Raw genomic sequence first — 233,741 nt, forward strand, 5'->3', positions numbered from 1 at the left:
CCAGGTCAAGTCCTGTGCCAGCAGCCGGAATTCTGTGGTGTATGCGGCCACCGTGGTCTTGCCCTGCCTCAACCGCCGAATCGCCCGGTTGGCTTGACTCTCCTTCTGGGGGTTGCCGAACGCGGCCTCCAACAGATTGCAAAACCCCCCGTAGTCTGTCAGCAAGGGGGAGTCTTGCCTGAGCAGCGGCAACGCCCACTTGGCCGCCTGGTCCTTTAACAAACTAATCAAAAAATGCACCTTGGTGCGGTCGTCAGGGAAATTCCGGGTGCGCCCCTGAATATACAGCTTGGCCTGGACAAGGAACATGGGAAAGCTGGCCGGGGCCCCATCAAATTTCTCAGGCAAAGCCACTGGGTACTTGCCAGAAGCCGGGGCGTCGGCCCCAGGAGCCGGTAGGGCGTCCAAACGCTGCTGCAGTGCCGTAACCACGTTACTGAGCTGCTGCACGGTGTGCCTCAAAGCCTGGTTCTCCTGGGCTATTGCCAACAGTGTAGCCGCTTGGTCGGCCATGGCCTCTGACTCTTCCCGAACGCACCCCTACGAAGGGTGAGTGCGGGTGTGGCGGGAGCAAACTATGCTGGTCCCGGGGGTAAGGTACCGTGAGTGTAGCAGAGTCCACACGAAGAGGGGCGAGGTCCGATGCAGAGAGCCGGGCGGGGAACAGGAACGCTGGAACAGAAGGCGGAGCAGGTAACAGGAACGCCGGATGGTCGGGAACAGGAGGCCGAGCAGGGAACCGGAGTACTGGATAGTCAGGAACAGGAAGCCGAGCAGGGATCAAGAACACAGGAAGGTCCGTAGCCAACAACGACGTTGCTCCCGCAACCTGGGGCCGGCCTGACTGGGCTTTTATTCTCTTCTAAGGTCAGGGGCGGTCCCGACCCCCAGGAGCCCCGCCTCCTCTGGCCTTAAGGCGAGCACTCCTCCTGGGGGCAACCAGTTCCCTTCGCCTCTCTGCCCTAAGCCTCTGCAGATCAGGAGAGGCCGAAGGGTTACTGGGCCCTGGAGGAGGCTCACCTGTGGCCACTGAGTCATCCAGCACCTCTGGGGCCAGAATGGTTTCACCTGGTGCCTGCTCTTGAGTTTCTTCAGCATCTAGGCCTTGCCCCAGTTCAGCCGGCCCTGGAGGCGGGGACTCCTGTGCCGGCTGGGATTCCTCCGGATCGCTCTCAGACTCGGAATCCCAGGCCATCACACTCCAGTTGCTGGACTTTGTCTTTTAAGAGGGCAATCAACATGCAATTGCTGCAGGTAAAGCTGCCTGCAACCTTTGGCAAGATGGCAAACATTGCGCAGGAACCGCAGGCGACTGCAGCTGTTCCCTCCCCCTCCATCTTGAGAACGTGTCGTTGGGGGTGGCTACAGTGGTCCTCCATCATAAAAAGCGTGAAGACAGGACAAATAACTCCCCCCACAAGAAAAACACCTAGGTCTCCCCCAACAAACGTTTGAGACTAGCTCCCCTAAATCTAAAAGATGGATCAAACTGCGCACGCCGCTGCCCTGCTAGGTCTGGGAGTTGTAGTCCCAAAACTTCTGAAGGGCCAAGTTTGCCTATGCCTGCCCTACATGAAAAAGTTACTGGTGGGGGGGGGGAGTGAAAGGCCCTGAGATGTGGGCAGAAATCCTTGCATGCTTACAAGTTTTTATTGTTTTCTTAAGGCTCTCGGCCATTGTGCATGAAGAAATATCCTTTCTAGAATACTTTCCATTCCATTCCCTCCTCCACTTTTCTTTCTGGCGCTGAAGTCATTATGTTTTCTCTGTTGAGTAAACAGTCTCCTTTTGTGTGGTCACAGAAAACAATATGTTGGCAATAATAAAACTGAAGTATCTTCTCCAAAGGCTTTTGCGGTGGCAGCAGCTGTTGAGTGTAGGTCTAGGAGTTGGCTCCTAGGCCCGCATGTAATAAATACATTCCAACTCCCTCCAGGCTGTCAGTATGTTGAAGGACGGGTTCAAGTTAGACTTGAGCACTTAAAAGTGAATTAAAGCCTTCTGTCAGGCTATCAGAACAAATCCACTTTTTAAAAATGGACTTTTTGCAGTTAGGAAAGTGACAGTGAACTGAACTAAAACATGGAGAAAGTGTGGGAAGACAATTAAACACTCCACAATCAAATCAGGAGAAAGGCACGAGGAATCCTTCCGCCAGTGTAATCATCCAATGAAGAAATCAGAATAAATAGTCAGTAAAGACCAGATGTAATCTAACTACCTCTTGAAGTTCTGTGGAAGCAGGTCAGGATGAATGCTCATTAAACAGGTTGTTTGGGGGAAGCCTGCAACCCTTGGTAAAGGTAAAGGGACCCCTGACCATTAGGTCCAGTCGTGACTGACTCTGGGGTTGCGGCACTCATCTTGCTTTATTGGTCGAGGGAGCCGGCATACAGCTTCTGGGTCATGTGGCCAGCATGACTAAGCCACTTCTGGCGAACCAGAGCAGCACACGGAAATGCCGTTTACCTTTCCGCTGGAGCGGTACCTATTTATCTACTTGCACTTTGACGTGCTTTCGAACTGCTAGGCTGGCAGGAGCAGAAACCGAGCAACAGGAGCTCACCCCGCCGTGGGGATTCGAACCGCCGACCTTCTGATCGGCAAGTCATAGGCTCTGTGGCTTAACCCACAGCGCCACCCGCGTCCCTTGCAACCCTTGGTAGTCTATACTATATTTGCCCCTGTCCCTGCACAGAATCCATGTTTAGGCTGTCAGATTTTATTTTCCTAAAGGGAATCTCTAGCCTTCATGGGTGTGGAAAAAATCCCGCAGATGTGATTGTGCCCTCAATATTTTAAGATCAAAAGGCAAAGAGCTTTTCCAGAGTATGCGCTAGCAGTTTCTGGCAAAAGCAAATGTCCAGATCACATGGTATGCCTAAATGCAATTCTAAAAAAAAAAAAAATGAGCGGGGGCAGAGAGCAGCTATTGCCAGTTGCCACCAGTCTTGGGCAACTGAGCAGCACCCAGTACCACACACACACACCCCTGTCATCCAGGAAAGGGCAGGTGACAGCTATTGTTCCTGTCTGCCACTGCTGCCAATTGAAGGCAGGACAGAGGCAATGGGACTCCCAGGGCTGGTAGGGACAGCTGCAGAACAGGTAAACATTGACCCTTGCTTCTTGCTCTCTCAGCAAGGTGAGGAGAGCCACCAGATCATCCCTGGAGGAAGCCTTAATCCCCACCCACCCCCACCCCACACATAGATTTGCAGCAGTGAGCCTTGTTGTGGGGTGGGGGTGGGGATTAATACTTTTGGGTGGGAACATCATTTTGTTTTAATGTTTAGATACAGTATTATACTGCATCACTGATACTGTATGGAATGTTAACGTTTAATGTAATTTTTCTCATTTTGTTTTTTCTACATGGTTTAATGTATACATGTAGATGTTCTTTGATGTGAGTTGCTTACAGAGCTTTTAGGGAACAAGAGACTAATAAGGTGCCTAGCTAATAATAAATCATGGTCTCTAGAAAGGAAACCAGAAGACATATAAACACCCCACAACCAAATGCTTGTTGAATGCTTGCTGTCACAAAGCCCGCCCACCAACAAATCAGAGCGCACGGGTGAGCTTTGTGCCAGGTAAAACAGGATGAAAGCTCAAGAAATAGGTCGTCCGGAAGAGCAAGCAGAATCTACAGGTTCCGGATTCCATCTGATCCCTACTTTCTCCCTTCCTGCGCAGCCCCCTTCATCTGACACACCCCTTTTCTTTGTCTCCAATTCCCTGTACGGCAGGGCGCGCCTCAGACGTCTGCTGAATAGTGATATACGATCCCCCAAAAGAAGGAATTCTGAGACTAGTGATCTTAGGAGACAAAAAACGGAAAAAGGTAAAAGGCGGATCTACACGGATCCTCATGAATTCATATGATTTTTTCATTCAAATTAAATAAAACCACCATGATATTGTAGACCATGTCTTACTCTGTAGAAAGCATCAAAAAAATCACGCATCCACTGTTTCGGGGGGGCGCAGGGGCGCAAAAACATGGTTAAAAAACACGGATCCTCATGGATCCTCATGATTTTTCCACTAGATCAGCCCAAAGTCACCATCAGATCAAAGATCATGGCCATGGGCACAGCATCCACCACAAAAATCACGGATCCACGGCTTCCTGGCGAAACCGTGGCCCAAAAACGTGGTTTTCAAGAACGGATCTTCATGGATCCACACGCTTTCTGCATCGGGCCAACCCAAACTCACCGTCAAATCACATATCATAGTAAGGGGCACAGCCTACACCACAAAAAACTCGGATCCACACCTGCCTGGCCACGCCCTGGCCCAAAAACGTGGTTCCGAAGCACGGACCCTGATGAATCCTGATGATTTTTGCACTAGATCAGCCCAAAGTCACCATCAGATCAAACATCATGGCCATGGGCACAGCATCCACCACAAAAATCACAGATCCACGACTTCCTGGTGAAACCGTGGCCCAAAAACGTGGTTCCGAAGCACGGATCCTCATGGATCCTCAGGCTTTTTGCATCGGGCCACCCCAAACTCACCGTCAAATCACACATCATGTCCAGAGGCACAGCCTGCACCATAAAAATCACGGATCCACGGCTTCCTGACCATACCGTGGCCCAAAAACGTGGTTTTGAAGCACGGATCCTCATGGATCCTCACGCTTTTTGCATTGGGCCACCCCAAACTCACCGTCAAATCACACATCATGTCCAGAGGCACAGCCTGCACCATAAAAATCACGGATCCATGGCTTCCTGACCATACCATGGCCCAAAAACGTGGTTCTGAAGCACGGATCCTCATGGATCCTCACGCTTTTTGCATCGGGCCACCCCAAACTCACTGTCAAATCACACATCATGTCCAGGGGCACAGCCTGCACCACAAAAATCACGGATCCACGGCTTACTGACCATACCGTGGCCCAAAAACGTGGTTTTGAAGCACGGATCCTCATGGATCCTCACGCTTTTTGCATTGGGCCACCCCAAACTCACCGTCAAATCACACATCATGTCCAGGGGCACAGCCTGCACCACAAAAAACTCGGATCCACGGCTTCCTGGCCACTCCATGGCCCAAAAACGTGGTTCCGAAGCACGGATCCTCATGGATCCTCACGCTTTTTGCATTGGGCCACCCCAAACTCACCGTCAAATCACACATCATGTTCAGGGGCACTGCCTGCACCACAAAAAACTCGGATCCACGGCTTCCTGGCCACTCCATGGCCCAAAAACGTGGTTCCAAAGCACGGATCCTCATGGATCCTCACACGTTTTGCATTGGGCCACCCCAAACTCACCGTCAAATCACACATCATTCCCAGGGGCACAGCCTGCACCACAAAAATCATGGATCCATGGCTTCCTGGTCATACCGTGGCCCAAAAACGTGGTTTTGAAGCACGGATCCTCATGGATCCTCACGCTTTTTGCATTGGGCCAACCCAAACTCACTGTCAAATCACACATCATTCCCAGGGGCACAGCCTGCACCACAGAAAACTCGGATCCACGCCTGCCTGGCCACTCCATGGCCCAAAAATGTGGTTTTGAAGCACGGATCCTCATGGATCCTCACGCTTTTTGCATTGGGCCACCCCAAACTCACCGTCAAATCACACATCATTCCCAGGGGCACAGCCTGCACCACAAAAAAATCGGATCCACGGCTTCCTGGCCACTCCATGGCCCAAAAACGTGGTTTTAAAGCACGGATCCTCATGGATCCTCACTCTTTTTGCATTGGGCCAACCCAAACTCACTGTCAAATCACACATCATGTCCAGGGGCACAGCCTGCACCACAAAAAACTCGGATCCACGGCTTCCTGACCACTCCATGGCCCAAAAACGTGGTTTTGGAGCACGGATCCTCATGGATCCTCACGCTTTTTGCACTAGATCAGCCCAAACTCACCGTCAAATCACACATCATTCCCAGGGGCACAGCCTGCACCACAAAAAAATCGGATCCATGGCTTCCTGGCCACTCCATGGCCCAAAAACGTGGTTTTAAAGCACGGATCCTCATGGATCCTCACTCTTTTTGCATTGGGCCAACCCAAACTCACTGTCAAATCACACATCATGTCCAGGGGCACAGCCTGCACCACAAAAAACTCGGATCCACGGCTTCCTGACCACTCCATGGCCCAAAAACGTGGTTTTGGAGCACGGATCCTCATGGATCCTCACGCTTTTTGCACTAGATCAGCCCAAACTCACCATCAAATCACACATCATTCCCAGGGGCACAGCCTGCACCACAGAAAACTCGGATCCACGGCTTCCTGACCATACCGTGGCCCAAAAACTTGGTTTCGAAGTACGGATCCTCATGGATCCTCACGCTTTTTGCATTGGGCCAACCCAAACACACCGTTAAATCACACATCATGTCCAGGGGCACAGCCTGCACCACAAAAACCATGGATCCATGGCTTCCTGGTCATACTGTGGCCCAAAAATATGGTTTTGAAGCACGGATCCTCATGGATCCTCACGCTTTTTGCACTAGATCAGCCCAAATTCACCGTCAAATCACACACCATGGCCAGGGATACAACTTGCACCACAAAAAAATAGGATCCACGGCTTCCTGGCCATACCGTGGCCCAAAAACGTGGTTTTGAAGCACGGATCTTCATGGATCCTCACTCTTTTTGCATTGGGCCAACCCAAACTCACTGTCAAATCACACATCATGTCCAGGGGCACAGCCTGCACCACAAAAAACTCGGATCCACGGCTTCCTGACCACTCCATGGCCCAAAAACATGGTTTTGGAGCACGGATCCTCATGGATCCTCACGCTTTTTGCACTAGATCAGCCCAAACTCACCGTCAAATCACACATCATTCCCAGGGGCACAGCCTGCACCACAAAAAAATCGGATCCATGGCTTCCTGGCCACTCCATGGCCCAAAAACGTGGTTTTGAAGCACGGATCCTCATGGATCCTCACTCTTTTTGCATTGGGCCAACCCAAACTCACTGTCAAATCACACATCATGTCCAGGGGCACAGCCTGCACCACAAAAAACTCGGATCCACGGCTTCCTGACCACTCCATGGCCCAAAAACGTGGTTTTGGAGCACGGATCCTCATGGATCCTCACGCTTTTTGCACTAGATCAGCCCAAACTCACCATCAAATCACACATCATTCCCAGGGGCACAGCCTGCACCACAGAAAACTCGGATCCACGGCTTCCTGACCATACCGTGGCCCAAAAACTTGGTTTCGAAGTACGGATCCTCATGGATCCTCACGCTTTTTGCATTGGGCCAACCCAAACACACCGTTAAATCACACATCATGTCCAGGGGCACAGCCTGCACCACAAAAACCATGGATCCATGGCTTCCTGGTCATACTGTGGCCCAAAAATATGGTTTTGAAGCACGGATCCTCATGGATCCTCACGCTTTTTGCACTAGATCAGCCCAAATTCACCGTCAAATCACACACCATGGCCAGGGATACAACTTGCACCACAAAAAAATAGGATCCACGGCTTCCTGGCCATACCGTGGCCCAAAAACGTGGTTTTGAAGCACGGATCTTCATGGATCCTCACGCTTTTTGCATTGGGCCAACCCAAACCCACTGTCAAATCACACATCATGTCCAGGGGCATAGCTTACACCACAAAAAACTCGGATCCACGGCTTCCTGGCCACTCCAAGGCCCAAAAACGTGGTTCCGAAGCACGGATGCCCATGGATCCTCACGTATTTGCATTGGGCCAACCCAAACACACCGTTAAATCACACATCATGTCCAGGGGCACAGCCTGCACCACAAAAATCATGGATCCATGGCTTCCTGGTCATACTGTGGCCCAAAAATATGGTTTTGAAGCACGGATCCTCATGGATCCTCACGCTTTTTGCACTAGATCAGCCCAAATTCACCGTCAAATCACACACCATGGCCAGGGATACAACTTGCACCACAAAAAAATAGGATCCACGGCTTCCTGGCCATACCGTGGCCCAAAAACGTGGTTTTGAAGCACGGATCTTCATGGATCCTCACTCTTTTTGCATTGGGCCAACCCAAACTCACCGTCAAATCACACATCATGTCCAGGGGCACAGCCTGCACCACAAAAAACTCGGATCCACGGCTTCCTGACCACTCCATGGCCCAAAAACGTGGTTTTGGAGCACGGATCCTCATGGATCCTCACGCTTTTTGCACTAGATCAGCCCAAACTCACCGTCAAATCACACATCATTCCCAGGGGCACAGCCTGCACCACAAAAAAATCGGATCCATGGCTTCCTGGTCATACTGTGGCCCAAAAATATGGTTTTGAAGCACGGATCCTCACGGATCCTCACGCTTTTTGCACTAGATCAGCCCAAATTCACCGTCAAATCACACATCATGGCCAGGGATACAACTTGCACCACAAAAAAATAGGATCCACGGCTTCCTGGCCATACCGTGGCCCAAAAACGTGGTTTTGAAGCACAGATCCTCATGGATCCTCACGCTTTTTGCATCGGGCCAACCCAAACCCACTGTCAAATCACATATCATACCAAGGGGCACAGCCTACACCACAAAAAACTCGGATCCACGCCTGCCTGGCCATACCGTGGCCCAAAAACGTGGTTCCGAAGCATGGATCCTCATGGATCCTGTTGATTTTTGCACAAGACCAGCCCCAAATCACCATCAGATCAAGCATCATGGCCAGGGGCACAGAATCTACCACGAAAATCACGGATCCACGGCTTCCTGGTCATACCGTGGCCCAAAAACATGGTTTTGAACCACGGATCCTCATGGATCCTCATGCTTTTTGCACTAGATCAGCCCAAACTCACCGTCAAATCACACATCATGGCCATGGGCACAGCCTGCACCACAAAAAACACGGATCCATGGCTTCCTGGAGACACCATAGCCCCAAAATGTAGTTTTGAAGCACGGATCCTCGTGGATCCTCACACTTTTTGCACTGGGCCACCCCTAAATCACTGTCAAATCACACTTCATGCCATGGGACACAGCTTGCACCACAAAAAACTCGGATACACGGGTTCCTGGCCATACCGTGGCCCAAAAACGTGATTTCAAAGCATGGATCCTTATGGATCCTCACGCATTTTCCATTTGCCAACCCAAACTCACCGCCAAATCACACATCATGGCCATGGGCACAGCCTGCACCACAAAAAACACGGATCCACAGCTTCCTGGCCACTCCATGGCTCAAAAACGTGGTTTTGAAGCATGGATCCTCATGGATCATCACACTTTTTGCATTGGGGAACCCCAAATTCACCCTTTATTCAAATATCTTGTACATAACCACAGATCTGACCACAAACATCATGGATCTACTGCCAGATGCTACCCTGGATATATTGGCCAATTTTTAGGTGGGTGTGCTGGGATGGATGAAACGGAGTCGGCTGAATCTCTATCCATTAAAGATGGGCGTCCAATGGCTGGGCCAGAATAATTTCAGTTTGGTTTGCCAGCTCCCAGCTCTTAATGGGGCGGAATAGTCACCTGTAGCCGCTATCAGGAGTCCCGGTGTGATCCTGGATGCTTCTGTCTCTATGGAGGCATTGGTCACAAATGTAGCCAAACTGGAATTTTTTCAATCTATGTCAGGTTAGGAGATTGGTACCGTACCTGTCCCTTTCCAACCTAGCCATGGTGATCCATGCAGTAGTCACCTGCAGACTAGACTACTTTAACTTGCTGTACACCTGAGCCGGGGAGTGCAGGGTATAAATGTGATAGAGAGAGTGAGAGTGAGAGAGATATGCAGGGCTACCCTTGAGACTGCTCCAGAAACTCCAAATGGTCTAAAATGCAGATGCATGAGTTCTTACTTGGACTTTGTGGAGAGCCCACATTCAGTTGGTTGTTCATCAGCTGGATTGGCTCCAGGTGGAGTATCGAATCAGGTTCAATGTTTTGGTGCTAATCTTTAAAGCCCTAAACAGTCTGTGACCTTTCTTATCTGTGGGAATTATCTTCCAATACACCCCCCCATGAGTGTGACACTCATCTAACAGCAACCTGCTGGAGGTCCCTGGCCCAAAACATATCCAGCTGTCCTCAACCAGAGCCAGAGCCTTTTTGGTGGAACGCTTTGTCTAATGAGAACCAGGGCTCAGTGCAATCTATCTCAGTTCTCTCACTTGTCATGGTGAGTGGGCTTGCACATTCCTATGACCCTTGTGAGTGAAGCCATTGGGAATCTCGTACTCCCAGCAGGGTCACCCAAGGTGGTAAGGTCAAAGAAAATTAAATATGCTCAGAGTCCTGTAGTGATTTCATGCTCTTTATTGCAGCTTGTAAAACAGTGATTGAATTCCCCCCCAAACCTCAGGCTTTTATATACATTATTCACACAATGAGTCCCATCAGACTAGCTGATTCTGCTTCCCTCCTGGAGCCTGAATGGTCTTTTCCTGCAAGCCAATCAGTTCTTGCATTCTAGGATCCTACTTGCCTATTGTTCTAGGATCCAAGCTTAGTACATAACAGGGAAGGAGTTAGACAAAGAATGATCCAAGAAGTCCTCAACGGCAGAACAGGCGGGTGATAACAAGCAGTATGTTACAACGGCTCTGAAGGCGGATGAAGGCTGCAGCAGATAGGATCCACCAGTTTGTCGTGACTACTCATGCCATCAGAACAGAGCCCTACTGCGAAGACTGTGCGTTGGTCAGCGTGCACTAATCTACACACATAAAACAAATTCACGCACAGGCGTCTTCCAAAAACCAAACCCAACCCCCCCAAACCCTCCCCCCATGGCCATCACTAAATGGCTACTGTGGCAGGAATGTGAAGCCCCTAGTCATGAACCGACACATGGCCGGTCAGTCGTTCTGACTCAAGGAATGAGGCCGTTGAGCAGCTCAGCAGCTGTATCCATGACTGAGCAGCCCTTTTTAGGATCCACTATGCTCACCCCGAAAAGGGGAAGGGGCTGGAAACGGTGCCCTAAACATAGTATGCCTCCCTTTTTCCCTGACTGGATTACCACGCCCAGGTGGAATCTCTTTTCCTATAGTTTGAATCCATTATTCTGCATCCTAGTCTCTAGAACAGCAGAAAACAAGCTTGCTCCCTCTTCAACATGACATCCCATCAAATATTTAAACATGGCTATCATGTCACTCCTTAATCTTCTCTTCTCTAGATTAAACAAATCCAGCTCCCTAAGTCTCTCCTCATAGGGCTTGAATTCCAGACCTTTTACATTTTGGTCACCCTCCTCTGGACATGCTCCAAATTGACAATATCCTTCTTCAACTGGACACAGTATTTCAGGTGTGGTCTGACCAACCAACCAGAATAGTGTGGTAGCATTCCTTCACTTGATCTAGACACTATACTCCTATTGATGCAGCCCAGAATTGCATTGGCATTCTTAGCTGCCACATCACACTGTTGACTCATATTCAGCTTGTGGTCGACTAAGACTCCCAGATCCCTTTCACAGGTACTGTTGTCAAGCCAAGTGTCCCCCACCTGTGCATTTCATTTTTTCTATCCAGGTGCAGTACCTTACATTTCTCCCTATTGAACTCCATATTGATGGTTTTGGCCCAGCTCTCTAGGCTATTCAGGTCATTTTGAATTCTGACCCTGTCCTCTGGTGTATTAGCAACCCCTCCCAGTTTGCAGTCATTTGTAAATTTGATTAGCACACCCTCTATTCCATCATCCAAATCATTTATAAAAATATTGAATAGCACCAGGCCCAGGACAGAACCTTGTGGAACCCCAGTAGTCATTTTTTTCCAGGATGAAGGTGAGCCACTGATGAGCACTCTTTGGGTTCAGCCCATCAACCAATTACAAATCCACCTAACAGTAGCTTTGTCTAGCCCACATTTTACTAGTTGTTTTGCAATAATATCATGGGGGACCTTTTCAAAGGCCTTACTGAAGTCAAGGTAAGCTGGTACAAGGGAAAGCAGGATTGTAATTACCGTAAAAATTACTGATTACTTTGGATCAGCAGTCTCAACCTAACCCGCTATGTGGGAAGAGCCACGTGTTCCTTTGGAAGGCAAGTGGAATACAGTGTGATATACTGACAGCTGTTTTAAAAGATGTAACTGTAACTTAAAATCCAGTATCAGGAAAAAAAACAAAAATAGATGGTCCCTGTGTGGATAGTCATGTTTGCATGATGGGGCCACCTCCAGTGACCATGTGGCCTGATATAAGAGGGTTCTAAAATCAGTCCTGAAAGTAGACTGATTGAGAATGACACACGCATAGCTTTTGCTCTGCCATTAACAAGGTGAGCTGAAGCAAATTCTTGCCTCCCTTTGGGCTTAGCAATATTTCCTACAGCGTTCTTGTTGAAGTGCATTGGAGAGTTAGGTGAGGGTCACTTTTCTGTTTTTCCATCAAGCCCCCAGACAAGAATGCTACAGCATCAGCCCCAAACACTCAGTCTCATAACAAAAAATACTCAACGGAGTTAGGGCTGAGGGTAGGGGAAGTACAATTATGATCTTTCCAGTCCTCTAGAAGCTGACCCTTTTGGTCATTTTGGTCATGGAGCCAAATATCTGTTTCCAAGTTTAAAGAGTCTAAACAAGTAAAGAACAAGCTTGCCCTTTACATGCAAAAGCCCTGAAATTCAGCCCATTGGGCAATGATAGGCTGGGAGGAGGGAGGTAAGGACTAGCACCTTCTCTGCCCTCCACCTCCAACAGCTACACCTGAAAGTTTCATGATGGGGTTCGATTTGAGAAGCTGAATGTTTATAAAGGCACTTAGCCAATTTCTGCCACGGAAATTCTGAACAGAAACACTCTGCAGGTTCAGCCCCCAAAAGAAACTGCTCTATGGTCTCTGTGTTGGGAAATGGGAACAGATCTTGCTCATCACCAACCTTCCCTCCACAAATCAGTATCACTATGAGGCTGAACTGAACAGCTTGCTCCAGAGTTTTAAGAGATACGTTTCTGTGGTGTAGTAGTTAAGAGCGGTGGACTCTAATCTGGTGAGCTGGGTTCGCTTCCCCGCCTCTCCACATGCAGCTGCTGGGTGACCTTGGGCCAGTCACACTTCTCTCTGAACTCTCTCAGCCCCACCTACCTCACAAGGTGTCTGTTGTGGGGGTGGAAGGGAAAGGAGATTTTTAGCCACTTTGAGACTCCTTCAAGTAGAGAAAAGCAGGATATAAAAACTAACTCCATAAATAAGAATTCTATGGAAAAGGACCATCCCTGCCATGATGATGAAAACTATATGTTTGGATTTTGCTGTATTATACCAACCTGTGGAATATGACAGTTCGCAGTTTCAAAATCTATTTGGCCACAGTGGATTGACAGTCTGGACACACAAAAACCTCTGGAAGATCTTTTGAATCAATGCCTATGCGAAAGCAGTGGTACCAGTCCTTGCAGTTTCCTTCACAGTAAGCCATAGTTAGGTCACCACTGGGCCTCCTGCAACCTTCCTTCAAGAAACATAGTGACCAGCAGCCTTCAAACAAGGATATCTGAGCAATAGGTTAGTGTATCCTTCCATCCCTCTGGGCATGATCGAGACACAGTAATGTAACTCTCGTTCAAGATTTGTCTCTTCTTGGGAGGAACAGCATCAATTTCCACTTGAAAATATTTGTCTTGTCCTTCAAAATAGGTTTTCCCACAGTACTGTATTATTTCTTTTGCAATCCAGGGTCTAATGGCAGCCATATCCTTTTGTATGAACTGTAATTGGGCAGCAGAAGCAATCAGATGGGCAATGGTACGTGTGAAAGGACCGTAGTCACTGGAATTACGGTACCTTGCCTGGGTATATCAGTTGGTGCAAAAAATGATCAGCCGCAAAACTATAGGGATATTTTGAATCCATCTCATACAGACATGCTAAGAAGGATGTTATTGCATCAATCACAGAGTGGTTCAATCCATGTTTGGAATCTAGATAGAGCATGGTCTTCCTTTTAAAAATGATTACTATCAGTTTCCAGTGGACTTCTCTGTCATTTACTGGAATAATCAAAACATCTTTCTTTAGCACTCCAAATCTCAAACAGTTCTTCAGAGCTTGCACTGGCAATCTTTGACATATCTGCATGAAGTGGCAAGTACGGTAAGTGGGAAAATTGTTCCATTGTGACCTAGCTCTTTGGCCATGATCACCCTGGAGGCAAGAAAGGCATCTATTATGCGATCATTTATCCAGTTTGATCCTTTCAGTGTGTTTATGTCATAGTCATACACACAGATGTTGCCAACTGAACCCAAGTCCCATGGTTTGTAGACTGAGTGTGGGGAAGGTACAGTTGTGCCATGGGGGAACTGATGTACAAATCAGTGATTTGTCCAAACACTTCTCACTTTGTGTTGAGAATATGGGGCTGCTATCAAAATAATCAATATTGGTCACTGTCAAATCCTCTTTCCCACCTTTTGGAGTGGAGGTCATCTGAGGCTGAGTGCTTTCCAGGTGTCTCATAGTCAGTTGGTGATCTTAAGGAGTCAAACCCCTCAGCAGCCTGCACTGAATCAGATGCTGGAGCTACTGTTATCTTTTCCTGCAGTCTGGGGAACTTTCTTCCCGATCTACTCTTCTGTCTTTTATTTCACTTCAACTGTGTGAGCTGCAACTGGCAAGGCTTCCCTGGTTCTGGTGGCATGCCGATAGATTTTGTGGCAGCTATAATATGGTAACAAGTCCTGGATGATGTCCTGTACGGACTGTGCATGCATGGCTGACCGTATGGTCGCCAGGAGAGCGGCTGCCCATACAGCCTGTACGGCCGCCGTGAGAGAAGCTGCCTGTACGGACGCTACGCGAGCAGCAGCCTGTACAGTCGCCGCGAGAGCAGCTGCCCGTATGGCCCATACGGTTGCTGCGAGAGGGGCTGCCTGTACAGTTGCCGCAAGAGCGGCAGCCAGTACAGCGACCTTACTGTCACTCTCCGCCCAGCATGGCACCCTGGGGCACCATCACCCCGCTGCCCCTTCATATGCCCCTGTAGTCAATCAAATGTACCATGAACAATCTGAAGTCATGCTGGGCACAATTCACCACTAATCCTGTTCTTTTTCTAAAAACACGTGGTGGACTCCAGGAAAGCTGTCAGCAGGCAACATGATTCCCATGGGCACCACGTTGGAAACCCCCTATTTAAAAGTTTGCACTGACAAAATCTGTTCTCAAAAAAACTTGCAGTTAAACCTCCATTTATAATTACTACCCCTGCAAAGCAACCAACTTTTGTCCCAAAACCATTTGTAGCTGAATTGACGCAAGACAGGTGATTGTTTTTCATGGTTACTTTGGTGGTCTCCATCTAGTTGGTTTGATAATTTACATTCACAGGTAAGATCATCACAATCTCTGCCTTGGACATTCTTGAGGTTTAGCAGTGTCAAAAATTTCCAGGTGCAGTTCTTCACAGTGGAAGCTATGAATATGAATGTCATTTTATTTCAGTGTTCTTGCTAATGAAGAACCATTTCAGATAGCGTTTGTATTTCGGTCATTCCATGGACATTGGTGTGATCTTACAATATAATTTGGTGGAGTCCATTTAACAATCATGCCGATCCATGAGGATTAAAGTATTTAATATAGTGTTTGTTCCTTGGCTGTGCTCTGTGGTTTTTGTGGTTCGTTCTGTGGTCATATACATCATGTGTGATTTGATAGTGATTTCAGGGTGACCAAACATAAAAAAACCTAAGGATCCATGGGGATCTGTGCTTCATGAGAATCCTTTTACAGCATGGCAGTGCCCCAAAGTGATCTGGCCATGAGCAGCATAGGTGGTTGGGTAATGAATATGGAGCCGTAAATTTTAAAAATATATATATATTCAATTTTATAAGGATAAGGAAGTACAGAAAGGGAAACGGGGGAGGGGATAGATAGATAGATAGATAGATAGATAGATAGATAGATAGATAGATTAGAAATTTAAAAGACCTATAAAGATTATCAAATCCTACAAAGTACTACTACTACTACTACTACTACTACTACTACTACAAATATATTTGTACCCTGCCCATCTGGCTGGGTTTCCCCAGCCACTCTGGGTGGCTTCCCAAAAAATGAAATAAAAATACATTAAAAAGTCACACATTAAAAACGTCCCTAAACAGGGCTGTCGTCAGATGTCTTCTAAATGTCAGGTAGTTGTTTATCTCTTTGACATCTAATGGGAGGACATTCCACAGGGCGGGCGCCACAACCAAGAAGGCCCTCTGCCTGGTTCCTTGTCACTTTGCTTCTCACAGTGAGGGAACCACCAGAAGGCCCTCGGTGCTGGACATCAGTGTCTGGGCAGAGTGATGGGCGTGGAGATGCCCCTTCAGGTATACTGCATCGAGGCCGTTTAGGGCTTTAAAGGTCAGCACCAACACTTTGAATTGTGCTCAGAAATGTACTGGGAGCCAATGTAAGTCTTTCAGGACATGTGTTATATGGTCTTGGTGGCCACTCCCAGTCACCAGACTAGCTGCTGCGTTCTGGATTAGTTGTAGTTTCTGGGTCACCTTCAAAGGTAGCCCCACGTAGAGGACATTGCAGTAGTCTAAGCGGAAGATAACAAGAGCATGCACCACTCTAGTGAGGCAGTCTCCGGGCAGGTAGGGTCTCAGCCTGTGTACCAGATGGAGCTGGTAGACAGCTGCCCTGGATACAGAATTGACCTGCACCTCCATGGACAGCTGTGAGTCCAAAATGACTCCCAGGCTGTGCACCTGGCCCTTCAGGGGCACAGTTACCCCATTCTGGACCAGGGAGTCCTTCACACCAGCCCACCCCCGTCCCCCAAGAACAGAACTTCATTATTGTCAGGATTCAACCTCAATCCACTAGCTGCCATCCATCCTCCAACCGCCTCCAAGCACTCACACAGGACCTTCACCACCTTCACTGGTTCTGAGTTGAAAGAGAGGTAGAGTTGGGTATCATCCGCATATTGATGGACACCAAGCCCAAACCCCCTGATGATCTCTCCCAGCAGCTTCCTGTAGATGTTAAAAAGCATGGAGGGGAGGACGGAACCCTGAGGCACCCCACAAGTAAGTCTGAACACTCATCCCCCACCACAACTTTCTGGACACAGCCCAGGAGGAAGGAGCAGAACCACTGTATAACAGTGCCCTCAGCTCCCAGCTCCTCTAGACGGTCCAGAAGGATGTTATGATCGATTGTCGCGACCAAGGCAGTTTCAGTCCCATGAGGAGACCTGAATCCCAATTGGAAGGGATCCAAATGGTCTGCATCCTCCAGGCGTGCCTGGAGTTGTTCAGCAACCACCCGCTCAATCACCTTGCCCAAGAATGGAAGATTTGAGGCTGGGCGATAGTTGGCCATACTGGCCGGGTCTGAAGATGTTTTTTTAAGAAGCGGTTTAATGACCGCCTCTTTCAGCTGGTCTGGGAATGCCCCCTCACAGAGGGAAGCATTCACCACCCCACGAAGCCCATTGCCCAGCCCTTCCCGGCTTGCTTTTATTAGCCAGGATGGGCAAGGATCAAGGAGACAGGTGGTTGGTTTCACGCATCCAAGCAGCCTGTCCACATTCTCGGGGGTAACGGATTGAAATTAATTCCATGCAACTTGACCAGACAGGGCTCTAGCACTCTCTCGCCCCGACCCTGCTCCCACGGTGGTGTCTACCTCCTTCCGAATATGAGCAACTTTATCTGCATAAAAATTTGAAAAATCGTTGCAGGAGGTCTTGGGGTCTTTACAAGGCCCCGGTGGTAAAGGTGGTTCCATTAAATTGCAAACCACCTGAAAGAGTCTCCTGCTACTATTTTCTGTAGATGCAATAGAGGCGGTGAAGAAAGTCTTCTTCGCCGTTGCTATCGCCACTTGGTAGGCTCGACATTGAGCTCTAACCTGTGTCCGGTCCAATTCTGAATGAGTTTTCTGCCACTGGCACTCGAGCCGTCTCAGCGATTGTTTCCTCACCCGCAGCTCCAAAGAAAACCACGGGGCTGTCAGGGCTCCATGCAGTCGGAGAGGGCGCTTCGGAGCCAGACAGTCGATAGCCCTGGTCAACTCCACATTCCAGCGGGCCACCAGGGAATCAGCTGAAAGGCCATCAACATGGGATAAAGCATGCCCTACCACTCTGGAAACCATTTGGATTCATTAAGTGGCGGGGGCAGACCATCCACATTGGTCCCACCTCCCTGCAGAGGAGAAGGGTCACGGAGAAGTCCAGTTGCACCAGGAAGTGATCTGACCATGGCACTTCTTTTGTTTCACTTTTACCTAGTGTCATATCAGCCATGTCACTATTGGTGAACACTAGGTCTAAGGCATGTCCGTGACTATGAGTTGGGCCAAACTTATTCAGGGACAGCCCCATGGAGGCCATGCTTTCCACGAAGTCCCAAGCAGCCCCTTGTAAGGTCATGTTGGCATGGATGTTAAAATCCCCTAGGACAACCAAACTAGGTATCTCCAGGAGAACATCCGCGATGACCTGAAGCAGCTCGGGCAGGGAATCCTTGGTGCAGCGGGGAGGTCAGTACACCAAAAGGAATCCTGTACTGCCCCTATTGCCCAGCTTCCAGAACATGCACTCAGAGAACTGGGTCTTTCATAGGCGCAGAAGCGCCAAATTGCACCAGTGCCTGTGCAGACGTGGCGCTTCAGGATGCGAATGCTGTGGGTTGCAGACGTGCCTCAGTCACGGGTTATGTCTGCAACCCGAGGTTCCACTGTACCAATTTTGTTTTAGGGCTTAATTTGCAGTAAATTTTATTCCTTTATTCATAATTGTTCTCACTGTTCTACTGTGAACTGCTCTTAAAATTTTTGCATCCATTTTGTCATATAAGGTTTTGCTTGTTCGGGCTTGGTGTCATATTTGAGTAATAGTTTATAAATTTTACCCAGAAGGTAGAACTCTGTTATGATGGACTCAGATTCTATCTTTTCACTGATTTTCACTGTATGTTTGCCATACAGTCTTTCTTGAATCTGGATATTAGTTGACAGTATGTAAGCAGTTTCATATTTTTTCTCCTCTTTAATACTTTGGCATGTATTTGATCTGTTCTTGAAGATGAACCATATCTTAGTACAATATATACCGTATTTTTCACTCTATAGGACGCACCGAACCATAGGAGGGGGAGAACAAGGGAAAAAAAATTCTCCCCCTCTCCGCTCAGCGCCCCTTCAGCGAAGCGGGGTGAGAAACGGAGCCCCTTCCATTTCTCCTCCAGCTTCACTGAAGGGGCGCTGCGCAGAGAGGAAACATTGTGCAGTGCCTCTCCAGAGAAGCAAAGCCTGGAGAGCAAGAGGGATCGGTGTGCACCGACCCCTCTCGTTCTCCAGGCTTCAGGCGGCTTACCACAAGCCTTCGGAGATCAGCAGGAACTTGCGCTGTGCTCCAAAGGCTTCAGGCGGCTATCCCTGAAGCCTGGACAGCGAGAGGGGTCGGTGCGCACCGACCCCTCTCGCTCTCCAGGCTTCAGCGAAAGCAACGCGTAGCCTCTGGAGCGTGGAGGGAGCACTCCCTCTGCTCTTTGGAGGCTTCGTGTTGCTATCGCTGAAGCCAAGGAGCCTGCATTCACTCCATAGGACGCACACACATTTCCCCTTAATTTTTGGAGGGTAAAAAGTTGTCCTATAGAGCAAAAGATACGGTAGTCATATATTCTCCTATCGGCTCTAATAATAATATTGCAGTGGTGACATTAACAGTGCAAGTAAGGGGATTTTTGTGATTTTTGTAGTGCAACTCATGATTTGTGAGTTGTGCCCGTGGCTATGATGTGTGAATTGATGGTGAGTTTGGGGAGCCCCAATGCGAAAAGAGTGAGGATCCTTGAGGATCCGTGCTTCAAAACTACCTTTTTGGGCCATGGCGCTTCCAGGAAGCCGTGGATCCATAATTTTTATGGTGCAGGCTCTGCTCCTGGCTATGACGTGTGATTTGACAGTGAGTTTGGGTTGGCCCAATTCAAAAAGCGTGAGGATCCATGAGGATCCGTGCTTCGGAACCACGTTTTTGGGCCATGGCATTGCCAGGAAGCAGTGGATCCAAGTTTTTTGTGGTGCAGGCTGTGCCCCTGGACATGATGTGTGATTTGACAGTGAGTTTGGGTTGGCCCAATGCAAAAAGAGTGAGGATCCATGAGGATCCGTGCTTCGGAACCACGTTTTTGGGCCATGGAGTGGCCAGGAAGCCGTGGATCCGAGTTTTCTGTGGTGCAGGCTGTGCCCCTGGGAATGATGTGTGATTTGACAGTGAGTTTGGGTTGGCCCAATGCAAAAAGAGTGAGGATCCATGAGGATCCGTGCTTCAAAACCACGTTTTTGGGCCACGGTATGACCAGGAAGCCATGGATCCATGATTTTTGTGGTGCAGGCTGTGCCCCTGGACATGATGTGTGATTTGACAGTGAGTTTGGGGTGGCCCAATGCAAAAAGCGTGAGGATCCATGAGGATCCGTGCTTCGGAACCACGTTTTTGGGCCTTGGAGTGGCCAGGAAGCCGTGGATCCGAGTTTTTTGTGGTGCAGGCAGTGCCCCTGGACATGATGTGTGATTTGACAGTGAGTTTGGGTTGGCCCAATGCAAAAAGCGTGAGGATCCATGAGGATCCGTGCTTTAAAACCACGTTTTTGGGCCACGGTATGGTCAGGAAGCCGTGGATCCGAGTTTTTTGTGGTGCAGACTGTGCCCCTGGGAATGATGTGTGATTTGACGGTGAGTTTGGGTTGGCCCAATGCAAAAAGCGTGAGGATCCATGAGGATCCGTGCTTCAAAACCACGTTTTTGGGCCTTGGAGTGGCCAGGAAGCCGTGGATCCGAGTTTTTTGTGGTGCAGGCAGTGCCCCTGGACATGATGTGTGATTTGACAGTGAGTTTGGGGTGGCCCAATGCAAAAAGCGTGAGGATCCATGAGGATCCGTGCTTCAAAACCACGTTTTTGGGCCTTGGAGTGGCCAGGAAGCCGTGGATCCGAGTTTTTTGTGGTGCAGGCTGTGCCCCTGCGAATGATGTGTGATTTGACGGTGAGTTTGGGTTGGCCCAATGCAAAAAGCGTGAGGATCCATGAGGATCCGTGCTTCAAAACCACGTTTTTGGGCCTTGGAGTGGCCAGGAAGCCGTGGATCCGAGTTTTTTGTGGTGCAGGCTGTGCCCCTGGACATGATGTGTGATTTGACAGTGAGTTTGGGTTGGCCCAATGCAAAAAGCGTGAGGATCCATGAGGATCCGTGCTTCAAAACCACGTTTTTGGGCCTTGGATTGGCCAGGAAGCCGTGGATCCGAGTTTTCTGTGGTGCAGGCAGTGCCCCTGGACATGATGTGTGATTTGACGGTGAGTTTGGGGTGGCCCAATGCAAAAAGAGTGAGGATCCATGAGGATCCGTGCTTCAAAACCACGTTTTTGGGCCACGGTATGACCAGGAAGCCATGGATCCATGATTTTTGTGGTGCAGGCTGTGCCCCTGGACATGATGTGTGATTTGACAGTGAGTTTGGGGTGGCCCAATGCAAAAAGCGTGAGGATCCATGAGGATCCGTGCTTCGGAACCACGTTTTTGGGCCATGGAGTGACCAGGAAGCCGTGGATCCGAGTTTTCTGTGGTGCAGGCTGTGCCCCTGGGAATGATGTGTGATTTGACAGTGAGTTTGGGTTGGCCCAATGCAAAAAGAGTGAGGATCCATGAGGATCCGTGCTTTAAAACCACGTTTTTGGGCCATGGAGTGGCCAGGCAGGCGTGGATCCGATTTTTTTGTGGTGCAGGCTGTGCCCCTGGGAATGATGTGTGATTTGACGGTGAGTTTGGGGTGGCCCAATGCAAAAAGCGTGAGGATCCATGAGGATCCGTGCTTCGGAACCACGTTTTTGGGCCATGGAGTGACCAGGAAGCCGTGGATCCGAGTTTTCTGTGGTGCAGGCTGTGCTCCTGGGAATGATGTGTGATTTGACAGTGAGTTTGGGTTGGCCCAATGCAAAAAGCGTGAGGATCCATGAGGATCCGTGCTTTAAAACCACGTTTTTGGGCCATGGAGTGGCCAGGCAGGCGTGGATCCGATTTTTTTGTGGTGCAGGCTGTGCCCCTGGGAATGATGTGTGATTTGACGGTGAGTTTGGGGTGGCCCAATGCAAAAAGCGTGAGGATCCATGAGGATCCGTGCTTCAAAACCACATTTTTGGGCCATGGCATTGCCAGGAAGCAGTGGATCCAAGTTTTTTGTGGTGCAGGCTGTGCCCCTGGACATGATGTGTGATTTGACAGTGAGTTTGGGGTGGCCCAATGCAAAAAGCATGAGGATCCATGAGGATCCGTGCTTCGGAACCACGTTTTTGGGCCATGGAGTGACCAGGAAGCCGTGGATCCGAGTTTTCTGTGGTGCAGGCTGTGCTCCTGGGAATGATGTGTGATTTGACAGTGAGTTTGGGTTGGCCCAATGCAAAAAGCGTGAGGATCCATGAGGATCCGTGCTTTAAAACCACGTTTTTGGGCCATGGAGTGGCCAGGCAGGCGTGGATCCGATTTTTTTGTGGTGCAGGCTGTGCCCCTGGGAATGATGTGTGATTTGACGGTGAGTTTGGGGTGGCCCAATGCAAAAAGCGTGAGGATCCATGAGGATCCGTGCTTCAAAACCACATTTTTGGGCCATGGCATTGCCAGGAAGCAGTGGATCCAAGTTTTTTGTGGTGCAGGCTGTGCCCCTGGACATGATGTGTGATTTGACAGTGAGTTTGGGTTGGCCCAATGCAAAAAGAGTGAGGATCCATGAGGATCCGTGCTTCGGAACCACGTTTTTGGGCCATGGAGTGGCCAGGAAGCCGTGGATCCGAGTTTTCTGTGGTGCAGGCTGTGCCCCTGGGAATGATGTGTGATTTGACAGTGAGTTTGGGTTGGCCCAATGCAAAAAGAGTGAGGATCCATGAGGATCCGTGCTTCAAAACCACGTTTTTGGGCCACGGTATGACCAGGAAGCCATGGATCCATGATTTTTGTGGTGCAGGCTGTGCCCCTGGACATGATGTGTGATTTGACAGTGAGTTTGGGGTGGCCCAATGCAAAAAGCGTGAGGATCCATGAGGATCCGTGCTTCGGAACCACGTTTTTGGGCCTTGGAGTGGCCAGGAAGCCGTGGATCCGAGTTTTTTGTGGTGCAGGCAGTGCCCCTGGACATGATGTGTGATTTGACAGTGAGTTTGGGTTGGCCCAATGCAAAAAGCGTGAGGATCCATGAGGATCCGTGCTTTAAAACCACGTTTTTGGGCCACGGTATGGTCAGGAAGCCGTGGATCCGAGTTTTTTGTGGTGCAGACTGTGCCCCTGGGAATGATGTGTGATTTGACGGTGAGTTTGGGTTGGCCCAATGCAAAAAGCGTGAGGATCCATGAGGATCCGTGCTTCAAAACCACGTTTTTGGGCCTTGGAGTGGCCAGGAAGCCGTGGATCCGAGTTTTTTGTGGTGCAGGCAGTGCCCCTGGACATGATGTGTGATTTGACAGTGAGTTTGGGGTGGCCCAATGCAAAAAGCGTGAGGATCCATGAGGATCCGTGCTTCAAAACCACGTTTTTGGGCCTTGGAGTGGCCAGGAAGCCGTGGATCCGAGTTTTTTGTGGTGCAGGCTGTGCCCCTGCGAATGATGTGTGATTTGACGGTGAGTTTGGGTTGGCCCAATGCAAAAAGCGTGAGGATCCATGAGGATCCGTGCTTCAAAACCACGTTTTTGGGCCTTGGAGTGGCCAGGAAGCCGTGGATCCGAGTTTTTTGTGGTGCAGGCTGTGCCCCTGGACATGATGTGTGATTTGACAGTGAGTTTGGGTTGGCCCAATGCAAAAAGCGTGAGGATCCATGAGGATCCGTGCTTCAAAACCACGTTTTTGGGCCTTGGATTGGCCAGGAAGCCGTGGATCCGAGTTTTCTGTGGTGCAGGCAGTGCCCCTGGACATGATGTGTGATTTGACGGTGAGTTTGGGGTGGCCCAATGCAAAAAGCATGAGGACCCATGAGGATCCGTGCTTCAAAACCACGTTTTTGGGCCACGGTATGGTCAGGAAGCCGTGGATCCGTGATTTTTGTGGTGCAGGCTGTGCCTCTGGACATGATGTGTGATTTGACGGTGAGTTTGGGGTGGCCCGATGCAAAAAGCGTGAGGATCCATGAGGATCCGTGCTTCAAAACCACGTTTTTGGGCCACGGTATGGTCAGGAAGCCGTGGATCCGTGATTTTTGTGGTGCAGGCTGTGCCCCTGGACATGATGTGTGATTTGATGGTGAGTTTGGGGTGGCCCGATGCAAAAAGCGTGAGGATCCATGAAGATCCGTTCTTGAAAACCACGTTTTTGGGCCACGGTTTCGCCAGGAAGCCGTGGATCCGTGATTTTTGTGGTGGATGCTGTGCCCATGGCCATGATGTTTGATCTGATGGTGACTTTGGGTTGATCTAGTGCAAAAATCATAAGGATTCATGAGGATCCGTGCTTCGGAACCACGTTTTTGGGCCAGGGCGTGGTCAGGCAGGCGTGGATCTGAGTTTTTTGTGGTGTAGGTTGTGCCCCTGGCTATGATGTGTGATTTGACAGTGAGTTTGGGTTGGTCCAATGCAAAAAGTGTGAGGATCCATGAGGATCTGTTCTTGAAAACCACGTTTTTGGGCCACGGTTTCGCCAGGAAGCCGTGGATCCGTGATTTTTGTGGTGGATGCTGTGCCCATGGCCATGATGTTTGATCTGATGGTGACTTTGGGTTGATCTAGTGCAAAAATCATAAGGATTCATGAGGATCCGTGCTTCGGAACCACGTTTTTGGGCCAGGGCGTGGTCAGGCAGGCGTGGATCTGAGTTTTTTGTGGTGTAGGTTGTGCCCCTGGCTATGATGTGTGATTTGACAGTGAGTTTGGGTTGGTCCAATGCAAAAAGTGTGAGGATCCATGAGGATCTGTTCTTGAAAACCACGTTTTTGTGCCATGGTATGGCCAGGAAGCCATGGATCCGTGATTTCTGTGGTGGATGTTGTGCCCCTGGACATGATGTGTAATTTGAAAGTGAGTTTGGGCTGATCTAGTGCAAAAATCATGAGGATTCATGAGGATCCGTGTTTTTTAACCATGTTTTTGCGCCATTGCGGCACCACGAAACAGTGGATGCGTGATTTTTTTGGTTCCTCCTACAGACTAAGATGTGGTCTACAGTAGCATGGTGTTTTTATTTTGTTTCAATATAAAAATCATATGAATTCATGAGGATCCGTGCCTCGGATCCATGTTTTTATGGTACTGCAGCGCGGCAAAGTGTTGGATCCACGTTTTTTATAGTCCAGTTTGTAGGCGTGCCTTCTAGGTGTGATTTGACACTGCATTTGTTGGAATTAATTTTTAAAAAGTGGAGGATCCATGAGGATCCGTGTAGATCCGCCTTTTATGCAGACCCTCAAAATCTGCAAACTTTGTCTCGGGCATAGGAGCCAAGTCCTATAAAATATAAAGCATTTGAGGCGGCCAGCTCCAAAGTTGGTGGACGTTGCCCTTCAAATGGTGTGCGTGTGCTGTTTCGTGCGATCGATTATGTGGGTCGGGATTTACCTAATCCAGTCCATTTCTAAGTCCACGACACGCGCTGCCTCACAGGAAGAGCTGGGTGTCATCAGCATATTGCTGACAACGAAATTCTGGGCTCCAAAGCCCATAAACATGCTCTGAGCTATCGGTTCTAACTTTAAGCTGCTGTTCCGCTCCCGCTCCCCACAAAGCAATGATAACCAGAGGCTGATTGCATTTTAAATCGTATCTATTATATTATACGATCTATTTAAATCGTATCTATTACATCATGCAATAAAATGCTTTTCGGAAATGCAGACACGCACCTCCTCTTTGAATGCAGAATAAGAGCAGGGATGCGACCTTGCCTGAATTGATTGGCTCCCTGATTACGGTTGCCTCAATTCTCCATATATAGGGATAAGAATCGCAGATCTGCATTTTGGAGCCCCTCAAGAGCTGATTGGCTGCCAAGTGAAGCGGCGCGGGCCCGCCCCGCTTACCCATTCACAACCATTATCCATTCATCCACAGAGTTGCAGTCTCTGACTGGCTACTTTTCTCGCGGCGGCGATTTTGATTTCGTTGCCTGCTGCTTCGGCTCCTCCTCTTGCTGCTCACCAGAGCTGCTCCGGATCGGGCAAAAAGGGGTCGCCTTGCTCCTCTCTCCGCCGGATTAGGAGCGCTACAAATTGCTGCTTTGGCCGGACGTGGAGACGGAAAGACACTCCGGCTCGGATCCGGTTTGCTCACCGATCTCGTCCCCCAATATCTCTAAGGTGAGAGAGATTTATTGCTAAATAGGCGCGCCTCACCCGGCAGGACCCTTTCCTAGCATGTTGCGCGGGATATACGTGTATACGGTCGTGTGAATGGATATTATTTTGCGATACCCCCCTCTCTTTCCTTTGCTCCCTATCTCTGCTCTGCCCGGACTCGGAAAAATAAAGGTAATCTTTTTCTCCGAGCCCATTTGCAGATCCGGATCAAGGAGTTGAGCGAGATTTATGGCTCAACAAGTTCGCGCGCAACGCTGCGGGCTCCTTGCGCGGGGATGTCGTCACGTGTACACGACACGTGTGGGTGCGTTTTTATTAACGATGGGAAGATGAATGACGGTGGTTCTTCCCCCCTGGCCTCGGTTTTGTCCTTCCTGGACATCACTGGCGATTCTTTAAAAGAATCGGGACTGCAGGTCTCTTTCCGCGAGCTGAGTGAGCTATAGAAATGAAGATGAAATGAAGGGCTCAGATTTATCAGAAACTGCTGTTAAATTAGAAAGAAAAACGGGGCGGGGTGGGGGGAGAGGCAGACGAATTTCTCAATAAGCCGGAACTTAAATGTGTGTGTCCGTCTTGTCTCATCTGCTTTGCGTGGAGAAGGTCCCGGGTTCAAATCCTGCCACCTCCAGGTGCGGGTTTTTGGGGCGCGCGGGTGGGGGAGTTTAGCTCCCAAAAATTCCAGCGCCATCCACGCTCTTTTTAGCACTTCCCACGCAGCGACGTGTTTGTGTTGCTGGATGTTTGTGTTATTTGTGTTGCTGGATGAGTGTTTTAGGACTTTCCTATTGCACGCGGTTTTGCTCTCTGTTTGCACCTGGATTTTAACCGATTTAACCTCTCCATCTTTTACCTTGCTAGTTGGATAAGAGCCAAGTTTTTGTACACAGCAGCTAAGAAACGCGGCAAATAATACGGCGTCCACTTGTAATCTACATTATGGGAACCATCCTCATGATTTTTAAAAATGAAGTTAAAAGTGCCTCTCTCACATCCAGCCCCCGGTTTACCTCCTCTCCTATGTCCTTTAAACATAAACCTTTATTGTCGATTGCCTAGAGGTTTTATTTTAAAAAGTGGTGTGTGTGTTAAATAAAATAAAATACAAACGAAGCTGTTTCTGGACCAGGGATTTTCCAACAAGCTTCAGTGGCAAGCTTAAAAATATCCATGTTGACATTAAACACAGAAATAGAGAGAGAAAAACAAAAAAAACCCACACATATACAAAAAAAAGAAACAAGAATCCCTCTTTCTTAATTTCTCGTCTTTCATTAACTTATTTTCCTGACTTCCTCACGTCTCCCTTTTTTGTATCCCTCTTAAAAATTGGTTCAGCAAATTCATGACCTATTAGTTTATCTATTATTAATCCTATCTTACATTTTACCTTGTTGCTAGAATCTCTTCAATTCATTTCAATGTCTGTATTTTTGTATTTTGTAACTTGTATTTTTTTTTGTTCTATGTATTTTTCTAAACTTTTTAAAACTTTTTCATTGATAAAACTTAATAAAATATTATATATAAAAAAATATCCATGTTGATTTTCGATTGTACTTTGTGAATTACTTGGAATGCAAATGGCAAACATTAAAATACCATTCAAGAAAAAATATATATGAAGGAACAAAATGCAATTGAAAACCATTGAACACAGGAGGAATCTGTCCCCCTTTGTGATGAGATCTGCCTTTCCTAAATACTTGAGGGAGGGTGATCATCTTTCTTTCCAGGGTGTAGGAGAGGCATTTCTTTGATCCCACATATAAAACATAATAAAACATTAAGCATTAAAAAGTTCCCCATATAGAGCTGCCTTCTGATGGCTTCTAAACGTTGTGTATTTTATCTCCTTGGCATCTGATGGGAGGGCGTTGCACAGGGCGGACGCCACTGCTGAGAAGGTCCATGCGGATGGGGCAGGGCTTACATTTCCCATTTCAGATTAAAGTTCACAGGGATCCTAACTCTGCTCCATCTCTCTTCCAGGTGGGGCTGCTTCTGGAGAAGGAGAGTGGTCCCTCACAACAGGAGTGGAGCCATGGCTGAGGAGAGGTACAGGAAGAGGATCCGGAGTGAAGTCACCTGTTCCATCTGCCTCAGTTACTTTACTCGTCCGGTGGAACTGGGCTGCAAGCACAACTTCTGCGAAGCCTGCATCTTGAGGTGCTGGGAGGAGTCTGGTGAGAGAACCAGGTGCCCCGAGTGCAGAGAGGCTGTCAAAACAGACTACAAGCAAAACAGGCTTCTCACAAATGTGGTCGGAATCATCAGTGAGTGGGATGATTCTGAGGAGAGAGAGGCTCAAAGGAGGCGCTCAGAATGTCAGAGGCACCAGAAGACCCTGGACCTCTTTTGCCAGGACGACGAAGCCCCCTTCTGTGGGGAGTGTGACACATCCCAAGGGCACAGCGGCCACAGGGTGGTTCCTGTGGAAGAAGCCGTCCAAGACTACAAGGTAAGAATGAACCATTCATAGGAACGGCTAGTATATATGATGGGAATTAAAATCATAGAATTGTAGACTTGGAAAAGATCCTGACGATCTAGTCCAGCCCCCAGCAATCCAGGAAGATGCAGTTGTCCCATAAGGGGATCGGACCTGCAACCGTCATGTTATAAGCACCATGCTCTAACCAAACTGAGCCATTCAGCAATCAAGGTTAAAGGCTGTCCATAAACCACTGTCTCCTTGAGTGAGCGTTTATCCCTCTAATCCTAGGTGTGTGGGAGGCAGTCTGCTGTCAACTGACTCTGCACATGCTCAGGAGGCCTCTCATCTAATTATTTTACACATCCTAAGATAGATATTGGCTTTTATGGGACTGAGGTTTGCTTTGCCGTATAAGACTCCACTGGATGTGTATATTAGGTATTATTGTGTAAAAAAAAAAGATAATTAAGCTGATCTAGAAAGATTGAACGATGTTAAGGTGGCCTTTCTAGGAAAAATAAATGCAGCTCAAATGAGTGCACTTTGCAAACTGCCTTTCCTGTTTCAGAATCTAATTCAAAGAGCAGAGCAAGGATTGCAAGTCGGGAAATAACTAATACATTGATTTATTTGGGATGGCAGGAAATGTACAATTGCTTTAAAAAGGCAATCAAATAATAAAATCTAGGAAGATGGCAGTTTGGGCATCTCAGAGATGCTTTCTGTTATAAAGTGGGAGTTGTGCAGTAGTTGGCATACTGGCGTAAATGTAAGATAAATATTTTAGGCGCACAAAAGACAATGCAATGAAAAGTTGTAATAAAAATTTTAAGGTCACACACACACATATATACTTCATAAATGTACCAAGCAAACACACACATAAATATATAAACCACAAGTCTGAAGCAGCACAGGAAGACCGTCCTGAAACCATTTTGACTCCCAAACTAACCAAATGTTTTCTCTGCAAGGAGGGAGGGGGTGAGGGAACCTTCCCATTGTCTCAGGAATTGGGTAATCACCATCTCAAAGAAATGGCCAGACTACCAGGAAAGGCAATCAGATAAGGCATTATCAGATAACCTGGCAGACAGGAAAAACAACAACATTCAAATTCCTGTTGTAAATCACCTTTTCTGTGATGTAGCTATGATGATTGTGGGGAGTGGTCTTGGCCTCCAGGGCAGGGAATTTCAAAATGTCTATATAAGGGTGGGCACACCTTTGGTCTGGGTCCTCCTCTGCTCTCCTGCGTGGGGGGGGGGGACACCCTGTTGCAACAGCTTTAATAAAGATTAGGCTTACTAGCTGCTTTGCTTCTTAATATTCTCTGGTTGGCCTCTGTTATTTTCTCCTACCAATGGGGAACCTAGAAAGGACTCTATAAGGGCAGATTTTGTTTGCAACAGTGTCAAAGGAGAATAGGGAAAGATAGTGTGATGGATCAGATCAAGAGGTGGAGATTTCTCCCCTTGGTTGTATTTCCATGTTAGCAAATCTATTTATATATACAGATACTGCCCTTCACAAAAAACCCCCCCAACAACATTAGAGGCATAAAACAACGCTGCTTTCTCCTGTTGCCAGCCCTAAACTATGCAAAGAACTCAAGATCCGTGAGTTTTAAACCAGTTGTATTAATATAAGTCTATCACTGGTGCTTGATCTTAGGCTATTACTGCAGGGCCTGGTGTGCTAATTCACAGGAGGAGCAGATTTCAGATTTACAGTCAAAGTTGAGATCCACGTGCTTGGATAAATGCAAGACAATAAATGCAAGACATTTGTTCCCACAGCATTAACCAAACAACACCCCCCCTCACCATGCTGCTGCTACAATCAACTAAATCTCAATTTTTATCATAGTTCTCCCTTCATTGCAAGTGTTTTTTAAAATCCTGCCAATGTTTTCAATTGTTTACAATGTTCTTTCAAGTAACTTTAAAAAATTCTCCATTATTGAGTAAATGTATTGTCCTCTTGATCTCTGATCTTCCCGATCGTTTTTGCCAATTCAGTGTAGTCCATCATCTTTATCAGCCATTCTTCTTATGTAGGTAAGTTGTCCTCCTTCCATCTTTGGACAAGTAGCTTCCGAGCAGCTGTTGTGGCATACATAAATAGTCTCTTTAAATCCTTCGGTATTTCTGGACCTAAAATTCCAAATAAAAAAGCTTCAGGTTTTTTAAACAAAAGTTATTTTAAACGTATTTTTCAGCTCATTATAAATCATTTCCCAATATTCCCCCCCCCACATGTCCACATCCTTCCTTCTGTTTACACGTCCAACATGTATCTGTGGCAGTTCTATACATTTTTGTCAATTTAGTAGGAGTTAGGTACCAACGATACATCATTTTCCTATACATGTAATTCTCTTTCAACGTATAACATGCTGTAAATTTTAGATCTTCCATCCATATTTTCCCCCATGATGCCAGTTGGATATTATATCCAATGTCCCTTGCCCATTGTATCATTACTGATTTCACTTCATCTTTAGTATACCATTCTAACAACAATTTATACATTTTTGAAACCAATTTTAAATTATTCTCCAATAATTCTTTTTTGAAGCTTGAAGTTTCTGTATTAAAACCATTCCTTCTATCTTTCATAAACACATCATTTAGTTGGTGGCATTGCAGCCAGTATGTTACCAAATGTCCTCCATTTTTTATTTTCAATTGATCATCTACTTCAAATAACAACTCTTTATAAGTCACCCACTCACTTTTTGCATTAAGTTTTTTCACAGATAACGCCTCCAGTGGTGAGAGCCACCAGGATGTTTCTGTTCCAATATTTTTTTTTATTTGTCCCACAGTTGGTAGATCTATGTTCTTACCATGTGGTTTAGGAAACCTCTATGCACTTTTGTCTTTTCATACCATAAATATGCATGCCAACCAAATCTATTGTTATGACCTTCTAAATCCAAAATATCCACATTCTTTAAATCAATCCAGTCCTGCAGCCAACATAGACAGGACACCTCATAGTATATTCTCAAATCTGGCAGGGAGAAGCCACCTCTTTCCTTAGTACAGTAGTACCTCCAGTTACGAAAGGGATCCATTCCGGAGGCCCGGCTGCATCGTGAAAGAGCCACAACTGGACTGCCGTTTCTGTGCAGGCACGCAGTGTGATTTGGCTCTTCTACACAGGCGTGAGCAGCGAAACCTGGAAGTAACTCGTTCTGGTACTTCCAGGTTGCTGTGGGACGCAACTTGAAAAGACGCAACATGAAGTGGATGCAAAACGGGGTATGACTGTATTTGTTAACAATTTATACTTTATTCTTGGTTTTCTTCCCCTGCCAGAATAAATTTAGAGATAGCTCAACAGTTCTCCATAACACTCATCAGTTGCAACTCTTGTAGGCTCAATACTCTGGATGGCAGAAGCAGGCTCTTAAATCTCAAAAACAGGGGAACAATAACATAATTCAACTGTCCTCTCTCTTTCCTTTTCCTCTCTCTGTCTCACGGATGATTATGATAGTCATTGCCTAGAAACCTCTCACCAGGACCCAAATGGGAACTTTGACTTTTCTTTTCAGGATCAGCTCTGCAGGGGCCTGGAGACTCTGAAGGGGGTGAAGGCAGAAAACCTGAGGCGTAATAGAAAAACAGAAGACACCATTCAAAACCTGCTTGTAAGTGTCGCTCTTAATGGGAAGTAAGCAAATAATCAAAAGAACTAATGTTTGGTGGGGGGATAAAAAATTACATCCTGAAGCCATCAGGCAGCTCCACTCTTTTAGATGTCTATTTATTTGGGGACACCTGTTCTGATGGGAAGGAAAATTTTCCTTTGCTTGAAAACTGACGCATCCTCTGAAAATCTAAAAATTCAGAAGCACCCGCCCTGTTCCCCTGCAATAATCCTCAAACCCTCTTTATGCTGCAGAAGGAGTGGCAATGTTGCTAACAGCCTGTTTTTCTTTCCATCTTTCTTGCAGGAGAAACTAATGTCTCACAGGCAGAAGATGAAGGATGAATTTAAGCAACTACATTTGTTTCTGGGAAAATGGGAAAACCAGGTGCTGAAGGAGATGGAAGAGGTGGAGAATGAGATTGCGAGGAAATCGAATGAGCAGCTGGGCTGGCTCTCCAGAGAACTTGACTCTTTTCAAAATATCATCCGGGAGCTGGAGGAGAAGCTTCGGCAGCCCCCCAATGAATTCCTGCAGGTAGGAGAGTGGCATAAGCAGCCCAAGCTTTTCTCCAGGTCAAGGCTACGACCAGACCAGTCTCTGCCTCTATCATTATTCACAAATGACGTTGCTTGGTTTTGTGGAGCTGGTAGCTGGTTCTCTTACGTTAGGTGCAGGAGCATTTAAGAGGACAAGCAGAGCATGTGCACCTTAATTTGTTACTTAACGATGATGGAATCAGATGTTTTCTGCTCTTGGCTGATGATGGGTCTGCTGCTGGCTCCCAAATTAGTGATGTTGCCTTACTGGCCTGCTTGTGGACTGGGTGGATCCCTCGGCCTGATCCCTGCAATGAACAGAGCCCTATTTTGTGCCTTTTAAGGTGTGGGACAGTTTGTCATTTCAGGGCTTCTTTTAAGAAGTTTTCCCTTCTGTGGTTATATTACCTGAGTTGGGCTGAAAATAGGTGGACCCTTGGTCTGATCCCTTACTGGTCCTCTTTGGTTCCTGCTCAGGGCTTCATTTAAGAGGCTGTGCTCTGATTTTATGACATTACCCTGCTTGGACTGGGGCATGGGGCGTGGGCTTCGATGGATGGCCAGTCGTGGAGGCTGAGTTCTCTTCTTTTTCTCTTTCCCCTGCAGGATATTAGAAGCACTTTGCAGAGGTAAGCATATCCCTCTTCTTTTGCGCTTTGTGGTTCTATGAAGGATATGGACTGCAGGAAAAACACCCGTTGTTCCCAAAGGGACAGTATGGGTCTTTGTGACCTCCAACTTTTAACAAATCAATAGGGGCCCACTTTTTCTAAAGTTCCTATTTTCATTTCCAAACTTCCTTTTCTCTGTTTTTATCTCTCGTTTAATTCTGATTCTCTTTCCTTTCTTTCTGTTTCCACCTGGTAGTCTCAACCGTCTTCCAAAAGAGGGATGTATCTAAGAAAGCAACAAACCATTGTTCACACTTTTATTCCCTGCACTGCTTATTTCAATATACGTTTCAGCTGTCCTCTTATTTTTCACCTTGAATCTGACCAGCCAGTTTCTTGAGACCTTTGTGATCCTCTCCCCTCTCCTCCTATTGGTTCCTTTGGGAATTTGAGGTTGGGTGGAGAGCCAGCTGGCATATTTAAACCTTTTATTTCTCCACAGGCATGAGGGGATACAGGCATTTGAGCCTCCCAGAATTTTCTCTCCTGAATTTATGTGGAAAGTCTTGGACAGCTTTGAAATATATCCATTTCTGAAAGCTGTGGTGGAGCAGTTCAAAGGTATTGGCAGCAAGAATTTCATGCTGGATATTGAATTGGTCCATATGGGGTTGAGGAAAAACTCAAGGTGTCCTCTGTAATGCTAGGAGAGCCAGAAAAATTGAACTTGAGGGTCAGTAGGTAAGGTAACTTTAAATTTCACTGAGGGGGAAAGGAGGTCCTGCAACCACAGCTCAAAATGCCATTTGCTGTTACTGCCTCTCTCAGCCTGGTGCCTTCTGTTTCTTTTGGACTCCAACTCCCATCAGCCCAGCTGATAATTGAAGTCCAACAACATTGTGAAGGCCACAACTTCCTCCTTTCTGGTTTACATCATCTAAGCATGAAGGCAACATGTTTATTTCTTCAGCAACAGTGTCTCACCCACATGCAGATTTATGCAGGGACACTTGAAAAAACTCACACACTTTTGTGGCTGAAGCTTTGTATGACTTCAGGCCCACTGAATTTGGTGAGGGGGTGTGTGCGTGCAAGAATATTGTGGTAAATTTAATGATCAGTTTGGTAGTTTAATGATCAGTTTGGTAGTTTCAATGACACTCTGTCACAACTCGTGTTTAGCCAGGCCTTAGGCTCCAACACTTTAAGGCAAAGAGGCAGCTTGCTAAGATTTTCAAAAGCAGACAGCAACTATTCCTGCATATGCTGAGAGGCAAAAGGTCTCATAAGCAGAAGTCAAATGTGATTATTTGGAAACAAGTGAAAAGCAAACAAGGTTCTGGAAACCGAGGAATGGTTGAGGGAGTTAGGCATGTTTAGCCTGGAAAAAAGCAGACTGAGAGAACGATATGGTAGCCATCTTCAAATATCTAAAGGGCATGTAAGTTGGAGCAAGATTGTCTTCTCATGCTCTGGAGGGTAGGACTCAAACCATGATATCAACTGACTCTTTTTCTGTGCTATAACATTAATTAACACCACGACGGTGTGTGGTGCTTAATCTCTCTTGCTTTCCATTTCACAGGCATTCTAACATCAGGACTCTCTCTGAAGAAAGGTAAGCTGAGGAGCCTCAATCAAGCAATCATTTTATTTGCACTTCCTCTTTCCAAAGTTAAGCCCATGCTCAAGGGGGCTGGTGACATATAAATAATTACATAATGACACAAAATAGTCATATGCAATGAATAAAACATTAAAAAGCACACAACCAAATTGAACAACTTCCACCTAAATCATAAGATCTAAAATAAAGAAGTAACATAATAGCAGCAAAAGCCCTAACCGATGCCCAAACCCAAGAGTCTGTTTCACAGCCTCAGCTTTTGTAGCTGGAGTCAGTCTTGGCCAGGGGGAATAGGCTTGCAAGGCAGGGAGCAGGTCTTCAAGGGCTCACGGTCAAGATGGTCTGACAGAGAACCAGGAGGGAATGTGTGCTCTATCAGGACGCTTTCTGCTTCCATCATCCCTGCTAGCGGGCTCTGAAACCACCACTGCATTAACTAAGGATAGCGGGAAAAGTTATCCATCGGGGGAGCTGTTGGTGGGGCCACAGTGGACACAACCAGTGTCCAAAGTCACTCCTTTTCTAAGATCCCAACCTTTTCATTGCTCCCCTTCTTCGTCCTTGGTCAGTTGGCTATTGGGAGAGAGAAGGGTGGCTTCAAAGAGCTTTTGAAATTGGACAGAGGGCCAAAGCTGGGCCACCCTAGCAGCAAAGCCACGGGGGGGGGCACAGTCCAGTCAGGAAAGGAACCCCCTTCCGCAATGATCCCTGGAGTGGATCTAAACTCACAATATCTACCCTCCCAGCTGATTCCTCTTTTCTTTTCTCTTCCTTTGTCTCCTTGCGATGCCAATAGCAAGTGTCACTCTGGACCCGGACACCGCTCATCCCCACCTGATCCTGTCCGAGGATCGTAGAAGTGCGAGGTGGGGAGAGGCACATCAAGAGCTGCCGGACAATCCCGAGAGATTCAACGGACGTCCCTTTGTGCTGGGCTGTGAGGAGTTTACAGCAGGGAGGCACTACTGGGAAGTCACCATGGATATTTCGGGTGAATGGGCTGTGGGGGTCGCCAGGAAGTCTGTGAAGAGAAAGGGCATGCTCTCCTTTACCCCTGAGGAAGGCATCTGGGGACTGAGCAATCTGCGTAGCCTGCCTGGTGCGAAGCTGAGGAGGATCCGGGTGTCTGTCAGTTATGCAGGGCGCCACATTCTCTTTTTTGATGCTGATACAGGCAAGGCATGCTATGTTAAAATGGCTAAATTCTCTGGAGAGCCCCTTCTGCCTATATTTTGGGTGGGGCCAAAAACCAGCCTTGAACTGCCTCCGGTGACACACTAGCCTGGCCAGCCCTCCAGAAAAAAAAAGAGAAGCGTGTGGAAAAGTAACTTCTAGATTGTTCCTTGATTTTTTTAAAACCAAAGGATTGTGTGCGCTTCTGTGTGTAGATGACATTAAAGAGATGACGACAAGAATGTGTCAGATTATTTTTCCATTGCATATCTGCTTGCCTCACCTCATGGTCTTGGTGCCTGAGGATAAATCAGGCATCCCCCAAGACTTCTGGCCTAGGGGCACCTTTGCCATCCAGGAGACCATGGCAGGGATCACAAATTGCCACTTTCACAAAACAGAAACACGCAGTGTTATTAAGCTTAGATATATAAGCTAATTCCAAATGGCACCTTAAACCTATGTTACCGTCGCCACAGTGGAATGTGCGGGCGCCATTTTGGCAGAGGCAATGCCATTCGTTATCATTATTATTCCTATTCATTTCTATACTGCTTTTTACAGAAAAAATCTCAAAGAGGTTTACAACACATTAAAACATTGATAAATCACCTCTTTTGCATACCTCAGAGTGGCTGGGGGAACCCAGCCAAATAGGCGGGGTAAAATTAATAATAATAATTTATTATAGCTAGAGGGTCACCCAAGATTCACATGGTCACAGTTGGACCTGTGCCAGTCACAAAACCTGCCTGGGGGATTTCTAATACTGCAAACTGGATGATCGCACAAACCCCCAACAAGAGGGAAAATGCCTAGAACGTTCTCTCTCTTTTTAAGGGGGGGGGGAGACAGAAAAAAACACCTGCCAACCCCCTCTCAAAAGATAGGAAGCTGCAATGGAGTAACAGCACTTTCTCTCCCTAAACCAGCCCTCTGTTTCCTTTTCCCTCAGTTTATTTAGAAACCCCAAAAATATCCATAAATCTTATGGCAATCATATGTACAACTCCACTATGTCGAAGCAACACAGAGAGAGAGAGATCTGCAAGCATCCACACTGTTTCTGAGTGTGCAACGGAACCTGCTATAAATAATAGACATTCAGAGACACTGCAGACACATATAAATTATAGCACGTGTGTCTTCTCATAAATAGAGATCGCAGAAGGATTTCCACCGCAGGCAATGGTCGTCAGGCGCAGCCCAGGATGAGATACCGTGCCAGCCGTTCCCACTGGAAGTGAAACTGAGCAGGAATAAAAAAATCAGTTGCTTCTTGGAGGGAGGGGCAGGTGTCCCTTCTCCCCTCCCCCTTGGGAAAAAAATAATCATCATAAATTAAAAGTTTCACAGTAATAAACGTCACTCAAAAGTCTGACCAGAGTCTTTGCCGTTGGAACGACCCACAGCACAAGATACTGCAAACTGGATGATCGCACAAACCCCCAACAAGAGGGAAAATGGCTAGAACGTTCTCTCTCTTTTTAAGGGGGGGGGACAGAAAAAAACACCTGCCAACCCCCTCTCAAAAGATAGGAAGCTGCAATGGAGTAACAGCACTTTCTCTCCCTAGACCAGCCCTCTGTTTCCTTTTCCCTCAGTTGAAATCCCCAGTAGAGAATGAATCATGAGCGACAGTGGGCTTTTCTTTTGGGAAAACAGGTTGCAAACAAACTTTATTATAACAGGTGTAAACAAGGAGTTTTTGTTCTTCTTCTTCCACCAAAATATAACAACCAGTGCTGCTGCTTTTTATGAAAATGAGTACGGTTTCAAGTTGTAGGCTTAAGGTTACTTTCTTTTACACATCTTCCATAGATCAGACTTCTCCCCACACACTTCAGGAATTTAGGATTTTAACTGGACTGTTTCCTTACAGACCCCCAAATCCTCCTTTGCCTCAGAATCACAACTGCCCTTTCCTGTCAGAATATTCCCTCTGAGGACCCGTTTTCCTGTAAACACCGTGTGGGACTGTGTCTTTTCTATTTTAACAGTGTTCTGCGATTCAGAACTTGGGAATATATACTGTCAGTTCTCGGCTCTCCTCAGCTCTACCCCGTCAGAAGAAGAATCCCTCTCTCAGACCCCATGAATCCCTCACACTTTTTCTCGCTTCACTCCAACTGCCACCCTTGAAACTCTGGCCAATCAGGAGCTGTTGCTAGGCAACTTTGCAGGCGGGGGGGGCACACTAGGTGACGCAACCAGCTCAGTAAACAAACTTTTCCGTCACAGAAGCTCCCCCCCAACACCCAATTCATTAAAATAGAATAAAATTGTGGTGGACGAAAAGCATGAAACAAGGTGTCTGAAGGGGCAGTTGTGCCCAGGAGTGCGTCACTGGGGACTCCAGCACCACCAAACAGCAGCCCATAAATATAAAGTCCTTTGGGCATCATCAGTCTGAGGGGTGAGCTTATTTCACTCCTCAGTTTGTAGTCCACACTCAAGGCTGCCCAGAAAATACAGAGTTAACTCTGGTATCCTCATAATACTATTTATTGCTATCTTGCGTGGAAAGACACAGTTCGCTTCGCAGGAGCCGCATTACACCCTGCCCAGGAATCATGCTTCAGTTGCCTGGGCCTTTCCCCTTGAATTTGAACTCTAGCCCTGGACAAATTATCTCTGCTGCCTCTCCTTGTATGCCTCAGGCAGGGGTCAGCAACCTTTTTCAGCAGTGGGCCTTTTCAACCCCTGTCCGTCAGACCTTGTTGGGGGCCGGACTATATATTTTTTTGGGGGGGGGAATGACTGAATTCCTATGCCCCACAAATAACCCAGAGATGCATTTTAAATAAAAGGACACATTCAGCTCATGTAAAAACACGCTGATTCCCGGACCGTCTGCGGGCCACATTGAGAAGGCGATTGGGCTGGATCCGGCCCCCAGGCCTTAGGTTCTCTTCACAGAGAACGTGATCACAAGCTACCATGGCTGCGCCCTCCCTTCCCTGACAGAGGCGGGGAAGTGCGAGCATGAGAATTCTGCAGGGCTCAGGGCCAGGCTTATGCGCTTCCTCCATCTTCCCCAAGTCCCTTCAACATCTCCACAGAACTCTTTTCTTTGCAATGAAGCCTTTGGCTTTCCCTCCTTCGGTGGACCTGTTCAACTGCAGCTTTTCTCTCTCAAGATCAAGGGTTGGCAAACTTTTTCAGCAGGGGGCTGGCCCACTGTCCCTCAGACCTTGTGGGGGGCCAGACTATATGGGGGGAAATGAACGAAATCCTATGCCCCACAAGTAACCCAGAGATGCATTTTAAATAAAAGGACACATTCTACTCATGTAAAAACATGCTGGTTCCCAGACCGTCTGCAGGCCGGATTGAGAAAGTGATTGGGCTGCATCCAGTCCCGGGCCTTAGGTTGCCTACCCATTCTCTAGACCAGTGTTTTTCAACCACTGTTCCGCGGCACACTAGTGTGCCGCGAGATGTTGCCTGGTGTGCCGTGGGAAAAATTCGAAAGATTTTTTTTTAAAAAAATGTCAAATTTTCGCCCACTAGGCGGGCGTCGGACTGTGTCCACCCTATTTTCCATCCGTCCTGGGTGGGGATCAGATCGGATGGGATTGGATGAGAGCGGACAGGCGGTCCACTCTCATCCGATTCCCCATAGAGAGCAGCGGGGCTCTGACATCTCCCTCTCCGCACACAGTGGTGGTGTGCCTCGTGATTTTTTTCATGAAACAAGTGTGCCTTTGCCCTAAAAAGGTTGAAAAACACTGCTCTAGACTAAGTGAGAGGAATCTTTAACCCTCCTGATGCTGAAAGCTATTGTGGTGTCGTGGTTAGAGTACAGTGGTACCTCGGGTTAAGTACTTAATTCGTTCTGGAGGTCCGTTCTTAACCTGAAACTGTTCTTAACCTGAAGCACCAGTTTAGCTAATGGGGCCTCCTGCTGCTGCCGCGCCGCCAGAGCATGATTTCTGTTCTCATCCTGAAGCAAAGTTCTTAACCTGGGTTAGCGGAGTTTGTAACCTGAAGTGTCTGTAACCTGAAGCGTATGTAACCCGAGGTACTGTACTGGAGTAGGAGACCCGGGTTCAAATTCACACTGAGCCTTCAAGCTCACTGGGTGACCTTGGGCCACTCACTGCCTCTCAGCCTAATCTACATCACAGGGTTTTTGTTGGAGAAAAGGGTGGGGTAATGAATGAATGAATAGAACTACAATTCCCATAATTCCCAGCAAGCATTGGCAATGGGAGTTTGGTTTAATGGCCCCTGAAGGGAGTCCCTTGAGATCTTTTGTTAAAGGGTGGTATGTAAACCTAATTAATAAATAAGGGCGAACGGTTCCACAGACCTCCTGCTCTACATGACTGTTTTGATGGACAGATCAGCAGCCGCTTGGAGATTATGAAGGAGAGGAAAACACTTCTGGTCTATAAAGCAGAAACAGAAATTGAAAGCACCTGTTTGTCAGTATCACTAGGACTTGGAAATGAATGAGTCCTAGAAGCATGGGTGTAGCCAAGGGGGGTAGGGTAAATATACATAGCAAATGGAGCTTCTGCCCCCCCAAAAGACCTGCCACCCTAACAAAAAAACCTGAATACGCTCAGACCTAGAAACAATTTTTGGGGGGGTACAGTTAAATATTAAATTAATAATAGTAATAACAACAATAATAATTTTATTCATACACGACCCATCTGGCTGCGTTTGGGGTCTGAAGCACCTTTTCCTACAACAGATTATACACCCCCATACGCTGTTTGAAGATTCAGTAAAATCTCTCATATTGTTGCAGAAATAAATGGATACACAATACTACGCACCCTCAAGAGGGGGTTGCCAAGGTTTGCTTTGTCTCTTTTTTAAAAAGACAAGATTTATGGGTTGTCGTTTGTGTTAAGTTGTGGGCGAACATATCAGACGACACAGTGATTCTTCAAACAGCTCTTGCTTATTCTGAGGCCAGAACAGAACTGAACTGAAGAGCTCAGTCAGCCTGCTTATATAGAGCTCCAGAACAAAGTAACTGTTGCAACTTTCTAAAACTATCCAATCACTGAACGTCACTTTCGATCCTTCATTTGCATAACTATCTACAGCATCCCCCTGCTGGCTCAGGGTGAGAACTTCAGTATATAACAGTTTGGTGCTGCAGTCCCCAGCGACACACCCCTGGGTACAACCACCCCTACTTTATTCTATTTTAATGAATGGGATGAGGGGGGCTTCCTGTATTTTGAGAGGGGGTGGCCAGGGTCTTTTTTGTCTCTTGAAAAATAAAAATGTTCTAGGCATTTCCCCTCCTGCTGGGTGTTTGTGTTATCATGCCGTTTGCAGTGTTAGAAATCCCCCAGGCAGGTTTTGCAACTGGCGCAGGTCCCATTGTGACTATGTGAATTCTGGGTGGCCTCTCTAGCTAGCTTTCTTCTTTTTAATTATTTTTTTTAACTTGTAAAATCAAATAAAAACTAAGGAAGAGAAAAGATTATCACATTACCAAATAGAGAGATTTCTCTGAATCCCTCGACTTCCCACCTTCCTCTCCATGGGCCCTATTGTCTACATTTTCAACTACATATAATTACATAATCCATATTTTCTATCTGTCCATAATATCCATCATATTAGTTACATTACAGGTGTTATTAAAATCCTGCTAATGTTTTCATCTGCTTACAGTGGCCCCCTAAATAAATTATAAACTTTCCCCATTCTTTCTTGAAATTATTGCCTCCGGTCAGTTTTGCCATTTCGGCATATTATAACAGCTTGATTTGCCATTCCTCTCTGGCCACTCTAGCTTTCTTAAGGAGGTATGCAAAAGAGATTATTTATCAATGTTTTAATGCGCTGTAAACCTCCTTGAGATTTTTTCTTTAAAATATAAAGCGGTATAGAAACAAAATGAATAGGAACGATAATAATGAATGTCATTGCCTCTCCCAAAATGGCGCCCATACATTCCATTGTGGTGACTGTAACATAGGTCACATTTGGAGATTCGCTTATATATCTAAGCTGCATATTTCTGTTTTGTGAAATTGGTAATTTGTGCTCCCTGCCACGGTTTCCAGGATTGCCAAAGGTGCCCCAGGCCAGAAGTCTTGGAGGATGCCTGATTTAGCCTCAAGCACCTAGATCATGAGGCGAGGCAAGCCAAGCCAAGCAGATATACAATGGAAAAATAAAAAATCTGACTCATTCTAGCACTTGTCATCTCTTTAATGCCATCTACACACAGAAGCGCACACAATCCTTTGATTTTTTTTAAAAAATCAAGAAACAATCTGCGAGTTACTTTTCCACACATTTATCTTCCTTTTCTGGAGGGGTGGCCAGACTAGTGTGTCACCGGAGGCAGTTCAAAGCAAGTTTCTGGCCCCATGCAAAAGATGGGCAGAAGGGGCTCCCCAGAGAATTCAGCGTTTGCAAAGGTCTTGAGTAATTCTCCTGTATCAGCATCAAAAAAGAGAATTTGGCGCCCTGCATAGTTAACAGTTGCCCGGAACCTCCTCAGCTTTGGCGCAGTAGGCGGCAGAGAGCGGCGGGTAGACCTGCCATTGCCACCTGTCTGCCCCAATCCCCAGATGCCTACACCAGGGTAAAAGCTGTCCAAGCCCTTTCTCCTCACAGACTTCCGGGCGACCCCCACAGCCCAGATTTCGCCAGTGCCTATGGTGACTTCCCAGTAGTGCCTCCCTGCTGTAAACTCCTCACACCCCAGCACGAAGGGACGTCCGCTGAATCTCTCGGGATTGTCTGGCAGCTCCTGATGTGCCTCTCCCCACCTCGCGCTTCGACGATCCTCGGACAGGATCAGGTTGGGATGAGCGGTGTCCGGGTCCAGAGTTACACTTGCTATTGGCGTCGCAAGGCGACAAAGGAAGAGAAAAGAAAAGAGGAATCAGCTGGGAGCATAAACATTGTGAGCTCAGATCCACTCCAGGGATCACTGAGGAAGGGGGTTCCTTTCCTGACTGGACTGTGCCTCCCCCCCCCCCGTGGCTTTGCTGCTAGGGTGGCCCAGCTTTGGCCCTCTGTCCAATTTCAAAAGCTCTTTGAAGCCACCATTCTCTCTCCCAATAGCCAACTGACCAATGACGAAGAAGGGGAGCAATAAAAAGGCTGGGATCTCAGAAAAGGATTGACTTTGGACACTGGTTGTGTCCACTGTGGACCCACCAGCTATTGACACATGGGCCCCAACAGCTCACCCCGATGGATAACTATGATTGAGACTCCTCAGCTTACCTTTCCTCAGAGAGAGTCCGGATCTTAGAGTGCCTGTGAAACGGAAAGCAAGAGAGATTAAGCATCACACCGTCCTGCTGTTAATGAATGTTATAGCACACAAAAAGAGTCAGCTGATTGTAGTCATAATCCCCTTTCTTGTAAATTGAAGATAACTACTATCTGCTTTTGAAAATCTGCCTCTTAAGGTTACTGCCTTAAAGCATTGGAGACGAAGGCCTGGCTAAACTTGTGTTATGACATAGTGTCGCTGAAACCAGCAAACTGATCATTTAGGTCTTGAAATCTAGAACATGGACAATTGAAATTAAGTAATTCAGACTCTGTAATTGGCTGTACTTTTTTTTGTTTTTGAACGTGGTAAGATGTGGCTTGATTTGTTATTAATATGGATCCCCCCTCTTTATTGGAAAATGAATAAGAATTATTTACAAAAAAATAGAAACCACCAAACTGATCATTATATTACTCACTATATTCTTGCACTCCCCCCCCCCCCGTTGGGCCTTAAGTCATACAAAGCTTCAGCCACAAAAGTGTGTGAGTTTTTTCAAGTGTCCCTGCATAAATCTGCATGTGGGTGAGACACTTGCTGAAGAAATAAACATGTTGGCCTCGTGCTTAGATGATGTAGACCAGAAAGGAGGAAGTTGTGGTCTTCACAATGTTGTTGGACTCCGATTATCACTGTAGACCAGTATGAAGTAAGCAGCACATAAGCGGCACACGAAACACTACCAAAGCATTCTACATTCTAAATCTTATATTAATAATCCAAAAATTGAGAGAACAAGGTACAAGATCTACTACAAAAGCCACAAACAGAAAACTCATTCAAATTGTGTCCAAAAGGAAGACTCAGTCTTTAAAGTTCCTTTAGCCAGGCTCCTGTAGATATCAACAAAGGTAAGATTGAACAAACGAAGTATCAGTGATGTTACACTCAAGGGTTAGATATCAACGAAATAAACATGTTGCCTTCATGCTTAGATGTTGTAGACCAGAGAGGAGGAAGTTGTGGCCTTCACAATGTTGTTGGACTTCGATTATCAGCTGGGCTGATGGGAGTTGGAGACCAAAACAAACGGAAGGCACCAGGCTGAGAGAGGCAGTCTCAGCAAATGGCATTTTGAGCTGTGGTTGCAGGACCTCCTTTCCCCCTCAGTGAAATTTAAATTCCTTCCCTACTGACCCTCAAGTTCAATTTTTCTGGCTCTCCTATTCAATATCTAGCATGAAATTCTTGCAGCCATTACCTTTGAACTGCTCTACGACAGCTTCCAGAAATGGATTTATATCATGGAAGTCATAAACTTTCCACACCAATTCAGGAGGGAAAATCTTGGGAGGCTCAAATGCCTGTCTCCCCTCATGCCTGTGGAGAAATAAAAGGTTTAAGTATGCCAGCTGGCTCTCCACCCAACCTCAAATTCCCAAAGGAACCAATAGGACGAGAGGGGAGAGGATCACAAAGGTCTCAAGAAACTGGCAGGTCAGATTCAAGGTGAAAAATAAGAGGACAGCTGAAACGTATATTGAAATAAGCAGTGCAGGGAATAAAAGGGTGAACAATGGTTTGTTGCTTTCTTAGATACATCCCTCTTTTGGAAGACGGTTGAGACTACCAGGTGGAAACAGAAAGAAAGGAAAGAGAATCAGAATTAAACGAGAGATAGAAACTGAGAAAAGGAAGTTTGGAAGTGAAAATAGGAACTTTAGAAAAAGTGATTTGTTAAAAGTTGGAGGTCACAAAGACCCATAATGTCCCCTTGGGAACAACGGGTGTTTTTCCTGCAGTCCACATCCTTCATAGAACCGCAAAGCGCAAAGGAAAAAAAGAGGGATCTGCTTACCTCTGCAAAGTGCTTCTAATATCCTGCAGGGGAAAGAGAAAAAGAAGAGAACTCAGCCTCCACGACTGGCCATCCATCGAAGCCCACACCCCAAGCCCCAGTCCAAGCAGGGTAATGTCATAAAATCAGAGCACAGCCTCTTAAATGAAGCCCTGAGCAGGAACCAAAGAGGACCAGTAAGGTATCAGACCAAGGGTCCACCTATTTTCAGCCCAACTCAGGTAATATAACCACAGAAGGGAAAACTTCTTAAAAGAAGCCCTGAAATGACAAACTGTCCCACACCTTAAAAGGCACAAAATAGGGCTCTGTTCATTGCAGGGATCAGGCCGAGGGATCCACCCAAGCCAGACCCCTCTTGGCAAGAGCAGATTCTGTGAAGCTCCCAAACAGGCCAGGAAGGCAACATCACTAATTTGGGAGCCAGCAGCATACCCATCATCAGGCAAGAGCAGAAAACATCTGATTCCATCATCGTTAAGTAACAAATTAAGGTGAGCATTCACTCCTTGTCCTCTTAAATGCTCCTGCACCTAACGTAAGAGAACCAGCTACCAGCTCCACAAAACCAAGCAACGTCATTTGTGAATAATGATAGAGGCAGAGACTGGTCTGGTCGTGGCCTTGACCTGGAGAAAAGCTTGGGCTGCTTATGCCACTCTCCTACCTGCAGGAATTCACTGGGGGGCTGCCGAAGCTTCTCCTCCAGCTCCCGGATGATATTTTGAAGAGAGTCAAGTTCTCTGGAGAGCCAGCCCAGCTGCTCATTCGATTTCCTCGCAATCTCATCCTCCACCTCTTCCATCTCCTTCAGCACCTGGTTTTCCCATTCTTCCAGAAACGAATGTAGTTGCTTAAACTCACCCTTCATCTTCTGCCTACCTGATATTATTTTTTTCTGCAAGAAACATGTGGAAAGAAAAACAGGCCGTTAGCAACATTGCCACTCCTTGTGCAGGATGAAGAGGGTTTGAGGATTACTGCAGGGGAACAGGCTGGGTGCTTCTGAATTTTTAGATTTTCACAGATGATGCGTCAGTTTTCAAGCAAAGGAAAATTTTCCTTCCAGTCAGAGCAGGCTTCCCCAAACAAATAGGCATCTAAAAGAGTAAACCTGCCTGATGGCTTCAGTATGTTATTTTAATTCTCTCCCAAGCATTAATTCTTTTTCTTATTTGCTTACTTCCCAGTAAGAGCGACACTTACAACCAAGAATGAACTTTGCTTTCCTGTCGATGTTTTTTTTGCCTGAATTTGTTCCTCCTCCTCCTTCAGAGTCTTCAGGAACCTGCAGAACTGATCCTGAAAAGAAAAACCAAAGTTCCCATTTGGGTCCTATAATGGTATGGGGTTGCTCGTGCGTACGTTGCCGCCTCTCCTGGCTATGTTGCCTTGTTAAACCTTTCTGTCTGGACAGCCCTTCACTTTGTGGCTGCCTCAGTCACTAGCAGAATCCGTCAGTGGGCGTTTCTTAAACCTTTTCCAACATAAAAGTTGTTTGACACCCAGTCTCCTCCTACTCTCTCTGCGCGGAAGTCTTCTGCGCAGGGAGGGCGTGGGTAGCGGAGGACCAGTGCTCTCCCCGCTGGTGTCCGGTGAAGAGTCCGGGAGCCCTCTTGCCGCTTCCCCCATTTGCCCCTCCTTATTCCTGGTGTTGCACTGAATTGCTTCCCCATCTGCGGAGCTGCCTCTCTCCCTGCTGGGCCCTTCTCCAGCATCATTAGAGAGCCTTCCCTTCTCCTCTTCCCTGACAGGTCCTGATGAGAGGTTTCTAGGAGATAACCATCATAATCGTCATCGAGACAGAGAGAGAAAGAGGAAAGTGAGAGGACAGTTGAATTATGTTATTGTTCCCCGGGTTCTGAGATTGCAGAGACTGCTTCTGCCATCCAGAGTATTGAGCCTACGACAGATGCAACTGATGAGTTATGGAGAAATGTTGGGAAAAACCCAGAAAGCCCCTTCTGCAGAAAATGTCATCCTCTTTCTATCACAGGTTGGATTTCCTTCTTTTTCAATTATCATTCAAACAAATTGCCCACTAATGCAAGTAAAAGCTACCGTACTGCAGGGTGGGTATTGTGGCTGAGAAAGTGTTGAGTCATGTTTGTCCTGGAAAGCATTGTTGATATTCTAACAGGCAGGGAGCGGAAGAGTTTATGCCAACCCTGCAGTCTAGGATTGTTACGAAGTCTTAGTCCCTGTGGGTTATATTTTTTTAGGGGATGCAGTTGTGGGGGTTAGTTGATGTTGCAGCACTGGGGCCGGTAGGGGTTGGTTAAAGCTGTTGGAATACACTGCTTGCACTACAAGCCTAAGACCAAACACCAGTGGCAGACCTACATTAACACAATTGGTTTAAACTCATGACTCTTGAGTTCTTTGCATAGTTTAGGGCTGGCAACAGGAGAAAGGAGGGTGGTTTTATGCCTCTAATGTTTGTTGTTGTTGGGCAGTACTTGTGTATATGTAAATAGAATGCTTAACACTGAAATGCCACCAAGGGGGGAAATCTTCACCTCTTGATCTGAGCCATCAAAGTATTTTTCCCCTTTATAACAGCAAGCATCTCCGAGAAGCCCAAAACATCAGCCTTCTAGGTTTTATTATTTGCTTGCCTTTTTAAAAGCAATTGTACATTTCTTTCCATCCCAAAAAAATTATGTACTGTACTGGTATTAATTCTTTCCATTTTTTCAATGCTTGCTCAGCTATTAGTATTATCAGATTTTGAAAGGGGAAATTCAGTTTGTACTCATTTGGGCTGCATTTATTTTTCCTAGAAAGGCCACCTTAACATTGTTCAATCTTTCTAGATCAGCTTAATTATTATTTTCTTACAAAATAATACCTAATATACACATCCAGTGGAGTCTTATAAGGCAAAGCAAGTCTCAGTCCCATAAAAGCCAATATCTGTCTTAGGATGTGTAAAATAATTAGATGAGGGGCCTCCTGAGCATGTGCAGAGTCAGTTGACAGCAGACTGCATCCCTCACACACCTAGGAATAGAGGGATAAACACTCACTCAGAGGAGACAGTGGTTTATGGACAGCCTTTAACCTTGATTGCTGAATGGCTCAGTTTGGTTAGAGCATGGTGCTTATAAGATGAAGGTTGCAGGTCCGATCCCCTTATGGGACAACTGCATCTTCCTGCATTGCAGGGGGTTGGACTAGATCGTCAGGATCTTTTCCAAGTCTACAATTCTATGATTTTAATTCCCATCATATATACTAGCCGTTCCTATGAATGGTTCATTCTTACCTTGTAGCCTTGGACGGCTTCTTCCACAGGAACCACCCTGTGGCCGCTGTGCCCTTGGGATGTGTCACACTCCCCGCAGAAGGGGGCTTCATCATCCCGGCAAAAGAGGTCCAGGGTCTTCTGGTGCCTCTGACATTCTGAGCGCCTCCTTTGAGCCTCTCTCTCCTCAGAATGATCCCACTCACTGATGATTCCGACCATATTTGTGAGAAGCCTGTTTCGATTGTAGTCTGTTTTGACAGCCTTTCTGCACTCCGGGCACCTGGTTTTCTTACCAGACTCCTCCCAGCACCTCAAGATGCAGGTTTCGCAGAAGTTGTGCCTGCAGCCCAGTTCCACCGGACGAGTAAAGTAACTGAGGCAGATGGAGCAGGTGACTTCACTCCGGATCCTCTTCCTGTACCTCTCCTCAGCCATGGCTCCACTCCTGTTGTGAGGGACCACTCGCCTTCTCCAGAAGCAGCCACACCTGGAAGAGAGATGGAGCAGAGTTAGGATCCCTGTGAACTTTAATCTGAAATGGGAAATGTAAGCCCTGCCCCATCCGCATGGACCTTCTCAGCAGTGGGACCAGCCCTGTGCAACGCCCTCCCATCAGATGCCAAGGAGATAAAATACACAACGTTTAGACGACATTGTAAGGCAGCCCTGTATTGGGAAGCTTTTAATGTTTGACGTTTTATTATGTTTTATATGTGGGATCAAAGAAATGCCTCTCCTACACCCTGGAAAGAAAGATGATCACCCTCCCTCAAGTATTTGGGAAAGGCAAATCTCATCACAAGAACCACAAATGGGGACCACAGATTCCTCCTCACCAGAACAGCCATGGGCTCTGTTGCTCAATGGGTAGAGCATCTGCTTTGTAGACCAAAGGTCCTAGCTCAATTCCTAAAATCTCCAGAAAGGATTGGGAGGCACCCATGTCTGCAACCTGAACTGCAATTGCCCAATGTTTCCCCCCATAGACGGCTATAAAATTGCTGGTGGTCTTAGCAGACCCCTTAATGATTTGCTTTGGTTTGATTCCTGCAATGTAGGGGGTTGGACTAGATGACCCTTGGGGTCCCTTCCGATGCTGCAATTCTACGATTCTATGATTTTCTTGCCTTTTTTAGCAGTTCCAATGCACTGTGTTCAATGGTTTTGAATTGCATTCTGTTCCTTCATATATATATATATTTGTGTGGTATTTTAATACGTTTGCCATTTGCATTCCCAGTAATTCAAAATTTAATGCAATAAAAAGGTAAGATATACAGCAATAAAAATACAATCGAAAATCAACATGGATGTTTAATGGAGGCCACCTCAGTTAAGCTTGCCATTGAAGTTTTTCGCCGTGTGGGAAAACCCTGGTCCAGAAACAGCTTCCTTTGTATTTTATTTTATTTAACACACACACCACTTTTTATAATAAAATCTCTAGGCAGTTGACAATAAAGATTTATGTTTAAAGGACATAGGAGAGGAGGTAAACCGGGGGCTGGATGTGAGAGAGGCACTTTTAATTTCCTTTAAACAAATCATTATGAGGATGGTTCCCATGATGTAGATCACAAAGAGGACGCCGTATTATCTGCCGCGTTTCTTAGCTACTGTGTACAAAAACGTGGCTCTTATCGAATTAGGAAAGTAAAAGATGGAGAGCTTAAATCGGCTAAAATCCAGGTGTAAACACAAAGCAAAACCGCGTGCGATAGGAAAGTCCTAAAACGTTCATCCAGCAACACAAAGAAGAGCAGGTCGCGGCCAATCGTGGGAAGTGCTAAAAAGAGCGTGGATGGCGCTGGAATTTTTGGGAGCTAAACTCCCCCACTCGCGCGCCCCAAAAACCCGCACCTGGAGGTGGCAGGATTTGAACCCGGGACCTTCTGCACGCAAAGCAGATGAGAGAAGACGGACACGCACATTTAAGTTCCGGCTTCTTGAGAAATTCATCTGCCTCTCCCCCCACCCCGCCCCGTTTTTCTTTCTAATTTAACAGCAATTTCTGAGAAATCTGAACCCTTCATTTCATCTTCATTTCTATAGCTCACTCAGCTCGCGGAAAGAGACCTGCAGTCCCGATTCTTTTAAAGAATCGCCAGTGATGTCCAGGAAGGACAAAACCGAGGCCAGGGGGGAAGAACCACCGTCATTCATCTTCCCATTGCTAAATGAAACGCACCCACACGTATCGTGTACACGTGAGGCCATCCCCACGCAAGGAGCCCGCAGCGTTACGCGCGAACCTGTTGAGGCATAAATCTCGCTTAACTCCATTATGTTAGGAAACGAATATGGATGCTGAGTTTGATGGTTGTAATTTTTCTTTTTCTTTTTTTGTTTTGCTTTGGAAATAACAATTATTTTTTTTAAAAAATCACGCTGAGTTCCTTGATCGGGATCTGCAAATGGGGTCCGAGAATAAATTTACCTTCATTTTTCCGAGTCCGGACATAGCAGAGATAGGGAGCTAAGGAAAGAGAGGGGGGTATCACAAAATAAAAGCCATTCACACGACCGTGTACACGTATCTCCCGCGCAACATGCTAGGAAAGGGTCCTGCCGGGTGAGGCGCGCCTATTGAGCAATGAATCTCTCTCACCTTAGAGATCTTGAGAGACGAGATCGGTGAGCAAACCGAATCCGAGCCGGAGAATCCTTCCGTCTCCACGTCCGGCCAAAGCAGCAATTCGTAGCGCTCCTAATCCGGCGGAGAGAGGAGCAAAGCGACCCCTTTTTGCCTGATCCGGGGCAGCTCTGGTGAGCAGCAAGAGGAGGAGCCGAAGCAGCAGGCAACGAAATCAAAATCGCCGCCGCGAGAAAAGGAGCCAGTCAGAGACTGCAACTCTGTGGATGAATGGATAATGGTTGTGAATGGATAAGCGGGGGCGGGCCAACGCCGCTTCACTTGGCAGCCAATCAGCTCTTGAGGGGCTCCAAAATGCAGATCTGCGATTCTTTCCATATATATGGAGAATTGAGGCAACCGTAATCAGGGAGCCAATCAAATCAGGCAAGGTCGCATCCCTGCTCTTATTCTGCATTCAAAGAGGAGGTGCGTGTCTGCATTTCAGAAAAGCATTTTATTGCATGATGTTTTATTGCATGATTTAAAATGCAGTCAGCAACAACCATAGCTTCTGGTTATCATTGCTTTGTGGGGAGCGGGAGCGGAACAGCAGCTTAAAGTTAGAACCGATAGTTCAGAGCATGTTTATGGGCTTTGGAGCCCAGAATTTCGTTGTCAGCAATATGCTGATGACACTCAGCTCTGCGTCTCCTTTACAGCATCTGCCGGTGAGGCAGCGCGTGTCCTGGACTTAGAAATGGACTGGATTAGGTAAACCCCGACCCACATAATCGATCGCATGAAACAGCACACGCACACCATTTGAAGGGCACCGTCCACCAACTTTGGAGCTGGCCGCCTCAAATGTTTTCTATTTTATAGGACTTGGCTCCTATGCCGGAGACAAAGTTTGCAGATTTTGATCCTATCAGGCTGGGACTCCCTTAGGCATTGGGAAAGGCTAAGCATCTGCAGCCCTGGAGGCATCCCCGCCCCCCTTTTTGCAAAAAAGGTGCGAGAGGGACTATGATTGGATCTTCTACTCGTCAACAAAGCCACTTGCAATTGAATAAGATACACTTATCTCTTGCATGAAGCGACTGCCTTTCTTTCTTGCCTTGCAAAAATGGCTGCCCTGCTCCAATGGTGTGTCCAAATGAAGGGAATGGGGGGCTAGGGGTTATTGTTGTAATGTAGACAGTGGAAATAAATTAAAATTTTATTTTAAAAATTGTCCATTTTAGAGGAATGGCAGATGAAGATGATGGACTTTTCAGAGCTAGCCGACCTGTCTGGAAGAGTCTAAGACCAGAAGGAGGAGGAGTACCAGGAAGAATGGATGAAATTTAAAGACTATTCACTTAAATACGTTAAGATAACTTAATTGGAAAAACTGGCAAATATCAGATAGGCTTAGGATTTAAATATGTGATGTTAGAGAATAATATGTTTAAAGTTAAAATGGAAAGAAAGAAAGATGTTAAGTGAATAAGTTAATATTACGAGAAAAGTTGGTTTTGGAAAACTGTTACAATGATATACACTGAAATTCAGCTAGGGTGATTTGAGGAAGTCACTTAACAAAGTTACTAAGATTGGATCAAGTTCAGTTATGATTTATGTTTGTTTGTTTGTTTGTTTAAAATTTTGGAAAATCAATAAAAATTTTGAAAAATAAAAATTGTCCATTTTATTGCATGATGTTCACATATAATAGCATTTTATTGCATTTTCACAAATATTGTAATCAGAGCTTTTTTCTAAAAAAAAAAATGTTTAGGGGTACTCTCACTTTCCTACTCATATTGAAATACTACCCCTTAATGCGGCCAAACTTAGATTCAGAAAATGTTTAGGGGTATCCGTCCCCCCAGGGAAAAAGCACTGCCTATAAAAACATGACAATGACAACCATAGCCGCTAGTCTGTCCTTTCTTTGGGGGAAGCGGGGTACGGAACAGCAGCTTAAAGTTAGAATGAAAAGCATGTTTATGGGGTTTGGAGCCCAGAGTTTTGGAGCGCGTTGTCAGCAATATGCTGGTTCAACAGTAATTTGCTGATTCAACAGCAATATGCTGTTGAAGCACTGATTCTTCAACATCAACTTTGTTGGACTGGTCACGTTGTGTGGATGCCTGATTATCATCTTCCAAAGCAACTACTCTATTCCGAACTTAAAAATGGAAAGCGAAATGCTGGTGGTCAACAAAAGAGGTTCAAAGACTCTCTCAAGGCAAATCTTAAAAAATTTAGTATAAACACCAACAACTGGGAAACACTGGCCTGTGAGCGCTCCAGTTGGAGAACAGCCTTTACCAAAGGTGTCATGGGATTTGAAGACGATCAAACTCAGGGCGAAAGGGAGAAACGTGCTAAGAGGAAGGCACACTTGGCAAATCCACACCGTGATCAACTCCCGCCCGGAAACCAATGTCCCCACTGTGGAAGGACGTGTGGATCCAGAATTGGCCTCCAGAGCCACTTACAGACTCACTGTTAAGACCGTGTTCATGGAAGACAATCTTATTCGGCTACAGGTGGTCGCCAAAGAAGAAGAAAGAAGAAGATAACACACAGCATTTGCAGGTGAGGCAGCAAATGTCATGGACTTGGCAATGGACTGGATTAGGTCAACCCCGACCCACATAACTGATCACATGACACAGCACATGTACAGTGGTACCTCGGGTTACAGACGCTTCAGGTTACGTGTTTTTGAGTTGCGCACTGCGCCAAACCCAGAAGTACCAGAATGGGTTACTTCCGGGTTTCGGCGCTCGCATATGCGCAGAAGCACCGAATCGCGACCCACACAGACACGGCGCTGCGGGTTGCAAACATGCCTCCCACACGGATCACCTTCGCAACCCGAGGTTCCACTGTACACCGTTTGAAGGGCAATGTCCACCAACTTTGGGTGGGGGGCTGGCCCCCTCAAATATTTTATATTTTATAGGAGTTGGTTCCCATGCTGACTCATTTTCCCCCTTTTTTGCAAAAGCATTACCAGCGGGAGTGGGACTTTGACTGGATTTTCTACTCTTGAACAACCCATTTGCAATTGAATCAAATATGCTTATCTCTTGCATGAAGCAACTGCCTTCTGGCATGCCTTACAAGAACGAATTCCTTTCCCCACACAAATAAACCAGAGATGCATTTTACATAAAAGGATGCATTCTAATCATTTGAAAACACGCTGATTCCAGGACTGGATTGAGAAGGCAATTGGGCCACATCTGGCCCACGGGCCTTAGGTTGCCTACCCCTGGTCTAAAAGAAGGGATTGTTTTATAGGCAGCCCTGGCTACAAGCGCCCCAGGCGAATGGTGCCTCAGGTCCAGGCCAAGGGGGTGCTTGTGAGGAGGCACCTCTCCATGGGGCAGGGGGGCAGCTCAGAGACCAGGGGCAGCAGCTGTGGCTGCCCAGAGGACAAGACTCTAAGCCAGTGTAGTGTAATGTTTAGAGCCCACAAAAATATCTTGCAGTTGCAGTCAGAATGCAGAAAACCAATCAGAGAAACATGCAGGTGTTAAGTATGCTGTATGAAAGTGCACAACACAGTGTGACTTTAAATAAAAAAATTCCTTCCAGTAGCACCTTAAAGACCAACTAAGTTAGTTCTTGGTTAGTTCTTGGTATGAGCTTTCGTGTGCATGCACACTTCTTCAGATACACATGCACACTTCTTCAGATGACTTTAAATGACCTTGTGGATGAAACATCAGGGCTTGGATTGAAACATTATAAAAGTAGGTCATGCTGTAAATAGACAGACATGGAACTGAGCGCCAGGCTGGTTTAGTTGTTTCCAGAGTCACCTGAGATTTCAAATATTTTGATCCTAGTATTGTCCAACCAACCAAGGGTGCTGTATGCATATATTCTAGGGTTGCCCACATCGGAAAATTTGGACCAACAGTAGGAGAACACTTTAATCTTCCATGACATTCTATATAAGATCTCAAAGTTATCTCAAAGTCTTATTACAAAAGAATTACAGAAATAGACTGGAAAGAGAAGTTGCTGAATTGCAACTTATTACCAAACTTAAAACCATGGAGAGACCTGGTCTGAATGGAGACATTGGATTCTTACCTCATTATACATGATAAAGCTATTTTTAGCCATCTCACCCCTTGCTTTTTCCTGTAAGACCAACTGCAGTCGTCAACAGGTTTACCACACCTATCAGCTAATCACCCATTCCCACCACCCTATAATACCCCTCCCCACCCTCTCACTATATATAAAGGTCTGGTGACTTCTGTTTCAGTGTATCTGAAGAAGTGTGCATCCACACGAAAGCTCATACCAATAAGAAACTTAGTTGGTCTCTAAGGTGCTACTGGACTTGGGTAGCAGGTGGCGCTGTGGGTTAAACCAGGGAGCCTAGGACTTGCCGATCAGAAGCTCTGCAGTGAACCCTGCAATGGATCCCTGCTCCTGCCAATCTAGCAGCTTGGTCCCTGCTCCTGCCAACCTAGCAGTTTGAAAGCATGTCAAAGTGCAAGTAGATAAATAGGTACCGCTCCGGCGGGAAGGTAAACAGCGTTTCCGTGTGCTGCTCTGGTTCGCCAGAAGCGGCTTAGTCATGTTGGCCACATGACCCGGAAGCTGTATGCCGGCTCCCTCAGCCAATAAAGCGAGATGAGCGCCGCAACCCCGCCACGACTGGACCTAATGGTCAGGGGTCCCTTTACCTTTACTAAACTGAAAACTATGGAGAGATCTGGTTTGAATAGAGATACTGGATTCTTGTCTCATTACACATGCTAAAGTTACAGATAGGTAGCCGTGTTGGTCTGCCATAGTCAAAATAAAAAAAAATCCTTCTATTAGCACCTTAAAGACCAACTAAGTTAGTTCTTGGTATGAGCTTTCGTGTGCATGCACACTTCTTCAGATACACATTTTTACACATGCTAAAGTTATTTTTACACATGCTAAAGTTATTTTTGGTCATCTGCATACTATCCCTTGCTTTTTCCTGTAGGATTAATTGCAGTCGTTAACAGTAGTCAACAGGTTTACCATACCCATTGAGTCAATAACCGATTTCCTACTACCCTTCTGAGTAAAACCCCTCCCCACTCTCCCACTATATATAAGGGTCTGGTGACTTCTGTTTCAGTGTATCTAAAGAGGTGTGCATGCACACGAAAGCTTTTACCCAGAACAAACTTAGTTGGTCTCTAAGGTGCTACTGGACAATTTTTTAAAAAATTATTTCCATTGTCTATATTACAACAATAATTCCTAGCCCTCCCTTCCCTTCATTTAGACACACCCTTTGAAGCAGTGCAGGGCAGCTATTCTTGCAAGACAAGACAGAAAGGCAGTCGCTTCATGCAAGAGATAAGCGTATCTCATTCAATTGCAAGTAGCTTTGTTCAGGAGTAGAAGATCCAATCATAGTCCCTCTCGCGCTGGTAATACTTTTGCAAAAAGGGGGGTGGGATGAGTCCAGGGCTGCAGATGCTTAGCCTCTCCCAATGCCTAAGGGAATCCCAGCCTGATGGGATCAAAATCTGCAAACTTTGTCTCGGGCATAGGAGCCAAGTCCTATAAAATAGAAAACATTTGAGGCGGCCAGCTCCAAAGTTGGTGGACGTTGCCCTTCAAATGGTGTGCGTGTGCTGTTTCGTGCGATCGATTATGTGGGCCGGGGTTTACCTAATCCAGTCCATTTCTAAGTCCAGGACACGCGCTGCCTCACCGGCAGATGCTGTAAAGGAGACGCAGAGCTGGGTGTCATCAGCATATTGCTGACAACGAAATTCTGGGCTCCAAACCCCATAAACATGCTCTGAACTATCGGTTCTAACTTTAAGCTGCTGTTCCGCTCCCGCTCCCCACAAAGCAATGATAACCAGAGGCTGATTGCATTTTAAATCATATCTATTATATGTGAACATCATGCAATAAAATGCTTTTCTGAAATGCAGACTTTGAATGCAGAATAAGAGCAGGGATGCGACCTTGCCTGAATTGATTGGCTCCCTGATTACAGTTGCCTCAATTCTCCATATGTAGGGATAAGAATTGCAGATCTGCATTTGGAGCCTCTCAAGAGCTGATTGGCTGCCAAGTGAAGCGGCGTTGGCCCGCCCCCGCTTCTCCATTCATAACCATTATCCATTCATCAACTGAGTTGCAGTCTCTGACTGGCTACATTTCTCGCGGTGGCGAATTTGATTTCGTTGCCTGCTGCTTCGGCTCCTCCTCTTGCTGCTCACCAGAGCTGCCCCGGATCAGGCAAAAAGGGGTCGCCTTGCTCCTCTCTCCGCCGGATTAGGAGCGCTACGAATTGCTGCTTTGGCCGGACGTGGAGACGGAAGGATTCTCCGGCTCGGATCCGTTTTGCTCACCGATCTTGTCCCCCAAGATCTCTAAGGTGAGAGAGATTCATTGCTCAATAGGCGCGCCTCACCCGGCAGGTCTCTTTTCCCTAGTATGGCGCGCGGAAGATACGTGTACACGGTCGCGTCAATGGCTTTTATTTTGTGATACCCCCCTCTCTTTCCTTTGCTCCCTATCTCTGCTCTGTCCGGACTCGGAAAAAGAAAGGTAAATTTATTCTCCGACCCCATTTGCAGACCCTGATCAAGGAGTTGAGCGCGATTTATGGCTCAACAAGTTTGCGCGTAATGCTGCAGGGTCCGTTCCCAAAAATTCCAGCGCCATCCACGCTCTTTTTAGCACTTCCCACGATTGGCCGCGACCTGCCCTTATTTGAGTTGCTGGATGAACGTTTTAGGACTTTCCTATCGCTCGCGGTTTTGCTTTGTGTTTACACCTGGATTTTAGCCGATTTAACCTCTCCATCTTTTACTTTGCTAATTCGATAGGAGCCACGTTTTTGTACACAGTAGCTAAGAAACGCGGCAAATAATACGGCGTCCTCTTTGTCATCTACATCATGGGAACCATCCTCATGATGATCTGTTTAAATGAAGTTTAAAGTGCCTCTCTCACATCCAGCCCCCGGTTTACCTCCTCTCCCATCTCCTTTAAACATAAACCTTTATTGTCAACTGCCTAGAGATTTTATTATAAAAAGTGGTGTGTGTTTGTAAAATAAAATACAAAGGAAGCTGTTTTGGATCAGGGTTTTTCCACACGGCGAAAAACAAGCTTAACTGAGGTGGCCTCCATTAAACATCCATGTTGATTTTCGATTGTATTTTTATTGCTGCATTTATTACATTTTTGTTGCATTAAATGTTGAATTATTTGGAATGCAAATGGCAAACGTATTAAAATAGCACGCAAATATATATATGTTTGAAGGAACAGAATGCAATTCAAAACCATTGAACACAGTCCATTGGAACTGCTAAAACAGTCAAGAAAATCATAGAATCGTAGAATTGCAGAGTTGGAAGGGACCCCAAGGGTCATCTAGTCCAACCCCCTACATTGCAGGAATCAAACCAAAGCAAATCATTAAGTGGTCTGCCAAGACCACCAGCAATTTTATAGCCGTCTATGGGGGGAAACATTGGGCAATTGCAGTTCAGGTTGCAGACATGGGTCCCTCCCAATCCTTCCTGGAGATTTTAGGAATTGAGCTAGGACCTTTTGTCTACAAAGCAGATGCAGAACGAAAACCTTATAGGGCTGGAGGGTGGAAAAAACAGGAACAGGGGGGAGGCGGCAAAGAGGGAGATCCCCAGCCGTGTCCGCCTTAAACAGGGCAGGACATGCCCCCAGAGCCAGCCGATTGGCTGGCCAGGGGGTGACGCGGCTGGGAATCCCCCCAATCAAACTGGGGCTGGGCTGTGATACCCATTGAGCCACAGAACCCATGGCTGTTCTGGCGAGGAGGAATCTGTCCCCATTTGTGGTTCTTGTGACGAGATTTGCCTTTCCTAAATACTTGAGGGAGGGTGATCATCTTTCTTTCCAGGGTGTAGGACACTGGTGTCAAACTCAAATTCATCGGGGGCCGCATCAGCAGTTTGGTCACCCTCAAAGGGCCGGTTGTATCTGTAGGACTAGGTAAAGGACATGTAAAGTGGAGGTTTCCTGTGTAGAACGGCCGGCGCTGCTAGAGGGCAGACGTTCTATGGCTCGTAGGCTGCCGTGCATGCGCTAAAGAGGTGGCTTTCTTGTGTCAAAAAAAAAAAGTGAGAATAAAAGGTGAAGGCTGGTGGCCAGCGGCGGCTACACAGGCCACATGACGAGGTCTGGCGGGCCGGATTCGGCCCGCCGGCCTTGTGTTTGACACCCGTGGTGTAGGAGAGGCATTTCTTTGATCCCACAAATAAAACATAATAAAACATCGAACATTAAAAAGTTCCCCATATAGAGCTGCCTTCTGATGTCTTCTAAAAGTTGTGTATTTCTTTCTTCTCCTTGGCATCTGATGGGAGGGCCTTGCACAGGGCGGACGCCACTGCTGAGAAGATCCATGCGGATGGGGCAGGGCTTACATTTCCCATTTCAGATTAAAGTTCACAGGGATCCTAACTCTGCTCCATCTCTCTAACAGGTGCGGCTGGTCCGTTAAAACAGGAGTGAAGTCATGGATGTGGACAAGTATAGGAAGAGGTTCCAGAGTGAAGTCACCTGTTGCGTCTGCCTCAGTTACTTTACTCGTCCAGTAGAACTGGGCTGTGGGCACAACTTCTGCAAAACCTGCATCTTGAGGTGCTGGGAGGAGTCTGGTGAGAGAACCAGGTGCCCCGAGTGCAGAACGGTTGTAGAAAAGGACTTCAGGCAAAACAGGCTTCTCGCAGATTTGGTTGGAGTCGTCAGTGAGTGGGATTATGTTGCAGAGAGAGATGCTCAAAGGAGGCGCTCAGAATGTCAGAGGCACCAGAAGACCCTGGACCTCTTTTGCCGGGACGACGAAGCCCCCTTCTGTGGGGAGTGTGACACATCCCAAGGGCACAGCGGCCACAGGGTGGTTCCTGTGGAAGAAGCCGTCCAAGACTACAAGGTGAGAATGAACCATTCATAGGAACGGCTAGTATATATGATGGGAATTAAAATCATAGAATTGTAGACTTGGAAAAGATCCTGACGATCTAGTCCAGCCCCCAGCAATCCAGGAAGATGCAGTTGTCCCATAAGGGGATCGGACCTGCAACCTTCATGTTATAAGCACCATGCTCTAACCAAACTGAGCCAGTTAGCTATCAAGTTTGAAGCCTGTCCACAAACTACTGCTTCCTGAGTAAGGCTTTATCCCTCTAATCCTAGGTGTGTGAGATGCAGTTTGCTGTCAACTGACTCTGCACATGTTCAGGAGGCCTCTCATCTAATTATATTTTACACATCCTTGGAAAGATTCTGGCTTTTAGGGGACTATGGCTTGCTATTCCTTATAATATATATATATAGATGTGTATATTAGGTATGATTATGTATAAATAAATAAATAAATAAATAAATAAATAAATAAGCTGATCTAGAAAGACTGAACGATGTTAAGTTGGCCTTACTGGGGAAAATAAATGCAGCCAAAATGAGTGCACTTTGTAAATTGCCTTTTCCTGTTTCAGAATCTCATAATACAAAGAGCAGAGCAAGCGTTGTAAGATTGGAAATAACTAATACATCAATTTATTTGGAATGGAAAGAAATGTACAATTGCTTTAGAAAGGCAAGCAAATAATAAAACCTAGAAGGATGATGTTTTGGGCATCTCAGAGTTTCTTGTGGGAGTTGGCATACTGGTGTAAAGTTGAAGATAAACATTTTAGGCTCACAAAGACGATCCCATGAAAGCTGTTTTCAGAAAAATAATTATGGGTGTCAAAGGAGGGTAGGAAAAAGTATTGTGATGGGTCAGATCAAGAGGTGAAGATTTCCCCCCTTGGTTGTATTTCCATGTTAGCAAATCTATTTATATATACAGGTGCAGCCATTCAACAACAACAAGAGAAACATTAGAGACATACAACAACGCTGCTTTCTCCTGTTGCCAGCCCTAAACCATGCAAAGAACTCAAGATTCATGAGTTTTAAACCAGTTGTATTAATATAAGTATCACTGGTGCTTGATCTTAGGCTATTAGTGTAGGACCTGGTGTGTTGTTTCAGATGAGGAGGAGGGTGAAAGCAGATTTCAGATTTACAAGCAAAGTTTAGATGCACGTGCTTGGATAAATATATGGTCAGTTTTTTACGAAGCAAGCCATATATTCCAAGAGCTTTAACCAAGCCCTCCCAGCCATGCTGCTGCTACAATCAACTAATCTCTACAACTGCATAAAAAACAAAATCCTCAGGGACTAAGAAACTTCAGAGCAATCCTTGACTGCAGAGTTGACATGAACTATTCTGCTTTCTGCATGTTATTATATCACATGTTAGAAACACTTTCTCAGCCACAGTATCCACACTGTAGTACGGTAGCTTTTATTTGCATTAATGGGCAATTTGTTTGAATGATAATTTAAAAAGAAGGAAATCCAACCTGTGATAGAAAGAGAGTGACATTTTCTGGAGAAGGGGCTTTCTGGGTCTTTTCTCAACATTTCTCCATAACACTCATCAGTTGCATCTGTCGTAGGCTCAATACTCTGGATGGCAGAAGGAGGCTCTGCAGTCTCAAAAACCGGGAAACAATAACATAATTCAACTGTTCTCTCTCTCTTCTTTTTCTCTCTCTGTCTCACGGATGATTATGATAGTCATTGCCTAGAAACCTCTCACCAGGACCCAAATAAGAACTTTGGCTTTTCTTTTCAGGATCAGCCCTGCAGGGGCCTGGAGACTCGGAAGGAGGAGGAGGCAGAAAACCTGGCGGATAACAGAACAGAAAAGAACAGTCACCGCCTGCTTGTAAGTGTCGCTCTTACTGGGAAGTAAGCAAATAATCAAAAGAACTAATGTTTGGTGGGTGGATAAAAAATTACATCCTGAAGCCATCAGGCAGCTCGACTCTTTTAGATGTCTATTTATTTGGGGATGCCTGTTCTGATGGGAAGGAAATTTTTCCTTTGCTTGAAAACTGATGCATCATCTGTGAAAATACAAAAATTCAGAAGCACCCGCCCTGTTCCCCTGCAGCAGGGGTGTGCAACCTTTAAGACAAAAAGAGCCACTTGGACCCGTTTCCGAAGAAAAAACAAAAACTGGGAGCCGCAAAACCATTGCGACATTTAAAACAAATATATCTCCGGAGCCACGATCTGACAGCGGGCGGGAAGGTGACGTCGGGACGGTGCGTGACTAACGCACGCACCGCCCCCATGCGACGTCACAGACAGTACAGCGCCCGCCGCAGTGAGGAGTGTCAGGGCGCACAATGCGCCTCCTCCCCTCGCTAGTATCCGCCCCGGAGCCGCAGCAAAGATGTAAAAGAGCCACATGCGGCTCCGGAGCCGCGGGTTGCAGACCCCTGCCCTGCAGTAATCCTCAAACCCTCTTCATTCTGCAGAAGGAGTGGCAATGTTGCTAACAGCCTGTTTTTCTTTCCATCTATTTCTTGCAGGAGCAACTAATGTCTGATAGGCAGAAGATGAAGGGTGAGTTTAGGCAGCTACATTCGTTTCTGGATGAACAGGAATACCAACTGCTGAAGCAGCTGGAAGAGGTGGAGAATGAGATTGCGAGGAAACTCCTGCAGGTAGGGCTGTGGCATAAGGAGTCCAAGCTTTTCTCCAGGTCAAGGCCACTACCAGATCAGTCTCTGCCTTTGTCCTTGTACCAAAAGGGACGCTGCTTGGTTTTGCGGAGCTGGTAGCCGATTCTCTAATGTTAGGTGCGGGAGCATCTAAGAGGACAAGGAGAGAATTTGTTACTTAACGATGATGGAATCAGATGTTTTCTGCTCTTGGCTGATGATGGGTCTGCTGCTGGCTCCCAAATTAGTGATGTTGCCTTCCTGGCCTGTTTGTGAGCTTCCCAGAAGCTGCTCTTGCCAAGAGGGGTCTGGGCTGGATGGATCCCTTGGTCTGATCCCTTACTGGTCCTCTGTTGTACCTGCTCAGGGCTTCATTTAAGATGCTGTGTTCTGATTTTATGACGTTACCCTGGTTGGACTGGGGCATGGGGCGTGGGCTTCGAAGTATGGCCAGTCGTGGATGTTAAGTGTTCTCATATTTTTCTCTTTCCCCTGCAGGATCACGGAAGCACTTCACAGAGGTATGCAGATCCCTCTTCTTATCCTTTGCGGTTTGGTGAAGGCTGTGGACTGCAGGAAAAACACCCGTTGTTCCCAAGGGGACAGTGTGGGTCTTTGTGACCTCCAACATTTAACAAATCATTAGGGGCCCACTTTTTCTAAAGTTCCTATTTTCACTTCCAAACTCCCCTCCCCTCAGTTTCTATCTTTCGATTCCTCCTGCTGCAATTCTGATTCTCTTTCCTTTTCCGAAACAGGGATGTATCTATAGCAGCATTTCAAGTTGCTGTCTAAAATCTAAACAGTTTATTCCCCACTGGAGTAATGTTTTACGTCTCCATCCTCTGTCCATAGTCTTGGGCTTCTTTGGTATTCATCTTAATGTGGGGTTCCCTGCTTGCATTAATTTTAGGTTTTGTTTTTCTTCCAACAAACCATTGTTCACACTTCTATTCCCTGCACTGCTTATTTCAAGATTCCTTTCCTCTTATTTTTCACCTTGAATCTGTCCAACTGGTTTCTGAGACTTTTATGATCCTCTCCCCGCTCCTCTTTTTGCTTCCTTTGGGAATTCCTAGGTTGGAGAGCAAGTTGGTATTTTTAAACCTTTTATTTCTCTACAGGCACGAGGAGAGATCGACATTTGGGGGTACCAACAATATCCCTTATGGATTGATGTGCAAATTCTGGAACTTCGGTCATATCAATACATTTCTGGCAAGTTCCTTTCGGCAGTTCAAAGGTAATAGCTACAAGAATTTCATGCCAGATATTGAACTGGTGCAAATGGGGTTGAGGAAAAACTCACGGTGTCCTCTGTAATGCTAGGAGACCAACAACATTGTGAAGGCCACAACTTTCCCTTCTCTGAAAACATGTTTATTCCTTCAGCCACAGTGTCTCACATGGAGGACACTAGAAAAAACTCACACACTTCTGTGGCTAAAGCTTTGTATGACTTAAGGCCCACTGAAATCAGGTGGTTTTTTTGCAAGAATATTGTGGTGAATTTAATAATCAGTGTGGTAGTTTCAATGACACTCTGTCACAACTCAAGTTTAGCCAGGCCTTAGGCTCCAACACTTTAAGGCAATAACCTTAAGGGGCAGATTTTCAAAAGCAGATAGTAGTTATCCTTGTGTATGCTGAGAGAGACAGAAGATCTCATAAGCAGAAGTCAAATGTGATTATTTGGAAACAAGTGAAAAGACAAACAAGGTTCTGGAAACCGAGGAATGGTTGAGGGAGTTGGGTATGTTTAGCCTGGAATAATAATAATAATAATAATAATAATAATAATAATTTATTTCTACCCCACCCATCTGATTGGGCCTCCTCCGCCACTCTGGGTGGCTTCCAACAAAATATTAAAATACCGTAATACATCAAACATTAAAAGCTTCCCTAAACAGGGCTGCCTTCAGATGTCTTCTAAAAGTCTGGCAGTTGTTGTTCTCTTTGACATCTGATGGGAGGGCGCCACTACCGAGAAGGAAAAGAGCAGACTGAGAGCACGATATGATAGCCATCTTCAAATATCTAAAGGGCATGTAAGATGGAGCAAGGTTGCTCTGGAGGGTAGGACTCAAACCAATGGCTTCAATTTACAAGAAAGGGGATTCTGATATCAACTGACTCTTTTTCTATGCTATAACATCCATTAACACCACGACGGTGTGATGCTTTATCTCTCTTGCTTTCCCTTTCACAGGCGCTATAAGATCAGGACTCTCTGTGCGGAAAGGTAAGCTGAGGAGTCTCGATCAATCAACCATAGTCCCTGGCCAGTTGGCTATTGGGAGAGAGAATGGTGGCCTCAAAGCGCTTTTGAAATAGGACAAACTGGGCTACCCTAGCAGCGAAGCCAAGGGGAGGCCCACAGTCCGGTCAGGAAAGGAACCCCCTTCCTCAATGATCCCTGGAGTGGATCTAAGCCAGTGGTGTCCAAAGCTTTTTCAAAGAGGGTCAGATTTGATGAAGTGAAGAGCTGTGGAGGCCAACCAGAGGGCCAACCAAAGATGTTGAGGTTTTTTAGGGTTGGAGTTGTTGAGCTGCTTTTAGGATTGACGTTGTTGTTGTTGTTGTTGTTTTAGGATTTTACATCAGGAGATAAACTCACAGGGGCAATTAGGCCCCCAAAACGGTCTTTGGGCATGCCTGACCTAAGCTCACGATGTCTATCCTCCTGGCTAATTCCTCTCTGCGTGACGCCAATACCTCTTCTCCTGCACAAAAGCTGCTTTCCCTCCTGCTCATCTTTCGCGTGGGGCCAAAAAGCTGCTTTGAGCTGCCTCTGGAGACACACCCCTTCGGAAAAAGAAGAGGAGGAATGTGTAGAAAAGTAACTTCCAGTGTATTTCTTAATTTTTAAACTCAAAGGATCCATGTGTGTGTCTATGTATCAACACCATTAAATAGATGACAACAAACTCTAGAATGTGTTGTATTTTCCTTTGGTCTGGTGCCTGAGGCTAAGTCAGGCATCCCCCTACACATCTGGGCGCAGGGGTACATTTGGCAATCTAGGATACCGCTGCAGGGACTACAAATTGTCAATTTCACAAAACGGAAGCAATCAGTGTTACAGTTGCCACAATGGAATGTCTGGGCACCATTTAGGGGCGGGGGGCAATGCCATTTTTTATTATTTCTATTATGTACTGAAGTTCTCACCCTGGGCCAGCAGGGGGATACTGTAGATAGTTCAGGTCCACATATGCAAATAAGGGATTGAAAGTGACGTTCAGTGATTGGATAGTTGCAGAAAGTTGTTACAGTTACGTTGTACTGGAGCTCTATATAAGCAGGCTGGCTGAACCCTTCAGTTCAGTTCTGTTCTGGCCTGTGAATAAACAAGAGCTGTTTGGAGAATTGCTGTGTCGTCTGATATGTTCACCCACAACTTAACAATTTCATTTCTATACTGCTTTATATTTTAAACAAAAAAACTCAAAGCGGTTTACAACACACCGAAACATCAAAGGTAAACAATTCAGAATAAAACAAATTCAGGCTTCAAGGAGAATATTTCCGATCCTTCCCTATATTTATTTACCTAAACTTTATAAGCTGCCCCATAGTAGAAGGACTCTAGGAAGCCAGTGTAGCCTAGTGGTTAGAGTGTTGGGACTAGGACCTGGGAGGTCAGGGTTCAAATCCCCACTCAGTCTTGAAGCTCACCAGATGACCTTGGAGTCAGTCACAGCCTCTTAACCTACCTCACAGGGTGGTTGTGGGAATTAACTGGGGGTGTACTTAGTGGAGAAAAGGGTGGTATATAAATGCATTAAGTTCTCCCGAATATCTAAGTAAGAAAGTTGGAGGGGCCAGCCAGGTCAAGACGTCAGTCACGAACATGGTATCCAAAAATCTCAGCATGGTCGCAATTGGACCTGCGCCAGTTGCAAAAAGCACCTGGGGGATTTTTAACGCTGGAAACTGGGTGATCACACAAACCCCCAGCCAGAGGCAAAATGCCTAGAATATCCTGTAAAAAATAAAAATAAGATAAAACCTGGCAACCCCTTCTCAAAATACAGGAAGGCCCACCCCCAACCCCACATTATATTATGGAATGGCAAATTTCTGGACATTTATCCATATACTGTACACTAGTGGCCAAAATTGTATAAACCTTTTGGAACATAGGTACAGTGGTGCCCCGCAAGACGAATGCCTCGCAAGACGGAAAACCCGCTAGACGAAAGGGTTTTCCGTTTTGGAGGTGCTTCGCAAAACGAATTTCCTATGGGCTTGCTTCGCAAGACGCCAATGCCTTGTGAGTTCCTGGGGTTTTTTTCCTTCCTCCCCCCTTTTTCTAAGCCGCTAAGCCACTTATCAGCTGATCCGATCAGCAGATAAGCCGCTAAAAGCTGCTAATAGCGCTAATCCGTGCAAGCTCGTCCTGCGAGGCACCACTGTAAAGGTAAAGGACCCCTGGACAGTTAAGTCCAGTCAAAGGCGACTATGGGGTTGCAGCCCTCATCTCTCTTTCAGGGCAAGGGAGCCAGTGTTTGTCCACAGTCAGCTTTCCGGGTCATGGGGCCAGCAGGACTAAACTGCTTCTGGTGCAACGGGACACCGTGACAGAAGGGTCTATCAAAAAGAATAAAGAATAAATCAAAACAGGAATTTGTTTCAAAATGGGAGGTTTTCAAAGAATATCTGAAAAATATAGTAGTTTAAATTCTGTTGCAGCATTCGAGGAACTTCAGTAATAGTTGCAAGGTAGATATAAGAAATTGGATATATTAAGAAAAAGTTTAATTATGATAAAAGTGTGTTTTGGCAATAAGTAATATGAAATCGAAATATGGAATAGATGGGAGGTTGGGTCTTTAGTGTTAAGACCAATACATGTTTTATTGTTTGCTAAGAAAATTATGGTTATTCCTGTGTGTTATTTGGTACTTGTGGTTTTTTCTTTTTTCTTGCTGTATCAATAAAAATCTTAAAAGAAAAAGAAAAAGAAAACGTTAGCAGGATTTTAATCTCGCTTGGAATGTAACAAATGGTATGGATAATATGGAGTGATATAAAATGCAGATTAAGGAATAATATGCAGTTTTAAATGTTAACGATAGGACCCATGAAAGGGATGGGGGGGGAGGAGTCCTGAGATTCAGAGTAATCTCCATATACAGAGATGTATTTGGACCGTTACAAAATTATATTTGCAAAATCAAATAAAAATGATTTAAAAAGGAAATAGAACACGTAACTTGTGCGTGTCTGGATAGGCTTTTCTACAAACAAATATTTTAAGCAGGCGGCAAAAATAGCACAGTGAAGGCGCCTGTCCAATGTCAATATGAAGGCAGTTCCAAAGAGTGGATGCAGCCACGCTAAAATATCAGTTTCTTACAAGTACAGAAAAGCGTGTGGCACCTGTCGGAGCACCAGTTCTGCAGGTCAAAGGGGTTGATATGGTGCAGCTGCAGAACTAGCAAACCACCAAGTTGCTCCGAAGAGACCGAACGCTCATTAACTTGCAGCCTTCAACATACAGACCACGATTTTGCAGTAACGCCGGAAATCGGCGGAACTCCTCCCGTAGGATCAAGAAGCCGTGTAAGTGTCCGTGTAAGAGCGTTCCAAGAGCCGCTGATTGGCTACGGCGTGGAACGCGGTTGCCCCGCCCCGCAGTTTATTCATTCATAAAACGTCCCGCTTGTTAGCAGGGCGGCCGCCTGTGAATTTCGAAGCTGCCCGAGTTCTTGGCGCAGATTTTGATTTCGGGTCTTTCAGCGCCTCTTTTTTACTGCTGTGGCGTCTCCGGTGGCTTTGATCCAGGCGGCCTCACCTTGCTCACCTCCGCCAGGTGAGGGACTTTGCAATTGGCTACTTTGGGTGGACTTGGGGGGGGGACCCGTCCTTTTGGGGAAAGGATGAGTCAGAAATCGAATAAGCAAACCTACAAATATTTGAAGCGCTCCAGATGGAATGAGCTAAACTGGTTTGCTTCTCAGCTTTATTCGGTGCAGAGAGACTCGTTATTCAAATAAGGCTGCTGCAATCCTTTTGGCAAACTCTGCGTTGAACGGAGTAAAGCTTGCTTCTGAGTAGACATGTTGGATTGCATTGTAAGTGTGCCCAATACTGTATAGGCCTATTTGCCAGCACGTTGCAGTTCTTTATTATATTATGGTAGTTATTATATTATGGTAGTTCTTTATTATTATTGCTATTATTTATACTTTTCAGATTCATACATTTCAATAATTTTAAAATCATTTTGACCTTTCAAAACCTGACTTCCTTCCCCCTCTTTCTGCAGTTCCTTAAATTTATTTATAATATCTTCTGCATAGCCAAATGCATTTAATTTGCTCATTTATTCATCTACTTTAAATATATAATCTTATGAAACTGCAGGTTATTACAATGATCCTGCCAACCTTCTTATCTGTTCACAATTTATCTGTAAATATTCAATAAACAACTTCCACTCTTTTATAAAAAGTTTGTTATCTTGATTTCTTATTTATCTGGTAAGTTTTGGAATTTATGCGTTTTCCATAAGTTTTTGTATCCATTCTTCCTTTGCTGGGACGACGACTTCTTTCCATTTTGGGGCAAGTAATATTCTTGCCGCTGAATAAGTTTCTATACAGTTTCTGTCCCTATAATTCCCAAGAGAAAACCTTCTGGTTGTTTTTTTTTATGAACATTATTTTGAGACATTATGGTAGTTCTTACTTAGGATCATAGAACTGTAGAGTTGGAAGGGGCCACGAGGGACATCTAGCCCAACCCCCTGCAATGCGGGAATCTCAGTGGTCTGCTGTTCATGTTAGAGGCTGTGATTGCACCTCTTGTATGGGATATTCATACCGCTTCTAAAGGTTTTATAATAATAACAATAATTTATTATTTATACCCCACCCATCTGGCTGGGTTTCCCCAGCCACTCTGGGCGGCTTCCAACAGAACACTAAAATACAATAACCTATTAGACATTAAAAGCTTCCCTAAACAGGGCTCCCTTCAGATGTCTTCTAAAAGTCTGGTAGTTGTTTTTCTCTTTGACATCTGGTGGGAGGGCGTTCCACAGGGCGGGTGCCGCTACCGAGAAGGCCCTCTGCCTGTAACTTGGCTTCTCGCAGCAAGGGAACCGCCAGAAGGCCCTCAGCGCTGGACCTCAGCGTCCGGGCAGAACGATTTTATCAGAATTTATATACGGCTTGCTTGGCAAAAGAAAACAACAGTGCCTTAAAGCCATTTATTATCTAGGCCAGGAGGTATGTTCCCTTTACAGTGCCCTGTTTCAGATTAAAGTTCGCGGTGGCCATAAACCTGCACCTCCTTTCAAGCTGCATCTCTTTCTGAAGGAGGAAACATCTCTCTCTTGACAGGAACGAAGCCATGGCTGACGAGAAACGCAGGAAGGCATTTCAGCAAGAGGTCACCTGCCCCATCTGCCTCTGCTACTATACCAGCCCGGTGGTGCTAGACTGTGGGCATTGCTTCTGCCGTATGTGCATTGTGAGATGCTGGGAAGAGCCGGGCAGAGATTCCAGGTGCCCCGAGTGCAGAAGCACCGTTGCGAGGAACTTGAAGGTGAGCCGAAATATCTCCAACTTTGTTAAGATGCTCAGGGACTGGGACGCTTCCGCAGAGAGAGAGGCCCGAAAAAGGAGGTCGGAATGCCAGAGGCATCAGCAGCCCTTGGGTCTGTTCTGCGAGGACGACCGCGTCCCCTTCTGCGGAGATTGTGCCGGACCCCAAGAGCACAGGGGCCACAGAGTGGTCTCCGCGGAAGAAGCCGTCCAAGTATACAAGGTAATAATGAGCGGTGGATGGGAGTGGCCCCTTCAGGGTTCAAATTCTGCTCATAAAATCTGTTCAGTGGCATAAAGACTTGGGAGATTGCAAATATCAATTTGGGAGCCAGCACCCAATTCTCTTTCTCTCTCTAGATCAGGTGCGAGGAATCTTATGCCCTCCTGATGCTGAGAGCCAGTGTGGTGTAGTAGTTAGAGCAGGCATAGGCAGACTCCGGCCCTCCAGATGTTTGGGACTACAATTCCCATCATCCCCGACCACTGGTCCTGTTAGCTAGGGATGATGGGAATTGTAGTCTTAAACATCTGGAGGGCTGGAGTTTGCCTGTGCCTGGGTTAGAGTATCGGAGTAGGAGACCCGGGTTCAAATTCACACTGAGCCTTGAAGCTGACTGGGTGACCTTGGGCCACTCACGGCCTCTCAGCCTAATCTACTTCACAGGCTTGTTGGGAGGATTACATGAGGAGGAGAAAACCCTGGAGAAAAGGGTGGGATAATGAATAAACAGATACATAAAACTACAACTTCCATCAGCTCCAGCAAGCATGGACAATGGGAGTTTGGATCACTGGCCCCTGAAGGTTGTGAATCGCCCTGAGATCTTGCGGCAGCTAGACTGGTGACTGGGAGTGGTCACCGGGACCACATAACACCGGTCCTGAGAGATATGCATTGGCTCCCAGTACGTTTCCGAGCACAATTCAAAGTGTTGGTGCTGCCCTTTAAAGCCCTAAACGGCCTCGGTCCTGTATACTTGAAGGAGCGTCTCCACCCCCATTGTTCAGCCCGGACACTGAGGTCCAGCACCGAGGGCCTTCTGGCGGTTCCCTCATTGCGAGAAGTGAGGTTACAGGGAACCAGACAGAGGGCCTTCTCGGTATTGGCACCCACCCTGTGGAACGCCCTCCCTTCAGATGTGAAGGAAATAAGTAGCTATTCTGTCTTTAAAAGGCATCTGAAGGCAGCCCTGTTCAGGGACGTTTTTAACATTTAACGCTGTATTGTTTTGAATACTTGATTGGGAGCTGCCCAGGGTGGCTGGGGAAACTCAGCCACATGGGCGGGGTATAAATAATAATAATAATAATAATAATAATAATTCATTAGATTTAGATACAAGAGATAATAAATAATAAAATAATAATAATAACAATGAAAGCTAAGAGCAAATGGTCCCCCCCACACCTGCTCTATGTGACTGTTTTGATGGGTTTGTGCAATGGAAAACTCAAGAAAGCCCTTTTCCTTTCCTTCCAGGGACAGATAGGCAACTGCTTGGTGACTTTGAAGGAAGAGAGAGAAACACTTCTGGTCTATAAAACAGAAACAGAAACGGAAAGGCAGCACCTGATTGTCAGTATCGCTAGGACTGGGAAATGAATGAGTTCTAGAAGCAATATTTTTGGGGGGTGGGGGGAGTTGAATATTAAATACATCCCACCAGATGTCAAAGAGAACAACTACCACCAGACATTTAGAAGACATCTGAAGGAAGCCCTGTTTAGGGAAGCTTTGAATGTTTGATGTATTACGGTATTTTAATATTTGGTTGGAAGCCACCCAGAGTGGCTGGGGAAGCCCAGCCAGATGGGCGGGGTATAAATAATAATAATAATAATAATAATAATAATAATAATAATAATACAAAGGATCTGGAGCCATTTTTCCTGGAACAGATTATAAGGTAAAGGTAAAGGGACCCCTGACCATTAGGTCCAGTCGTGACCGGCTCTGGGGTTGTGGCGCTAATCCCGCTTTATTGGCCGAGGGAGCCGGCGTACAGCTTCTGGGTCATGTGGCCAGTATGACTAAGCTGCTTCTGGCGAACCAGAGCAGCGCACGGAAACACCCTTTACCTTCCCACCGGAGCGGTACCTATTTATCTACTTGCACTTTGATGTGCTTTCGAACTGCTAGGTTGGCAGGAGCAGGGACCGAACAACAGGAGCTCACCCCCTCGCAGGGATTCGAACTGCCGACTTTCTGATTGGCAAGTCCTAGGCTCTGTGGTTTAACCCACAGCACCACCCAATACCCTCACCCACCCAACTCTTATCTGTGGCAGAGGCAAATAGAGAAAGAGAGAGAAAAGACAGTGGCCGAGTTCAGACGTCTGCACCAGTTCTTGGTGGAACAAGAGGACCTTCTGCTGGAGAAAATGCAAGAGCTGGAGGAGGAGATTGCAAGGAAAAGGGAGGAGCACCTGGACAGGCTCTCCAGGGATCTCATACCCCTTGAAACTCTCATCCTGGAGATGGAGAAGAGGCTTCAGCGGCCAACCAGTGAAGTCCTGCCGGTGAGACTGTGAAATAATAATAATAATAATAATTTATTTATTTATATCCCGCCCTCTCCAGCCAAAGCCGGGCTCAGAGCGGCTAACAACAGTAAAAGTAACATGATTTACACAAAATCACAACCAATTAATTGAAATACATTCTAAAATCAATTAATTCTAAAAAACAAGCAGGCCAGATCCCTTTGCAGTACAAGGCTGGCTCCAAATCATTGTGTGTCTCTGGCTATGTAGGGTGGCAGCCAAGGCTGTAGCAGTCGGGAGCAGGAAAAACATGAGATGAATTCATCTTAAGAAACCAGAAGCATTTTGGCTAGGGATAACAGGGGATGAATTAAAAAAGGAAGATTACAAACTATTCATGTATGCAGCGACCGCCGCTAGAATCTTAGTGGCTCAGAAATGGAAATCCCAAGAAATCCCAACTTTAATGGAGTGGCAGACAAAAATGTTTGAATACATAGAACTGGCGAAATTGACTTATAAGATTCGGAACCAAAAGTAAGCAAAGTTTGAGAAGGATTGGAGTAAATTTGTTGAATATATACGGAGTAATTGTAAGGATTTAAAAACTGTATCAGGATTAATGTAAATCTTGTGATGTGGATGGAGTGTAAATAAGAAACTGTAAGAAAAGATTTGAGACATGAAAACCGTTGAAGGGATGGAAGGAAGTCCGGGCGCAATAAGGCACATTGAAAATAAGAAGACATACAAATTTTTGAATGTAAGAGTATTTATTTTATTTGTTGTTACAAAAAAGCAATACAAAGTATTTGGGAAAAAAAATATTCATCTTAACGCAGAGTAGAGACACCTGCTTAAAGCAAATGGGATCAGATGTTTTCTGCTCTTTGCTCATGGTTGGTTGTCTAATGGCTTCTGATGGCTCGTTCCTGCTCCACTTCTGAGCTTCCCAGAGGTTGATGTTGCCAGAGGGAGGCTGCCCTTTGCCTTGCTCTGATCCATCAGGGCTTCCCTCCTTCCTTTTAAGAGGTTGTGTTATCTTCTGGGGCTGCATAATTTCCAGCGCTGAGGGCGTTCAGGCAGTTCCCTCGCTGTGAGAAGCCAAGTTACAGGGAACCAGGCAGAGGGCCTTCTCGGTAGTGGCACCCGCCCTGTGGAATGCCCTCCACCAGATGTCAAAGAGAAGTACAACTACCAGACTTTTAGAAGACATCTGAAGGCAGCCCTGTTCAGGGAAGCTTTTAATGTTCAATAGGTTATTGTATTTTAATATTCTGTTGGAAGCTGCCCAGAGTGGCTGGGGAAACCCAGCCAGATGGGCGGGGTATAAATAATAAATTATGATTATTATTTAGTCGGGTGCTTATACTTCACCCTTCAGGGCATGGGGTTGGGCGGGGTTTGTATGGTCTGGGGCAGGCACTGAGCTCCCTTTTCTTTCCCCCTTTTTGCTGCAGGATATTGGAAGCCTTTTGAAGACGTAAGTGGATCTCACTCATTTCCCTTTGTTTCATTGGTAATGGTATGCCTACAGGTCGAAAACATGGTGGTGTTGAGGTTTGTTTGCCCTTAAGCATCTAATGCCTTTTTACGGGCATAAATGGGTGTCTTGAAGTTGAAACCTGCCCTGTTTTCATTCCAAAAATCACTGGTTTTAGCAGTGCTCCTTACTGTCTGTTACATCCATTTGTATCTTTTGCTGCTATGGCAGTTTTAATGTCTTCCATTATCACATGGTGGCTGTTATGTACTGAGTTGAATAGGATCCAAAATGCAGCAGTCTGATTGGTCCTAGAACAATGCAGCAGTATGACTGGTCTGCAGGAGCCACCCAATCCAGCTCCAGGTGGAAGTGAATCCACAACCTGATTGGCCTACAGGAGAATTCCGGAATTAGCCAATCACGTGCAGCCCATTGTGTAAATAATGTATATAAAGCAGATACTTTGGGGGAACTTTCATTCCTCCTCACCACTATGAGCTGAATAAAGAGCATGAAATCCACTCTCGACTCCGAGTATATTTCAGTGGCCTTCCATATCCAACACAGAATTTCTGGTAACTCTCTCCGATGTCTCTGACTTTCCATTTTGACGAGTGGCTGTTGTCACTCTTTCCCCTGCCTGTGATTTTTGTGTGGTTTTAAACTGACCTCTGGCGAAGCTCTGACTAGGTCTGGGCAATATGTCAAAATATCATCCCAAACCATTTGAAGTCCATATGCTATCAATTTTATAGTTTTTGATCTGGCAATACATTGCAAATCATGATCTCTCTCTCTCTCTCTCTCTCTCTCTCTCTCTCTCTCCTTGTGTGTGTGTGCTATGCAAAAATCTTATGTGGGGGAAACTGTTCAGACATTGCGATATATCAGTATACAGTGGTACCTCAGGTTAAGTACTTAATAAGTTCTGGAGGTCCGTTGTTAACCTGAAGACCACTTTAGGTAATGGGGCCTCATGCTGCTGCTGCGCCTCCGGAACAAGATTTCTGTTCTTATCCTGAACCAAAGTTCTTAACCTGAAGCACTATTTTTGGGTTAGCCGAGTCTGTAATCTGAAGCGTATGTAACCCGAGGTACCACTTTATCACGATGTTTAGCTGGTGATATTTCACAAAGATGAAAACCAAATATCACCCAGCCCTAGTTCTGACAAGGAGCTGAGAAGCCTCCACTTGGCTAAGTAAAATGTCATCAAAATAGGGATTAGTTAGGGATACCAAACATCAGAAGGTCTGTTATACTGTGGTACCTCGGGTTACATACACTTCGGGTTACAGACTCCGCTAACCCAGAAATAGTGCTTCAGGTTAAGAACTTTGCTTCAGGATGAGAACAGAAATCGGGCTCCGGCGGTGTGGCGGCAGCAGGAGGCCCCATTAGCTAAAGTGGTGCTTCAGGTTAAGAACAGTTTCAGGTTAAGTACGGACCTCCGGAACGAATTAAGTACTTAACCTGAGGTACCACTGTGCAGTTAGGCCATTAAAGCAAGAACTTTAATATAGTAGCCATACCTCTTCCTTCCATTTATTTTTGTTCAGTGCATTCTAGGACTTTGGACCAGATGGAGAGCTGTTAGGATTCTTTTTGTTTTGTTTTAAGGTTTGAGGAGAGAGAGGTGATTAAGACACCGGTGGTTTTTTCTCCTGCATTAAACTGGAGGGTGTGGGAATTCAGTGATATGAACCCATTTCTGGAAGGTGTCATACAGGAATTCAAAGGTAAGGAAGAATGGTTGCAAGGATTTTGGGCTGGCTGTGATTTTGGTCCAGATCTGAGTGTGTGGCGAGGAGGAAAGTCCTTTTTAATGTTGCCGGGGACAGGACAATTGAGAAAGCTGTTACAGTGGTACCTCGCAAGACGAATGCCTCGCAAGACAAAAAACTTGCTAGACGAAAGGTTTTTCCATTTTCGATTTGCCTCGCAAGACGAATTTCACCTATGGGCTTGCTTCGCAAGATGAAAACGTCTCGCGACCTTGTTTCCTTTGTCTAAAAACAAAGACATGTTTTGTTTATAAAGTTAATTTATTTTCCCTTCAATTTTTGAACTGCTCTTTACAGTATGTGTGACTTTAAAGAGCAGTTAATAAACTGTTGTTGTACCAAATTTGGCTTTGTTTGGACTTTTTTTGACCATAGGAACACATTAATTGATTTTCAATGCATTCCTATGGGATTTTGTGATTCGCAAGACGAAAAATCCGCTAGACGACAAAACTCGCGGAACGAATTAATTTCGTCTTGCGGGGCACCACTGTATTGTTCATTAGTGGAATGGGCTCTGCTCAACATTCCTCCTGCAACCTCAGCCCATCATTTTGTTCTTCGGAATTGTTTTGAAGTTACACTTCAGTTCATCTTTCCGGACACTGTAGAAACCATACCAGTGTGGTGCTGATTCTCTCTTCCTTTTCCTTCCCCAGATGCCCTAACATCTGATCTGAAATATCTGAAGAAAGGTAAGCAGAGAGGTCTGATAAAGATCTGGATATCAAGCCTTCTTAGGGTTCTGATTCTCTTCTCGTTCAAATGTGGGCAAAGTCTGGAAGAAAGAGACGCATCCTTATCTTCAAGGTGGTGTCTGATTTTTAGGGTGACAAGACAGTTTCCCAAGACAGTTTTGAAGCTCAGGATATTTACTGATCCTTCTTCCAACGGATTCTTAAATATTTATATTTTATTAAGTTTCTGTACGGCCCTTCATCTGAGGATTGTGTGGTTTACAATACAGTTGTACCTTGGTTGTCAAATGCCTTGGTACTCGTATGTTTTGGCTCCTGAACGCTGCCAATCCGGAAGTGAGTGTTTTGGTTTGCCAACTTTCTTTGGAACCCGAATGTCCAACGTGGCTCTGATTGAGTGCAGGAAGCTGTGCCTTGGTTTCTGAACATTTTCAGAAGTTGAACGGACTTCCAGAATGGATTCTGTTCAACTTCCAAGGTACGACTGTACAGTGGTACCTCGGGTTACAGACGCTTCAGGTTACAGACTCCACTAACCCAGAAATAGTACCTCAGGTTAAGAACTTTGCTTCAGGATGACAACAGAAATCACGTGGCGGTGGCAGGAAGCCCCATTAGCTAAAGCGGTGCTTCAGGTTAAGAACACTTTCAGGTTAAGAACAGACCTCCAGAACGAATTAAGTTCTTAACCCGAGGTACCACTGTATAGAAAACATTAAAATGCATCACATGGCAACAACTGGATTATGATCCCTGTTCTCTTCTGTTTGTTCCCCCTCCCCACAAAAAAAAACAAAACTCCAATAGCAAAAGTGACTCTGGATCCAGAGACAGCTCACCCCCAGCTCATTCTGTCTGCGGATCGCCTGAGTGTGACGTGCGGAGATATGCGTGAAGAGGTGCCCGACAACCCAAAGAGATTCAACCAGCTCACCGTGGTGCTGGGAAGAGAGGCGTTCACAGAAGGCCGATATAGTTGGGAGGTTACTGTAGGGAATGAGGAAGAATGGGCTCTGGGGGTGGCCCGGAAATCTGTGAGGAGAAAGGGCATGTTCAACTTCACTCCCCAGGAAGGGGTCTGGGCTATGGGGAAGTGGAGGGGTCAGTATAGGGCCCTCAGTGATAATCCTTATCACTTGCACCCCACCGGCGAGCTCAGAAGGATCCGAGTGACTCTGAACTACACTGGTCAGCGAGTGGCCTTTTTCGATGTCGACAGAGGAATCGCCCTTCTTGCCTTTGCAGGGGGTTCCTTCTCCGGAGAAGACCTTCTCCCCTTCTTCTGGCTGCAGGAAAGAGCCCATCTCAGGCTCTCTCCGTAGAACAGCCAAAACAGTGCAGGAGGTCAGAAGAAAAATATTGCACTTCTGCCTGCTGGGTGGTTATTTGGGGGCAGGGGGGCAGCAACTGGGAGTTTTGGAAAGACCTGGGGAAAACACTTTCAGGGCATTTGAATGACAAGTGAATGCCTAGAAGGTACAAAATGATACCATTCCCTAATACAGATTCCTTCTCCCCATGGCCCCCCAAAATTGACTTACCACTTCAGACATGTCAGTGCTACCTATATGCCAATAAATGCCATCCTACAGGGTAAGTTTATTTGGGGGTGGGGTTGCGATTGAACTATTATGATCATTGTGAAAGTGGACAATATTTCATTTTATAGCACTTTTTCCCTTAAAGAAAATCGGCAGTTTGTTCAGCAAAAGTATCACTGTATTCTAAAAAAAAATAAAAAATAGAATTCAATCAAGACATGTTTTTGGCACACGTGTCCATTTTGTGTACTTGTATTAATGGGTTCTTTTGATTTCTTTAGACTGTAAAAGCAGACTGTATGTATGTTTAGCTCTTTATAATAAAATAGTATTCTTATTTCCGAAATAGATGTACTTAAAGTGTCTTGCTTCAAAATACAGCCAAGCCATGCTAAAATAAAATGGTGTGGAGTAATATAGTAAAATTTATTAGTGTTAATGAAAATCTGGGGTGATAAGGGTTGCAGCCCGGAAAGCAGCTAACGTAGCACCAATTTTTAGCAAGAGATCTGGGGGAATCTTGGAAATTACAGGCCAGTTTGATTAACAGCTGTCCCAGGGAATCTGGTGGAAAGTATTGTTAAAGATTAAAATAGCCAAGTCTATAGAACAGTGTTTTCCAAACTTGGGTCTTCAGCTGTTTTTGGACCACAACTCCCATCATCCAAAGCTAGCAGGACCAGTGGTCAGGGATGATGGGAATTGTAGACCAAAACAGAGAACCAAGTTTGGGAAACCCTGATTTAGAAGAACAAGCCTCGCCAACCAGGAACCAGCATGACTTCTGCAAGGGCAGGTTGAGTCTCACAAACCTGTTACGAGTTCCTTGAGAGCATCAGCAAGCAGGTCAATAGCAACTTGTAAGGTCACCATACAATTATGAGTGTTTCCCAAGCATGTTAATTGTGATTTAAGGACATTGCTGTTAGGAAGGAGGGGGGGTGGATCATAGCTATCAACCATCCCTTATTTGGCGGGAAAGTCCCTTATCCCAGTGCTGTGTCCCGCTGCTGTTCCTTATTGATGATGTCCCTTAAATTTCCTGGGTTTCAAAGGAAGCAGCTCTTCTCCCTCCCTTCCGGCCAGGGAGGAGGGAGGCTCCAACTGTGTTGCCTGGCTGCATTGCTCACCCAATAAGGAGTCTAAGAACGACTGGGGGGTGGAGCTTGCATGCCTTGTGCCGATCAAATCGGCCATGTTGCCTGGGGACTCGCCTTTGCTCAGCGCTTCCCAGCGGAGAGGTGACGGTGGTTTCCCTTGCTGCATCCCCTTTGCCGGGTTGCTGCGCTGTGGGAACCACCGCTTGAGGCTTCGTTTGGCTGCTGGGTGACTAAAATCCCTTATTTTGGCTGCTGATCCCTTATTTTCGAGGCTGCTGGTCCCTTATTTTCAAATCTGTAAGTCGACAGCTATGGGTGGGATATATGATCCAGGATATCCCAACTTTACTTGGGAACTTGTAACAAACCTTAGCATTGAGTGCAAGGCGCTCTTCCCGCTCCTTGTGATTCCCAGGAATTGCTATTATGGTGCTGGACAATGAATGGAGAACGCAGCCATTGTGGTTTGTAGTTACAGATAGGCTCAGCATCTCTGAAATTACAGCCGCCTTGCTTGGAACCAGAACCAGTGTGGCTGGTTTTTCTGACATGTAACACATAGATGGGTGGCCTAGAAATACTCTTAATTATTGATTGATTGATTGATTGATTGATTGATTGATTGATGTCCCCTGCCACTTTCCCCTTGGGAGTTATAGCAGCTCCAGTGCATTTGTAGATTTCATGTGACTGAAGTCTTATGCAGAAGGAATTCACAAGGAATTGTTAGTGCGGAGAGGCCTGATCGGGTTAAAGACTTAGCTAGTCCAGCATCCTTATAGTTTATCAACAAAGCAATGGGGAGCAGAGTCCTTGGAGCTTCTGTCCTTGACTGGCTACATTTCTCGTGGCAGGGATTTTGATTCTGTTGCTGTCTTGCCAAATGCAAGGTGGTTCTTTTTAGAATTAGATTCAGAAGCAATTCAGAAGCAAGTGGGTGAGAAGATTACAGATTTTATTCCAAACAGCAAGCAAAATATACATTACCAAGGAGCACTTTAATCGGCCACTGAGAAGCCCTTAAGAAGTGGCAAAGTGCTAAAAATTAGAAATTACTTGAAAGTACTAAAATAGGCCTAGGACTAAATTAAACGGCCTTAGTCCTGTATACATGAAGGAGCGTCTCCACCCCCATTGTTCAGCCCGGACACTGATATCCAGTGCCGAGGGCCTTCTGGCGGTTCCCTCATTGCGAGAAGTGAGGTTACAGGGAACCAGGCAGAGGGCCTTCTTGGTAGTGGCACCCGCCCTGTGGAACACCCTCCCTTCAGATGTGAAGGAAATAAGCAGCTATCTTCCCTTTAAAAGACATTTGAAGGCAGCCCTGTTCAGGGAAGTTTTTAATATTTAACACTGTACTGTTTTTAACACTTGATTGGGAGGCGCCCAGTGTGGCTGGGGAAACTCAGCCAGATGGGCGGGGTATAAATAAAATATTATTATTATTTATTATTAGTTAATTAAATAAATAAGATTTAGAACCTTAAGGAAAGTTAAGAAATTTTACTTTAACTGGAATACTGTCTTTTCAAAAAATGATATCAGAAAACTACATTTTAATTACAAGGAAATTCAGATGGGAGGGCTCAGAGGAAGACCAAAATATGTTTATGGGGATAGAAGTCTAAATAATTAATTAATTTGTGTGGTTTAGGTATCTACCGGTACCTTGTTTTTATTTTCTTTTTTGTTTATATTTGTGATCTTGTCTTTTATTTCTTAGTTTTTTCTATTTCTCTTTTGTAAGAAACTTAATAAAAATCATTTTTTAAAAAAGTGGCAAAGTGACCCCCAAGTAGCCGTAGATGCACAAAAGGCCATGTGGAGCTTTTGAGTGCCATGCACAAAAACTAGATATTTTATAGACCTGTGTCCTGTTAGGGCTAATACAGGTTCTACGAACTACTGTGCACCAAAAGACAAAAAGCCGGGCCATACATCAAAGGCTTTTACTGACCAGGATAGAGAAAGCAATAAAACAGATAAGCAGAGCCAGGAAGAGATAATGAGACAGGAAGAGCTGACCATGTCAGACACTTATCTCCTCGAAATCACCGTAATCTTACAGTTGCCGGCTACTCTGGATCAGGCAAATCAGGCACTTTGCTCCGTTCTCTGCCGGATTAGGAGCGCTACAAATTGTTGCTCTGGCCGGATGTGGAGACAGAAGGACAGTCCAGCTTGGATCCACTTTGCACACCACTCTCGTCCCGCAATATCTCAAAGGTGAGAGATGTTGTTGTTGTTGTTTAGTAGTTTATTCGTGTCCGACTCCTTGTGACCCCATGGACCAGAGCATGCCAGGCACTTCTGTCTTCCACTGCCTCCCGCAGTTTGGTCAAACTCATGCTGGTAGCTTCAAGAACACTGTCCAACCATCTCGTCCTCTGTCGTCCCCTTCTCCTTGGGCCCTCCATCTTTCCCAACATCAGGGTCTTTTCCAGGGAGTCTTCTCTTCTCATGAGGTGGCCAAAGTATTGGAGTCTCCGCTTCAGGATCTGTCCTTCCAGTGAGCACTCAGGGCTGATCTCCTTAAGAATGGAGAGGTTTGATCCTCTTGCAGTCCATGGGACTCTCAAGAGTCTCCTCCAGCACCATAATTCAAAAGCATCAATTCTTTGGCGATCAGCCTTCTTTGTGGTCCAGCTCTCACTTCCATATATCACTACTGGGAAAACCATAGCTTTAACTATACGGACCTTTGTTGGCAAGGTGAAGGTGAGAGATAGACATTGTTAAATACATTTTTCGGGGTGGGTTCTTTAAAATTTCGTCACCTGCTGCTTCAGCTCTCTCCCAAGTCACCAGAGCTTCTCTGGATCAGTCAAAGGCATGGGTAGGCAACCTTAAGGCCCGGGGGCCAGATCTGGCCCAATCGCCTTCTCAATCCGGCCGGCGGACGGTCCAGGAATCAGCGTGCTTTTACATGAGTAGAATGTGTTCTTTTCTTTAAAATGCACCTCTGGGTTATTTGTGGGGCATAAGAATTCGATCACCCCCTCCCCCCCAAAAATGTAGTCCGGCCCACTACATGGTCTGAGGGACGGTGGACCGGCCCACAGCTGAAAAAGGTTGCTGACCCCTGGTCAAAGGGTTCAGCCTGGGAGTATCACTTCCAGGCAACATCCATAGCGCATGCCACAGGTTTTCGCTTCTCAATGTATTATTCTAAGTGGAGCGTTTGGGGACTTTTGTATTGCTTGTTGTTTTCCCTTTTAAAATCGATCTTAACTGTGTTGGAATGAAACCACGACAGACGAGTAGCAGGTGTCATGTGAGAGGCATCTCCGGAGCAAGCCCCGAGAACTCTCTTTTATTGAATATTACAAACATTGCCACAGGTGTGCTTGTGGCTGATTGGTCGATACAAACACAAAGCAACTTGTTGCTGATTGGTTCACACAAGTGCAAGGCGAGGATTACGTATAGACATTAATCACCAATAGATTAAAGGCTGGGAAACAGAGGCTGGAACTAGACAGGCATGAAACCTCCTAATTAAATTATAACTAAAGATTGATATAGCATGACTAAAACAATTACTAATGATTGATCATAACATGAAAGAATATAATAATCGAGTTCCATAGATGTGGTCAGCTATGCATTAAGAACAGGTCATAGTGTTTTTCATGAACTTAAGATGAACTGAGCAGTCTAGGGAAATGAGGGAATGTCTTGGTCTTTGGAACAGGTTGTACAGTGTATACAGAAGCAGAGAAAAGCTTATAAGCGAGACTTCCCAGAATGCCAGAGAAAAGAAGCAAGACTTCCCAGAATGCCACAGTTATGTGCAGAAGCAGTTCCCTTCATAACTGTTTTTCATCTTTGTTGCTTTGAGACCTTTTTAAGATTTGTATACTACCACTAAAAAACAAAACAAAACAAAACATGTTTTTTTATGTATGCAACAAGGTTATTTATGCATGCAACTGCAGCCCGTGTTTTGTTAGCCCCAAAATGAAAAAATTAGGAAGGTCCCAACCAAAGAAGATGGGCAACTTAAGTTGACAGAATATGCGCAACTTGCAGACTTAACACGTAGAATAAGAGAACAAGAAGAACATACATTTAAAGAAGATTGGAAAATGTTTATTGAATATGTGAAAAATAATTGTGTACAGCTGAAAATAAATTCAACAGTGTAAAAAAGTTTTGATGGATGTAATAATGGAAAACCAATTGGTATAGTTTTTGTGAAATATGCAGGGATATAAGATATGTAAAAGAATAATAATTAATAAATAATAATAATAATTAATAATAATTTATTTGTACCCCGCCCATCTGGCTGGGTCTCCCCAGCCACTCTGGGCGGCTTCCACAAAGACCAAAAATACACTAAGATGTCACACATTAAAAACTTCCCTGAACCATGGAAAGAGAAGAAGGGAAGTCATTGATATTTTAAGTATGTAAAATGTTTATTTGAAATGGTAAAACAGAAAAGATGTCAAGGAAATAAGCAGCTATCTTATCTTTAAAAGACATCTGAAGGCAGCCCTGTTTAGGGAATTTTTTCATATTTAATGCTGTATTGTTTTTAACACTTGATTGGGAGCCGCCCAGAGTGGCTGGGGAAACTCAGCCAGATGGGCGGGGTATAAATAATAAATTATTATTATTATAGGTCCACCAAACAGACAAAGGACAGAGGGTCTCCGAACGCATCCTCAGCCCAGGGATTTGTGATCAGTAGCAGAACCAACCTTGGTTCTGTCCCGGGAGCAGTGGCGTAGCGTGGGTTGTCAGCACCCGGGGCAAGGCAAGTAATTTGCGCCCCCTAACCCGTGGATTTGCGCCCCCTAACCCATGGATTTGCGCCCCCTAACCCTAACCCCCAGATGTTGCGCCCGGTGCGGCCGGCCCCCCTGCACCCCCCACGCTACGCCACTGCCCGGGAGACAATGGTTGAACGCAGCTTTGGTGTTGAACGCATACCCTCTGATGTTTCTCCAATAAAAAATAGGGATGGCTTAAGGAAAAGCGGGACATTCCGGGATCAAATCAGAAACCAGGACAGCTTAAATCTGGGACTGTCCGTGGAAAATAGGGACACTTGGAGGGCCTGTAGTTGGGAGAGGGGCGTTGTCAATCTTTTAATGGCATTTGGTTGCCCTGAAGCAGGTGTACCATGGCATTTGTTCTCTTGTGCTCCTCCCAGCGGCCATTCCTACTTTGGTCACTGCTGTAGATGCACAGGGCTTTAAAAGTCAACACACTTTTAATTGTGCTCAGGAACCTATATAATATTGTTTTAACTGGGTTTTTTTAATAAAAAAACCCTATGCTTTTTCTTTGTTTGCTTTGCTGTCTATTGAGGGTGCTTTAATGCCCAATCGTTTTGCCTTTGTCTGTTTCAATTATACATTGAATTTATGGTTACAAACCACGTAGAAGCCATCTCACCCACTACAGAGGAAAACACATTTCTAGGGTGCACCTGCGCTCTCACTTTTGAGGCTTACGTATACAAGGCTGGGTCAGCTCAAACCCTAATTTTTAAGGCAGAGATTGTCTTACCGTCTGAGCTCTGTTGGTCGAGCACAGCAGAGATGGGATAAAACAACAGGAAGGTGTCTGGATCTCACTTTATATTTGAAATAACAAAGCTTGAGCCCCCTCGACTCGACCCAATCTAGAAGATTGCAAAGGCAGACCCCCCCACTTCCTGAATTCCGGGAATCCATTCCCTAATCAAGATCTGTTGCTTAATCCCTGCCTACTGTTGGTAATCACATCACATTACGGACAAGATCCCATTGTCTGCTGAAGAAGTGATTTTGTAGAAAAAGGTCCCTGCCCAAGCTAATAGCTTGAAAAATGTGACTGGTCAGATTAACTCAGCTTCTAAGTGACAATGGCCGCCAGAAAAGAAAGATAGCTAACTTTCCCCCCTTGGGTTTGCCCTTCCCCAGCCAGGAAAATCTCACAACCTCAAGTAACTGCTTCCCAACTACACTACAGGGGGACTGATTCCTGTCTTATGGTAGGGAGGAGGGGCTGTGTTGCTGTCCTTGGCATCTCCAGAAAAGGCTGGGAGAGATCCATGTCTGAAACACTGTCAGTTAGGACAACTTTGAGTTAGTTCAGGTGTGCGGTATCCTTCAGCCTCCAAATGGTGCTGAAGGAGGAGTTTGGATTTGATATTCTGCTTTATCACTACCCTAAGGAGTCTCAAATGGGATGTGGGTGGTGCTGTGGGTCAAACCACAGAGCCTAGGGCTTGCTGATCAGAAGGTCGGCGGTTCGAATCCCCGTGACGGGGTGAGCTCCCATTGCTCGGTCCCTGCTCCTGCCAACCTAGCAGTTCAAAAGCACGTCAAAGTGCAAGTAGATAAATAGGTACCGCTCCGGCGGGAAGGTAAACAGCGTTTCCGTGTGCTGCTCTGGTTCGCCAGAAGCGGCTTAGTCATGCTGGCCACATGACCTGGAAGCTGTACGCCGGCTCCCTCGGCCAATAAAGCGAGATGAGCGCCGCATCCCCAGAGTCGGTCACGACTGGATCTAATGGTCAGGGGTCCCTTTACCTTTTAAGAGTTCAGAATTCTACTAATAACAAAGGCTTTGGACCAAGGATTCCCCTGGATGCTCTGTTTGGGGAGCAAGTGCTGGCAGGACCCCCACCAGCAGAGCTAAGCCTATAGAGCTTTTCATGGACACAGGGGGATGTTTCTGCAGGAAACCCAAATCTTTCCCCAGGCACAAATCCCACATCCCCAGTTGCTCTCTGCCACTGGAGGAGCCAGTGCCACGAAGGATGGGGTTTTTTTCCAGAACATTCTCTTTGTGTTTCATAAGTATCCACCAGTCCTGCGCGGGGACTCTGGTACTCCCAAGGGATTAACTACGAAGGAGTCATTCTCTGCCAATTTCTACACGTGTGTATTTAAATATAAGCCTTTGATGTAAGAAATGTGTTGCCGGATCAGACCAAGGGCTTATCCTCTGCTTGGAAATATTTTTCTTCCTGCTGTAAGGCTGCATCTCTTCAGAGGTGATCTGCTGGGGGTCCTGAGGAGCAACACACCTAGGACCCTCGTACCTACAGGACCGCCTCTCCCGGTATGCCCCACGGAGAGCCTCAAGGTCCATTAATAGCAACACCCTAGTGGTCCCGGGCCCTAAGGAAGTTAGATTAGCCTCAACCAGAGCCAGGGCCTTTTCAGCACTGGTGGAACACTCTGCCTCATGAGACCAGGGCCCTGCAGGATCTGATTTCTTTCTGCAGGGCCTGTAAGACAGAGTTGTTCCGCCTGGCTTTTGGCTTGGAGCCAATTTGATTCCCTCCCCCTCTTTCTTTTTCCTTTTTCCTTTCTCCTCCTGTGATGAGGCTGCATTTTAATATTTTAATGTTTCAATATTTTAATTGTTGTATTTTAATCTTGTTTTTAAGTTGTATTCATTCAACTTGTTTTTATTATTGCTTGTTAGCTGCCCTGAGCCCGACCTTGGCTGGGGAGGGCGGGGTATAAATAAAAATTATTATTATTATTAACACTGAAAGAGTGCTGGTGCTCTCCTCTCTCATAAAAATCTGCTTGGCCACAGTTGGCAAGAGGATTTTGGGTTAGGCAGGCGGCCCTTCTTTTTCCCTCACGTTCACATCACAACAGCAATGATTTGCGTGTGTATCTGCAAAGCTTTCATCTTACCCAGAATGAATAACATTGGCAGCCGTTAACTCATTCCAGGATATTAAAACATGCACAGATTTTGAGGGCAAGAAACCCCCAAAACAGTTCTTTCAAATCACATCTGCTGCATTCAGAATGCAAGTCAAACGGTTTTTCAGCATGCTTTGAAAATATCAGTGGGAGGATTTGCCTGGTGTTTCCATGGTCACTTGGCAGTCCACCCTTCTCACCCCAACTTTTAATTACCGTATTTTTCGCTCTATAACACGCAGCCGACCATAACACGCACGTAGTTTTTAGAGGAGGAAAATCCGTAGGCATGCCACCCGTAGGCATTCGCTCCACAACACATTTCCCCTTACTTTTTAGGAGGAAAAAGTGAGTGTTATGGTGCAAAAAATACGGTAACTCCAGTACTTTTTATTGTATTGCTCTGTAACTTTTATGCCATTTTATTTTAGCCCGGCTTGGTTGTGCTATTTTTTTTTTTATATGAGCTTCTTTAAATACATTTATAGTGAAAAGGAAGAACACCTTCTTTTCTATAAAGAGCTGAACATACATACACAACTGGGGCTGGTCTGTTTCTTAAGAGATAGACAAGAGCAAGGAAAGCCATTAACACAAGAACAAAAAATGGATTTATGTGCACCTTTTAAAAAAAATATAATGCAAGAAGTTTCTCTGAACAAACAACTATTCTTTTCAGAGAAAAACGACATAAATTGGAATATTTCTTCTTTCATAATAGTCACACCCAGTAGTTTTAAAGTCAACCCCTCCACCAAAAGAAAATATTGGAGTTGCTTTCCCAAGCAAGACAGCCTTTGGGGCATATAATTTGCACTGAGAAATCCAAGCTGAATTTGGTGGGGATCCATATCGGGAATTACCTGGGAATGGTTGGAAGAGGGGACCATTTCGCCCCTCTGTATTTCGCCCCTCTAGGCCCCTCTTTGAGGTGGACCTCCTTCTCGATCTTTCTGGAAAGAGACCCAAACGCTTTGTGGGTTTCTCTCAAGTCACTTGAAAACAAACAATACCCCCTTTGCCTCGCTCCCTGTAATAGGCACCTATGGATCAGGTGTGAAATATTTTTGTTCTCCTTGCCTGCGCTGTCTTGCCTGCTCTAGGGAGAGAGGGTGAGGCTGGCCCTTTCCTGAAGCCAAAAGAAGGGCAGCAGCAGTTCTCCGCAGAACGAAGCTTCCGTGAAACCAACGAGAGCATTTCCCCTCTCGGCATCGAAGAAGGCCAATCGCTGCCCGGTGCAGTTCAGAGTCACTCGGATCCTCCGCAGATCCCCATTTAGAGGCAGGTGGTAATGACGGTCGTGGAGAACCCTGTACTGACCTCCCCACCTCCCCATAGCCCAGATCCCTTCCATGGGCGTAAAGCTAAACGCGCCCTGTCTCTTCACGGTACTTTTGGCAACCCCCACGGCCCATTCTCCCTCATTCCCCACAGTGACCTCCCAGGTGAACCTGCCGGTTCTAAACCCCTCGCGTCCCAGCACAGCAGTCAGTTGTTTGAATCTCTGCGGGTGGTCGGGCACCTCTTGGCAAACGTCGGCGCACGTCACGCTCAGGCAGTCCTCAGACAGAAGGAGCTGGGGGTGAGCTGTGACTGGATCCAGAGTTACTCTTGCTATCGAGGTTTGGGGGAGACAAACAGAAGGGAATAGAATCAGAGCCAGCTGGGCGTGGGATGTAACATAAGCAGTCAAATGCAACATTTCAAAGTGTTGGTGCTGACCTTTAAAGCCCTAAATGGCCTCGGCCCAGTATACCTGAAGTAGCGTCTCCACCCCCATCGTTCAGCCCAGACACTGAGGTCCGGCGCCGAGGGCCTTCTGGCGGTTCCCTCACTGCGAGAAGCCAAGTTACAGGGAACCAGGCAGAGGGCCTTCTCGATAGTGGCACCCACCCTGTGGAACGCCCTCCCACCAGATGTCAAAGAGAAAAACAACTACAGTGGTGCCTCGCAAGACGAAAAGAATCCGTTCTGTGATTCTCTTCGTCTAGCGGTTTTTTCGTCTTGCGAAGCAAGCCCATTGACGGATTAGCGCTATTAGCGGCTTATCTGCTGATCGGGTCAGCTGATAAGCGGCTTAGCGGCTTAGAAAAAGGGGGGGGGAGGAAAAAAAACCAGCAGGAACTCGCAAGACATTGTCGTCTTGCGAAGCAAGCCCATAGGAAATTTGTTTTGCGAAGCACCTCCAAAATGGAAAACCCTTTCGTCTAGCGAGTTTTCCGTCTTGCGAGGCATTCGTCTTGCGGGGCACCACTGTACCAGACTTTTAGAAGACATCTGAAGGCAGCCCTGTTTAGGGAAGCTTTTAATGTTTAATAGGTTATTGTATTCTGTTGGAAGCTGCCCAGAGTGGCTGGAGAAACCCAGCCAGATGGGTGGGGTATAAATAAAAAATTATTATTATTGAATTCTGGTGCTGGAGGAGACTCTTGAGAGTCCCATGGACTGCAAGAAGATCAAACCTCTCCATTCTTAAGGAAATCAGCCCTGAGTGCTCACTGGAAGGACAGATCGTGAAGCTGAGGCTCCAATACTTTGGCCACCTCATGAGAAGAGAAGACTCGCTGGAAAAGACCCTGATGTTGGGAAAGATGGAGGGCACAAGGAGAAGGGGACGACAGAGGACGAGATGGTTGGACAGTGTTCTCGAAGCTACCAGCATGAGTTTGACCAAACTGCGGGAGGCAGCAGAAGACAGGAGTGCCTGGCCTGCTCTGGTCCAGGGGGTCACAAAGAGTCGGACACAACTAAACGACTAAACAACAATAACAACATAATCATCATCATCATCATCATTATTATTTTCTGTTTGCCTAGAGTGGACATGCAGGGGAATGTTGGTCCAGCCACTTGAACTTCCTGTTACACCTGGTCTGGAGCATCCTTCCTTTTCATGTCACCAGGTAGGTGGGTGTGGCCCTTCCAGACCCCACAAAAGGTCCAGTCACGCAGCCACCTTCCTCTTTTGATGCCTTTTCTTCTCATGGACTGCATTGCTGTCTCTCGGTCAGCAGCACATGGGCCCATCCTTACAAGGATGTAAGCCACACTGTCTCTGTAACTATAAGCTAAAGTCTGCCTTCAGGGATCCAATTGTGAACTGAATGTGAGTAAACTTCTTATTACTTTTAAAATAAAACTGTTGTGTCTTTATTCATTTAGGAGGGAATCAAAGGGGCTTACCAGGAGTAATAGAACTTAAGAGATTCTAATGAATCTGCAACTAGATTCCTGCTGTGTAAAGAGGGAAATGTACTCTGCTGTATGAATAAACTCACTAAGGTGACTTAGGAAGGATAATATAGAATCAATATATTCCCTCCTGCGACCCACAACATTCCAAAACTGGGAGAAGGATCAACACCCCCCCCAGCTTTGAAGCTTCCCAGGAATTGCTCTCCTGCCACCCTAAAAATCAGTAGAAGCTCGAGACCAGTGTTTCCCAAACTTGGGTCTCCAGCTGCTTTTGGACTACAACTCCCATCATCCATAGCTAGCAAGACCAGCGGTCAAGGATGATGGGAATTGTAGTCCCAAAACAACAACAACAGATAGAGACTCAAATTTGGGGAACACTGCTCCAGATGTTACATTAAAGACAGGGATGCTCTTCTTTCTTCTGGAATTTGCCCACATTTGAACAAGCAGATTTCTAGTATAGGGCAGAAAAACACAGCTTCCTGCTAACCATAACCCAGGATTGTTATTGTAAAAAAATAAATATATCATGGCACTTCTGTACAGGCAAGTGAGTAGCCAGCAGGGAACACCCGTTGTATGGTATGGTTTGAGAATAGCGTCAGTGTACAGCTATCGGTCAGTTTTATTCAGCAAGGGACAATTGGGGTGGATCAACACACAGGAAAAAGCCCACTATAAATAAGTCAGAAATGAAATCGTAACAAAAATGTTTAAACCCTATGTGGAAATGCTATAGAAAGGTTTTGTGCTCTTGTTTTGCATGTTTATAGTCCGTTCAAATAGATGTATTTTGAATAATGTAGCTGAGTCCAGGGTCTGAGCCTTCAATTTAGATGCTTTTTTTTTTTTTGGTATTTTGTATGTTCCACAACTAGTTTTTTGGGCATGGACACTTACCTCAAAACTGCACATTTAAGCAAATGAAAGATGGGATTTAGTAAAGCACATATTTTTTTAAAATGGTATTGATGTACTTTTATTAATATTAATGAAGTTTTAAAAAATTTTCAGTACAGTGGTACCTCAGGTTAAGTACTTAATTCGTTCCGGAGGTCCGTACTTAACCTGAAACTGTTCTTAACCTGAAGCACTATTTCTGGGTTAGTGGAGTCTGTAACCTGAAGCATATGTAACCTGAGGTACCACTGTATATCTGTCGTTTGCTGAAGGTTAGGCTGCAATGAACAGTCCTTGCCTGGCTACCTGGAGGAGATATTTACTTGCCGGAAATGACCATTTGAGAGCTGGATGCTGAGGAGTAGCAACCGAGGAGGGAAATTGCTTTCATGCCCTGATTCTGGGCTTCTGAGAGACATCTAGCTGCTCACTATGATTCAAAGTCTTATTTAAAAGCAGGGAGGGGGGAATAAAAAGTTGGCAGAAAACTCCTCCATCATAACTTTCCCACTACTTATAAATGGTCTATTAATGGTTCCAGAGTCCCCCATCCCCGTCCCTCTCCACCAAACTGCAGCGAAATGGAAGCAAGTTCTTTATCAAACCTCAAAGCTTACCTTTCTGCAAATATTTCAGATCAGATGTTAGGGTGTCTGGGGAAGGAAAAGGAAAAGAGATTCAGTACCACACCGGTATGCTTTGAACGCTGACTGGAAATATGAACTGAAGAATAACTCAAAACAATTTTGAAAAAAAGAAAAAATATGGGCTGAGGTTGCAGGTGCAATGTTGAGCAGAGCCATTCCGCTAATGGACAAGGGTTGCCTTCTCAATTGTCCTGGCCCAGGCAATGTTACAAAGGACTTTACTCCTCACCACACTTAGATCTGGACCAAAATCACAGACAGCACAAAATCCTTGCAGCTGTTGTCCCTTACATTTGAATTCCTGTATGACATGGTCCAGAAAGGGGATCACATCGCTGAATTCCCAGGCCCTCCAGTGCAAAGCAACAGAAAAAACCACTGGTGTCTCAAATGCCTCTCTCTCCTCAAACCTGAAAACAAAACCAGAAAAAAAAAAGTTAGCAGCCCTCCATCCGGCCCAAAGTCCTAGACCGCATTACAATTGGAGTAAATTTATTAAATATTTAACGGAGAACTGTAAAAACGTAAAGACACTAGCAGGACTGTAAAACAGTAGTGATATAAGAATAATGTGCGCGATAAGAATGGGATAAATATACCAATTGCAGGGAGGGAGGGAAGTCAAGACTCAGCAGAGTCAAAGGGAACATATGGTAACAATAAGGATTGTTGGAAAAAGAATATGTAAAGAAAATAATAAAAATTTACTTGGGGGGGAAAAAAGTCCTAGACCGCATTAAAACAAAATAAATGGAAGGAAGAGGGATGCCCGCTATATTCTAGTTCTTGTTTTAATGGCCTAACTCTGTATAACACACCTTCTGACGTTTGTTATTTCAACTTTGATATTATCCCACCCTTTAAAAAAGTTTTTATTACAGATTTGTCTTACAAAACAAACGAATAGGGAAAAGTACATCTCTTGTACCCACTGTCATTCACAAAGTCTTTTTCACATTTCGTTTAGATGCAGTGAGACACACTGTTGTCGTAGAAATCTTACAGTTGGGGGGGAAAAGAGAAAGGAGTGAGAGATTCTTATTATTTCTGTATTGTTCTTTCTGTTGCGTAGGGTTTTTTTGTCAGCATCATATGAGTGGGTATTTTTATTTATTTTTATTGAGATTAAGGGGTCCAGAGGTTGGTTGGTTGTGTTTGGAGGCCTCTCAGTTCCTGTCAGAGCTTCCCCCGAGGTTGGTTTAAAACCACAGGCACAACAGTCACTCTTCAAAACAGAAACTTAAGAGATGCTAGACAGAACTGCTAGAAATTCCGTCTTAGCTGTGGAAGACTGCCATGTGGGGAGAGAGAACGGCAATCTGAATCGCTACAGCAGCAAGAGGAAGAATAGAAACATGGTCAAAATAAAAAAATTCCTTCCAGTAGCACCTTAAAGACCAACTAAGTTAGTTCTTGGTATGAGCTTTCGTGTGCATGCACACTTCTTCAGATACCAAAGCTCATACCAAGAACTAACTTAGTTGGTCTTTAAGGTGCTACTGGAAGGAATTTTTTTATTTTGACTATGGCAGACCAACACGGCTACCTATCTGTAATAGAAACATGGGTAGGCAAATTAAGGCCCGGGGGCTGGATGCGGCCCAATCACCTTCTCAATCCAGCCCGCGGACAGCCCGGGAATCAGCGTGTTTTTACATGAGTAGAATGTGTCCTTTTATTTAAAATGCATCTCTGGGTTGTTTGTGGGCCATAGGAATTCATTCATATATTTCAGCCCCCCACAAGGTCTGAGGGACAGGGCCTTTGCTGAAAAAGTGTGCTCACCCCTGAATAGAAAGATTGTTTTAAGGCAGTGGTTTTCAACCAGTGTGCCATGGCACCCTGGGGTGTCTTGAATGATGGACAGGGGTGCCATGGGCAACACTGGCCTCTGTCCCTCTTTCCTTCCCTCCCTCCTCTGATGCCCTCTCATGTCTCCACCTCCCAAAGGCTGTTTGTTGCAGCAGCCCTGGCTGCAAGCTCCCCAGGTAAATGGTGCCTCTGGGGCTGGCCAGGGGGTGTTTCCCAGTGTTGGGATGCGTCCGGGGAGTTGGGGGCATTTGGCAGCCCCCAGCTGGATCCAGCCACTGGCCGGCAGCCGGGTGAACTCCGGTTTTCGGAACAGCATCAAAAACTGTGACTCAAGCCTCAGAAGCCTTCAGAAGCTTAAGCACGCAAGCCGGCAGAGATAAGAACTCTTTGCAACGGGCTCAGGACATTGGGTACAACATTATGTTTGCTGACTGGGAACGGTTATGGACCACCGGTGTGAAGTTCACGGCATGTAATGCCTTGAAAGAAAATATTATGAAAATGATATACAGGTGTTACATGACCCCAGTCAAGCTTGCAAAAATATACCATCTGCATGATAATAAATGTTGGAAATGTAAGGAGACTGAAGGGACATTCTTTCACCTCTGGTGGACTTGTCCAAGAGTGAAGGCCTTCTGGGAAATGATTTACAATGAGTTAAAAAAGGTATTTAGGTATACCTTTCCTAAGAAACCAGAAGCCTTCCTCTTGGGTATTGTCGGCCAGAAAGTGTTAAAGAAGGATAGAACTTTTTTTTATGTATGCAACAACAGCAGCAAGAATACTTATCGCAAAATATTGGAAGACACAAGATTTGCCCACACTGGAAGAATGGCAGACGCAACTGATAGACTATATGGAGTTGGCTGAAATGACTGGCAGAATCCGAGACTTGGGAGAAGAGACAATGGAAGAGGACTGGAAAAAATTTAAGGACTATTTACAAAAACAGCACAAATTGTATGAATGTTAAGAAACTGTATGATTGAAAAGAGTATGGTACCAGCAAACTAGCTGAAAGATATATGAGACTAAGTGATGCTTAAGGAATTGAAATCTGAAGTAATATTATATTTGAACTAAACTGATAAGTATTGGACAAAATTTTTTCGAAGTTTGAGACATAATATTTGAGAAGTATAAATTAAGAACTGAAACAAGGTAATAAATTGCTGTTTATAATTTATAATTGAGAATGCATGGAAGGGAGATGTGAGGAAGTCCAGTTAGGTATGAAAAAATATGTTATGAACAGTCAGGATGGTTTTTTTTCTTTTTATTCTAGATTTACGTTTTTGTTTATGTATATTTTTCTTTGTTTGTTATCTCTTGGTGAAGGGGTTCTATATGTTTGGTGATTTTTCTTTGTTTGAAATTTGCAATAAAAAATATATTTTTTTTAAAAAAAGAACTCTTTGCAACAGAAGAGGCAGACAGAGGCCCATGTAAGCATTTTTGCAGCATTAGGAACAAAGGAAAAACATGTCTGCTTCCCTTTGTGTCCAAGCAAACAGCAGTATAGCAAAAGCAATATACAACGGAAGTTCCCAGCAGACTGTGCTGGAAGTAAACAGACATGTGACATACAACAATCCACACATCTGTTCTAAAGGCGGAATGGAACTATATCCTAACACCTAGGCCCCTGTGGGGCAGTGTGAGGAGGCACCTCTCTTTGGGGCAGGGAGGGCAGCTCAGAGACCAGGGGCGGCCATAGTGGCTGCCCAGAGGGCTCCCAAGGAGAGGGGAGAGGAGGATGAGGGAACGCTCCAGAAGGGAGGGTTCGAAAAGGGGTGAGGGGCTGCCAGCTCTGCAGGCAAGGGGGTGACATAGCTGGGCCCCCAGTAGTTGGTCAAGGGAGCCAAATAGGTTGAGAGCCTCTACTGTAAGGAATGGGAAGGAACACTGATTGTGGGAATGAAAGCAGGGCAGCTTTCAACTTTAAGGCCCTTTTCTGTCTGTGAAAACCTAGAGGTCAAAGAGACTTATGAGAACCTGCCGGTCACATTATTCCCAGAAAAAAGACAAAAAGGTTTAGAAGGATATGCATGGGTTCCACTTACCTCTGCCAAAGGCTTCTAATGTTCTGCAAGGAAAAGAGAAAAAGAAAAAGGGAGCTCAGTGCCTGCCCCAGACCAGGCTACAATTTCCACCCAATCCCATGCCCTGAAGGATGAAGTATAAGCACCCAACTAAAATTATGCAGCCCCAGAAGATAAAGCAACCTCTTTAAAAGAAGCAGGAAAGTTTCACCCTGGGCAGCCTCCCTTTGGCAACGGCAACCTCTGGGAAGCTCAGAAGCGAGGCAGGAATGAGCCATTGGAAGCCATTAGACAACCAACCATGCGCAAAGAGCAGAAAACATCCTATTTGAAGCAGGCGTCTCTACTCTGCATTAAGATGAACAAATTGTCCCTCTTGTTTTTCTTGCTCCGGTCTGCTACAGCCTTGGCTGCCAGCTCTATAAACTGCCCCCTTTCGCTTCCTACGCAGCTGCAGGCACACAAGGATTTGGAGCCAGCCTTGCACCCACCGCAAAGGGGTCTGGCTTGCTTGCTTCCCAGTCTCACCTGCAGGACTTCACTGGTTGGCCTCTGAAGCTTGGCTTCCATCTCCAGGATGAGAGTTTCAAGGGGTATGAGATCCCTGGAGAGCCTGTCCAGATGCTCCTCCCTTTTCCTTGCAATCTCCTCCTCCAGCTCTTGCATTTTCTCCAGCAGAAGGTCCTCTTGTTCCTCCAAGAACTGGTGCAGTTGACTGAACTTGGCTATGGCCTTTCCCTTCTCTCCCTCTATGTGCTCCTAGAACAAGCAGGTGGGGCAAAGCGAGAGAAGCCAAGGAGGGCATTTTTAGGAATACAGACGGTCTTTGCAGTGTCAAGAGGGAGGACGAGAAGGTCCCTTCTGAATTGCCCCAAATATCACGTCAGGTTTTAGCAGGGAAGGAGTTTGCTGGAGAATACAGGGGCAATTCTTACAGGAGACCAGGCCTTTCCAAGAGGAGCAGAGCTGACTTGCATCTTCAGGCCAGCCGTCCCCAACCTTAGATCCACAAAGAGTGTTGTACTCCAGATCCCATCATTCCCAAGCAACAAGGCCCACAGTGATGGATAATGGGACCTGTAGTCCCATAGCATGAGATCCCAAGGGGTAGAATTAATGCTACCTTACTACCAACATTTCATCTTGCTAGCTGCAATGATCCCTTCTCTCTTCCCAGTGTGTGCTGTTCTCCTGATACCAGGGAGGCATATTTTTGGGGGGGGAAGGAAAGAGGAAGCCCCATTACACAAGCCTTGTGCAGGGCTTCCAATGATGGGGCAAGTTGAATCTTGCCAAGTTTTGGAAAAGCAACTTTTTATTGTTTTGTTAAAAGGATATATATTATAATACCTACGGGACCGCCTCTCCCGATATGCCATACGGAGAGCCTCAAGGTCCATAAATAGCAACACCCTAGTGGTCCCGGGTCCTAAGGAAGTCAGATTAGCCTCAACCAGAGCAGGGCCTTTTCAGCACTGGCTCCGGCCTGGTGGAACGCTCTGCCTCATGAGACCAGGGCCCTGCAGGATCTGATTTCTTTCCGCAGGGCCTGTAAGACAGAGTTGTTCCGCCTGGCCTTTGGCTTGGAGCCAGTTTGATTCCCTCCCCTTCTTTCTTTTTTCTTTTCCTTTCTCCTCCTGTGATGAGGTTTCAATATTTTAATGTTGTATTTTAATTCTGTTTTTAAGTTGTATTCATTCAACTTGTTTTTATTATTGCTTGTTAGCCGCCCTGAGCCCAGCCTTGGCTGGGGAGGGCAGGGTATAAATAAAAATTATTATTAGTAGTATTAATATCACAAATATAATAATTAATAATAACAATAATAATAATACCCCACACCTCCGGCTGGGTTGCAAAGCAATTATATGGGTGAAATAATAAATGACCAAGGGATAGCTCAGTTTGGTAGAACATGAGACTCTTAATCTCTGGGTCACGGGTTCGAGCCCACATTGGGAAACGATTCCTGCATTGTAACCAGACTAGATGACCCACATACAGTGGTGCCTCACAAGATGAAATTAATCCGTTCCGCGAGTCTCTTCACCTAGCGTTTTTTTCGTCTTGCGAAGCAACCCTATTAGCGGCTTAGCGCTACTGTAATAGCGGTTTAGCGGCTATTAAAGGCTTAGCGGCTATTAAAGGCTTAGCGGCTTAGCAGCTAAAAGGCTATTAGCGGTTTAGCGGCTTAGAAAAAGGGGGGGGAGCGAAAAAAATTTGGAACACTTGCAAGACGTTTTTGTCTTGCGAAGCAAGCCCATAGGGAAAATCGTCTTGCGAAGCAACTCAAAAACGGAAAACCCTTTCGTCTAGCGGGTTTTCCGTCTTGCGAGGTATTCGTCTTGCGGGGCACCACTGTACAAGTATACCTACATATGCTAGATATAACCTGCTTCAGGAAAAGCTGCTTCAGACCCTTCTGCTTTTAATATTTGTTGCCCCCCCAAAAGCCCGATCCTACATCTCATTCATTTCTCAGCCCTGCTGATGCTTACAAGCAACTGTCGCCTTTCAATTTCTGTTTGTGCTTTAAAGGTCAGAAGTCTTTCTCTCTCCGTCCTCAAAATCGGCAAGCAACTGCTGATCTGTTCCTGCAAAAGAAGAAGCAGATTTTTTTTTTTGGGGGGGTGTTCTTCTTCTTAGCGGTTTACTTGTCTTCCATAAACACGGTTTTAACAATGAGTCCGTAAGTGACTGTGGAGGCCAATTCTGGACCCACATGTCCTTCCACAGTGGGGACATTGGTTTCTGGGCGGGAGTTGAACACGGTGAGGGTTTGCCAAGCGTGCCTTCCTCTTAGCACGTTTCTCCCTTGCATCCTGAGTTCGAGTGTCTTCAAAGCCCACAACACCTTTGGTAAAGGCTGTTCTCCAACTGGAGCGCTCGCAGGCCAGTGTTTCCCAGTTGTCAGGGTTTACACTATTTTTTTTTAGCTTTGCCTTGAGACAGTCTTTAAACCTCTTATGTTGACCACCAGCATTACGCTTTCCATTTTTAAGTTTGGAATAGAGTAGTTGCTTTGGAAAACGATCATCAGTCATCCGCACATGACCAGTCCAACTGGTATACTTTATATACCCATCAAAACAAGACAGGTGGAGCAGATGTGAGGACTGCATCGCCTGTCACGGTGTTGGTGAACCAAACTCCCATTGCCCATGCTTGCTGGGGCTGATGGAAGCTGTAGTTCAGCCACCCCTGGAGGACTAAAGATTCCCCACACCTGATTCGAAGTGCAGCCGAATCAGAGGCTCACTCCCTGAATGTTATTCCTATGCCTTCCAAGTCCAAATCTTTATCCCATTGTACGCTTGCAAGCAGGGAAGCGGATGGCGCTTTGGGTTAAACCACAGAGCCTAGGATTTGCCAATAAGAAGGTTGGAGGTTCGAATCCCCACGACGGGGTGAGGTCCCGATGCTCAGTCCCTGCTCCTGCCAACCTAGCAGTTCGAAAGCACGTCAAAGTGCAAGTAGATAGATAGGTACCGCTCCAGCAGGAAGGTAAACGGCGTTTCCGTGCCCTGCTCTGGTTTGCCAGAAGCGGCTTAGTTATGCTGGCCACATGACCTGGAAGCTGTATGCCGGCTCCCTCAGCCAGTAAAGTGAGATGAGCGCCGCAACCCCAGAGTCGGCCACGACTGGACCTAATGGTCAGGGGTCCCTTTGCCTTTTACCTTTACGCTTACAGCACATTGAATAGATTTACGGGTAGAGTTCAGGGTTCAAGCCCGCCCCTTCCTGAACAATGCTCTGGATCATTCCCATCCACCACCCACTCTTACCTTGTATACCTGGGCGGCTTCTTCCGCGGAGACCACTTTGTGGCCCCTGTGCTCTTGGGAACTGGCACATTCCCCGCAGAAGGGGACTTGGTCATCCTCGCAGAACAAGTCCCACGGCTGCCGATGCCTCTGGCATTCCGAGTCCTGTTGTTCTCGAGCCCCTCTCTCGGCGGACACTTCCCAGTCCTTGAGTATTTCAGCCAGGTTCGAGAGAGACCTGTTGGGCCTGAAGGTTCTCTCGACAGTCCTTCTGCACTCAGGGCACCTGGCATTTGCGCCAGGCTGCTCCCAGCACCTCCTGATGCATGTTTGGCAGAAGCTGTGCCCACAGTTTAGCAGCACTGGGCTGGTGAAATAGCAGAGGCAAATGGGGCAGGTAGCTACGCACCGGCACCGCTTCATGGAGTTCCCGTCACCCATGGGCTGAACGTTTGGCAGAAATGCAGCGCCACTTCAACCTGTAACAGGGTACATCAAAACGAAACACCTTATGAGTGAGTTAATAAAGGGCATGTTGCAATAAACTGCTTTGAGGTTCTCTGTCGACTAAGCGATAGATATCTATATACCAATGAGGGGTCCCTTCCAACTCTACAAATCTAGGGTTCTATAATTGGCATGAACGGCACTTGCAGGTAGGTGCAATAATAGACCAACACGAACAGCAGCCTTTTAAAGAGGCTAGTAGCTATCAGTTTCATACTGTTAGGGGGCCGCAATACGTCTGCCTGGAAGTGATGTCCAGGGGGGATTTCTGGAAGGCGGCAGTTTGTCCTGGATCTTTGGCAAGCAAACCAAGAAATCGCGTTTTAATGTTAAAAAAAAAGCTGAACAATTTGGGAGGTTTCCTTAAAAAAAACACCACTCAACTTTCAGGGTGTCCTGATTTTTATTTTGAAATATGGCAACCCTACATACTTCCTACAGAGAACTGTGCTTCTCTTCCTCTGCAGCTAACATGGGTCACCTCCACACTATATTTAAAGCACATTTTTAACACTTGGCAGAGCTGTAGCGGGGGGGTGGAGTGGCTAGCCGGGTTTTGTTTTGGCTCAGGTGAAATTTCCAGAGGGGTGCCACCGAGGCTCACAGCCTGTGTGTGTGTATGCAACCGCACATGGTGTGTGTGTGCGTGCGCTAAACCGAGTCTTTGACGCGTGTGAAATAAAGTCTAGAAGCGTTGGGATTTGATATTCTGCTTTATCACTACCCGAAGGAGTCTCAAAGCGGCTAACATTCTCCTTTCCCTTCCTCCCCCACAACAAACACTCTGTGAGGTGAGTGGGGCTGAGAGACTTGAGAGAAGTGTGACTGGCCCAAGGTCACCCAGCAGCTGCATGTGGAGGAGCGGGGAAGCGAACCTGGTTCACCAGATTACGAGTCCACCGCTCTTAACCACTACACCACACTGACATTCGTATCACTGGTTTACCTGGAGCAGGGAAGCGAATCCAGTTCCCCAGATTACGAGACTACCGCTCTTAACCACTACACCACACTGGTCTAGTTTCACCCCTGCCACTTGGTGTAAATCATGCCTCCCCCCTCAAAATAAAATAAATAAATAAATAAAACTTCCCAGAAACTTGGGAACAGCAGTTTACGCCTCACATATCTCCAGTTGCCAGCAGCCCAAACTAGTAATGTTTTTGGGTTTATTTACAAGGTTGATAGAACACAAACCCTCTGATGACTGCCTTGATACATTATCTGAAGTGCTATTATTCACTGTACAGGAGGAAGCTGTACATAGTCAGGCCATTGGTCCTCCTCACACAATACAGTGGTACCTCAGGTTACATACGCTTCAGGTTACAGACTCCGCTAACCCAGAAATAGTGCTTCAGGTTAAGAACTTTGCTTCAGGATGAGAATAGAAATCGTGCTCCGGCGGCACGGCGGAAGCAGGAGGCCCTATTAGCTAAAGTGGTGCTTCAGGTTAAGAACAGTTTCAGCTTAAGAACAGACCTCCGGAACAAATTAAGTACTTAACCAGAGGTACCACTGTATTGTCAACCTAGAAATGCCAAAGGTTAAATTTGGGAGCTTCTGTACAAAAAAAGCAAAAGCTCCACCACTGAGGAAAGGGGTAGGAAGAGCTACCATCATGTAACCATCTTATTTTGAGAAATAAAATATCTCTACACCCGCATGGGCGGGAATAAAGCTGGGCTGCAAACCATCTCCAACACTTAATCTGGAGCCCTTCGGATAGTGGTAGGTTTGCTTTCTACATTTCCACCACACCCTTCCCCCAAAAGCCACCCCTCCCAAAAAAAAAAAAAAAAAGCCACTTGCAAAGCCCTCACCTGGCGGAGGTGAGCAAGCTGACTCAGCTTGGATCTAAGCCACGAGAGACGCCACCGGCATTGAAAGGGAAGAGCCGAGAGCAGCGAAATCAAATTCCCCACCAAGAACACGGGCAGCTTGGAAACTCACAAGCTGCCGCCCTTCTAACAAGCTGGACGCGTTTTGAATGGACAAACTGCGGGGCGGGGCAACCTGCAGCCAATCAGCGGCTCTTGGAATGCTCACCCGCGGACACGCCCCCGTTCCTTGGTCCTGCGGGAGGAGTTCCGCCGATTAGCAGAAAATTAAAGCCGGAAAGTGAGTTCTTAGCTACTAACGCCGTTTCCCGCGTTGTTGCAAAATCGCGGCGGGTGGGGTTTGCAGCCAAACGGGTATGCAGAATGATGAGCGTTTAGTCTGCTGTGGGACGATGGCAAAACCTGAGGAAGCCTAATTTTGTGGGTTGCTTCTTTTGCAGCTGCGCCTCGAGGCACGGGGAGCTTTCTCCTTAATTTTGCAAAACCCGACACGGTGTGCGGAAGCCAACAGTGCATTAGGGCTGCACATTGGGAACATGTCACGTGGCTTTTTCTGCTAAAGTGGTCCCTGCCCTCAAGTTCACAATCTTAAAAAACGCCAACAGCCCACACAACACAAAAGGAAAAAGGAATGTGAGGGAGGAAGGAAGGACAAACAAGCTCAAGTTGTAGATATTCCCATGCAGCTAAGACTGCTTGCATCATGTTATGCTGTATTTCTGTTGATCTGCTGTTACTTTTTATGGTGTCTTAAGAGAGGATACGTCGTCTTAATTTTTTGTGCTGCTTTAAAATGGTGTTTTTTTTTTTTTAAAAAAAAGACTATATTTGTGATATAATTAAGGGGTTAAAACTGCTCAGCAGGAGTGGCGTACAATTTATCTTAATACTAATATGTATGATTGACATTAAGCAAAGCAAGGTCTTTCTACATATGTGAATAAACCTTCACAAATCAGCCATTAAAAATGTTAACACGCGTGAGCCACTTAGTGGGGCAGCATTTCAGTCTCGCCGGGCGCTCAGGTAACAGACTCGAAAGGTGTCTTAATCAATATTTAGGTTTCAAAGGGAGACGCCACTGCGCTGTTGAAGAGCAATCTGCAGTCTTGATATCCCGCTTAGGCATTTTCACCTCTCTTTTGCAGATTCCATTAACAGGCGGGAAGTGTCTCCCCCTCCCCCTGATTGAATCTACTTTTCTCTTGACCAGGCGCCCTTTTCATTTGCACAGGCACTCACGTGTCTTCCTCTTACACCGCTGGGCATTCTTGCCCCACCCTTGACTTTCTTTCAACATCTGGAGGACACCACACAAGCTGTCCCTGGGCTAAGGTCAAAATAAAAAAAATCCTTCCAGTAGCACCTTAGAGACCAACTAAGTTAGTTCTTGGTATGAGCTTTCGTGTGCATGCACACTTCTTCAGATACACACTTCTTTCTGTGTATCTGAAGAAGTGTGCATGCACACGAAAGCTCATACCAAGAGCTAACTTAGTTGGTCTTTAAGGTGCTACTGGAAGGAATTTTTTTATTTTGACTATGGCAGACCAACACGGCTACCTATCTGTTCCTGGGCTAAGGTGTTAACAGAGGTACCAAAGAGAGCTATGCCTCTGGAACTCTCTCTGGCATTTTCAAGCAAAAAAATGAAATATCTGGGCAGGGAAAATCTCCCTCTGCTGCCAGTCCGAGTAGGCAATTGTCAGTGTGCGTGCAGCTTCTTTATATTCTTTGCATGTTTTACTCAGAAGTAAAGGTAAAGGGACCCCTGACCATTAGGTCCAGTCATGACCGACTCTGGGGTTGCGGCGCTCATCTCGCTTCATTGGCCAAGGGAGCCGGCGTACAACTTCCGGGTCATGTGGCCAGCATGACTAAGCCGCTTCTGGCGAACCAGAGCAGCGCACAGAAACGCCGTTTACCTTCCCACTGGAGTGGTACCTATTTATCTGCTTGCAGTTTGATGTGCTTTTGAACTGCTAGGTTGGCAGGAGCAGGGATCGAGCAACGGGAGCTCACCCCGTCGTGGGGATTTGAACCGTCAACCTTCTGATCGGCAAGTCCTAGGCTCTGTGTTTTAACCCACAGCGCCACCTGCGCCCCTTACTCAGAAGTAAGCCTCGCTAAATGCTCCAATACCCGCCTTCCCCCATGAAATGTGCATAGGGTTGCAACGCTGAGCATGTTTATGCAAAAGTAATCCTTAAAAAGCAGAGACATCACCTTGCCAACAAAGGTCCGTATAGTTAAAGCTATGGCTTTCCCAGTAGTGATGTATGGAAGTGAGAGCTGGACCATAAAGAAGGCTGATCGCCGAAGAATTGATGCTTTTGAATTATGATGCTGGAGGAGACTCTTGAGAGTCCCATGGACTGCAAGAAGATCAAACCTCTCCATTCTGAAGGAAATCAGCCCTGAGTGCTCACTGGAAGGACAGATCGTGAAGCTGAGGCTCCAGTACTTTGGCCACCTCATGAGAAGAGAAGACTCCCTGGGAAAGACCCTGTTGTTGGGAAAGATGGAGGGCACAAGGAGAAAGAGACGACAGAGGACGAGATGGTTGGATAGTGTTCTCGAAGCTACCAGCATGAGTTTGACCGAACTGCGGCAGGCAGTGGAATACAGGAGTGCCTGGTGTGCTCTGGTCCATGGGGTCACAAAGAGTCGGACACGACTAAACAAACAACAAGCCTCGCTAAATGCTCCAATACCCGCGCTCCCCCATGAAATGTGCATAGGGTTGCAACACTGGGCTGAGTTTACGCAGAAGTAATCTTCAGTGGTGGGACGCGGGTGGTGCTGTGGGTTAAACCACAGAGCCTAGGACTTGCTGATCAGTCGGAGGTTCGAATCCCCGTGACGGGGTGAGCTCCTGTTGCTCGGTCCCTGCTCCTGCCAACCTAGCAGTTCGAAAGCACGTCAAAGTGCAAGTAGATAAATAGGTACCACACTGGCGGGAAGCTAAACAGCGTTTCGTGTGCTGCTTTGGTTCGCCAGAAGCGGCTTAGTCATGCTGGCCACATGACCCGGAAGCTGTACGCCGGCTCCCTCGGCCAGTAAACGAGATGTGCGCCACAACTCCAGAGTCAGTCATGACTGGACCTAATGGTCAGGGGTCCCTTTACCTAATCTTCAGTGAGTTCAGTGGGAGATGTCAACATGAATTGTCGGGGCGCACCTTCTTCCTTAAGAAGTCAGCTCGAAAGAACACAGCATGCATTAGGAATAGGATTTTTCTCCATTCCCGATTTGCACCCCTAGGTCGATTCCTACATGCAGTGGCGTAGCGTGGGGGGTGCCAGGGGTGCCAGCCGCACCGGGCGCAACATCTGGGGGGGCGCACTCGCCACCTCCAGAGTCGCCGAAGAGCCTCGGGGCTCAGCTCCTTTGGGAGGAGGGGTCGGGCTGGGTGACCAGGGGGAGTAGCAGGCGCTAGCAAGGAGGTCCGGAGCCGGAGCCTGGCCAGGATCGGGCGCGGGATGGGGCGCAAGAGGGAGGGGAGAGTCGAGCCTGTCCGCCCCGCGAGGACTGCTGCGAAGAGGCGGGAGGGAGAGGAGGCCCCTTGGGAGGAGCGGGCAGGTGCTGGGGCGGCAGTGCCGGGCGGGGGCCGAGGGGTGGGCGCCCCCCTGCGCGGGCATCGCCTCGCCGCCGCCGCGGGCTTGGCTGGGCGACCGGCTGAGGGGAAGCGCCAAACAAGGCCAGGATCCAGGCCCCCGCTCTCCTTATTTGGCACCCATTTCCGGCTCCCGGGTGGCCCCCTCCCACCCGCTCTCGCTACCAGTGGAAAGAGAGACGGAGGAGCAGCGGAACCCGCAGCCTTTGCAGGCGCTGCCGGCCGGGAGAGGGGAGCGCGGCCCCGGCCAGCCGAGGGATCTTGTGGCGAGGAAGGAGCCCAGTCTGCGCCCTCCTTCCCCACAGAGCTGCAGAGGGAAATCAAGGTTCTCCTGCTAGTTTCTCTTCTTCTCTTCCCCCCCCCACTGCGTTACAACCGTGCCCCCCCTCTCGGTGCACATAGCACGATTGCAATCTCTCTCTCCCCCCCCCCCAAGTTAAACTAATGGAGCAAGCCAGCGCCAAAGATTTGTAGAACTGTGAATACCCGGCCCAGGCAGCAGCAAGAAGCTGGCAGCGGCGGCAGGTTAGGGGTTAGGGGCGCAAATTACTTGCCTTGCCCCGGGTTAGGGGGCGCAAATTACTTGCCTTGCCCCGGGTGCTGACAACCCACGCTACGCCGCTGCCTACATGTGCTTGCTAGCTTTCCCGCCCGTTTGGTTATTTCAGCTGGAGGTGACGACAGCGTCGGGGCAGCCGATATAAATTGCTGGGTTAGGTTCTCACCTTAACCCCGGCAGCCACGTTGGCCTCCAGCCCCGCGCGCGAAGACTTCACATACGAGCCGGAAGTCGAGTTGCGAGGGATTACCGTACTCTCCCTTCGGCTTTGGCTCTATTGTGACGATCGGCCGCATTCCATACATGGAACAGGGAGGCGGAGCTTTTCACGAGGCGGCGTTCTAAGCACCGCTGATTGGTTGCAGCGCGGAGCCAGTTCGCCCCGCCCACGAACGTTTGCCCATTCACAACTTATCAGCTGCTGCAATTTACTGAATCTTTTTTCCGTGGCGGGGATTTTGAGTTCTCTCCCACCGGTTTCGGCTTCTCCTTCTTGCTCCGGATCTGGGCGCTTGAACCGAAGGAGTCCCCTTTGCTCCGCCAGATTGGGACAGCTGCTTTTGCCGGGCTTCGAGGTAAAGGGAATTCGCCTCCTGGACCCCGTTTTTAGGCTCAGCCGGTTGCCACTTAAATCGGTAGGAGTTTATTGCTCGTTTAGGCGTGCGCGCGTGTGCTGTATTTTGAACCCAGCAAAGCTCTTCTTAGGTTCTGGTTCATTACTGCCGCTTTTCTCCTGCCCGCAGTTTTCTCATTGCTTCTTACTCAGTGTCTCCTGGGCGTCCGCTTTAAAAACAAAAAGCATAAATAAATCCCAACACACTTGCAATATAAAAGCGAGGGACCCGCGCTTCCTGGAAATCGTTCTGCAGAAAGGAAAACTGGGGCGGCGACGCAGGTGGTGGTCAAAAGGTCTCTTCCAAAAACTAAATAAATGTGTGTATCAGTCCGTGGTGTTTTTAGAGGGGGCGGGGGTTGTCATTGGTGTAGCGGGGGGGGGGTCAGAGAGGCAGCCCCCCCATCAAGTAAAACAATAGAAATACTTAACTGACCAATCACGTAGGTTCTGTAACAAAAGTCTTGCGCGCCCCCCCCCCCCACAAAAATCCTGGCTATGCTGTGTGTGTGTTAAAAATCCAACCCCATATGTTGCAGCCCCAGTTAAATGGGTGCCGCCCTCTTTTCCATCCCTCTTTTTGGGAGTAAAGTTGCCTCATGCTCATCTTTTTAAAAGGGTTTCCTTCTCAAACCCGATTCTCTGGTTTGCCAGTCCTCAGTCCTAGCCGTTTCCTGCTGGAGAAAGGTTTCTCCTTTCTCTTGCTAGTAACCGGAGTTGCTTCAGATCCGGGCGCTTGAACCAAAGGAGTTCCCGGATCCTTCGTCCAGTTAAAATCGCTGCTTTTGCCGTTCGTTGGGGAGCGAGGGGTAAACGAAATCTGGGCATTGGGAACTGGTTTGTAGCCCGATCTTTCTTTCCCCTGTGAAGTTAAAAAACAATTAAGAGAGTTATTCTCAGAGAAGCGCGCGTTTTATTTTGCAGGTGGCTTCGCTTGCTGCGGCGGAGTACAGGAGAGCTGCCTGGGCTTGTCGCCTTGTCCGCGTGTTATTATGTGGTTTCGACTCATCTATTTCCTCCAAATTATTTTTATTGATTTTTTCCAAATGATTGCAAATCAGACCGAATTAATTCAGTTTAATCGCAATCGTAGATTTTATTCTCCCACCCTCGCTTTTATCCTTATTTGCTTGCCCGACACTCAAAAAATTGTAGTTTCCTTATGCACAACCTGGGATGCATAGTTTTAGATTGCAATGCAACTCCTTCCCTCCCCCAGTCTGCTTGGGGGGGGGGGGGCGAGCAAAAGGTGGCCTTGATAGCAGCGGCGTAGCGTGGGTTGTCAGCACCCGGGGCAAGGCAAGTAATTTGCGCCCCCTAACCCGGGGCAAGGCAAGTAATTTGCGCCCCTAACCCCTAACCTGCCGCCGCTGCCAGCTTCTTGCTGCTGCCTGGGCCGGGTATTCACAGTTCTACAAATCTTTGGCGCTGGCTTGCTCCATTAGTTTAACTTGGGGGGGGGGGGAGAGAGAGATTGCAATCGTGCTATGTGCACCGAGAGGGGGGGCACGGTTGTAACGCAGTGGGGGGGGGAAGAGAAGAAGAGAAACTAGCAGGAGAACCTTGATTTCCCTCTGCAGCTCTGTGGGGAAGGAGGGCGCAGACTGGGCTCCTTCCTCGCCACAAGATCCCTCGGCTGGCCGGGGCCGCGCTCCCCTCTCCCGGCCGGCAGCGCCTGCAAAGGCTGCGGGTTCCGCTGCTCCTCCGTCTCTCTTTCCACTGGTAGCGAGAGCGGGTGGGAGGGGGCCACCCGGGAGCCGGAAATGGGTGCCAAATAAGGAGAGCGGGGGCCTGGATCCTGGCCTTGTTTGGCGCTTCCCCTCAGCCGGTCGCCCAGCCAAGCCCGCGGCGGCGGCGAGGCGATGCCCGCGCAGGGGGGCGCCCACCCCTCGGCCCCCGCCCGGCACTGCCGCCCCAGCACCTGCCCGCTCCTCCCAAGGGGCCTCCTCTCCCTCCCGCCTCTTCGCAGCAGTCCTCGCGGGGCGGACAGGCTCGACTCTCCCCTCCCTCTTGCGCCCCATCCCGCGCCCGATCCTGGCCAGGCTCCGGCTCCGGACCTCCTTGCTAGCGCCTGCTACTCCCCCTGGTCACCCAGCCCGACCCCTCCTCCCAAAGGAGCTGAGCCCCGAGGCTCTTCGGCGACTCTGGAGGTGGCGAGTGCGCCCCCCCAGATGTTGCGCCCGGTGCGGCTGGCACCCCTGGCACCCCCCACGCTACGCCACTGCTTGATAGTGGGGGGCAGGGCTCAATCCCATCCCTCCCAGGACCAGATTAGGACAGTGCTCAGGCCTAAACCCTGCCCAGTTAAAAAGGCTCAGCTGCATTAACAAAAACAAATTATTTTTTTTAAAGGGAAGACAAAAAAAAATAGGGCCAATCAAGTCTTACATTTGCATATATCCTGGTACATCGGCAGAGGATGCTACTTAACTCATTAGGTAAAATTGGAAATTCAGATTTGATTTACGGTATTTATGGATTTCTCCAAATCTGTGGGGTTTGGATTGCATTTTTACTTTGCTTGCATAAAATGGAGGTTCTATGGAGATTTTGTTCTGCTTTCAAAGAAATTGCCCTCCAAGTTCAGAAGGCAAACAGGCAGAGACCTGGGAGGAAGGGAACAAGAAAAATCATCCAGTGAACTATTTGTAAAAGTTTTTAATGTAAGCCACTGAGCCTTGGACTTGCCGATCGAAAGGTCGGTGGTTCAAATCCCCATGGTGGAGTGAGCTCCCATTGTTCGGTCCCAGCTCCTGCCAACCTTGCAGTTCGAAAGCACACCAGTGCAAGTAAATAAATAGGTACCACTGCGGCGGGAAGGTAAATGGTGTTTCCGTGCACTGTTCTGGTTTCGCCAGAAGCAGCTTAGTCATGCTGGCCACATGACCCGGAAAAACTGCGGACAAACGTCAGCTCCCTCGGCCAGTAAAGCGAGATGAGCATTGCAACCCCAGAGTCGTTGGCGACTGGACTTAACTGTCAGGGGTCCTTTACCATTTTTTTTTATGTAGAGGGCAGGAGAGAATGGCTCACTGTCAAGAGAGCCAGTCCATGTAGTGTGCGTACAATCTTCTCTAGGTGCTATACTAGAACTTGTGGAATAACCAGCTTCATTTAACCAACATGCTTATGTCAAACTAATTTGTGAAGGGTTTAATTCCACAGTAAGCGGTCCTGACAGGGTTAGCTGTGTCACGTCCCCTTACCTTGGGAGGAAATAGGCAATCTTGCCAATTGTCCACCCCCCCCCCCGCCTGAGAAGCTTAGTATATGCAGAGGTTATAGCTGGTTGCTCAAGATCAGCAGCCACATGGCTCTCACCAGCCACTGTTGTGTTCCTAATCCAAAAAAAATTAGGAACTTTCACCACTTTGTAACTAAGCTAGATTTTACTCCCTGTGCAACTTTTCTGACGCACATGTTTCTGACCTCTGGAGAGTTTGTAAGTAAACCGTTTTTTAACTTGCCGGCATGTGGTCTTTTCCTATGCTGCGGGAAGAGGGAAATTTTGAAACTCGCTTGGAAGGGCACATTTTAAAGGTCCATCAGCCTATATTTCCATGCCTTACTTTGAAATTTATTTTGTGACTTTTCTGCTGGGCTTCTCTCGCCAAAGAGTACTTGCCCCAAAGCTGGATCTTGGCATTCAGGAATTCTCATACGGTGTGTATGTATGCATGTGTGTGTATATATATATGTTGCACCAACAGAACTCTTGTCACCCAATGACATTTTAGCAATAGATTCCCACCAGAGGAAAAGCAGTACCCTTTGACAAAACGCATAATGAAGATGTGGAATTTGCTGCCCCAAGATGTGGTGATGGTCACTAGGCTGGGTTCCTTATCAAAGCCACTGACCACATTCCTTTAGTATAATTCCATCAACAGGATTAGTTATGAGGGTGATAGAGCTCCTTCATAATCACTGGGATTGTTTTATTGTGCATACTCTTTATGGATGTTTATCTTTTACTGCTTGTATAACTCATTTTTGTGCTATGGTGATGATGATGATGATGATGATGATGATAAATTTATTATTTATACCCTGCCCATCTGGCTGGGTTTCCCCAGCCACTCTGGGCGGCTTCCAACAAAATATTAAAGTACAATAGTGCGTCAAATATTAAAAGCTTCCCTAAAGAGGGCTGCCTTCAGATGTCTTCTAAAAGTCTGATAGTTATTTTTCTCTTTGACATCTGGTGGGAGGGTGTTCCACAGGGCGGGTGCCACTACCGAGAAGGCCCTCTGCCTGGTTTTCTGTAACTTGGCTTCTCACAGCGAGGGAACCGCCAGAAGGCCCTCGGCACTGGACCACAGTGTCCAGGTAGAACGATGGGGGTGGAGACGCTCCTTCAGGTATACTGGACCGAGGCGTAGTAGCCTATTTTGGCCATAAGCGGTATATAAATTTCAGAGGTAGTATGCCACTGAATACCAGTTGCTTAAGGGCAAGAGCCAGAGAGGGCTGCAGTCTTCATGTCATGCTTGTGGGATTCCCAAAGGAATCCAGCTGTATACTTGGCGGGGTGGGGGTAGGATGCTTGACTACTTTTCAGCTGGGCTCTCCAGATACTCTCTTGCCATTTTACATAAGGCAGGTTCTGGACACAAGCCAACTATTGGTAATGGCAACATTCAGAAACCAGTGGGAGAGCCTTGCTATTCAGTAACAGGATTGAAAAGTAGCCTTCATTCATTCATTCATTCATTCATTTCATGTTTCAAAGAGAACATCCCATGCAAACCTCTTGAACTGGAATATGCAGGGTTGATACCACCAGAGTGTCACTGGAGACCTCATTTGCTGTGTAAGGGAATAAGATATTGTTAAGTATGCAAGCAGGAATTGAAAACTAGACAGCCGAGGGAGAAGAGGAAAGGGAGAAGAAAAAAGAATCAAATAGGAAAATGTGCAATTTAGGATTCGATATAAGGGTTGAAATGTGAATTGGAATATAAATTTCAAATATAAAGCAGAAAATAGGGGAAAGTAGGGACGTGGGTGGCCACATGACCCGGAAGCTGTACGCCGGCTCCCTTGGCCAATAATGCGAGATGAGCGCCGCAACCCCAGAGTCGCCCACGACTGGACCTAATGGTCAGGGATCCCTTTACCTTTATTTATTTATTTTTTTAATAAAATTTTTATTGGTTTTACAGAATTTTTTAAAGACAAAACAAACACTTAAAAAGACATACAAACATGTATAGTTTCTTAACATTTTTTCATAAACCTCTTTTCCGGGACTCCCCCATACCCCCCCTTTCTGCATCCCAATGTCCATAATTTTTTAGCAACTTCTAAATATTCCTTTCCAACCTCTGTCATCTTAATCTTTTCTATAATCTGATCTTATATCACTGTATCCCTTTTTTTCCCTGAAAACCTCGACATTCTAGCATTCATCAAGTTTATAGTAGTCCTTAAGATAGCTTTTAAATTTTCTCCATTCTCCTTCCGCCGTCTCTTTTCCCTGATCACGGATTCTGCCAGTCATCTCAGCCAATGTCATATAGTCCATCACTTTCATCTGCCATTCTTCCAGAGTGGGTAGGTCTTGTGTCTTCCAATACTTTGCGATGAGAATTCTTGCTGCTGTTGTAGCATACATAAAGAAAGTTCTGTCCCTCTTTGACACCAATTGGCCGACAATGCCCAAGAGAAAGGCCTCTGGTTTTTTGGGGATCCCTTTACCTTTAGGGACACGGCTAGGAAGAAGAGCGGGAAGTCAACTTATCTGGGGAAAATGTATCAAATTTGATGTATTGATTGGTTAAAATTTGGAAAACCATTAAAAAGTATTTGGCACCAAAAGAAAGAAAGAAAGAAAGAAAGAAAGAAAGAAAGAAACCATCAGAGTGACTAGCTCACTACCAAAAGTAATTTCCCCTCTTTGCATGGTATTTGTCTTGCTTTGCCAGCTCATTACCAGCTGGGGGCAGTAGTTCCATTTATTTGCCGGGCCCCCATCTGCATGGCATTGTGATGCCTTTATCTCTTGCATTGCTACACCTTCTCATTGTATGTGATGTCCACCAAGATACACTTAAGTTTCTGGCAAAATAAATATCTCACGCCTTTCATATTCCACGTGATAACTTTTTTAAAAACTGCAATAGACAAGTAAGGCTACTCTTTCTAGAGTTTCAGCCTGTCTCCTACTATAAGAATAAATAACAAGGAGCAAGGTTGGGAAAAAGCAGGCTTTATGTGTATTACTCTGGAGGATAGCACTCCCAAATGGTTCTTAGTTTCTTTCTTTGCCTACACAGCTATTATGTTTACACTGCACACAAAGCATGAGAACAACAAACTAAATTGTAATTACATCAACAATCCACTGTTATCTGTTGTTGTTGTTTAGTCGTGTCCGCCTCTTCATGACCCCATGGACTAGAGCACGCCAGGCACTCCTGTCTTCCACCACCTCCCGCAGTTTGGTCAAACTCATGTTCGTAGCTTCGAGAACACTGTCCAACCATCTCGTCCTCTGTCGTCCCCTTCTCCTTGTGCCCTCCATCTTTCCCAACATCTGGCTCTTTTCCAGGGAGTCTTCTCTTCTCAAGAGGTGGCCAAAGTATTGGAGCCTCAGCTTCAGGATCTGTCCTTCCAGTGAGCACTCAGGGCTGATTTCCTTCAGAATGGAGAGGTTTGATCTTCTTGCAGTCCATGGGACTCTCAAGAGTCTCCTCCAGCACCAGAATTCAAAAGCAGCAATTCTTCGGCGATCAGCCTTCTTTATGGTCCAGCTTTCACTTCCATACATCACTACTGGGAAAACCAAAGTTTTAACTAGACGGACCTTTGTTGGTAAGGTGATGTCTCTGCTTTTTAAGATGCTGTCTAGGTTTGTCATTCTCCCTAAAACACAAATCAAAGCTGAATAAAGAGGAGTGGTAAAGAGGGGTATCAAAGTGGGAATCGGCCTCTGTGAGTGGTGAAGAAGAAGAAGAAGAAGAAGAAGAAGAAGAAGAAGAAGAAGAAGAAGAAGAGTTTGGATTTCATATCCCGCTTTATCTCTACCCAAAGGAGTCTCAAAGTGGCTAACATTCTCCTTTCCCTTCCTCCCCCACAACAAACGCTCTGTGAGGTGAGTGGGGCTGAGAGACTTCAGAGAAGTGTGACTGGCCCAAGGTCACCCAGCAGCTGCATGTGGAGGAGCGGGAATCGAACCCAGTTCACCAGATTACGAGTCCACCACTCTTAACCACTACACGATATTTTCCTTTATTGGTGCACATAATACTAACCTGATTCTCTTGCTGCTGTTTCTTTCCAGGGCAGAGATAGGGGCCTTTTGAGCTCTCTTCCCCTTGGGGCTGCTTCTGAGTGCAGGAGAAAAGAACTCTGTCTCCTTTGTGTTGCACTGCAATAGTGAAGCCATGGCTGAGACCCCCAGGAAGAGGCTTCGCTTTGAAGCCACTTGCCCTGTCTGCCTGGCCTACTTTGCAGATCCTGTGACTCTAGACTGCGGACACAACTTCTGCCAAGGATGCATCTCTACGTGCTGGGAGGAGGCTGGCACAGAAACCAGGTGCCCACAGTGCCGAGCAGCCGTCGGGCGGGATTTCAGATCAAACCGGTCTCTAGCAAGCATTGTTGAAATTGCTCAGCAGCTGAATTCCATGGGACTAGAGGGGCCAAAATGTGTGACGCACAAGGCGCCCATGAATTTGTTTTGCAAGGATCACGAAATCTTCTTCTGCCTTCTGTGTGACGCCGCACAACAGCACCCATGCAAAGCTGTGGTTCCCATAGACCAGGCTGTTGAAGAATACAAGGTAAGAATACGACATTTGATATGAATTGGGCATATAACCAATAGTACATTCTCAGAAATATCCAGGCCCAGGGTTCGAGGGCGGTGAGAATTCAGACTCTCCTTGTGGGAAGGCTTTATATTTGATCCCAGGTGTATGTGGTGACTTTGCAGACACAATTGCATGGAGAAATATGTGCTCCCATACCAAACTGCTTGTGTATTAAGGCCATCTTCTGGCCTTAATAGGCCAGAACTCCCCAGCCATTCAGGAGAATGTTGCTGTCTGTCTATGCAATTTCTGTGCCAGGGAGACTTTCCCAGTGCCGGCGCTATTACATATCACGTTGCATATGACGTTTTGGGGATGGCAGCCGTGTGGGCTAAATTTCCCCAACACTGGGCACATGCCTCAGCAGTGGCGTAGCTAGTCACTGTGTGTCCTGCAGCCGTGGCGGGGCAAGCTGCCCATGGGGGTGGGGCAAGCCAAGGCAGGGGGTGCTGCGTGGAGCCTTTTGGCAGCCTCCCCCTCAGCTGTAGGGTGGCTGAGGTGGTGGGCAGATGCAAGCCCCACGCTGCTCAAAAAAGCAACGCAGAGCTTGCAGGAAGTCCACCTGTTTTTACTGTATTTATATTCAGTGTTAGTCGCCCTGAGCCCGGTCATGGCCGGGGAGGGCAGGGTATAAAATTATTATTATTATTATTATTATTATTATTATTATTATTATTATTATTATTACTACTACTATTATTATTACTATTATTGTTATTATTATTGACAGGATCGGATTTTTCGCTGCCTAGAAGTTCTGAAGGAGGGGAGAGAAACCATCCTGCAGTATACAGAGAACTTGGAAAATGAAAGCCAGGATCTGCTTGTAAGTGCCGATTTTTTAAATTAATTAACATTATATCTCTCTGCCTCCCAGAGGAGCCCAGAGACCACTGTTTGTTGGAACTGAGCAAGTAATGGAACCAACAAGATGGTTAAAAGCCGTGAGGCATCCCAGTTCCTCAGCATTACTTGGTTTCTTTTAGAAATTATAAGAATATTTCACAGAAACATGGACTCCTATAGGTTTTTAGGAAATTCTTCCATTCTGGATGTTGATGCCATTTTATATGCCCTTTGTATGAAATCCTATCTCTCTTGATGGTGCAAACATGGATTACGCTGGCCTGATTTTCTGCTCTTTATATTCTGTTTGTTGCAGGAGCTAATGAAAGAAGAGAAGGGAAAAATAGTGGCAGAGTTTGGAAAATTATGCCAGTCTCTGAGAGACCAAGAGAAGCTTCTTCTGCAGGATATGGTAAACGTGGAGAAGTGTCTTGCAGTGATAAAGAAAAGTTGCCTGTCCAGGTTCTCTGAAGAATTGGCAAGTCTTGGAGGTTTCATTCAGGATATGGAAGAAGTGCGTCAGAAGCCAGAAATTGAATTCCTTCGGGTAAGAAGAGTAGAAACAAACTATCCATTAGGAAAGCAAACTCCATATTTTGGTGTTTCTCCATTTATATATATACCATATGAAGGAGCCCAAATTTATGATTGTGGTTTATGAGGTTTGTAGCGTACAACATCCCAGATAAATTTCTAATTTCACTTCACTGTGGATCAGTCTGATAGAATAGGTTTGTGTGGTTTTTTTTTAACTCTCTCGTCATGTGTGTGCTCCTAATGCCCTCCTAATTAGGGTATTTTTGCCATCATTCCCCGCTTGTGGGCTTCATGGAGGAATCTGCCAACCTCATGTTGGAAACAGGAGGATCAACCCTCAGTCTGATCCAGCAGGATTCTTCTGATGTCCTGTTTCAGGGCTGGAGACTTATGTTTTTAATATTATTCTTACTTTATATACTGTATTTACTCAAATGTAATGCGCAGCTTTTTTGGCCAAATTACGTCACAAAAATTAGGGTGCGCATTAGATTTGATGGCACCAGCAAATACTTTTTTGGGTTCAAGGTTTTGAAAATTGAGGTGCACATTTGATTAGATGGCATATTAGATCTGCTTAAATAAGGTAATGCTGTACTTTGGGTCCCTACAGAGTCTGAAGGAGTCTTTATAGTATATTGAAATCTCTGTTCTTTCCCTCTTCTTTCTGTAGGAAGCTAAAAGCATATTGCAGAGGTAAGTGGATCTCACTCATTTCTTGTCCACACATTGCACTTTTCATCCTTGTACAGCATTCCTGTTTCTAATAGTTTTCTTCTGTTTCCACTTGCTTGGGGTTTTTTGTTTTGTTTTATTTTTTACCTGCCTTAAGAAAGGCTTTCTAGTTATTTGCTGAATTTTACCCCACCCCCCATTTATTAATACAGCTGATCAGTGGTGTTTTTTTTCCCTGGGGGGACGCAGAGGTACGCATATCCCTAAACATTTTGTGAATCTAAGTTTGGCCTCATTGAGGGGCGGTATTTCAATATGAGTAGGAAAATGAGAGTACTCCTAAACATTATTTTAGAAAAAAAGCACTGCAGCTGATGGTAGTCTTGGTGTCGTGTTCATCTTTCTCCTCTTTCTGATCACATTAAATCAATCTCCAAGAGTCTTTCGCATGCACTTTAGATTCCTTCTACTTTTCAGTTTGGCTTTGAAACGGAAATTGCTTTTGTTGCCTTAGTTGTGGACGATGTTCACTAGGAGGTGGATGGGGCACAGTGCAAACTGATTGCGGCTGATCTAGATCCCTTCCATTTTGGCTTTCAGCCTGATCTCTTGGCCTTATAACCTGTAGGTTCTCACCAAGAAAACTAGCACTAATACGCCCAGGAACCTCATCAAAATGCTGGAGAGGGTGCACCTCCACAGGCACATACCTCCACATGTGGTGGGAGTGCCCCCAAATCCAGCTATTCTGGACAAAAGCCATACGAGAAATATGTAAAATAACCAAGCAAGTATTAGAAATCACCCCAGAACTGGCACTACAAAACATCTTCCAAAACAATAATGCCCACTTACACCACAAAGAACTCATAACCCACCTACTTTCAGCAGCCAGAAACACCATAACCAGACACTGGAGAGACCTGTCAGGAGTAAGCATGGACCAATGGTACCAAATAGTATGGGAAACAGCCTTACTAGAAAAATTAACCAATAAACTGAAACTGACACGGGACAAATAGAAGAAGACGCCTTTATCACATACACAGCCCAACAAGACAATAACAAAAATCCACCAACAGCATATAAATTAGTATGGCTAACCTGATCCAAAACACCCACTCACACATGAAAACAAAGACCACCACAGCCAACCACAAACAAACAACCACACCCTAGGCCAAACCCAACCTCTCTCACCACCAAAGGAACGCAAGTGAACAGCAGAGAAGCCGCATAAGCAATGCTGACACAAAACCCCATATATATTAAGTAAAATAGAAACATCTCCACCCGACCCCCCCCCACTCATCTCCCCCCCCACCTCTTTCCCCCTTTTCTTCCTAATGTCCTAATGAAACCGATTTGTAAAAAATGTTACATGGGGGGAAAATAAGAGAGAGAGACATTGCACATACTATTGTAAATCAAGAAAATCTTTAATAAAAATACATTAAAAAAAGAGTATCCGTTGGTTCTCTTGGATCTATCAGGTGGCTTTTGTTACCATGTTATCCTTCTGGGTCACCTTGAGAAGGATGGAGATTGAGGGTGCTTTGTTGAAATGGCTCTGCTCATTCCTGAGAAATAGGACTCAGAAGGTAGTTTCAGGCTTAGACATGAGGCTTTCTGCCATTCCATTGTATTCCAAACCTTTCTTGTGCTTTCCTTAGGGATTCTGAATTGCATCAATGGAGGGGTAATACTGTTTTCTTTCCAGATATGATAAGAAGAAGCAATTTGAGAATCCGTTCTTTTTCTACACCGTGCTGAAGTGGAGGATTGAGGAATTTCGTGATAGAAATGTCTGTCTGAATAGTATCGTGCAGGAGCTAAGGGGTATGAAAACAGGGGCTGGGCACTGGATCTTGCCACAGGGGTTGGAACCAAAAGTGAGAGAGACCAGCCACCTGTCAATCTTTGTGATGTCATTTGAGGTTGGCTGACTTAACTGCTGAGCAGCAGCAGCAGCTTTGGCATGAATTGTGTTTGAGTTTTTTTCTGTAGCTGATGTCATACAATGCTGTTTAGTTAAGTGCCAAACCCGGGAGGCCTAATAAGGTCCACTGGTTGGAGGCTCCCTGCGATTGTATTAACGAATAGCTGCAAGGATTTTATACTGGATATTATTTTTATTTAAAAGCATTTATAAACCACCTGGTATTTTTGAAATCTCTTATATCAGTGCAAAATAGAAAAACAAACAGTATCATTAAAACAATAGTACAGTCAAAACCCAATAAAACAGTATCATGAAAGTATATATCTGACTAGGGCCTGCTTGAAACAGACCCACTGAAATCAATGAAACTAAGTTGGTCATGTCTATTAACTTTAATGGGTCTACTCTGGGTGAGACTAGCATTGAATCCCACACAAATAAAACAGGAATTCAGATTTCTCAAACGCATAAAACAGGGTCTGATGTTATGCATCAGGAAAAGCAAATCTTTACAAGATGTCTGAAGCAATTGATGATTCCTGCTTCGTCTACGGCAGAGGAAGGGCATTCCATAATATAGAGGCAGCGACAGAAAATGTCCGTTTCAGGGTCATCACCCTATGACAGGCACGTTCAAAGTCCATTTTGGGGGCCTTTGGGTTTAATCCGGCCACAGCGGCAGTTTATTTCCTGGGGTAAAAAGTTCAACAACATCAATCCTAGAAAAAAAGCTCAACTTCAATCCCAAAAAGGTCAACAAGTTTGTCCGGCCCTCACGCGTGTTCACTTCATCTAATCTGGCCTTCTTTGGAAAAAGCTTGGGCACCCCTGCCCTATGATATTCTGAAGAGGTTGGTGCCATAAGTACAACTTCCAGATGATCTAAATGATCTTGCAGATGTTGGTGTGAAAAACTCTAGGTTAGTGTGGGGCTTCTGGAAAGAAATGTAGCAGTGTCCTTTCCTCACGCACAGTGGTTGGGACCTGTGTATCCACACACACACACACACACACACACACACACCTGTGTTGCTGGACTACAACTCCTATCATCCCTGACCATTGGCCTGGCTGACTGGCTGAGACTTGTGTGAGTAGTAGTCCAACAACTTCAGTGTGGGGAGATTTCTTGCTGGAGTGTTTCTCCCAGAGCTTCCCTTTAGACCTATCAACCGTGCTTTCTCCCACCCCAGCATAATTTACATGGACCTGGGTGAGTGATGGGGAGGCAGCAGAATTCAGGTAAGAGGGATCCAGGAGTTGGCGAATGATGCTGTGTAGCTACACAGAAGGCCTTCGTGCACTTTTGGGCTGCCAGTATTTACTCCTAAGCAGAGGGAGCAGGACATTCCATCCCACATATTCTATTTAGTTTGTTTTCCAACAGAGACTCGGTATTCTGAAGCTATTGAGTGTGCATATTTTCCTTGTTGTTGTTGTTGTTGTTTTGTGTGTGTGTGTGTTTTGAAATTTGTGCTTCAGCAAACCCCAGAGTTACATTAAGCATGCTGAAACCCCTGTCTTGTTCCTTGTAGGCACATTCTTGTTTCAGTCAGCACTCAGTTTATCTATTAAAGGAAGTGATGGATGGATTTTAAAAATATTTTTTGCGACAAATACAATTGTGTGACATTTTATCTCTGTTTTCTTTTCTCTCCCCCCATCCCGGCCTCCAGGTAGTCTAACTGGATTTAATGCAGCCACAGGTAATTTTGGGGACTGGTGGAGGACCAAATTCACAGAAGGGATAGGGACGTCTTTTTTTTGCAGAAAGTTGTTATTTGTGTTTTATGGGGGTTGCCAGTTTAGGAATGTTAAACAGATTAACCCATAAGTTGTCCACACGCAGGACACAGGACAGCCTCATAGACTGCATTGCTTGGGAATTCTACGAAACCAAATAAATCAGTACAGCTTTTAACATTGGTGCAGTTTTGAAAGATTCTGTCCTCCATTTTGGTTCAAAATGGCATCCAACTGTATAAAAACTTCCTTCATCTTGGGAACCATAATGCAAAGTTTTGTTACGATATCTTAAGAGCCGCCCAAATGCGAAGCTAACAGACAAACCAATATGACAGATGAGGGCAAAAGCCATTTTCTGCTCTTGTTGTCTAGCCAATGGTACTCAGAGGTATTGCACTTTTGATCCAAAATGATTAGTAGCCATTGCTAAACTCATTCCACAAATTTGTCTAATCCTCTTTTAAAGCCACCTAAGGGCTTATTGTGAGGGCTGGGCCCTGCTGAGGCCATCACTTGCGGTCTTGGCTGTACTCCTTTGTGGCAAGTGTCATTCCTTGACTGAGAGACGTTTCTGTTGAAATTTTACCTCAGAGTTTTATCTCAGAGGAATGAGAGTTGTTGTAAAGTGACTAATCAAAAGACACTGAAGAAGAATTACCGTATTTTTCGCCCCATAAGACGCACTTTCCCCCCTCCAAAAATGAAGGGGAAATGTGCCTGCGTCCTATGGGGCGAATGCAGGCTTTCGCTGAAGGCTGGAGAGCAAGGGGGGTCGGTGCGCACCGACCCCTCTCGCTCTCCAGGCTTCAGGAAGCTCTGCGCAACCCTCGGGAGACCAGCTCCGAGGGTTGCGCAGAGCTGCCTGCAGTCCCGGGACCAGCGCAGGTCTGCCCGGCCACCGGGAGCCAGGGGAGAAGCTCCGACCCCGCTCCCGGGGGCCGCGCAGAGCTTCCTGCGGTCCTGGGACCAGCACAGCTCTGCCCGGCCACCGGGAGCCAGGGGCGAAGCTCCGCCCCGCTCCCGGTGGCCGCGCAGAGCTGCCTGCGGTCCTGGGACCAGCGCAGCTCTGCGCCGCCATCCGGAGCGGGGCGCTAAGTCCCGCCCCGCTCCGCATGGCGGCGCAGAGCTGCCTGCCATCCCGGGATCAGCACAGCTCTGCCCATCGCCAGCCCCACAAGCTCGGGGGACAGCGGGGAGGCAGAGCGTGCCTTCCCACTGTTCCCCGACCTGGTTCTTCCAGCCCCGCACCTGGGGGGGGAATAAATTTTTTTTCTTTATTTCCCCCCAAAAAAACTAGGTGCGTCTTATGGGCCGGAGCGTCTTATGGGGCGCAAAATACGGTAGGTTACCTTGGTGACCAATATATGCTATAGCACATACACCTAACTATAAATCCTGAAACTTGAGTCTCTCTCTTTGGATTCATCTGCATTTGTCAACTTACGATGTTATAAATGCGTTATAACAGTGTGGCACCAGATGGTGCCATAGAGCTGAAATCCCAAGAATTTCCATTGTGAGCTTTTATAACGTTTCTTTTCATAGTGCTTTATAGGTATACAGATACAGCCTTTGCATTCTCTTTCCCTTCCCTCACAGACTTCAAATTCCTATTTCCTAACTGCTCTTCCCTCACTCCTAATGGATTCTTTACTGCTTTGGAATGCTCCTGTCAATCACAAGCACATCCTCACAGACTTTCTAGCATTTTCCCTCAGCCCAGGTCCGCTTGCAGCATCAGAGCTGGGCTGAGAGAAAAGCGGCTGAAGCAAGAGAGCATGAGAAATGTGACTTTGAGCCTTTAGGTAGCATCTGATTTCCTCCCCCAAAATATCCAGTATGTGGCAAGGCATAATTTAGTCATTCACATATATATGTATAGTAAACAGATTTGCACACATAGGAACATAGAATTGTAAAGCTGGAAGGGAACCAAGGGTCCTTTATTCCACCCCCACCCCCCCGCATTGCAGGAATCTCAACTAGATCATCCATGACAGATGGCCATCAAACCTCTGTTTGAAAACCTCCAAGGGCAGGGAGTCCAGCATCTCTTGAGGAAGTCTGTTCCACCGTCAAACAGCTCTTACTGTCAAAAATATCATAAGTTGAAACAAAGCCCTTAATTATGCTTTTTATTTCCCCAATCCCTTCAGAAACTATAACACTGGATCCAAAGACGGCTAGTCCCCAACTCATCATGTCAAAGGATTTCAAAAGTGTGAGACACGGAGGCAAAGATCCAGATCTGTCCACAAATCCTGAGAGAATCTATGACGACTGGCCTTTTGTGATGGGCTCCCAGGCCCTCAGAGGGGGCAGATATACCTGGCAGGTCTTTTTGGGAAGTGAAGGAGACTGGGCTGTGGGAGTCTCCCAGAAGAATGGTTCCTCAACTCCAAAGAGAAATGAGATATGGCAAGTTGGGAGGTGGGATGGGGAACATTGGGCCTCCTGCCCCTCATGTTACCGGGATCACTCTCTGCCTTTCAGTGAGGAGATCCAGAGGATCCGAGTTGTTCTGAACTGCAGGGTGGGACAGCTAGTGTTTTATGACGCCGATTCGGGAGCTGAGCTCACTGAATTCAAAGATGTCAATTTTGGAGGACGAGATGCATTCCCCTTCTTTCGGCTGTCTGAAAAGGGGTATATCGCCATCATTTCCTAAATCATAGGATTTTCTGGTGTTACTGTCCAGGTTTTTTTAAGTCAAACTTTTTATTGGACAAGAGCACCTATGATAGCTCTGCAAAGGCCCAGACCAGCTTCTAGTCAAAGTCTCTGAACCTAACTGAAACCGGAGTCTGTTTTTCTTTGCCTGCCCTTTCCCAGATTTCCCTCGGCAATTTATTTCTTTAAAAAGGAGACGTAATCTAATTGAAAGTAACGCTTTATCCTAAGCAACGGTAGAAGAGCTTTTATACAGGCAGTCTTTCAGGACCCCCAATTCTGCTTTCAGAGCACACTTACTCTGAGGTAAAATCCTGTTCAATACTGCTTCGCAAAGGTGTTTATGATTTCAGCCTATTTCACTTTCCTCTCTCATATCTCACCCTTCCCTCAAAACGCTGGGGTGGATTGGATTGTACATTATTCTCCCCATCCCAATTCATAGTTACAACTCTGTGAAGGAGGCTAGGCTGAGAGAGAGAGAATAATTGGCCCAGGGTTCACTTTATGTATGTTACCATTTGGGCGTGTACCACACACCAACTGGATTTTCTCAGGAGCTTTCTTTTTTTCTTTCCAAATGTGTTCTGGAGACTAATGTGACGGAGTAATTCCTTTTGTAACGACAATGTCCCCCTCCTTTCTTGATATGTACATCCACATTGTGGCTGAATAAAAGTGTTAGTCTTTTAAGATGTCTTGGTGGTGTTTTTGTTGCAACAGACTAAAACTGCTGTTTTATTCACGGAACAGACATGGGATGACTGGAGAGTTACCTTCTTCAAACATTAAAAACTTCCCTAAACAGGGCTGCCTTCAGATGTCTTCTAAAAGTCAGATAGTTGTTTATTTCCTCGACATCTGATGGGCATTCCACAGGGTGGGCGCCACCACCGAGAAGGCCCTCTGCCTGGTTCCCTGTAACTTCACTTCTTGCAATAAGAGAACTGCCAAAAGGCCCTTGGAGCCGAACCTCAGTGTCCGGGCTGAATGATGGGGGTGGAGACGCTCCTTCAGGTATACTGGGCTGAGGCCGTTTAGAGCCTTAAAGGTCAGGACCAACACTTTGAATTGTGCCTTTGAGCTGTTACAATGCTTCGAAGAAAGAACAAAGTGCCGCGTGTTCATACCTAATCCTAACTACTGACTTCACAACCCTTGATTTGAATTGGGCTTGTTTTCTCTCCTATATCCTGCTCTGGCTGAAGCCTTGAGCCAGGAAAACATACAACCCAAATCTGGATCTCTGAGTAGCAATCTTCACACACATGCCTGAAGATAGGACCAAGCAGAAGCATTTATCCAAGATGGCAAACAAACAATAAGAATAAATTCGATAAAATTACATAGATATTCTCAAATTCAAAACTGCTCAGCCTCTTCCTGAGGTCTAGATGTGTCTGTGAAAGGCTGCATACACACCATCCATTTAAATCACATGCCTCCCCCCGCCTCCGAATTCTAGAAACTGGTTTGTTAAGGGTGCTGGGAATTGCAGGATAAATGATAGTTCTCAGGGTTCCATGTTTCCCTCTGCAAAAAAACAAAACAATAAAAAACTATGAAGCGCTGGTAGAACCCTCAATAGAGAGTATGCAAGGGGAGCAGACGGGAGCTCTTTCTGTCAGGTAAGTTCAATTGCTTGCATTGATGGAACAATCTCCTTAGTGCTAAGCTGAATACAACCCATTGTTTTTATAGTATGGTAAAAGATAAAGGACCCCTGGAATGCTAAGAGCAGCCAAAGGGGATTGCAGTCATACCTCAGGTTACAGATGCTTTGGGTTGTGCAATTTCGGGTTGCGCACCGCGCCAAACCCAGAAGTACTGGAATGAGTTACTTCTGGGTTTTGGCGCTTGCACATGCGCAGAAGCGCTAAATCATGCTTTGCGTGTGCACAGAATCGTGACCCACTCGTGCACAGACGTGGTGCTGCGGGTTGTGGACGTGCTTCCCGCACTGATCACATTCGCAACCCGAGCATCCACTGTATGGGGTTGTGACGCTCATCTCATTTCAGGCCGAGGGAGCCGGCATTTGTCCACAGACAGCTTTCCAGGTCATGACTAAACTGCTTCTGGTGCAATGGGACAACGTGATGGAAACCAGAGCGCAAGGAAACACCATTTACCTTCCCGCCACAGTGGTACCTATTTATCTACTTGTCCTGGTGTACTTTTGAATTGCTAGGTTGGCAGGAGCTAGGACAGAGCAACGAGAGCTCACTCTGTCGCGGGGATTTGAACCGCCAACCTTCCGATCCACAAGCCCAGGAGACTTGGTGGTTTAGACCACAGTACCACCTGCATCCCTGTGCTTACACAGCCCCTGCTTGATTCAAAGATGGGGTTCCTTGAACGTGCCACAAAAAACACACAATTTGGGGGTCTTGTAGCATCAAGTGTTTCAGCAGGTAACACCATGAAATGAAGTGCACTGCAGCAGTTTGGCCATCAAGTCCATTTTTGCTCCAATTAGTAGATGGCAGCAAGAAAATAAAAAAAGACTCTGCAGCTCCTGTAACAAAATAGAAGTTACAGGCTAGGCAAAGCAAATTTGGCATTCTGTGTGCAGTGACTGACAGCTGGGAAGGTGGTGTTGTTGTTCAGTTGTTTAGTCGTGTCCGACTCTTTGTGACCCCCTGGGCCAGAGCACGCCAGGCACTCCTGTCTTCCACTGCCTCCCACAGTTTGGTCAAACTCATGCTGGTAGCTTCAAGAACACTGTCCGACCATCTCGTCCTCTGTCGTCCCCTTCTCCTTGTGCCCTCCATCTTTCCCAACATCAGGGTCTTTTCCAGGGAGTCTTCTCTTCTCATGAGGTGGCCAAAGTATTGGAGCCTCAGCTTCAGGATCTGTCCTTCCAGTGAGCACTCAGGGCTGATTTCCTGCAGAATGGAGAGGTTTGATCTTCTTGCAGTCCATGGGACTCTCAAGAGTCTCCTCCAGCACCAGAATTCAAAAGCATCAATTATTCAGCGATCGGGCTTCTTTAAGGTGTGCATGGGGGCTTTGCTGGAAAAATTTGTTGGCTTTAATTTTAAAATAATGGCTGAGTTGTAACATATAGACAGAATTTCCTAAATGTTTCTTCATTCGTGCCCATCATTTAAACAGGAGTCCCCTTTAAGAGGCTGGTCGTTGGCTGTGTTGATGATTTCATTCCAGCGTCATTCACAGCCATGGCTGCTGCTGGTGGTGGTGGTGGTGCAAATCCCATCCAGGATCTCTGCCATGAAGCCACTTGCCCCATCTGCCTGGAATATTTCCAGGATCCAGTGATCATCTCCGGGTGCGGGCACAACTTCTGCCGAGCCTGCCTGACCCGGTACTGGGGGGAGCTGGAAACTGGGGCGTCGTGTCCTCAGTGCAGATATGCGGCTCAGCGGAACAGCGTCCAGCCCAACCGGCAGCTGGCAAATGTGGTGGAAATAGCCAGGAAGCTCGACCTCCAGGGCGGAAAGGGGGAAGGAGGAGAGCAGGGAGTCTGTGAGATGCTCCAGGAGCCCCAGAAACTCTCCCGCAAAGACCACAAGCCCCTCATCTGTGGGGCATGCGATAAATCCAAGGAACATGGAAACAAGGTAGGAGGAAATCATTCTGGATCTTAGTGGTGTGTGCGAATAGCTGTTGATGCCTTTTTATGGGAAGTTTTCTGTGGATTCACCCGTTTACATTCTTGCATTTTGGTATGTAAATAAGTACATGGGGGAAGCCTTACATTAACTCTTTCCCTCCCTGCTAGGCTCCCAATTGGTGCCAGGGTACCAAAGTGGAAACAGTCAGCCTCAGAGAGAGGATTTTTGGGGGGACCTGTGGCAAGAAGGGAAAGCAAGGGAACTGGAAAACAATCTCAAGCGCTATCAGATGAGCAACTTAACTCAGGATGTTCCAACAGCTAAACACATGCATTTGATGGAACTTTCTAACTAGCTCCACCTAGATAACATATTGTTGTTGTTGTTGTTGTTGTTGTTGTTTAGACGTTTAGTCGTGTCCAACTCTTCGTGACCCCATGGACCAGAGCACGCCAGGCACTCCTGTCTTCCACTGCCTCCCGCAGTTTGGTCAAAATTATTATTATATCAATCAATTAATCCAATTAATTAATTTGTACACCACCCTTCATACGAAGATCACAGGATGGTTCATAACATCAAAATACAAAATGAGAACAAAAAATACATAATAAAAACAAGAACAAAAACAAACCAAATTTTTTAAAAAATTCTTCCAGTAGCACCTTAGAGACCAACTAAGTTTGTTATTGGTATGAGCTTTTGTGTGCATGCACACTTCTTCAGGTATCTTAGTTGGTCAGTTAGTCTCTAAGGTGCTACTGGAAGGAATTTTGTTTGTTTGTTTGTTTCGACTACAGCAGACCAACACGGCTACCTACCCTTAACAAAAACAAACCAGTAACCCTTCTCCCACAAACACTTTCAAAAGGTCATTGAATATTAATAAGCCAAAGGCCTGGTTATAGGTGAATGTTTTGTTGCCTGGCAAGTGACAAGTGCCGTCTCTTCCGCCATGTCTCGAAAAAACCATGTCAACCTTTCTTTTTTCACTCAATTCCTATCTGCAATAGAGAAACAGGGAGGGGGTGTAAGGCCCTTGTGGGGAGCTGGCTCCAGGCCCTAGGCCCCTTGGCAGGCCAACTATGCGTTACAAAGATGTCTGCAAATGTGGCAACATTAACCCCATCGTCTGGGAATCCCTTGCAGATGATCGCAGAGCCTAAGAGAGTCAGGTTGTGTATCCATAGCAGTGACTAGAGTAAGGATGACTCCTGGGAGGAGTGCAGAGAGAAGAAACACCATGGTGCACATTTGTAACAGCAAAACTGGACGCCTTCATCTGCCCCGGCTGCAACAAAACATGTCTCTCCCGTATCAGTCTCTACAGCCACAGCAGGCGCTGTAACCCTCCAACAGTTTGACTTCACCACCAAAGGTGCACTCCTCCATTGTCTCCCGAGACAGGGATGCCATCAGCAACAAGCTCCCTCAACTGCTTGGGGTTGATCTCTCACCTGCCACTGACTCCTTCCCACTTTTTCACAGTCCTTCGGGGCCCTACCTGCAAACAGGGCAGTGTGTCAGTGTGTCTCTGTGTATGTACAGTCATACCTCTTGTTACGTTCGGTTCAGGTTACGTCTTTTCAGGTTGCGTCCCGTGGTGACCTGGAAGTACCAGAAAGGGTTACTTCTGGGTTTCACCGCTCGCGCATGCGCAGATGCTCAAAATGACGTCATGCGCATGCGCAGAAGCGGCAAATCACGACCCGCGCACGTAGAGACGCGGGTTGCATTCTGCTTATGTTGCGAATGGGGCTCCGGAACGGATCCCGTTCGCAATCAGAGGTACCACTGTATTCATTTTGTGTTCTGTCTTCCCCCCTGTGCTGTGAATGTGCTACTGAAGTAAAACTAGTGTCAGATTCCCACAGGCATTTGTAGTTGGCCACTGTGAGAAGAGGAGACTGGCCTGATCCATTGGCTTGATCCAGCAGGCGCTTCTTATGTTCATAATTCTTACCTGATGGTCAGTGTCTGTTTCCAGAGGCTGTGAGGCCAGAGGTATCCCCAGACACTGGAAGAGGTTGGCAGGAAGCAAACAAGCCTCTTTTTCACCTCCTCTCTCCTCTTTCTCACCCACCCACTTGAGCTCTTATTTTCTCCTCAGGATCTGATCTGTACTCGCCTGGAGGTACTGAGGAAAGAGAGAGAGAAAATTCTGGCATACAAAGCCGACACGGAAAGAGAAAGCAGAGACCTGCTTGTAAGCGTCGCCTCATTTTCAACTACTGCTGCAAGGGGAACAAGTACTTGAATCAACAAATATGATTCTTTTCTGGAGTAATATGAAATGGAGGCATCCCAAAAGTTCTTCTGTCCTGCTTTGCAGAGCTATCTGTTGTTTGGAATTGTCCTGGGGCAGATCTACACTCGTCGTTTATAACTTTAAAATGTGTTATTAAAATGTGACGCCAGAGCGAGCCTCCAATAATGGAAAATTGCAATTCAGGATTATGGAACGTTATATTTTTTTTAAAAAGTTTAGCAGATCAATGTAGATCCACCCCTGGTCTCCTGTAAAAATTCTTAATGAAAGGCCTTTCTAAGTTTGGGCTCTTGTAAATCTTTAGGAAACACCCACCCTCTTTAAGTGTTAAAGTAAATATGTGAGGGGGCTGAGGACCCCGGATTCCGGCCTCCCCCCTCAACGTTCAAGGCAGTACTTTTGTAGCAACACTTTTATGTCTGCGTAGGTTCCCATCCCATTTTCTTTCTGGTGTTTATAGCCCAAAAAGGCCCTCCGTCTTTACAAAAATCAGTACTGAGATGGTTCCTGCCCTCAGGCTTACAGTCTGAAAAGATCTGACACACACAGAAGACTCAAAACATTGACTTCCATGAGTTGGAACGTAACAGAAATGGCATTGGGGAAGGGATAGGCCTTGAGTACTTGTCCCTGCTATACCCCAACTTGTTTACTGAAGTGCCTGAATAAGACTGGGTGTTGATTGTGGTCTGTAGAATATCTGAGGTGCCCTTCCAGTGGAATTCTCCCCTGGGATCTTCAGATGAAGGGCAATATATGTTAAGTTGTGGGTGAACCTATCAGACGACACAGCGATTCTTCAAACAGCTCTTGTTTATTCACAGGCCAGGACAGAACTGAACCGAAGGGTTCAGTCAGCCTGCTTATATAGAGCTCCAGTACAACGTAACTAACAATTTTCTAAAACTATCCAATCACTGAACGTCACTTTCAATCCCTTATTTGCATAACTATCTACAGTATCCCCCTGCTGGCCCAGGGTGAGAACTTCAGTACATAACAGTATACATATTTAACAGATGATGATGATGATGATTCCCATAACCTACCTCTTGATGTTCTAAAGACATCTGCTTTTCCTCCTCTTTCCAAATGCTTCTTTTAGCTTTTAACAGAAATGGAAAAACAGAAGACGGCCGAAATGTTCGGACAATTACGGCAGTTTCTGGAAGAGCAGGAGCAGGTTCTTCTGGCTCAGATGGCGGAGGTGGAGATGGAGATTGCAAAGAAGAGGGAGGAGCACCTGGCCAGGCTCTCCTGGAAACTCTCCTCTCTCGAAAGGATCATGCAGGAGATGGAGGAGAAGCACCAGCAGCAGCCAGCAAGTGATCTCCTGCAGGTCAGATTAGGGCAGAAACAGCCTCGTCTTGGAGAGGCGCCTTGGACTGATTCCAAACCTTGAACCGCTTCATTCACTTAAAAAAAGCAGCGGAAAGGAAGCAGAGTGTGGAGCTGAGAGCCAGGTCTCTCATCAGAGCATAGCTGTCAACGTTTCCCTTTTTAAAGGGGAATTCCCTTATTCCAAATAGGATTCCTCGCAAGGAAAGGGAAAAGTTGACAGCTATGCATCAGAGTGAAGCAACTTGCCTTGGGAGCAAGCTCTCTCAGAGGCGGTGCGGCCTGTGTCATGCCCACTTCTCATTGCCAAGCACCCACCACAGGAAGTGGCGGTAGTAGCTGGCTGGGCAAGGAAGCGTCGACAGCGGTGGAGGCTTCCCAAGAGCTGCTGCACCTCTTACCAGTGAGAGCCCGTGTGGTGTAGTGGTTAAGAGCAGTAGACTCGTAATCTGGTGAACCGGGTTCGCTTCCCCGTTCCTCCACATGCAGCTGCTGGGTTACCTTGGGCCAGTCACACTTCTCTGAAGTCTCTCAGCCCCACTCACCTCACAGAGTGTTTATTTTGGGGAGGAAGGGAAAGGAGATTGTTAGCTGCTTTGAGACTCCTTTGGGTAGTGATATAGTGGGATATCAAATCCAAACTACTACTACTACTACTACTACTACTACTACTACTACTACTTTTCTTCTTCTTCTTCTTCTTCTTCTTCTTCTTCTTCTTCTTCTTCTTCACCACCACCATAACTCCCCCATCACAGGCACTGCCGCCGCCACAACAGCGACATCCTTCCCCTCGACCCCAGTGGCTGTGACGGCCCTCTCCTCTCCTCACCCCTGGGGAGCCATCTTCCTCCTCTCCCTCTTGGGGGCAGCCCAGGGTTTTCCCCCAATTTCCCCTGTTTTAAGTCAACCACCTTCCAAGTCATTAAAAGGGCACCACTTTCCTTGTTGACTTAATTATCTCATGTAGGTTTCCCACCCACCCCCATGGGAAAGCAGCAAAAACTGCCCTCACATCCCCAATCCTTGTGTGGTGTCTGCTAGGCAGGCCAGAGGGCCAGAGTGAATGCTAGTCAGGGTCTGAGGCATCTTCATAGCATGGCCTGAGGCAGGCATTGAATTCCTTCTCCTCTGTCTCTCTCTCTTTCCTTCTAGGACGTTGGAAGAACCTTGCCAAGGTAAGTGGATCTCACTCACAGTAGGTATCCTGCTGCCACCAGTCACCGCCTCCCTTGCTTCCCTTCCCCGTCACTATTTCCCTGTCCACTCTCAATTGCTAGGAGGGGAGACTCCACAAAGAAACCCACTCAATAAAACAGGTGTCTGAAGAAACATTGCCTTCTCCGTTTGCTCAACGCCTAGGTCCAAAGGCAACATGGGGGTCCCCTGGATGGGCTTTGGACAAATAATTTGAATTAGTTGTACATCTGTGGAAGGTCCTGCTGAACCTCTGCTCTAAAACCAGTTTTCAAAAGATATGTAGCTTGTCAAAGCCAAGGTCCCTTTCAACTCCTCATTACCTCAGGAAACAAATATTTGAGTTTCACCGTCACAAAGAGGAAGCTGTTGGTCTCCCACACAAAATCCGCGGACTTTCTTTAGGGCAACTGGGACGTTAGCTCCAACCAAGAGAGGCCAGTTCAGTCATTCTAGCAGCAACCCACCCAGGGGACAACCCACACAGTTCCATGCGCACACCTGTCTCACGGGGCATCCATGCGGTGAGGCTACTCACAAGGGGGTGGACTATATTCATTTGCAACTTCAAGGTGCCACTCAGGTTCAGGACGGAGGTTATAAGGAACACCTCAGTTTTGCCAACAGCAACCGCCATCTTTCTCTTCTCCACATCTCACTGGGGGGGTCAAACTGTGATGTGCTGTCATTACACAGTGAAGTTGGAGCAGAGATGGCCTGAGCAGGGTGGCAGCACATGACAAGTGATCTTTCAGTAGATACATGTGGGGAGATGCAGAGACATTTTGGCCCTCAGGTAGCTGGCTTTAGAGTCCAAACTGCCACAAGGGACGCGGGTGGCACTGTGGGTTAAACCACAGAGCCTAGGACTTGCCGATCAGAAGGTCTGTGGTTTGAATCCCCACAACGGAGTGAGCTCCCGTTGCTCGGTCCCTGCTCCTGCCAACCTAGCAGTTCGAAAGCACATCAAAGTGCAAGTAGATAAATAGGTACCACTCCGGCGGGAAAGTAAACGGCGTTTCCGTGCGCTGCTCTGGTTCGCCAGAAGCAGCTTAGTCATGCTGGCCATATGACTTGGAAGCTGTACGCCAGCTCCCTTGGCCAATAAAGCTAGATGAGCGCCGCAACCCCAGAGTCGGCCACGACTGGACCTAATGGTCAGGGGTCCCTTTACCTTTACTAGGAGTTAACATTTTTTTTCTCCACCAGGAGTGAGAAAATGGAGACACTTGTGAATCCAGTGGCCTTCCCTCCAGAGCTGAAGCAGAGGATCAGAGAATTCCATTATAAAAATCCCTCTCTGGAGGAACTTATGAAACAATTCAAAGGTAATGAAGAATGACTGCAAGGATTTTGTGCCAGGCATTATTTGACTTCCAAAATTAATGTGTCAGGTTCTTATCATATTTTATATTGTTCTTTCTACAGACAGCAGTAGCACCAGCAAAGCTGCCTTTTCAGGGGCCAAGACACCATTTTCACCCAGAATGCCCTATATACGTTGCCACGAATCAAGGCCGTTTGCACTAAGCATATAGCAAAGCCTAGGTGTTCTGCTCCAACATGTGTCAGTTTACATTTACAAATACACTGGTACCTCAGGTTAAGTACTTAATTTGTTCCAGAGGTCTGTTCTTAACCTGAAGCACCACTTTAGCTAATGGGGCCTCCTGCCGCAGCCGCGCCGCTGGAGCACGATTTCTGTTCTCATCCTGAAGCAAAGTTCTTAATCTGAAGCACTATTTCTGGGTTAGGGGAGTCTGCAACCTGAAGCGTATGTAACCTGAAGCATATGTAACCCGAGGGACCATTGTAATCTCCTCTACCCACACTGAATTCCAATCCTCATAATAATTGCAAGCCCAGATCACCTTTAGACTTCCTTTCTGCCCATATCAAAGCTCATTTCTCGAAGACCAGGCAGTGGTCTCCTGGTCCTTTTTTGGTTTTAGGTTTATGTAGTTTTATCCTGAAGATTTTATCAATATCAAGTGAGAAGTCCTCCTCCTGAACCCCCAACCAGTCTGCCAGGGCTTTTAATAATTTTGTCGAAATGTCCTCATCCTGGCTCTCTGGTATTCCTCTCAGGCAGGGATCATCTTTATACTTCCTTTCTGCCCATATCAAAGCTCATTTCACTGTACGATACTGACATCTGCTGAAAAGAGCTGACTTTTGCTGTGAATGACCACATTTCAAGTTTCTGCATCCTGGAAAAGATCTCCCTCCATTCCCTTTCTGTCAAGGGTTGCATTCCATTACAGGAACATTTTTGGGCAAAATACCCATCCCACTCCATAGCAACAGAATCACAACTCCTATCCTGATAAACCCTGGATGAGAATGAGAACTTGCGGAATGAGCAGTGAATACTGGGCAGCATCTTTACCTTTCTCCATTTCCAAGTTTTTAATACAGTGGTACCTTGTTTCTCAAACTTAATCCGTTTCAGGAGTCTGTTCGACTCCCGAAACCATTCGAAAACCAAGATGTGGCTTCCGATTGGCTGCAGGAGCTTTCTGCACTCAAGCGGAAACCGAGTCGGATGTTTGGTTTCGAAGAACCGTTTGCAAACCAGAACACTTACTTCTGGGTTTGCGGCATTCGGGAGCCGATTTGTTTGACAACTAAGTCATTTGAGAACTAAGGTATCACTTTATGGCTTTAGTAAATCAATGGCCCGCTTATTTTATGCTGTTGGTGTTAAGTACACTTTGCCACTTCTGAGTTACACATTTTTAGTTAACTTTAATCTGTCTTCCATATGCTTTTCTGGTTGTTAATTACATGTTCCACTTTATATTTTACTCCAAAGAAAGAAACAAGAGAGGATTTGTTGCAAAGTGATTGTTTTTTACAATATTTATTTTTGGCGCAACCTCGTAGAGCTTCTGATTTATATCTTTATTTTCCCCACAGACACTCTGTTAATGAGACAACAGTTTCAGAAAGGTAAATTTTCTATGGAGGATGACACTTGGGGAGGGAATGGAGACTGGTGTTTCGTTGGCATCTAACAGTCTGTTCTGCAGACTTCGGAAACACCAATTGCTTTATTATCGTTATGAGCCCTAACGATAATTTAGATTTAGAGGGGTTGTGGCAGAAAAGGAACCTACTGGCACATGTGGTAGTCTTGTAAACATGTATCCAAATGTTGAGAAGTGGTGATGAAGGAGATATCTGAAAAAAATAGACCCCAAATTGTGTCCTTCATCAATTTGGATGGATTGAATATGGACTTAATATAAAAACAGCTTACAATTCAGCTCTGTGCTGCTTTGCTGAATACTGTCTTCTCCCATCCTTGTGGATCAGCCATGACAAGGGGGTGGGACCATCCACCTATCACTCAGCTGATGTCAGATGACTGACACTTGCTCAGGCAGAAGAGCTGAGTAAATGTTTTCTAGGTGGTTTTGCTTCTTGTAGAAGACAGCTTGATAGACACAAGGGGCACATTATAAATATTTCGACAACAGAAACCCGATTCATATGTGGTGGGATTGTCCATTAGTTAATGAATTTTGGAAACAGATTGTCATAGAAATATAAGGAATTGTGGGTAGGAAGGTGGGGATATCTAAATTAATGGTTCTTATTAGTCTGAGTAGCACCGAGTTAAAACAAAAGAGGAATGTAAATGGGTAGAATTGATAGTAACTGCAGCCAGAAAGGTTATAGCGAGTAACTGGGAAAATGCAGAAGAGCTAGGGGTGAACCAATGGAGGAAAAAACTGAATAATATTATAATTTTAGAATATCTAACTGTGAAAATACACAGAAGGAAAGGATTTAAGGTCAGTGAGAAAGAGGAGGATTGGTTTGAGAAGACATTGAATTATTTGGGTAGGTTTGAACAATTTGGGGCAATTAAAATGTTAAAAGTTAAATAAACCTTGTGGATGGAGGAGTATATAAAATTGTAGATATGGTTGATTTGAATATTATTATTGATTATGTATACCCGATGTATCAGCCGCCTGGGGGGTTTCACTGTTTGTGTTTTGGTTGTTGGTAAACAAATACAAATTTTAAACATTAAAAAAAGAAAAGAAACCCAATTCACTGAGATTTATTGTGGGCAAGTCTTGGAAGGAGGAAAGGAGAATCCCAGTCCTTCATGCAACACAAGAAAATCTTGCTGATTTGAGATGGATTGTGATTCCTGGGATGTTTTATGTATCCAGATGCCTGTCTGTCTCTCAGACTGATTCTGCCTCTCCTTCTCTTTTCCGCTTCTCCCCCCCCCCCCATCCCACTTTACAACAGCAGATATAATTATGGATCCAGACACAGCTCATCCTCTGCTCATCCTGTCTGAGGGCGGTAAAAAGGTGGAACGGGGAAACAAGCAGCAAGAACTGCCCGACAACATTGAGAGATTCAACAAACTGACTTCGGTGCTGGGGTGTGAGGGATTCACAGCAGGGAGACATTTCTGGGAAGTCGTTCTGGGAGGGGAGGGGTTGTGGGCTTTAGGGGTCGCCAGGAAGTCTGTGAGGAGAAAGGGCTTCTTTCCCTTCAGTCCCGAGAAAGGATTCTGGGCTGTAGGAAAGATTAATCATGGGTATTGCGTCTTAAACCCTCCTGATTACCTTCCTCTGAGTGGGGAGCCTGAGAGGATCCGGGTGACTCTAGACTATCAAGGGAAGCAAGTGTCTTTTTTCAATGCTGAAACAGGAGCCCTGATCTACACATTCTTGGGAGCCTCCTTCTCTGATGAGACCCTCCTTCCTGTGTTTTGGGTGAAAGAGAAAGCCCACCTCAGAATTGTGGGATGAAAGGTAAAGGGACCCCTGACCATTAGGTCCAGTCGTGGCCGACTCTGGGGTTCCGGCGCTCATCTCGCTTTATTGGCCGAGGGAGCTGGCGTTTGTCCGCAGATAGCTTCCAGGTCATGTGGCCAGCATGACTAAGCCGCTTCTGGCAAACCAGAGCAGCGCACAGAAACGCCGTTTACCTTCCCGCCAGAGCGGTACCTATTTATCTACTTGCACTTTGCTGTGCTTTCGAACTGCTAGGTTGGCAGGAGCAGGGACCGAGAAATGTGAGCTCACTCCATCGCAGGGATTCGAACCACCAACCTTCTGATCGGCAAGTCCTAGGCTCTGTGGTTTAACCCACAGCGCCACCTGTGTCCCTGAATTGTGGGATAGCCAACCTCATATAACCAACATGCTTAAGTCTAGTTAATGTACTAAAGGGTTAATGCGATAGAGTAAGCTGTCCTGCCAGGCTTAGCTAGGGCACTCCTTTGGAAGAAGATAATCAAAGCCTTTATTCAACATCAGTCTACCTGAGAAGCTCAATGTGTAAGGTCAGAGCTGGCTGCTGAAGCTCAGACCGCATGGCTGTTAGAATCCACTCTTGAAAACAGAACTGTTAGAACCCAATACCAAGAATTTGTCAAAAATGTACAACTTGTTGCTGAAATGGAATACGCAAGATGAAACAGTGAAATCAGCTATGATAAAGTGGGCACAAGACATTGGTCATAACATTATGTTTGCTGACTGGGAACAGTTGTGGACCACCGGTATAAAATTTACAGCATGTAATGCCTTAAGAGAGAATATTATGAAAATGATCTATAGGTGGTACATGACCCCAGTCAAGCTTGCAAAAATCTACCATTTGCCTGATAATAAGTGTGGGAAGTGTAAAGAAATGGAAGGTACTTTTTTTCACCTTTGGTGGATGTGCCCGAAGATTAAGGCCTTCTGGGAAATGATATATAATGAAATGAAAAAGGTACTTAAATGTACTTTCCCTAAGAAACCAGAGGCCTTTCTCTTGGGCATTGTCAGCCAATTGGTGTTAAAGAAAGATAGAACATTTTTTATGTATGCTACAACAGCAGCAAGAATACTTATCGCAAAGTATTGGAAGGCACAAGATTTACCCACTCTGGAAGAATGGCAGATGAAGGTGATAGACTACATGGGACTGGCTGAAATGACTGGCAGAATTCGAGACCAGGGGAAGGAAACGGCAGAAGAAGATTGGAAGAAATTTAAAATTTATCTTAAGAAATATTGCAAAATTAATGAGTGTTAAAATGTCGTGGTTATAGAAAGTAAGGGATTATAGCTGTAAAAGTTTAAGTAAAGGAAAAGAAAAGGAAAAAAATTAGATAAAATTAAGGGGGAGGATTTGCTGAAATAAATTTGGGAATTGGAATGTAGAAAGGGGAGGTATGGGGAAGTCGGTGAAGTAAGTTTTAAGAAAAAAAGGATTTGAAATTATACATGTTTGTTTTTGTGTGTGTATGTTTGTATTGTGTATTGTGTGTGTTTTTATAATTTGTGAAAATTCAATAAATATTTATAAAAAAATAATAATAGAATCCACTCTTGAGTTCCTATACCAATAACTTAGGAGCTTTCACCATTGTAACGAAGCCAGGTTTTGCTGCCTGTGTTTTCTGACTGATGTATGGAAAAACACATGAACCTGACCTCTGAAGAGTTTGTAAGTAAACCAATTTTTAACTTACCAGACGTGTGGTCTTTTTCTATGCTAGGGGAAGAGGGGAACATTAGAAGGAACTTAGAATGGCATATTGTAAAGGTCTAACAACCTGTATTTCCATGCTTTATTTTGCAGTTTTAAATCTCTGCTGGAGTTATCTCCCCAAAGAGTACCTGCCCCAAATTTGGACCTTGGCAACCAGGAACTCTCCTCTTATTTTTCCTTGCCAGCGAACAATAATTACTTAAGGAGACCCAAGATATCTACCAGGCTTAGATGGAGTTTCTGTCCAGATCAGAATGAATGATAAAATCAAACATTTGCCAAGAGTGTGTGTGTTCATGAAGGAGGCTCTGGTGTTTTCTCCCTGCACTATTGCAGGCCTTACGCTGCTGAATGGAACCGCAAGCAGGGAAAGCTGTCTTGCAACCCGTTCCATGTTTTCCTTCAAAACGCTTTAAAAACGCATTGTGCATGGATGATTCTAGTTCTTGTAAAATGGCTATTTTGAGACACGTTTCTTTCTCCCTGCTTCTCTCTCGCCCCTCGCTCAGTTCCCCCCAAAATGAGGCTCTTTTTCTAATAGGTTGAAGTGTTCCCCCGACATAGTGTGTTCTGGAGATGGAATAATGTTACCACCAAATTTACTCTTAATTCTACCTAACACACTAGTTTTGTTTTAAATACAGTGGTACCTCAGGTTAAGAACTTAATTCGTTCTGGAGGTCAGTTCTTAACCTGAAACTGTTCTTAACCTGAGGTACCACTTTAGCTAATGGGGCCTTCCACTGCCGCCGCACGATTTCTGTTCTCATCCTGAAGCAAAGTTCTTAACCTGAAGCCCTTTTTCGGGGATAGCGGAGTCTGTAACCTGAAGCATCTGTAACCCGAGGTACCACTGTAGTGAGTTTTGTTTCAAAATTGTGGCATGTAGGAACAGGAATAGTGAAGTCAGCTTCCCAATTTCGCTCAGCTCCTGGTGGTCAGTAGGTGGCCTTGGGCAACCCACTTCTCCTCACATGGTTGTTGCAACACAAAATTGGGAAAGGAGCATTCAGGGATTCCACCCTCCCAGAGTTCGGCAGAGGAAGAATAAGACAGACATTTTCGTGAGGCTGAAGTGTGACACAAAAACCATGCAAAGAGAACCCTTTTTAAAAATACAAGTAAACATCTGCACACATTTAAAACATCAGCAAAACATGTTTATTATACATTAAGCAAAGGAGTAATCAGAGGTCCTCTCTGCAGATTAATATCTGGATCTGCTCAGCTGCGGTTCACCTGTTCACCTTATCACAGAGCTTAGAAATCTATGAAACTGTTGCTGACACCAAAAAATACCCATTTCACAGGGGGGAAAGCAGTGATGCTCACTGCCCCCAAGGCAAAACACTCATATATAACCCCCCAAACAAATAAAACACAGACCAAAATAGCTAATGCTCCTCACCGAAACAAGAAACCTCCCCAACCAACCCAAGACATTAAAAAAAAAAAATGAAAATCAGGAGGGATCTCCAGGGACCCACAGCTGCCATACTGGGGACCCAGTATTATGCAACAACCAAATACATGGGGATGTATTCTCCCACTGTGAAATAATGTTCCCTTGCATCAATCAGATTTACCTATACCTGCTTCAAAATAGGTATCCCCTTCTCTCACAGGATACATCTCATTTGGTGCTTGCTAAACAACAAATATGTAGGCCTCTTTGGAGAAAGGTGTTTTGCCTAGAATGTCATGTTGGTCGGCCTGCATAGAAACTGTAATGTACTGAGCTGAATCCTAGAACAATAGGATCCAGAATGCAGCAGTCTGATTGGTCCGTAGGAGCCACCCAATCCAGCTCCAGGTGGAAGTGAATCAGCGACCTGATTGGCCTGCAGGAGCAGCCAATCAGGCTTCTGGAGGACGTGAATCCGCAACCTGATTGGCCTACAGGAGCAGCCCGGAATTAGCCAATCACACAGGGCCCATTGTGTAAATAATGTATATATAGCTAGACATTTTAGGGAAAGTTTCATTCATTGCTACTATGAGCTGAATAAAGAGCATGAAATTCACACTTGACTCTGAGTATATTTCAGAAACTACGAATGTTTTCTTTCCACTCCATCTCACCAACAGCTTGTAAAGGTTTTGTGAGGTAGGCAGGGAGAGAAGAAAAATAGAAGTTAAGATCAGGGGTGAGAACAGATATATGGATCTTCTCAACGACCATGATGCGCAATTACTGCCTCTTTAAGACATAAAGGTATAGCAGGAATAGGGAATTCTCAGATTCCCTCCGAATAGAAGCTCATGTTTCAGTTCTGTATTTGGACCAATATATATAATTAATCAAAGTAATATAATTAATGTGCGGTATTAATAGTCACTCCTGGGGGAAAGCATCAATTAAGTCTTTGCAAGCCTGGTTCCACCATGAAGTACACCAGGGAGCAAAATGATGGAGGCGGTGTTGCTGCGGCTCTTCGCCACAATATGCCTGAACTAGAACTTTGAACATTGCAGTTTGGGTAAATAAAGATAGCAGCCATAACCACAGACATTTGAAGAGTTCCTCAAAACCCTGGAATGAGTCCTGGGTCTTAAATAGAATAGTTTATTATTATTATTATTAAGTACTACGTAACAGCTACTCTCTCTCTCTCTCTCTCTCTCTCTCTCTCTCTCTCTCTCTCCTACTACTACTACTACTACTTGGGCCCACAAAGGGTGGATGTCCTTGAATCTGGGGCCTGGTTCTCTCAGACCTATAAATAAGGTGCCCTGAGGAGTACGTTCTCACATTCAACCAAATAATTATCAGGATCCCAACAGAGCAATATCATCATGGCCTGTGAGGGAGAGCTTGCCATCTCCAGGAGACAGAGTGAGGTGGGCTTTGTCCCTGAGAAAAACCAAAGGCAGAAGAGTCTCTCCAGAAAACGAGGCCCCCGAGAAGGTGAAGAGGGGAACTCCACTGTCAGCGTTGAAAAAGGCCACCCGACCCCCTTCAACGTTCAGAAAAACTCGGATCCTCTTGAGCTCCCCGCTCAGGGTCAGAGGAGAATAGTGGGGGTTGTTGGTGGCAGAGTATCTACTGCCCAGCTTCCCCACAGCCCAGATCCCCTCCTTCGAATTCAAGGACAGCACACCTTTTCTGCTCAGAGACTTCCTGGTGACCCCCACGGCCCACCCTCCGTCGCTTCCCACAGCAAAGTCCCAGAAGTGTCTGCCCGATGTAAACCCCTCGCACCCCAGCACAAAAGGCGTCTTGTCGAATCTCTCTGGGTTGTCCGGCCGCTCTTGACACTCATCTCCCCATCTCAAGCTTTTGCGATCCTCAGACAGGATGAGGTTGGGATGAGCTGTGTCCGGGTCCAGAGTTATATGTTCTGTTGGGGATTCGGTGGGGTTATGAGGGAAGGAAAGAGAAGTTACTTTAACCAGGAGACAGATTTAAGACCTGATACAATCTCAAGAATGCTGCTCCCTCTCAAATCAATAGAATTTCCATACAATCAGGGCTGGATTAAGACCTTTAGAGGCATAGCTGTCAAGGTTTCCCCTTTTTTAAGGGAAATTCCCTTATTCTGAATAGGATTCCTTGCAAGAAAAGGGAAAAGTTGACAGTTATGTTTAGAGGACCTCAGATTTTGGTGGCCCAGGATGTGGGTCATAATATTAATTATGAGCTATGGGAGAATTTATGGGCAGTAAATATGAATCTAACAGCGTATGGGATGTGAGTATTAAAAATGTGCATATATATATATATATATATATATATATATATATATATATAATTTTGGTGCCCTCACATATATCCAATTCAAAATAGAAACAATCGTAAACCATATATCATTTATTATTACTATTACAGTATTACTACTACTACTACTACTATTATTATGTGAATATATGCATTTTTTTCATTAATTGCGGGAGCCTTTTTTTGTGGAACATGGTTTTGCTGCACCATATGGTCTGTGGTAAATCCGGCAATGGAAAATTTCTGTGGTGCCTGCCTTCCCTTGATGCCCTAAGCAGGCCCTTATTTAGCTTCATGGTTAATTAAGGCCTGCATTCAATGTATTCAGGACTGGGGCATTTTCCACAGTTACCTGGACAGCCACTGTTAAGAGTGGATTGGATGAGCTTGGACCCCCTTTGACCTCAACAATGTGCTGCCATTAGTATCATGCTACTGAATTCAAACTAAGGGCCAAAGCATACCTACGATTAGGATGTAGCATGCAGTTGTATCACTGATTCCTCCCCTTACTCCAAAGAAAGCACACCTTTGAGATCTGGATTGGGTCTGGTCCGTGTGGAATAGTGCTTTAACCCTTTGCCGCCTATTGTGGCCCCAACCTGAACAGAGACCTCCCCCCACAAGCAATTTTTTGGTATGCAGGTGCGCCTCAGGTCCACAGCAAAGGCCAAAGGCTAAAGCTACCCCCATCCCCACAAACTACCTTCCCAAAGCTGCCCACCACCATGGCTGAGTCCTAAATCGGATCGGGGACTGAGCTTACTTCTGGAGCCAGAAGAAAAGCTCTGGCGCAGCTGCACTATGCGTATTAAAGGGAAATGTAGCTTGATCCGTAGTCTGATCCAGTAGAATAAGTTCTTTTATCTTCCTAACAAAGGGTTTATTTTGGGATGAAGGTCAGGATAAAAATATAATTTTAATAATATTAATGATGATATTTATATATCGGCAGAGACATCACCTTGCCAACAAAGGTCCGTATAGTTAAAGCTATGGTTTTCCCAGTAGTGACGTATGGAAGTGAGAGCTGGACCATAAAGAAGGCTGATCGCCAAAGAACTGATGCTATTGAATTCTGGTGCTGGAGGAGACTCTTGAGAGTCCCATGGACTGCAAGAAGATCAAGCCTATCCATTCTGAAGGAAATCAGCCCTGAGTGCTCACTGGAAGGACAGATCCTGAAGCTGAGGCTCCAATACTTTGGCCACCTCATGAGCAGAGAAGACTCCCTGGAAAAGACCCTGATGTCGGGAAAGATGGAGGGCACAAGGAGAAGGGGACGACAGAGGACGAGATGGTTGGACAGTGTTCTCGAAGCTACCAGCATGAGTTTGACTAAACTGCAGGTGGCAGTGGAAGACAGGAGTGCCTGGCGTGCTTTGGTCCAGGGGGTCACAAAGAGTCGGACACGACTAAACGACTAAACAACAAATATGAAAAGCCATGGAGCTTTCCCTTAACTTTCCACGGATGGTTTCAGAGCCACCAGGACAGAACTATGAGATGATAAATAAATGTTTTCTCACAAGATTCACCTCCTGTGAATGTTTTCCCTCAAAAGCCCTCAAAATTTACCTTCTTGCACCTTGACTCCAAATACCAGAGTGTCTGTGAAAAGAAAAAGGAGGGAGAGATTTAGATCACACTGCCATGCCTAAAGCAAATCTTGTAACAGCAATGTCATTTCACACATTCCCCCCCCCCCTTATTTTAGTGGTAGGGTTAAGTAAAAACATGTTTTTGGTGGCAGAGAAGTATTCCCCTCAACTCTGTTACTCCTCCATCACCTTAAATTCACCTCAGCCTCCTGAATTCCCGTTTCCTCTCCTCAGACTAAGAAAAGTTTGCAGCAGGCCTGGGTTGTTGTTATTTATTCATTTATATACCGCTTGCCTGCCCAAATGGTTTCTCAGTGGTTTACATGTATGAAATCAATGGTAAAAATATGAGCAATAAAAAATGTCATCGAAACACTGAAACATTCATCCTTAATTAAAATATAATAGCAAACGAGGCTAGGAGTAAGGACTCTAGATAGAGATTGTAGTTAATAAGTCCAGTCAAAGGCGACTATGGGGTGTGGCGCTCATCTTGCTTTCAGGCCCAGGGAGCCGGCGTTTGTCCACAGACAGCTTTCTGGGTCATGTGGCCAGCATGACTAAACTGCTTCTGGCACAACGGGACACCATGACGGAAACTGGAGCGTACAGAAACACTGTTTACCTTCCCACCACAGCGGTACCTATTTATCTACTGGCACTGGTGTGCTTTCGAACTGCTAGGTTGGCAGGAGCTGGGACAGAGCAGGATTTGAACTGATGACCTTCTGATTGACAAGCCCAAGAGGCTCAGTAGTTTAGACCACAGGGCCCTTTGTAGTTAATAACATCTGGCTGGAGCCTGTATTCACTAGTCAAGGTTGAACAACCAACACAAGTTCTTTAAACATATTATAAATTAAAGAAACTAATTATTAATTAGCAAGCACTAATTCTATGCTATTTTGAAATAAATGCCTAATGTCCCTCAGTTACCTCAAGAGCTTTTCACCTCTAAGGGAAGGAAGCAGGAGGCAGTTTTAATATTACTAGGTAGAAAAAAAACCCCTACAGGTTTCCCCTTTTATCTCCACAAGGAAAAGGAACAGAAACTTACTCTTAATTTTTAATTTTTTTTAAAAGGGAAGCTGAAAAGAACTTTCCTTGCCACCCTTATAACCTGCGGCTATGGCCCACCTCAAGCTCACTTTTGGACATATAAGATGTTCTGTATGAAATCTTTGCATCCATTTCCCCCTTACCTTTGAACTGCTTCATGGTACCCTCGAGAAAAGAGGTTTTATCACAGAAGTCCCAGATCCTCCACTTCAGCTCAGGAGAAAAAGCCTCGGGATTCTCAAATGCCTCCTTTTCCTCACACCTGGCAGAGCAACAATGTTAACCCACTGTCCATCCAACTCCGTATTTCCAAATACCGTATTTTTTGCACCATAACACTCACTTTTTTCCTCCTAGAAACTAAGGGGAAATGTCTGTGCGTGTTATGGAGCGAATGCCTGCGGGTGGCGGGGGGGATCTGCTGCAGTCGTGAGCAGAGGATCCATGGTTCCCCTTCCTTCCCTCCTCCGTGGCTCGCTTTAAAACAGTAAAGCAGGAGAAGAGCTGCTGAGTGGGGAGGAGAGGGGGACAGAGAGCCTGCTTGCTTTAAAGGAGCAAAGCGGGAGAGGAGAGGAGCCTTCTCCTCTTAAACCCCTCTTCTGCATTATTAACAGCATCCTTCTCCACACCCCCACGCGTGTTTTCTTTCCCTCCCCACTTAAAACGTGGTTACAAAGTACGGATCCACATGGATCCTCAGGATTTTTGCACTGGGTCACCCCAAATTCACCATCAGATCACGTAGCATGTCCATGGCTACATCTTGCACCAAAAAAATCACGCACCCACTGTTGCCTGGGGCCGCAGTGGTGCAAAAACGTGGTTACAAAGCATGGATCCACATGGATCCTCAGGATTTTTGCATTGGGCTACCCCAAACTCACCGTCAGATCACATGTCTGTGGCCACAGCATGAACCACAAAAATCATACATCCGCTGTTTCGTTTAGAATATTTTTTTTCTTGTTTTCCTCCTCTAAAAACTATGTGCGTGTTATGGTCGGGTGCGTGTTATAGAGCGAAAAATACGGTAAGCCAAAAAAGAAAAGAAAAGGATGTGTTGGAAAGTTACCTCAGAGAGCCTGGAGACAGAGGGGGGTGGGTGTATTGGCAAGGAGGCAATTGCCCCTCAATAATTTTTTTTTTAATGTAATGAAATTTATATACAACTTAGTTTTTTTAAAAATCCTCTAAACCAGCGGTTCTCAACCTGTGGGTCCTCAGATGTTGTTGGACTACAACACCCATCATCCCTGAGCTCTGGCCTTGCTAGCTAGGGGTGATGGGAGTTGTAGTTCAACAATATCTGGGGAGCCACAAGTTGAGAAAGGCTGCTCAAAAACCATGGGTAGGCAAACTAAGGCCCGAGGGCCGGATCCGGCCCAATCGCCTTCTAAATCCGGCCTGCAGACGGTCCAGGAATCAGCATGTTTTTACATGACTTGAATGTATCCTTTTATTTAAAATGCATCTCTGGGTTATTTGTGGGGCATAGGAATTCGTGCACCCCCCCCAAATATAGTCTGGCCCCCCCACAAGGTCTGAGGGATAGTGGACCAGTCCATGGATGAAAGGTTTGCTGACTCCTGCTCTAAACAGTTTACATAACATAAAACATTCACAGGAAAACGCCAATAAAATCAGCAGGCTTACTTACAGAAAGAAGTAAACACCCTAATTAAAATAAAAAAACGGTCAAAACACAGATGAAATCAACAGTTTTAAAAACAAATAAACAAAATAAAATAGCGCAGTCGGACCCCCCCCCCCAAATAAGACATGTGAGGGCAAAATAGCAGCTCCATGTGACACCGGCATGCTCAAAACTATTCAGCTGCTACCCACAGCCCAGAAGAAAGAGAGCAAGAGTGTGTCACGTGCGCGCGCGCACACACACACACACACACACACACACACAGAGGAATGTGATGGTTGGTGGTGCCAGTTAAGCCACTTACCGCTGCAAGAAGCTTTTAATATCCTGCAGGGGAAAAGAGAGAGGCAAGGCAGAATTCAGTGTTTGCAGCAACCCACATTACAATGACCCTTTCAGCATTGAGACTGGTGCCCTCTGGGAACAAGCTGGCAAGACTTGCCAAGCCCAGCCCACTCAAAAGCGGTAAGCCACCTTGAGTCCCACCAGGGAAAATAGCGGGGTATAAATAAATATATAAAAGTAAAAAAAAAAAAAAGCGGTACATACATGGCTTTGGCCCTGTATACCTGAAGGAGCGTCTCACTGCCAGAAGTGAGATTACAGGGAACCAGGCAGAGGGCCTTCTCGGTGGTGGCGCCTGCCCTGTGGAACGCCCTCCCGACAGATGTCAAGGAAAGAAACAACCGCAGAACGTTTAGAAGACATCTGAAGGCAGTTCTGTACAGTGGAACCACGTGCTACGGACGGGATCCTTTCCGGAGGCCCGTCTGTAACACGGAACTGGTGCAAGCCGAAGTGCCGCATCTGCGCAAGGGGTGTGATTTAGTGCTTCTGCACATGCATGAGCAGCGAAACCCGGAAGTAACCCCTTCCAGTACTTCCGGGTGCCACGGGACACGGTGCATGCTCTAGTTATCTCCTGCTTGGACTACTGCAATGCGCTCTATGTGGGACTACCTTTGAAAGTGACCCGGAAACTGCAATTAATCCAGAATGCGGCAGCTAGACTGGTGACCGGGAGTGGCCGCTGAGACCATATAACACCGGTCCTGAGAGATCTGCATTGGCTCCCAGTACGTTTCCGAGCACAATTCAAAATGTTGGTGCTGACCTTGAAAGCCCTAAACAGCCTCAGCCCAGTATACCTGAAGAAGCATCTCCACCCCCATCGTTCAGCCTGGACACTGAGATCCAGCGCCGAGGGCCTTCTGGCGGTTCCCTTACTGCGAGAAGCGAGGTTACAGGGAAGCAGACAGAGGGCCTTCTCGGTAGTGGCGCCCTCCCTGTGGAACGCCCTCCCTTCAGATGTGAAGGATATAAGCACCTATCCTATCTTTTAAAGACATCTGAAGGTAGCCCTGTTTAGGGACGTTTTTAATATTTAATGCTGTATTGTTTTTAACATTCAATTGGGAGCCGCCCAGAGTGGCTAGGGAAACTCAGCCAGATGGGCGGGGTATAAATAATAAATTAATAATCATAGTCATAACAAGAAAACATGTAACCTGAAGCGGACACAACATGAGGTATGCCTGTATAGGGAAGTTTTTAATGGCTGGTATTTTACTGTGGTTTTGTAATTTGTTGGAAGCCACACAGAGTGGTTGGAGCAATCCAGATAGGCGGAAAATAAAGAATAAATTACTACAAATTATGTCTGAACTGTGTCCTTGAAATTTGGTGGTGTTATGTACTAAAGTTCTCACCCTGGGCCAGCAGGGGAATACTGTAGATAGTTATGCAAATAGGGGATCGAAAGTGATGTTCAGTGATTTCACTCGGTGTTTCAGCTCAGTGATTCAGCTCAGCTCAGAGGGTGGCTGCATCTGGCTGTGCTCTGATGTCCATTGATCCCACCTTCGTCGCCAGTGTTAAGTTGTGGGTGAACATATCAGACGACACAGCGATTCTTCAAACAGCTCTAGTTTATTCACAAGCCAGAACAGAACTGAACTGAAGGGTTCAGTCAGCCTGCTTATATAGAGCTCCAGTACAACGTAACTGTAACAACTTTCTAAAACCATCCAATCACTGAACGTTACTTTCAATCCCCTATTTGCATAACTATCTACAGTATCCCCCTGCTGGCCCAGGGTGAGAACTTCAGTACATAACAGGTAGTGCCTCTGACTTTCCTAAACCGGGCCCCTTCGTTTCATGTGTGGGTGAAGGAGCCACAATGTTGCTTTGGGGCCAACCTCACGCTGACTGGAGAGCAGCCCAGGCTGCTCCTTCCGCCATTTTACCTGCAGGAGTTCGCCAGCTGTCTGCTGGCGCTTCTTCTCCACCTCCCGGAGGAGGCACTCGAGGGCAAAGAGTTCGCCGGACAGCTGGGCCATGCGCTCGTCCCTCTTCCACCTGATCTCCATCTCTGCTTGTTTCAGCTGGGCCAGCATGAGCTTCTCTTGCTCCTCCAGGAACTGGCGCAGCTGCCTGAACTCAAGCAACGTCTTTTTCCTCTTTGCTTTCGTTTGCTTCTGAAATAAGCAGGCAGGGGAAGAAGAAAAGGAAGCGCCTGTTAGGATATTTCCGTTCTTCCTTAAAAAGGGAACAGGCTGTTGTGTGTCACAAGCCTGCGTACGTCCTGCTCACAGGGAGTTTCCGTTTTGTATATAGCTTTTGTTTCTGGCTGTTTTCCCTCGACACGGATGCAAGCAGTCATGTTTTTCCTTGGTTCTGACCAACGTTGAATAAAGCTGTAAATATGCTCTTCTGGGTGAATCTTCCGTTGTGGAAACTCTGCGAAAAGGGTGCGCACGAGGCTTGGAATGTGTCTGAGGCTCGTGTCGCTAATTGACTGATACTGTTCCAACGGGAGACCAGGAGATCGTCCAGAGATGATGGATTCCTGCCTGATTGCCTCTGTCTCCCTGGCAGTAGCCCAACAGCGCCCCCCCAAATGCGCTCAGGGAGATCACCCCAGCCGCCCCACCTCAGGCCCACGCCAGCTCCTCACCCCATAATACAGTCGTACCTTGGATCTCGAACGGCTTAGTTGCCGAACTTTATCAGCTCCCGAACGATTGAAAACCAGAAGTGATTGTTCCAGTTTTCGAACTTTTTATTATGAAGGCAAATGTCCAATGTGGCTTCCGATTGGCTGCCAGGAGGTTCCTGAATCCAATCAGAAGCCTCGCTTTGGTTTCCGAACATTTTGGAAGTCGAACGGACTTCCGGAACGGATTCCGTTCGACTTCCAAGGTACGACTGTTAGCTAGTCCTAGCAGTCCTTCACTTCTCAATAAGAGCAACACTTACGAGCAAGACTTTGCTTTCCCTTTTTGTGTCTGCTTTGTATGACAGAACTCTCTCCCTCTCTTTCTTCAGAGTCTCCAGGCAGCTGTAGAGACGATCCTGAAAAGAAACAAGGAAATGTTAATTTAATATACGTGCAGGAATTGATTGGTGGATTGTTGTCTGAAAATAAATTAAGGGTTGTTGGTTTTTTTAAAAGCAAGTATATTATAATGTAAGGTTATTTGTAATGTTTGAAGTTAGACTAGGATTAACTGGGAATATGACGCAGTACCAAGGAGAACTACTAACACATCCGGTGGGGCATGTGGGAAGTCAGATTCGGGGGGAAATGTTTAATTTGTTTAGATTAAATATTAAATTTGTTTTAATTTAATTTAATTTGTTTCAATTAGTGATCAATTGGGGGGGGGGGATGAAAATCAATGAAAAAGATGTGTGCAAAGGAATGAGGAATTCCATTTTGGTCAACTCTTCATTCACTATATATTGTCAAATCAAAAATATCACTTAAAAAGACTTAAAGAATAGGCCAATTTAGGCCATCTTGAATTTTTCAACTTTCACATTCCAAGAATGGAAGGTGTTAAAAAGTTTTAACATAACTAGGGGATTCAAAAGTTATTTTTGTTAAATTAATATTATTTGGTTTCGCTTGGTAAGTAATATGTGTGTGGCATGGCATAGAAATCATTAGAAATGATTGACAAGTAATTGCAGTTATATTGTTTTTTATTATTATTATTATTATTATTATTATTATTATTATTATTATTATTATTAATTTAATTTTTATTAATAATAATTTTTATTATTTAGAACTACCTGACATTTTCAGAAGGCAAAATTAGAAATCTGTGGTTTTCTGAAGCCGTTTATGTGCTGCTTCAACAAACATAGACTTACCAAGCTAAATGTCGTCCAATCACAAAAATAATAGCACACACCCAAAAACATAATTTTAAGACCACTCACTGAATTTTTTTGCAAAAATTAAGTTTCACCCCCTAAAATGTCACTTCCTATTGGACTATGCCTGTAATCAGAGTATCTGATCACAGCAAAACCTGCAAGACTAGCTTGGGATTTATTTTCCAGCAAAAGTTAACAAGAATCAACATGAACTATATTTGGCATTCCCAAGAAAATGAAAAGGATGCCGTTATCAAGTTATTTCCCACCTTGTACCCTTGGACAGACTCCTCCGGCGGAAGCAGTGTGTGTGTCCAATGTTCTTCAGATTCTTGACAAAGCTTACACACCAATTTCTCATCCTCTTTGCAGAACAGGCTGAGCTTTTCACTGTGGCTCTCGCACAGCTCCCTCTTCCCCAGATTCAGTGGCAGGAGTTTAATCCTTTCCACGATATTTGCCAGCTGCCAGTTTGCCCGGAACTTCCCTTTCTGGAGGATGGCGCTACAGACGGGGCACCTCAAGGTCCACAGGACGTTCCAGTTCACCGCGTGCTCCTTGATGCAACCCCAACAGAAGCTGTGGCCGCAGTCGACGCTCACGGGGTCTGTGAAATACTCTTTGCAGAGGGGACACCTGGCTTCCTCGACTATGTAAGCGGACGGCTGAGCTGAGGCCATGGTGGGCAGAGACCCTCGAAACCCCGTCGCTAAAGGATGTAGCTTGTGGGACCTGTTAAGAGAACGGCAGGATAGCAATGGACTAGAGAAGGAAGGAATAACTCTTGTGAGAGGATATTGTCTCCCATCCAACAACTACAAAGGCTCTAATTCCGCATGTTATTTCTTTGTCAATTTTATTTGCAACCTGTTCCTCATTATTTGCAACCTGTTCCACACAATCCCAGAACAAGAGACAATATTAAAATGCAATGAAATAATATTTAGTTTAAATGCAACTACTGCATGCAACAGGGACGCGGGTGGCGCTGTGGGTTAAACCACAGAGCCTAGGACTTGCCAATCAGAAGGTCAGCGGTTCAAATCCCCATGACGGGGTGAGCTCCCATTGCTCGGTCCCTGCTCCTGCCAACCTAGCAGTTCGAAAGCACGTCAAAGTGCAAGTACCTTCCAGTGGCGGGAAGGTAAACGGCGTTTCCGTGTGCTGCTCTGGTTCGCCAGAAGCGGCTTAGTCATGCTGGCCACATGACCCGGAAGCTGTACGCCGGCTCCCTCGGCCAGTAAAGTGAGATGAGCGCCACAACCTGAGTCGGCCACGACTGGACCTAATGGTCAGGGGTCCCTTTACCTTTACTGCATGCAACATGGATCCTGAACGCCTTGTGATTCAAACATTTGTCTCCTGAATGCCGCAAACCCAGAAGTGAATGTTCTGGTTTGCAAGCGTTCTTTGGAACCCAAACGTCTGACGCAGCTTCTGATTGGCTGCAGGAGCTTCCTGCAGCCAATTGGAAACTGCGCCTTGGTTCCCTAACATTTTGGAAGTCGAATGGATGTCTGGAACGGATTCCATTCGATTTCCAAGGTACCAGATTGGAGAACGATGCCTTCTCTACATCTCTAGCACATCCCTCAAGATATACCTCTCAGGTCTCCCTCTCTTTTCTTTCTCGGGGTTTGATGCACGTTTCCTGCTGTTGTTCCATAGATATATGGATAAAGGTAGAGGGCTAGCTGGTTAAATTAGTCTTAGTTGGGCCAGTGAGGAGACCAGGGGAGAATTAGCTGTGGGATCCCAGAGTGGGTAATCTTCATAAAAAGGAGAGAGGGAGGGAAGGAAGGGGAATAAAAGATCAGGCTAAGTTCAAACTGAAAGCCAGGCGGAATAGCTTTGTAGGCATGGCTAAACAAATATATCTTAAGCATATTCAGCGAAGGCACCTGCCTGGTGTCAATAGGTTTCACAATGATCTGGAGATCTCCTGGAACAAATCCTCCAGAACTGACTTCCTGCGATTAAGGAAGGCAAAGGGGAAAACCGTGCTTGCTTTAGGCAGCTGTCATCCGACCTCCCCGCAAACAAACCAAGACAAACACTCGGCAGGTAGCTGACACAGCTTAACCCACCCAGGAAACAAAACAGAATGAATGCTCAGAGGCAGGTGACTGGAAGTAACCTATGGCCAGCGCCCTTGGCTTCTTTGCAGAGAATGAGCACACAAAGACCTCTTGTGATCAGCGCTGCTGGCCCACCAATCAGTGCATGGGTAGGCAAACTAAGGCCCGGGGGCCGGATCCGGCCCAATTGCCTTCTCAGTCCGGCCCACGGACAGTCCAGGAATCAGCGTGTTTTTAGATGAGTAGAATGTGTGGTTTAATTTAAGTGCATCTCTGGCTTATTTGTGGGGCATAGGAATTCGTTCATATATTTTTTTCAAAATATAGTCCGGCCCTCCACAAGGTCTGAAGGACAGTGGACCGGCCCCCTGCTGAAAAACTTTGCTGACTCCTGAATCAGTGTGCAAATTGGGCACTGTTGTTTAGTCGTGTGAACCAACATGGACCAGAGCATGCCAGGCACTCCTGTCTTCCACTGCCTCCCGCAGTTTAGTCAAACTCGTGTTCATAGCTGTCCAACCATTTCATCCTCTGTCGTCCCCTTCTCCTTGTGCCCTCCATCTTTCCCAACATCAGGGTCTTTTCCAGGGAGTCTTCTCTTCTCATGAGGTGGCCAAAGTATTGGAGCCTCAGCTCCAGGATCTGTCCTTCCAGTGAGCACTCAGGGCTGATTTCCTTCAGAATGGAGAGGTTTGATCTTCTTGCAGTCCATGGGACTCTCAAGAGTCTCCTCCAGCACCATAATTCAAAAGCATCAATTCTTCGGCGATCAGCCTTCTTTATGGTCCAGCTCTCACTTCCATACATCACTACTGGGAAAACCATAGCTTTAACTATACGGACCTTTGTTGGCAAGGTGACGTCTCTGCTTTTTAAGATTTCTTTCAAACTGTTCTTAACCTGAAGCACCACTTTAGCTAATGGGGCCTTCCGCTGCCGCCATGCCACCGGAGCCCGATTTCTGTTCTCATCCTGAAGCAAAGTTCTTAACCTGAAGCACTATTTCTGGGTTAGCGGAGTGTGTAACCTGAACCGTATGTAACCCGAGGTATCACTGTACTGAGAAGGCCCTCTGTCTGGTTCCCTGTAACCTCACTTCTCGCAATGAGGGAACCGCCAGAAGACCCTCAGTGCTGGATCTGAGTGTCCGAGCCGAACGATGAAGGTGGAGACGGTATACAGGACTGAGGCCGTTTAGGGCTTTAAAGGTCAGCACCAACACTTTGAATTGTGCTCGGAAATGTACTGGGAGCCAATGCAGATCTCTCAGGACCGGTGTTATGTGGTCCCAGCGGCCACTCCCAGTCACCAGTCTAGCTGCCACATTCTGGATTAATTGCAGTTTCCGGGTCACCTTCAAAGATAGCTCCACGTAGAACGCATTGCAGTAGTCCAAGCGGGAGATAACTAGAGCATGCACCACTTTGGCAAGACAGTTTATATTCCACCCCTTTGCCCAAGAAGATCAAGGTAGAATGCATGGCTCTCTGCACCCTCAACTGAATCCCCACAGCAGCCTTGCAAGGTAGGCCACTGGGGGGGGGTCACCCTGTGAACTTTGTGGTGCACTGTGGGTTTGAACCCTGGCTTCTTGGGTCATTGCACTTGGAAGCAGAAATATGAATTCACCCTAAGAAATTGCTCAGCAGGTGAACCCACTGTTAAGGATGGTTTAATTTCCTGAGCCAGGAATTTTTACTTATGTTAAATGTACTTTTAACATGGGCTTTTTCTCCTCTGGCAGTAGCTCTCATATGATTGGCTGACTGTGAGTCACATGAGAGAGGCCTTCCGTTCTGTTGTGTCTGTTATTCCAGTAACTGTCGTTTTTTAAACTGCTTTCTCTTTGTGTATGTGAGAGGGGCTGGCTGCTGAGAGAGGTGATGTTGTGTCACTGATCTGTCTGATGTGAAACGGACAGAGGAAGATCCCAAAACATTTAATAGGGAGAAACCTGTGCAGGAGCTCTCTGTAAGGAACAAAGAGAATACTGCTGAGGTGAAAGTAAAACTCTGGTTCAAGTCTCAACAGTTATGTACTTAAGTCTAAGTAAGAAGACCTCAGTCTACAATTCAAGTGGGAACATACCCATGTTTGAATAAGCATGAGATTGTAAATATATTCTTCTCATATGTTAATGACCATTTGGATCCCTTCCAGTCCTCATCATGGGACTGAAACTGCCTTGGTCGCACTGGTTGATGATCTCCGGCGGGCTAGGGACAAAGGTGAGAGCTGTTTCCGAGTTCTGCTGGATCTCTCAGCGGCGTTTGACACCATCGACCATAACATCCTTCTGGACCGTCTTGAGGGGCTGGGAACTGGGGGCACTGTCATACAGTGGTTCTGCTCCTTCCTCCTCGGCTGTGAAAGTGGTGGTGGTGGGGATGAGTGTTCAGACCCCTGGGCTCTCACTTGTGGGGTGCCTCAGGGTTCTGTCCTCTCCCCCATGCTTTTCAACATTTACATGCAGATGCTGGGAGAGATCATCAGGGGGTTTGGGCTGGGTGTTCATCAGTATGCGGATGATACCCAGCTCTACCTCTCTTTCAAATCGGAACCAGTGAAGGCGGTGACAGTCCTGTGTGAGTGTCTGGAGGCAGTTGGAGGATGGATGGCGGCTAACAGATTGAGGTTGAATCCTGACAAGACAGAAGTACTTGTTTTGGGGGGACAGGAGGCGGGCAGGTGTGGAGGATTCCCTGGTCCTGAATGGGGTAACTGTGCCCCTGAAGGACCAGGTGTACAGCCTGGGAGTCATTTTGGACTCACAGCTGTCCATGGAGGCACCGGTCAAATCTGTGTCCAGGGCAGCTGTTTACCAGCTCCATCTGGTACGTAGGCTGAGACACTATCTGCCTGCGGACTGCCTCACCAGAGTGGTGCATGCTCTGGTTATTTCCCGCTTGGACTACTGCAATGCGCTCTATGTGGGGCTACCTTTGAAGGTGACCCGGAAACTGCAATTAATCCAGAATGCGGCAGCTAGACCGGTGACTGGGAGCGGCCGCCGAGACCATATAACACCTGTCTTGAAAGACCTACACTGGCTCCCAGTACGTTTCTGAGCACAATTCAAAGTGTTGGTGCTGACCTTTAAAGCCCTAAATGGCCTCGGTCCAGTATATCTGAAGGAGCGTCTCCACCCCCATCATTCTATCTGGACACTGAGGTCCAGCACCGAGGGCCTTCTGGCGGTTCCCTCACTGCGAGAAGCCAAGTTATAGGGAACCAGGCAGAGGGCCTTCTCAGTAGTGGCGCCCTCCCTGTGGAACGCCCTCCCACCAGATGTCAAAGAGAACAACAACTACCAGACTTTTAGAAGACATCTGAAGGCGGCCCTGTTTAGGGAGGCTTTTAATGTTTGATGTAGTACAGTATTTTAATAAAAAAAATTTGGAAGCTGCCCAGAGTAGCTGGGGAAGCCCAGCCAGATGGGCAGGGTATAAATAATAAATTATTATTATAATTATAATGAAAGCAAAGTTCTTCTGAATATTCTGGACACTGTATAGTCTTTACAAAAAAGCTATCAATCACCTAGAAGTTATTTAGCTTCTTAGATGTAAGCTACTCTGTTACATTGGATATCATCAAAATTTGTGGAATCCCCTCCCCCGACAGTGATGCATATTTATTTATTTTATATCCCATCTCTATTTATCTCCCTGTGATCATGGGGTTCCTTGGAGGAACGGGTGTGTGCAGTATATGCTGTTTTTCTAAGTCTGAAATGAAACATGAGCAATAGGAAGCAAAACCTTTAATAAAATTAAACATCTCAACCACATGAAATACACCCCAATGTCTGCCGATACATATAAAAGCAAAAGTGCTCCTTAGAAATCTATAGATGGAACTGCCTAATCCTTAACTTCCAATTATACTAGGGGCCATATTTGTATAAATGGAAATGTCTCACCATCCCCTAGAATTTGCTCTGTCCTCTCACTAGAACTTTAATTCAGCAGGCTCTTCATTTCCAGAGGGGACACTGATGTAGAAAACCACCTCAGTGACTCTGAACAGAATGAAAGAAGACTGGCTTTTTAGTTTTTGCATTTCAGGAGCTGCCTCGAGAGATTAATGTTCTTTCCAAGGAGAAGCCAGATTTGCAGATGAGCAATTGGCTGGTACTTGTGTCAATCATGATACACCTTCCCATTTTCAGGCCGGTGACATGGACGGTAACGATTGGGTGACTCTTGTGTCAGTTAGGACACCAACCTGTTGGCCCTCCCTACTCACTACACGAGTAGTGCAGGAGCTAAGCAAGCAAGCGAAATAATAATAATAAACCTGTTTTGATGTATGTCTTATGTCTGTGCTGTCCTCCCTTAGTCAGAGAGGGTCAGGTGGGCTTTACGGGGCACCCAAAACAAGGGCTGGAGGGTCTCTCCTGAGAAGGGGGCTGCTGAGAATGTGTAGAGGAGGGCTGCCCTATCTGCATCATAAAAGGACACCCGTCCCCCTTCACAGTTCAGGGCCACTCGGATCCTCCCAGGCTCCTTGCGCAGGGTCATAGTAGCGTGGGAGGAGGCCTTGTATTCTCCTGCCCACTTCCCCAGACCCCAGACCCCTTCCTCAGGACCAAACATGATCTGACCCTTCCTCTTTACAGACTTCCTGGCCACCCCCACAGCCCAGCCCACCTCACTCCCCACAACGACCTCCCAGAAATGTCTTCCGCCTGTGAACCCCTCGCCTCCCAGGACATAGGGATGCTTGTCGAATCTCTCGCAATTGTTGGGCAGATCTTGTTCCTCGTCGCCAAATCTCACTCTCTTACGATCCTCAGACAGGATGAGGTGGGGATGGGCTGTGTCTGGATCCAGAGTTACGTTTTCTGTGGAAGCAGATGAGGAAAGGGAAGAGAGACAGGCTTATGTCTCGACATGTGACAGGAACGGCATTTCCTCCCAAATCAACAGGGCTTCTAAGCATCGCATTTGGAAACGAGATGCTTAAAAAATAACAATTCACATTTACACTAGGCTTTTTAGTTCTTCAAAGCACTTCACATGTGCTATCCACAGTGGTACCTTGGGTTAAGAACTTAATTCGTACTGGAGGTCCGTTCTTAACCTGAAGCTGTTCTTAACTTGAGGTACCACTTTAGCTAATGGGGCCTTCCGCTGCCGCCGGAGCACGATTTCTGTTCTCATCCTGAAGCAAAGTTCTTAACCCGAGGTACTATTTCTGGGTTAGTGGAGTTTGTAACCTGAAGCGTCTGTAACCTGAGGTACCACTGTAGTTATAAACCTTACAAAGAGCCTTAAGGCAAATCCGTATTATTATCCCCATTTTTCAGATAGGAGAACTGAAGGTGACATAGAACAGCTTGTCTAAGGCCAATCGGTGAGTAGGTGGCAAAGGGGAGATTCAAAGCAGGGAGTCCCTGATTCGTAGCTCAATCTTTTCAGCCAATGTTCTAACAAAGACCTCGCTTGAAACCTCAGGAAAAACTGGCAACGAAAGATATCCTCCTTGTGAGCACGACCCAAATTTCAACTATTCATGTAAAATACTTTCTAACCTGCCATTTGAGGCAGTTCACAAAAAACACAACAGAGCTATTTCTGTTCTTTCTCACTTATGAAAATGTGGGATGGTGGATTACTTAAGGCTCTCTCGACACTCCCCAAGTGAAGTGGCCAGTCTGAATCTCCGAAAGCTCCTGTTTGGGTGACTAGCCTCCAGGTTATGTGGCTGCTGGGCATTTTATTGCCAAAATCCAGTTCTGGAGGGACTTGCGCTTGGGGAGCAAGTCTTGACGCTTCCCTTTTCTGTACCTTTTCCAGCTGTTGGAATATCTCTTTTGTTGGTGCCCAGCACTAGACCAGGCTGAACTTCTGCCTCCACATCCAGCAATTTCTCCCCCATGTTGACTTCAATGTCTAAAATCCTTGGTAGAGGACAAGGATCCTGAGATCACGTTAAGGGTAGCCAAATTCTCTGTGATTGCCATAAAACTTAGGGAACAAGCTGTGTTATCATAATGATTAAGGTTTTAAATGATAATTTCAGGTTATACAGTGGTACCTCGAGTTACATACGCTTCAGGTTAAATATGCTTCAGGTTACACACTCTGCTAACCCAGAAATAGTACCTCGGGTTAAGAACTTTGCTTCAGGATGAGAACAGAAATCGCTTGGCGGCAGTGGGAGGCCCCATTAGCTAAAGCAGTGCTTCAGGTTAAGAACAGTTTCAGGTTAAGAACGGACCTCCGGAATGAATTAAGTACTTAACCTGAGGTACCACTGTATGTTAGTGACTTAGTTTTAATTCATATATTTTTAAACGGTTGCTATATCTGTATTGTCCCTGTAATACCTAATTGCAAATTCAAATGTATCCCTATCGTGTTTTATGACTTCCTTGATACAGTGGTACCTCGGGTTACATATGCTTCAGGTTACAGACTCCGCTAACCCAGAAATAGTGCTTCAGGTTAAGAACTTTGCTTCAGGATGAGAACAGAAATTGTGCTCCAGCGGCGCGGCAGCAGCCGGAGGCCCCATTAGCTAAAGGGGTGCTTCAGGTTAAGAACAGTTTCAGGTTAAGTATGGACCTCCGGAACGAATTAAGTACTTAACCCGAGGTACCACTGTATTGTGTGTGGGCTGGAACTGGTCTGTGACCGAAATAATAAAATTCATTCATCCCCCATGTTAGGAGAATGGGGGTGTGGGCAGGGGAGGGTTAATGCAGACAGAAGTGTTGCTGGAGAGATTGCTTTCATAGTCCTGGCAAAGTAGCTGCATTCATGGTTTTTCTTAGAGACCAGGCTAAATGATTATGGAATACATGGAAGAACCTGAGAGAGGGAATGTTTCCCTGGCACATGATAATGTCATCCCAATGTCTGGGCATGAGGAGCTTGAGGGAGAGACAGAAAGACCTGAATTTGTATTAAGAAACCAGAGGCCTTCTTATTGGGATTGCTAGGAAATGAGATAAGTAAGAAAGACTGTAAACTTTTTCAATACGCAGTTAAAGCAGTGAGAATACTTCTGGCCCAAAAATGGAAACAGGAAGAGTTACCGACAGTGGAAGAATCGAGACTGAAATTGACTGATTATGCAGAATTGGACAAACTAACAGGGAAGATTCGGTATCAACGAGACCAAAAGTTCATTGAGGACTGGGGAAGATTTACAGATTATCTGACAGGCATATGTGATGAACAGATAACGTTTGTTGGTTTTCAAGAGACTCTGTGAAAAACAGGAATATTGTTAAAAAGAAAGTAAGAGGAGGGAAGGAGATATCTAAAGGCAATACTAAGTTAAGAAATGCGTTAATAATATTGACGCAAACGAAAGATCGGCAGAGGAGCTGAGGGAAGTCAAAAAAAGAGATGAATGTGTGATAAAATGTGGATTGATTGTATAAAAAATGTTTTGTTTTTCTTTTGTGGAAAATGAATAAAAATATTATTGAAAAAAGAAAAGAAAAAGAAAAAAGAAAGACCTGAATTTGGGCTGTGTAAATTTACTGCATTTTGAGATCCTTGCTGCCTCTTCCTGGAGGTCTGATGCAGACTTCGCTGCTGGAGAATTTAAGAAGTGAACCTATGCTCAACTCGTTTATGTAAATGAATTTAAAGGCCTCCATTGAGTTAAGAAGGAAACCATTTGACCGAACTGTGCAAAAGCGCTTGTGAAGGATAAATCCTTGGAACTTCTCTTTCCCACAGTGATGTGGGGTGATTGTGCCACACCCCAGTTAAAATATATAGGTTCTTCTGAACAGTGAAAAGCCTGCGAAGGCAGACAGGGAGCACATTTTGGGAACAGAGCCCCACTTTGTCCAGTGGCTTCGTCTTTTGAGAGGCGGATCTCATCTCCTCCGGAAATATGGGCCACCATCAGACTCCAAAATAACATACCTTGCTGCAGCTGAAATCCAGACCCCAGAGTGTCTGTGGAAGAAAAAAAGAACACTGTCACCCTCACAACGAATCTGGGAACAACACCACAATATTGCAGCATGCTATAAGTGAGGGCAAGGATGATGTGTTGGTGCCAAGGTTCAGCCCTTTTGTTGTTGTTATTGTTGTTGTTTAGTTGTTTAGTCATGTCCGACTCTTTGTGACCCCCTGGACCAGAGCATGCCAGGCACTTCTGTTTTCCACTGCCTCCCGCAGTTTGGTCAAACTCATGCTGGTAGCTTCAAGAACACTGTCCAACCATCTCGTCCTCTGTCGTCCCCTTCTCCTTGTGCCCTCCATCTTTCCCAACATCAGGGTCTTTTCCAGGGAGTCTTCTCTTCTCATGAGGTGGCCAAAGTATTGGAGCCTCAGCTTCATGATCTGTCCTTCCAGTGAGCACTCAAGGCTGGTTTCCTTCAGAATGGATAGGTTTGATCTTCTTGCAGTCCATGGGACTCTCAAGAGTCTCCTCCAGCACCAGAATTCAAAAGCATCAATTCTTCAGCTATCAGTCTTCTTTATGGTCCAGCTCTCACTTCCATACATCACTACTGGGAAAACCATAGCTTTAACTATACAGACCTTTACACCACATTTTCTCAGAGAGCAGGCCCTTCACCTAGAAACCCCCCCCCCCCCAAAATCTCCAGCATCCATGAGGAGCCTTCAGATTCAGGCAACCCAGGCCTAGAGGCCTCAACACCAGTTGCTCTTTTACAACCCCCCACCACCAAGGTCATAATAAAAGGGGGCAGCAAACCCAAAAGAAGCGACAGGGTTCCACTGCCCAGCTACCAACAGACTCACAGAAGTGTAGATTTGGAAGGGACCTCAAGAAATCATCTAGTCCAACCCCCTAAAATGCAGGAATCCTGCCTACAGCCATCCCTGGGTGGGCTCAAACCACCCACCTTCTGGTTAACAGCCGGACACACTGACTCATTGCACCACCTGAGATTTGTGCTTGGGAAATGTGAGACTGACTTGGGAAAAGTGCGAGATTATGTCTCAGCACCTGTGCAGATCCAAAGCCTGGATGAGGCCTTGGGAAAGGACAGAGCCTCCAGCTCATAAGCAAAGGGGCTAATAATAATAAATAATAATATTTTTTTATTTATATCCCACCCTTCCCAGTTCAAACACTGGGCGGCTAACAACAAATTGAAAACACTTAATTGTAAAAGCAGTATAAAATACAATATAAAAACATGAATAACAATAAAATTCAAAATTCAGAGATCAATTTAGGGGAAATAAGCAATTAGATAATCCCCAGGGCTAGCTGGCTGAATTGGTCCTACTTGGGCCAGCGAGGAGACCAGGGGAGAATTAGCTGTGGGGTCTCAGAGCGGGTGATCTTCATAAAAGGGGAGAGGGAGGGAAGGGAAATAAAAGATCAGGCTGAATTCAGGCTAAGTGATTTGAGAAGTCCCCTTTTTGGTTGGGAAATAAAGTCAGGCCTCCATGCAGAGTGGATGAGGTGCATTTGCTGTTTCCTACAGATGTTTGCTGCCGTTGGGAGGATGGGCTGTTCTTTAGCAGTGCCCACTGCTTGTGGTGGGTGGCAGGATGCGGGTTAAACCACAGAGCCTAGGGCTTGCCGATCAGAAGGTCGGCGGTTCGAATCCCCGCGACGGGGTGAGCTCCTGTTGCTCGGTCCCTGCTCCTGCCCATCTAGCAGTTCGAAAGCACATCAAAGTGCAAGTAGATAAATAGGTACCACTCCGGCGGGAAGGTAAACGGCGTTTCCGTGCGCTGCTCTGGTTCGCCAGAAGCGGCTTAGTCATGCTGGCCACATGACCTGGAAGCTGTACGCCGGCTCCCTCGGCCAGTAAAGCAAGATGAACGCCGCAACCCCAGAGTTGGCCACGACTGGACCTAATGGTCAGGGGTCCCTTTACCTTCACTGCTTGTGGCAGGGAATGGCCATGGCTTCGTAGAAGAGCACCAGCTTGACACAAAAATGGTCTCAGCTTCAGCACCTGGAATCTCCAGATAGGGATGGGAGAAACTCTTGCTTGGAATCCTGGAGTGGCTGCCAGCCAGTGTAGACAATACTGATGAGATGGAGCAGTGGCCTGACTCAACCAGAGGCAGGTTCCTTTGCTGAGTCACTCCCTGCTCCTATCCTTAAGCAACGGCAGATGCCGAAGCACTAATAGGTATAAATGAGTAGACTCCGTTTTGTAGGAGGGAGCTTTGACCAGCGCCTTTTTCCATAATGGAAGATAATTGCCTTTTCTTTTCACACTCAGCTCTCCCATTTTCCCGACACTGCTAATATGACAAGCAACCTGGAGCCTTTTATGAACATTTTTTCTTATCCCCCCCCCAAAAATTTATTTACATATACATTTACACAATACACATACATAACACACTACCTTATTTTCATAACATAAAACATACCTACATTACTCTATATAATACCTACCTATACTGTACATATCAACATACCTACACACCTACCCCACACGGACACCCACCAGGTGACCTGACCTCCAGCCGTTCTTGTTACGCTACTTTATTTTTCCAACTAACTTAAACACGTTTCATTATTTCTTTAATCTCTTCTATCTTGACTTTATTCGCCTTTCACTCTAATCATTTTCTGGATTCACTCAATATCTGTCAGAAATTCTACTTTTCCCACATAAATTTTGATGCATTCCTTAAAGATAGCCCACTCCTTATTCACTTTTTGTACCATATCTCCTCTTATCCTCCCTGTTAGTTCAGCAATATGGAAGTATTCCATCCTTTTAGATAAGCAGTCTGTTTTGAACATTTTTTCTTAAATTCTTGGTACCTCTGAACTGCTTCATGACTCCCTCCAGAAAGGGATTTATATCGCTGAAGTCCCAGATCTTCCACTTCAGGGCAGGAGGAAAAGCCATAGGGGGATCCTCAAACTTCTCCTGATACCTAGGGGAGAAGAACAAGGTCAACTCACCACCCCTCTAACGCAATGAGCTTTCTGAAAAGCCAGGTGCCTCATCTTGATGTCAGCAAATCTCCACATCATGGTGAGCTGAGATCAGGGTTTTTAGCACATGATGAAAAGCAGCAGGCAGGTGGCTTGCAGATCTACAGTGGAACCTTGGTTTCTGAACGTAATCCGTTCTGGGAGTCTGTTTGACTCCTGAAACAGTTCAGGAACCAAGGCGTGGCTTCCGATTGGCTGCAGGAGCTTCCTACAGCCTATCAGAAGCTGCATCAGACGTTTGGCTTCTAAAAAACGTTCAAAAACCGGAACAGACACTTTCAGTTTTTGACCATTTGGGAGCCGAGGTTTCGCTGTACAGTGGTACTTCGGGTTAAGTACTCAATTCGTTCCGGAGGTCTGTTCTTAACCTGAAACTGTTCTTAATCTGAAGCACCACTTTGGCTAATGGGGCTTCCGGCTGCCGCCGCAGCACGTTTTCTGTTCTCATCCTGAAGCAATGTTCTTAACCTGAAGCACTATTTCTGGGTTAGCGGAGTCTGTAACCTGAAGCGTATGTAACCCAAGGTACCACTGTAGTGCACAAATTATGATGCAGCCCCAAAGGCAAGGACTTATTATATATAGAAGCAAAAGGATTATGCTACAATGTAAAAATAGATGTTATTTCATTTTCTGGAAGTGAATGAAACATAGGGTCTTTAGACACTGAGGACTAGCATCTTTTAACGTGAACCATTTTAAAAGAGAGAATGGGGGAGGAATAACAGTTTTTCAACAAGTGCAATGAGTTTTCCGACCAACCTGAAGTGCTTTTTGTGTGCTTACCTCCACAAGAAGCTTCCAATGTCCTGGAAGGAAAGAAGAGATTGAATTCAGTGGAGGCAATTCAGAGCGACAGAAGGAGGGAGAGAAAGACAGGGTGGGAAAAGGGAGAGGATTATTCTCTCAATACTTTTATACTGATTATGAGCTGGCCCAGGAAGACGGACCCTTCTGCTTTTTCATTAACCTCTAAACATCAACCTTCAAGATGAGAAGGATGCCAAGTGATGGAAAGCCCATCCCATCTGTGAACTGGCAAGCAGGGGCCCCCGGACTCAGCATCCCACAACCAGCTAGTTAGGAAGCTCAGAAACAAGACCAGGCCTGACCTGCAGGAGTTCACTCGCTGGTTCCTGAAGCTTCTCCTCCACCTCCTGGATGAGGCCTTCAAGAGAGGAGAGTTCCCCGGAGAGTCTGGCCAGGTGCTCCTCCCTTTTCTTGGCGATCTCCTTCTCCACCTCTTCCATCTGGAACAGAAGATGCTTTTCTTGTTCTTCCAAAAACCGGTGTAGACGTCTGAACTCAGCCACTGTCTTTTCCATCTCTGCTTCCATTTGATTCTGCAACAAGTAGGCAGAAAAATAAGGACAGCTTGCCAACAGCGGGATTGAATATAGCCTGACTTTGCAGCCTCAGGTCAGTTAAGAGAATTCCCTTAAAAGGGCTCTTTTGACATTTTGGAGACATCACACCAATGTTCACATAACCTTGCATATACCCACCCACCACTTTGGAATGCTCTTTTGTGAACTTTTTTTGGTGTGAGTTCTGGCCACTCCAAATACAGTGGTACCTCGGGTTAAGTACTTATTCGTTCCGGAGGTCCGTACTTAACCTGAAACTGTTCTTAACCTGAAGCACCACTTTAGGTAATGGGGCCTCCTGCTGCCGCTGCGCCGCCGGAGCACGATTTCTGTTCTCATCCTGAAGCAAAGTTCTTAACCTTAAGCACTATTTCTGGGTTAGCAGAGTCTGTAACCTGAAGCGTATGTAACCTGAAGCATATGTAACCTGAAGCGTATGTAACCCGAGGTAGCACTGTAGTAGCAAAACATATATTTCTGCATTTCATTTTTCCAGATATTGATTCTTGGTTACAGGTCTGTTATAGAACTGGTGGTCATTTGGATGATATCTCATAATTTGTTGGAAGCCATCCAGAGTGGCTGGGGCAACCCAGATTATCGGGGTGTGTGTGCTGTCCTCTTCCATGTCTACGTTTTTATAACATAAGATGGGGGTCTGTAGTAGAAGGAACTCTTGAAGTGATTAGTCTGGTGTCTGTTTAGTTAATAGCCGCAGCCCAGCCTGCTAAGCATTCTTTTTACATGTTTAAGGAGTTGGTGAATTACAGGTACCATGCTACCATGGAAACAACTAGCTAGTGCAGGTGAGAAGTCAGGAGATGTCTGCCTTGCTTTCTGTGCTGAAACTAAAGCTACGAATCTGGGGTCCCCGTTGAAACTTAAGAGGGGAGCAAGATCCATTGGTGCTGTGACCATGAGCCCTTCTATCTTATGCTTAGCCTAAAGGTAAAGGGACCCCTGACCATTAGGTCCAGTTGTGGCCGACTCTGGGGTTGCGACGCTCATCTCACTTTATTGGCCGAGGGAGCTGGCGTACAGCTTCCGGGTCCTGTGGCCAGCATGACTAAGCCGCTTCTGGCGATCCAGAGCAGTGCACGGAAACGCCGTCTACCTTCCCGCCGGAGTAGTACCTATTTATCTACTTGAACTTTGAGGTGCTTTCGAACTGCTAGGTTGGCAGGAGCTGGGACTGAGCAACGGGAGCTCACCCCGTCGCGGGGATTCGAACCACCGACCTTCTGACTGGCAAGCCCTAGGCTCTGTGGTTTAACCCACAGCGCCACCCACATCCCATTATGCTCAACCTACAGATGTGTAAATAAAACCATGTATCACAAATACCAAGGGGGGGGTGGGAATCAAACTGAACCGGAGGGAAGTGCTTTCACCGCTCAGAGAGTGGGGTGCTTGTAACAATACTTTTCGGTTTCCCAGGGATGTTGACACTTACGAGCAGGTCTTGGCTTTCCTCTTCAGCGTCCATTTTAAATGCCACGATCTTCTCCCTCTCCTTCCTCAGATGGCCTAAGCACCTACAGATCTGGTTCTGAAGACAAAACAAAATTCCAGTCTGGTTCTATTTTCTTTTCCTGCTGAGTTTTAGGATGCATGCAAGAGGGAAGTTGAACAATATGGCTGTCCTGCATTCCAGGGTCTTTTGTGGAGATTCCCACTTATTTATCACAGTGGATTGAATAAGACAACCAAATCCAATATAGGTTTAACATAACTCCCTCCATCCCCTTGAGAGACTGCTTCAGACCAACTCAAGCTCCAGGTTTTGAAGAGCTGTTCGACATTAGAGCAGAGAATAATAATATAATAATCATAATTTATTATTTATACCCCGCCCATCTGGCTGGGTTTCCCCAGCCACTCTGGGCGGCTTCCAACAAAACACTAAAATACAATAAATACTATAACCTGTGTGTGTTTGTGTTTTGGGGGGGGGGTCTTTCTCCTTGGAGGAAAGCAGAGACATTTACAAATTGAATCATAATAGATTATAAACATTTCCCACACTTTTTGCTCTCTCATGTCACCCAGCCGTGCCCTGCCTTCCCCCATCAAGACCCATTGCCGTTTCCTACCATGTACTCCTGGGACGCCTCCTCTAGAGGAATAACCTCGTGGCTTTTGTGCTCCTTGGATCTTTCACACACCAGACAGATGGGGCTTTCGTCCTCCTTGCAGAAGAGCTTCAGGGGCTCCTGGTGCTTCTCGCAGACTCGTTCCTTTCCCTCCGCCCGCTTTCTTCCACAGAAATCCCCACGGAGCATCTTGGCTTTTTCTGCAACATTTGCCAGCGACCGATTGGGGATGAGGTTCCTCTGCTGAACTGTTTCCCTGCACTGAGGGCAGGAAGCCTCTCCTTCGGATTTCCCCCAATATTGGATCAGGCAGGCTCGGCAGAAGTTGTGCCCGCACTCCGGGATGATCACTGGATCCTTGAAATACTCCAGGCAGATGGAGCAAGTGGCTTCCTCGAAGAGATCTTGCACGGGACCCCCAGAAGCAGCCATGGCTGCAGCTTCGCCTGGAAGAAAGTTGCTTTCGCTTTCTTTCTTGTCTGCCAGCAACTGGGCGTGTTTCCTTTGCAGGAAGGAGGTGACGCAAGATCTCTCCTGAGTCTCTAACGATGGGTTTTTTTTAAAAAACAACAACAACAGGGAAATCGTTCGTGGCTGGCTGTTCATTTAGGCAGGCATTTTCCGATGACAGCTGGAGACAAGTGAATTTTTTGTATTGTTATGAACTTCACAACATCCTCAAATCGCACTGAAAGTCAGTGAATCAATCTGAGCCTCTTAAGCTCCTCCCATCTGTATGCTCCACACACACACACACACACACACACACACACACACACACGGAGAGAGTATACATTCAAAGCAGCATAATTAGCACGCAACTAAAATATCATCTTAAAGATGTCAAAGGAAAACATTGCAAAGGTCGATTACAGAGCGTACTTAATGCAGCAAAGTTAACGCAAAAATTAAACATTTCAAAAGAAAGCATTACTAAAGGAAGTCAAATATGAAATGCACATTTAAAGCAGCATGATTAGCAATAAAATAACATAAATAAAATAAAATAAAATAAAATATTACTCTAGAACATACCTGCCGCTGTTGCTGCCAAACCTGCCCATAGGGGTTCCTGGCGGGCAGTGGCTGTGGAAGCTCAGGCTAAACGACCTGAGACTGCACTAAGAGACATCCAAGATCCCTGCCCTTTCTTGTAGAGTTGGGAGGGATCCTGAGGGTCATCCAGTCCAACCCCCTGCAGGGCAGGAATGTCAACTAAAGCATCCAGGACTCCCGGGCCAGGTGGGAAAAGGCCTGCAAGACAGGGGACAGCAGGTATTCCAGGACTCACAGCCAAGGTGGTTTCTTGAGGAACAGGGGGCCTATGAGCATGCGCTCAGCCTAGGAATTTGTCATTAGCACCAGAGCCAAGTTCAAGAGATGCGCACATTAATCCACGCCTGGTTTCCTCACTCCAGCAGCTTTTGCAGTGATGGCAAGCTCTTGAGTTGTTGCTGTTACTGGAGATCTGTCAGTAGATTCCAACCTACCTTCGACCCAGCCCTGCCATAAGCATCTTGTGGGAATGTTCAGGGTGTCAGGAGAGGATATATTGTTTATTAATATCCTTCCTAACTTGCGCTAGCAAGTTCCTTTACTTAGCAGACTGCATTCCCTTTTACGCAGCAGAAAACTAGTTGCAAACTCGTGTGAGTTTCTTAAGACAATACGCAATTCAATCTGGCTTGTCCAGATTGAAATATGTTCTAATATTTTCCTGGTAAGACCCCTTGTAAAGGTAAAGGGACCCCTAACCATTAGGTCCGGTCGTGGCCGACTCTGGGGTTGCGGCGCTCATCTCGCTTTATTGGCTGAGGGAGCCAGCGTACAGCTTCCGGGTCATGTGGTCAGCACGACTAAGCCGCTTCTGGCAAACCAGAGCAGCGCATGGAAACGCCGTTTACCTTCCCACCGGAGCGGTACCTATTTATCTACTTGCACTTTTAGGTGCTTTCGAACTGCTAGGTTGGCAGGAGCAGGGACAGAGCAACGGGAGCTCATCCCGTCGCGGGGATTCGAACTGCCGACCTTCTGATCAGCAAGCCCTAGGCTCTGTGGTTTAACCCACAGCGCCACCCGCATCCCAAAGACCCCTTGAATTCCCTCCTAAAAGAATAAAGGCACCACAGTCTTATTCATAAGCAATAAAAAGAAAGTTTACTCACGATCAGTCAGAGCACAGTGTGATATCTGAAGGCAGGCTTTAGGCTTAAAGTTACAAACATGAACAAACAGGTTTAGCCCATATGTGGATTGACTACAGTTAGCAGTCCGGGAAGTTTGCAGGACAAAAGGAAGATGGAAAAGAGGGAGAGTGGCAGCATGCCTTGTCCTTTTACCAGGTCTGGAAAGGTTACTAGTCACATGCAAGGAAGGATGCTTCAGGCCAGGAGGAACAGGAAGTTTGGACTGGCTGGACCAAACATTCCCTTGCATGTCCACTCTAGCAAAACAAGGAATGTTGTACTTGACTGCTCTCAGTGGATTACATCCCACACATCTTGATGAGCTCCTCTTACGTTCTTATGACACCAAATGCTTTCCACTTGCGTTAAAACACTGCTCATAGTTTGTTTATTCAGTAGTGATAGAATCATGGAGGTGGAAGGAACATCAGCAGTCATCTTATCAATGAGGGATCTTTATGGTATGGATGATGTATACCCTGTCAGGAGTTCGTCCTACTCTCTAGTAGGACCCTGGCAGAGACACATGCCCGACTGGCATGTTCTCTCCCTCCTGGTCGACCGTTCGGGAGCTTCAAAAGCTTTCTTCTGCCCGAACATCACAGCAACTGATGCCAACCGACATCGGTACACTTAGGGATCTGCAGAGTCTTCACAGCTTGTGTAACAGACCTCAGCAACTCAGCATTTTGGCTAATCTACTTTATTTACATATAGGAGCACTGCAACATGGCTCCCTCTCTCTCTCTCTAGCATTGGGCAGCAAAGAGAAAAAGAACAAAGGACAATAGTCCCCCTTCACGGAACACAGTAACACAAACATCCTGTCTCCGTAACTCCGCACTCTGTGGAGTCAAAACATACACCATCATGTGATAGACAAAAATCCCATGACTGCAATCACGGAGCAGGAATTCTAACTCCCCCCCCCCCCGGGCAAAATAAAATAAAGAAAGTATTGCTCTTCTCTACCTCTTCATAGAGAACAGCTAGTTTGGGAAAGGTGGTTGGCCAAAGTCGAGGTAATACAAATCCCATTTAGGGCCTCAAAGCCCCTCTCCTCATACTTCCTGTCAAGTGGGAAGGTCTGAGGGATGTGTGGCACATTAAATTAAGGCCTCTCTCCATGCCAGCCAACGCTGCCTCATCGGCATTCCTGATAGCAAGGGATTGGGGGGTTTCTGCGAGGCCTGGGTAAGTCAACACCTCTCCGCTGAGCCTGTCCTACTTCACATGGATGCTGTGAGGATTACATAGGATATCATACCTTGGCTACGTCACTGCAGTTCCTGGAGGCAGGATTATGTGGTGTATGAGGCTGTTACACTTTTCTTTTTTATATATTCTTATTAAAGATTTCTTAGTGTACAGGAACACGTGCGTTGTCTCATTTTTCAGGTTGTGTTTTCTACAATTCTGTTTCATTTATTGTGAGACAAGTTTTACCTTGTTGCCTCTAGCTGGGCAATCACGTGCAGCTGCTCCACTACCGGTTGGGTCAGGAGAGGCTGAGGTGGCCTCTGGGTCTAGTAACCCACCGACATCTCCCGAGCTGCAGAGACTCAGGTCTGAGAGAGGGAGAGACCTGAGTACTCGCAGGAGGAGTGCTCGCCTTTGGGTGAGACAGGGAGGTGAGTCACCGGGGGATCAGGACTGGCCGCTACCATGTCAAAGATAAAAGGCTGCCGGACCCTGCCCCGGGTTGTGGGAGCAACATTGCTGCTTGCTGGAACCTGCCTGTTACCCTGTGCCTGACCTAGCCTGGTTTCCTGCCTTGGCCCTGTTGGACTAACTCCTCATGGAAGCCTTGGATTTGGGACCGGACCTGGACCGTGTTACTTGGGTTAACCCAAGCACAAACAGAGACCAGACCAGAATAATTAAAGCAAAGCGGCTGTAAGCCTGATCTTTTATTAAAAGAATGACTGTTGGCAACAGGGTTCCCACTCACGCAACAGGCGATGGAGGAGAATTCAGAACAAAAGAAAACTCTTACATTTATACCTTTGATTTTCAATACAGAACAATGAGAAGTTAGAAAAAACAGAAGACGTCGGACGAGGCGCTGTCTAAGTAAGCTGCCAGCTACCGTATTTTTCGCTCCATAAGGCACACTTTTTTCCTCCTAAAAAGTAAGGGGAAATGTCTGTGCGTCTTATGGAGTGAAAAAAACGGTAATTTATTTGCTCTCCAATGTGTGCATTGGTGAAAGGGAACCCATGCCTTTGGCATGATTAGGCGGCCATTTTTACATAGTACGGATATGTGACAAATTCGGCAATATGTATGCAAATAAATGAAGTATATTGTTACAGCAGTAAGACAGCAGTAAGTTGAGCTTTTAGAGTCAACGATGCAACGAAAGAGAATGTAAGGGACGAGCAGAAGGGGAACATAGTCTACGTACATTTGATACAGTACATTGTGAACCAAATCATATCAGTGTAGCATGTAAGGACACATACACTCAAGGGTACAGTAAAATGGTGAGTAAGCATCAGTGTAGCAAATGAGGATACAAAGGATACTGGCACATTAATATTCTTATAACGGGGAATGGTGAGTGTGGTGGCAATGCTTATATTCTTCTACTTAGTGTATGTGTGGGGTTTTGCATCAGTGTTACTTATGTGGGTTCTCTTACTATTCGCTCGTTGTGTTTCCTTGGTGGCGAGAGGCTGTTACGATTTTTGAGGTGCCAATGACAAAAGAGCAACAGGAAGCAAAATCTTTGATAAAAGAAGAAGAAGAGGAGTTTGGATTTGATATCCTGCTTTATCACTACCCGAAGGAGTCTCAAAGCGGCTAACATTCTCCTTTCCCTTCCTCCCCCACAACAAACACTCTGTGAGGTGAGTGGGGCTGAGAGACTTCAGAGAAGTGTGACTGGCCCAAGGTCACCCAGCAGCTGCATGTGGAGGAGCGGGGAAGCAAACCCGGTTCACCAGATTACGAGTCTATCGCTCTTAACCACTACACCATACTGGGGTTAACACACGAAAAACCCCAAATATGTCCAGACACACAAAAGTACAAGCAGAGGTGCTCTCTAAAAATCTATAGATGGATCTGCCCAACTGTTAGCTGCAGATTATTTCAATGGAAATAATTGTATACATAGAAATGTACCACCATCCCCTAGAGTCAGTGGCGTAGCGTGGGTTGTCAGCACCCGGGGCAAGGCAAGTAATTTGCGCCCCCCCAGATGTTGCGCCCGCCCCCCCTGCACCCCCCCACGCTACGCCACTGGGGCGGGGGGCGAGCGAAGGAGCCAAGGACCCCCCCAAAAGGCTCAGCAGGAATTTATTAAATTTATTATTTGCGGAGCCCCCGCGGGCCGAGGCAGCCGAAGCCCCCTCCCCTCGGGCGCCTCCCCGCCCCCTCCTCTCCTTGGGCTGTAGGTGGAGCTCCAGATCCGGGCTTGGCGAGCGCCTCTCCTCCTCCCGGCCGGGTCCAGGGGCTTCCAGCCGTGCTCCGTCCTCGCCCCCCCCCCGCAGCTGAGACTTGCGCTGAGAGCCGGATCCAGCGGCGCCCCCTTCTGCCGGGAGACCCTCGCCCGCCCGCCGGCTTCCTCTCAGAGGGTTTTGGGGAGCGCAGGGCACTGCGAGGCCCCTCAGAGCTCTCCTCCCTCCCAGTCGGCAGAAGCAGCCGCCGCCTGTGGCTGGGCCGAGGGGATGGCGTCGGCCTCGGGGTACGGAGGCTGCCCGTGCCCAGCCAGGCATCGGTGGTGGCGTCGGCGCTGCTGCAGCGGCTGCTCCTCCTGCGAGCAGTGAGTGGAGCGCAGCCGCAGCGGCGGCGGGGGGGGGGCATGCGCGCGCTAGGGCGCAAGGCTGGCGGTGGCGGCAGGGAGCCCGGCGGAGGAAGGAACTTGTCCCTTCCCTCTGGACTCGCGCCCCCCCAGATGTTGCGCCCGGTGCGGCCGGCACCCCTGGCACCCCCCACGCTACGCCACTGCCTAGAGTTCCTTAGATCAGCACCATCCTGGCTTCCAGCATCACCTACAAGCTAAACGTGACCATCTTGGGAAGGTTAGTGAAAGACCTAGGCAGACACAGGAATTTCTTTCTTACATCTGAGTTTCATAACCAACCCAGGCCACAGACTCCCGAGGAAACACTGACTGAAGCATGGGACAGGGTCTACAGGCTTTCTGACCGTGCTTCCTAGACACCTGGCCTGAGCAGGACAAGCGGTGAAAGAGCCAGCCAGCCACTGTTCTACAAATATGGCTTCTCCTCAGGGAGAAAGTAACCTCTGAGCTCATTCCTGGGAAGGAAGCAGCATGCGTGTGGCGACAGCGCGGGGTTCCTCCATCTTGTCTGCCTCCACCCTTAGGCAGGCAGGTTTAGATGGCCCTTACTGAACACAGAAAACAAGGGCTGGAGGGTCTCTCCTGAGAAGGAGGCTGCTGAGAACGTGCAGAGGCGGGCTGCTCTATCGGCATCGTAAAAGGCCATCCGCCTCCCTTCACAGTTCAGGGTCACTCGGATCTTCCTGGGCTCGCAACTCAGGGGCAAAACAGTCCGTGAACCAAGACAGGCAGCCCTGTATGCGCCTCCCCACTTCCCCAGATCCCAGACTCCTTCTTCGGGACCAGCAGTGATCACCTGCTTCCTCTGGACAGAACTTTTGGCAACCCCCACAGCCCACCCCTCATCGCTCCCCACGGTGACTTCCCAGAAATGCCTGCCTGCTGTGAACCCCTCACGACCCAGCACGTAATAATAGTTGTTAAATCTCTCTGGTCTGTCGGGCAGAACTTGACGTTCTCCTCCTCGCCTCACACTCTTACGATCCTCAGACAAGAGGAGCCAGGGATTTGCTGTGTCGGGATCCAAAGTTACATTTTCTGTGGGGGCAGATGAGGAAAGAGAAGACGAACAAGGTCAGCTGGGAGACTTGACTTTTGTCTAGGCACGTAACAGGGAAAACAACGCCCTCTGAAATCAACAGGACCTCATCCAGGACTGGGATGCATCCTTTGATTTATAATACAGATGATAATAATAATAATAATAATAATAATAATAATAATAATAATAATAATAATTTATTATTATTATTATTTTTACCCCGCCCATCTGGTTGGGTTTCCCCAGCTACTCTGGGCGGCTTCCAACAAAACACTAAAATACAATAACCTATTAAACATTGCAAGCTTCCCTAAACAGGGCTGCCTTCAGATGTCTTCTAAAAGTCTGGTAGTTGTTGTTCTCTTTGACATCTGGTGGGAGGGTGGGTGCCACTACCGAGAAGGCCCTCTGCCTGGTTCCCTGTAACTTGGCTTCTCACAGCGAGGGAACCGCCAGAAGGCCCTCGGCGCTGGACCTCAGTGTCCGGGCAGAACAATGGGGGTGGAGATGCTCCTTCAGGTATTCACATGTGTGCCATGCTTTCAAGTGTTTAAAGCATCACACATGCATTATATAATTATAATGTTTACAGCAACTCTGTAAGGCAAATCACGATTATTATTATCCCCATATTTCAGAGTGGCTTGTCTAAAGGCTACCTAGTGATCCATAGCTAAAACATTTAGCCAAGATTTCAACAAAGACCAGGCCAATAAATGGCTGGACTAAGGGCCACGACTTTTATTAAGTGACATGTCTGTGACTTTAACATTATTAAATACTGAACGATTGTTTTCTCAGTAATAGTAGCCCAGTGCATTCCAACATTTCTCCGATGAAAATAGGGACGTCCCATTATTTAAAGATGATTTTACTATTTATACCCCACACATCTTATTGGCTTGCCCCAGCTACTCTGGGAAGCTTCCAACATACATAAAAACATAACAAAACATTAAACATTTTAAAAAATCTTCCCTATACAGGATTGCCAGTTTGGATAACTCCATACCCTCCAACATTTCTCCAGTGAAAATAGGGACGTTCTAAGGAAAAGCGGGACATTCTGGGATCAAATCAGAAATCGGGATGGCTTCTCAAAATCATAGATGGCCCTGGAAAATAGGGACACTTGGAGGGTCTGTCCATGTTGTATAGTTTTAAGTACTAGTTGAAAACATGTCCTTCTACAGTGGTACCTCAGGTTAAGTACTTAATTCGTTCTGGAGGTCCATTCTTAACCTGAAACTGTTCTTAACCTGAAGCACCACTTTAGCTAATGGGGCCTCCTGCTGCCGCCGGAGCACGATTTCTGTTCTCATCCTGAAGCAAAGTTCTTAACCTGAGGTACTATTTCTGGGTTAGCGGAGTCTGTAACCTGAAGTGTATGTAACCTGAAGCGTATGTAACCCGAGGTACCACTGTATTTGGTTTTCTGATGCCTGGACTACGGACTGGTTAGCTCTCCCTTCACAGGCCTAATTGGCACAGTATCATTTTGGTCGGAGAGATTCCTGGCTAAATGGCTAAAATTATCGGGAAGGTCCAGAAATGGGGGCATGAGTCCCTCCACCCCACACACTTAGTTAAGGATATCATCTAGGTATCTCTCCATGAAGAAAAACTGAAGTTTGAGGCAGAGGCAGACATACAATGCTCTGAGTTTGGGTTCTGTATGCTTACAGCATTTCATGCTGTTGACTGCCTCTTGCTGGAGATCGGATGTGGGGCAGTGGACTTGCCTGCTTGTGTTTAAGCCATGTGCCAACACCCATGTTCAACCTGTCTGTATTGCCTCCTTGAGCAACTTGGAAATTATCACTGCCCACAGAAGAGAGTGAATGTGAAATCTCAGGTAAAAGTTATAGCTCATTGGAAGCGGCAGAAACATGTATGGCAGACATAGAAAGTGCTAGCCAGGGAGAACTGACATGGACAGAGTAGGCCCAATGGCCTGGTCACTTGGAGAAAAAAGCCCATCTCTCACAGGAATTGTGCTTCCAGTAGACCCTGAAATGACATACCTTTTCTCAGCTGAAGTCCTGATCCCAGAGAGTCTAGACAAGAAAAGGGAGCAGAGACTTAGCGGCACACCAGTGTCCTTATAACAATCTGGTAACAACAATACGAACTCATAACATTATATCAGAGGTCAGGCAACCAGAGGTGTCCTCCAGACTACAAGTCCCATAATCCTTAAGCACTGGCCATGCTGGCTGAGGCTGATGGGAATTGTTGCCAAAAGCATCTGGAAGCCACCATGTTGGCTTTCACACCACTACAGCTTGGATAAGTAGGGGGGATGTATTAGTGTCAATGTCCAGAATAAGGACATGGTGTCTCCTTAGAGAAAAACTGCCTCCCATCCAACAGATCTTTCCATCACCAGCAGCCTTGAGGAGCTGTCAGATCCAGACACCCCTGGCCCAGGATCAGAGATCTCACTTGCCAGAGTTACTGACTGGCTCTTGGATACCTCCTGCCCCCCTCTTGGGTGCCCAGGAATTGAATAGACTGCAGCCCAGGCATGAGCTTTGGGGCCCTCCAGCTCTTGGCTAGCAGTATGAGAGGCTTGTGGAGTTTGGAACTGACAGGGTTAAAACTCTGTGGTGTCCTGTATCTGGGAGGAGCTTGATGCAGGGAAGTGCGTCAGAGTCTGTGTGCGTTCAGAGAATTGCTTTCGATTCTAACTGAGACTAGACACAGCTTAGCTGCAGAGAGACAGTATGTGTTTTTGGAGAGCACGGGAGAAAGATGCCGGAAAGCTCTGATGGATTTATTGCTCTGTAAATAAACGCTTCTAGAGATAAGAACCGGTCTGTCTTTGGACTTGATTTATCCCTCATCTCACACGGATGCAGGACCGCTGCTACTCTGCTATTCCTGCCAGGTCAGCTCCCGAACAGAGTTGCGCAGGGGAAGCCTGACTGGACGCAGGATTAATTTCCCCAGAAGGCTGTGAGGTGTATTAAAGCACCTGCGTGAATCAAGGCCTGTTTGAGAGACGGGAAGGGGTGAATAGAAGTTCTTGGTCAGAGCAGCTTCATTGCTGAAACAGCCACTCCAAGCAAGCTCAGCCTTCCTGAACCAGAGGAATGAACTGCAAGTCAGAGTAGACAATACTGAAGCAGATGGAAGAATGTTTTCTGACAGTGCAAGGCTTGCACTGTTCAGCAATGCTGGGTAGTTTGAAGTTTGCAGGTTGATCACTCCCCTTTTCATGATGAAATAAAATTGCTGCTTTTTCAGCTGACCGTCCCATCTTCCATCTTCCTGGCCCAGCTAATATTACAAGTGACCTGGAGCTTTCCACGAACATAAATTTTTTTAATGCCCACTATAAAACCATTGAAGCCATTCTTAGTACCTCTGAACTGCTTCATGACACCTTCCAGAAAGGGATTTATATCACAGAAATCCCAGATCTTCCACTTCAGTGCAGAGGGGAAAGGCGCAGGAAGGTTCTCCAACTTCTCCTTTGCTTGAGACCTGATGGAGAAGAACAACATCAACCACCTTCCTTCCAATCAGGGCCAGCCCACCCATGAGGCAAAGTGAGGCGACTGCCTCAGGTGGCCGAATCCACAGGGGCAGCAGTTCTCAATGTTGATCTTCCTTCTGCTCTTGTTCCTGATGTCACCCCTTTTTTCTTGGCAAAGAGGAGGGTGCTGTGTTTTGGTTCGCCTCAGGCAACAAAACATATTGGGCCACCTCTGCTTCCAAGGCAAGCAGCTTTCTGAAAAGCCAGATGTCTCTTCCTGGTGTCAGTTAATGTCCACATCATGGAATATGTGACAGGAAGTGAAGAGCAGGGATTTTACTGTGTTCAGACATCTTGTGAACACCTGTCTATTTAACCAGACTCTACCTGACCCCCCTGGATTGGACCCTCTTATTACGGTATTCCTGTTATTATGATGCTGTTTATGGCTGTTATGTTGTATTTTTGCACACCCTTTAGAGATTTCTCAATATTTAGCAGTTTTAGAAATACTTTTAAATAAGATACGATTTAACAAGTTACGGTGGACACCTAGAGGCAAATATATAGAAGCAAATGTACAAACATATATAGAAGAAATATCTACTTTGTTGGAAGTGAATGAAAAATAAAATCATTGGACAGTGAGAGATTTTAGGATTAGGCCCATTTAAAACTAATCATTTAAAAAGAGAAAAATAGTGTGTGTGTTTATATATATGCACAGCCTTGAGTGCTCACTGGAAGGACAGATCCTGAAGCTGAGGCTCCAATACTTTGGCCACCTCATGAGAAGAGAAGACTCCCTGGAAAAGACCCTGATGTTGGGAAAGATGGAGGGCACAAGGAGAAGGGGACGACAGAGGACGAGATGGTTGGACAGTGTTCTCGAAGCTACCATCATGAGTTTGACCAAACTGCAGGAGGCAGTGGAAGACAGGAGTGCCTGGCGTGCTCTGGTCCATGGGGTCACAAAGAGTTGGACATGACTAAACAACAAATGCACAGACTATATGAGGGTAAGGAAGGCTTACCCAGTGAAAACTTGCCCTCTCTTTTAAGACATTATTATGATATTTTAAAATGAAATAATACTTGTAAATCATGTGGCGTACAGTATTTCCATAATTAATGGTATGGGTGACTGGGTATTTCATCATCATAAAACGTGATTGCATATTTTGTAGATGAGAAAGAGGTTGCAGGAGTCTGAAACATGTTGTATAGTTGAAGATTAATTTCTCTAAGGGAATATTTAAAAATTAATTACCCTAATATTTAAATATTAATTACTCTCAATAGTGAGAGGATCATTTTCTTTTCTTTTCTGCTTACCTCTGTAAGAAGCTTCCAATATCCTAGAGGGAAAGAAATAAGTCATTTGGGTCACTTCTCTGCAGAATACTGTGTGGGTCTGAATGAAGGAGGGAGGGAGAGAGAGACAGAGAGGCGTATCTATCTTTTGGCAAAACACAAAGCAAAACACTCCCCTCTAAAACACGCAGAGAAATTTGATTCTAATTGAGTCAAACTGAGGCATACGCAATATCAAAGAACCACAGATTCAAGATTGTAATGGAAACAAATAATTTCATTGATACAGAATGCTTCGTTCAAGCCCTAGTGCTCACTTTTTCTGAATATTTGGACTTATCCAAACATCCTCCCCGCCATCTAGTTGCTAAACAGGATGTCTCAGTTCCCTAGAATGACCTAACTTCTAAGTGTCTTGGCGTCCTAGCATTCATGAAATGCAGTTCATAGTCACCCAGCCAGAGCTATGGGCCAGAAAGGACCATGCATGCTGGGCCAAACAACATCAACATGCCGTGCTTGCATGCCTCACAACATACACACATGATGTCAGCATGCCCCACAGAATGCTGGTGCCGTGCTCACAAGCTAGGGATCATGTTCGCAAGCATTATAAGCAGTCAGTTCCCAAAAGCCTGTTGGAATAAAAGGGTTTTCACCTGGAAGTGACTGGGAGTGGCCACCAAGACCATATATCACCGGTCCCGAAAGGCCTACCTTGGCTCCCAGTACGTTTCCGAGCACAATTCAAAGTGTTGTTGCTGACCTTTAAATCCCTAAACGGCCTCGGTCCAGTATACCTGAAGGAGCGTCTCCCCCCCATCATTCAGCCCGGACACTGAGGTCCAGTGCCGAGGGCCTTCTGGCGGTTCCCTCACTGCGAAAAGTGAGGTTACAGGCAGAGGCGGAGCTAGCTGCTCTGTGCCCGTGGGGGCGGGGCTGGCATACCGGGGGCGCCGCCCACAGAAAGCGTCCCGGGGGTAGCAGCGCTGTGATGTAACCCCCCCCCCCAGGGATGACACCCAGGACGAGCCGCACCCACCACACACCCCATCCTCTGCCACTGATTAAAGGGAACCAGACATAAGGCCTTCTTGGTAGTGGCACCCTCCCTGTGGAACGCCCTCCCATCAGATGTCAAGTAAATAAGTAACTGACTTTTAAAAGACATCTGAAGGCAGCCCTGTTTAGGGAAGTTTTTAATGTTTAACATTATGCTGGCAGCCGCCCAGAGTGGCTGGGGATACCCAGCCAGATGGGGAGGGTGTAAATAAATTGTTATTATTATTATTACTGGAAGGACAGAAAGGAAGGAGCCAGCCTGGCTTCTCTGGGGAGGGAGTTCTTAAGTCTGCAGCAGCCCCTCATATATGACTGCTCCCCTGTAGAACAACACAAAAGTTCCCGGAAGTTAAAAACCAAGTAGCAGGGAGGAAGTAGCCAAGGTGCGCTACTCAGCTTCTTCTTCTCATCAACATTTTAAAATGTGGGGCAGAATTCAGAAGTGATCTCCCAGCGTCAGAAGGAGGCCTCACCTGCAGTTGTTCATTCGCTGGCTGCCAACGCTTCTCCTCCATCTCCCGGATGAGGCTTTCAAGAGAGGAGAGTTCCCCAGAGAGTCTGGCCAGGTACTCCTCCCTATTCTTTGCAATCTCCTTCCTCACTTCTGCCATCTGGGCCAGCAGAGACTTCTCTTGTTCTTCCAGAAACTGGCGCAGTCGTTTGAACTCAGCCACCATCTTTCCCTTCTCTGCTTCTATTTGTTTCTGCAATAAGGAAGTGGAAGGAAGAGACAGGAGGACAATATCAGAAATACAGTCTGGCTTTGCAGCGTCCAGAAGTCAGATTTCAGAAGGATCGGCCTAAAAGTAACTTTCTCTCACAACATCTACCTGTTAAAATATCGTCTTCAGTACTGAATAAATGGCAGCAACTGATACCAAAATTTAAATGTCAAAATAACCAGCCGAGACTGAAAGCCAGAGCTATATGTGATACTAAGAAGAGAGGTCTGCAACTTCCAAATATAACAGATTTGTATTTTTCAGCTGTAATAAATTGAGTTGTAGAATGGATTATGAATGTCTATGAGGAGACAGCTAAACATGAGCCAAATTTGATTGAAGTACCATTAAATAGAATATTATGGGGAACATACAACAGACCATTTTTGCTGGAAAATTGTTTATTTTCTAATTTGGTAAGGTTATGGGACTGATATAAAAGCTTGCTCAGCTCTAAATTTTCTCCCTTGGGATCAATAATAAACATAATAGAATAGGATGTTTCCAAGTTTAAAATGTAGAAAAAGTATATGTTTAGCATTTGGGCCTTAATTAGGCAAGGACCACATGATTTCATATTTAGAGATTAAGGGATGGACGATGGGAAGCAATCCTTTATGGTCTGAATGCTTTTGAATCTGTTCTAAATTGCAAGGCTATATTAAAACTCCTAATCAAGCTGAACAAATTTGAGAAAATTTGGTGAACATTTTGGTAAAAAGTTATCAGTCGTTCTTGATATACAGTACGGACCCAGAAGAATTTTATGGTATAATATCCCAGAACATTGGGGAAATTGGAACTGTGGGAGAAGTTATTGTTAATTGAATATTGGTTTACTTTGAATTCAGGGATAACAGAAAATTGCTATAAAATAATGAGCAGGTGGTACACCATGCCAGTAAAGATAAACAAAATAAATACAAATTATCCCACCCCTGCCACGTGTTGGAGATGTCAGAAAGAAAAAGGAGACCTTTTCCACAAGTGATAGGAAATGTGAAACAGCAAAGAAATAATGGAGTTAAATAAATGTTCATTTAGAAAGAATTATGGGATAAGTCTCTCCCATTTTGAGTGAAGCCACATGGCATCCATTTTGTGAAGAGCGCCCCCAGCACTCTCCCCAAAGTTGAAATGTGCCCACTGGTCCAAAAGGGTTGGCAACCCCCCCCCCCTTTTTAGACAATAGCACTTTTTCACTTTCCGGGAACAGTAACTTACAAGCAGGTCTTGACTTTCTTTTTCCATGTCTGCTTTAAATGCCAGTGTTTTCTCTTTCTTCTTCCTCAGATTGTCTAAGCAGCTGCTGATCTGATCCTGAAGAGAAAACAAAATTCCAGTCTGGCTCCCACTTTTATTTACTAATTGTTTTAGTATACATGGAACAGGCAAGTTGATCGATATGCTTGCTCTGTCATTCCAGGGTGTTTTTGCTAAGGTTTCCGAGGTGCCCTCTTTCTCCCACTGTAACACAGAAGTGGGGTGAGGAGGCTACTAGATTCAATATGGGTTCAACACCTCTCGAGATGGGGCAGACAGAAAGCACCTTCCCATGTCCAGATTATGAATACAGTGGTATCTCAGGTTACATATGCTTCAGGTTACATACGCTTCAGGTTACAGACTCTACTAACCCAGAAATAGTGCTTCAGGTTAAGAACATTGCTTCAGGATGAGAACAGAAATCATGCTCCGGTGGCACGGCGGCAACAGGAGGCCCCATTAGCTAAAGTGGTGCTTCAGGCTAAGAACAGTTTCAGGTTAAGTACAGACCTCCGGAACGAATTAAGTTCTTAACCTGAGGTACCACTGTAATCATCTCATGTTTGAGCAGAGAAACTTGAGGTTTTCTATTTAACTCACCCCTCCACTTTTGACACATCTCACACAATCCCACAAACTAGGATTTGTCGGGATCTCCGCTCGGCCAAGCTGATAAAGCTCATCTTCCTCTGGCCGAGTCCTTTGGAATCGCCTCCGATAGTTAATGACCTGAGCCTCTGATGAGGCCTCAGGCACATTCCCATCCAGCAGAGAATCAAAGCAGCACGTGGAAGTGATGAGATTTATGGTTACATTGCAAAGAGTTTTATTTTCCTAACTACGTAGACAAAAAACACATCCTCTCTCTGTGAGAGAAGAGAGCAACTGAAAACAAAGGAACAGGAAACCAGTAAACATCACATCCATCTCCTGTTTTCCGTGAGACTTCCAACAGCCTGGAAAGTCTCTGGAATGTAAACAGAGTTTTGTGACTCTAAGCAGCTGCACAGTGGCAAACAGAAACTAACAGGGTTGCCATATCTCTGTTTCCCCCCAGACATGTCCAGGATTCCAAGGGCGGAATGTCTGGGTTTTGCTCAGCAACTTTTTGTGTCTGGATTTTTACTTCTTGAAATATGGCAACCCTATCACAAACCTCTATCGTGTGCCCCACTTACTAGTGGAGTTGCTCCAGCCCACATGCCGAGGGGCACTGTGGGGTAGTATTTGACTGGGTGTTCAGTTGCCTACACATTTTTTTGTGCCATAATGAGCCTCATATAATCAACCCACTTAAATCTAAGTAATGCATGAAGGGGTTAATGCCACAGAGCAGGGGTCAGCAACCTTTTTCAGCCATGGGCCAAGGTCCCTCAGACCATGTGGGGGGCTGGACTATATTTTTTTGGGGGGGGGGAATGGACGAATTTCTATGCCCCACAAATGACCCAGAGATGCATTTTAAATAAAAGCACACATTCTACTCATGTAAAAACACGCTGATTCCTGGACCGTCTGCGGGCCGGATTGAGAAGGCGATTGGGCTGCATCCGGCCCCTGGGCCTTAGCTTGCCTACCCCTGCCATAGAGTAAGCTGTCTTGCCAGGCTTAGCGAAGTCACTTCCGCTCATCTTAGGAAGAAGGAATGCAAGCCTATTGTTCTCTCAGTCTACTATGTGAACTCCAATGTGTTAAGAGGTCCAAGCTGGTTTCTCCAAACTGAGACAGCATGACTTTTTGTCATTTTGTGTTGCCTTCATCCTGCTTTAGTGTCCCTTTTTTTTTTTTGGCAACGTAACCCCCAAACCCCCTCTTCTTATTTTCCTTGGGAGATTGCTTTGGTTGCTTTCATCTATACAGTGGAACCTTGGGTTACGTACCGTCCTCCTTACGAACGCTTCGGGTAACGAGCTTCGCTAGCCCGGAACTACCGTATTTTTTGCACCATAACACTCACTTTTTTCCTCCTAGAAAGTAAGGGGAAATGTCTGTGCGTGTTATGGAGGGGATGCCTACGGGTGGCATGCCTATGGATTTTCCTCCTCTAAAAACTACATGCGTGTTATGGTCGGGTGCGTGTTATACAGCGAAAAATACGGTAGGTCTCCTGGTAGCGAACTTTGCCCCGGGATGTGAGTGGAAATCGCGCGCCGGTATTGCGGTGGCAGCGGGAGGCCCCATTAGCGAAAGCACGCCTCAGGTTAAGATAAGGTTACCAGATTTTTTTCAATTAATCCGGGGACAGTTTTCTACTTCAGTAGGAATGATAGGATTTTGTCAGGGGACTGGTTTGTAAATCCGGGGACTGTCCCCGGTAAACAGGGACATCTGGTAACCTTAGGTTAAGAACAGTTTCAGGTTAAGAACGGACCTCCGGAACGAACTAAGTGCGTAACCAGAGGTACCACTGTACTTTTTTGGGGTACATTTTCCATGTATTGAGGTCCCAAAATTTGTTTTGCTTTAATCAAAGTCTCAGAACAGTGGATCCATTATATGAGTTAATGCATCAGGCAATACTCAACTTTTAAATCACTTTTTTAGATTTCAAACGAGGATTTGTGCACTCTTGTAGATATTTTTTTTTTTTTAAGTTAAATTCAACAGGCATGCAGGATTTTACAATGCTGCACAGGAATTCCTCCTGGAGAAATCACTTTTGGTAATGTGGGGGAAATTTTGTTGTAGGTCCTACTCAGTGCTCCCCCCCTAAAATATATGTTTAGGGGTACTCTCATTTTGACTCACGAAAATCATGATTTCATAGTTCAAACCGAGGAAAATAAATACAGTAAATGGACAAAATTACAAAGATTCACAAAATGTTTAGGGGTTTGCGTCCCCCTGCGTCCCCCCAGGAAAAAAAGCACTGGTCCTACATGTCTACAGCTATTTCCCTTGTCGACAAAATCATGATCCAGAGTACATCACACATACCAACAACATCACACATACCATCTCGGGACTATTTAATTGCTCATCGTCTAACATTGTGTATGCCATCAAATGCCAACAGTGTCCTTCAGCTCTCTATATTGGACAAACAGGCCAAACCTTACGCCAAAGAATAAACGGACATAAATCTGACATCAAGAATCACAAAACAGAGAAACCAGTAGGAGAACACTTCAATCTCCCAGGACATTCTATACAAGATCTCAAAGTAGCTGTTTTACTACAAAGGAATTTCAGAAATAGACTGGAAAGAGAAGCTGCTGAATTGCAACTCATTACCAAACTTAAAACCATGGAGAGACCTGGTCTGAACAAAGACATTGGATTCTTATCTCATTATACATGACTAAGCCATTTCTCACCTTCTCACCCCTTGCCTTTTCCTGTAAGACCTATTGCAGTCGTTAAGAGTCGTCAACAGGCTCATCTCAGCTATCTGCCAATCTCCCATTCCCACCACCCTTCTGAGTAATACCCCTCCCCACCTTCTCACTATATAGAAGGATCTGGCAACTTCTGTTTCAGTGTATCTGAAGAAGTGTGCATGCACACGAAAGCTCATACCAAGAACCAACTTAGTTGGTCTTTAAGGTGCTACTGGAAGGAATTTTTTTATTATGATCCAGAGTGATTTCCTACCATGTACTCCTGGGAAGCCTCCTCCAGAGGAATCACCTTGTGGCTTTCATGTTCCTTGGATCTGTCACACACCACACAGATGGGCCTTTTGTGGTCCTTGCAGAAGAGTTTCAGGGGCTCCTGGTGTGTCTCACACCTCTCCTTTCCTCCTACCGTTTCCCAGCCCTGAAGACTGAGTTCTTTGGCTCTCAGCGTTTCCAAAACAGTTGCCAGTGGCTGATTCGGGATGAGGTTCCTCTGCTTAATTTGTTCTCTGCACTGGGGGCAGGAAGCCCCCGCCTCAGATTTCTCCCACCACTGGCTCAGGCAGGATCGGCAGAAATTGTGCCCGCACTCCTGGATGATGACTGGATCCTGGAAATAATCTAGGCAGATGGAACAAATGGCTTCGTCACAGAGATCCTGCGCCAGACTCCCTGCCATGGCTGCCTCGCCAGGAAGAGAGAGATGGTTTAGTTTTCTCTCTTTTGCGTCTGCAAATGGGCGTGTTTCCTTTCCAGGAAATTCAGACCCGATGGCTCAAAGATCACTGCTGTCTGAAGTGCGGGGGGGGGGGGGTTAAACTGGACACAGAGATGAGAATTCAGATGAGGTTATTTCAGTCTCTGCTGTGGATTCAGCTGTGACACAGAGTCTCTTTGAATGGGAATGTTTTGTTTTTTTAAAAAATAAAGAATGTGAATAATTTGTTGCTGCTAAGTTAAGGAACCATTTTCCTCTGAAAGGTGGAGATACGGGAGAGTTTCTCCTTCGAAAGCTAGTGATTGAATAACTCAAACTCACGTGCCTTTTTCCAGCAGCAGGGCACAATGTTCAAAGTCCAAAAGCAACATAGCCCAACCTCCCACTGCTCTGCACATTCCCACTGGGCAATTTGACACGCATTCACAACCACAGAGAACATGTGAAGGAAACTGGGGGGTTTTTAAGCTGCTCCAAAGCTCCAGCTCCTTCCCAGTCCTATCCTTCCTCTGGTCCCATCTCCAGCCTGTCCATTCTCTCAGATGGATTTTTAAAACTTTAAAAATATTTTTTTTCAAGCTGTCCCAGAAGGCTGAGCTAACTCACGGCCAGCATTTGATTTTTGGGGGGAGGTGGGGTGCAGAAGAATGTTCTCTCCCTCCCTACTTGTAATATTTTTAGATACTGCTTTTGTTATTATTGTTGGTGGTTGATCAATATTCCTAATAAAAATATACAGTGGTACCTCAGGTTACATACGCTTCAGGTTACATATGCTTCAGGCTACAGACTCCGCTAACCCAAAAATAGTGCTTCAGGTTAAGAACTTTGCTTCAGGATGAGAACAGAAATCGGGCTCCGGCGGCGCGGCAGCAGCAGGAGGCCCCATTAGCTAAAGTGGTGCTTCAGGTTAAGAACAGTTTCAGGTTAAGTACGCACCTCTGGAACGAATTATGTACTTAGCCTGAGGTACCACTGTATTACAAATAGATTATGTTGTTCAGTGTTGATGCTTTTACAAATTTCATTTGATCCATGCTGAAGTGAGGGTTTTATTTTCCCTTAATTTGGGTATATTTTTAAGTGTAGAAATGAAGAGAAAATAATGGCCATTATAAATCCACCAGAAACTGCATTCAGATTCAGATTCTGGATCCTCATAGATTCTGCTTCCTTTTGCAGAAGGGTCCAGAGCTTAAGAAAGGGCTGAGGTGTCCCAGGGGAGACTTCTGAAAGCTTTTGGAGGTGGGATATCCTCAGACCATGCGGGAAAAGTTCTGGGAGGACACACAAAAAGTAGTGGGGGAGCAGTTTATCTCCATGTAGACATTGTTTTACTTATATCCATTAAGCTTATGTTAATCATTAAGATAGGTGTTATCTGCACAGGCCCTGTGGCAGCAGCAGGTCAGGTCGGAGGGAAAGTGTTTCTGGGGCTGCCAGAAAAACATCATGCTATGAGGAACCTCCTGGCGCAGAGGCAGTCTACCTCTGAATAAGCTGAAGCTGTGGAGGCGAACAACAGGAAAGGGCTTTGGGTCTCAAACCCTCCTTTAAGAGGGCGTGCAAGTCAGTGGCCACCACCACAGGAAGTGCTGCGTGAAGAGGAGAATCACCAAAACCTGTGAGCTAATCATTTTCGTCTATCTATAAAAACATAGGCACTCCTATGTCTACCCATTAAGTTCAAAGGGACTTACTCCCAGAGAGGTGGGCCCGGGGCTGTAGCTTTAATTTTGAGACTCCTTAAGGGGAGTGAAAGGCGGGATATCAAGTCCAAACTCTTCTCTTCTTTTTCTTCTTCTTCCTCTTCGCTCCATAGATCTCAAAAGGGATTAGAAAGACATGCTGCCTTCACTTCCTCTTCCCATTTGAGAATCACCATTTGGGTGGCAGAAATGTGGAAATGAAGTGTCTCCCCATATCATCCAGCACCGAGGGCCTTCTGGCGGTTTCCCTCGCTGCGAGAAGCCAAGTTACAGGGAACCAGGCAGAGGGCCTTCTCGGTAGTGGCACCCGCCCTCCCACCAGATATCAAAGAGAAAAACAACTACCAAACTTTTAGAAGACATCTGAAGGCAGCCCTGTTTAGGGAAGCTTTTAACGTTTAATAGGTTATTGTATTTTAGTGTTTTGTTGGAAGCTGCCCAGAGTGGCTGGGGAAACCCAGCCAGATGGGCGGGGTATAAATAATAAATTATGATGATGATGATGATGTGTGACACCCCCATCCGCTTGACATGAATTGAAATGTTTAAGTAACAAACTGGGGACAGTGGCAGCCCTATTGCTGTGGGGATCAGATGGGATATCAGTCACCCTGTTTATATCCTTGCAGGAAGTGTCATGTGGGATAGATGGGGCCATTATACTATTAAGCCTGAAATAACAAAGGAGCAAATAGTAGCCGTATCTTTAATAAAATCAAAGATGTTAACACATGAAACATATTTCCACATTAGTTCAGGCATGTCACACGGCCCCTTCTGACAGTGTCCCACCCCGCAGTCTCCCCCTTCTTTCTATTTTTTGTTTGTTTCAACAAAGTGCCCAAGGCTGTTAATACATAAGTGAGTCACACGCAAATTTTGGATCTCTTTGAATAGGGAGATTTTGCCGAATCGCCACATAAATTGAAGGAAAGGGATTTTGATTGAGACGACTGAAATGTCATCATGGCGATGAGTTGTTGGGGTGAGGGTGAGCTTTCATTCTTTCCAGAACTAACTGAATGATCTTGAAGATTCCAGAAGATTCCGAAAACTGCTAGAAGCTGTCAGAAAGCTGGATGTTTATCTTTCGTCAAGGCCGCATCTGTGAGAGGAGCTGCTTCTGTTCTTACAGCAGCTGTATGAAAACTGTGTTTAGTATGCATTTATCTGGCAAGCTGACAGAGAGGGAAGAGTAGGGCATTGTGGGTCGCAAAAAGCAAAACCTGGGAAACTCTAAGGAAGAAACTCTTAGTGAGGCGAACTCTGTAAATGGGAGCCATTAAGCTTTTATGACCCGGTAGTGAAATATTTCTGTCTGTGCTTAATTGCCTCTGTGAGTTACTGCCTTCGTTGTCTGGGTCAGAGCTCCTGAAGCGGTCTGATGTTGCGCATCGCTCTGCTGATTTAGGATTGCTGGCACTGAGAAGCATACTTAGCAGTGAACTGGGAAGCTTGTCTGTCTCTACACTCAGAGATTGTCAGGTGGCCTGTGGCAGCCACATAAAAGAAGGGCTGGAGGGTCTCTCCTGAGAAGGAGGCTGCCGAGAATGAGTGGAGGAGGACTGCTCTCTCAGCATCGTAAAAGGACACCCGTCCCCCTTCACAGTTCAGGGTGACTCGGATCCACTTGGGCTCCTCTTTTGGAACAAAGTACTGGTACCCACCGCCCCACTTCCCCAAACACCAGATCCCTTCCCCAGGACCAGAAGAGAGAAGACCCTTCCTCTTCACAGACTTTCTGGCCACCCCCACCCCCCATTCCTCCCCTCTTCTCACAATGACTTCCCAGAAATGTCGGCCTGCTGTGAAACCCTCACATCCCAGCACATAGTTATATCTGTCAAATCTCTCAGGGTTGTCTGGCAGGTCTTGATAGACGTCTCCCCTTCGCACACTCTTTCGATCCATGGACAGGATGAGGTAGGGATTTGCTGTGTCTGGATCCAAAGTTATGTTTTCTGTGGGGGCAGAGGAGGAAAGAGAAGAGAAACGATGTCAACTGGGAAGCTGACTTTTCCTTAGGCACATGACAGAAACAGCATCCCCTCTGAAATGAACAGGGACTCCATAGCTCTGTATTCGAGAGAGAGGGATGTTCATCAAGTTCTTAATGATTCTTGAAATATTTGCAGTTCTTTCAAGGGTTCACACATTATCTATATAGAACCTGACCCTGTAAGTTAAGTCAAGCTTAGCATGCCCATTTTTCAGATGGGAGGACTGAGGCTGAGAGACAGTGGCTTGTCTAAGGCCACCCCCACCCCCCACAGTTCATGGCAGAAGGGAGTCAAAGCAGGGACTCTCATTCACATCTTAATCTTTTACCTCACATCACATGACAGACCATGCTGGACATGCCAGGTAAAACTGAGAGCAGGAGCTCTCAATTTTCAGTTACATATTTAAAGCATGTTATGCCCCATCTTTCCAGGTAGTTTATAAAAAGAACAATACATAAAAATGTATTTCTGTCCTCTGATTGATACTCCCTGTCTAAAATGTCCTGCTTGGAATTATTGACGTGAGCGGTCAACCAAGAACAAACTTAAATTGGTTTGTTAGGAGTGAAGCAGAAAATTGATACTTCTGTCTTTTAAATTGACATATGTTACATTGTTGATATTGTTTCCTTTTGCTATGACTTGTTTTAATGCAACCCACCCTGGGCTCCCAGGATAAAGGGAGAGATACAGTAGAAGTCTCTTTAACTACAGTGGACGCTCGGGTTGCGAACGTGATCCGTGCGGGAGGCACATTCGCAACCTGCAGCGTTCGCAACCTGCAGCACAGCGTTTGTGCACGTGTGGGTTGCAATTCGGCGCTTCTGCACATGCGCAAAGCACAATTTAGTGGTTCCAGTACTTTCAGGTTCAGCGCAGTGTGCAACCCGAAAATGCACAACCTCAAGCATCTGTAACCCGAGGTATGACTGTATTTAAATTACTTTATTAAAGCCAAACCCGGTAACACCTGGGAAGTGCCTTTCCCACTCTCACCTTCAATGCAAAGACGCCATCCTGGCTCCCCACACCAGATAGGCTATATGACTCATCTTTCTCTCCTCTGCTCCTCACATACGTAAAAAACAGCTTAGGAAAATTGCCAGGTCTCTTGTTATTGTTGTCACAGAGATTTCTGGCTAAATAGCAAAAAAATAGCTAGAAGGTATCCGGAGTCACGTCCCCCCACCAAGAAAAAAAAAGTACTAGCTAAAGACGATGTTATCAGGAGCCTGTCAAGAATAAAAATTAATGGGACTTCCGGGTTAGCGCGATCGGCTAATGGCGGATTCCCTCCGAGCTCTGGAGGGAATCGGCTCTGTAGAAGACGGGTCTTGCCGCGGCGGCAACGCGGGGGCCCCTAAAAACCACAGGCGCTGAAGCCTGTGGACCTGGTGACTTGGCGGGCACCAATTACGCCCCCCGACCTGCGAAGGAGCCTTTTTAAAGGCTACGGAACGGGGGATGGGGAGCAGCGTGGTGCTGAGAGTAGACCGCTTCTCCTACGGAGTGAAGCCGCAAGCCATGGCCGGAGAGCGCTGACTTCTTTCTTGAACAATTTGGATTTTAAAAAGTAACAACCCGTGAGTAGTACGGAAATTGGAACTAAATTTTTTTTTTTGAATTAGGCACGATCGGGGGAGCCGCTAAAAGGAAGTCCGCCTCCCCCTCCTGTAGATAAATTAAGCAAGAATTAGATAATTAAGGTCGAGAGAACTTTCTTTTTAAAAGCTATTAATTTCACGACTTGGCAGTACAAGTAATTTTGCTGGAGGATAAGAGTTGATTTTAAAAGTTGAAGCGCAACCCCCCGGGACCCGGGAGTGATCCGTGAGAGAGCCTGCTGAGGAGATATAAAGAGGACTGAGAGAGAATTGAGGGCCTTGGATGTGAGATCTCCGGGCTGAGAATTGATAGACTGTTGGACATTTGTTGGGGATTGAAACCGGGAAAGGGGGGGATGAGAGTTGGGGAATCCAAAGGGTGTATAATAATATGTTGTTGTTTCTTTTGGTTTGTTTTCTACTTAATATAAAAATTGGGAAATTCGTGGAAGGGAATTTGGGTCGACTTTAGAAAAGGGTGTAAAGAATGTGTATTGTTGTCTAAATTGGGGCTTTTAAGTTAAAATCAATTATTTAAGATGAATTACGGTAAATACAGTAATAATAAGGTAAAGTTGGGGATAAGAACTTGCTGAGTTGATTATTGGAATTGGAATACAGGAAGGGGAGGTGAGGGGAAGTCAGGGGAAAATGTTAAGAAAATAAGGATTTGAAATTGTACTTGTATGTGTTTGTCTGTGTTTTTGTGTGTGTTTAAAAAACTTTAATAAAAATTTATTATAAAAAAAAGAATAAAAATTAATGTTTGAGTGTATGGCAGAGGAGGAGAAAGAGGGAGTGGAGTTTGGGCTCTATTGGCTGAGAATATGTCATGGTCTTGGTCCTGGCTGCCTCTCTCTGATGCCAGTCTGTGGACTTGCCTGTTGTGAATGTTTAAGCTCTGTCATCTAATGATACTGGTAAATAAAAAACTCAAAAAGGATGAAATGTCATAAGCCTCCAATGATATCCTTCAAAAGGAAACCTCTTTGAACGTCTCACTGACAAGAAAATTGGGAGAGTATAACACCTTAAGTACAATTTATCACTTCCTGAAAGTGACAAAAAACTGTAAAGGAGACATGGAAAGTGCAAAGGGGGACTGGACTGGGGGGGGGGTGATGGACAGAAGATCCACAGTAGCCTGGTCTTTTGAGAAGCAGATTCCATCACTCCTGAAACTGTTCCTCCTTTAAACCCTGACATTTACCTTTTCGCTGCTGAAGTCCAGATCTCAGTGTGTCTGGAAGAGAAAAGAGAACTGAGATTTAGCATCTTGCCACTGTCTTGATAACTCATCTAGTAATGACAATACAAACTCATGAGATTGTACAGTCATACCTTGGAAGTTAAATGGAATCCGTTCCGGAAGTCCATTTGACTTCCAAAACGTTCAGAAACCATTTGACTTCCAAAACGTTCAGAAACCAAAGCACAGTTTCTCATTGGCTGCAGGAGTTGGGAGTCAATTTGTTTGGGAGCAAAGGCATTGGAGATCCAAGGTACGGCTGTGGTTTAAAGGTAAAGATAAAGGGACCCCTGATCATTAGGTCCAGTCGTGGCCGACTCTGGGGTTGCGGCGCTCATCTCGCTTTATTGGCTGAGGGAGCCGGCGTACAGCTTCTGGGTCATATGGCCAGCATGACAAAGCCACTTCTGGCGAACCAGAGCAGTGCACGGAAACACCGTTTACCTTCCCACCGGAGCTGTACCTATTTATCTACTTGCACTTTTGACGTGCTTTCAAACTGCTAGGTTGGCAGGAGCAGGGACTGAGCAACGGGAGCTCACCCCGTCGTGGGGTGTAGGTGAAGATACTTGGGAAATGGGTAAGATGCGTGAAAGCACCTAAGGCCTGGCTGAGAGATGTGAAGAGGTCAAGTACAACTTTTTACAGACAACTCGCAACTTATGTGAGGGTTGTACTCCATCTGAGATTTGGCATGTTCCCATAAGTTCTTGATGGAGCCTCTCAGAGCCCAATAAACAAGGCAGAGGCGGAGCCCAGTAAACGATAATTTCTTGCCCGCTCTCTATTTTATAGCGATCCGCGTAAAGCTGTGATTGCATAAAGAAAGCAGCATAAGCTCTGAGTCTTCACATGTGAAAGTATGGCTTCTAGATATTGAAAGAGAATAAATAAACTTCCATTTTTCCTGGCATAGCTAATAATCCGTATGACTTGGAGCCTGTCATGAACACTTCTAAACATCCATTAAATAATCCTTTCAGCCCTTCTTTATTACCTCTGAATTTTTCCATGACTCCCTCCAGGAAGGGATTAATATCGCAGAAGTCCCAGATCCTCCACTTCAGGGCAGGAGGAAAAGCCACAGGAGGATCCTCTAAGTTCTCCTTCTCCTGAGACCTGGGAGGAGAAGAACAAAGTCAAGCCAACATCCTTCCAATGCAAGGAGCTTTCTGAGAAGGCAGGCGTCTCATCCTGACAATAAAGGCATGATGGATATATATCATGAAGACTTAGGAATAGGTTTTTTCCTATGGCAAAAGGGAGCATGTAGAGAGCACATAACAAGTTGAAGGAAAGCTGACACTCACTTGCTTCCAAAATATACTGACGGAAATATATGAATATGAGATTGAAGGTAAATAATAAATAAATAAATTATTATTTATACCCTGCCCATCCGACTGGGTTGCCCTTGCCACTCTGGGTGGCTTCCAACATATATAACATATATAAAAACTAGTAAAACATTTAAAAACTTCCCTATACAGAGCTGCCTTCAGATGTCTTCTAAAGATTGCATAGCTACTAATCTCATTGGCTCAGAAGCCACATAACTTCATAACCTCCAACGTTTCTCTGATAAAAAATAGGGATGTCCTAAGGAAAATTCCAGGATGAAATCAGAAACTGGGATGGCTTTTGTAAATCCAGGAAAGTCCCTGGTTTCTGCAGATGTCAAACTTTCCACACCTTGCCCCTCTTATAAAGAAAAAGTAAATGAATCCATCACAAAGAAGAGCCTTCAGAAATATTCAATGGAGGGGAATGAGGAATGGCTTCCTTCCCATGATTGTAGATGAGACCAATAGCTACAAATGACTATGAAAATGTGTCCCTATTTTTGTCTGTGATTTTGTGAAATGGACGATGGAGTCCTAAGCTATCTCTGGAAGGAGGAACTGGAGAGTGAGTTTCTTACTCTCAATCTTGTGAAATTTAAACCTTGTGAAATGGACGATGGAGCCCTAAGCTATTTCTGGAAGGAGGAACTGGAGAGTGAGGTTCTCACCCGTTAAACAGGAACTTTTGTAGCATCAGAATAAGGAAGGGGTTTTTCCATCACTTACCTCTGCAAGAAGCTTCTGATATCCTGGAAGGAAAGAAAGGAAACGATATCCATGGAGCTATTTCTGCACAGAGTGCTGCGGTCAGTTATAAATACTAAGCAGCTGAAGTGGTGAGAGGTTAGCCAAGCACAAAAGACCCCCAATAAAATATGCAGTGCCATGTAATTTGGAATAACCATCAGATGGCAAAAGTCAGCCACTCCAGTGATGATGAATAAAAGGTCCCTTTCTTCTCTTTTGACCAAGTCACCCAAACACCGGAGAGATTCAATCCCACCTCCCTGATTTGCCATTTTGCCCTGCAGTGCATGCTGGTTCCGTGTTCACATACAACTAATCGGTTCACTGCTATGTACATCCCACACTCAATCATATCCTATGAACCACCCTGAGACTTGTGGGTATTGGGTGGTACACAAACTTATTTTAATAATGATGATGATGATGATAATAATAATAATAATAATAATAATAATAATAATAATAATAATAATAGGTCACCCCCTCTCTGGCTGGACCCAAGACAGCATCTGAATGAAAAGATGTTGCAGTGCCAATTTGGAATGCCTGTGTTGGAGACAGTATTGGTTGTTTTCAACTACCTTTTACTCAGACACACTGAAATTAATGAACCTAAGATAGTCTACTCTGAGTAAAGGTTAATTGAATACAGAGTTCTATTGGCTTGTGGGCTTCCCAGAGACCTCTGGTTGGCCAATGCAAGAACAGGAAGCAGGACAGAAAGGGCCTGTGGTTTGATGTAGTAAAAATATTGGGGGGTGGGCAGGTAAGCTCCACCCCACATAATCAATCACAAGATGCAGTACACACACCCCATTTCAAAACAAATGTCCATTATTGGGGGGGCTGGTCCTCTCAAATATTTCATTGGGGTGTCAAGGGACGTCAGCCCCTCAGAGTTGGCTCCTGTGCCAGGGCTGACACCTTTTAGCATTCATGTACTGCTTGTTTCTCTGACAACAGTATTTTTATGTGGGGAAGGACTAAGAAATGCTTGTACAGGGGTACCTCAGGTTACGTACTTAATTCGTTCCGGAGGTCCGTTCTTAACCTGAAACTGTTCTTAACCTGAAGCACCACTTTAGCTAATGGGGCCTCCCGCTGCCGCCGCACGAGTTCTGTTCTCAGCCTGAAGCAAAATTCTTAACCTAAGGTACTATTTCTGGGTTAGTGGACTCTGTAACCTGAAGTGTCTGTAACCTGAGGTACCACTGTAGTCTGAAGCAGCACACTCCACCCTCTCGCATCAGGATGAGGCCTGACCTGCAGGAGTTCACTCGCTGGTTCCTGAAGCTTCTTCTCCATCTCCCGGATGGCACTATCAAAAGCGGAAAGTTCCCTGGAGAGTCTGGCCAGGTGCTCTTCTCTTTTCTTTGCAATCTCCTTCTCCACCTCTTCCATCTGGGCCAGAAGAAGCTTCTCTTGTTCTTCCAGAAACTGGTGCATTTGCCTGATCTCATCCACCAACTTCCCCTTCTCTGCTTTCATTTGCTTCTGCAGCAGCAAAAAGAGAAAGAGGAGGAAAACAGCAGGCCACTATCAGGCATAATGTTGCAGGATGAAGAGACCAGTTATCAGAATTCACTTGGAAGGGCATGTCTGACATTTTAGAGAGATTTAAGACTACAGCACTTTTTCAACTTCAAATAACAGGGATGCTTACAAGCAGGTCTTGGCTTTCCTTTTCTGCATCTGCTTTAAACATCAGAATTTTCTTTCTCTCCTTCCTCACGTTGTCTAGGCATCTGCTGATCTGATCCTGAAAAGAAAACAAAATCCCAGCTAGGTTGCTTTTTCGAGCGTTTTAGTAATATCAGGCAACTGAATCATATGCTTCCTCCCTGCCCCACATTCCCGGGTCCTTCCGGAGGTTCCCCTTTATTCCTACCCCCTGCCTTGCCCCACCTTCCAGTTCTAGGAGCCTTCACTGGGAGCTGCTTCCAGAGGAAGAACTGTGGGGAGTGACTCCAATATGCTGCAGGGGGACACAGAGGGAAATTAATCCCTCGAAAAGAAGAATAAACGTTTATCAACTAGTGTTTTCAGAAGTCTCACAAGGCTGCACAAACGCTCCTGCTAGAGGGGTATCTTGGCATCCTTCCTGCCTTGCAGGGGGTTGGACTAGATGACCCTTGCGTCCCTTCCGACTATGATTCTGTGATCTTGCAGGCCTGGCTTGTCTACAGCTGTTCCAAGTAAATCCAGAGCAGAGGCGTAGCATGGGCCAGCCTGGGGGGTGCCTGTCGTGAGCTGTTGCGTCCTTTGCGCAACGTCTTCCATCTGTAGGGCAGGTGAGAAGGACTAACAGGCTGGAACCCTGGCTTTTGCAAGTCTCAGAAAGCGGTGCTGGGCTCGCAGTGTGCTGTGAGACTTGCACCCCTCAAAGCAGGGCAGCATCGGCCCCATTGGCTGACCGAGCTCCCCACTGCATGGCCAAGCAGGCGGCGCAATTCCCCCCCTCTTAGCCCCAGTTACTGGGGATCGCTCCACCAGCACAACGTGTCTCCATGGGGTTCGGCATGCCCCGGGCACCAGCAAGGAATGCTACGCCACTGATCCAGAGTGTTTTCCTACCTTGTACTCCAGGGACGCCTCCTCTATAGGAACTGCCTTATGGTTTTCGTGCTCCTTGGCTTTGTCACAAACCAGACAGATGGGGGCTTCATCCTCCTTGCAGAACAGCTTCAGGGGCTCCTGGTGCTTCTCACAAACTCTCCCCTTTCCTTTGGCCTCCATTTTTCCGCCCAGATGGCTGAATTTCTGGGTTATTTCCACAATATTTGCCAGCTGCTGGTTTCCCCTGATGCTGCCTTGCTCCACTGTTTTCCTGCATTGAGGGCAGGAAGCCTCTCCCTCGGATTTCCCCCAATTCTGGGTCAGGCAGGATCGGCAGAAGTTGTACCCGCACCCCGGGATGATCACTGGATCCTGGAAATAGTCCAGGCAGATGGGGCAAGTGGCTTCCTCGCAGAGATCCACTACCTCCAGAAGCAGCCAAGACCACCGCCCCAGGGAGAGAGAGTTGATTTCATTTTCGCTTTTCCTTCTGCAAATGGGCGTGTTTCCTTTCCAGGAAATTCAGATTTGCTGCGTCCAGATCTCTGCTGATATGGAGCTATGGAGTTAGCTGGAGCAGAGAGCCTCTTTCGTGCAGAGGAAATTAATTTCTTTATTTTAAAAGGAATGCTCATTTAAGGAACCATTTCCAGTGAGAGCAGGAGAAAAGTGGGGTTGTATTTTCCCTAACTTCACATGAGCCTCAGACTACTTTGAAAACCTAACTCCATTTCCCCCGCAAATTGCTCCATTCTAGCTCTTAGCCTCGACGTAAAGAGCAGAAGCAGCCCAACTCTCCATCATGGTGCCTATTTTTAGTGTGGACAAAACCGCCAGCCTCTCTGATAAAAAACACTGGGCGCCCCCGCTATGTGAACACTGGGATCACACAGCATTTTTAGCAAAACGAGAAACTTTGTCTTTCATAATCAAAAAAGAACTGGCTCATTTTTAATCTGCTATGAAGACCCAGTGAAGCTGAAAGGAGGGAGAGTCAGGGAAGGAAGGACTTCTCTTCACACAAGATTTTGTGGGATTCTGATTAATTTTGCAACATGCAGAAGGGTTTGAGGTGACATGAGGGAGGGGATCCCAGAGACCGAGGCAGAAAAGTGGGCAGATGCCTGGAAAAACAAACTCGGACTCTTTTTGGAAAAAGGTGAGCGATGGGGAGGCATGGTAAGAGTTATAGAAAATGTGGCAAAAGTGGACAGGAATATGTTTTTCTCCTCATAGGCTGTGAGCTCAAGTTCTTGTATGTGCCAAATGCTGTTACGCTCCTAATGTTGGTGCCATTCCATAGGAAAAACCTCCTGTTTTGGAAGGTTTGTAATGCTTGATGTTTTTATTATGTTTTAGATGTGCTGTAAGTCACCCAGAGTGGCTGAGGAAACCCAGCAGATGGTTGGGGTATTATTATTATTTTATTACTTAAAAAGTGTGCCCCAAGGTAAAGGTAAAGGGACCCCTGACCATTAGGTCCAGTCGCGGATGACTTGGGTTGCGGCGCTCATCTCACTTTATTGGGCAAGGGAGCCAGCGTACAGCTTCCGGGTCATGTGGCCAGCATGACTAAGCCGCTTCTGGCGAACCAGAACAGCGCACAGAAACGCAGTTTACTTTCCCGCCAGAGCGGTACCTATTTATCTGCTTGCATTTTGACGTGCTTTTGAACTGCTAGGTTGGCAGGAGCAGGGACCAAGCAATGGGAGCTCACCGTGTTGTGGGGATTCGAACCGCCAACCTTCTGATCGGCAAATCCTAGGCTCTGTGGTTTAACCTACAGTGCCACCCGCGTCCCAAAGTGTGCCCTACTCAAAAGTTAATAGTTTGCATGCTAAACATGCAGTCCTTGATCTAACGCCAACGACACAATGTCCCCCACCCGCCTTTAACTGATGAATGAGTGGGAAGAGAAAGAGAGGTAAATGCTTTTAAAATTTTGGGCAGAGCCTGGATCATTTTGAAAGGTCTGAGAAATAATAGATTCTGATTGGCTGGAGGTTCTAGTCTATGGAAGGGGGCGAAATAAGTGAGTGTGCAGACAAAGCACATGGGTTGTCCACAGGGCCGTTTTAAGCGTATCCGGCACGTGGTGCAAAGATCCCTCCGGCGCCCCCACCCCACCCCATTTCCTGGACTTGTCAACCCTTTATTTAGGGAGGAAACACCAGCAGAAGCGGAAGAAGCCTCAGCAGCTGGAGGGCGGCTTCTCCGGCAGGGAAGAGGTTCAGCTGGCTGCTTCCTGCCCCACGGCAGGCGAAGGCTCCGGGTAGGTGCTGCTTTGGCGCAGCATGGCAGAGGCGGGCAAGGGCGGCCAGCTGATCCACCTCAACGCGTTGGGCAAGCGAGCACACCAAGCGAGCAGGCCTGCGCCGAGCGAAGATGTGTGTGCCGCTCCCGCTGAGCGTCAGCTCGGTTTTTCCCCTTTTAGCCTTCTGGTGCCCTGCAGAATTCGTTGCCTGCAGGCTAAAAGGGTAAAAATGGAGTCGACGCTCAGCAGGAATGGTGCACTCACCCTCGCTCACTCAGCGCGCTCGTTCGGTGTTCCCCAGACTCTCGTCTGGCGCCCTCCAGAACTTGGTGCCTTGGCGCCACTAGTGTGTATGGGTAACATGCCCCTGGTTGTCTAGTCAGAACAGATTTAGTTGACCACATGAACCACCATATGAAAGAAGGTTCAAAACCTGAGTAGATATAATAAAGTGGTACCTCCAGTTATGAACTTAATTCGTTCCGGAGGTCCATTCTTAACCTGAAACTGTTCTTAACCTGAGGCCGTGCTTTTGCTAATGGGGCCTCCTTGCACCCCGGGGCATAGTTTGCTACCAGGAGCAAGTACTTCCAGATGAGCGGAGCTTGTTACCCGAAGCATTTGCAAGGAGGATGGTACGTAACTCGAGGTTCCACTGTATATGCATTTGCATATACAGAATCTGGGCGCGAACCGTTGTGTCGAATGACAGCCTCTACGCTGTCTTGGCAGTGAATCTTTCCTTCTGAGAAACCAATAAATGAAATCTAGGTGTCTGATCAAAGGAATTTGCACACACGCGTGTTCATCGCATGCTTCCTCAACGCTCGATGTCTGGCAGCTTAACACGTAAACTGACTCCACAGGGAAGCATGGCGTCGGGGGTGGTGTGCAAGTGGCTCTTGTGGTGGCTGATTCATCACAAGCCTCCATGAGATGCTGCCGTCGTCCAGAGAGGGACAGACCTCTGTGAAGCAGCTTGAAGTACCTGGATTTCCTTTAAGGCTGTGGCTCTAAACATATTTATTTGGGAACAAGTTCCATTGCGGGAAGGGGACAGAGAGAAGGGACAGCCCACGCTAATGTCTTTGGAGGGTGGGGCGAATAGTCCCAAGATCTTAATGCTCGCACTTGAATTACTTGTGAGTTGGGCAGGTGAGCTTTAAACCAAAGCTGGCAGAGTGCTCTGTGTTTGTGAGGGACAGCTGCCTTGATGTGCCGTTGGGTCACTAGACGTGGGAACTACAATGTCTACTGCGCATGCATGAGATGAGAATGAATTCACTGTAGGTTCCTGTGGAACGCCCTCCCATCAGATGTCAAACAGATAAACAACCACAGAACATTCTGGAGACATCTGAAGGCAGCCCTATATTGGGAAGTTTTTAATATTTGATGTTTTACTATGTTTTTATATGTACTGTAAGCTGCCCAGAGTGGCTGGGGAAACCAAGCCAGATGGGTGGGGTATAAATAATAAAATAAAATAATTATTCTGAGACTGGAATAATGCGAGTCAGGACTGGAAGTTTTAATGGATAATGTGAGGTGGGCAAACCAGCTCCTTGAGTTGGAACCTGCCTGGTCCCCTGGGGAGCAGTTCTCTCACAGTCCTTCTCCCTTTTTTTTTATAAGATATTTATTAAAGTTTCACAAATTATATAAACAAACACCATAATACAAACAAACACAGACAACAAAAAACAAGTATAATTTCAAACCCTTATTTCCTTCTAACTTACTTCTCCGACCTCCTCATACCTCCCCTTTCTGTATTCCAATTTCAGATTTTAATTCAGAAAATCCTCACCCTTAATCAGTCCATCTCCCATAAAGACCCTTATGGATCCATAACTGCTTAGTTTCTGCTCACTGCAGACAGATGTGCATGGACCTGTCTATTAACTACAAAGCCCATAAGAGAAAATAATTGTATACATGGGAATCTACCACCCACCCACCCTGAAATTCCCTAGATTGTCTCTGTTCTCTCCTCAGAGCTTGTCAGTGGTTATGTTCTTGGTCTGCATTCAAAGGCAAAATCACATAAAGGCAGAAAGACCCCCAGAAATGCCTTCTGAAACCTTCCTAGAGGGCAGTAAGGAAGGCAGAGGAAAACCCAGGGCCAAAAGAGTTTAATCCCTCTGCCTTGCTTTCTGCCCTCTGGAGGCTCTTGTGAGATATCGCACGGCCCCTTCTGAGTCTTACTTCCAAGCCGTGCGCCATCTTGATATTTTTGTTTTGACGAAGCATGCAAGGCAAGGATCGTGTAACTAAGCTGCGTGCAGATTTTGGGCCACTTTGGATATAGAGATTTTACTGAAATGCCACATAAGCTTCCCTGAGCAACAGCAAAGAAGAAGGGATTTTGGTTCTTGCATCTCCACAGCCAGTGAAGGTCTTGGGGGAGGGAAAGGGAAACGGAAAACAGGACGGAGGCTGAGGGAGGTTTTAAGCGATGCCTATTCAGAATTTTATTCAGAAGTGATGAGCGTATGCTCCATAGAAAGCTGTAAGTGAGACATCACTGACTTTTGGGAGGCTGGGAAAAGTACTACACCAGAACGGGCATGAGGGTAGGGTTGCTTTTGTGTTTATTATTAGGCTGCTTCTTTGCCCCTCCTTTGAAGCAGCTGATTCCCAAGGGAGACCATGAGGGAAAGACAACAGGCAGGTTTCAGGACTGACTCAACCAATTGGTACCATTTACAGAAGTGGCCTCCCCTTCATGGATCACTGCCTTGCCGTGGCGAAGGGGCTTGAATAACTTGGAGAAGCTATGAGCTATGCCATGCAGGGCCACCCAAGATGGACAGGTCATAGTGGAGAGTTTTGACCAAATGTGATCCACCTGGAGCAGGAACCGGCAAGCCACTCCAGTATCCCTGCCAAGAAAACTCCATGGACAAAGACAAAGGCATATAAAAGTTATGACGCTGGAAGATGAGCCCCTCAGGTCGGAAGGTGTCCAACATGCTACTGAGGAAGAGCGGAGGACAAGTACAAGTAGATCCAGAGCTGATGAAGCGGCTGAGCCAAAGCCGAAAGGACGCTCAGTTGCGGATATGCCTGGAAGCGAAAGGAAAGTCCAATGCTGTAAAGAAAAATATTGCATAGGAACCTGAAATGTAAGAACCATGAACCTTGGTAAGTTGGATGTGGTGAAAAATGAGATGGCAAGAATAAATATTGACATCCTGGGCATCAGTGAACTAAAATGGACGGGAATGGGCGAATTCAGTTCGGATGACCATCATATCTACTACTGTGGGCAAGAATCCCGTAAAAGAAATGAAGTGGCCCTCATAGTCAACAAAAGAGTGGCAAAAGCTGTATTGGGATGCAATCTCAAAAATGATAGAATGATCGCGATACGAATCCAAGGCAGACCTTTTAACATCACAGTAATCCAAGTTTATGCACCAACCACTGGTGCTGAAGAAACTGAAATTGACCAATTCTATGAAGACTTACAACACCTTATGGAATTGACACCAAAGAAGGATGTTCTTCTCATTATAGGGGATTGGAATGCTAAAGTAGGGAATCAAGAGATAAAAGGAACAACTGGCAAGTTTGGCCTTGGAGTTCAAAACGAAGCAGGGCAAAGGCTAATAGAGTTCTGCCAAGAGAACAAGCTGGTCATCACAAACACGCTTTTCCAACAACACAAGAGACAACTCTACACATGGACATCACCAGATGGGCAGCATCGAAATCAGATTGATTATATTCTCTGCAGCCAAAGATGGAGAAGCTCTATACAGTCAGCAAAAACAAGACCTGGAGCGGACTGTGGTTCAGATCATCAGCTTCTTATAGCAAAATTCAAGCTTAAACTAAAGAAAGTAGGAAAAACCACTGGGTCGGTAAGATACAATCTAAGTCAAATCCCTTATGAATACAGAGTGGAAGTGAGGAACAGGTTTAAGGATTTAGATTTGGTGGACAGAGTGCCTGAAGAACTATGGACGGAGGCTCGCAACATTATACAGGAGGCAGCAATGAAAACCATCCCAATGAAAAGGAAACGCAAGAAAGCAAAGTGGCTGTCCAACGAGGCCTTACAAATAGCGGAGGAGAGAAGGCAAGCAAAATGCGAGGGAGATAGTGAAAAATACAGGAAATTGAATGCAGATTTCCAAAAAATAGCAAGGAGAGACAAGAAGGCCTTCTTAAACAAGCAATGCAAAGGAATAGAGGAAAACAACAGAATGGGAAGAACCAGAGATCTGTTCAAGAAAATTGGAGATATGAAAGGGACATTTCGTACAAAGATTACCATAATAAAGGACAAAAGTGGTAAGGACCTAACAGAAGCAGAAGACATCAAGAAGAGGTGGCAAGAATACACAGAGGAATTATACCAGAAAGATATGGATGTCTCGTACACCCCAGCTAGTGTTGTTGCTGACCTTGAGCCAGACATCCTGGAGAGTGAAGTCAAATGGGCCTTAGAAAGTACTGCAAATAACAAGGCCAGTGGAAGTGATGGTATTGCAGCTGAACTACTTAAAATTTTAAAAGATGATGGTGTTAAGGTGCTGAAATCAATATGCTAGCAAGTTTGGAAAACTCAGCAGTGGCCAGAGGATTGGAGAAGATCAGTCTACATCCCAAACCCACAGAAGGGCAGTGCCAAAGAATGCTCCAACTACCGCACAATTGCACTCATTTCACACGCTAGCAAGGTTATGCTTAAAATTCTACAAGGCAGGCTTAAGCAGTATGTGGATCGAGAACTCCCAGAAGTGCAAGCTGGATTTAGAAGAGGCAGAGGAACCAGAGACCAAATTGCAAACATGCGCTGGATTATGGAGAAAGCTAGAGAGTTCTAGAAAGACATCTACTTTTGCTTCATTGACTATGCAAAAGCCTTTGACTGTGTCAACCACAGCAAACTATGGCAAGTTCTTAAAGAAATGGGAGTGCCTGATCACCTCATCTGTCTCCTGAGAAATCTCTATGTGGGACAAGAAGCTATAGTTAGAACTGGATATGAAACAACTGATTGGTTCAAAATTGGGAAAGGAGTACGGCAAGGCTGTATATTGTCTCCCTGCTTATTTAACCTATATGCAGAATTCATCATGCGAAAGGCTGGGGTGGATTAATCCCAAAACGGAATTAAGATTGCCAGAAGAAATATCAACAACCTCATAGGTGACAAACTGAAATTGCAGAGTTACGACAAGCTTAAGGAGAAGGTGCGAGACTGGCTACATTATTTACAAATAAGAGAGGTATATAATTCGGACAAAAAAATTGGTTTCCAGGTAGGAAAATCAAAGTTAGAAACAGAATTGTTAGAACCCAATGTAAAGACACTTTCGAGAATGTATAATCTGCTGTTGAAATGGAATACTGAGGAAGAAACAGTAAAATCGGCAATGATAAAATGGGCACAAGACATAGGCCATAACATTATGTTCGCTGACTGGGAGAAGTTGTGGACCACCAGGATTAAATTTACGGCATGTAATGCCTTAAGAGAGAATATTATGAAAATGATGTATAGGTGGTACATGACCCCAGTCAAGCTTGCAAAAATATATCATTTGCCCGATAACAAATGTTGGAAATGCAAAGAGATTGAAGGTACATTCTTTCACCTTTGGTGGACGTGCCAAGGATCAAGGCCTTCTGGGAAATGATATATAATGAACTGAAAAGGTATTTAAATATACTTTCCCAAAGAAACCAGAGGCCTTCCTCCTGGGCATAGTGGACCAATCGGTGTTAAAGAAGGATAGAACCTTTTTTATGTATGCTATAGCAGCAGAAAGAATTCTCATCGCAAAGCATTGGAAGACACAAGATCTACCCACCTTGGAAGATTGGCAGATGCAACTAATAGACTATATGGAGATGGCGGAAATGACTGGCAGAATCCGAGACCAGGGAGAGGAGTCGGTGGAGGAAGATTGGAAGAAATGTAAAATTTATTTGCAGAAATATTGTAAAATTTTTGAATGTTGAGGACATTGAAATGAATCGCAGGGGCTTTAGCAACAAAGCAAAATGTAAGATTGGATTAATAACAGATAAATTAATAGGATATGAATTTGCTGAATTAATTTCTAAAAAGGGATACAAGAACGGGAGACGTGAGGAAGTCGGGAAAATAAGTTAATTGAAGATGAGAAATTAAGAAAGAGGGAATTTTTGTTTTTTGTTATTATATGTGTTTTTATCTTTTTTCTTTTGATGTGTTTAATGCTTGTATTTTTGTATTGTATTGTTTTTTGTGATTTTGTATTTTCTTTGTCTTTGCATATTTTCTTGAATGTTTTTTTATTGTGAAAAATTAATAAAATATTTATAAAATAAAAGAATTATCAACAACCTCAGATATGCAGATGACACAACCTTGATGGCAGAAAGTGAGGAGGAATTAAAGAACCTTTTAATGAGGGTGAAAGAGGAGAGCGCAAAATATGGTCTGACGCTCAACATCAAAAAAATCGAAGATCATGGCCACTGGGCCCATTACCTCCTGGCAAATAGAAGGGGAAGAAATGGAGGCAGTGAGAGATTTTACTTTCTTGGGCTCCATGATCACTGCAGATGGTGACAGCAGTCACGAAATTAAAAGATGCCTGCTCCTTGGGAGAAAGGCGATGGCAAACCTAGACAGCATCTTAAAAAGCAGAGACATCACCTTGCCAACAAAGGTCTGTATAGTTAAAGCCATGATTTTCCCAGTAGTGATGTATGGAAGTGAGAGCTGGACCACAAAGAAGGCTGATCGCTGAAGAATTGATGCTTTTGAATTATGGTGCTGGAGGAGACTCTTGAGAGTCCCATGGACTGGAAGATCAAACGCATCCATTCTTAAGGAAATTAGCCCTGAGTGCTCACTGGAAGGACAGATCGTGAAGCTGAGGCTCCAATACTTTGGCCACCTCATGAGAAGAGAAGACTCCCTGGAAAAGACCCTGATGTTGGGAAAGATTGAGGGCACAAGGAGAAGGGGACGACAGAGGACGAGATGGTTGGACAGTGTTCTCGAAGCTACAAACATGAGTCTGACCAAACTGCGGGAGACAGTGGAAGACAGAAGTGCCTGGCATGGGGGCCACTAGGGGGCGCATCGGAAGATGGCTGACAATAACATCTCTCCGACCCACATGAGGTAATTTGGAGGCTATCATGGGGGTAATTAGCCTCCTTAACCCCTCCAGGATGGTGGAGGGGACGGCCCTTACCTGCTGTGTCCTATACCACCCCCGAATTTGTGGGGTTGGGGGCACTAGGCACAAAGCCCTCCAGTGGGATTCCGGCACTCCTTGATGCCGTCTCTGATCCGCGCCACTAGTTGCAAGAATCTTCAAAAGAAACAATTTGGACGAGATAAATTGCACATACTTCAAGGAAAGAGGGGGAGTAAAGACTGCTGACAGAAGAGATCTCTGATAAAACAAGACAAGAATAAAATATGAGAAGATACGGTACGGCAAATGACTGAGGGGGGAGGGGGGGGAAACCCTCCTTTATTTTTCTATGTGATTAACAAGAATCCCCTCCCCTAATGAGTCAGAAATGTCATTTTAAGGACTTAAGCTGTGGATTTAAGGCTGTGTGGAGATAAATTTTCGAACCAAAGCAATGTTTCAAGACGAAGGTGGAAAGTTAAGAGTTTTGGAATGACGCAGTTAAAAATGCCGTCGCCATTTTGGGAGGCACTGTCGGAGCTTTTGAGTCTGGGAGGAGAAAGAAAGAAACAGAGTTGTTTACATATTGTGGATTAACTCCTCAGTGGGAGTTAAGAGTGACAACTGCCTAATTTATGATGGAAAGAGAGATGTTATCTACGAAGGAGATGATATATGGAAACCATCTGGACTTAGACTGGAAGAACGGGAAATTCACACAGGACTATTATATTTGCTTATCGGTTTAAGGAGACTAACAGAAGAGATCGTAAAGGAAAAAGAGAAATTATATGAATAAGATATGATGTGGAAACACCAAGATAAGATTGGATAGATCTATGAACTCTGTTTGGACTGATTGGGACTGATTTGGACATTAATGCAGTAATAAGAAGATGATTTGAATCCCCTTTGGATCTTGAAGTATGGGTTCCCCCAACAAAATTTAAAAATTTGGCTTTGTAATTTGGAATTTTATGTGATGTGATTTAATTTGATGTGATTGGCCAGTTAATAAAAAAATTATTAAAAAAACAAACAAAACAGAAGTGCCTGGCATACCCTGGTCCAGGGGGTCACGAAGAGTTGGACACGACTAAATGACTAAACAACAACAACAGAAGTGGCCTGAGAAAAAAAGAGTTGCACCATGATGGACACTCGGGTCAGTCTATCACTCTTTTGCCTATACAGCTGCCCCTTTGGTGCCTCTGAGATAAGAGAGAACTTAGATCGAAGATGTGGTGATATGTATCTGCTTGTCTGTCTCTATCCTCAGAGAGTGCTAAGTGGCCTTTGGCAGACACAGAAAACAAGGGCTGGAAGGTTTCTCCTGAGAAGGAGGCTGCTGAGTATGACTGGAGAAGGGCTGCTGTATCAGCATCGTAAAAGGATACCCACCCCCCTTCACAGTTCAGGGCCACTCGGATCCTCTCGGGCTCCTTACGGGGGGAGCAGAACTTGTACCTACCGCGCCACTTTCCCATACCCCAAATCCCTTCACTAGGACCAAAAGAGAACTTGCCCTTCCTCTTCACAGACTTTCTGGCCACCCCCACGGCCCACTCCCCCTCGCTCCCCACAACGACTTCCCAGAAACGTCGGCCTGATGTGAAACCCTCACATCCCAGTACATAGCTATGTATGTCAAATCTCTCAGGGCTGTCTGGCAGGTCTTGACGCACTTCTCCCTCTCTCACGCTCTTTCGATCCTCAGACAGGATGAGCCAGGGATTTGCTGTGTCTGGATCCAAAGTTATGTTTTCTGTGGCGGCAGAGGAGGAAAGAAAAGAGGAACCACATCAACTGGCTGACTTTGCTTTAGACAGTAATGTAATTCCCTCTGAAATGAACAGGGACTCAGTTAACTGTGTTCAGGACTAGGATGCTCCACAAGTTCTTAGTAATAATTATTGAAACATCTGTATGGTTTGGGGGGGAGTTGTGCCATCAAAAGGAACCCTCCTATTTTCTGGTAATGAAATCACTGTGCACAGAAACCTTACACCAGCCCTGTAAGTAAGGTCAACTTTATTATGCCCGTTTTTCAGACGGGAGGACTGAGGCTGAGAGTGGCCTCTTTACTCACCCCCAAAGCTCATGGCAGAAGGCGTCATCAAAGCAGGGACTCCCTGATTCACAGCTCAATCTTTTCCCTCACGACACATTATGCTTGAAATGCCAGGTAAATCTGGCAGCAGGCCACAGCAGAGAACACACCCTTCTCATGGCAAGCACCCAAGTTCAGTTATGTATTTAAAGGATGTTTTACCCCACCTTTCCAGGAAGTTTATAAAAAGAAAAAACACTGACACCCATAAAACTGTCTCTATGCTCTGCTGCTTATGAAAGCGACTAGTCTCCCTTGACCCTCTCTGTGTGAAATGACCTTCTTGGGGCTCTGAGAGCGAATCGGGGGGTGGGCTCTGTTTTGATGAGCAGACGTTGTCAGGCAGGCTGCCTCTCTCTGCAGATGCCAGACAGTTGACTTGCCTGTTGGGAATGTTGAAGCTCTGCTCATCTCATTGATATTGGTAATGAAACTCAAATAGGACAAAAATGCATTCTCCTCCAATGATATCCTTCAAAAGATCATTTTAATGAAGGCCTGGCGCCTTCGTTATACACATTTAAGTGCCAGGCAAAAACATTCCTCTTTAACCAGACCTTTGGCTGATTGACATCTGATTGACAACCTAAGTAAGGGACATGGGGGGTGCTGTGGTCTAAACCACTGAACCTCTTGGGCTTGCCGATCAGAAGGTTGGCGGTTCGAATCCCCACGACGGGGTGAGCTCCCATTGCTCGGTCCCAGTTCCTGCCAACCTAGCAGTTTGAAAGCACGCCAAAAAGTGAAAGTAGATAAATAGGTACCGCTCCTACGGGAAGGTAAATGGTGTTTCCATGTGCTGCTCTGGTTTCGGTGTTCTGTTCCAACCAGAAGTGGGTTAGTCATGCTGGCCACATGACCTGAAAAAACTGTCTGCGGACAAACACCGGCTCCCTTGGCGTGTAAAGCGAGATGAGCGCCGCAACCCTAGAGTCATTTGCGACTGGACTTAACTGTCAAGGGTCCTTTACCTTTACCAACCTAATTTATCACTTCCTGAAAGTGACAGAAAACCTGTAAGGCAGATGTGGAAACTGCTAACTGGGGGGGGGGGAATAAAATTGTGCCGCTATTCGACCCTGAAATTTACCTTTTTGCAGCTCAAGTCCAGATTCCACAGTGTCTGGCGAAGAAAAGGGAACAGAGATTTAGCAACATACCATCACCCTGGTAACTAATCTGGTAACGACAATGAGAGCTCATGCAATTATAGCTGGGGAAGCCAGAGTGATGAACTTTAGGCATTGTGGACTACAGTTCCCATGGTCCCTAACCATCGGCCATGGCAGCTGGAGCTTATGGGAGTTGCCGTTTAAAATGTCTAAAACCCACCATGCTGACTATACCTGCATAAGCCAGGGCAGGGGCGATGTCAAGATTCAGGCCTGCTCAGACCTGAGAGGAGGAGCAGGACCCCCAGAAGATCTCCCCATAAGCAACAATCTTGAGGAGATGTTGCTGTTGTTATTAATTATTATTATTATTATTATTATTATTATTATTATTATTATTATACCCCACCCAGCCACTCTGCGTGGCTCACAGCATATACAGTGGTACCTCAGGTTACATATGCATCAGGTTACATACGCTTCAGGTTACAGACTCCGCTAACCCAGAAATAGTGCTTCAGGTTAAGAACTTTGCTTCAGGATGAGAACAGAAATCGTGCTCCGGCGGCACGGCAGCAGCAGGAGGTCCCATTAGCTAAAGTGGTGCTTCAGGTTAAGAACAGTTTCAGGTTAAGTACGGACCTCCGGAACGAATTAAGTACTTAACCCGAGGTACCACTGTATTGAAACATAGTAAAAAATCAAACATTAAAAACTTCCTGATACAGGGCTGCCTTCAGTTGTCATCTAAAAGTGAGATAGTTGTTTATCTCCTTGACATCTGAAGGGAGGGCGTTCCAGATGGTGGGTGTCCCTACTGAGAAGGCCCTGTGGCCCTCACTTCTCGCAGGGAGGGAACCGCCAGAAGGCCCTCAGCGCTGGACCTCAGTGTCAATTACCCAACAAGTAATTGTTTCCTCCCCACTTCCTATTTAATTATTTGTGATCCCCATCAAGCTGTGACTGTGTGAGTAAAATTAGCGTAAGTTGTGAGTCATCTGTATACGAAAGGGAGGCATCTGGATACTGAAAGAGGATAAATACATAAACCTTTCATTTTCCTGGCATTGCTAATATTACATATGACCTGGACACTTTCATGAACACTTTGAAATATCTAGTATAGAATCCTCACAGGCCTTCTTTACTACCTCTGAATTTCTTCATGACTCCCTCCAGGAAGGGATTTATATCTTTGAAGTCCCAGATCTTCCACTTCAGAGCAGGAGGAAAAGCCACAGGAGGATCCTCTAAGTTCTCCTTCTCCTGAGACCTGGGAGGAGAAGAACAAAGTCAAGCCACCATCCTTCCAATACAAGGAGCTTTCTGACAAGGCAGGTGCCTCATCCTGATGATAAAGGCACGATGGATATATCATGAAGACTTGGGAGCAGGGTTCTTCCTATGGCAAAAAGGAGCATCTAGCTGACGTGTGGATCTAGAAAGCATCTAAGAAGTTGAAGGAAAACCGACACACACCTGCTTCCATAGTACATGGAAGGGAATATATGGAGATAAGACTGAATGTATGCAGATGAATTATTTAGAAGAAAAATAACAATACAAGGTCCTTAGAAAGAGATCTAAAACTGCATCAGTTTTAGCGAAGCATTTCAAATGATTAAACTTATTAATACCTTTTAGCCCTGTGGTTACATTTAAAGTAGGGAGAAAGTAGTAACATAATGAGGCAGGGGTTTTCCCATCACTTACCTCTGCAATAAGCTTCCAATATCCTGGAAAGAAAGAAAGAAAGAAAGAAATTAGTAGAGCCATTTCTCCACTCAGTTATAAATCCTAAGCAGCTGAGTGGCAACTGCTGGGAATCATAGGTTTGGAGAGCACTGCTATTTTTTAGGCTTCTCAGAGACCTCTGGTTGGCCAATGAGAGAACAGAATTCTAGAATGAAGGGGCCTGTGGTTTGATCTAGAAGGGCCCCTTCTGCGACCCCAGGACTGACGCCTTTCACCCTTCATGTACTGTTTTCCATCCAGCAGCATTTTTATGTGACTAAGAAATGCCTGTGGTTTGAAGCATCACACTCCACCCTCTCGCATCAGGATGAGGCCTCACCTGCAGGAGTTCACTCTCTGGTTCCTGAAGCTTCTCCTCCATCTCCCGGATGAGGCCTTCAAGAGAGGAGAGTTCCCTGGAGAGTCTGGCCAGGTGCTCCTCCCTTTGGGCTGCAATCTCCTTCTCCACCTCTGCCATCTGGGCCAGAAGAAGCTTCTCTTGTTCTTCCAGAAACTGGTGCAGTCGCCTGAACTCAGCCACCATCTTTTCCCTCTCTGCACCTGTTTGTTTCTGCAGCAAAGAGGTTGAAAGAAGAGAACAGTGGGCCAATATCAGGCATCTAGTCTGCTCTTGCAGGATGAAGAGGCCAGGTAACCAGATTTCCTTGGAAGGCCACTTCTGACATATTCAGCAGAGAAAGAGCTTCGTAAAAACTTACAAGCCCACCCCCTCCTTTAAATGGTCTTTCATGCTCTGTGGGAGATAGGGCTGTTCAAAAAGAAACCACTTTCTCTATTCCATATTCATTTCCCCCACAGGAGACCTTAAAAGAATCAATGATGCTTACAAGCAGGTCTTGACTTTCCTTTTCTGCGTCTGCTTTAAACACCAGAAATTTTTCTCTCTCCTTCTTCATGTTGTCTAGGCAGGTGCTGATCTGATCCTGAAAACAAATCAAAATCAAAGTTTGCTTGCTTTTTTCCTTGTTGGAATTCATAATAACAGGAAAGTTGAATCACCTGCTTGCTCCCTGCCCCAAAGACTGTGGTCTTTGCCTTCGTCATCCTTGGATCCTGTGGCGCAATGGGTCAGTGTGTCTGGCTGTTAACCAGAAGGTTGGTGGTTCGAGCCCAACCAGGGATGGCTGTGGGCAGAATCCCTGCATTGCGGGGGGTTGGACTAGATGGCCCTCAGGGTCCCTTCCAACTCCACCATTCTGTGATTCTATCCCTGCCACCTCCATTGCTCCTCCCTCCAGCCCTTTCCTAAGGGAGCTGCTTCCAGAGGAAGGACTGGGGGGGGGGGGGAGTTTCTCCTGCAGGGGGACATTAGGGACACTGCAAGGAAAAAAGAAATGTTTATTGAACAGAGTTTCCGAAGTTTGGTTTTTAGAAGGCAGCACAAAAGCTCCTGCTGGCGAGTGACTCTTTGGCTGCCCAAGGGGAGAATACATTAAAGCGTTTTCCTGCAAGACCCCCTTCTCTGTTGCTAATTCACCCTCATCATCCCCAAAGGAAACCCAGAGAGATTTCTTACCTTGTACTCCTGGGACGCCTCCTCTAGAGGAACCACCTCGTGGCTTTTGTGCTCCTTAGATACATTACACACCACACAGATGGGGCTTTCGTCCTCCTTGCAGAACAGCTTCAGGGGCTCCTGGTGCTTCCCGCAGATCTTCCCCTTTCCTTCGGCCTCCTTTTCACCTTGAAGACGGAGTTTCCCGACTGTAAGTTTTTCCAAAACATTTGCCAGCGGCCGATTGGGGATGAGGGTCCTGTGCTGAATGATTTCCCTGCACTGAGGGCAGGAAGCCTCTCCCTCGGATTCCCCCCAGCACTGGATCAGGCAGGATCGGCAGAAGTTGTGCCCGCACTCCGGGATGATCACCGGATCCCTGAAACACTCCAGGCAGATGGGGCAAGTGGCTTCCTCGCAGAGATCCTGCACGGGACCCCCGGAAGCAGCCATGGCTGCTGCCTCACCAGGAAGAGAGAGTTGGTTTCGTTTTCTCTCTTTTGCGCCTGCAAATGGGCGTGTTTCCTTTCCAGGAAATTCAGACTTGATGGCTCGCGATCACAGCTGCCTGAAGAGAGGGGGAGTTAGGTGGGACACAGAGTCTTTGGGGCATGGGAATTTATATATTAAAAAGAAAGGGGATAAATCCTGGCTGCCGATTTAAGGAGCCGCTTTCCAAGGAGAGGTGGAGGGAAGCGAGTTTTTTATGAGCTTCATGTCAGTCTCAGCTTTAGTTGGAAACCAGTGAATGAATCTGAATCTTGTAAGCCCCTCCCACCCAATGGCTCAAACTCACACGCCCTTTTCCAGCTGCAAGACACAAAAGTTCAGACTCCGAGGAGCATCGCAGCCGGAGCCCAACCCTCTCCTGTGATGCACATTCCCACGGGACCATTGGACACGAATCTGCAGCCACTGATAACATGGGATGGAGGGTGGGGAATTTCTCAGCTGCTCTCCAGCTCCAGCGTCTTCCCAGTCCTGTCCACCAACCCAGTCCTGTCCACCTGGTCCCATCTCCAGCCCCTCTAATGGTCTTGGGGGGGGGGAGATATATCATTTCTTAAAAGCCTTTCCCAGAAGGATATATTTTATTGGGATGGGGGGAGAAAGTGGGCACAAGGATGTGGCATTTATTTCCTCTTTGCTCCACAGAAGAGATTAAAAAGACGACTTGCCTTCACTTCCTCTTCCCATTTGAGCAGTGGGACTATGTCAGAAATGTTCCTGTAATGTTCCCTCTCCTTGGCCATTGACCCTGTTTCTTCAGTTTTCTCACTGCCATGGCAGATAAGGCTGAGTTTCACTTGCCCAAAGGACTTTGAATACATGCTGAAGTTGCGGAGACAAACATCAGAAAATGGTTTAATAACTCTCCCCACCACCCCTCTCCAAGGAGCCCTTGCAAGTTCAATAAAAGCCTCCGGAATTCTCTCTTCAATCCCCTCCACAGCCCCATTGTCATTATTTATTCTGGCAAAAGTGGGTAGTATTTAAGTCCTGCTCAGAACAGACCCATTGAAGTCAGTAGGCATGACTTAGGCTCATTCATTTCAATGGGCTTACTCTGAGTAGGACATACCTGGAACCAACCCAGAATGTATAGGATTGCTAGCCATCCCAGCCCAGAAGTTTCTCCCATGCATTTCAGCAGAATCCACCAGAATTCTCTCTTCTCCACCTGGCAGGTTCTGCTCCACCAAACCTGCTGAAGGGGAGAACTTGGCTTTCCAGAGGCCCCTTTTCTCACAACCCTCACAATCATGAAGATATGTGTTATTTGCACAGGCCCTGTGGCGGCAGCAGGTCAGGTCAGTGGGGAAGTGTTTCTGGGACTGCCAGAACACAACATCATGCTAAGAGGAACCTCCTGGCGCAGAGGCAGTCTACCTCTGAATAAGCTGAAGCTGTGGAGGCGAACAACAGGAAAGGGCTTTGGGTCTCAAACCCTCCTTTGTCTCAAGAGGCAGGTAGGTAGCCGTGTTGGTCTGCTGTAGTCAAAATAAAAAAACAAAAAATTCTTGAAAAAGATAATTTAAAAAACTCTTCTAGAAAAAAAATATCCTCCAAAAGAATCAAGTCCTTTTAAAAAAAACTTTTTCTTCTAAAAAAACTCCTTAAAATAATCCTTCCAAAAATTCCTTCCAGTAGCACCTTATCTGAAGAAGTGTGCATGCACACGAAAGCTCATACCAAGAACTAACTTAGTTGGTCTTTAAGGTGCTACTGGAAGGAATTTTTTTTTTTATTTTTTTATTTTGACTATGGCAGACCAACACGGCTACCTATCTGTAACTCTTCCAAAAATTGTTCAGTAGCACCTTTGAGACCACCTAAGTTTGTTGTAGGTATGCACTTTCACCTACATGCACACTTCTTCAGAAGTGTGTGTGTGTGTGTGTGTGTGTGTGTGTATAGTGAGAGGGTGGGGTGGTGGGAATGGGTGCTTGGCTAATAGGTGTGGTAAACCTGTTGATGACTGTTAAAGACTGAAGTTGGTCTTGCAGGAAAAAGCTTCAGTGTATCTGAAGAAGTGTGCATGCACAGGAAAGCTCATACCCACAACAAACTTAAGTGGTCTCAAAGGTGCTACTAAGCAATTTTTGGAAGGATTCTTTTAAGGACTTTTTTAGGGATTTATTTTTTTTAAGACTTGATTCTTTTGGAGGATTTTTTTTTCTGGAGGAGTTTTTAAAATTATCTTTTTCAAGAATTTTTTTGTTTTTTTTATTTTGCCTTTAAGTGGGTGTGCAAGTCAGTGGCCAACACCACACAGTGTGCTGTGTGAAAAAGAGAATCACCAAAACCTGTGAGCTAATCCTTTTCGTCAATCTATAAAAACATAGGCACACCTATGTCTACTCAGAAGTAAATCCCATTAAGTTCAAAGGGACTTACTCCCAGAGAAGTGGGCCTGGGGCTATAGCTTTAATTTCCTCTTCACTCCATAGAGCTCAATTAGAAAGACATGCTGCTCTCACTCCATCTTCTCATTTGAGAATCAGCTTTTGGGTGGCAGAAATGAGGAAATGAAGTTGAAATGGTTAAGTAACAAAGTGGGGGCAGCAGCAAACTATTGCTGTGGGGATCAGATGGGATATCACCCTGTTTATATCCCTGGGGGAAAGTGTCATGTGGGGTGGATAGGGCCATTATACCATCGAGTCTGAAATAACATAGGAGCAACAATAAGTAGCATCTTTAATAAAATCAAGCAAGTTAACAGATGAAGCATATTTCCACATTTGTTCAGACAAGTTACACAAAAGGATGAGAGGTGCAGTGGCGTAGCGTGGGTTGTCAGCACCCGGGGCAAGGCAAGTAATTTGCGCTCCCTAACCTGTGGATTTGCGCCCCCTAACCCTAACCCCCAGATGTTGCGCCCGGTGCGGCCGGCCCCCCCTGCACCCCCCACGCTACGCCACTGGAGAGGTGATCTCTAAAAACATGTAGAGTCATACCTCTATATATGTTGCCTTTGGGCAACATAATTTCATGTTATGGACAGTGGCAAACCTGGAAGTCCCAGAATTGTTTACTTCCAGGTTTCGCTGTTTGTACATGCGCAGCAGCTCAGAATTGCGCCGCGTGCATGCGCAGACACAGCACTTCATCTTATGGACGCTTCGGGCTGTGGATGTGCCTCCCTGTGATGGCCTGGGACTCGGGCTTGGACTCAGAACCAGAGGAGTCTCAGTCCGCACCAGATCCTTTGCCTCAGGCGGCATTAAACCAAGTCTGCGGCCTGATTCTGAAGAGCCCCAGTCTGCACAGGTTCCCCTGCAACAAGCACCAGCTGGGCTGAGTCAGGGGCCTGAGCCTGCCCTGGCTCCAGATAATAATAATAATAATAATAATAATAATAATAATAATAATTATTATTATTATTATTATTTATTATTTGTACCCCGCCCATCTGGCTGGGTTTCCCCAGCCACTCTGGGCGGCTTCCATAGAAACCAAAAATACACTAAATTATCACCCATTAAAAACTTCCCTGAACAGGGCTGCCTTAAGATGTCTTCTGAATGTCAGGTAGTTGTTTATCACTTTGACATCTGATGGGAGGGCGTTCCACAGGGCAAGCGCCACTACCGAGAAGGCCCTCTGCCTGGTTCCCTGTAGCTTTGCTTCTCGCAATGAGGGAACCGCCAGAAGGCCCTTGGCGCTGGACCACAGTGTCCGGGCAGAACGATGGGGGTGGAGACGCTCCTTCAGGTATACTGGGCTGAGGCCGTTTAGGGCTTTAAAGGTCAACACCAGCACTTTGAATTGTGCTCGGAAACATACTGGGAGCCAGACGCAGGGATTACCTCGTTGCCTTCAGCTGGGCCATCACTTACAGCTGCTCCATTACCAGTTGGGTCAGGAGAGGCTGAGGCGGCCTCTGGGTCTAGTAACCCACAACATCTCCCGAGCTGCAGACATTAAGGTCTGAGAGAAGGAGAGACCTGAGTACTCGCAGGAGGAGTGCTCGCCTTCGGGGGAGACAGGGAGTTGAGTCACTGGGGGATCAGGACCGGCCGTTTCCCCGACAAAGATAAAAGGCTGTCGGACCCCACCCCAGGTTGTGGGAGCAACATTGTTGTTTGCTAGAACCTGCCTGAGACCCTGTGCCTGACCTAGCCTGGTTTCCTGCCTCGTGTCCTGCCTCGGCCCTGTCGGACTGACTCCTCGTGGAATCCATGGATTCGGGACCGGACCTGAACCGCGTTGCTCAGGTTAACCTCCAGGCCCAGGACACTCCCGAACGGATTACGTCCACAACCTGAGGCACCACTGTAGATGTTTCTGATTGTTTGCAAGAAGTCACCTTAGAGAAAATAATTGTATAAATGGGAATTTACTACCACTCCCTGAAATCCCCCAAATTGACTCTGTTCTGTCCTTGGAACTGTCAGAGGCTCTTTCGTTCTGGGGATTAGCAATACAAGTCAGGGAGACCCCTGCAAATGCGTTGAGGAACCTTTCCTGGAGGTCAGTAAGCAAGGCGGAGGGCTCAGAAACTCTTTTCAGAGCAGGGCACCAAAATTGTGAGCCTCCATCTTGCTTTCTGGGCTCTGGAGGTTCGTGTGAGATCTCACCCGGCCCCTTCTGACAGTCACCGCCCCCAGTCTCCCAAACTATTTATTTTTTTTATTTTTGTTTTGACAAAATGCACAAGGCTGCAAATGCCTAAGTGAGTCGCGTGTAAATTTTGGATCTCTTTGGACAGAGAGATTATGCTGAATTGCCACATAAGCTGAGGGAAAGGGATTTTGGTTGAGACGACTGAAATGTCATCGTGGTGATGAATTGTTGGCGTGAGGGTGAGCGTTCATTCTTTCCAGAACTAACTGAAAGTTCTTGAAGATTCTAGAAGATTCTGGAAATTGCTAGAAGATGTCAGAAAGCTGGACCTTTCGTCAAGGCCACATCTGTGAGAGGAGCTGCTTCAGTTCTAACAGAAGCTGTATAAAAACTGTGTTTAGTCCGCATTTATCTGGCAAGCCGACAGAATGCAAGAAAGGGATGTGGGTCACAAAAAGCAAAGCCCGGAAAACTCTAAGAAACGCTTCAGCAGACAAACTGTAAATGGGAATCATTATGCTTTTGACCCGGTAGTAAAATACATCTGTCTGTGCTTAATTGCCTCTGTGATTTACTGCCTTCGTTGTCAGGGTCAGAGCTCCTGAAGCGCTTTGATGTTGCACATCTCTCTGCTGATTTAGGACTGCTGGCATTGAGAAGCATACTTAGCAGTGAACTGGGAAGCTTGTCTGTCTCTACACTCAAGAGAGTATCAGGTTCCCTTTCTTCCTCACGTAAAAGTAGGGCTGGAGGGTCTCTCCTGAGAAGGAGGCTGCTGGGAACGAGTGGAGAAGGGCTGCTGTATCTGCATCGTAAAAGGACACCCGTCCCCCTTCACAGTTCAGGGCCACTCGGATCCTCTTGGGCTCCCCACCCAGAATCGAAACAGGGTGCCCATTGCAGGTGGAGACCCTGTATTGATCACTCCACTTCCCTATGCGCCAGAACCCTTCCTTAGGACCAGCGATGAACTCGCCTTTCCTCTTCACAGACTCTTTGGCCACCCCCACGGCTCATTGCCCCTCGCTCCCCACAGCCACTTCCCAGAAACGTCTGCCTTCCTTGAACACCTCACGTCCCAGTACATAGGCATAAGTGTCAAATCTCTCAGGATTGTCTGGCAGGTCTTGATAGACTTTCCCCCATCTCACTCTCTTGCGATCCTCAGACAGGATGAGGCAGGGATTTGCTGTGTCTGAATCCAAAGTTACGTTTTCTGTGGGGGCAGAGGAGGAAAGAGAAGAGAAACGACGTCAACTGGGAAGCTGACTTTTCTTTAGGCACATGACAGAAAGAGCATCCCCTCTGAAATGAACAGGGACTCCATGGCTCTGCATTCGAGACAGGGATGTTCATAAAGTTCATATTAAGTTAATCTTACTGTGCCCATTTTTCAGATGTGAGGACTGAGGCTGAGAGACAGTGGCTTGTCGAAGGCCACCCCCACCCCCACACTCAGTTCATGACAGAGGGAAGTCAAAGCAGGGACTCCCTAATTCACATCTTAATCTTTTACCTCACATCACATGACAGACCATGCTTGGTATGTCAGGTAAATCTGGCAGCAGGTCTCTCGCCCGCCTTGTAACCACCATTCAGGTTTCAGTTGTATATTTAAAGCAGTGTTTCCCAACCTTTTTTGGGCAAAGGCACACTTGTTTCATGAAAAAAATCTCGAGGCACACCACCATGCCAGATGGGGAAAGGTCACTTTTTACCTATGTAAAAAAAAAAAAAAAAATAGTAACAGCATAGAAGGTAATGGTTAGGCTAGCATCCCTCTTCCAAATATGCTAGGTTTTTATTTGCAGGGACTGTTCTACATGGGAAAGCATTCAGCACTGTCATTCTCCCATCTGCCATCTGAATTGGTACTATTCTGGGTCAACTTACTCTGCTGCATGTGTAGATGAAAATGGCACCAAGTGTGGGGGAGGGGGCAGAACAGGTTTCAGATACAGGATATTAAGCATACACGTACTTCAGATTGAACTGGTTGCTTGCTTTGCAAGTTTTCATTTCCCAAATGACTGCCTTGGCAAGCGCAATACCTACCAGGCTCAACGCCGGTCTCGTGCTGCCGCTTCCCGCGCTCTCAAGGACCCGGGAGGAGGAAGGCGTGAAGGGAATCCCGAAGGCGCGAAAACCTTGCGCATGCGCAGGCCTTCCGCCTGCGACAGCCCAGTAGGCCGGCCGAAGCGAGCGGCGATGGGATGTGGGAGCTCGCTCGCTCGCCGCCCCGCGTGTGCCTATGTGGGGCACGTTACAGCCCCATGACGTCAGCGCCACGCAGGCAGCCAGGCAGGCAGACGGCGAGAGCCCCGCGCTGGGCGGCCTCTCCTCGCCGCCGCCGCCCCGCCTCTCGCCGCCCGACTCGCCCGCCTCCCTCCCACGGCACACCAGGCAACGTCTCGCGGCACACTAGTGTGCCGCGGAACACCGGTTGGGAAACACTGATTTAAAGTATGTTATACTCCATCCTTCCAGGTAGTGCATAAAAAGCAAGAAAGTGGTTAGGTTACCCTGCCCCCGTGTGAAATGTCCTACTTGGGACTCATGACAGCACATCAAAGAATCATAGTGTTGGAAGGGACCCAGGGGTCATCTAGTCCAACCCCTGCAATGCTGGAATCTCAACTAAAGCACCCATGACAGATGGCCGTCCAACCTCTGCTTAAAAACCTCCAAGGAAGGAGAGCCCACCCCCTTCTGAGGGAGACCGTTGCATGTTGTGCAAAAGTCACAAAACGGAACACCAAAACCAAGGTACCACTGTATATAAAATCAAACCAAAAGCAATAACCCAATAACGCCCCCCCCCAAAAACCCCACATTCTAAAAGGGTGTTGGATATCAATAAGATCAACCAAAGGTCTGGTTAAAAAGGAACATGGTTGCCTGGCACCTAAAGGTGTGTAATGTAGATGCTAGGCAAACTTCCCTGGGGAGAGCATTCCACAGACGGGGAGCCACTGCAGGGAAGGCCCTGTTCTCGTGTTGCCACCCTCTGAACCTCGAGGAAGAGGCACACGAAGAAGGGCCTCGGAAGATGATCTCAGCGTCCGGGAAAGTTTATGTGGGAAGAGGCGGTCCTTGAGACATTGTGGTCCTGAACCATTTAAGGCTTTATAGGTCAAAACCAGCACTTTGAATTGGGCCCAGAAACTAATTGGCACCAACTTAAGTTTCTGAACCATCTTCAAGGGCAGCCCTACGTATAACGTTTTGCAATAATCTAACCTTGAGGTTACCAGAGCATAGACCACAGTAGTTAGGCTGTCCCTAGCACTCTGGGCCACTGAGGCCACCTGAGCCTTGAGTGACAGCAAAGGATCCAGGAGGACCCCCAAGCTACAAACCTGCTCCTTCAGAGGAAGTGTAACCCCATCAAGAGCAGGCAACCTCCCAGCCATACCAGCTGTACCTTTTCCAACTCTTATGATTCCCTTTTTGTGGTGTCCAGGATCAGGCCAGACTGGACTTCTGTCTTCCCATTGAGCCTTTCCCCCTGGTCTGTGGTGCAATTCTGCCCTGCTCTGCCCGGCTCTTTTAGGTTTACTCAAGTTTCTCTTGTTTTAGCAGAGAAGCCATGTCTCCGCTCCAATACAAGACCCCCAATCTTGCAGGGAAGCCGGACCACGGGAGTTCACACTCAGGCAGCCTCCACCTCCCTCCACTGACACCAGAACCCTTTTACCTTCCAGCCCCCAAAGCCTGTTGCAGCCATTTTCTGAGCTATTTGTGTTCATGCATTTCCCCCTCTTACACCTTACTCTTACATAAGCTCTCCTAAAAGGGTTGTGGATCTGGTATGGATCAAAGGGATATTTCCCCCTCATGTGCCGGGAGCCTTTGGCTTCACACCACCCGTGTGTCTTAGTGAGATTCGGCACAGAAAAGCCAGCCATCCTGGGCTGGGGGCTTCCTAAGAGTCTGCAGGATCAGGCCAAGAGCCCATCTAGTCCAGGATGCTGCTCTCACGGAACAGAGGCCTCTGGGAAATAAGGGGAAATAAGGCATGGATGGAAGAGCTGCAGTGGCCTGGTCTTTTGAGAAGCGGATACCATTTCTCCTGAATTAGTGCCTCTGTTTGATTCAGAAATGGCTGAATAAACTCAGCCAGATGAGCGGGGTATGAATAAATTATTATTATTATTATTATTATTATTATTATTATTATTATTAAATGTACCTTTTCGCAGCTGAAGTCCATATTCCACAGTGTCTGGAAGAGAAAAGGGAACAGAGATTTACCATCACACCATCATTCAGATAACAAATCTGGAAAGAACAATATGAGCTCATGAGATTGTGGCCAGGTGTTGTGGACTACAAAACCCATCCTCCCTAACCACTGGCCACGCCGGCTGGAGATTATGGGAGTTGTAGTTAAAGCTATCTGAAGCTCTCCATACTGGCTATCCCTGCATAACCAGGGCAGGGGTGATGTCAAGGTTCAGACCTGTCCAAATCTTGGGAGGAGGAGCAGGACCCCCAGAAGATCACCCCATCAGCAACAAGATCCAGACACCCTTGTTGCAGGATGGGGGGCCTCAACCCCAGTCCCCTCTGCTCCTGGCTGGCTCCTGGACAGCCCCCCTCCTTCCCTCCTTCTGCCCCCCTTCCATCAATCTCAGGGCCAAAGGAACAGAGGAGATGACCAAAGAGCTGTAGGTGAGGCTACCTGGGAAATGGGTGAGATGTGTGAAAGCACCCAAAGCGTGGCTGAGAGATGGGAAGAGGTCAACGACAACTTTTTATAGACAACTTGTAATCGTGCAAAGTCAGAATGACCCCGAAATCACCGCTGCCATCTGAGATCCCAAGACGGCCCCATGAGATTTCACAGGAGCATCTCAGAGTCCTGTGAACACGGCAGAGGTCTTAAAAGTGATTTGTATGGTGGCCAAACCCTTCCTGGCAAGAACTTTCAAGCCCTTTACCTTGCTGACTGGAATCTGGGAGGCTCCCCCAAGATCTCGCAGGAGCTTCCAGAGCCCAGCAAGAAGGGGTTACCGTCCATTTCAACTGCCTAAGTAAAATCATTTGTGAATCATCTACATATGAAAGTGTGGCTTTTAGATATTGAAAGAAAATAAATAAGCCTTCTATTTTCCTGGAGCTGGAGCCTTTCATGAACAATTTTAAATATCCAGTACAAAATATTTTCAACCCATCTTTACTACCTCTGAATTTCTTCATGACACTCTCCAGGAAGGGATTTATATCACAAAAGTCCCAGATCCTCCACTTCAGGACAGGAGGAAAAGCCACCGGAGGAGCCTCTAAGTTCTCCTTCTCCTGAGACCTGGGAGGAGAAGAACAAAGTCAAGCCACCATCCTTCCAACACAAGGAGCTTTTCCTATGGCAAAAAGGAGCATCAAGGTGACGTCTGAATCTAGAAAGCATCTAAGAAGTTGAAGGAAAACCGACACACACCTGCGTTCAAAGCATTTTGAATGAAATATATGAAGAGGAAACTGAAGATAAAGAAGCTGATATATGCACAATTTTTTTTGGAAGAAAAATGAACCATACTGGATCCTTACGCAGAGATTTTAAGACTACACCAGATTTAGTGAGGCACTTCAAGTGATTAATGAGCAAAATAAAATAGATTTGGTATGTGCATTTCTGAAATATAAGGAAGTTCAGAATGCTTTAGAATGGCTTTTGCAATTAACATTATAAATGTGTTTTAGCACAGTGGTTATATTTTACAAACGGACAAAAAAATAAAAAGGAAAGCAGTATGTTCTAAACATGGGAGGGTTTGTAGTTGTCTGGAGGACAAGCCTCTCAGCAGCTGTTATTCGCGAGGCCTCGGTGCCTCTGAAACCACAGGAGGAAAGTGTCCTCTGCTGCGGGTTTTGCACTGGCATCCGCTTAGTCACTGTGTAAACAGGATGTTGCACCAGATGGGCCACTGGTCGGATCCAGCAGGGCCCTTTCTCACATTCTTATGTCTGAGGAAGAACCTGCAGAAGCCTGAAATATGTCAAATATTTATGGGTAAGTTATAGTGAATATATTTACAAGCACCTTTGGGATGTCCCCGCTTTTTGTATCAATTGCAGAATAAATGAATCTATCACGGAGAAGGGCTTTCAGAGATGTGTAATGGGAACAGCTTCGTTCCCGTGTTTATAGATGAGACCAGTTGCTACAAATGACTGTGAAAACGTGTCCCTATTTTTGTTTGTGATTTTGTGAAATGGACGATGGAGTCCTAAGCTATTTCTGGATGGAGGAACTGGAACTCTGGACGTTTTTCACCCGTTAAACAGGAACTTTCCCAATACAGTATCTTAAAGCAGCAGATTTCCATCACTTACCTCTGCAAGAAGCTTCTGATATCCTGGAAGGAAAGAAAGAAAAAGATATCCGTGGAGCCATTTCTGCGGTCAGTTATAAATACTAAGCAGTTGAAGTGGAGAGAGGTTAGCCAAGCACAAAACAAAAGACCCCCAATAAAATACGCAGTGCCACAAAATTTTGGAATAACCGTCAGATGGCAAAAGTCAGCCACTCCAGTGATGACTAATAAAAGGCCCCTTTCTTCTCTTTTGACCAAGTCACCTGAACACCTGAGAGATTCAATCCCACCTCCCTGATTTGCCATTTTGCCCTGCAGTGCATGCTGGTTCCGTGTTCACATCATACAACTAATTGGTTCACTACTATGTACATCCCACACTCAATCATATCCTGGGAACCACCCTGAGACTTGTGGGTATAGGGTGGTACACAAACTTATTTTAACAACAACAACAACAACAACAACAACAACAACAACAACAACAACAGGTCACCCCCTCTCTGGCTGGACCCAAGACAGCATCTGAATGAAAAAGTGATCCAATGCCAATTTGGAAAGCCTGTGCTGGAGGCAGTATCGGTTGTATTCAACTAGCTTTCACTCAGGCACACTGAAATTAATGAACCTAAGATAGTAATCCCCATTAATTTCAATTGTCTACTCTGAGGAAAGATTAATTGAATACAGAGCTCTAGTTGCTTGTGGGCTTCCCAGAGACCTTTGGTTGGCCAATGCAAGAACAGGAAGCAGGAAGGAAAGGGCCAGTGCTTTGATCTAGCAGGGCTCTTCTTGTCAGCTCAGGGGTGACAACTTGAACAAAATATTTTTTTGGGGGGGAGGGACATAATCAATCACAAGATGCAGTACAAACACACCATTTCAATAGAAGTGTCCATTATTTATGGGGGGCTGGCCCCCTCAAATATTTCATTGGGGTGTCCAAGGGACCTCAGCCCCTCAGAGTTGGCTCCTATGCTGACACCTTTTACCATTCATGTACTGTTTGTTTCTCTTACAACAGTATTTTTATGTGGGGAAGGACTAAGAAATGCCTGTAGTCTGAAGCAGCCCACTCCACCCTCTCGCATCAGGATGAGGCCTGACCTGCAGGAGTTCACTCTCTGGTTCCTGAAGCTTCTCCTCCATCTCCCGGATGAGGCTGTCAAGAGAGGAGAGTTCCCTGGAGAGTCTGGCCAGCTGCTCCTCCCTTTGGGCTGCAATCTCCTTCTCCACTTCTGCCATCTGGGCCAGAATACGCTTCTCTTGTTCTTCCAGAAACTGGTGCAGTCGCCTGATCTCAGCCACCATCTTTTCCCTCTCTGCTTGCATTTGCTTCTGCACCAGCAAAAACAGGAAAAGGAAGAGAATACATCAGATATCTAGTCTGCTGTTGCATGATAAAAAGACCAGAATTCACTTGGAAGGGCATGTCTGTCATTTTAGAGAGATCATGGCAGTAGGAAGAGAGTTTCATAAAAATCTACAAGCCCATCCCCTCCTTCAAATGGTCTTTCATGCCCTGTATTTCAGTTTCCTCACATACTGATTCTAGACACACACACCACGGTGGCGCCTCCTCCTCCCTTCTCCCCGCCCTGCCTAGAGCTGAGAGCAGTGGTGGAGGAGGGAGGAGGGAGGAAAGCAGGGAGAGGGGCTGGGGGAGAGGGGGAGAAGTGAAGCCCCCCTTCACCGGGATCCCCGTCGCCCAGGCCTGAGGTCGACCCCCGATTACATCTCCTGTCAGTCTCCAGATATGTATGTGTCTGTGTGTCTGTGTGTAGTTTGGCCTGCCACAAGATCTGAGGCACAGTGAACCGGCCCCCTGCTGAAAAAGTTTTTTGACTATAGCACTTTTTCACTTCCAAGAAACAGTGATGCTTACAAGCAGGTCTTGGCTTTCCTTTTCTGCATCTGCTTTAAACACCAGAAATTTCTTTCTCTCCTTTCTCATGTTGTCTAGGCAGCTGCTGATCTGATCCTGAAAAGAAAACAAAATTAGATAGATTAGATAGTGAAGGGGTACAGTTAGGGTTACCCCAGGAAGCCCTAAAAACTGTTTGTGAATTCCCCCCCCCCCCGCCAGGCCTCGGAGCACACATTTAAAAAACTGCATTTTCCTCTAAGACAAAAAGAATGAGCTAAGGCTAAGCAGTCCTCTCTGTAACAAAAACGCTGTAACAAACTCAGAGCTGAGAACAGTAAAGCTTTTTGCTTCCCAGATCCAAGCTAACCTTGTCCTGGTACATTGATTTGCAACATACTTCCGGGAACAGAGTCAGAGAACGAAAAGCAACATTTCTATGTAAGAATCTGTGAAGGGGGAGAGGAAAAAAGGGGTTTGAAAAAAAGGATAAAACCTGCTTGTAAAACGTTTTTGGTGCAGCCTGTCTTTTGTGAACTGAATCACACAGGTGCCTCTGCCCCCCCCCCCCCGGATGGCAGAATAAAACGCTCTTTCTCTGGATTAACCCCTTGGTGTTGTTTGGCTCCTTTTGTCTCTGCTCGGGTGCTAGATGATAGATAGAGATAGATGATAGATGATAGATGATAGATGATAGATGATAGATGATAGATGATAGATGATAGATAGATAGATATAGATAGATAGATAGATAGATAGATAGATAGATAGATAGATAGATACCATATTTTTTGCTCTATAAGACTCACTTTTCCTCTCCTAAAAAGTAAGGGGAAATGTGTGTGCGTCTTATGGAGCGAATGCAGCCTGCGCAGCTATCCCAGAAGCCAGAACAGCAAGACAGATTGCTGCTTTCACTGCTCATCTTGCTGTTCTGGCTTCTGAGATTCAGAATTATTTTTTTCTTGTTTTCCTCCTCCAAAAACTAGGTGCGTCTTGTGGTCTGGTGCGTCTTATAGAGCGAAAAATACGGTATATCTTTATTGTCATTGTCCCATGCAGGACAATGAAATTGCAAAACTACATAAAACTACCACAAAACTACATAAAACTACCACAAAACTACATAAAACTCCGTAAAAACTACATAAAACATTCAAAAACCACTAAAAACTCTAAAACCCTATTTTAAAATACACTATACTGTAGAAACCCCTTATGCTGCCTTTAGAACCAGAATTGCATTTGCATAGAAACTGTTTCTCAGGCAGCTAGTCTGAGAATCCCAGCTGGGTTGCTTTTTCTTTCCCTTTTTCAAGCGTTTTAGTAATATCAGACAACTGAATCATATGCTTGCTCCCTGCCCCACATTCCCGGGTCCTTCCGGAGGTTTCCCTTCATTCCTGCCCCCTGCCTTGCCCCACCTTCCAGTTCTAGGAGCCTTCACTGGGAGCTGCTTCCAGAGGAAGAACTGTGGGGAGTGACTCCAATATGCTGCAGGGAGACATAGAGGGAAATTCATCCCTTGAAAAGAAGAAGAAATGTTTTTTGAATCGAGTTTTCAGAAGTTTTAAGTTTCACAAGGCTGCATAAACACTCCTGCTAGAGGGGGCGGGGAGAATACATTACAGTGGTACCTCGGGTTAAGTTCTTAATTCATTCCGGAGGTCCGTTCTAAACCTGAAACTGTTCTTAACCTGAGATACCACTTTAGCTAATGGGGCCTCCCGCTGCGCCGCCGGAGTACGATTTCTGTTCTCATCCTGAAGCAAAGTTCTTAAACTGAAGCACTATTTCTGGGTTAGCAGAGTCTGTAACCTGAAGCGTCTGTAACCTGAAACGTCTGTAACCCAAGGTACCACTGTATCACAAGGTTATCTTGGCATTATTCCTGCATTGCAGGGGGTTGGACTAGATCAGGCATAGGCACCTTTTGGCCCTCCAGATGTTTTGGACTACAATTCCCATCATCCCTGATGACTGGTCCTGTTAGCTAGGGATCAGGGGAGTTGTAGGCTAAAACATCTGGAGGGCCGAAGGTTGCCTATGCCTAGACTAGATGACCTTGGGTCCCAGAGGAAGAACTGTGGGGAGTTTCTCCAATATGCTGCAGGGAGACATAGAGGGAAATTCATCCCTTGAAATATGATGAAATGTTTATTAACAGTGTTTTCAGAAGTTTCACAGGGCTGCACAAAGGCTCCTGCTAGAGGGGGTGGGGAGAATGCATTATTTCAAGAGTATCTTGGCATCATTCCTGCCTTGCAGGGGGTAGGACTAGATGACCCTTGGGTCCCTTCCACCTCTAAGATTCTATGATCTTGCAGGCCTGGCTTGTCTACAGCTATTCCATCCCCCAAGCAAATCCAGAGCAGAGGCGTAGCATGGGCCAGCCTGGGGGGCGCCTGTCATGAGCTGTTGCGTCCTTCGCGCAACGTCTTCCATCTGAAGGACTAACAGGATGGCACCCTGCCAGCCGCACACAGCTTTTGCAAGTCTCACAAAGCGGTGTTAGGCTCGCAGTGCACTGTGAGACTTGCACCCCCCAAAGCAAGGCAACACCGACCATGTTGGTTGGCCAAGTTCCCCACTACATGGCTGAGCAGGCGGCGCAATGCCCCCCCCCAGCCCCAGTTACTGGGGGTCGCTCCACTGGCACAACTTGTCCCCATGGGGTTCGGCATGCCCCGGGCACCAGCAAGGAACGCTACGCCACTGATCCAGAGTGTTTTCCTACCTTGTACTCCAGGGACGCCTCCTCTATAGGAACCGCCTCATGGCTTTTGTGCTCCTTGGCTCTGTCACAAACCAGACAGATGGGGGCTTCATCCTCCTTGCAGAACAGCTTCAGGGGCTCCTGGTGCTTCTCACAAACTCTCCCCTTTCCTTCGGCCTCCTTTTTTCCGCCCAGATGGCTGAATTTCTGGGTTATTTCCACAAAATTTGCCAGCTGCTGGTTTGGCCTGATGCTGCCTTGCTCCACTGTTTTCCTGCACTGAGGGCAGGAAGCCTCTCCCTCGGATTTCTCCCAGCACTGGATCAGGCAGGATCGGCAGAAGTTGTGCCCGCACTCCGGGATGATCACTGGATCCTGGAAATACTCCAGGCAGATGGAGCAAGTGGCTTCCTCGCAGAGATCCATGACGGGACCTCCAGAAGCAGCCATGGCCACCGCTCCAGGGAGAGAGAGTTGGTTTCGTTTTCTTTGCTTTTCCGTCTGCAAATGAGCGTGTTTCCTTTCCAGGAAATTCAGACTCAATGCGTCCAAATATGATATGGAGCTATGGAGTTAGCTGGAGCAGAGAGCCTCTTTCGTGTAGAGGAAATTAATTCCTTTATTTCAAAAGGAATGCTCTGGGCGGCTGCTCATTAAAGGAACCATTTCCAGTGAGAGCAGGAGAGAAGTGAGGTTGTATTTTCCCTAACTTCACATGAGCTTCAGACTAATTTTAAAACCGATGAATGAATCCTAACTCCATTGCCCCCACAAATTGCTCCATTTCTAGCTATTCGCCTCAATGTAAAGAGTAGAAGCAGCCCAACACCATCACGGTGGCTATTTTTAGTGTGGACAAAATCACCAGCCTCTCTGATAATGAGAAAAAACACTGGGTCCGCCCCCTAGGTGAAGACTGGGATCACACAGCATTTTTAGAAATATGAGAAAATTGGGTCCTTCATAATCAAAAAAATGACTGGGTCTTTTTTAATCTGCTGTGAAGACCCAGTGAAGCTGAAAGGAGGGAGAGTCGGGGCACACAGAAGGAAAAATCCGAGGGCTCCCTTGGACAAAAAGTAAAGACACCAACCAGAGTAAATTGGAGCAAATCAGCAGCCTGTAGGCTTGGCCTTTATTGAACTGTTGCAACAGGGTGTTCCCCTCACTTGCAGGAGAGAGGAAAAGACCCAGAAAGATGGTGTGCAAGACCTTATAAAAACTTTTGAAATTCCCATCCTCTAGGTCAGTGTTTCCCAAGCTTTTTTGGGCAAAGGCACACTTGTTTGATGAAAAAAATCTCGAGGCACACCACCATTACAGCCCCGTGACGTCAGCGCGCAGCGTCACGCCGGGAGGGACGCACAAAAGTGTAACTTTCAATTTTTTTCCCTCCCCCTTGCCGGGGAACCTCCAAGCTTTGGGGGTGGGGGGGAGGAGGCAGCAAAGCGAGGGACTGAGGGACTCCTCCAACGACAAGGGTTGGGGAAGAAGAGAAAGGGCTATTCCGCTCCAGTCACGGGAGGGGAATATGTACTGGCCCAACTGGTGTGCGGTCTTCAGAAAGCGGGGTGCGGGAAGGAAGCCTAGGCTCGGGGTCCACCGACCTCGGCGGAGAAAGGCAACAACCGGAGCCGATGACGAGCCGGCGCGTGCGTGCAGCGGCTGGCCTCGAGCTCGGGAAGCTGCGCGCGGCGATGTTGACGCGGGGCGCGCGAGAGCTTGGGGGCGGGGCGGGAGAGTGAGAGAAAGAGTTGGCAGCACCAGGCGCTGTTACTTATTGCGCTGCGGACGCTGCCAGCAACTGCGGTGGTTGTGCGGCGGTCGCCGCCGCAGAACGTCCTTGTCAGTCAGCTGAGCTGCCTGGCGGCGTAGGGAGCCAAGGGGCGGGGCTTCCTTTCTGAAGGAGCTGAGGGTGGGGGTCCTCCGGCGCCTTCGGCGAAACGGCGCCGGCCCAGAGCGCTTCTAGGAGGCTGCCTTTGTGCGCGACGTAAAGCCCTCTTTCCCTCCCTCCAGCCCCGTGTCACATGTGGAAAAGGGGGCTGGATCCAGTGATGCAACTCGGAAAACTGTTAGGGAAGCCAGAGCAGGAAAGTGAGTGGGAGGCGGCGGCGCCGCTTTAACCCACGTTTCCTTTTTGAAAGAGAAACCAGTGTTTCCCAACCTTTTTTGGACTCGCCCGCCTCCCTCCAGGCAACATCTCGCGGCACACCAGGCAACATCTCGCGGCACACTAGTGTGCCGCGGAACACCGGTTGGGAAACACTGCTCTAGGTCAAGCCCACCCCCAGAAACATTATGCATACATTACAGAAAGGAGGGGTTGAGGGAGGAGTTGTGGTGGTAACCTGAGTGTCCTGTCACCTGGCTGGTTCCCTTCTCCTCCTCCCCATGAGTCATTTTCTGAAGACAAAAGGTAGTCGCAGTTTCCTGCCCCCTGAGGGAAGATCTGATCATTGTCCTTTGTTCCAGTCCATGCTGAATCCACTCCCATATGCAAGTTCTTTGTGATCTTGATTGTCTTCTGTCTAGGACCATCAGGGTTGGCATAGCAACTGGGCAGGGCTCCTGTGGATGTGCTGGGCTGGCCTGTATCAAACCTTCCCCATTTTGTAGTCCTTCCTTCATGGAGTAAAATAAAAGTGGAGCAGTGCAAATCCGATGTATGGTTGATTTTCTATGAATTTATAACAGAAGTGTAGCCTATGTAGTGTGTGTGTGTGTGTGTGTGTGTGTGTGTGTGTGTGTGTGTGAAGTTTGTACAAACTGAATGATGGGGGGGGGTTTCCTGCTACACTCTTCACACCAGATTTTGTGCGATTCCGATTTATTTTGCAACATGCAGAAGGGCTTGAGGGTGACATGAGGGAGGGGATCCCAGAGACTGTGAAATAAATATTTAATTGCCTCCCCAGGGGGCCCCTGCTTCAGAAGGAGGACTAGGACCTTGGAAGGAGCGCGATTGAAGGCTCCGTACCGGTCGGGAAAAGACAGAGACCACACCAGGATTTGGAAAAAGCAAAGCCTGATCTTTGTTTAAAGAAAAGGAAGGGGGGAAACACCACAAAAAACTGTTGCAACAGGGTCCCCGCTCACGCAATGACACGGAGTCAGAGACCCCGAACAAAAGGACTGCCTTGATTCTTATATCTTTTGATTTTCTTTTTTAAAAAAATAAAAAATAATATTTATTAGTTTTCCAACAAATTAAACACAACACTACAAAACACCAAAAAAGAAAAAACATACAATACCAAAAAAGAAACAAACAAAACAAAAACCATTTAAAACACAATCCAATTTCAACATCTTATCTTTCTTTCCCTTATTTTCTCGATCTCCTCACACCTCCCTTTTTGTATTCCACTTCTGTTAATTGTTTCAGCAATTCCTTACCATCTTCCTCTGTTTTCTATCCTATAATTGTCTTAACACATTCTAACCATATTTTTCCCTTTAAAGCTCTATTAATCTATTTATACTTAATTCCTTGTAACATTTCTACTAAAGCCATATAATTTCATTCCAACATTTTTCTAACATTAATTTTACAGTATTTCTGTAAATAGTCTTTAAACTTTTTCCAGTCTTCTTCCACCGACTCTTCCCCCTTGTCTCGGATTCTGCCAGTCATTTCTGCCAATTCCATGTAGTCCATCAACTTCATCTGCCATTCTTCCCTGGTGGGTAAATCTTGTGTCTTCCAATAACACGCGATGAGTATTCTTGCTGCTGTTGTTGCATACATAAAAAAAGTTCTATTCTTCTTTAACACCAATTTAACACCATGCCCAGGAGGAGGTCTTATACCTTTTGATTTTCATCCAGATCAATAGCAGTGGAGGTGGCGGGAAGCGACAGGAGTGGTGCGAAGAGTAGATTAACATATGGTAAGTAGGATGTTGAAAGACTTTTGGGAGGTGTCAATTAGCTGAAGGGCTCAGGTGATATGTGTTATTTAATTTTGGATCTGCTTAAATGGCTTTTCCTTTAACTACAGGAAAGCCTCCGCAACTGCTGATAATCCACATGCAGATGTGAGGCTGGATGTTTGAGAAGATGTTCAGGAAATGGCTAAAATATTAATGTGAAATCCTATTCTGTATTGCTATCAATTCAGGTGTGATAGCCTGATGTTTGCATACTTTTTGGAAAATAAAACTGCTTTATTTTGAGCTCATGTCTGTGTGCATTCATGGTATGGTTTGCAGACCCAGTAGGAGGCAGTGTGGTGGATTGAGTTTGGGCAGCCTTTTAGATACAATATTGAGTCAAGTGCATACATTTTGAAATACAGTGGCGCCCCGCAAGACGAATGCCTCGCAAGACGAAAAACTCGCTAGACGAAAGGGTTTTCCATTTTTTGAGTCGTTTCGCAAGACGAATTTCCCTATGGGCTTGCTTCGCAAGACGAAACGTCTTGCGAGTTCTTGCGAGTTTGTTTCCTTTTTCTTAAAGCCGCTAAGCCGCTAATAGCCGTGCTTCGCAAGACGAAAAAACCGCAAGACGAAGAGACTCGCGGAACGGATTAATTTCGTCTTGCGAGGCACCACTGTACTTAGATTGTTACATTCTTTAAAACTACATTTTGGATACATTCAGAAAAGTACAGCATACTACGGCATTTCATTAAAGATATATTCACAAATACATTTTGTAAGAGAAACACATTTTAAAAGGATAGCTTCATGGAGAAAAGAGGTAAGCTTCAAAGAGGTACACTTCATAGAGAAAAGATTCATATCAGTAAGGGCACCTCAGGGAGAATACATTTAGACTCATTTCAGTGAGACATGAATAGCAACAGGTACGTTACATTAAGATGATGCAAAAAAATGGAAAAGGCACACATTATATCACATTCAACGATGCGTAAAAAGTCACAGGAAGATGACATATTCCCAACGATGCGTTCTTCAAGGCACAGTTTATTATTGTTGTGGGGCTTTTGGGTAAAATGATATCATTATGATCACTTTCCCTTTATTCCCCTCTCTGACCCTGATTCTCTTATGACAGGGGTCTGCAACCCGCGGCTCCGGAGCCGCATGTGGCTCTTTTACACCTTTGCCGCGGCTCCGGGGCGGATACTAGCGAGGGGAGGAGGTGTATTGTGCGCCCCGACACTCCCCACTGTGGTGGGCGCTGTACTGGCTGTGACGTCGCATGGGGGCGGTACGTGCGTTAGTCACGCACCGCCCCAACGTCACCTTCCCGCCTGCTGTCAGATCGCGGCTCCAGAGATATATTTGTTTTAAATGTTGCAATGGGTTTGCGGCTCCCAGTTTTTTTCCCTTCAGAAA

The 233,741-nt window shown here is 46.2% G+C and overlaps 9 protein-coding genes and 1 long non-coding RNA gene across 12 annotated transcripts; 5 read left to right on the forward strand and 5 right to left on the reverse strand.

The window, feature by feature from the left end:
- Nucleotides 1-29,230: 29,230 nt before the first annotated feature.
- LOC310701928 (ohanin-like protein) lies at nucleotides 29,231-37,274 on the forward strand. Its single transcript, XM_083493474.1, has 4 exons — nucleotides 29,231-33,564; nucleotides 34,049-34,167; nucleotides 35,132-35,164; nucleotides 35,970-37,274. The coding sequence occupies exons 1-4, from the start codon at nucleotides 33,488-33,490 to the stop codon at nucleotides 36,452-36,454; spliced, it is 714 nt and encodes a 237-aa protein (XP_083349600.1). The 5' UTR covers nucleotides 29,231-33,487; the 3' UTR covers nucleotides 36,455-37,274.
- Nucleotides 37,275-44,677: 7,403 nt separating this feature from the next.
- LOC310701864 (zinc finger protein RFP-like) lies at nucleotides 44,678-49,550 on the reverse strand. 2 transcript variants are annotated; one of them, XM_083493333.1, is made up of 4 exons: nucleotides 48,686-49,550; nucleotides 46,624-46,719; nucleotides 46,085-46,315; nucleotides 44,678-45,440 (listed from the first exon to the last, which is right to left on the reverse strand). In XM_083493333.1, the coding sequence occupies exons 1-4, from the start codon at nucleotides 49,100-49,102 to the stop codon at nucleotides 45,414-45,416; spliced, it is 771 nt and encodes a 256-aa protein (XP_083349459.1). In that variant the 5' UTR covers nucleotides 49,103-49,550; the 3' UTR covers nucleotides 44,678-45,413. The 2 variants fall into 2 exon arrangements, with proteins under 2 accessions (XP_083349459.1, XP_083349458.1); XM_083493332.1 differs by having other exon boundaries at nucleotides 44,678-46,315.
- Nucleotides 47,359-52,698, forward strand: LOC310702252. Its single transcript, XR_014523404.1, has 2 exons — nucleotides 47,359-47,413; nucleotides 52,487-52,698. It is a non-coding gene; the product is annotated as an uncharacterized lncRNA (long non-coding RNA).
- Nucleotides 52,699-59,485: 6,787 nt separating this feature from the next.
- On the forward strand, nucleotides 59,486-63,444 carry LOC310699259 (E3 ubiquitin-protein ligase TRIM17-like; the record flags this gene model as incomplete). Its single annotated transcript, XM_083486883.1, has 4 exons — nucleotides 59,486-60,189; nucleotides 61,947-62,039; nucleotides 62,692-62,826; nucleotides 63,322-63,444. Exons 1-4 carry the CDS (start codon nucleotides 59,773-59,775, stop codon nucleotides 63,442-63,444), a joined length of 768 nt encoding a protein of 255 aa, XP_083343009.1. The 5' UTR covers nucleotides 59,486-59,772.
- A 6,744-nt stretch (nucleotides 63,445-70,188) lies between these two features.
- LOC310699261 (E3 ubiquitin-protein ligase TRIM7-like) lies at nucleotides 70,189-78,626 on the forward strand (the record flags this gene model as incomplete). The annotated part of the gene is made up of 7 exons (XM_083486884.1): nucleotides 70,189-70,605; nucleotides 71,866-71,961; nucleotides 72,674-72,904; nucleotides 74,329-74,351; nucleotides 75,975-76,093; nucleotides 76,798-76,833; nucleotides 77,644-78,626. 7 exons carry the CDS (start codon nucleotides 70,189-70,191, stop codon nucleotides 78,156-78,158), a joined length of 1,437 nt encoding a protein of 478 aa, XP_083343010.1. The 3' UTR covers nucleotides 78,159-78,626.
- An 8,905-nt stretch (nucleotides 78,627-87,531) lies between these two features.
- Nucleotides 87,532-105,060, reverse strand: LOC310701633 (zinc finger protein RFP-like). Of its 2 annotated transcripts, none has more exons than XM_083492817.1 (8): nucleotides 105,040-105,060; nucleotides 99,532-99,989; nucleotides 98,245-98,340; nucleotides 96,275-96,505; nucleotides 95,768-95,790; nucleotides 92,181-92,299; nucleotides 91,860-91,895; nucleotides 87,532-88,758 (listed from the first exon to the last, which is right to left on the reverse strand). In XM_083492817.1, exons 2-8 carry the CDS (start codon nucleotides 99,949-99,951, stop codon nucleotides 88,244-88,246), a joined length of 1,440 nt encoding a protein of 479 aa, XP_083348943.1. In that variant the 5' UTR covers nucleotides 99,952-99,989; nucleotides 105,040-105,060; the 3' UTR covers nucleotides 87,532-88,243. The 2 variants fall into 2 exon arrangements, with proteins under 2 accessions (XP_083348943.1, XP_083348942.1); XM_083492816.1 differs by lacking the exon at nucleotides 105,040-105,060 and adding an exon at nucleotides 101,841-101,984.
- Nucleotides 105,061-106,439: 1,379 nt separating this feature from the next.
- On the forward strand, nucleotides 106,440-136,629 carry LOC310699262 (zinc finger protein RFP-like). Its single transcript, XM_083486885.1, has 15 exons — nucleotides 106,440-106,608; nucleotides 113,932-114,433; nucleotides 115,194-115,289; nucleotides 115,626-115,856; nucleotides 116,520-116,542; nucleotides 118,242-118,360; nucleotides 120,140-120,169; nucleotides 122,366-122,557; nucleotides 125,997-126,463; nucleotides 128,568-128,663; nucleotides 129,832-130,065; nucleotides 131,220-131,242; nucleotides 132,471-132,589; nucleotides 134,181-134,213; nucleotides 135,534-136,629. The coding sequence occupies exons 2-15, from the start codon at nucleotides 114,035-114,037 to the stop codon at nucleotides 136,043-136,045; spliced, it is 2,574 nt and encodes an 857-aa protein (XP_083343011.1). The 5' UTR covers nucleotides 106,440-106,608; nucleotides 113,932-114,034; the 3' UTR covers nucleotides 136,046-136,629.
- A 2,289-nt stretch (nucleotides 136,630-138,918) lies between these two features.
- Nucleotides 138,919-189,050, reverse strand: LOC310699263 (uncharacterized protein). Its single transcript, XM_083486886.1, has 23 exons — nucleotides 187,700-189,050; nucleotides 184,919-186,657; nucleotides 181,283-181,378; nucleotides 179,810-180,040; nucleotides 178,296-178,318; nucleotides 176,847-176,968; nucleotides 175,504-175,536; nucleotides 172,959-173,475; nucleotides 166,441-167,038; nucleotides 165,801-165,896; nucleotides 164,093-164,323; nucleotides 163,767-163,789; nucleotides 162,804-162,919; nucleotides 159,953-159,985; nucleotides 156,402-156,906; nucleotides 150,252-150,714; nucleotides 149,074-149,169; nucleotides 148,062-148,292; nucleotides 146,117-146,139; nucleotides 144,302-144,420; nucleotides 143,077-143,109; nucleotides 140,433-141,121; nucleotides 138,919-140,388 (listed from the first exon to the last, which is right to left on the reverse strand). The coding sequence occupies exons 2-22, from the start codon at nucleotides 185,339-185,341 to the stop codon at nucleotides 140,550-140,552; spliced, it is 4,584 nt and encodes a 1,527-aa protein (XP_083343012.1). The 5' UTR covers nucleotides 185,342-186,657; nucleotides 187,700-189,050; the 3' UTR covers nucleotides 138,919-140,388; nucleotides 140,433-140,549.
- Nucleotides 187,796-201,071, reverse strand: LOC310699264 (E3 ubiquitin-protein ligase TRIM11-like; the record flags this gene model as incomplete). Its single annotated transcript, XM_083486887.1, has 9 exons — nucleotides 187,796-189,050; nucleotides 191,907-191,939; nucleotides 192,943-193,064; nucleotides 194,015-194,037; nucleotides 195,299-195,529; nucleotides 195,699-195,794; nucleotides 196,610-197,100; nucleotides 198,846-199,053; nucleotides 201,054-201,071. The coding sequence occupies 9 exons, from the start codon at nucleotides 201,069-201,071 to the stop codon at nucleotides 188,497-188,499; spliced, it is 1,776 nt and encodes a 591-aa protein (XP_083343013.1). The 3' UTR covers nucleotides 187,796-188,496.
- A 219-nt stretch (nucleotides 201,072-201,290) lies between these two features.
- Nucleotides 201,291-229,272, reverse strand: LOC310699265 (uncharacterized protein). Its single transcript, XM_083486888.1, is given in 17 exon segments — nucleotides 201,291-201,564; nucleotides 207,128-207,764; nucleotides 209,200-209,232; nucleotides 210,373-210,494; nucleotides 210,935-210,957; nucleotides 211,296-211,526; nucleotides 211,804-211,899; nucleotides 212,493-212,977; nucleotides 218,193-218,244; nucleotides 218,246-218,554; nucleotides 218,558-218,757; nucleotides 221,734-221,766; nucleotides 222,728-222,849; nucleotides 223,878-223,900; nucleotides 224,966-225,196; nucleotides 225,744-225,839; nucleotides 228,460-229,272. Coding segments are annotated over 16 exon segments (3,084 nt in total). The 5' UTR covers nucleotides 228,889-229,272; the 3' UTR covers nucleotides 201,291-201,564; nucleotides 207,128-207,165.
- Between the last annotated feature and the right edge of the window lie 4,469 nt (nucleotides 229,273-233,741).

Source organism: Podarcis liolepis, assembly GCF_965112155.1.
Source record: "Podarcis liolepis genome assembly, chromosome: 2".
Taxonomy (NCBI): domain Eukaryota; kingdom Metazoa; phylum Chordata; class Lepidosauria; order Squamata; family Lacertidae; genus Podarcis; species Podarcis liolepis.

What these genes read in the sequence shown, in the direction of transcription:
- LOC310701928 (XM_083493474.1), top strand. Translation starts at nt 33,488, where the DNA reads ATGGATGGCCAGTCGTGGAGGCTGAGTTCTCTTCTTTTTCTCTTTCCC. An exon ending in ATTAGAAGCACTTTGCAGAG is followed by an intron (nt 33,565 to 34,048) that starts GTAAGCATATCC and finishes ATTTCTCCACAG; the next exon opens with GCATGAGGGGATACAGGCAT. An exon ending in TGTGGTGGAGCAGTTCAAAG is followed by an intron (nt 34,168 to 35,131) that starts GTATTGGCAGCA and finishes TCCATTTCACAG; the next exon opens with GCATTCTAACATCAGGACTC.
- LOC310701864 (XM_083493332.1), bottom strand. Translation starts at nt 49,102, where the DNA reads ATGGCTGAGGAGAGGTACAGGAAGAGGATCCGGAGTGAAGTCACCTGC. An exon ending in AAGCCGTCCAAGGCTACAAG is followed by an intron (nt 46,720 to 48,685) that starts GTAAGAATGAAC and finishes TTTTCTTTTCAG; the next exon opens with GATCAGTTCTGCAGGTTCCT. An exon ending in AGCAAAGTTCATTCTTGGTT is followed by an intron (nt 46,316 to 46,623) that starts GTAAGTGTCGCT and finishes TGTTTCTTGCAG; the next exon opens with AAAAAAATAATATCAGGTAG.
- LOC310701633 (XM_083492817.1), bottom strand. Translation starts at nt 99,951, where the DNA reads ATGGGTGACGGGAACTCCATGAAGCGGTGCCGGTGCGTAGCTACCTGC. An exon ending in TTGAAAGGCGACAGTTGCTT is followed by an intron (nt 96,506 to 98,244) that starts GTAAGCATCAGC and finishes TGCTTGTTCTAG; the next exon opens with GAGCACATAGAGGGAGAGAA. An exon ending in CAACCAGTGAAGTCCTGCAG is followed by an intron (nt 95,791 to 96,274) that starts GTGAGACTGGGA and finishes TTTTCCTTGCAG; the next exon opens with AACATTAGAAGCCTTTGGCA.
- LOC310699262 (XM_083486885.1), top strand. Translation starts at nt 114,035, where the DNA reads ATGGCTGAGACCCCCAGGAAGAGGCTTCGCTTTGAAGCCACTTGCCCT. An exon ending in GAGAAAGCAGAGACCTGCTT is followed by an intron (nt 128,664 to 129,831) that starts GTAAGCGTCGCC and finishes TGCTTCTTTTAG; the next exon opens with CTTTTAACAGAAATGGAAAA. An exon ending in ACTTATGAAACAATTCAAAG is followed by an intron (nt 132,590 to 134,180) that starts GTAATGAAGAAT and finishes TTTTCCCCACAG; the next exon opens with ACACTCTGTTAATGAGACAA.
- LOC310699263 (XM_083486886.1), bottom strand. Translation starts at nt 185,341, where the DNA reads ATGGCAGGGAGTCTGGCGCAGGATCTCTGTGACGAAGCCATTTGTTCC. An exon ending in AGGAAAGCCAAGACCTGCTC is followed by an intron (nt 164,324 to 165,800) that starts GTAAGTGTCAAC and finishes TACTTGTTGCAG; the next exon opens with AATCAAATGGAAGCAGAGAT. An exon ending in GGGAAAGCAAAGTCTTGCTC is followed by an intron (nt 148,293 to 149,073) that starts GTAAGTGTTGCT and finishes TGCTTATTTCAG; the next exon opens with AAGCAAACGAAAGCAAAGAG.